The sequence below is a fragment of the Drosophila nasuta genome, chromosome X, assembly GCF_023558535.2.
Source record: "Drosophila nasuta strain 15112-1781.00 chromosome X, ASM2355853v1, whole genome shotgun sequence".
NCBI classification, from domain to species: Eukaryota; Metazoa; Arthropoda; class Insecta; order Diptera; family Drosophilidae; genus Drosophila; species Drosophila nasuta.
Window position 1 is genome coordinate 20,214,748 of NC_083459.1, and position 288,358 is coordinate 20,503,105.

At 35.4% G+C, this 288,358-nt stretch overlaps 22 protein-coding genes across 34 annotated transcripts; 13 read left to right on the forward strand and 9 right to left on the reverse strand.

Moving 5' to 3' along the window:
- The first annotated feature begins 29,829 nt into the window (after positions 1-29,829).
- On the forward strand, positions 29,830-50,940 carry LOC132795454 (uncharacterized). 2 transcript variants are annotated; one of them, XM_060806160.1, is made up of 9 exons: positions 29,830-30,899; positions 41,456-42,394; positions 44,248-46,612; positions 46,684-46,810; positions 47,581-48,221; positions 48,284-48,379; positions 49,094-49,228; positions 49,303-49,826; positions 49,895-50,940. In XM_060806160.1, the coding sequence occupies exons 2-9, from the start codon at positions 41,466-41,468 to the stop codon at positions 50,028-50,030; spliced, it is 4,953 nt and encodes a 1,650-aa protein (XP_060662143.1). In that variant the 5' UTR covers positions 29,830-30,899; positions 41,456-41,465; the 3' UTR covers positions 50,031-50,940. The 2 variants fall into 2 exon arrangements, with proteins under 2 accessions (XP_060662143.1, XP_060662144.1); XM_060806161.1 differs by having other exon boundaries at positions 29,831-30,899; positions 41,456-42,181; positions 49,895-50,939.
- Positions 50,941-51,087: 147 nt separating this feature from the next.
- LOC132795777 (uncharacterized) lies at positions 51,088-52,634 on the forward strand. Of its 3 annotated transcripts, none has more exons than XM_060806661.1 (3): positions 51,088-51,309; positions 51,373-51,553; positions 51,619-52,634. In XM_060806661.1, exon 3 carries the CDS (start codon positions 51,668-51,670, stop codon positions 52,481-52,483), a length of 816 nt encoding a protein of 271 aa, XP_060662644.1. In that variant the 5' UTR covers positions 51,088-51,309; positions 51,373-51,553; positions 51,619-51,667; the 3' UTR covers positions 52,484-52,634. The 3 variants fall into 3 exon arrangements, with proteins under 3 accessions (XP_060662644.1, XP_060662643.1, XP_060662645.1); XM_060806660.1 differs by having other exon boundaries at positions 51,373-51,497; XM_060806662.1 differs by having other exon boundaries at positions 51,398-51,497.
- Positions 52,635-54,327: 1,693 nt separating this feature from the next.
- Positions 54,328-82,855, reverse strand: LOC132795958 (scoloptoxin SSD14). 5 transcript variants are annotated; one of them, XM_060806929.1, is made up of 7 exons: positions 82,491-82,651; positions 63,400-63,582; positions 57,994-58,097; positions 56,946-57,600; positions 55,863-56,276; positions 55,164-55,808; positions 54,328-55,090 (listed from the first exon to the last, which is right to left on the reverse strand). In XM_060806929.1, the coding sequence occupies exons 1-7, from the start codon at positions 82,547-82,549 to the stop codon at positions 54,583-54,585; spliced, it is 2,568 nt and encodes an 855-aa protein (XP_060662912.1). In that variant the 5' UTR covers positions 82,550-82,651; the 3' UTR covers positions 54,328-54,582. The 5 variants fall into 5 exon arrangements, with proteins under 5 accessions (XP_060662912.1, XP_060662913.1, XP_060662914.1 ...); XM_060806930.1 differs by lacking the exon at positions 82,491-82,651 and adding an exon at positions 74,572-74,873 and having other exon boundaries at positions 54,329-55,090; XM_060806931.1 differs by lacking the exon at positions 82,491-82,651 and adding an exon at positions 74,564-74,873 and having other exon boundaries at positions 54,329-55,090.
- A 5,649-nt stretch (positions 82,856-88,504) lies between these two features.
- Positions 88,505-92,679, reverse strand: LOC132795655 (pickpocket protein 28). Its single transcript, XM_060806512.1, has 5 exons — positions 92,453-92,679; positions 92,186-92,386; positions 90,514-90,979; positions 89,857-90,454; positions 88,505-88,818 (listed from the first exon to the last, which is right to left on the reverse strand). The coding sequence occupies exons 1-5, from the start codon at positions 92,677-92,679 to the stop codon at positions 88,505-88,507; spliced, it is 1,806 nt and encodes a 601-aa protein (XP_060662495.1).
- A 1,410-nt stretch (positions 92,680-94,089) lies between these two features.
- LOC132795712 (transcription factor stalky) lies at positions 94,090-96,180 on the reverse strand. Its single transcript, XM_060806576.1, has 2 exons — positions 95,661-96,180; positions 94,090-95,583 (listed from the first exon to the last, which is right to left on the reverse strand). The coding sequence occupies exons 1-2, from the start codon at positions 96,113-96,115 to the stop codon at positions 94,245-94,247; spliced, it is 1,794 nt and encodes a 597-aa protein (XP_060662559.1). The 5' UTR covers positions 96,116-96,180; the 3' UTR covers positions 94,090-94,244.
- A 305-nt stretch (positions 96,181-96,485) lies between these two features.
- On the forward strand, positions 96,486-99,661 carry LOC132795713 (dual specificity mitogen-activated protein kinase kinase dSOR1). 3 transcript variants are annotated; one of them, XR_009633456.1, is made up of 5 exons: positions 96,488-96,989; positions 97,427-98,066; positions 98,784-99,113; positions 99,193-99,414; positions 99,578-99,650. XR_009633456.1 is itself a non-coding variant. In XM_060806578.1 (4 exons), the coding sequence occupies exons 1-4, from the start codon at positions 96,880-96,882 to the stop codon at positions 99,304-99,306; spliced, it is 1,185 nt and encodes a 394-aa protein (XP_060662561.1). In that variant the 5' UTR covers positions 96,486-96,879; the 3' UTR covers positions 99,307-99,661. The 3 variants fall into 3 exon arrangements, 2 of the variants coding, with proteins under 2 accessions (XP_060662561.1, XP_060662560.1); XM_060806578.1 differs by having other exon boundaries at positions 96,486-96,989; positions 97,436-98,066; positions 99,193-99,661; XM_060806577.1 differs by having other exon boundaries at positions 99,193-99,660.
- A 390-nt stretch (positions 99,662-100,051) lies between these two features.
- LOC132795396 (conserved regulator of innate immunity protein 3-like) lies at positions 100,052-102,218 on the forward strand. The gene has a single exon (XM_060806079.1). It carries the CDS (start codon positions 100,191-100,193, stop codon positions 101,043-101,045), a length of 855 nt encoding a protein of 284 aa, XP_060662062.1. The 5' UTR covers positions 100,052-100,190; the 3' UTR covers positions 101,046-102,218.
- LOC132795394 (kelch-like protein 5) lies at positions 102,131-109,186 on the forward strand. Its single transcript, XM_060806078.1, has 6 exons — positions 102,131-102,455; positions 104,371-105,408; positions 105,483-105,690; positions 105,762-105,884; positions 107,243-107,479; positions 108,938-109,186. The coding sequence occupies exons 1-6, from the start codon at positions 102,160-102,162 to the stop codon at positions 109,025-109,027; spliced, it is 1,992 nt and encodes a 663-aa protein (XP_060662061.1). The 5' UTR covers positions 102,131-102,159; the 3' UTR covers positions 109,028-109,186.
- Positions 109,187-109,605: 419 nt separating this feature from the next.
- LOC132796197 (synembryn) lies at positions 109,606-112,701 on the forward strand. Its single transcript, XM_060807277.1, has 2 exons — positions 109,606-109,828; positions 109,970-112,701. The coding sequence occupies exons 1-2, from the start codon at positions 109,748-109,750 to the stop codon at positions 111,641-111,643; spliced, it is 1,755 nt and encodes a 584-aa protein (XP_060663260.1). The 5' UTR covers positions 109,606-109,747; the 3' UTR covers positions 111,644-112,701.
- Positions 112,702-115,057: 2,356 nt separating this feature from the next.
- Positions 115,058-124,602, reverse strand: LOC132796203 (extracellular signal-regulated kinase 7). 3 transcript variants are annotated; one of them, XM_060807287.1, is made up of 10 exons: positions 124,102-124,602; positions 123,925-124,023; positions 123,782-123,866; positions 121,046-121,517; positions 120,785-120,975; positions 119,820-120,026; positions 119,599-119,760; positions 119,417-119,513; positions 118,570-119,036; positions 115,058-116,772 (listed from the first exon to the last, which is right to left on the reverse strand). In XM_060807287.1, exons 4-10 carry the CDS (start codon positions 121,127-121,129, stop codon positions 115,173-115,175), a joined length of 2,808 nt encoding a protein of 935 aa, XP_060663270.1. In that variant the 5' UTR covers positions 121,130-121,517; positions 123,782-123,866; positions 123,925-124,023; positions 124,102-124,602; the 3' UTR covers positions 115,058-115,172. The 3 variants fall into 3 exon arrangements, with proteins under 3 accessions (XP_060663270.1, XP_060663269.1, XP_060663268.1); XM_060807286.1 differs by having other exon boundaries at positions 123,782-124,046; XM_060807285.1 differs by having other exon boundaries at positions 123,782-124,602.
- A 2,006-nt stretch (positions 124,603-126,608) lies between these two features.
- Positions 126,609-129,802, reverse strand: LOC132797372 (CXXC-type zinc finger protein 1-like). Of its 2 annotated transcripts, XM_060809102.1 has the most exons (4): positions 129,494-129,802; positions 129,277-129,398; positions 128,461-129,200; positions 128,066-128,404 (listed from the first exon to the last, which is right to left on the reverse strand). In XM_060809102.1, the coding sequence occupies exons 1-4, from the start codon at positions 129,521-129,523 to the stop codon at positions 128,202-128,204; spliced, it is 1,095 nt and encodes a 364-aa protein (XP_060665085.1). In that variant the 5' UTR covers positions 129,524-129,802; the 3' UTR covers positions 128,066-128,201. The 2 variants fall into 2 exon arrangements, with proteins under 2 accessions (XP_060665084.1, XP_060665085.1); XM_060809101.1 differs by having other exon boundaries at positions 126,609-129,200; positions 129,494-129,800.
- A 493-nt stretch (positions 129,803-130,295) lies between these two features.
- On the forward strand, positions 130,296-131,560 carry LOC132797374 (mediator of RNA polymerase II transcription subunit 20). Its single transcript, XM_060809104.1, has one exon. The coding sequence runs from the start codon at positions 130,408-130,410 to the stop codon at positions 131,173-131,175; it is 768 nt and encodes a 255-aa protein (XP_060665087.1). The 5' UTR covers positions 130,296-130,407; the 3' UTR covers positions 131,176-131,560.
- Positions 131,561-132,129: 569 nt separating this feature from the next.
- LOC132797373 (programmed cell death protein 4) lies at positions 132,130-144,240 on the reverse strand. The gene is made up of 4 exons (XM_060809103.1): positions 143,481-144,240; positions 139,057-140,691; positions 137,830-137,969; positions 132,130-133,175 (listed from the first exon to the last, which is right to left on the reverse strand). Exons 2-4 carry the CDS (start codon positions 140,437-140,439, stop codon positions 133,103-133,105), a joined length of 1,596 nt encoding a protein of 531 aa, XP_060665086.1. The 5' UTR covers positions 140,440-140,691; positions 143,481-144,240; the 3' UTR covers positions 132,130-133,102.
- Positions 144,241-145,016: 776 nt separating this feature from the next.
- Positions 145,017-147,348, forward strand: LOC132796699 (probable RNA 3'-terminal phosphate cyclase-like protein). The gene is made up of 3 exons (XM_060807952.1): positions 145,017-145,933; positions 145,994-146,147; positions 147,070-147,348. Exons 1-3 carry the CDS (start codon positions 145,121-145,123, stop codon positions 147,249-147,251), a joined length of 1,149 nt encoding a protein of 382 aa, XP_060663935.1. The 5' UTR covers positions 145,017-145,120; the 3' UTR covers positions 147,252-147,348.
- A 1,884-nt stretch (positions 147,349-149,232) lies between these two features.
- On the forward strand, positions 149,233-150,819 carry LOC132796211 (vitellogenin-3). Its single transcript, XM_060807295.1, has 3 exons — positions 149,233-149,514; positions 149,586-149,965; positions 150,025-150,819. The coding sequence occupies exons 1-3, from the start codon at positions 149,325-149,327 to the stop codon at positions 150,694-150,696; spliced, it is 1,242 nt and encodes a 413-aa protein (XP_060663278.1). The 5' UTR covers positions 149,233-149,324; the 3' UTR covers positions 150,697-150,819.
- A 2,023-nt stretch (positions 150,820-152,842) lies between these two features.
- LOC132797023 (protein retinal degeneration B) lies at positions 152,843-172,005 on the forward strand. The gene is given in 14 exon segments (XM_060808440.1): positions 152,843-153,176; positions 160,891-161,297; positions 162,467-162,611; positions 163,461-163,624; positions 163,626-163,653; positions 163,715-164,125; positions 165,120-165,436; positions 166,338-166,376; positions 166,549-166,624; positions 166,685-167,890; positions 167,974-168,111; positions 168,718-169,685; positions 170,492-170,664; positions 171,318-172,005. Coding segments are annotated over 13 exon segments (3,843 nt in total). The 5' UTR covers positions 152,843-153,176; positions 160,891-161,219; the 3' UTR covers positions 171,418-172,005.
- Positions 172,006-178,328: 6,323 nt separating this feature from the next.
- On the reverse strand, positions 178,329-181,029 carry LOC132797024 (cathepsin B). Its single transcript, XM_060808441.1, has 4 exons — positions 180,681-181,029; positions 180,296-180,556; positions 179,006-179,173; positions 178,329-178,945 (listed from the first exon to the last, which is right to left on the reverse strand). Exons 1-4 carry the CDS (start codon positions 180,807-180,809, stop codon positions 178,475-178,477), a joined length of 1,029 nt encoding a protein of 342 aa, XP_060664424.1. The 5' UTR covers positions 180,810-181,029; the 3' UTR covers positions 178,329-178,474.
- Positions 181,030-181,417: 388 nt separating this feature from the next.
- On the reverse strand, positions 181,418-182,296 carry LOC132797025 (TM2 domain-containing protein CG11103). The gene has a single exon (XM_060808442.1). The coding sequence runs from the start codon at positions 182,236-182,238 to the stop codon at positions 181,561-181,563; it is 678 nt and encodes a 225-aa protein (XP_060664425.1). The 5' UTR covers positions 182,239-182,296; the 3' UTR covers positions 181,418-181,560.
- Positions 182,297-182,568: 272 nt separating this feature from the next.
- On the forward strand, positions 182,569-183,440 carry LOC132797026 (uncharacterized). Its single transcript, XM_060808443.1, has 2 exons — positions 182,569-183,191; positions 183,249-183,440. The coding sequence occupies exons 1-2, from the start codon at positions 182,753-182,755 to the stop codon at positions 183,398-183,400; spliced, it is 591 nt and encodes a 196-aa protein (XP_060664426.1). The 5' UTR covers positions 182,569-182,752; the 3' UTR covers positions 183,401-183,440.
- On the reverse strand, positions 183,429-184,000 carry LOC132797027 (uncharacterized). Its single transcript, XM_060808444.1, has 2 exons — positions 183,891-184,000; positions 183,429-183,829 (listed from the first exon to the last, which is right to left on the reverse strand). The coding sequence occupies exon 2, from the start codon at positions 183,814-183,816 to the stop codon at positions 183,583-183,585; it is 234 nt and encodes a 77-aa protein (XP_060664427.1). The 5' UTR covers positions 183,817-183,829; positions 183,891-184,000; the 3' UTR covers positions 183,429-183,582.
- Positions 184,001-184,513: 513 nt separating this feature from the next.
- LOC132796043 (glyoxalase 1) lies at positions 184,514-186,440 on the forward strand. Its single transcript, XM_060807059.1, has 4 exons — positions 184,514-184,695; positions 185,033-185,082; positions 185,142-185,248; positions 185,653-186,440. Exons 1-4 carry the CDS (start codon positions 184,600-184,602, stop codon positions 186,258-186,260), a joined length of 861 nt encoding a protein of 286 aa, XP_060663042.1. The 5' UTR covers positions 184,514-184,599; the 3' UTR covers positions 186,261-186,440.
- Positions 186,441-186,630: 190 nt separating this feature from the next.
- LOC132796042 (uncharacterized) lies at positions 186,631-190,161 on the forward strand. Its single transcript, XM_060807058.1, has 3 exons — positions 186,631-187,748; positions 188,216-188,514; positions 189,529-190,161. Exons 1-3 carry the CDS (start codon positions 186,732-186,734, stop codon positions 189,950-189,952), a joined length of 1,740 nt encoding a protein of 579 aa, XP_060663041.1. The 5' UTR covers positions 186,631-186,731; the 3' UTR covers positions 189,953-190,161.
- Positions 190,162-288,358: the final 98,197 nt, after the last annotated feature.

Genomic DNA, 288,358 nt, shown 5'->3' on the forward strand with positions numbered 1-288,358 from the left:
CTGCCTCCGCGATTCAGCCTGTCAATCATTAAAAATATGTATGCAACGATCCGATCCGATCCGATCCGTTGATATTGCTGTTACTGTTGCTGCTGCAGCGTTGCGAGACAGTGCAATGTCATGCTTCATTTCCTGAGTTGTCAATTTGTTGGACTTGTTTGGAGCAGCGACTCGAATGAACGAGAGAGAGAGAGAGAGAGAGGGAGCGAGAGCAAGAGCAATTTATGGCCTGGATGCGAGATGCGCGATGAGTAGCCAAAAAAAAGAATGAGAAGAAGTTATCCCAAATATCCATAAGCAATATCTTTTTGTTGGCCGCCTTTCAATTGATCCATTTAAACAACAACAACCACAACACACAACAACAATGACAACGACAAACGCAACAACCAACAAAAATTAGTTAGAAAGCAAAACAATAAATATGACAAAAAAAGATGAAGCAAATGCAGAGAATTACCGCTTAATGACATTAAATGAGCAGCAGGTGCATGACAGCCAAAAGCGAGAGCGAACCGAAGAGTGGTTGGGGGTGGGGGGAGCTGAAAGAGGGGGGGCAGGCAGCGGCAGTGAAGGGTTAATGTGGCTGCAGTAGAGTGAAAGTGCGAGTGCCAAATTAAGAGAAGCCACAACGCTGAGATACGAGAAAAGTCAGCGAACGAAACAAACTAGAGACGACTTAACGAAATTACAAATGCAGTTCAACAAAATCTTGCAAATTTCATTCTAATTCAGCACTCGAATTATATATTATATCATTTTCAATTAGATCTAGAAGAATAATCCTGTAAAATTAATTGAAATTCAGCACTGATAAGATCGTAATCTATAAGATCTATACATATTATAGTAATAGTAATATAAAATCAGATTTCTTTTTATTCTTTTTGAAATCTTGGAAAATTTTTATTAATATATTGACATATTGATTATATAATTATTATCTTTAGATATTTTAATATAAAATCAGATCTATTTCATTTTCATTAGAAATAAACATTAAAAGTTCTAATATACATTAATATTTTACATTTTGGAAATTTATTTTCATAACTTAGTTATGTTAACCTAAATGTTTGATATTTGCCCGAAAACTTGTATATTTGTTTAAATCAACAAAACATTTTATTGATATTTATGTGAAGAAATATTGACAAGCGTTTGAAAAGAATAAAATAAAGAGTACAGGTCAATTGACAACTTACACTTAAAATTAGAAAACTGTAAAAAACGCTTTAAAAAGTAAAAGACGCAGATCTGAAAGCTAAACAGTTTTTACAAATTTTTTGAAAACAATCTTTATTTTATCATTGTAACTTTATAGATATAACTTGCTGTTAGGCTGTAGTTCTTAACTATACAAACGCTTCTTCTTATTTTTAAACTAGTAAGCGTGCGAATTATTATTATTTTCCAATTCATTTGTCCATTTGTCTTCAAATTAAAAGACGTCACATTAATATTCTATCCATCTGTCCATTGACATCTGTCTAAGATATGCTATTTATCTATCATTCAAGAAAATTCAACATTGAACTGAAGATCACAATAAAAATAATGAATTTGTTTGCGATCAAATAAAAATTGTATTAGTAATTTACGAAATATTTTTGAATGTGGAAAAACGCCTACTTACTAAGGTTTTTAGTTGCTTTGGTTGACAATCTGGTATATTTTGTACGCTATGGTATATTTGAAATGTTGTGTAATGTCGATATACAACCTTCGGTATATTGTACTATTTTTGCTATATATTTTCGGTATATTTGTAGAAAATTGTTTTAATGAAAATAGATAGCGGATATTTTACTTGTTTTACTTAACTGATTTCAAATTAATAGAACATATAAATATCATAAAAACTTTATATATGTATTTATCAGCGCAAGCTATGCTCATTATATCTAAATCAATAGATTGTAATTTTTGGAATAATAAATCATTTTTGTTGAAAGGCGCCCAAATTGATGACAACGCCCAAATTCAATGACAGCTTGACACTCTTTTCGATGACCACACAGAGAACAACAAACAACACAAGGCTCGAAGTGTGTGTGTGTGTGTGTGCTCGCTTTGGGTGTTCTAACAATGCCCATTCAAAGGACATGCCCACAATAAACGCCCCTCGAGCTCTCATTCGCAATGCAAAGAACTGCAAAACGGAACCACTTGAGATCGTCGAGGAATGTGCAAAAAAATAAAAACAAAAAAAGAACAATGGGACTGAGGACTGCGGACTACGGACTGAGATGTGATCGGTGTCAACGCCTCTGGCAAACAGTGCGAAAAACAAGGAAGGAAAGCCAAAGAAAATGAAAAAGGATAACTAGGTATGCATAAGATGCTAGAGAGAGAGAGAGAAAAGAGAAACCGAGAAACCGCAATGATCGATTGATTGCCGATCGATTTGGGCAGCAAAAGACGAGCAGCAGCAGCCCTTAAAGTAATTGCCAAATAATTGCATATCGTATGGCACACACACACACACACATACACATACAAAAGGAAAAACTCTTATCGATCCTTGCCGAAGGCGCTTGTTGCTCCTTTTTTGCGTTGCGGTGCTCGCTGCAGGCTATTTGCACATCGGGTTACCAGCAGACCCACAGCCCACAGTCGAGATATAGCCCAACGATAAGCACACACACACACACACACATACTTAGATCTTTGGCTGGGTGTGCGTGTGTGCAAGCATGCGCAATTAACACGAGTGCAAGTCGAGAACTAGTTGGTCGGGTAATGGGAATGAGAATGCGAATGCGAATGGAAATGCGAATGGGATGGGAATGGGTTTAGGTTTTGAATTTGAGTTCGGGTTCGGGTTCGGGTTCGAGTTTGGTTTTCAGAGTAAGTGTGTGCGTTTTGGGGTAAGTCAAAGTGAGAGGAGCAGAACAACAACAACAGCAGTTGAGAGTCGACAGCCGACACAGACAACGCGGTGCCTTGCCGAGTTTTTAATTGAATGCATTTCAGCGTAAAAGGTGAAAATACTTTTACCTCCTTACCGTAAGGAAAAAACAAACAACATACAACATACAACGCAAAAGACATTCAACAATAATAATGCACATTGCCGCACCACAAATACTCTTTCTTTTGCTCTCCTTTGTGATAATTAATAACTCATCTCGATTTAATCACTATAACATATTCAAAGTGATATACATTTTGGATGATATATTTTTTTGTAAATGTTTTTTAGTGTAACACATCCATTTATTTCACTTTTTTATTTATTCAATAAATTTATGTTAAATTTCATTCATTTACTTATTTAGTTATTAAGTTTTTTATTTGTTAATTTATTTATTTTTTTGCTAGCACTGCCAGCCAAAGTTTAATTACTAATACTTAATTTTACTATTTTGATCATGTCATATTCGTAATGTATTTTCTTTTTATTAAGAGTACTTAAATCCTTACCAATTAAAAATAAAGTAAATGTATAAACGTTGGCAATGCTTAATAATTTATAAATAGAATACAAATAGCACAAATACAATTAATGAGGAAGAATGAACTCAAGTACAAATAAAATAATAATTCAATTTTAAATTTAAATGTAATAACAAAATGTTATTTGATATTGATGTTATCAACTTGAATATCCACCACACATGTTCAATAAAGCCATAGTCTACAAATATACCAAAAATATACCACAAAAATACTAAAATATATCAACAGCTGTATTTGGTATATAAATATAGTACTAGTTTCAATAAAACTATTTTCTAAAAATATACCAATTTAATATCCCGCAAAAATACCAAAATATACCTAAAGCTATATTTGGTATATCGATATATTACTAGTTTCAATAAAAATATATTCTAAAATATACCAAGTTAATATAGAAATACAAAAATATCCCGAAGCCATGTTTCACAAATATACCAAAAATATACGACAAAAATACTAAAATATATCAACAGCTGTATTTGGTATATAAATATAGTACTAGTTTCAATAAAACTATTTTCTAAAAATATACCAATTTAATATCCTGCAAAAATACCAAAATATACCGAAAGCTATATTTGGTATATCGTTACAGTAGTACATTACTACGACATATTTCTACGAAATGAAGTTGCTCAACATTTACAATTTCCATAAATTAGTTCAATAAACTCGATCACAAACATGTTTAGCATTATCGTAAAAAAGTGTTGATAATATGCCACGAATAACTTCAACTTGAGTTAACAAATTTTCTTATCGAATTTTCAGCAGTTTTTCTGCGGTTTTTTTCTGTAGAGTATTTTCATGGAGCTGTAATAACAGGAAACCTCGCCAATCCAACACGCAACTTGATTCCCAGTTTGCTTCCCTCTCTCTTTCTCTCTCTCTCGCTCCTTTGCTCTCTCTCACTCCTACTCTTACACGTATCCCCTTCTCTGTCTGCTGCCATTGCCTGTTCTTTGTGGCCACCCTCCGCCTGCTCGCTTTTCTAGCCCATGCTCAGTTTGCTTCGCTTGCTTACCAATTTCCATTTTTCCGGTTTTAAGCACACCAACACACACTCACACACACGCACACCAAACCACACACACACATGTGTGTTGTTGTTGTTGTCGCTAAACTTTGTGCTGTTGCCGTTTCTACCTTCAATTTGCTTATACATTTTTCATCAGTTACAGCTAACACTTATTAAATGTTGTTATTATTACCCACATCATCTTCTTCTCCTTCTCCTTCTTCTTCTTCTTCTCCTTCTTGTGGCACTCTTCTTGGGCACATTATAAGCAGTTGTGGTAATGGAAAACAACTGAAGAGGAAGAGGAAAGTGGCAAGAGGTTTGCAAATCCGTCTTCCATCAAACATAAAACTTAATTCACACTTCAGTCTCTGTCTCTGTCTTATATGCCTTTCTTATAAATAGTGTTTTAAACTAATCACAGTCTTATTGAAATTGAGTTTAGATAATATATTGAACAAAAATCATTACTTTTCATCTTTTAGTAAGCTTAACTGGCTTATTAAAAAAGTTCAACTCCCAAAGAAATAATATCAATATTTAAATTTCAAAAATTTTAAATATAAAAGTCTTTCACTTTTTCCAGTTATTGATATGTAATTTTTATTCTTCTTGATAATTGTATTATAGAATACTTGTAAGATAATGCCAGCAGCTACATATATGTATAAATTCATTATTAAAACTCCTACATTTAAAATATATTTTCCACCAATTTATTTATTTACTATAGTAACCTTATCTTCTGCAAGTACATGCACCTGTGTTCTTTAAAATAGCAGTATTTTTATAATTTCTTTTTGTTAGTTGATTTGGTAAAGTATACAGAAAGATATAAAATAGGCAGTTGATTTGTATGATACTTTTCAATTATTGTGATAGAGACAACATTTTACTCTATACTATACTCTTTTTAATTTAATAATTTTTGTCTTAAAACAAAATTCGATACTAATGTTTTTAAGGTTAGTAGTATCTATATCTAAAAAAAATACTTAAATTCTTAACAAATTAACATTTGTTGTAAACATTTTATAGGTAACGAAATATAAGCAATATAATAAATAAAGGCAATAAATTCAGAAAGAAAAAACAAATCAAAAATCGAAAAACTTTTAAATGTAACGAAAAAAAATAATAAATTTCCATTACATTACATCACATAAAAATTAAGACACTTGACATACATTTAAAGAAAAAGGCAAAAGATTACATTTATCAAAAAGTTAGACACAATTCAAAGATAATAGAATTCAAAAGTTCGACAACTTAAATTTAAAGAAAACACAATGAAATCTAATGAAAAAAAATACATTATTAGAATGTACGACACCAAAAAATTAAAGAAGAAAAGAAAACACTAAAATCTAAAAGAAAATTAAATTAACTTAATTAAAAAGTAAAACACTTTAAATTTAAAGAAAAGAAAACTATGATGAAGAATTTTTGAATAATTAGAGCTTCATATTCAGGTTTAGAAAACTTCCCACTTAAACAAAAACAGCAAAGTTAATGTGGGGGAAAATCCCTTTACATATTTAGCGTAGAAAATGAGAAATGTGCTCTAGTCTTTGTAATGATGACGACAATAATAATGTCGTCTGTTCGTCTGCCTGTCTGTTGTCTATTGCAACATGTGGAAGCAAGTTCTATAAATGTCATCTAAGTTCAAATATAAGAAGATTGCCGTAGAACATTTCCCCAGCAACAACAACTATTAATATTTATGATTGTATTGATGAGAGAGCGAATGGCAGACAGAGAGAAGAGAGAAGTGAGGGAAGGGTGATAGGGAAAGAGGGAGAGAGAGGGACAGCGGTGCAGTAGTTGGATTGAAAGCAATCAAATAAAAGTCAATATCAAATTGCGTATACGCGGCGTAAGCGAGCGTGCAGCAACTGTAAATAATATAAAGTGCCAAGCGAGCGACTCGAATAGCTGCTTACGTTCTAGTGTGTGTGTGTGTGTATGTGTGTGTGTGTGAGTGTTATGTGTGTGTAGTTCTATCTATGTCCATTGTGCGGCATTTCCGGTGGCCGCTAAAGGAAATTTTTATGACGTCAACGAGAACGGGGAATGCAACAACAACAACAACAACAACAACGAAAAAACGGACAACAAAAGCGAGTAGTAGATGATGAAGAAGAAGAAGAAGAATGCCATCAGGTAGCTTCCCGGCAAAAGAAGTTTCAACGTGGTTTTTTTTTCGGTAGGTTTTTCTCCGGCTTTGTTTCGCATGGAAACCAATAAAATGAAAACGACAACCAACAAAAAATATGAAATAATAATAAGAATAATAAAATAACCCAAAGCTTCAATAACTCGACGCTTTCTCAAACCAAAATGGAGTGGGGAAGCGAGGGGGGGAAGGGGAAACGGAGGCTGACAACACTTGCTATTTAGCGTTAGAGTTTTGATGTTTTAGCCCCAAACTTCAGCGTTTTATGATTATTATGCTTTTTATTTATTATTATTTTTGATTTCAGATTTTTCGTTGTTATTTTGTGTGTCTTTTTATTTTTCTTTGGTTTTTTTTTTTGATATTTTGGCAATGGGCCTACAAATTGGCTTGCTTGTCTCGGGCCTCGATGGGTCATGCATATATTACCCATGGTCGACGCCTCATAATTAATTTTTGTATATGTTTTTTTTTTTTTGTGTGTGTGTGTGTGTGTGTGTGTGAGCTATGCAAGAGAGCAGTGGGGCACACAGCGGTTCCACTCACTGCCAACAAAAATCAATAATACAAAAGATCTTTTAAGAGTCCAACATACAGAAAAGATGGAAAAAAAAAACGATCTTCGACTGTTGCGACTACAAAACTCTTTTGCTGCTGCTGTTCAGTCTCAGTTTTATATGCATGTAGATTTTTTCTTTATTTTCATGTGTGTGTGTTGCCTTCTTTCGTGTATTTTGCTTTGCTTTTGGGCTTTTTGTTTAATAATGAGACGACATTTCGAACGCATAAAATCGTCATAATAATTTTTGATATATGAAGCAGCGCAAGCGCTAATATCAAACGAATTCTTTTCAAGATAAAAAAAACAACAACAACACACACACACACACACACACACACACACACACACACACACACACACACAATAACAATAACACACACACGCTTACACAGAGGCAACTGCGACTGCGACTCAAAGTCTCGCCTCGAGAGGCATCTTTATGAAACTTGATTTTGGAGGCAGCCACGGTAGCTGCATTTGCCACAAGCAGCGAGGGGAGAGGGGTGGGGGAGCGAGGAGGGGTACAATACTGACCAATTCTTATAAGAAAAGCCAAGGCAGAAGACGAAGAAGCAGGCAGCACATGCGAGAGCATAAATAAATAAAAGCCACAGCAGAAAAATCGAAAGAAAAAACACCAAAAAAAAAAAACGAAGCATTAATCGTAACAATGTTATTAGTCGTACAACAGGGGATTAGGCTACCGATTCGTGCGCGAGGAGCTGCTGACCATCACAGCAGCAGCAACAGCAGCAACATCTTTGAGTTGAAGCTCTCCCTTTGTCTGAACAGTTTGGGAACCTGCAACGGTTGCTGCTGCGTTTTTTCTGCTTCTCTTCTCTTCTCGCTTTTTTTTTTGGGCGCGTTTTATGGACAATCTTATGGCGGTGATTAAAGAGGGTGAGGCCCATGGAGGCGAGGCCCCAAACACGCCAACGCCAACGCCAGCTGCGCAGCCATTGCCACCGTGTGCCACACTTTGTTGTTGTTGCTGTTGTTGCCACAACTCTTGTGGCAAAAGTTTACGGCAGCAACAACAGCTCACTATGGTTGCCTTTTGGCTTGCTGAGTTGTGTTGTGTTCTTCTTTTTTGTTTGGTTTTGGCTTCGTTTAATTGCATTAATTAAATGCAGCATATACAGCCTGTCAGTGAGGGGCGTGGCAGTTGCGATGCATGGTTTGTTTCTTACTTAACTCCTTACATATTATGCACATTGTTGACCCAGCAGCAGCTATCTCTCTCTCTCTCTCTCTCTCTCTCTCTTTTCTGCTTAGGATAATGGATATACTTGACTCGACTCGAAGTAAAAAAACTACAATCGAGTGTGCTCGAATGTAAGATACCCGCTACTCAATTTTAATAAAACCATACTCTAAAAATATTACAAATTAATATACCACAAAAATACTAAAATATACCGAGCATTATGCTCGGTATATAGATATAGTACTAATTTAAATGAAAGCATAGTTTACAAATTAACTAAATTAATATACCGCAAAAATATACTGAAGGCTATATTTGGTATATGGATGTAATACTAGTTTCAATAAAACTTTATTCTAAAAATATGCCAGCTTGGTACCGCAAAAATATATATCGATATAGTACAAGTTTGAATTAAAACAAAAATACTAAAATATACCAAAGGCAACGTTTGGTACATCGTACGACAATCAAATCATTCAGAGATGCCTTCTTCTGTGTGTTTTCTAGAATATCTTCTACAAATATACCAAATAAATATCACGAAAAAATACTAAAATATACCGAAAACTGTATTTGGTATATCGATTACTAGCTTCAATAAGCTCAAAATCCTAAAATATACCGAAATTCTTTGCCACAAAAATACTAAAATATACTGAATACTTTATTGATATACTATTGATTTCAATAAAACCATATTCTAAAAATATACCAACTTAATGTACGGCAAAAATACTCAAATATACTGTAGGCTATATTTGGTATATCACAAAAATACTAAAATATACTGAATACTATATTGTAATACTATTGATTTCAATAAAACCATATTCTAAAAATACGCCAACTTAATATACAGAAAAAATACTAAAATATATTGTAGGCTGTATTTGGTATATCACAAAAATAAAAAAATATACTGAATACTATATTGTAATACTATTGATTTATTTATGTTCGTCAAGTGCTTACACTAATTGTTGCTCTTAGCCTCCTTGTATCCTGGCTATCCATTCACTAGTGCTCTATAGTGTCCGAAGGCACTAACAATAAAGAACTTAAGCGGCTTTGATCTCAGTTCATCGTCAAGTCGTATATTATTAAATGCGTTGCTTTCATACTAGAATACTATTTATAGTAGGTAGTATTTCCATTGATTTCACATAAAATTATACTATTTTTGTATTTACTTTATTTACTATATTTATTAAGCACATTATTCTTGTTTAATTAAGTAATGAAAGTATGTTGTTGAAAAAGTTTGTTTATTTTGTGTTCACTCAAATCTGTATAAGTAAATTAAGAGTCAAAATCAAATAATTGGTTAGGATTCCTTAGTGAACGTATAAATAACTTATTTCATACTAATCTCTCTATAAATATTAATTATATTTTCTACTACAAAATTGATCTACTTTGACAAGTTAGATTGTCAACAAAAAACTTACACAAAATACAACAAAATTAGATGATAAAGTTACGATTCAAACTCTTACAAACTCACTCAAAGGAAACAATAAAATTGTAAAATGTTTTAGTTAAACTAAACTTAATATATGTTAAGCATATTTGGATAGAATTTGCGATTTGAAGGCCTCAGGAGTCAGTTTTCTATTTACTATATAATTAAATTGAATTTGTTTTTATTATGTATTTGTTTAGGAAAGAAATAAAACGCTTTGATTAGAATTTACTTTCTTCACTTCTCACTTTTTGTTTAAAATAATTTATGGTAAATTTGATTTAATTTAATTGAAAACAATTTTGGTTTCTTTTTGTAATATTTTATCAAAGTAAATCAGTATTAATTTGAATTAAAAATTGTTCTTTTCAAATAATTTACTGTGCGTTTAATGCAAATTAAATATATATATATATATATTTTTTATATATTTTATTAAATTAATTTGATATTTAGTTGCATTGTCAACATTTTATATTGAACGAACTTAAGATTTTCTATAATATGCATATTGTTTAGTTAGCCTGAAGTTCTTAGTCTCTCTGGCCCATCTCATTGCAATAAAAAGTTGTACTCGTTATTTCAATAAAGTAATTCTAATGATAATTGTAATATTTTCCCTTTAAGCATTTATATCATTATGAATATTGACACTAACGTAGTGTTAACTGTGAAACTAATATATAACTAATGAAGCTAAAGTAAGTTGATTTTGTGTTTTAGTTGCGAGTGACAAGCTCTTCCCTAAATGAAAGCATTTTAAGCAGCAGCAGCTCTAATTCGCACTTGCTGTTAATGACCTGAAGGAGCAGGAACGCACACAGCTCAAATGAGCGTAACAGTCAGCGTAATTGCGTTACGTAGCGTTACGTTAAATGCGACGTAACGAGCAATGCGTAGTGCGTAACAATTGTGTTATGCGACGACATGCAAAGCAGGCAAAGTAGAGCTCAACTCGCCACTCAACAGAGGCAGGTGTGTGTGCGTGTGCGTGTGTGTGTGTGTGTGTGTGTTGATTTGTGTGTGCGTTTGTGCGTTTGTGTTTGACTGAAACTTATCAACAACAAAGCGCAGCGTCAATCAAATTTGGCTGCTCTTTGATTTGGGCTTATTGGGCGACTGCTGACAAAACATTGACAAGATCAACAATGGAAGATCCAAAAATCGACGAGGCGTACTGTAAATTTTTTAAGCCCACATTGGGAATAGAGGGAGAGAGTGTGTGAGAGAGAGAGGGAGATGGAGAGAGTGAAAAGTTCGAGCATAATGTAGGGAAAATGTTTCGTTGTTTAATAGAAACGAGTTGTAACAATGGACAGAGAACAAACTCCAGCTTCCAGGAATGTGCAATGTGGGATAGAGAGGGAGAGTGCGAAAGAGAAAGAGAAAGAGAGGGGTTGATGTGAGTTGGTGCAACGGTTTTTTTTTTTCTATTTCTCGATAGAGCGAGATTTGCTGCGGTTATCTGCGGCGACGTCTCCAATTGTTGTCACTATTATTGTAGTTGTTGTTGTTGTTGTTGTTGTTGTTGTGCAACCTTTTTTGATTGACACTGTTTACGTGCGGATTGAAGACAACCAAATTTTGGGCCCACGCATACTTATGCATCGATGAGAAAGTAATTGTTTTGCTCGACTTGAAATTGATTTTTTTGTTTCATTCGTTTTTTCCACTTCTTTTACTTTCCATCGACTCACACGCTCCGGTCCCTATTCCTGCTCCCTATTCCCCTATTCCCATATTATCCCTTTCCCTTTCCATTTTCATTTCCATTTTGCGTCCCTTTATTTCGTAGCTGGCTTTTGTTTTGTTTAACCTTTCAATTTCTTGAGCTGCGTCTACAAGTTGTTCCGCCGACGCCGTTTGTGTGTGTGTGTGTGTGAATTGGCCTACTGTATGCACCATGCATAGACAACATGCCCATATATATATATATTGATATGTCTTCATTCTTTCAATATTGATCATTGCCGGGATAATCCTTCTTTTTAGCTGCAACAACTTGGAATTGAAATTGGGTCTCGGTCTCAGTCTCAGTCTCAGACTCAAGACTCGCTTCGTCTCCTTCTCTTCTCTTCGCTCCGTCTCTGTCTCCTTCTCTTTCTCTTGGCCTCAGCTTAGCAGCAACGGCGACTGCCAGTCTACCTCATTCTTTGCCACTTGGCTCAGTCTCAGTCTCAGCCTATGGCCGTGGCTTTGATTATGCCTCAGCTCTCCATCTCTCCATCTCTCAGGCTACTTAGAGCACCCGGCTCCTGGTTTTTGATGTCCAAACAATGCATCGCGTTGAAAGGCAACATTGGCATATTGAGATGAATTGTGTGTTCGTCTGTCTGTCTGTGTTTGGCCCTTTCTCTCTCTCTCTCTGTGTTGAAATGTTTCTCGTATTTCAACATAAATTCATAGATGATTTGCTGTCGATTTGCTCAATTGTTCGACGTCAGCAATTGTATCTGCGCCCAGCTGCCAATTATCCATTTTTGCAATTGCAATTGCCAAATATCAAAAGTATTTCTCCCTCTCTCTGTCTCTTTAAATTGTAGCTCACTTTTTGGCGCAACTCGTCTCGCATTTCACTCTCCCTCTCTTTCTCTCTCTCTCTCTCTCTTTCTCGACCCTAAATACGATTGCAATCGCCTCGAGTCGACAACGAGCAACGCCTTTGCATAATTGTTGTGATACCTTTTCGGAGGTCAAAGATCAGCCACAAAGTGCTCGACGATAAGTTCACATTTAGATGCCGCATTTAGATCACTTGACATTGCAATATAATTTCCCAATTAATTTGTAAACTTGTTGACTGAATGAATGTTCTGTTGGTTTTAACGATAATAATAAATAATGCAGTAAATAAATAATAAATTCTTAGTAGGAGGATCAGAATTAGATCACAAAGCAGCTTCCATAATATATTTTCATTTATTATATTACACGATATTTCATGTAGATTCTGCCATCAAACCGTATTTTCAAATAACTATATAAGTAAAGTAAATTTTGTAGAATCTTAAGATAGGTTTAGGCAAGATATAGATGATATTATAAAGTCGAAATCTTACTTAAAAATATCGATGGGATATAGTCTATAACTTACTTAAAAGTATCTTCACTTTCCATGAAATATACAAGCAACTTTTATTTAGCAACAACTTATTATGACAATGACATATAAATTATAAATTTGCCAGAGTGGGACGATCAAAAGCAGATCCCTAAGCAGCTCCCTAAGTAGCTTTATATTTCATTTACATTACATGAATTTTTATGGCGGTTCTTCTATCAAACTAGCAATAAAATATTTATATAAAATATGTTATATATTGCTAAAATAATTTAGTCATTTATTTGTAGAACTAAGAAATATAAACCTAATATAACAAAAATGTATAATATAAAAACCTTTTCAGTAGAAACGAAATTCAAAAGCAATTAAAATTCCTTTTATTTACGCAGAATCTTTTATAATAAAAAATATTGTAATTTTATGAATAACATTTATGTAATTTTCCAAAATTCTTATCCCACTTTTTCAATTTTCTACCAACCAATAGCATAGATCTTTTTATAATAAATATTATTATATCGAAAAGAAGCTTTAAAATAATGATTTTGGTTTTAATACCATGAATTTTGGTCTAAAAAGTGTGTCAAGAATATGAAAATGTGAATGAAAAACGTTTGTTATAAAACAAAGTTCATATTTATAAGAACAAATAAATCCTTTAGTTTTTTGACCAACAATTATAAGATAAACCAAATATTGTATATGATTGTTTTTTGTACTATTTATTTATCATTTTATAATTTTATTATTTCAATTATTTTCAACATCGAATACAATACAAAATTTTATGATAAATAATATTGTAATTTGATGAATAACATTTATGTAATTTTCCAAAAATTCTTTTCTTACAATTTCAGTTATTTTCGCTCAGAGTTAGAAGTGAGAGACACTTGAAATTGTGGTAAGTGAATCACATTAAAGTTTACTTTCACTCGTGTAGATTAATTCTAAGCAGACACTGTTGCATGCCACATGTCGCTGTGCCACACCCAGTTTGACATTTGACAGTGCAGTCAATTAACGTGCAGCTACCGCGCATTTCAAATGCATCATCAGAGCCGATAGTTGGAGCAAAACATTGCTGCAATCTTTTTGTTTGGGGTGGAGACCGAGAGAGAGAGAGAGAGATAGAGCCGCACCTTGAAGCCACTGGATGTGGCATGTAACCCTTGGCTGCCTGGCTGGCTGGCTGATTGACCCGGCTTAGTCAAGGCGTTGCTGTTGTTGTTATTGTTGGTTGTGATTGTGATGGTTATTGTTGCCCCACAGAGTGGACAGACAGACAGACGGACAGACAGTTGTGTGTGTGTCCGAAGACTGTCTGCGGCATTCGCTCTCAGATGTTGCGCGCCTTTCATGTTGTCACCGCAGCAGCAGCAAAGAAAACCGAAAAACCAGAAGCGTATCGAAACAGATCGAACAAGCGAACGAAGACGAAGCCAAAGTCAAAGCCAACTGAGAGCTTGACCCTTTGCAACACGCGCCCGTAATTAGATGAAGGCGAATTCGAGTCGACTCGAGTCGAGTCGAGTCGAGGAATCGCGGACCTGAATCTTCGCCTGAACAAATTTGTTAAGAGCTCCAACAGCGCGAGCGGCTCCTTTTTAGTAGTATATATAGTATGACGACTGCTGCTGCTTCTTGGCTGCTTGGCTGCTTGGCTGCCGTCCTTGCACCTTTTGGTATGCAAATTGTCTTTGTTGAGTGCGGCTGAATATGGCCGAGGGAATCGACAAGAATGTGCATAAATTTTGCCAGTGTATATATTGAAAGTGTGCGATGGGGAGGGGTGAAAGAGAGTGAAGAGAGTTGAAGTGGTGGAGACTCTCATAAAATTATGAGGGGAAAGAGACAGAGACAGAGACAGGGACAGAGACACGGACACGCATTCGCATTCGCATTCTCAAATTATATGCGATCATTAAATGTCTTCGACAAAAATGAGCATAAAAATCGCACGCGGCCCAAATGAAAATAAATTAAAGCAAAGCAAAGCCAAAGCAAAAGCAAAAGCGTTAACTAAAATGGCATAAACGAAGACACAGTTAATAACCACAACTAACAGATACCCTTTGTTCCATCATTGCATATTTTGTCCAATAAAATTATTCAAAATTCATTCGATTTACAAAAGAAATTTAAATTATTTTATATTTTATATCATTTAATGTGAATTTGAATTAAATTTTAACTAAATGTCATTAGAAGTAATTAAGTAATTAATTGAAGTAATTTATTCTATTTTACTTTAGTTTCTTTTGTTTTATAAAATTTAATTGAATTGGAAATTAATTTTAGCTAAATGTCATTTGAAGTAATAAAGTAATTTATGAAGTCATTTATTCTATTTTCTTTTTTACTTTAGTTTCATTTATTTTATATAACTTAACTCGAATTTGAAATAAATCTTAACTAAATGTCAGAAGATGTAATCAAATAATTTATCATGCAATTTACTTGATTTTATATTTTACTTCAATTTATTTTATGTTGTATAATTTATTTCGAATTGAATTTGAACTAAGTGTTATTAAAAGTAATGAAGTAATTTATTTTATTTTATATTATATTTCAATTTAGTTTATTTTATATAATTTAAATTGAACTTTAAGAGTGTGTCAGAAGAAGTAATGAAATAATGCTTACTATTATTTATAAATGAAGCTAACGTTGTTAAGTTGGCAAATAATTAGTCATATTTCGTATATTTCAATTATTTGTTTTTTATGTTATAATTGTATACATATTTATTTATAGTATTTTGTTGTAATATTCACTGTTTAAATTTTATATATATAGTTTTGACGTATTTTTTCACGACTTTTTCAACTTAAAAACATATTTCGTTATTTTCGATTTTAAAGCAACAAATTAATACAGTTAGTAAAAATAGTTATTAAAAAAATGTTGACATTTCTCGTATTTTTCGATTAGTAAATGAAATACTTAAATCATTATCATTAAATCATTAAATGAAATACTTAAATCATTATTATTATTAATACGTTAATTTGCAAAGCAATGTAATGTAGCTTACAATAAAGTCATAACAAAAGTCTGTCAACAATTTCTGAAATTAAAATTTAGTGTCATTAAATTCAGTTTAACAACAAATTCTTTCGAACAATTGTAGTCTTAATAATTCGTGAAAGGAAAAAGAAATTTAAGAAAATCATTTGTATGAGAAAAACCACCAACTTACTACGTACAAATAATCTGGTATATTTTGTACTCTATGGTATATTTCATATGTAGTAGAATATCAATATACCAGTTATAGCCATTAGTATATTTTTAGTATTTTTGCGGTGCATTCATTTGGTATATTTTAAGAATAATACCGCACTACTTTGATTTTATTCATAATGGGTATCGGGTATATCATAGTCGAGCACACTCGACAATAGAGAATTACCCATACATTTTATGTATATTATTAGTTAGTGTATTGAGAATGTCATAAGTATTGCAAGTTGTGTGTATATATTTGCAGTCTCCAAAGTTGGATCCACATCAAGGCACCGCCACAGCTCGCTCTCTCTCTCCGTCCCTCTCTCACTCTACAGCTGTCTCACTCTGGCACTCTCTCTTTCGGCGATGAGTCACAGCAAAGTTCCCAACTGGTCAACAGTTCAACTGTCCCAACTGACCAACTGGCAGAGCTTAAAAAAAGAAAGAAAAAAGAAAAGAAGAAACAGAAACCTGCAACAACTTTGAAAGTCGATTTGTGCCTCCATGTTGTTCTGATTCTTGTGTGGCTCGAGGGATCGACGAGTTGCTGTGGCTGTTGCTGTTGCTGTTGCTTTTGCTGTGGCTGCTGCTGTGGCTGCTGCTGCTGTTGCATTCAGAAGCAAATAAGTCACGTGAATAAGATTTCTCGCATAATAAATTATGCTAGCTGGCCACTGTCCAGAGACCAGAGAGCTTAAGAATGCGCTTCTGTGCAACGCCACGAAAGTTGCTCAACAAAGTGCAACGGCAGCTAAAGTCGAAGTCGAAGTCGAAGTCGAAGTCGAAGCAGAGCAGAGCGATCAGAGAAGATCGGAAGAGAACCAAAGAGGAACATTATTGTGACCCGTAAATGATACAAAAATTGTGTGTCATTAATAAGCAGCACAGCGTGGCGGCAACCGAAGTTGTAGACTGCCCGGTACCAGCAACCGGTTGCAGCTGCTGACTGCTTACTGTTGACTGTTGACTGCTGGCTGGTGGCTGCTGGCTGGTGGCATGCCTCGTCTCTACCCTAACTCCAAGAAGGCGACTAACCACAAGCCCCCAATTCGAATTTCTAGCCGGGCACAGGGCGCGCCCAGGGTGGTCGTTGTTCTCCGTCTCCGACTCCATCTCCATGCTCCGTTCTTCGATTCCCATTCCTCTCAAAGTTTTGCGTTTATTGTTTTCATGGGGAGAGACCAGGAGACACTTTTCCAATCGCGCTTTTTTATCGCTTTTGATTGATTTGCCGAGCAAACACATCAATTCCTCGTTTTTCCCCCGTTTCATTGATTTGTTTAATGATTTGCCTAATGTCTCGCCACACGGAGAAATAGAGAGAGAGGATTACAACAAGGCTCACAGCGGTTCACATTCAACTTTCCCACAGCAAAAGCATCCAACTGCGTGTGTTTTCTTCCCAGCCACAAGTTAGTAAGAGAAGCGGTAAACACTTTAACATTGAACACTTGCCCACTTACACCTGTAAGTCCTTGTCCTCCAATCAAGCTAGGAACAAACTTAAAAGATCGTACTCTAAGTGGAATTTGAAATCTTTAATAAAAAACATTTATTTCATGGGAGTAAAAGTAAGAAAGTATGAGTCTAGAGAGATAGCAAAACAGTTTGGTATAATTATTAAAATATATTAAAAGAATATACCACAAAAATACAAAATATATATATACCGAAGGGTATATTTGGTATATTGATATAGTGATGCATTCAAAATATACAATAGAACACAAAATATACCAGATTATCAGCCGAAACAATTACAAAATAATTTCTTGATTAACTTCTACAATTTTTATTTCAGGAATCATTATACCCGCTACCCATAGGGTAGAAGGGTATTATAACTTTGTGCCGACAGGAAATGTATGTAACAGGTAGAACGAGGCATCTCCGACCCTATAAAGTATATATATTCTTGATCAGCGTCAACAGCCGAGACGATCTAGCCATGTCCGTCTGTCCGTCTGTCCGTCCGTCCGTCTGTCCGTCTGTCCGTATGAACACCTAGATCTCAGAGACTATAAGAGATAGAGCTATAATTTTCGACAGCATTTGTTATGTTTGCACGCAGATCAAGTTTGTTTCAAATTTTTGCCACGCCCCCTTTCGCCGCTGCAAATCAAAATAAATCGAATAACAAGCGTGATTTTAAAGCTAGGGTTACGAATTTTGGTATACACAGTAATAACTATAGTAGTTATGATTCTTACAAATTTGATTGCGATCAGAAATTGTCGAAAATACGATTAAAGAAAATACTTTTGTACGGGCAAAAACGCCTACTTACTAGGGGTCTTAGTTGCTGTGGCTGACAATCTGGTATATTGTGCCGTCTATGGTATATTTTGAATGCGGTGTTATATTGATATACCACATTTACCATTTGATATATTTTTAGTATTTTTGCAGTATATTCGGTATATTTTGAGAAAAATACCTCAAAATATATTGCTTTTATTCAAAATGGGTAGCGGGTATCTCACAGTCGAGTACACTCGACTGTAGCTTTCTTACCTGTTAGTACTGCGGTTGTTATTGTATGTGCCGAAAGCTCTAGGTTCTAAAATTACACTGTGTGCAATTAGCATTAATAATTGTCAATCAAATTATTCAGTAGTCTTATTATCCAAAGTAAACTGGAAAAACGCGCAAATTATATTTAACTAGTTAAATGCCTAATTTTTCATTTTTGGGCAAATTAATACAACATATGTTTGTTAATATATCTTAAAATTGATATTAGATAATCTAACTAATAATATAATTTAAAAAAAAAATAGTTAATTCCATAATAGAAAAAATATGTTTAGTAGTTTTACTAAAAAGTCGTTTTGGCTACAGCATAAAAATCATTTTATTCGCATTCGCATGAAAATCAACCAATTTAATTTCATTAATTTCTTAAGGTATATATAATTATATATTTATCGTTCCATATATTCCATATTCATATATTTTAATTATTATTATTATTTTATTCATTCCTATACATAACACAGTCTAATATTCAATGAACTAGTACTAGATTTCAATTGGGATTTTACATTTTTTATTTAAATAATTTTTGATCTCAATAATTTTCCAAAATATTTAAATATTAAATACATGTGTATTTAATATTTAAATATTTTGGAAAATTATATATTAAAATTTAGTAGAAAAATACATATTTTAAACTATTATTAAAAAAAAATGGCTTCTAAAGTGAATCTCAAATGTTCTATTATTAAATACAATATTATATACATAATGTTTGAAGATTTAGAAATATTAAAATATTTATTTTATATACTTTTGGCTATTTTTGCTATTGAATTCATGAATTCATTATAGCCATATTTATAAAAATATAAATACAAGTATGCAACTATATTTTAGCAACAAAAGCCAGTATAATTTGTTTTGTTCCATTTGATAATTAACAAAAATGTATAAAACCAAAAAGAAACCCGGAAATTAAGCAGAGAATAAATTGAACTCGAAGTCGGTGGCAAAATATAACAAATGGTGAAGTAAGTGATAATATATTATCGACTATTATCGCACACTTGTCGTGCAAAACAAAAGGATGACAACTTCATTAATGTTTAGAGAGGTAGGACGAATGAGAACAGGAACTGTCAAAAAAGGAAGCAGGATAAGAGATTGAGGATGAGGATGAATCTAAGACCACCTCCAGAGTTCGCGGATTTCCGGTCAAAAGGAGGCGAAACAGGAGACTAAAGAACTGAAAAACCGCACAGTGGCTACCAAAAGTATAAAGTACAAAGTGAGGGCAGCAAGTGAGTGTTAGATTTGATGTGGTGCAACTACTCGCAACAAACTGCGGATGTTTTCTTCGTTCCTTCGATTTTCTTTCTATTACGTTTTTTTTTTTCCTTCCTGTTGCATTGTTGCCTTGGTGTTTTTGTCCCCTAATTGGCTGGGGTAATTGTTAATTTATGATGCGAGCGGCGGCACCTGAGCGAATGACCCTGATGGAGTGACCTTTGACATCGCTGCCGAGCTGCCAAGCTGCCAAGCTGCCGAACTGAGGTTGGGCAACCAACAACAACAACAAAACGAGCTGTGGCGACGCCGTTTGAAGACCAGTTGCAGTCGCGCAATTGTTCAACTTGACAGCGGCACATAAATTATCTCACAAAATGAATTGGGCATCGCTCCCCCATCCCCTCTCCCCCTCTCTCCTCTGCCCTTTGCTCCAACTCAGATGCACCGTTTGTTATCTGAGAAATGTGGAAATTAGAAAAATGAATTAGTGATGCAGCGCGAGAAAGAGAAGGGAAGACTAACTTTCGCTCTTGCTCTTATGATTTTTCTTTCAACATTTACTTGCTGCTCGCTCTTTCATAAATGCATAAAATACGTTTTCATAAAATGCATTTTTTATACCCACTACGAAATAAAGTAAGAAGGGTATTATAACTGTGTGGCATCTCCGATCTCATAAAACATATATATTCTTGATTAGAAGAGACGATATTGCCGATATGTAACCATAGAAAATTTACGATTACATAAAAATTGTATAAGTTATTCAGAAAATACTTTTGTTTCTTTGTCTGTAAATCTGGTATTATTTGTACTCTATACTTAGAATATTTTGAATATAGTACTACATCGATATACCAAATATATCCTACGACATATTTCAGTATATTTTTGAGGTTTGGTATATTTTTTGAATATGTCTTTATTTAAAATTGGTAGTATTTTGTTTCGCCATTGAGAATTTTTAGCGGTATTCAGACTTTGGTATTTTAATTTGACATATTTGTAGAATATGGTATTTTTCAAAATGGACAGAGGCTATCTGACAGCCGAGTCGACATATTTCAGTATTTTTTCTATATAAATTTGGTATATTTTTAGTATCAGTATTTTTCAGTATTAAGTTTCTTTTGGTATTTAATTTGGTATATTTTTAGAAAATGGCTTATTGAAAATGGGAGGCAGCTATTTGGTATATTATTAGTATCAGTATTTTTCGGTAATAAGTATATTTTTGTTTTTAATATAGTATATTTTTGGGAAATGGATTTATAAAAAAATCCGGTTTCGGTTTTTCAATATTCAGTATTTTTTGGTATTACAATTCGGTATATTTTTAGAATATGGCTTATTGAAAATGGGAATATTCAAGTTTTAATTATGTTTGAGTTTAGTATTGAAATATGTAGTCGTTGGTATGATTCAGTATTGTTTTTGGTATTTAAATTTGGTATATTTTTTAGAATATGGCTTATTGAAAATGGGAATATTCAAGTTTTAATTATGTGTCAGTTTAGTATATTTTCTATTGAAATAGGTAGCCTTTGTCATGTTTCAGTATTTTTTCGGTATTTAAATATGGTATATTTTTAGAATATAGTTTATTGAAAATCTCCACCCATTTTTTGAATATTTCAGTATTAATTATGTCTCAGGTTAGTATATTTCCCATTGAAATAGGTAGCCGTAGGCATGGTTCAGTATTTTTTCAGTATTTAAATTTGGTATATTTCTGGGTATATGAGAATATGGGCTTATTAAAAATGGGTAGCCTTTCGAATATTTCAGTATTAATTATGTTCAAATTTAGTATATTTTCTATTGAAATAGGTAGCCTTTGATATGTTTCAGTATTTTTTCGGTATTTAAAGTTGGTATATTTTTAGAATATAGCTTTATTGAAAATCTCTACCCATTTTTGGAATATTTCAGTATGAATTATGCTGTAATTTAGTATATTTTCTATTGGAATAGGTAGCATTTGGCATGTTTCAGTATTTTTTCGGTATTTAAATTTGGTATATTTTCAAAAGATGTTCCTAATGAAAATGCATATCGGGTATCTCACAGTCGAGCACCCTCAACTCGTCTGCAGCTTTCTTACTCGTTTCCAGATGCCTTCGATTCATTAATGCAGAGCAGCAGCGACAGCGGTAAAAGAGGGGAGTGAGGCATACGATGATCATGATGATCGTCATGAGGTGACCCCCAATGGACTGCGAGAGAGTTTTGTTGGTCGGTAGCCAGTTCGATGTGTGTTTAATATCCGTTTTATTGCCATTGAATTAGTGCCCTTTGTCAGCATTTAGGGATCTTAATTTATACGTATACGTATACGTACATATGTGTTATGTATGAATGTATGAATGTGAGCACGGCAATGAGCGTGACTCCATAACGAGCACGGCTTCCTCTCGCCTCTGTCCTCAGTCCCCAGCCTGGCCACTGTTGCGACCTCTGGCAGATGCAAAAGGTCATCACACACACACTCACACACACACACACTAATCCCAAATGATGGCCGCCCTGCCAGACTGACTGTCGTCGATGTCGAAGTCTCGCGTCCACGTCCTTAGCCAAAACAATTATAGTTGCTCATAAAAAACCCGAAGAGAAAAGAAGCGAAGAGCAGAGCAGAGCAGAGTAGAGAATGGTAAAAAGACAGCAAGCGAGTTGTCTAGAGAGGGAGAAGCTGAAAGAATAGCTCGAATAGCGGGGGGTAGCGAAAGGAAGTCAGCTCAGGCATAAAAAATAGTCGATGTCGATGCCGATTCCTCGATTCCTCGGTTCCTCGCATTCCCCCCTTCCCAACTCTCGCTCTCGCTCTCGCAATCGCATTCCCAATTTTGATGCCGCATTCCAAATCCAGATTCGTCGCGGGCGGCGCAGAACGTGCAAAAAACAACAACATTGTTGCGTGTATATATGTGTGTGTGTGTGTGTGTGTGTGTGTGTGTGAGGTGTGCCCTTCGATGTCCATAGAAATTGAGTTCCGGGTTCGCACATGCGTGCCCAATGCTGGCCAGGACATTCAGGACATCGCATCACATCGAACCTCCTTCTTCGACCCTTTGCGGAAATTGAGACTGCTTCCTTTTACTTTTTACTCACTCTCGCATTTTATTTTTTATTTGATATCTTTACAATTGAAAACCGCCCGCAACTTTTGAGCACATTAATCAAAACTCGTCATGATCAGAGACCAACAACAAAAAAAACTTACTTACTTAATGCTCAAATAGCTAATTTATTATATACAAATATATCCATTTTAATGTCTATTTTTTAAGCACTTTTTGATTGAGTATTGCGACTAGTTTGTTAAACATTTCAATTCATTTTTAGCTCGCTATTAATTGACTTTACAGATAATGCAGCACAATCAATTTACTTTACTTTACTATCAATTTTTTGCATAATGAATTCAGTTTTAAATTCATTTTATAATAAATAGCAAATGTTTATGATATTTACTGATTAATTGTGTATTTTCTTCTAATTATTTTAATATATAATATAATATTTTGTATGCAAACTTTTGTTGTTTACAAAACAATTTTATGGGACAAAAAAAGTCTGTTTGTGATGCGTTTTATTTGCTTTCGTTGACAATTTGGTATATTTGACTCTGTGGTATATTTTAGAAGTAATAGTATATTGATAGTGTATTGATATATGTTAGTATTTTTTGGTATATCAATTTGGAATGTTTTAAGAATGAGACTGTTTTGCTTGTATTAACTCAACTCTTTCACAATGTTTGATATATTGCTTTTTTAAATTGCCTTGCTGCCAAATAGTTTTACACAATCTGCATTTTATTTCTCTTTGAAGATGTTGTCTATTTCTCTTTTTTTAAATCATTATTCACTATATGTAAAATATTTTGTGTGTACCCATTTTAAATGTCTAAAATGACTTGCTACGAAATAGTTTTTCTGTTGTTGAAAAGGTTTCTTTTACAATATTTTATTAATAGTCATTTTGAATTGCCCAAAAATTACTATTTGAGATTTATTTTACATTCAAATAAGTCTTTGACTTGGAAATGTTTCTAATAGCTCAACCTTAATTCAAATTCATATTCGTAGTTCTCTGAAATATATTTTCCAGCTGATGAACTTGTGTGTTTTTCTCTCTATAATATTAAAATCTAATTTAAATTACTGACATGGATCTTTAGTTGAATTTCTTATTCATTTTACACAGCTGCTGACTTCTGCTTAGTTATTAAAATAAGTCAAATAAATTTACGACTCTGCTAATAAGAAGCAAAAATAAACATCTTAAATTTAACTCAACTTAAAATGTTTTCAAAATGTAGATTCAAAAGTTCAAATTTATCGCAACTCAACTCAACTTAAATGATAAAAAAAAATTCAGTTCTGTTCTAAATTTCTACATTGATTACAACTCAAGTTGAAATGTTTTGAAAACTAAGTTTTTATATTCAGTAGTTGATGCTCTAAATTCTTAACTTAATAAAACTTTACTTACCTGAAATTAAATTCAACTTTATAACACTTTGCTGTGTACTACTTAAGCAATGCTTTAAACAATTACAAAATATTAAAAAAATATATAAAAACATTATAAAAATTCAAAAATATATACAAAAATTTCAACAAAATATATTAAAATATTTCAAAGTTTAAAAAATATATAGAAAATAATAAACATAATATATATAAATATTACAAGCATTCAAAAATAAATAAAAAATATATAAAAACAATTCAAATCCCTAAAAATATATACAAAATAAAAAAACAGAATATTTAACAATATTACACATCTTAAAAAAAATATAGTTTAAAGATGATCAATAAAAATAGGTAAAACAACACTTAATTGAATTAAACTGCAAATAAAATCGAATTCCTAAAAATCTTTTCCGTCGCTGACCCCAAAATGATGATGAATTAATTGTTTAGCGTGAAAAGATGAGTTTTTCCTTTTGATCTAGGCAATTGATTTTGTACGCTTTAGAATTTCAAATTAACATTATCTAAATGAATATTGTGAGTGTTTTGTGTGCATCAAATTTTTCCCAACAATTTTGCAATTGCAAAGGCAGAAAAGCAAGTCGAAGAAATCGCTCTGAATACGATCCTTGGCAAACTCGACGTTTCCAGCTCATCGCTTTCAATTTGTATCAAATATCAGAAAAAGTAAAAAGTAAAAAGCAGAGAGCAGACAGACAGAGAGAGAGAGAGAGAGAGAGAAAAATGAAAAACTATTCAAAGTGAGGAATGAGATGAATAGAAGAAGGAAGTCTGTTTATTCGCATTCGTATTTTGTATTTTGATTGTGTAAAGGTTCTTTTCAACGTTTCAAGTCGAGCATATATCTAAGTATATGTATGTGTGTGTGTGTGTGTGTGTGTGTATATTTATTATTCAGGTAGTGATGAGCAAGAGATTTGCGAGGTTCGCTCGCTAAATTGCACTCGAGACACTCAGCTGCAAAGCTACCGACAAAAGTCAGAAGTCGATCAAGTGTGGCGGCGAAATCCAAAGCACATCAACGGGAGGGAGAGGGGAGAGACAGAAGAGAGAGATGGCAACATTTGTGCTCGATTCGATGTTTGTTGGCGGGCTTAATCATCATGCTCTAAGGACTTCTTCAGATAGTTTTCTTCCACTTTTCCGCATTTTACGATCGCTCTCTCACTCTTTGCATTTGCTGTCTCGCTCTGTACATGTTGTTATGCGTACTTTGTGTGTGTGTGTGTGTGTGTTTTTTTCTTATTTAGTTGTTTTTTTTTCAATTGTTTTGCAAAACATTCAAGTGGAAGTCCTTTGAGGGATTGCCTCTGGCAATGCGCCCACAACACATTCGCTATCTCCCTCTCCCTCTGCGTTTGTCTCCCTCTCGCTCCTTTTCACTTTGTTTGTTGCATTTTGGCATGCAAAATTTGTTTGCAGTTTTGCTGTCATTGTTCGCCTTTTGTTCGTTGTCAAACGTTGTCTGTCCTTAGACTTCAGCTTCATCCTCGCTCTGCTTCGATTTCAGTTTTCCTCGTTTCATGTTTTATTTCCCAACGCATTGTTTCACATTTTTCTTTCTTTCTTTTCCATTTGCTGCAATTTGCATGCAGCACTTTTCCTCACTTGTTTCATTCTTTTTGTTTGCTGTTTGCTGTTTTGTTTTTCATATTTTCAATCGCAGCAAACTACTTTTGAGGCCTTTCATCGTGCCATGCATTTTCCATTTTCCATTTTCCATTTCCATTGTCCGACAATCATCAAGCAAATTGTCTGGCCAGTGTTTGTATTTGTCTTTTACCCTGATCCCCTGATAATGAACTCTCCCTTCCCCCCCCTCCACTTTCCACTTTCCCCTTGCCAATTGCGTTTAAGAATATTTCATAAAAGCATAAACATTTTAAAGAGTTCTTTAAGCTCGAAAAGCGTTTTCTAAAGTTGATGATTAGTGAAGAAAGAATTTAAAAGATATATATTTGACAATATTAATAAACAATAATTTAAATTATTATTATTTTATTAAAATAACGAATACAATTCCTTATTGCAATGCGATGAAATATTTTATCTGTGCTCCAACAGTTTGTTAATAATAATAGATAATTACAATTAATTGCTAAAATTGATGCGAAACTCAAAAATATTATTTTTTTTAAATTATAAATAAATATTATTTCAATTTGAATTAAACAAAGTTTAGAACAAAATAAAATCAGAGAAATCAATGCACAACAAATCTATTAAAAATGCTGCAAATATAAAAAAAATTATTGTAAAACGCATTCATTACTTTTTAATTAATCAAAGTTTTAACAAAAACATTTTTTTCCAAAAAGATGAGTTTGCAAAAAGCTTAAAAAATTGAAAAATAATAAAAAGGCAACACATTACTTAAATTTTAACTAGGCAAAGCTTTAACAAAAATATTTTCTATAATAATTCTATGAAATGAATGAAAAATCTTTTAAAATTCCAACAAGTATTAAACATTTACCAAAAATCCTACTATATATTAATTAATTAAAATAATTACAATATTAACTTCAATATTTCAATCTTTAAACATATTTTTCATTAAGCAGCTGCTTAAAGATTTTTAACATATGCAAATTTCCCAATCCGACAATTGTAATTTATTTGGAAAACCTCACAAAAAAAGGAGACAGCAATTGAATCGTGACATAAAAATATTACAAAATAAATAATATAAAACTGTAATGCTTAAAACTGAATAATGCAACGGCAAATAACGTTTTAAAAGTGCTGAGCAAGTAATAAAATAAAGTAAACACTCGCATTTTTTATAGTTAGCAAGTTATTGCTTTTCAATTGGGTTTTGCGCTGTTCGAGTGTCCCAGAAAAAAAAGGTAAAAATATTTACTACCGTATTATAAACAAATGAAAAGCGAGTAATCTTCCTTTTTCGCAACATATCAAAAGCATTTAATTATCTATGTTTTGTAACTTGACTTTACATAATATTTAAAAATACAATTCGCAGTTGTTTTTATAAGTCAAATTTTATATTTCCATCTATTTATAATTTATTTTATTATCAGGTGAATTCCTTATTTCATCCAGCATTATTATAATAATAATATCAATTTGTAGCAAATTTTACTTTATTGATAAAATTCTATTCAATTCAATTCAACTCATTTCTGAATCAGTTTTACTTTATTAATGAAAAATGTGACAAAATTCTATTTTCTTTCGATTATTGTTAAGTCATTGAAAGTGTTACTTTTTAGTGTTATAAGTGTAACATTAACTATATTTGGGATTATTAAATTTAGTTAGGATTTTTAACACTTTTTTAAATTTTTATATTTCTGACTTTCGATAGAAATTTGTATTAGATTCAGCGAATAAAATTACATATCGGTATTATGAATAAATCAATAAATTTAATAGCCCAGATTGAATATGTTTTAACTTAAATTTCGACATGAAATTTACTTTCGAATGAATAAAATAGTATATAGATATATTACTATATACACCCACATATGTAAATAAAACAAATTTGGCCAAAAACTACAGACGTGTTGAGGAAATCGCGACTGCGATTAAAAAATATCAGAATTTTCCTTTGGGGCGCCTTAAAGTAGGCAACGAAAATCGCAATACAAAAGCCATTGCTAAATCTGTGTGAGAGTGAGTGTATATGTGTGTGTGTGCGACTGTGTGTGTGTGAGTGTGTGTGTGTGCGTAAGCTGCTGCAGTTGTCTGAACATAAAAAGTTTGGCAGATTCAATCAACTTTATTAATTACAAGTAATTAAAGTTTAATTAACAGGCAAGTACAGTTTCAACTGTTGTTGTTGTTGTTGCTGGCGCTTTCAAGGTTGCGCATGTGTGTGTGTGCGAAATAAATGCAAATATTTGTTTGCCATTTAACTTGTCGATGCGGTTGTGTTTTCCATTTAATGCCCATAAAAGCAGCAACAAACAACAACAACAACAACTGGACGGCAGAAGTCAGGAATAGAAGAAGAAGCAGCAACAGCAACAAAAAATATCAAATATAGTGCATTGCATTGGTGATATTGTTATTGCAGTTGTAGTTGCTACACTTGCTCTGTTGTTGTTGTTGTTGTTGTTGTGGTTGTTGTTGCAATTTTGTTTGTCTGTTTAATTAAAGCAATATGTGGCCTCGAGGAATGTTGGGTTAATTGACTCATCACTTATACGACAAACGAAGCACAAACAAATAAGCAAACAAACCAGCTCACACACACAAACACACACACATACACGCTAGTTAGCACATACAAAATGGGGGAAACATCAGCGTCGCTGTTAGCGGCGACGCCAACGCACATAACGCAGCAAAGGGCGTTGCCCAATCTATTTGTCAACTGTGGAGCTTGTGCGCAGCATTTGACGTTTGCCACACAACCAATCGCAGCTGTGGACATCGTTGGTATACGCCCACACACATATTGGCCACAACGCATACGTTCCACATCACATTGTGTTTAGCCCACATCCAAAAATACTGGTAACAATCAGTCGGCAAAAATAGTGGTAACGCAATAGAGTGCTGTCTGGTGGCGCTGCCAACTTCACGTGAGTGCCGAACTGGCGCACAGCCAACTTCATGTGCGAGTTCTCGTTTTGCGCGCTTTTCGCGTTGCCAACTATCATAAGTATCAATATCGATAGATATTGCACGCAATCGCTAAAATATCGATAGATTGCAACTACCATTTTTTAGTCATCGCTAGAGCGAGCACATTGAAGTTAGGGCGCTAAAATGCAATTGTTTTAAATGTCACTACGCAACACATGGTGACAGTATACAAATACTAGAAAGTACTAAAAGTCAATGCAATCAATATAAACTGAATTTGGAATTAATATGAACAATTTTATTTAATTACCATTCGGGATGCTGGGATTAAATGCTCTCAAAACGTATAGAATGTTTCATTAAAAAATAGCAGAAAAACAAAGCTGTTTAAAATTACGCGACTTCTCATAAAAATATACCAAGAAGAAGTGTAACCAGCTACTAATTCTTAGGTGTTCTGTATTTTAGTATATTCACTCACTTCCAAAACTTATACTGTAGCGGTCACACTTCAATACAGCTGTTAAATAAACAGTTTCAAAAAAATTATTTTTATAAATAAAAATATTGACCTCTTTAAATGTCTTAATTATTAAATAATAAATAATTCATAACAATTTAATTTTATTTGTATGCGTCTGCTAATTAAAAGAGTTCAACTCGAAAGGCACTGTAAACAGCAGGCAGTTGACATTTATGTTAAGCGTCGCCGATGAAAAGATCTGCTAAACAGCTGTCAGTTGTGGATTTACAGCCTCTGTTAGTCATTACACTGATGGTCAGCACAATTTGTGGATCACTTAACAGCAAAACAGTTTGTTAGCAGATATGCGTAGACATAGTACGCTGTTGACAGATCATTTGAGCATTGGCAGCGAGCGAGAGTTAGCATAATACTCAAGAAACCGCTATCTATCTATTAATATTAACAGACAAAGAGTGACCAACAAAAACAACAGCAAATGTTAACAAGTTGTTTGATGTTAATGCTGATGTTGCCGTGATTTCTTCGGACTCTGTCCAATTTGCTCATATTGTTGAAGACTGTGTCAAGTGTTCGGTTCGTGATTATTATAGTGGCGTATTTTCCGTTTTTTTTGTAATTTGTTTTTTGTTTGTCGTTGTTATTGTCGCCTGCCGGTCACATATACATAAATAAACGCATACGTAGTTTCCATATATTGTGATTGTGATCGCGAGCAAAGGAGAGAGCGAGATGCACTAACAGCGGTTGTGATAAAAACGCTGCTTTAGTGTTGTGTATTTTTGGTTTTTGTTCTTGTTCTTCGTGCGGGCAAGTGGATATGAATCATTCGGCGACTACAATTACAATTACAAATACAATGCGAGTGCGAGTGCGAGGAGTGTGAGCGCAAATCATAAATAAATAAACTGTCCAGTCAAGCAAAAGTTAAACGAAACGATAAACGAAGCAGGAACAGTCAACAATCGACTCGCTCTCTCACACACACACACTCACACACGCACATTATGTGCTCGCGTCGCGTCGTCAATTAAATACTACGCGTACTTTGTTGTTGTTTTCAAAATGCGCAAAGGCAACAACAAAGCAGCAGCAGAGGAACAACAACAACAACAACGAGAACAACAGCAACAAATGTGGCCAACATCGAGTTCGTCGAGTGCAGCACTTTAAGAGCAAATAATTCACATTCGTTTTACTACATACATATACATATATATTTTTTTGCTGTGACTCTGTGTGTGTGTGTGTGTGAATAATTTGGTGTTAAATGTAGGCCAAACAACGACAAACGACGAAAAGACGGAGCAACAATAACAACAACAACAACAATTCGCATAATTGCATAGAAATTTACTGCGGCTGTCCAACGACGACAAAAGCGAAAGGTAAAAGTTAATTTGTATTTTACGACTCCTCTTCTTTCATCATTTGCATAAGTTGTTAACATGTTCAACAACTGCAAACAAAAAAAAACAAAAAACAACATTTTCAATGCGTGTTGAAACCAATAACAAATCAAAATACTTTATTGAAAGAAAACGAAAAAACACGCAGCATTCTTCGTCGCTCTCTCAGTAACGACGCTCTCTCGCGCTATCGCTCCCTGTCTCTCTCTCGCTCTCCCTATCTTTTCTTTTAGCATTTACGCCTGCGCCCCGCATGTTCGCCCATACACAGCAACAGTACACGCCTTAAAAGTGCATTAAAATTGTGCGCATGTGTGTGTTGGTAATCCATTATCTAACATTTGAGTATTTCGTTTTGTTGTTGTGTGCATGCAAAACTTAATATTTGTCTGCGCTTTCACACAGAGAGCTAGGGAGAGAGAGACACACACACACGCGCATGCATGACTTGCAATTGCAATGCAGACACACGCATACACTCAAAGACGTAGTATGTATGTACTTAATATGGTTGTAGTGACACCAAAGTAGTTTTTGCACCTTGCGTGTAACTTGGTCTGGTCTTTACCGCTTATCGCTCCGATTTTTAGCAGCAAAGCATGTAAAAGGGAGAAAGAGAGCGAGAGCCAGCGATGTCAGACTCATCGGTGTCAACAGTTAATGCGTTCTATCTCTTTCGCTCTCTCACTCTATCTGTTTGTTGTCCACCTGTTGTTGCCACAAACAAAAACAACGCGAAAAGAAAATGGAACGCCGCAAGTGACACGCTTTGTGGCCATGGGGCACATTTCGCATTATTGTTGTTGTTCTTATTGCCGGACTTTTAACGCTTTTAATTGTTTGGCAATTAAAACAATTATAAACATATTAAGTTTGATGCTTACTGCTTGCTGCTCTCTTCATGGCTGACACACATTTCATGCATGTGAGTGTGTGTGTGTGTGTTAGTGTCGATGTTCTGTTCGCCTACAGGAAATGTCATCGAAATTGCGCACGCGTTTCGATAATCGATAATTGATATCGCAAACTGTAACAAGATCACATGAACACGTGTGTGTGTGTATGAGTGTGTGTGCATTTCCAATTGGAAATGTAGTGTTGATGAATGCGCAGCAGCGAAGCAGTCGGCAAACTAACGTCAAATTGCCCAATAGTAATTGTGTGACCTTTTAGAAAGCAAAGAAAAAGTTGAGCCGACACACAATCGCTCGACTAACAGATACCTAAAATATACACAAAATGATTAGATAACATTCGAAAATATTTGCTTTTAATTAAATTGATTATCTTGGAGGCTAATAATTTTGACCAAATGTTAAACAATACATCTGCTCTGCTTGACCTAATTTCTAGTAGTTTATAGGGTATAAAACAGAAAAGCATATCGTTAAAGTTGTCATTTCATCGACCCCAAGCACAGCACACAACTTTTCAACTTGTTGTGCAAACAAAGCACAATTGCAGACAACAGCAATAACAATGACAATGCCAATAACAACAGCAACAACAACAACAGCAACAAAGACAACTGGCTGACAAGCCCAAAAACCAGATGGGTCACCATTTGCGACACGTTGTAGAAACACATACTTACATAAATATGTATGTATGTATGTATACATTTATGTATGTACTTCAAATATATGCGGAGTTACGTTTGAGCTTTGTAATTCTTTGTCAGCTAATCATGCAACGCATGCCACATGCTCATGCTCCCCTGCGCCTCCTCCTCTCTTTTCCCCTTCTACTTCTCTTACTTCACTCTCAATTCAATTCAATCTCTTTTTCTCTCTCTCTCTCTGTCTGCCCGTCTCTTTTACTCACTGCTTACTGCATTCAAATGTTGTCGCAGCCGGCTCTTGTATAAATCAAATCCAAATCGTTGAAACCTACGACAAAAAATGCCGTCGAGCAACTTGAAAATCGATGCGAGAATGCGAACGATAAGAGACGCGATTGAAAACACAAATATTCTCGTATTTCTGCAACTTTGCAAACACACATATTCGCACACACAGCCAGCGTTGCCAGACATTAATACTTGCGACTGCGACAGCATTAAGTTGGCTGCGCCTCTGCATCTCGTTTCGTAACGGGACACTGAATTCTGAGTCGACTAGCCAAAGCATTTAAAAATAAACAAACTCTTGACAGTTATCTGTCACTTATCGTCGGTATGATTTGTATATTTGCATTTGCCTTGACATTTGCGAAAGCAAATTAACTTGAATTTCCTCTTCTTGCTATTCTTGGCATGGCTATCGCGAATGCAGCTTGAACTCTTGCTGCATCAGCATCTTTTGCCGGCCAGTTAAACAACGTTCAATAATATAAATATTGTTCTTTTGTGCATGATGTGTGATTCATCAAATGCAACAATGAAAATGAAAAGTGCTATAATATGCAAAAATGAAGCGAAGCAAGATACGACACTGGTCATGAGTTAGAGAATGAATATTCAGTATTCGTTTATACTACAGCAATTGATTCACTTCCCTTCACACTTGCCACCTCGAATGCCCAATCAAAATCAAAGCAAATGATTTCTTTCACCACACACACAACCCAATGAGGGGTCTCCTTCATCATCATCATCATCATCATCACCATAATAATAATAAAAACCGAAAAGCGCTGTTCATTTAGCCAAACATTTTCACTCACGGGAACCATGCTCAATTAGTCGCCATGAATATAATAATAATAGTAGAAAAATCTGTGCAAATTTTGACATACCATGACTAACGGGGGCAATAAAAAAACAAAAACGAAAAGCGAAATTATGGAACTGCAAAACGAGACATTTTACCATTCAAGTAAAAGCGAGTCTAATAAATTCAAAAACACAAACACTCACATGACCACATTCAATGCGAACAAAGTACTCATTCGCTCACTTGATAGCAAAAGTGATTCGTAAGTTGTTCACTTGTGTTGTCAATCCTTGAATTGTATTTTTATGCAGATCGTCTGTTGAACTCCAAAGTAAATAATCTTTCAAAGTCGAGAGTATTACTCATTGTTGTTGAAGATTGAAGATGTATTTGCCAGCTTAAATCAAAAGAGTTCATTTCAATAAAAATAAGAGCCTGGGGAGTCCCCGAACTTTTCAATTTACGTTAGTTTTGCGAGAGGCACTTGTGTAAATTGCTCTGATTGTTTAAATTTTTGAGATTTTGTGTTTTGTATGCAGTGCAAATTCCGTATTTACTAGCAAATTATAAGCAGCTGATAAGAGCAGCAACTTGCTTGGAATGTTTCGCCCGATAAAGCGCGCTGCACCACAATAAATATATTAAGTAAGCTATCGCCCCAGATTGAAGCTGTGGGGTTAACGCAAAGGTTGTCGAATGTTTACAAAAAATGTAGAACAAAGTCTTGACGCCGAACTCACATATTTTTGTAACCCGCAATTACTATTTTTAAAAATAAACAAGTGAGAAAGCTTTAGTAGAGTATGCTCGACTGTGTGATACCTGCTACAAGCAAAGGAGTGCGGTATAATTTTTAAATATACCAAATTAATATATCACAAACATACTGCAAATATACCAAAGGCTTTATATGATATATTGGTATATTAATTTTAAAATATACCATATTAATATACCACTAAAATACTGCAAATACACAAAATGCTATATATGGTATATTAATATATTCATATTAAAATATACCATATTAATATACCACTAAAATACTGCACATATACCAAAGGTTGTAAATGGTATATTAATATACCTTTATGCCATATAAACAGTGTGATATTAATTTTAAAATATACCGAATTAATATACTACAAAAATACTACAAATGTACACAAGGCCCTATATTTTGTATACAAAATATACAATATTATCAATGCGGTATTTTTAAATATAACAAATTAATATACCAAAAATACTTATCTTCTTGTTACTTATGAATAAATAAAATCAAAATGCTTTCGTGATTGTAGATCGTAAAGATAATAAGCAGTTATATAATAACACATTTGTTGCACAGTTCGATGACCGAATGAGATTTGAATTTGAGTGGCATTAACATGCAATGCAAAGATAAGCCTTCAGCTCTCTGATTGTGAATAAAAACACTTTCTCCTCTTCTATTAAAAATATTAATAAAAATAAGAACAATTGCTTTTTGAACTTGATCTAGTTTATAGAAACTAAAACACAGATCAGTTTCATGCCAAAGTCACCTTGTGCTCAATATTGACTTTCTATGCATGAGAACGTAGGAAATAAAAGAGGTAATTTGATATTCCATTTGTCAAAATGAATGACAGTGAAGTGGAGCTTGTTGATGATATATCACAATATATAATATTTGTGCAAATGTTAATACAAATTTTGACGTCCATTCATGACAAATACAAACACCCGCGTGTTTTGTGTGAATACGTGATTTATAATTGTAGCAATCGAGACTCTTTTTGTTGTTGTTGGCGTTATCGCTATGCCGAGCCGACGCGCTATAAATGTAACCACATACATTTAACGTTATACGATATGTGGTCTCTGTACATGGGTGACAAGTGTACTACGACAAACGAACGCGAGTATATAATATCAAGAGGTACTATATACATACTGACTCGAGAATTGATTCACTGGGCAGCGAGCGTGCAACAATTGCCTGAAGCAGCTTTCCGATTAATCATCAAATCGAGTAGGCGACCGACCCGACCGGTCGACAAACGGATGAGTTCTTCTCTATCTCCACCTCCACCATTCCTAGGAAATTGTTCCCCATGTCTGAATAATAACAACAACGGATTGATTCGATATAGTCTTATGTGGCACATAACGCAATGTGGCGAATGTGGGAATATCAATCTGATTGTGTCCCATGAGTCAACACAGATGCTTGCTTGCAACAGTTCATTCATTCATCTTGCAACAAGAACAATAAACAAGTTCATTAAATATATTGTAAACAAAGTCATTGAACAAAAGAAAAAAAACAACAACAATTTCAACTTGTCCACTTAAAAGCAACCAACGACAATAACATGAACTCCAGCAAATGTGCCCGGCTTCAACTGGAGTTATCGAGAAATTCAACTAGAAACTATTTGTTCAAAATGTGGGGAAATCTGAGATGATTGCTGTTGGGTGTTAATCAAATTAAAAAAAAAAGATGCTAGAGCTTATCAACGCATTGATCGTTAAATAATTATAGCCGTTGGCCATTGGATAAAAGGGTATTATAACACAGTCCGAGGGAGGCTTCTCCGATCCCATAAAGTATATCTATTCTTGATAAGTGTCGAGTGGGCTATCTGCCCACATAGTTGCGATCAGATACGAATTGTTGTTTTTTTAAGACAATCTGGTATATTTTGCGCTCTATGGTATATTTAGAAAATAGTACTACATTCAGAATATACCATGGAGTACAAAATATACCAAATTATCTTAAATAACTACTAGCAATGCACCAAATATAGCCCTAAGTATATTTTAGAACTGTTGCGGTATATCAATATGGTATATTGAGGATAGTCTGGTATATTTTTAATGTAGTACTAATACTATTACTTAAATAACTACAATCAATATACCAAATATATGTTACACTATATTATAGTATTTTTTGGTACATTAATAATCGGTAATCGGTATATTTATACCCGCTACCCATAGGGTAGAAGGGTATTATAACTTTGTGCCGGCAGGAAATGTATGTAACAGGTAGAAGGAGGCATCTCCGACCCTATAAAGTATATATATTCTTGATCAGCGTCAACAGCCCAGACGATATAGCCTTGTCCGTCTGTCCGTCTGTGTGTCTGTGTGTCTGTCCGTCCGTCCGTATGAAACACTGGATCTCAGAGACTATAACAGATAGAGCTATAATAATTTAATTATAATAATTTTTCGACAGCATTTGTTATGTTTGCACGCAGATCAAGTTTGTTTCAAATTTTTGCCACACCCACTTCCGCCTCCGCAAATCAAAAAAATCGAATAACAAGCGTAATTTTAAAGCTAGAGTTGCCAATTTTGGTACATACAATAATAACTATAGTAGTTATGATTCCCGAAAATTTGGTTGCGATCAGATAAAAATTGTCGAAGTTATTAAAGAAATACTTTTGTATGGGCAAACACGCCTACTTACTAGGGGTCTTAGTTGCTTTAGATGACAATCTGGTATATTGTGCCGTCTATGGTATATTTTGAATGCGGTACTATATCAATATACCAAATATACTATTCGGTATATTTTTAGTATTTTTGCAGTATATTTGGTATATTTTGAGAAAAATATCGCAAAATATATTTCTTTTATTCAAAATGGGTAGCGGGTATCTCACAGTCGAGTGCACTCGACTGTAGCTTTCTTACTTGTTTGAATATAATACTATTACTTGAATAACTACAATCCATATACCAAAAATATACGTCAGTATATTCTAGTATTTTCTAGCACATTAATTAGAAAAGAATAATACCGCACAGTTTTGCTTTTATTTAAAATGCGTAGCAGGTATCCCACAGTCGAGTACACTCGATTCTTACTTATTTTCAGCTGTGACAACAATATTCAATATGTGACTTGAATCTTAAATGATTCCCTTAAAATTGTATTAATATATTCTGCGGGCGTCGCATTCATTCTACATAATGTAAATTACATTTACATGAATATTATTATGTTTACAATTAGTTTACAATGCAAAGCAGCAAATTGCATATATATTTTTAATGTCCCTAAGAGTTCATTTTATTTCTTATACAGCAACGAGTTTATTTTGCCCCTAATAGCTTCCACATTCAGTTGGCTTTCTTCTAGCTGCATTGATCGAGTTGTGTTGTTGTTTTGTAGGGCCATTATTAAAGTCTCTTCTAGCATTTTTGCAGCACTTTTAGTACTTTCGACGCGGGGAAAACAGCAACAGACACAGCACAAGGGAGACAGCGAATAAAAGGGGGCAAAGATCGTAAGCGATAAAAAAAAAGCAGAAAGTGAAAGCTAAATGGACAATTAATGATGTCTGCAGCATATCGATTGTTGTTGTTGTTGTTGTTGTTGTTGTTGTTGCTGCTGACTTAAGTAATTGGCCGGAGGAAATAAACAGCTAGAGGAAACACGTGTCTGTCATTTTTTTTTTTTTTGCACAGCTTTGTTGACTTTGCAATTTGAATTCGCTTTCGAGTGCAATTTGAAAATGATTTTCAAAAGAAGTTTGCTTGGCTTGGACTACGAAAGATTTTTTTTCGATTATAAAATCTTTCATTTTCTGAATAATTGTATATTTTTGTGAATGCAGAATATTTATTGTGAAATTTAACACGTTATAAAAATAAGTTTACTTATTTTCCCTTTTTCCTTAACTCATACAATATTGAATTGTATGTTTGCTATTGATAAGTAGCTTTGACTTTGCTTTGAAATTTCGATTGCAGTACGCAAAGTACGCAAATTAAATAATAAATATTTTTACAGTCTATAGAATTTGTATCTTCTGAACAGTCAAATGGAATTAGAATGCAAAATAGCTATGGCAAAATTCTACACTTTTGAAATAATTGCACTTTCTCGTAAAACTCGTAAATTTGCTATGGATAAGTAACTTTATCTTTGCTTTGAAATTTCGCTTGGTGTAACTAATGTAAATGATACTATATATAAATGATTGGCAAGAGTCGAACTGAGAATTATCTAAATATTTTATAAATCTTTTGGGTACCAACTTGTCTATTTGCAACATTTCTGTGACAATAAGAAAACGACTTATAATTATATTGTTTGACTAATTTAATATGTGCTTTCAATAGTTTGTATATATAATATATATTTAGTAATCTGGTTTTTTTTTTCGTTCACTTTAAGGAATGGAAATTTTGTAATAAAAAATACTTATTTAGCAAATTCTTAATGAATAAAAATATTGTAAAATTCTAAACGTTTTCCCCTTTGCCGTAGTTCATCCAATATTAAATTTTCGTTACCATAAAAAAACTAACTTTAGTTATTTTGTTTGCTACATTTTAATTCTGTGATTTCTATAAATGTAAAAAATGCAAATAAAAAAAAGATGATAATTTTGTGAATTCCTAATTTATGGAATATTTTCTACAAATACTCAAATATATATTCCATAGCTTAGGATTTCGTAAAATTATAATCTTCTGAAGTTAGTTTTTTTTTTTTAATTTTCAGATGTTATAAGAGTTGACAATTATGTAAGAAAGATTTTTCTATTTTAAAAAAATTATAAAACGAAAATTTTGTGAATTCCCTAAATGATGAAATATATTTATGAATTCAGAATTATTGTCAAATTCTACACGTTTCGAATAATTTTTCCCAAATTGAGTCGTAAAATTTGTTTGTTTTTGTTGTTGCAATTTTATTGTTTATTTTTGTTGAATTTCTATGATAATTACCACTTAAATATGCTAAAATTGTCTAAACTTAAACTGACATAAATTATAAACGGCATCTAATTACTCAACTCGAAGTCGGGTCGTCGATGTCGTTGTTGTTGTTGTCGCAGTTGTTGTTGTTGTTGCGCCAAAGCAAGACGCACCAAGCGACGCTGTTCCAGCTGTTGCAACTGTTGCGCCACCAGCATCCGATGCAACAGCTCCACTTTGGCATATTCTGTGACCTGAGTTTGCTTTCGTTGCTCTTGTTGTTGTTGACGATGAGAAGGAGGCAGCTCGAATTGTTCGTTGTGCATTCTTGTACTTTTAATTGCTATCGTTGTTGTTATTTTTACTACTGATTTGTAGTTGAAAATGTGATCGAACAACTGCGCAACGACGCACAACAAGAGTTGCCAAATATTGTATTGAATCTGATAGATGTTGCCCTTTGTCACCTGGTACATGTTACACCTTTGAAGTGAACTCTTGAACTGTGTCAATGCCACCGCGAAGATGCAACTTTTATATGCAACAGGTAGCAAAATTGCCAACTTGCAACAGGCAATCAAATCCATCCTTCAGTCAGCCATATGGCGTGGGTTGTGTTAATCTCCAAGTTCCCTTAGGTAGAAATACCAAAAACTTTATGACAGTCCAAATATAAAATAATTTATATACGTTCTATTACCTAAATTGCGAAATTACCCAACATTTTCTTTGCTTGGTCAGCGAGTTAAATATATTTTATTTATTTATTATAGCAAGCCTTCTTTGAAGGGACAACGAAGTTATGACAAGTACTGGGTATTCCTTTTTCATATATTTCTATTTAAATTCAACAGTCAGTATTAAAGTTATATTTATAAAACTAGAATGATGCAACATGAGAAAAAATATTCGAACTCAGCTGATCGGAAAACTAACTGAAGAATATCGAAATATTTTATTAATCCTTTCGGAAATAAGGATGCCTTATAAGAAATGTTTTCCTTACCAAAAAGAAACCTAGTCGCCATTTAGAATAGAATGAAAATATTATATGAAATGGTAGATTATGATAGCAATGCCTATTTGAAGAAATGTCGTCGACAAAGTTGAGCTAAATACTTTGTATAAATAAATAAGTTTTGTAATTTCTTAGTTCATCCAGTTTATAAGCCAGTGAAAGTAACAGACGAGAGTTTTTTCGTTTTTCTTTTGTTATAATATTAGAGGATTGCTTCTAAATGTCATTAAGATATATCTATTTGGTTTTACCAGCTGATAAGTGAGTAAAGCTCGATAAGAATTCTGATGACAAACTGACTCATAAGTAGTATTTAGTGTCTCTAACAATTTAACGGCTTCTATACAAGAGTGCCTTCTAGTTTTTCCTAAAATTAGCACAAACGATTTGATAGAAGTATTATATCTTAAAATTTTAATAGCCTTTAATTTTAGTTATTAGTATTATGATAACTAGAATACTTGGAATATTGGAAGATTGGAATAATGGGGAAATACCTCTTACAATTGTTTTATTTTTTATTTTAACTTAAAATTTAAGAAATTCAATGTAAGAAACAAAATGTTTTATTAGTTAGTTATCAAGTAAGAAAGCTATCTTCCTTTTACATTCAAATTTCCTTAAAAAATTTGTAATTTGGATACAATTAGAAAAAATAATTTTTACTACAGTATTTATAATTTCAGAAATTTTGTTTCGATCAGACAACAATTTAAGAAGTTATTTAAGAAATACTTTTTGTATGGCAAAGAACGCCGACTTTGCTTTGGCAGACAATTTGGTATATTTTCAATATTCTGGTATATTTTGAATATAGTACTATTTAAATATACCAAATATTTAGATATACTTTAGTATTTTTAATATAATATTCTTTTTAGAATCAATATATCAAATGTATTGAAATATTTCAGTAATGTTTACCTATATTAATTTATTATGTTTGTAGAATATGGTTTTATTTAAAATGAGTCTCTTACAATGGAGTGTGCTCGACTGTTTTCCTACTCTTTGTGCTTTTCTAATTTTACACATTGGTATAAACGCTTAGAAGCCTTTGCTACATCAACGACAACTTTAAAGCATTTATTAGAATTTCCTTTGCTTCTGGCCAATTCTGATTTTAACTTTTTCCCCTTTGCTTTCAGGCCCTTGGAGATGGATCGGGCGGGAATGCAGGCACGTCCCGTGCCGGCTCCGCGTCGCCTTTACCCGGAGATACGGGCAGCCGACTATGAGAATATCGAGATCAATGTGAACAGCAGCAGCAGCAGCACAAATACTGCCAGTAGCACCAATCAAATCAATCACAGTCACAGCAACAACAACAACAACAATATAAACAACAACAGTGCGTGCAAAAAGTTAAACATCGATGTGGAGAATATGCACGCAAGTTGCGCTGACAAGAAACTGCCAGCGTATAGTCACAACAAACTGATACTCCAGGAGCTGAACGTGGAGCAGCCAATCTATGGACCCGATGCCAATGAGAATGTGCCCACAGAGCCGCTTTATGCGACGCCCAAGCCAGCGCCCAGGCAGCGAGCAAGAGCGGAGCTGCTGCTGGAAAAGGAGGAAGACGAAGAGCGAGAACGAGAAGCGGAAGCGAAAGCTGTGAAAGCAGCGGAAGAGCAACCTGGAACATTGCCAAAGAAGGCATTGCGTGCTGCGCCTCAAGTGCCAACGAAGCAGCAACAACTTGAACTCGAACGTCGTCGCCCCGATCGCTGCTCCATCTCGAGTGAGTTCTCCACAACAAGCATTGGAGGCAACGGGCAGCCGGAGGATGATTCCCGTTACGCATCGAATGCATCGCTCGACTGCAGCGAGAGCGGCTCACAGAGCGGCAAATTCAAGTCGCCGTCACCCGGGTACGTAGACGTTGAGGGTGAGCACAAGGATGTTGTTCAGCGGGAGCCCCAAACTGAAACAGATATTGAGAGTCAAACACAAAATGAAACCGAAACCGATACAGAAACTGAAACTGAATCTGACATCGAAATCGAAATCGAAACAGAGGCCGAGGCGGATGGCGCCGCCTCGTCCGATCTGTCGGAGATTTCTGCAAGCTGTGACGATCCCAAGTAAACGTTTTCAACAATTTTTCACTTGCTTTTTCCACACTCTTTTACCTTGGTGTCTTTTATTTAATTTTTTCGTTTAATTCTAATGGGTTTTCACAACTACTTTAAGTACACTCATACAAAACAAAACAAAACCAAACCAAAGCAATCAAATTAACTAATACAAGTAGTCTGGATCGGGTAATTAATCAAGTAGTTGGTTTAACCTACTAAATATTTAGTTACTTTGGACTGCACACCACACAAAATTCCCTTCCTCCCAAGGTCATGGAAACACATTTAAAACTTTGTACATACCCAAAAAAAACAAAAAAACACATGGTGTCCACTTAACCCTTGGCAAATCAGTTTACGATTTATCATCGCCCGATTTGACGATTACAAATTCCTTTTTCATATATTTTTATTTAAATCCTCCACTCAGTATTAAATGTATGTTGATGAAACTGATGCAACGTTCTCTTTACCATAAAGAACCCAGTTCGAAGTACAAAGAACAGATTATAAGATAGGTTATAATAATAGATCAATAATCATTTGATGTTTTACATCTTTTTATTTTAATTTACTAATCTTTTCTTTAATCCAAATTTTAAGTTAGACAAACAGCTAAATACACAGTATTCGTATTATTTATATTTTCATATTATATTTATTACGACTCTCAAATATTTTACATGGCACCTCAATTTAATTCGGTTCTGAAACTGTTAGGCTTATTCAATGTACTAAATTATGAAGCTGCTCGTTATTTTTATTAGACTTTACAAGTAAAGTTTTAGAAACAATTTTATATTATTGATATTATGCACTTCAATATTATTATATTAAGCGCTAGTAAAGAATTTGTTCTTGTCAGTAATCATGTTTTTTACATCAAACTTTATATTTATAATGGCTTCTCACAGCTTTTGTGAATTGTTTTTGAGCAATTAACAAATATGTTTAGAGATTTGTCTTCAACACATTTACAAATATGCTTTGTCTTTTCTTAACCCTATTTTCTGTTAAAAACAATCTTTCAAGCTGAGCCAAAGTTTTGTTACAGAAATTAATATAATTTCGAAACTAATTAAATGGTTTCAACAATCATTATAAATATATTTAGGCAGAATTTTCCGCTACTCGCTTTGAAAGTTCTTGGCAAGTTTTTGAAACTTCGTGGATCTTCATTTTGAATTCCACTGATCATTGATCTTTCTGAACGGTTTTTGAAATGCAGCGGCAATCAAATAATTTTTATTTTTTTTATATATAAAGAAGAACATATTTCTTCGACAACTTCTTTGCAACTGATCTTTCTACATTGATCAGTCTGAGTGATCAATGGTCCTTGACTCTTGGTGTTGTTGTTGTCACGGCGCGTTGAACTGCGGTGTGCAATCAGTAAACAGTTGCGACACAAACACTTCTTTTTGTAGAGGGGATGAATTGCGGCGACAGCTGAAACAGATTCCCAAAATCTTTAGCACGCTCTACACACTGCGACTAAACTAAGTATAGCTCAAGATCGAGAGTGAGATCCGCTGCGTAGCTATTTATAGCAAACAACTTCCGACAAGGCGGCATTAATCACACTCGATCCAAAAATACGTACAATATATAGACGATCGACTTTCAAGTTCAATGGCAGCGCAGATCCGTTCGGAGATCTTTTCTTTTGTTGGTGGCAGGATCAGTTGGCGCTGGAAAGTTGCAGACGAACGACGAACGATCGTTGCTCTTAGTTTTTAGAGAGGTGTTTTTGTGTGTTAACAACAAACAGTTCCCTTAGCTTAGGTTTGCACTAACCAGCCAAAGAACTTTGCACTCTTTTTCCGCATTCATTCCAACTCTCGACATTTTTTTTGAAGGAATCTGCTGCGCTCGCTGGGCAATACATCGAAGCTACTCGGCGAGGCGATTGGCGAGCGCGTTGCCTTCAAGGCGAAGGGCGCCAAGAAGCGCATCGACAAGAATCTAAAAAGCTCCACGGAGGCGATCAGCAATCTCGGCACCGATCTGCGAAACGCTGCTGGCAAACGTTTCGGTTCGAATTTCTCATTGGGCAGACGCGACAAGACGGCTGCAGGCGGTGCTCCGGCAACCGGAACATCGTTGGATAGCCAAGCGGAGGCGGAGGCGGAGCTGGAACGACGTCGCACGATGCCCAACACGGATGTGTTTAGTGCAATACAGTTCAATAGTCCGCTGCATCGCAATGCGAACGGCGGCGGCCAAACGGATCTCAGCGAGCAGCCCGCCGACGAGCTGACCTACGAGGTGCCGCCGATGCAGTCGAAGCTGAAGCCCGCCAAGGCTGCCAAGCCGCCCAGCTACGATGAGGCATTGCGGTCGCGACCCACGCCGCCGGTGCCCGCGGTGGCCGCCAAGCATTTGGCTCTGGAGGCAGCACAAAAAGTGCAGCTGCGTAGCCAGCAGCAGTCGAGCAGCGGCGATTCGACAGGCGAGGAGTTGCCGATGCCAGCGTTTCCGGCGCCGCGTCTCTCGCAGCATTTGGACGCACTGCAGCCGCCGACACGCCACAAGCGTCGCAAGAACTACGAGAACATACAGTTGCGTCGTCCGCCCGTCGATTCCGCCGAGCTGCATGAACTGAATCGCGTCGCAGCCGATGCGGAACGCAAGGAATCGCTGCTCCTCAATGCGAACATTGCGGCCGAAGAGGCGCGTGCTCCGAAGCCAGAGCGCAGCGACTCGTGGCAATTCTACGACGAGGCCGCAGTGAATCCTGGCGAGGCGGAAGAGGAGGACGTCGACTGCGATTCGTGCTCGTCCCCAGAGCCGTTGTATGCCAATCAGGAGGCCACCTATGGCAAGCTCTTTGAGATGGCCACCAGCAGCAACAGTCGCAACAAGCTTCTGACCCCGCAGCCGGAACTCGCATGCATCAGCGAAGATGGCGAGCTGGACAGCAACGATGGCGCAGTTGGTGGCTGGTCGGGAGCGGGAGCGGGATCGGGAGTCGGAGCTGGAACGCATGCGGAGCTGATCGAAGAGTTTGATCCGCTGATGAGCAAATCATCAACGCTGGCGCGTTCGAACAAAAGCAACGAACTGCTGCTGCTCGAGCATCTGCTCGAGGAGGACACATATGGCACCATCAAGCGGGAGCAGGACGATGTCAGCATGTGCACCTCCGAGGAGGATGCGCGCAACAATGATGCCACAACACCAACAACGCCAACAAGAACAACGGCTGCCGTAGCTGGGGCAGCAACAACTTCCCCATCGACTGCCGCAAGCAACGAGCAGTTGCAGGAAGATTCGGATTCCCCCGATGCAGTCGAGGCACGCGCCAAACCCTTCCTTTGTCGCCTCGACGAAAAGTCCGCGGCATCCGCTGTGGTCGTGGATTTGTCAGCGCCATCGCGGAATCGCACCAATTGGTTTGTGGGCGACAAGGCGAACACACACATCGAGGGCGATAGTCCGCCCACGTATCTGGAGGCCATTGGCGGCGACGGTCAACCGCTGGCCACATCATCATCAGCAGCAGCAGCAGTCGGAGCATCAACATCAGCCGCAGCAGCAGCAACAACCACATCGCCAACAGCTGCAGCTGGCGGTGAAACACGCTCCACGCTAGGTTCACGTTTCAGGCAAACGATGAACGCCTTCTCGAATGTCAAACTGCGCATGGATGCGATGAAGCGACGTGCCAGCTTCAAGGGTGCTGCCCAGCGGCAGTCGGATGTCAAGGTGGCACTCCAGATGGTGCCACGTCCATGTTTGTCGCCTCTGCTGGTGCGCTACGAGGGACCACTGGTGCGTTTTCCCTCGGGCGTCGTCGAGGACATACTCAAGGAGATGCAGAATCGCAAAGCCATTCTGCGTGATCGTCAGTTTCAGACGTTCCTCGATCAGGAGATGAAGACGCCCAAGGAACTGATACCGCTCGACACGATCACGACGCTGCAGTGCGTCAGCAACAGTCGCGTCACGGACAGTGCCACGCATTTCTATTGCTTCGAGGTGACCACGTCGCAGCCGAAAAATGGCAACGCCACCTCCGATAATATGTCCTCCAATCCGAATCTGTTGATGACCAGCAATGCCTGCGGCAATGTGAAGCAACAGCGTGTCGCCCATCTCTACGGTGTGGGCAAGGAGTCCGAGCGCGGTGTCTGGATGCAAAAGATCCTCGAGAGTCTCACGAACAGCGTGCCCGTGAAATATACCTGCCACTATTATCGCGCCGGCTGGTGCTACCTTAAGGTGAGCTCATCTATCTGCTGTTATCTTTCTACTATTTACTATTTAATGCATTGCTTTCTCATTCATCACAGAATTCCATCACCTCAGAATGGAGCGGCACTTGGCTGGTGCTGCGCAAGAGTCAGCGACGTCTCATCTTTGTGAGCGAGGCCAACGGCAATGTCGAGAAAATGGATCTTCGCAAAGCGCGTTGCATAGGTCAGTATAAATGGCATTAACAATTTACACATTTTGGCATTACAATATGTAAAGAGTCTATTAGGTTTGTTAAAAACATATTCGAAAAGTCGCTGACTGAGGGCACGATTACATTTGAAAGTTTCGGCATAATTTATACAACATTTTGTGACCCATTCACTTTTGTGAAAAGTAAAAAGGGTCTATTAGGTTTGTCAGAAACAAAATAACCACGACTGCCTGCTCGCTTAAAATTCCCTTTTGGGAAATGTAAAAAAGGTTTAAAAGCTTTCTCAGTAAACAAAAAAACCCAACAACTCATTTACAATTGCTTATTTGGGTATTAGTTTTACAACATATTTGACTAGTGATCTTATGGGAAAGCAAAAAGGGTCTATTAGGCTTGTCTGCACGTTTAAAATGCACTTTCGGGAGAAATTAATAGGGTTAAATAGGTTTGTCAGAAACAAAAAAACACCACGACAAGTTTACAATAGATAATTTCGGCTTTACTTCTGCAACATTTTTGACCCGTTCACTTATGTATGTTAAAAGTAGAAGGGGTCTATTACGTTTGCACTCGTTTACATTTTATAGTTTTGGCATTTAGAACATTCTCGACCTGATAGTCGACATTTGTTATAGTCGATTCTACCTTGTATACTTCCATATATCCATATCTCAATATCAAATCTTCACACACATCTAATTTTGGATCATAAATATTATGTCTATTTAATCCATGTCATGCTAAATGTGGTTTCTCTTTCTATTTCATTGCGCTGCTGCAGTGCTGAAGGAGAGCGACGATTCCATTGACAATCTGCACGTGGAGAGCGGCCCGTTGCTGATGATCGACTGTCCGCCGTACTCGGTGTACATGATCATGAGCTCGGCGAGGGAGACAAAGATCTGGCGACACATCATTCGCGAGGTGGCCCACAACAATGGCTTCTCACTAGGCGATCAGCAGCTGACGCGCTACGATGTGCCCGTCATCGTGGACAAGTGCATCAATTTCGTGTACATTCACGGCTCCATGTCGGAGGGCATTTATCGCAAGTCCGGATCGGAGAATTCGATGCACAAACTGATGAGCGCCTTTCGTGCGGATGCCTTCAATGTGGAGATCACGCGCAACGAATACAATGAGCACGATGTGGCCAATGTCCTCAAGCGTTTCATGCGCGATCTGCCCGAACGTTTGCTGGGCAAACTAACCGACAGCTTTGTGTTTGTCACCGAACTCGCTGTGGCCTCCGAGAAGATACCCATCTACAGGGAGCTGCTCGGACGGCTGAGCACCATTGAGCACGAGACGTTGCGACGCATCGTTGGCCACTTGGTGTTCATCAGTTCCCAGCAGGCGAAGAACAAAATGAGCATACAGAATCTAACTATGATCTGGGGTCCCACACTGCTGGCGAAGAAGGTGAGTCTACCATATAAATTACTTAAATTGATAATCTGCTAATCGTTTAACTCTTTGTGCAGTGTGACGAACTCATTTACTCACAGAAGGAGGCCGATGTGCTCACCGATCTGATTGTACTCTATAAGAATCTATTTCCCTGCAGCGCCGATGAAATGGTAAGCATCTGATATATACAACAAAATTAAGTTTATTTGCAATTGTGATTCAATTAGTTTACATAAAAAAAGTAAATACTTTAATAGCTTGTCGATCTAAGCTGCATTTCCCAATTACAAGCTAATATAGATCATATTTGTCCGTCACTCAATACTATATACTTAGGGAATTTTAAAACACATACATATATGAACTTTAGTTACAACTACGACAAACTCGAAGCAATGAATGAGCAAAAATTTTATACGGAACTCTGCCAATCAAAATGAAAACATCGAAATTTTATGGCTCTCTCGATACACACAAAATTTCTCTAATCTCTCTCAAAATCTCTTAATCTTTACTTCAGTATGCCCAATTCTTTTTTACCCATTACATCTTTCAAACAGTTGCCTCTGAGAATCTTAAGTAAATATAGTTAAAATAGTTATCTATATTTATGTTATCTATATGCTATATCGCAATACTATCGCCTTAAACATTTATAAGCAATTTGTGAGCAAATATGTTTAAAATTCTTATCTATATTTTATCTATATGATATAGTAAGCAATATTATCGTTTACTATCGCTTTAGATATTTATAAGAATCTATATGTTCTCTATATGCTATAGTAAACAATATTGTCGCCTTATACATTTATAAGCATTCTGTGCACATTTTATTCAACTTTATTACACCTTTTGCTTCTTTTTATCCTTATGTTCCATAGAAAAAGGAGCAAGCCATGCTGATGTGCCTGCAAAAATACTATGCAGCCGCTGAGACACTCAAAGATGCTGTGAAACAGTCTGGTGATATTAAGATCTGGATCAGTCTAAATCCCAATCCGGATAATACAACAGAGGTAAGACCGAGCGAGCGCGAAGTACCCAAAGTAATAAAACACATTATTAACACTTTCCCCACATTTGTACACAGGAGAAGACACAAGTGAATGCGACAATCTCACCGACAAAGACCGCCTATGAGTTGTGTCGCGAGTATTCGGAGAAGATGCGATTGCCCACACATCAGCTGACGCTGTACGAGGTGATCTTGAATGATAGTCTAGAGCGGCCGCTGCATCACGATGCCAAAGTGTTCGATGTCATATTGAACTGGTCGTATTGGCCCGAAGAGGATCGCAAGCACAATTATCTTGTGGTTCGACCCATCGATATGCTACGCGAGGTGCAGCGGGCTGTGAAGAATCTGGCGACAGTGACGCCGGGCAAGGAGCTGCGCTTTGCTGACTATCGCACCAAGTCCTTTAAGTCGCTGCAGTGTGAGCTGCGTGATGGCAAAATTGTTGTCTCGAAGAAGGATAAGAACGACAAGACAACGATAATACGTGAAATATTCCTGCAGAGCTCAACCGCGTATTTGGGCTGTGAACGCAAGCGTGACTTCCCCTGGAGCTGGGCTATCACATTTGTGGAGCGCACTCAGGCGCAAATTATGAGGTAAGCAAGACATGATCACAATTGTATTATATGGTATGCATAATATTTTCCATGTTGCACTTTTGCAGATCGCGTGATGCTCCGTACATTGGTCATGTGCTGGCGGGCAGTGAATGGGTCGATCGCACTATTTGGTATTCGAGCATTTGGTATTGTCTACATGGGGATAATATATTGCCGCCAGCGGAGATCATCATCAAGTGAGAGAGAACAATTTTCCAAGATTATTCTACCCTTAATTTTATTTTATTCATACTGGTCCTTTCTAATTATTATTATTATTATTTAAAAATATTTTTTCTTATGTTTTTTTTTTTTTAGCTTAATTGGCAATATTATTTAGTGTTTTTTTAGTGCGATAAATTGTAGATACTTTTGAATAATATACTCTAAACTTGAATTGATCGATCCGAAGTTAAAGTTTCCATAACGATCGTGATAAAGCAAATGAAAATGTGTGTTTAGCATTTGTGCAATACAAAAAAGTAATTTCCATCTATCAATAATGTAATTTAGCAAATTATATCATTCTTTTATAATATCCCCAGCACATTGAATTAAGTTCAACGCTTTTGGTTCACACTTAAATCTTTCATAGCCTCACAAACTTATCCACATATGAGTACTTTTTGTATTCATGTACTTATCAATGAATATCCGACAAGAAACATTATTCCAATTTCCTTATATCATCAGTTTTTTGGAGTATTCTTTTCAACGTTGTGCATTTAACAACATTTATCTTAAAGTTATGCCATCTGTCTTCAATGTAGCTAGTTCCTCCGAGGCATCTTCGATATTTTGTGTGTATGTTTTGTTCGTTTGTGTAAATGTATTAGTATGACTGACAATGTGTGTGTGTGTAGCTAAGGAAAATTGAATTTCACATCCATCTTTTCACTATTGCAAACTTAATTATATTTGTATTTTTTTCCAATTTATATCTTAATATTTCGGTTTCCATATTTATGTATTTTTATATGATTGCATTTTAAATTTAATAATAGTAAACATTCTAATTAAGCAAAGAATGGAGAAAAAACATATGTAGATGAAAATATAAACACAAGATATATTTTGTATTTTTTAATGCCATTATATATTAATTTCTATGAACAATAACTGCAATAAATAATACAAAAAAAAAAAATCACTTAAATTCAAGTTAATTTATTATTATTATTATTATTTTATTAAGTAAGTATTATTATTATTATTAAGTAACAAAGGAGCAATGAAAATAGGTGAGTTAATGTGCAAAGAAATTTATTACTGTACCTTTACTATATTAACTCATTTTTACTTTTCAGATCATTTTGGAACTTTTGTAGATCATTTTGGAACTAGGAATTTCATAAGTGTTTCGGAATGCCTTCAACTAAAAAAAGGATAGTAAAAAGTAGCTTGGCTACATGTGCCCAACGATGCAAACAGTTGGGAACTCCAATTATTAAGGACCAAAAACACAATCTGATCATGAGAGGTAAGGATTGAGTGCACTAAATTATGTTAGATAATAAGCTTAAGTTAAAACTCAATTTCCTAGTTTTGTAATCTCGTTTGATAAATAGTGTGTAGCAAGCTTTGACGTACCGGGAGAATGCGATCGAATTTACATACTTGTAGTAGGCCAATGGAGATTTTATCCAAACTAAATAAGACTGTTTATCGGCAGTCGATATTCTCTAAGTAATTTTTATTCAAACTAATTTAAAGATTTATCCTTGGTAATACACAAAAATGGTAAACCAACACCATTATAATAATTCCCATTTTGTTTGTGTCTTTTCAGGACAACAATTAAAGCTGTATTCAAAAATTAAAATTAAGAATCTTTGGCTATGACTTCATATGAGAAGTACGATAAGGTAAACATTTGGTGGTTTCCTGCAGACTTTTGTCAAGCAAGCTACGGAAAGTACCACAAGAGTGGAAATAATTCTTGTACTCTAATATCGCTGATCTTTGCGAATAAGCTAAGCAAGTCATCAGACTTTAGCCAAAACGTGGAAGAGTTGCCCACCCGAACATGGAATTTTATTGGTAGCTCAATCAACGATGGCAACAAAGTGTATCGTGATCGTGTTCCCAAATCCCTTAACATAAGTATTCCAGCCGCAATTTTGGAATTAACTACGCGCAAGACGATTGATTTTCAGTTGGTTGAATGGTTCTTCACACAATTGAATGTCGAAATTGAGGATCCTTTCGGCATCAGTGAAGAACTCGCTCGCATTTTGAAGACAACTTTGAAAGTGTTTCAGCATCAAGACTGGGAGGTGCCGTCCCATCTATTTGCTGCCATTATTGCCGACAGTCGAACCATAATGATAAGCTTTGATTTGAACAATTCAATAGCCTCATTCTTCGATTCCCATCGGCACGGCGAGAATACTGGCGCTGTCTTCGCCCAGGCAACTATGGAAAACATTGACAATTTGATGTTTTGGTATATTACCATGATGGACACCAGTTTTTCCAGTCGCCCCGAGATGTACGAGATAGCATTTCTTAGCTCACATCGCGACTTGTCCGAAATTCCTTCGCCGCCATTTGGGGATTTGGCTAAGGACCTGAAAAAGTCACAACCCGATGCACCGCCCAAATTGAAGCCAGAGAATTTCGATGAGTTCGACGAGGAAAAACTTAAAACATAATTAATAATTAATATTCTAAACGAATCAAAAGGAAATGGAAATTTGAGTAAATCTGTATCTAAAGATCGGGCCAGTATGGGAGACACCCATAACATAATTAATGTTTGCAATTTACATACAAAAAATAAATGCGATCTGTGATTTTTATCAATTCTTTAAAAAATTACAATTAAAAATTGTTTTATCCTTAGATGACCACTGGTTTTGTTTATGCGAATCGATTAAGTTGATCCTTGCAATCCGTGTCCTTTTAAAATGCGGCAGGATATGTCTAAGCTGTGCCTGTTTTTCATTTAGCTTAAATGGCTTGTATGGGAGCCCCTAAAAGTATGCAATGAAAAGACATAGACAAAAATTCGTTTTTATACCATAACTAGGCCAAATCCTTAAGGATCTAGACAGGATACATACTTTTGTGATCAGAATAATTACCAAGATCGCTATGCATTCACGAATTATTTATATTTTTCTAAAAAATAAACCTCAAATTTTTTGAAAATGGCCAAAAAATGTACGAATCCATTGTATCTCGACCATTTGAAGGACGATCAGGATGTCCTTTGGTACAAGGATATCTCTTGAAAATTGAAACCGATTGACACTTTCAAAAGGACGAAAATCCTTACAGGACTTGAGATAAAAGGACATTTTTATATACAGAAAATCTCGTATATCTCGGCCATATCCTGTCTGATCCTTGCAATTCCCGCGTCAAACGAAGACTTTTGGTGAGAGCTATCATCGTGCCAAAGGACATTCAAATCGTCCTTTTAGTTCTCGAGATATCCTGCAATTTGCATTTTTTACTTGTTTTCTTTGGCCTTCGGGCCGAAAAATTACAAGTGTTGGATCCTTAGATGACACCATGTTTTTTTGATGCCAATCGATAGAGTCGGTCCTTGCGATCCTAGCAGTACGTGTCCTTTGAAAATGCGGCAGGATATGTCCAAGTTATAACTGTTTTTCATTTAGCTTATATGCCTAATATGTGTGCCCCTAAAAGTATGCAATGAAATTGTGCAATGCTTTTTGTATGAAGGAAATTTGGGTTTTTTTGCCATAACTCAGCCAAATCCTTAGGGATCTGGCACGGACATACCTTTTTGTAATCAGGATCAATAGGACCATCGATTGGCAGCCACGGATTTTTATTATCCTTCCAATTATGGCATCCAAATTTTTTTCAATTTTTTCCAATATTTTTCAAGGGGTAATTGAAGAAAATTGTCCGAAAATTGTAAAAATCCGGCGTATCTCGGCCATTTGAAGGACGATCAGGATGTCCTTTGGTTGAAGGATATCTCTATTAAACACAAGCCGATTGGTGTTTTCAAAAGGACGAAAATCCTTACAGGACTCTAGATAAAATTCATTTTTTCTGCGCAGAAAATAGGCTATATCTCGAGAATGTCCTTTTGTATCCTTGCGGGTGATATGTCAAAGAGTGTGTATTAATGATGTCTATCGACTAGCCAAAGGACATTCAAATCGTCCTTGTGGTTCTGGAGTTATCCTGCAATTCGTATTTTTCGCATGTTTTCTCGGGCCTCGGCACTGAAAAATTTCAAGTGTTGGATTCTTAGATAACCCCACACTTTTTTGATGCCAATCGATAGAGTTGGTCCTTGCAAGCTTAGCAATAGGTGTCCTTTGAAAATCCGACAGGATAAGGCCGAGATATAGCTTGTTTTCGAAGAAAGATCCTCAGCGCAGCCTCAAAGTATGCTACAAAATTTTAAGATTGTTAACGCCAAATTCGAAATTTGAAAGTAAGCGACAGAAAAAACAAAATTACGGCGAAATGTGGAAAAAAATTTTGTTTTATTATTATTATAATATAAGGTAGTAGTAGGTAGCATATAAATTTATATAACATACGATATACATACATACATATATGTAAAAAAAAGACAGCTAGCTTAAATACTTTTACTTCACGTGCAATTTCGCCGTCGCCGTCGCCTTTGATTTTTTCTTGACGCTCATTTCTGCTTTCCAACTAATCTCAGTTGACGATACGCTTGTGTGCATGTGTGTGTGTGTGTGTGTGTGTGCTATTCTGTATGAGTGTAGGCGTGTGTGGGTGTGGGTGAATACATTTAGAAGCCTGCAACGTGGCCACGTTTGCGTCGATCAGCATTGGCATAGATGCCTGTTGAATTGCGGCCAATGGCACAGACGGTGGAGCGAGGAACCGACGGATTCGGCAGTAACTTTAGCTTATGCCCCCGCTTGGCCAGCAGCTGCAGCACGGCTTCTGTGAAGCTGCCCTCCTCGTAGTCGAGAGAATCGGGCGATAGTTGATTGTAGAAACGTGGGGCATCGATGGCTGACTTCAGATCGTCACCGAACCAGAGAAAACGTGCGGCGACCTCAACAATGGCCGGAATGATTTTGGTGCCACCGGCAGCTCCAATTGCCAACTTGATGTTGCCCTCGCGATCGGTCAGCAACATGGGTGACTGCGACGACATGGGACGCTTGTGGGCATCAATTGTGTTTGCCGGTGATGCCGGCAGCTCGAAGTAGTTATTGCTCAACGCAAAGTCATTCATGCCGTTATTCAATATGATGCCAGTTCGTGATCCAATCAAACCGGAGCCAAAGCTGCAAAAAGAAGACACCAATTAAAACATTGTAGAACGACAAGTGGCGCCATCTATTGCCGAGCAGCACTCACTAGTAATTGATGGAGCTGGTGACAGAGACGGCATCGCCATTGGGTGCCAACACCGCCAGGTGCGAGGTGCCATAGGGATCTTCAGTGGTGCTGAACTGTGCACCATACTCATGCGGACCCTCAAGCACATGGCTGTCATTGATCTTGGCACGCTTGTTCGCCGCATTCTCCGGATTGTTCAGCTGACTAACGAGCTCACGCAGATCATTGAAACGCGGATCACCGAGCTCCGAGCGACTGGCAAAGCCGAATTTCAAGGCCTCCGTGATGCGGTGCACAGTCCGGGCATACGACTCATCATCAGCCAGATCGGCGCGCGTGAAATTGAAGCCCTCGAGTATGCTTAGAATATGGGAAACCACCGAGCCAGAGCTCACTGGGGGCACGGCATAAAGAGTGTCTTCGCCCAGGGGCATGGTGTCCGACAGGCGAACTTCGGCCGTATAAGCATTAAGATCGTCTTGGGTAATGATGCTGCCCAGATCGCGCAGATCCTCGGCCAGCATTTCGGCAATTGTGCCATTGTAAAAGTCCATCGGACCATTGTCGGCCAGCAATTGATATGTGTTGCACAGTTGCTTTGGTGACTTTATCAAATCGCCCTCCACATAATGTCCACCGGTTTCAGCATTCAAGAAGACGGCTCTGCAAAGGCAAATGACATTAAAAAAAGACCATGCAAGGAAGTTGTATACTCACTGATATTGCAGATCGTTTTTGAGCGATGACCAAGCGGAGCGCACGCTGTTCTCCTGATGCTGCGTCATGTGGTAGCCCGTTTCGCAGAGCTTCAGCGATGGTGCCACCAAATCACGCCACGGCAGTTTGCCATATTCCTGATGCGCCAGATGATAGCCCATCACCTCGCCGGGCACAGCGATGCTCAACGGACCCTTGAACGAAGCATTCGGATTCGTATCGTACATCTGCTGATCGGCAGCATAAGGCGCGACGACATGGGCATCAATCTGCTTGCCCTCTCGGTGCTGGCGATCGTAGATGTTCATCAGGTGTCCACCACCGATGCCCATGCTCTGCGCTGTCAACAGACCGTTGCAGAGCATTGTGGCAATTGCGGCATCCACTGCGCTGCCATTTTTAGCCAATATGTCGCTGGTTGAGATGAAATTATATTAGGAAGCGTATTAAATACTAAATATGTATAAGATTGTATGTTTATGTACTCGTTATATATCCACAGCCAAACATTGTTTCTACATCAATGCTTTTGTAAAACAGTTTCTATAATACTATACGATAATCGATGAAAGCAGCTTTATATTACATATTTCATTAGTATACAAATTTGCCAAATCAACATGTAAGATAAATGCAGTCGAGTGTCCCCGTTAACCGTGCTTAATCAAAAAACAATTTTGAGATATTTTTATTTAAATATACTAAAATGTACCAAAACTTATATTTCGTATATTGCATTTAAAAAAAAAAAAACAAGTCAGGAAGCTGCAGCTGACAATATGGTATTATTATTTACCGAAAAATACAAAAATATACTGAAATCTATATTTGGAATATTGAATTTTAAAATCATCAAGATCAAGCTTTTTACAGACAGACAGACAGACATGACGTTATTATCATCGACGCTGATCAAGAAAATATATATTTTAAGGGTTCCGAAAAGTCTTTTTTCCGGTTACATACATACATATAATACATACAGTAAGCTAGTAAATGTATATACTATACATATATAACATATACTAAATAATATATACTACGATATAAAGTTATATTATATACTTTATACTATATCCTTACCTGCCAATTTGACTGCATGGCGATGAATCCGAGCAGACGGCTGCTTTCTGATAAACGCCCAATGTGGACTCGAATTTCTGATTCTTGTCGAGCTTCGTGGCTGCCGATGGCGGCGGCGTTGTTGGTGATGTCGATGCTGCAACAGCGGGTCCGGCCATCGAAAGATCTCCAGTTGCTGTTGTTGTCGCTTCCATGTTGTCGTTGTCCTTGTCGTTGTCGTTGTTGTGCTGTTCAGCTGTTGCTGCTGGCGGCAGCGGTTGCTCATCTGTTGGAGTAGATGTTATAAATGTGTTGCTTGTGCTTGATGTTGTTGTTGTTGTTGTTGTGGTTGTTGATAGTGTTGTTGCTGCTGTTGTTGCTGTTGGAGCTGCAACAATGCTGCTGTGTGTGCTATTTGCATTTGTGCTAGTTGTGCTAATTTCAGTTGCTGTTGCTGTTGGTATTCTTGTTGTGCCTGTTGCTGTTGCCGATGGTGTTCGTGATGCTAAAGTGTTAAGCGCAGCAACCTCAGCGGCTGCGACGATTGTTGTTGTCATCGTTGCCGTTGTTGTTGCTGCCTCAGCCGCTGGCGTTGTGGCTGCAACAATGCTGTTGCCGCTGATGCTGCTGCTGCTGCTGTTACTGTTGCTTGGCAGGGGCGTTGACTTTGGCCAGTCTATGTCGGTGCAATTGTTGTTGTTGTTGTTGTTTAGTACGTTAAGGTGTGAGAGTTTTTTGTTGGTTGGTTGGTTGGTTGGTCAATACATTTTGTTGGTGCCACAAGAGTAGAAGTAGAAATTTGAACATTACGAGTGAATGGCAGAGGGTGCAAAAATTTGTGAATATCGGATGACAAAAAGAGACATGCAAAGCTCGAATGCAACATTTGCTCATCGTTGTGTTCGTTGGTCTCCTACCCATTGTTCTTACGATGATGTGGTGGTTGTTGTTGTTGTTGTTGTTGTTGTTGTTATATTAGTTGCCATTTAGTGAAGGTGAATGGTGGTTAGAGAGATGTCAGATACATACATGCACACACATATATTTATAGATGAGATGTTTGACTTACCGCTGAAGCACAGGCTGATGATCACATAGCTAATCAGAGCAATGCCGATAAAGCAGATGAGGCCAATCGTCAGTTTCTTCATCCAGGCTAACATATTTGCACGCCTGCAACACAACAAACATAGTGAATAGTGCATATATACTTTATGATAGACAGACAATCGCTTTCACCTCAATATCAAACCTGCAATGTTGTAGACTTACTCTAGCAAATAGACTTACAGAATACCTAAATACTTAACTTGGCTTGCACAACATCAATGATTGTAAGTAGTATTTATTTAATTGGTTTTATTGCATCAAGTAGAGATGTACACATGTAATTTGTAAATACGTAAGGAAGACTTAGTGTTAACATTAAATTCAAAATTTGAAATCAATTCAATAGAATCGATTTCAGCCCCCCAAAAAGTATGTGCAATCGAAACAACTCCGATTCAGTGTTATGTTATTAACTACATTATTTGGTATACAAAAGACAAACCACACAAAAACCTCAACCACATTTCTAGAAACCTGCAACACCGCCACCTTTACTGGCAACATGAAGATCCCTTGCCACACGTTGAGTGGCACAAGACACAACGTTGCTTTGATCGATTGCCAGCAACTTTGCGACAACAACTGTGAATTTATTGTACTCATGCCGAACGATCTCGTGGTCGAAATCAATGCTGAGATGCGGCTGATTCACTGCGGTTTGAATGTCCTTCTCAAGCCACAGCAGACGTGCCATCACTTCGACTGTATCGATTATGCCACCAGCTGCGATCGACATGCGAATATTACTGGCGGCATCCAGGAGCAACATGGGTGCTTGAGTGGAATGGCAACGCTTTCCAGCAAAATTATTCAAACTGAGGCCTGTTCGTGTTCCCATCAAGCCAGAGCCAAAACTATAAAGTAGAGAATCAAAACGATCAAATAGAAAAATGAATGAAATATTAACACACAACTCACTCTGAATTGATGAAACTAGTTGCAGCCACAGCATCGCCATTGGGAGCAACTATTGTGAATTGGGAGCTTCTATTCGGTGCTTTAAACTTGCTTTTCTTCACATCGCTGATCTTCTTTGTAGCCTCAATGATGCGCTGCATGCTACGAGCATAAGTCTCCTCATCGCGTGTGAAATTATATTCCTCAAGTATGCTTAAAATCTGTGCAACTAAATCGCCACTGCTCTCATTCTTCGCCACCAGCAGAGTGTCTTCGCCCAGCGGCATTCTATTCGAGTGACTCAAATGCGCATCGTAGGAATTCAAGTCGTCTGGGTTTATCATGCTGCCCATTTCCTTGAGATCCTCGAACAACATTTGAGCAATTGTTCCGCTGTAGAAATCGCTGGCGCCATTCTCCGCCAGCAATTGATATGTGTTGCACAGTTGCTGCGGTGGCTTCAGCAGCGATCCCGTCTCATGGAGTTTTCCGGTTGCGGGGTTTATGAATACTGATCTACAAGTTTAAAATAGTGTGGAAATTTTTGTTTCCTTAATGAGAGGCTTTCATAAAAGAGAATATTCTAGATCTCTTTGCTCTCTGATCTCTTTATTCTCTAATCTCTTTTCTCTCTGATCTCTTCACTCTCTCATCTCTTCACTCTCTCATATCTTCATTCTTTGATCTCTTCCCTCTCTGATCTCTTTCCTGATCGATTTCAAGCCGAAAGTATTTAAAAGGTACAATTTTGCATATATATACAAATTAAAAATCATTTTGAATACCTCACTAAAAGCTTTCTTGCATTCAAATTGATCACGCTTTCTTCTACTCATTAACAATTTGTAATTTGACAAAGATTTTCTAGAACTTTTGGTTCACATTTTAGACAAAATATCGCTGCATCTAGCTTTTTTTCTCCCAAGCAATTTAAGAATGCATTTCAAAATATAACTAGTAAAAAAGCTGAGGTAAAAACACTGGAATAATTTGAAGGTATCTTAAGTTTTGAGAAGCTAACACTTTAAATTAGTTGTTTCTGATTTCTTGTTTTCAATTTTCAAAAGGGGTTTCAATTTCTGTTATACTACACAAATTTCTTTTACAGAACAACAGACTTATTTTGATTAATTATGTGTTTAAGATTACAGTTATAACGATCTGAGATCCACTTAGATAAAGAAATGTCTATATCAATCAAGAATATCTGCAGATACTTTACGAAGTTAAAAAAATTGTTGACTTACTGGTATTGCGCACTGTCCTTAACCAAATGCCAATTGCGATGCACAAAAGTCTCCTGCAGTTTGCTCATTGTGAATCCCGTGTTGCAGATCTGCAGCGAAGCTTCAAAGAGTTCTCGCCACGGCAGTTTGCCAAAACGTTGATGGGCTTTATGATAGCCCAAAAGTTCACCAGGCACGGCGAACACTCTATCTGAATGATTACCGACTAATATCGGTTGGGCATTCACGTAGTAACCCTGTTGGCTCTTCCGATCGTAGATGTTCATCGTGAATCCACCACCAAATCCCATTGTCTCCATCGAGGTGAGACCATTGCACAGCATTGTGGCAATTGTGGCATCAACAGCACTACCATTCTTCGCCAATACATTACTGTGGACAATCGGAATTACAAAAATGTTAAATACTTGTTACTGTTTTTTATCGATAATTAGTTTAGATAACATTTAATAAAAAAAACATACATTTTTTCATCTTTTGATGCAAGACTACATCTTATATAATTTATCTAATAAGTCTAATCTTTCTATACTCACATAAATTGAAATTACTAAATATTACATATTTGGAAAGTCGAGTGTGCTCGACTAAGAAATACTCAATTTGAATAAAAGCAAAATAGGTATTATTTTAAAATATCCCAAATTAATATACCGCACAAATACTTAAATATACCAAAAGGCTATATTTGGTATATTGATATACCATAGAGTGCAAAATATACTATGTAGATACCAAAGCTAGTAAAACCCCTTGTAAGCAGGCGCTTTCGATAATAAAAAAGAGTTTATTAAATTACATCCAATCGTAACTCTAGCTTACGATTGTCATTCGATTTTTATCGATTTATAATGTTGTACTCTTAATACATTTCAAGTCAAAATCATTGCATTAACGATGTGCCCAGAACTTTGATTCAACTTTTGTTTTGTTTGAAGAATTTATGTTTTTGATTATATGGTAAATAAATATGATTAATATTCTAGAATTTATATCATGCTTGACCTTTTTAAATAAAATATAATTTATATATTTTAAAATATTCTTGAATTTACATCATGATCGCTTCATGTATCCAAATAATTTATATATAGAATTTACCTGCCAACATCGCTGCAAATCTGTTGATCCGAGCACACAGCCGCGTGTTTAAAACTTGTTGCTGTCGATTCTCTATAATCTCTAACATTTTGTCGATGTTTTGGTTCAACTGTTGCACTTTTAGTTCTATATTCTTTTGCAGTTGTTGACGATCTTCTTATTCTTGTGCTTGCTGTCGTATTTGTTGCTCCTGTTGATGTGTTTGTTGATAAAGAGAGAAATATTGGTCCGGAAGTTGCTGTTGGCTCTAACGCTATCGGAAGTTCTTTGGTGAAGTTTCTTGGTAGGGGCGTTGACTTTGGCCAATCTATTGTTGTTTTTTTTTTTGGGATTGGGATGTCACAAGAAAATAAAATTTAGCCATAACGTTTAGAGTAACAGAGTTGACAAAGCTGACGAAAGGCATGCAAGAAGCTAATGTGCAATAATTTCTTAAAGTTCTGAAAAAATATAATTTGCAAATGCTATATTCTATGCAACTGAAAATGTGTTTCTTGATTGTTTCTGAGATATATAAGAAACTAAGATTGAACCTTAAGGAACATATCGGATTGCATAAAGTAGAGCATTTATAAGATATTATCAGCATATGACTATATCTTCACAGATTAAGCTTGTCTTAGATTTTAGGCAAAGCCTTTTCAAATACCTCAAAACTAAATTAGAACTTGCCTCACTTTAAAGCTACAAATATACTAAAATAATACACCACAAAAATACTAAAAAAAAATATATATCAAAGGCTATTTAAGGTATATTAATACAGTACTAAATTAAAAATATACCATAGAGTGGAAAATATACCAGATTGTGGGTATTCTTGCATATACAAAAGTATTTCTTTGCTAACTTCTACAATTTTGATCTGATCGCAATCAAATTTCAGAAATTATTAGGACTATAGTTAATTTTGTATTTACTGTATGTTCTATCCTTTTATTTTAAACAAACTTTCGTGCAAACATAACCAGCAATCTCATAAAAATGATATCTATGTCTCTTATAGTCTCTGAGATCTTGGTGTTCATATGGACAGACAGACAGACAAGACAGACGGACATGGCTGCTCAAGAATATAAATATAACACACTTTCCCTAAATGGAGCTACCATAACTGTTCCTATTGTTCTTCCTATATTCACACTAAGTCAGAATTTAGTTGAAATTGGATTACAGTGATTAAAAGTGTGGAGTTGAGCTACTTTACTTACCGCTGAAGACCAGGCTGATGATCACATAGCCAATCAGTGCAATGCCAATAAAGCAGATGACACCAATCGTTAGCTTCTTACTCCAGGCCAGCAAATTTGCATGCCTGCAACAACAATAAGATGTAAACAAAAAAATTGCCACGAACTAATCGAAGAATAATCGTGTCTGCTTTGACTTTTGAAGCAATCAGATGAACCTTTTTGATCTCGGTGAGATGATCAAACGAACAGACATGCTTGATAAGGCACAGCATTTGAAGTTAAAATGTATAATATAAATGTTCGTCTTTAAGACAGAAATCTTACGTTTAAAACAAGCCCAGCCAAAGCAGATGTGGCGTAATAAAATTTGAATTTGAATTTGAAAAATGTGCCTCAATTTTGTCATAATTTTTGGAGGAAATTTTGTGGCATCCAAAGCTGAAACTGCAAGCATTCAAAATTCATTTGTTAGGCTGTGAAAAGAAGCGATAATTAATGGGAATGCGTAGAGGATTAAGAACCAAGAACAAGAAACGCAATGCTTAAAAATAAACTTAGACTGAAGTAGGTTAAATACAATTGAAAATTGGTAGAAGAGACTTATTTAAGGTTTAAAAATACATAACATAACATAACATACTACGTATACTTAATATGCTGAGAAATACAACTCTTAAGATCTAAAAATACGCTAAGCTGTTGGCACAATTCTGCAGACGGACGGACGGACAAACAGCTGGAATCACATTCGATCAGAACTAAGCATACGCATTAAACTAAATATGTACAAAGAAAAAACACATTTTTTTCTTTCCCCGTCTGTAAAAACGAATTTGTGTTAGTCATTGAAATTGCGGAGAAAGCGACATTTGAAATGAGTTTTGTTTTGGTTTTGGTTTATGTATTTTGTTGTGGTGTCTCACTTACATTTGTTCGCGTCGCGCCTCCTCGGCAGCGGCGGTGTCCTGCATCAGTTCGCCGCCATTCTTCTCCTCGTCATCCAATCCGCTGGCGGATTTGAGTGGAATTTTATTCATGGCATCGTCGTTGCTGTGGTGCACCATCTTGTGAGCATCCGCTGTGGCTGTCGCACTGTTGCTGTTGCAAGTTCTACAAAACAAAAACCAAAAAAAAAAGAGAGAGCGTTGAACTTTCGACGTATACGTAATATTTGCTTGCTTAGATGCAACAGTTATTCTAAAAGCACGACGCTGGAAAGTATGCAACAGATTTTGCACGCGCCTCAATGCAAACTGAGTTGAACGAAGCAACTCGAAATGACGTGACGTGACGACGCCTGGCTGACTTGAGGCGTCTACTTGCCACTCGCCACTCGCCACTTGCCACTTGCCACGCGGCATCAATTTTCGTAGCCAGCTGCCAGCGTCATAGGCAGCGACGTCGTCGTCGTCATTGTTGTCGTCGCCAGCAGCGGCAACGGCAACTTTGATGGCCGACTTTGATGGCAGGATGTGGTTGTTGTGGTCGCGTGTGTGTGTGTGTGTCTGTGTGTGGGTGTGTCTCATACACACCGTTGCATTGTTGTTGTTGCGGCTGTCTGCGTGTGCCACAAATGGGTCAGACAGCGACGCCAACGGCAACGTCAACGCCTGCCGCTTGACGTTGACGTTGCAACGTCGACTCAAAGCAGACATTTGCTTGCAACTTATACATATATATATGTATACAGCGCATGTTGCGCTAGTGAACTGAACTACAACCATAATTGAATGTTGTGATTGGCAACTTCACCGCAACACACAGCACAACGTTGTTTACAATGCTGAGCACCGTCGATTTTGCCGAGTGCAAAGGAAAGATTGCTTTCTGCGAATTGGGTTAATTGCAGGCAACGTTTGATGTGTATGTTATTTGTGTGTGTGTGGCGTCAAATCATTGGCATAACTTTGCCACCTTTTGACCTCAAATGACCCGCGCAACTGGGCGCGGCAGCAATTATCCTACAACCAGCTTTTACCATTGCAATTCACAACAATATACTAGTCCATTATTAATGGCTGCTCAATCGAAATGGACACAACAATGGTCTATTATGTGTGTTTATTTTGCAGATAGGCAAAATGTTTTCTTTTCCCCTAGGTAAACAGTTAACAACACGACTTATTTCATTACAATACAAGAGTGTAACTATACTTCGAATATGTCAATATGAGCATTAATTAAAAATGACTTTAGTTGGTTCTTTTTTGCAGAAATATAGAAGAAGATAATCTGAGCAGTTTTTTCTGTTTTTTGCAGAAATATAAAGCATTTCAAGATGAGCATATATTTATTAAATATAGAGTAAATGAAAAAAGAAAATACAAACGTGAAAACAAAGTAGACTTTTAATAAATCGATCGAACTTTGCTTTTTATTATCAGCTAATTTACTACTAACATTTCCTTTTAAATAAAAGACTTTAAAAAACTTGTAGTACGAGTATTTAAAGATAAAGTAGACCTCAAATAAAACCGCCTAAATATTCATTTATTCACTAGTTCAGCAGTCTTTTTTTATTAACGCTAGAGTTGAATTTTCATTTAAGTAAAATGAACATAAAAGTTTAAATTTACTTTAGACTTTAAACTTCCCTTTGAGCCCTTGTGTCGTTTCAACTTATCAGCACTTTGTATCTAGATTCATAACTTTACGATAATTGCGTTATCGCAATCAGAATCAGATTGTGCGCGATTCCACGAATATGAAATAAAGTAATACACACATGAGTAATACTTGGAGTGAGCATTACATGCTCTCTTTTTAGTGGGTCGTTTTGCTTGGCCTGGTCGAAATTGTGTTGGCCTGCTTTGGACACGGCTTCGTGGCGTGGCATGGCATCGTGGCGTGCTATTTGCTATTTTTAGGTCAACTGCATTTAATTTCATTTCATTTTCGTTAAATGCCCCCCCAGCAGTTGCTTGGGCAGCAACATCACAAGAAGAAAGGCAACAGGCGGTGGCGACACCAAAAAGCACTAAATTAAGCAAAGCACTCGCCACAATTACTGTGTGAGGCATGTGGAATGCAATTTGGGTTTACGACCTCATTGCCGCATAAAACAAGCAACAAGCACCAAGAAATATGCGTGAGAACAACAAAACAACAACAACAAAAAAAGAAAAGAACAGAACAGAAGAGAAATACAACAAGAAATTGCACAGGTGACTCGTTTATTTGTTTTCGTGGCACATATTTTACATGCAACACATGTTGCGTCTACACACTATCTTTGTTGGTGATCTTTGGTGGCGCGTGCGCAGCGCCTGGTAACCAAATCTTTCACTCAAGCTTCAAATTACGAATCCGATTATGAATCGAAGACAAAAAAGCAAGTACGAAAGCTACAGTCAAGTGTGCTCGACTGTGAGATACCCGCTACCCATTTTTAATGAAAGCAAAACAGTGCGGTAATAATTTTAAAATACACCAAATTAATATACCAAAAATACAGAAATTATACCATGAAAAATATACCATAGAGCGGAAAATATACCAGATTGTCGACCAAAACAACTAAGACCCATATTTCAAAGCCGTTTTTTGCCATACAAAACAATTTTCTAAAATAAACTTCTAAACCGAATTCTCAGGAAAAAGGATGTAAGAAAGCAGTTAAGTATGCTCGACTGAGAATACCCCTTTGCAATACAACCACACTTTTAAAATATACCAAAAAAACACTGAAAAAAAAATACTAAAATATATGGATGGCGATATTTCTTATATATATCTGTTAAAGTCTCTGAGATCTAGGTGTCTAAACGGGCATCATCTCGTCTGCTAATGGTGATCAAGAATATACATATCTTTTTCATACATAGGTGCCTCCTTATAAATACCCTTCAATGTAATACCCTTCTACCCTATGGGTACCGGGTATCAAAAAAAAAAAACAATCGCCTTGCTACGAACCCTACATAAATATGAGAAACGATGCCGCACTTCCAGCCAATCCATTTGATTTTAATGTCATGATTATGATTATGACATGAGGCGATTAAGCGAAACACGTGATTGGCATGTTGGATTCTCAAGGCAACCAATGCGAAGGTGCGCCAATTGCCAATTGGCAACACAATCACACTTTGCATAACTGCCCATTTTATTAGAAAAATAAAGAACTTAATGTACGCGGCACGCTTTCAACTTTTCCAAGTTTTCCTTATCGATGCGCAAAGAATTTCTGTGCCACTAAAGCGATGCAATTATTGGCAATTATACCACACAAAATGTAAACAGATTTGGCAACGTAGAACTTTCGTTCTTCAAAATATATTTTGAAATTGCACTTTCTATGCAATAAAACTGTATGTATGTATCTCTATAGTCTCGACTCTGATAGTTAATTGCTTTATTTCCATAAATTTACTATTGAGTATTTATAGTATATTCATGATCTTATCATAATAAAATGTGTATATCGTATATAAAGTGATTTGCGCTGACTGATGAATGTTGATTTGCCATCAGACCTCAGTCCAAATATTAACATCGAAAATTGATAAATTTTAAAGAGCTATGCTTAATAATTAAGTTTAAAATAATTACTTAGAAACAAATTCACGAAAATACATAAGTCAAGTATGAAAGCTACAATCGAGTGTGTTCGTTACCCAATAATACCATATTCTAAAAATATACCAAATGAAAATACCGACAACATACTGAATTCCGAAAAAATACTGATGTTCACTACCCATCTTCAGTAAAACCATATTCTAACAACAACAAAATACTAAAATATACCAAATGCTACATTTGGTATATCGATATAGTAATACTATGACTAAATGCTTACCGACAGCTTGCTATATCAATCGCTGGTACCTAAGTATATTGAAGTCTTGGTATATTGGTATATAGTATATATAGTATATTGGTATATAGTATATATAGTATATAATATATACTAATATACAATATAGAAGTTTACCTCTATTCAAGTTCTAGTATATTGAGCTCTTTCTTTTGACTAAATCTCTCACTTGAGCATCAACATAAAGAAATTCAATATCAGAGATAGTCAGCTACGTTCACAATTTCATCGATCTACACTAATGCCCGTTAATTTTATGCAAATTGCACTCTAAATCGGCAGCTAAGTAGTTTCTCTATGCTACACTTTGATTACTATTATTATATTCAAACAATTACAATATTCTATTGTGTGCATATCCGAGATGCGCTACTGACTGGAGTTGTACAATGTTGTCCTGAAATATGTGACACACATTAAAAAATAAGCGTGACAAACCGCATTCACTACACACTTAAATGCATGATGCAAGGCGATGTCATAAACGTCTGTTCGTGTGCGGTTTTATGCAAGCAATTCCCTCTTCCGATGTGTGAGACTATCATGAAGACACTTTGTAAAGTGTCGTTTTATTGTGACCGGCAGAATATATATAGTAGAGTACTACATAACATAAGAGTATGGGCCTGACACAACCAATTTCTTGGAATCACAATGTATGTAAATATATTATATTAGTATGAAAATATCAGAATGAAAATATCAAACACTTAAAACTTAGTTCGATAGAATAGAGAAAAGCATTAAATTAAACTTATTGAGACACTATCTTGCTTTTCAAAACTTAGATATCTTTTTATTTTCGTGATTAATAATGTATAATTTTGAGTAGTTTGATTAAAAATCATAAGTGATCATAATTTTCATTAATTTTGTGTAGTTTCATAAGAAATCATAAGTCATCATAATTTTGATAAAAAAAATTGTTTTTCAATGTAAAAAATTGTAAATAATCATAATTTTGATAAAAAAAAAATGAAATAAAAAAAACATGTATGAAGAAACTGAATTATTTCTAAAAGTATTTGATAAAAAATAATATTTTCTGAACATAATTTTCGTTGTTTATTATAGAAAGTAGAAATAAGAAAAAAAAACAGTTTATGTATGAAGAAACTGAATTATTTAAAAAAGTATTTGATAACAATGGATTTTTCTCTGAACTTTCGTTGTTTTTTACAAACTTCTATTTATCGTGTTCCGTTCTTGTAACATATTTCCCTTTTTTAATTGTTATTTTTTTGCGCTGATTATTTTATAGCGTATACGCGCTTCGCATATCACTTGCCATCTATTCATAATTGTTTCATGTTTTATATTTTCAGTTGTTGTACTTTTGACTTGGCGTTGATGGATGATGCACGAATAAGGGGGCGTGACAAATGCGAGGGCGTCGAGGCGGGAAGAACGGAGAGGGGAACGGGGAGAACGGGGCTCATAAATCCAATGGGGTCAGCTAGACAGTTGAGGCTATCGCACAATTAGAATGGTCTCATGTACGCATAGGCATAATACTCATACTATATTCATACTCGGTCCACATAAATTTCACAGCAGCAGCAGCGGCAACAATAAAACTGCAAATTGCAGTTGCAACTTACGATGCAGCTGTTGCCATTCGTTGTTGTTGTGTTTTTACACTTGTTGCACAAAATTTTCAAATGGGATGCAATTGCATTGCGCTTAGTTGTTTTGGTTTTGAGACAATTGCAACTTGTGTCTAAGGTCGTAACTGAATGAGGAATTTTTGTTTTTTGGAAATGCTTTGCTGCGTTTTTGTCAACAGCCTTGAGCGTCTTGCGTCTTGCGTCTCCGTCTGGTTTCCATTACACAAACTCAAAAGAGAAACACAAATAGAAATAGAAAAGCAAACCCCAACCAAAACCAAAACCAAAACCCATCGATGTTCGCCCTTTGATTTATTTGATCGCTTGTTTGTCTTCATGCATTTTAATGTCGCGTCTGTCAAATTGGCGGTTGATTTAATTACCCAAACGTTTCGTGAGGAAACTCAAAGTATGCACAGAGCACATACTATGAGCTATGATCTATGGGCGAATCGTGTGTGTCTATAAAGCGACCTTCGATGAATCGAAAAAAAAAGCGCTTGAAAATTTCCAAATGTTTGCACATCTAATTAGGCAAAAGTTTCAGCACACGAACATAATTTCGAGTTGAGCATATCGATGTGTCGCATACTTTTGCACAGCACTGTGACTGTGTAAGCTGAACATTTGGCAACCGATTAATTGCACTCTTATCATTTGAATACTTTTATGACAACTCAATTGCAGAAGAAGAAGAAGGAATATATTTATTTGATCGCAATTCTATATTACAAAAATGCTTTAAATAATATGTCTTTTCCAAAGCCTTAAATTTTATAATTCTAGCTAAATTTCCAAGCTAAGTACTCGCCACAAGATGAAGCCATTTATATGCCAAATTTCAATATTTGTATCTAAATTTCCAAGCTAAGTACTCGCCACAAAATGAAGTCACTTTTATGCAAAAATTCAGGGATTAATTTCTAGAATTTCTAGCTAAATTTACAAGCCACAAGATGAAGCCACTTGTAAGCAAGAATTACTGCATTAATTGGTAAATTTCTAGGTATATTTTCAGGCTAAGTATTCGCCACAAGATGAAGCCATTTTTATGCCAAATTTACTGCATTAATTTTGATATTTCTAGCTAAAATTTCCTAGCTAAGTACTCGCCAAATATGAAGCCACTTTTAAGTAAAAATAAGTGCATTAATTTCTATATTTCTAGCTAAATTTCCAAGCTAAGTACTCGCCACAAGATGAAGCCACTTGTAAGCAAGAATTACTGCATTAATTGATAAATTTCGAACTACATTTTCAGGCTAAGTATTCGCCACAAGATAAAGTCATTTATTCACTCAAACACTTGTAAGCAAAAATTTCATATATCTCTCGAAACAAAAAGCATAAATTTCGAAATTTTTGTGTTTTTTTTTTGGGTTTTTTTCCCGCAACCCTTAAAGAGCGTTGAACGTAGGAATTGTTCTTTTCTAAGAAAAGTTGCGGACTTTTAACTAATGTACGCAAATGTGTGTGTGTGTGTGTGTGTGTGTGTGTATCCGAAAGTCGAGTAGAAAAATGAACCTAATCAAAAAGTTGACAAAATAAATAAAACGAAAGATTTGCAAAGTAATTGAATAATCAGCGAGTGGAAAACCCCCTTAGAAATTGTATATTCGACGCTATCCGTCGTACACTGAGAAAAAGATGTCAACTAAAAATAAAAGATTTGAAAATAAATCTATTACAAAATTGAGGTCAGAAAATGCTGAAACGAACAAGAATCGGTTATTTCGAGTTCAGTTGTTGTGCATATTCATTCCAGTTCCCATGCACCTTCTTCCGGAGACAAAGACAAAGATCTTGCATTGATCTACTTTGCGTGACAACGAAACGCAACGAAACACAACAAACTCATCTCATCTGATCTCGTTTTGACACATTCGCAATTCGTGACATTGCAAATTGGAGAGCGCCCAAAGTTCAGGGACGTTTATACATACATATATATGTATACTAAACTGAATGTTATATAGTCCACATGCGGCAGCATTCTACATAAATAAAGCCCACATATAAATCCAAATATACATATATATATTTGCTAGTCTAAGAGAGAGAGAAAGAGAGAGAGAGAGAGAGAGAGATTGATAGGCTTATTAGCTGCACATAGCTACATAGCCGCAGCGTGTGTTGTATTTATAGAATATGCCTTAGATTGTTATACTCAAATGTTGATTAAGTTGTCAACAATCAGCGTGCACAGCACAACCGATATTATGATCCCCGAATCCCACCGGATATGTCCCCCCTCCTCCCATTCTCCACCGATTCAACAGCTGCAAAAGTGTAACAAGCGAGAGAGAGAGAGAGAGAGAGTCTATATTACTGTTGATTTAACTGTTGCTATTGTCGAGTTGCTGCTGTTGCTTGGGATGCAGCTGCCTGGCTGGCTATTAAGTGGCTGCCATTCAACAACAACACTAACAACAGCAACAAAAAGTCTATGTGCGATTTGAGCTAACAATTGACCCTCAAGTTTGTTGCTGTCACATAAGTGACTTCAAACACTCGCACACACACACACACACACACACACACACACACTCTCTAACGATAATTCGTGCTGTGCTCTGACTAGCTATCAAATCAGTGTCCCTTTCCAAGAATCTTGTGGTATACAAGTAATTCGCCTTATCACTGCACAGTGCCGGCAATAGACGAAACGGCAACAGCAGCAGCAGCAGCAGCTCATTGAGATAACAGCGCAGACAGCAGCAGCAACAGCAGCAACAGCAGCAGCAACAGCAGCAACAGCAGCAGCTGCAGCAGCAACCAACAGATAATCCATACAAATTTATGCTCTGTCAAATTAGCAATATTGAATAAGACTTATCATTGTTCAAGTCCTAAGAGAATTGTATAAAATTGTATACCATAAAAAACGGTCTGACTATCAATGAACTCAACTTCTTTATACTACATCCATAAATGCTATCTGCATGCTGTGCCCCACTCAAAGTTAGTCACACTTGTTCTTCTCCTACTCTTGCACTCGTGCTCTTAGCTGCACTCAACTGGCTCAAACTGAAGGCTAAGCTACACAGAGAGACAGAGAGAGAGAGAGAAAGACAGAGAGAGAGAGAAAGAGAACGAAGCTAGTGACTCACACTTGCAACTGTTTGACTACTCCACTTTTGATTGTTAATATCTTGATTCACAGAATAGAAAACATGAATCCAAATTGTAGCTTAAGTGACTTATTCTATTTAACTTCGATCAATTCTAAAAATACTATAAAATAATACTAAAATATACTTTTAAAAAATACTAAAAAAAATACTTCATCTGCTTTACTTTAATCATTCATAAAAGTTGTAATAATAATAATAAAAAACTTCATCTGTTTAACTTTAATCATTTTTAATCAACAAGTAAAAACGTTGCAGTCGAGTGTGTTCGACTGTGAAATACCCGGTACCTATTTTTAATAAAAGCTACTTAGTGTGGTATTTATTTTAAAATGTATAAAATTAATATACCGCAAAAAACTGAAAATATACAAAAGTCTATATTTGGTATATTAGTACAGTACTACATTCAAAATATACCATGGAGTGAAAAATATACCAAATTGTCAACTAAGATGAAAACAAAAAGGTTTTTGTTCATACAAAAGAATTTCTTATATAATTTCGTCAATTTTTAACTGATCTCAATCAAATTTTCAGGAATCATAAAAAACTGTATTTATTATTGTCTGTACCAAAGTTCGATCAAATATAAAAATACTGTGCTACAAAAATACTTCATCTTTTTAACATTAATCAATTCTAAAATTACTATAATAATATTTTAAGAATACTAAAAATACGAAAAATATTTGAGCATAAAATAATACATATAAACATACAATTGTATAACAAATTTGATAAAAATTAGGAAAATTATTATGTGCATTTTGTTTATTTTTAAATGTATGCAAAATAAACAATTTTTATCAAATTTGTTGTACAATTGTATGTTTATATGTATGTATATGTAACTCGAAGAATGCTCAACAAGCTACACATATCTTTTATTTGTTCTGACTCTATTAAACTCTGATAATCAGAGCTTAGCTTAATTTTGCCAAGTATGTATGTATATATTATTATTTATATATATTTTATGTTGTTCATATCAAAATTTGAAAAGCTTTGCATGTGCCAGATTAGAAAGAAAAAATGTTTTGGCACCATATGAAGAAATTAACTTTATGATAACGAGAGCGCCAAATGCAAAAATATATAGTATAGATTAATACATTTTTTATGAAATCATTTTTTAAGAATGTTTCATATTTTTCGTAAATTGTTTCGGTTGCAAATAATCTGTTAGTTAACTTTACAAAATATTTGTGAAATCAAACTAAAATAAATTGTTGAATTAAGTAATTGACATGGACTTGGTTGGTATTTTAAATATACTAAACACCATGAATTAAGTATGGAGACGTCAGATGTCAAGTGTATTTAACCTTTTCTTTCTCCCTTTTTTCGTTGAATCACTAAGACAGAAATGTAGAAAACAAACCTGTTCAACATAATTAAATAACTTAAATGTTAAAATTTGATGGTTTTTTAATTATTTTGATTGGCAAAATCATATTTAAATACCAACACAAAATGAATTCTGCGTAAGTTTGAGTGTAAGATAATTCCAATTGCAATTAGAAGAGTTAGTCTGTGCACTTTTTATTAACTATATGAAAGAAAAACCCCAAAGTGAAAAATATGCTTTTGCGTTTTGATATATTTTCATATCGGATTCTCGGAGCTTTGATACACAATTCACCTGCCGACAACAGAAGCGAAACACTTTTACTAATTTCAATTTCAATTTTCCTTCTGGCTATCATCTTTTGCGTTCTCTTTGCCGTTGTCTTTATTTTGTGTCTGTGTCTATTCTTTTTTCTTTTGCTGTCTAGTTTGTTGGCCAATTCTCTCGCGTTTTTCTATATGTACGTACATACATATAATATTTTTCATAATTTTCATTTCTGTGAGCGACGCGCATTTGAAATCTCAACAAGTGTTTTCTTCTTTTTTTTTTTGTTGTCTGCTTTTGGCGTCTGGCATTTTAGTTTATTTTATATTTTCTTCTTTCATATTCCTTTCAGTTATTCATTTATTGGCAGTCAAAGCGCAAAAAAAGAAATAGACAAACAATAAACGAAATGTGTGTTGTCTGTTTGCCAGTTGCCAATTGCCAGTTGCCTGTTGCTGTTGCCTCTTTGTGTTGGCTTTTGGCTTTGCTGAGGGGTGTTTTCCCAATAACCAGCTAGATTGAACTCTCATGCGTATTTCTTGATTATTGTCTTGGACTTGGACTTGTTGCTATCGTTGTTGTTGTTGTTGTCTGCCGCCAACGTTTGTCGCTATTTTCGTTGAACGTGCGTCGTCTGCGTTTCGCTTCAAGTGGGCGAACCTGGCGTCGAATGCCGGGCCACAGCATCAACCAAAGACATCCAACATATCATACATACATATACATATCTACCATCGAGTATATAACAAACATAAACACGCACACGCACGAAAACATTGCAAAACAAAAACCAAAAAAATGTAGAAAACTGCATAACCCAAGAACAAATAAATAAATTACAATATTACGTATATTATAAAGCCTAAATTTATATACAAATTCTCATATATATTAATTAACATAATTAATGTCGCACATTTTCACCTTTGTCAAAACCAACAGCAATCAAACTAAAAAAAAAATATTGTTCACAAGAAAAACGCGCGCGCGTTTTTCCCTTTAAAAAAACGCACTGAAAACGCGTGGAACTTTTTTTTGTTTTTTGAATATTTCGCGACGCGCGTTAACACTGAATAATCGTCAAGTTTTTGAAGCGATTATATTGATAATTTTGTATAATTATTTGTCAAAAACTTGCAAGATTTGATTTTGGCTTTTTTATTGCTTGTTTTTTTTTTGAGTGTTTTTTGGTTTTGTAGTCGAGTGTCTCGTCGCAGCTCCGGCTGCTGGTCAACTGAATTAAGAACGAAGCGTGTTGCGGCCGCGACTGAACGGCAGCGTCGACGTTGCGCGTCAACTGCGACAGCGACTGAGGCAGCGACTGCGACTGCGACGACGTCAGCGATGAGGCTGAGGCACTTGTTCGCACTTTGTTGTTGCTGCTGCTGTTGCTGTTGCTGCAGTGCAAATTGCTGTTGCTGTTGTTGTTGTTGCAGTTTCGATTGTTAGTCTCGATTTGGCTGCCGCTGCTGCTGTCGTGCGGAAATCACAAAAATTAGGCAGCCCCCAATGGACACACACACACACAGGGCCGTGATTGTCACATGAAGCCGACGCTTGCGGCGTCAAAAGCGAAGATTGCGCGTTGGGAGAGGGGAGCGTGGAGAGTGGGGGTGACTGAGCTAAACTGAGCTGCGCCACCCAAGCTAAGCTAAGCTAACCACCCACCCAGGCAGTCAGTCAGCCAGGCAGTCAGCCAGCCAGCCATTAAAAGCAATTTGTTGACAGTGACACACAAAAATGGATACATAAAGTGAAGCGACAAGTTGATAAACTGACGACAAAAATCCCATTTCCCCAACCTTCAGTTCACCCCCCCCCCCACACTTCTCCACACAACTCTAGCAGCAGGTTCAGGAATCAACTGTCAGATTTCGGGCCGCCCTCTACTATATCATGACATCATCATTACAATTTACACACACACACACACACACACACAGACTACACAAACGATTAGCAGTCGCGTGTCTCAAATCCATAGACAGCAGCACATAATAAGAACTTGGCAACGCGGCAATAAAACTGATAAATTTCAAGTTGACTTGACCTTTTGTCAATTCCAATTCATTTTCAGTTGATCTCTTTGCTGTCTCTCTCTCTCTCTCTTTCACTCTTTTGCACCAGTGAAATTCTTTTTCTTTTCGCGCAAATTAAAAAATTTAATTAACCAACCACAGACAATGATAGTTGCGGATTAACATTTCAAATATTTATTACAGCATTGAGTTAAAATTGTTTAAGGAAACAATTGCAATTATAGAAAAATTGTATGCATTTTTAATTCATTTGATTTAAAATTTTTTATTTTTATTTTATCACATTAAATCTAGTATTTAATACTACATTTAATAGTACTGGCTGTACGAATGATTTGAAATGTTTCCATAATTTGATTCAAAATTTGAAATGCATCCATATTGAGTAGTATTTTTTTTTTTAAAGAAACAATCGCAATTCTGGAAACTAGTGAAATTATATTTTGTGCTAATAATTAAAAATGTAATTCATCAATTTAAAATTAAATTTAAGTTATGATTGTTTAGGAAAACAATTGTAATAATGAAAACCAGCGAAATTCTATTTTTGTTCTCAATTTAAATGATTGAAGAGAATATTGATTCTTATTTGATATATAACAATTCAAACTACTCAAATATTAAATTATAATTTTGATATATAATATGATATAATATCATATAATAGAAATAATAACGAATGTTTGTCACTCTTGTTGTAGTGGAACAAATGCTAACAAGCGTTTCAAATGAAGCAGCAAAACAAATGTCTCAATGAAATAACAATAATATTGCTAAACATTTAGTAAGTTCGGATATGAATAGAAAAATTAACAAAATCTTCGTTGTATTCAATAAAAAATACAAATTAATAAACTTAATAAAATAAATGAACTAAAAAAAACACCAATCTTTATTTGTACTTTTCTTGTATTGATCATAAAAATATGGTTCAAATAATAAATATACCAACAACTTATTCTTCTTATATAAATGTAATTCAGCAATTTAAAATATACAAAATTTAAGTTATAATTGTTTATGGAAAAATTACTATATTGAAAACTAGTGAAATTCTAGTTTTGTTCTCAAATTAAATGAGAATGCTAGAAAAGTTAAATTAGAATGTTGTGCTAAGTGAATTTTTTTAGTCACTGAATTTTTCAAATTTGTGCTATTTTGTGTTTCCCAGATGAAATTATTTTTGGAATAAAAGCAATTTTATAACCAATGGAAAAGAGATAAAAACTAATACAGGATATATTCTAGATTAAAATGAATTTCAAATTAAATTTAATATTTTCTTTTTCAGGATTAGTTTGAATTTACACCTAACTTAATTGTATATTTGTTCCTTAAATACTAATAATAAAAAATAAATATATGAAATATATATTTATAATATATTTAGAATTTAAAATGCATTTCAAATGAAATTAAATAATGTTTCTTGGGATTAATTTGAATTTGACTTTAATTAAATTGCCTTCGCAAATTCATAATTGTGGAAACAATAAGTTGAATAGTCTGGTGTTAACTTAACTGGTTTTTCAAAAATGAAAATAGAAAATAGAAACTGTTGAGTGATATGAAGATGATGGATTGAGTTGTCTTTAAGGCACAATTCTCAATTCTCAGCTGCCAAATTAACCTCCAGCAACAATTTGAATTTGAATTTGAACTGGAATTGGAAGCGAACGTAGACAGTAGAAATGCAGATTAAATCTGCCTCTGACTACGAGTATGTGATAGTTTAGTATATATATATTCTATATAGTACATACTCGTATAGTCAGAGCAGCGACAACAACGTTTTAAAGTACGATGTGATGACGTTTGACGACGCTTTCAAGTAGCTGCCGCAAAAAAAAAAAAACAAAAATCTGGCATTGCTGGTGGGCGTCCTCAGATTTCCGCTTGCAACTCCCCCGCTAACCGCTCTCTCTCTCTCTCTCTCTGCGATGGGGAATCATGGAAGCATGTCGATGGCGTGCCTGGCCAGGCCAGGCGAGCGAGTAAATCTCATGCAAAACATTGAAATGTGTGTCAACAAATTGCACAAATTAGCGGCAAATACAGCAAACAGTTACCACATGGAAATGCGATGAGCTTTGTACTTGAAAAATGCTACGCAAAATAACAAAATAAAACAAAATAAAAATAAAGCGTGGGCGGTCTTGGGGTCACAAATCACAAGTCACAAACGCAGCTAATCATAATGATCTCTTCTCCCCCTTAACGAACGAGCTATCAATGAAGTTGCGCCCAGCACTTGACCCAAGCTCACCATTTTAGGCAGCGCAACAACAACGCAACGATGTAACAAAGTACATACATAAAGTATATAGATACATATGTATATACATACATATTTAGATCGCTGTCAGCAAATCAATTAATCCACTCATTCAATGCCTCTACGTGCGTGTGTGGGCGAAGTATCTTCATTCATTTTGGGTGGGCAGCAAATCTTCATCTTAATGAATTGCGGGTTGGGTTGCAGATTCATCAAACAGGTGAGACAAACTAATAAACAAAAATGCCAGCGACACAACTGAAGTGTGAACTGTGATTGCAACTTCAAGTGCAACTGCAACTCCAACTGCGTTGCGTTGGTGGCAACTGTTGCACTCTCTGTTGCACTGACGTCATCGTCATGACTTCATCACTGACTTTTTTCGAATGCAACGCGCGTTGTGGGAGTTTGACAACCAGTTAACATAGAATAAAAGGTATATATACCATCTGTATCTGTCTATTTGTATCTATGTATTTGTATCTTTGCATTTGTGTATCTATATCTCTGTATATTTGTATCTGTAGCTGCCTATCTGTATCTTAGTATCTAGATCTGAATCTATATATCTGTATCTGTGTATCTGAATCTTTGTATCTGTGTATTTGTATATATGGGTAACTGTATCTTTGTATCTCTGTAAATGTATCTATGTATCTAATTCTGTGAATGTTCATCTGTATTACTGAATCTTTGTATCTAGATCTGAATCTGTATTTGTGTATCGGAATCTTTGTATCTGTGTATCTGAAACTTTGTATCTGTGTATACGAGTATCTGTATCTTTGTAGCTGTGTATTTGCATCTATCTTTTCTGTATCTTTGTATCTCTTTAAATGTATCTATGTATCTAATTCTGTGAATCTGCATCTGCAATACTGAATCTTTGTATCAATGTATTTGTAAACTTGTATCTGTATCTTTCTTTGTATCTAGATCTAAATCTCTATATCTGTATTTGTGTATCTGAATCTGTGTATCTATAATATTGTATCTGTGTATCTCTGTATATGAATATCTATATTACCGAATCTTTGTATCTATAAACTTGTATCTGTTTGTTTGCATCTGTATCTGAAACTGTTTACCTGTATCTGTGTATCTGAATCTTTTTATCTGTGCGCCTACATATAAACTTTTATCTGTATCTTTGTATCTGTATAACTGCATCTAAGTATCTGATCCTGTGAATCTGTATCTGTGTATCTGCATCTTAGTATCCATATCTGAATCTGTATATCTGTAACTGTGGAAGTGTATCTTTGCATCTGTATCATTGAAAGTGAATCTTTATATCTGAGTATTTGTATATTTGTATCTGCATCTTTGTATCTGTATCTATGTATTTGTCTATGGGTCCCTGTATCTGTACCTAAGAATCTTTGTAATTTGTAACTGTATTTTGGTATCTGTAAATTAATAACTTTATGTTTGTATCTGTATATCTCCATAACTGTATATTTGTGATTTTGTATCTGTATCTTTATATATGTATCTATATATCTGTATCTGTATAGAGGTATCTTGATATTTGTATCTCAGTATCTGTGTATCTCCACATCTGAATCTGTATCTGTGTATCTCAACATCTGTATGTCTGTACTTGTATCTATGTATGATGAGCGCACTTAGAATTCCCATTAATTAGTTGAGGAAACATTTTTAAAGTGCTCCACTTCTGTTAGTTGATGCTAGTGCTGCTTCTGCTGCTGGTGCTCTTTCATGTGGCCTGTCCCCGTCCCCTTCTTCATCCCCTTCCCCCTTCTCCGCCTTCTCCATCGCATCGTCCCCATTGCACCCCTCTGCTCATCATCCTGCAACTATTTTGAGCTGCCTCCTCCAAATGCTTGTGCTGACACACATTGAAGCCAAAAGGCATCACACATTTGTTTACAATCCCCGCACACACACACGCACACACACACACATGCACACACTTAGATCTTTCTTCTGTTCAGCTACTTTATTACGCAGCGTGGGACCCAACACTTTCCCGCCATCACGCCAACCTCCTCCTTCTCCCATTCCCCTTCCATTGCCTTCACCCCCCTTTAGTGCAGTCGCCCCTCAACAGTTTTGTTTGTCTTTTACGTACACTTTGATGGATTATCTGTGGTCTATTGAATGGAATTCTTGGCTATAAGTAGATATGCTTTATGGGCCAAGTGGCATATCAACGAAATAACATTCGAGTTGCGTGATGCGCAAGGTTAGCCATAGTTTTTCGTTAATTTTTGTGCGAGCAATAAGTTAAATCAACAACAATTCTAATATACAATTAAATCTATACGAAACCTTGAAGTAATTTCAAAGCCAATTGCCTTCGATGTTAAACTAGCCATTAATTACAAGTACTCGAATGTTCTGCATAGCAGCATAGAAACGCACAAAACATACACATACATACATATTTACTAGTATATACAACTATAAATATCACATTGGAACAATAACAAAACACACAAAATTTATCGTTGAACTTTTGTATAAATTTCGCCCATATCAAACATTTACTTCTATGCGTTCAAAAAAGAAAATTCATTTAATTTTCATGCGTTCATTGCAAATTTATTTTCTTTGCAAATGATCGACTAAAAGATTGCCTGCATTCGATTATGTTTTCGTGCACTAAATAAATAAATCAACTTTATAAAATATTGCAATATTGAAGATTTCGGATTATACTACAAAATGGAATAAAGTTGAAAGCACTTCTAGAAATGTTATATACAATTTTAGTTACCTTAACCTTATACAAATGTAAGCTACATAAACATATATATGTTTTCCTCTTAATACTTGTCTATTAAACATTAATTTCTACTATCTATAATCTTTCTTTATTCAATATTCAATATTAACATATTTAATGCAATAATTAATGCATAATTAATGCAATATTTAAAAGAACACATTGACTAATAGAGCATTCACAGTTCGTTCAGTCTCACCTAAACACCAAATTACTTGTTGGTTTTACAAGTAAGAATTAGTTTTTCCTTTCGTTGTGGAAGTAAACACAAGAAAATATGCAGAAATTTGATACAGGTACAGAAAATATGAATGTATCGCTAGCTGTCAGAATAACAAGAATATTTTCAAATTAAAGCAAGAAATATGACTTAAAAACATGCTAAATAATATTACAAAAATTTAACTAAATTACAAGTTGCAAAATATTACTTAGCTATTGAAACATCGGAATGAATATTTTGGTATATAAACAATGTATTCTAATCATATCAATATACCTCTTAAAAATCAAAGTCTATTTTAAAAAATAATACAAATTTCAAGCTGTCAAATAGTCAAAACGAGAAAGAAACATAAAGAATATTTATGAAATCAAAAATATTTGAAAGGAAATTGAATAAATTGCTCAGCTTTTGAGAAAGTAATGATAAAGTAACAAGAAGAGTATTTCTTACAGAAATATACTAATATACTACTTACAAATAAACATATCAAATATACCACTTGAAAATAAATGTGTATATTTTTAACAAAAATAATAAATATTCCAAGCTGTCAAATAGTCAAAGAAGTAACATAAAGAATATTTATCAAATCAAAAATATTTGTAAATACATGAGATCGAATATATTGCTTAAAAATTTTTACAGAAAAATACTAAAATACTTCAGCAACTCAAGTCAAGAGAAAATATAATGAGATTTTTACAAAGAGAAAAAATATTCCAAGCTGCAAAAATATTTGTGAATGTATAAGTTTTATTAAATATCAAATATTTAATTAGTATTTTTTTACAGAAAAATACTAAAATACTTTGAGAAAATCAAGTCAAATATACCCCTCGAAAATAGAAAGTATATTTTTAGAAGTAATAAATATTTGAAGCTGTCAAATAGTCAAAGAAGCAACATAAAGAATATTTATCAAATCAAAAATATTCGTAAATACATAAGATCGAATATATTGCTTTACAAATTTTACAGAAAAATACTAAAATGCTTCTAGCAAATCAAGTCAAGTATACCCCTCGAAAATAGAAAGATATTTTCATTCAGAATATTCATTAAATCAAAAATAATTGTAAATGTATAAGATTCAATAAATATCAAATATTTGATTAGTATTTTTACAAAAAAAATACTAAAATTCTTTAAGCAACTCAAGTCAATTATACCCCTCGAAAAAAGAAAGTATATTTTTAGAAGTAATAAATATTTGAAGCTGTCAAATAGTCAAAGAAGCAACATAAAGAATATTTATCAAAGCAAAAAATATTCGCAGGTATATAATACTAAGAAATATTCTAAGAAACGGAGATGATTAAAAGAAAAGAAATTCATAATCTGCGAGCAGTCAAGTTGCATACAATTCTCCGATTATTAAGAGTGATGTATGGGCAATGGAAATGGAAATGGAAGTGAGATTTCCTCGATTGTAGCGAGTAATGTGTGAGGTTAATCGCCTTATCATGTATTCGCACTCATATCGTACGCAATGTTGCATATGTAGCTGGAGCTGAAGCTGTTGCTGCTGCTGTTGCATGCCTCAGTACTTACGTTTGCAGCGATGCAAGATTTGTGGCGGAGGCGCCAACGCCGCATGCCGTGGAATGCATTTGCCAACTTTGTTGTTGTTATCGTTATGCCACCGATTCTCCAATTGCGATTCTCCGTTTCTCCTCCTCGTTTCTTTTTTTTTTTGCGCTGCTTAGTTGGCTGCAATTCTTGCAAATCCAAGCACACACACACAACACACAACGCACAGAATTTCACGCGAAATGTTTAATGCCAAAACACGCACAACAACAACACGCAAAAAAAAAATATTGAATTCAAAAATTGGGGGAAGAAAGAAATGGTGGCCAGGTGAAAGAGCGTCGAAATTTGCTTTGTCTGTTCTTTGTGGTTGGATAATTTCTGGTTAAGCGAATTCACAGTTCGACGCACGACGTTCAATGTCTGACTGAATTTCTATTTCCGCTGAGGATGCTCAGAGACCATCAAACACGGTGTGGCTGCTGTTGCTGCTGCTGTTGCTGTTGTTGCTGCTGTGGCGACGGCAGCAGCAGCAGCAGCATTCACAACGTCAACGGTGGCTACTCCCATCCCCATCTCCATCCCCCATCCCCATCTCCATCCTCATCCACACACTCACATCCACCCACGTGGCTGACCGTGTTGCTGTTGCTGTTATTGTTGTTATTATTATTTCTTAGCATAAACATACAAAATAAAAAGAAGGAAATTAAATGCCGCTGCGCTCGATTCCTGTGTTGGCGTCATTTCAACGTGTGTGTGTGTGTGTGTGTGTGTGTGTGTGTCTATGTGTGTGTGCAATGCATGTCATTGCTATTCACATTTAAAACAGTTGAAAAACGGCCTCAAAAATAACAACAACAGCAACAGAAACAGAAACAACAACAACAACAGCGCATCGATGGCAAAACGTTTCCAAAGAAACAGCCTCATTTTCACACACTGTGCCACAGAGCGTATGCTTGATTTCGTATACGCAGCGGAACTTGAAAATTCTTTTGAGCTTGAACTAATTGTGAAAGTTTTATCTGGAAATGTTGTCTTTACATTGCAGCTCCATTAAACAAATCTTCAAAAATTAATTTCAAAATTCAAATTGAATCAAGCTAAATCAAATATTTAACATCAACTTGATTGAATTGAAAAATTGATTGGTTTTTTAATCCAGAGCTCGCAAAGAAAAGGTAATACCAAATTATCTAATCGGTCTGTCACAATCAAAAAACAATTAATAGTTGAAATAATTCATGAAGTGAGAACTGCAACTTAAAAATACTATTTTCTATATAAGTTCAATACGTTACCATTAAATAAAAATATTTGTAAGTACATAAAATACGAAAATATTCTAAGAAAGTCAATAAAATATATTGTTTCGCTATCGTACTATATATTGAAATTAAGAAAAATAAATTTTTTTACAAAGATAGTAATAATAAATAGTAATTCTATTTTAGACAAGAGCCATTTGAAATAAAAGTAAATTTTAAATATAGTAATAGCATAAAAATACTAAAAATAACAAAAATTATATTAACCCCAAAGCATTTTTTTTTTTTTCAAAGTAGAAAAGAACAACAACAAACTGCCAAGGAAATTGTATTTTATGAGCAGCGCATTTTGGCGCTGGTCAAACAAACAAACACACATAGTAATAACTTCGATGTTTATTATTGTATTGTATTGATTTAACTTCGGGGCAAAAAATATCTAGATTTTGAGATGCCACAAAAACACAAAGAATAAAATGACGTTCTAAAAACAAGAATTCAAATTTCGAACTTTGGTATTTTGCAAATATTTTCGTAAATACTAAAAAACTCAAACATTTTTCGATAAAAACATAATGTTCTAATATTATAATGCTTCAAATTGCGGTTCTTCTTCTTACCTATGAAGAAACTTTCACATTTTTTATATAAATAAGTTATTTTTAAATTGTTCTCTGATTAGTTTTGGGATTTTGTTTGCAAAATAAAATACTTTAAAAGTATTTTATTTGCATAATATAATATATATATTTTATTTTTAAAAATGTACGAATTCGTGTATAAGTATAAAGTAGTTTCTAATTTAATTTGTACAACTTTTTTCAATTTTAAATAATAATAAAATATTTGAAAAATATATTTTTTACTTATTGATAAAAAAAAATGAATAAAAGTGTAAAAAAAATATGTTTAAAATATTGTATTTTAAAAAATTAAAAAATAGTACAACAAATATCTTTAAAATAGAAACTACTTTCACTTTTTTAAAAATTAAATACTTTTAAAAATATATATTTTAGTTTTTCTTTTTAAAACTACTTTTTAATTTTACTAAACACTATATTAAAGTTGTTGAAATATCATTTAAAAACGTTGCAAATGGTTATTTATTTTAAATAATAAAAAAACGAAAAATGTTATAAAGTTTTATGTGATATCTGAACCATCAGCTAATTAATACAACTGGTGACTGATTTGTAGTGATGCTTAATGGTTTTTTCATAGTTTTTATTCTCTTATTCTCTGATGGAGCTTTTTGGACTTGCGTCGACGGATGTCTCGTGGTCTCTTTTTTGGCCACGTCAAAAGTCCATTGCAGCCTTATTCCGCCACATGTGCGGGATTCTTGTTTTTGTTGTTGTTCAAGCTGCTGTGGTGTGAATGAATCACAGCCAAGCAAGAGAAATATAAAACAGAGCAAAAGGCAAAAAAGAAACTACATAAAACACACACACACACACACATCGACGTTGTTGCCACGCCACTTGTTTGTTTACATTGCCAACGTCGCTGCAGCTCGTCCCCCGCCTCCCACAAGTGTGCTGCGATCATGCGGCATCAACTAAAATATATACACTGAGGAAAAAAAGTTCTGAAATCATGATTTTGGTCTTAGTACTCAGAATGTTGGCCTAAAAAGTGCATCAGGAATATGCAAAAATTAAATTAAATGAACATGAAAGTTAACAAAACACAAAAACATTTGATATAACACCAAATTCTTATTTATAAGAGGAAAACTTCTTATAGTTTTAAGAGCAACAAGTAATATACAGCTACAGTCGTGAGATACTCACAACCTAATTTGAATAGAAGCAAAAACAATACGGTATTAATTTTAAAATATACCATAAAAATACTAAAAACATACTTAACGCTATAATTGGTATATTTATATAGTACTACATGCAAAATATTCCATAGAGTCAAAGACAAACCAGAACCTTAGTAAGTAGGCGTTTTTCCCATATAAAAGTATTTCTAAAATAACCTTTAAAATGTTTATTTGATCGTTAACAAATTTCAAATTTAGGACTCCTAAATACTATAGTTATATACCGAAAAGATGAAGCCTCTTGTCTGTTACATAGGTACATTTCAAGGAGGCACAAATAATAATAATGTAATAATTATGGGGTATGAAAATCTTATCATGAAAATATGACATAATAAATATAATATATTAACTATATAAAAACATTATAGGAATTTTAATGGATTACATTATTCTGTAATTCTATTTTATATAATTTTTTTTTATTTTATACATATATTTTCTTATTTTAAGCATTTGGAATTGTTTATAACCAATGTTCTTAGCTTTTTGGCTTTGTTCCTAAAGTGTTGTCAATTGAAGAATACAAATTCTAAGATGACTGTTCTTGATTTAAAAACTCGTCTTTTTTCAGTGTATAAATATCTACATACATATATACGTATATATAGATATAGTATGTAGTAGGTAGTATGTGTGATGAGGCGTTGCTGTTGGAACTAGGCGCGATTTGAGATTTTCCAGCTGGCATAATTCTCGTAATAAAGCGCAACACACCAACACACACACAAACTATGTCTATGGCATGTGTATGTGTGTGTGTGCTTGTGTGTGTGTAGACAAATTTCCGTGGAACCAAGTGGCTGCCACTTTGGCCACTTTGGCCACTTGACATTGACGCGGCGACTTGTGACACTTGCTCCCAAAGCGCGCCTGGATCGTAAAAATTCCCATTGCTAAAGTAATTGTTGTTGCTTTGCTGTTATTGTAAATGTATGTATGTATATACATACATATGTATGTATATCTCAGGCCAAAAACAGTTGGAGAAACGGAACGCACTTTGCTCCGTCTCTTCGTCTGTAAGCAGAAGTGACATCAGTGCGACGTTTTTAGCCAAAACGCCAGTTTGCCATTTTTGGTAACGACCCTCAGACACATGTCTGTCTCTCTGTACACATCGTCGAGCAACAATCAATTTCTATCCATTTATTTACAACTGACACACAAAACCAAAAACTGAATGTAATGCAATTTTCAACAAATACGAATTTCGCATACACTCATAGTCAACTGCTTTTTAATATCGCTAACTTCGATAATAACACAACAATTTAACTCATTAAGTACAGTTAATGTTACTATAGAAAATGTTTTGCTAGTAATATTTTTATGTGGTAAGTTTTAGTTCATTTAAAACCGAATTAAGAATTTAATAAAGTTGTGATTTTTATTGCCTTGAAAATGTGTTAATTTAAATATATTTTTATATTGTTTTTAGCTTGTGTTTTCATTGCAATATATTCTTAATTATGTCTTCATTTATCTGCCCAACATTCTTGAATTTTTATTAAGTGCGAAATACTGCTAAATACATATTTTTTACTTTGTTGTTAATCAAATATTGCAAAGAAACTACTTTTGAATTAAACTAAACAGAACATAAAAGTTGATGAAATATCCCTTAGAAACGCAGAAAATTGTATTTTATTTTAATCAACAAATAACGCAGAAAATTTTCTTTTATTTACCCCATATTATTTTATTCTTATTAACTGCCAAATCCTCTTTGCAACACAAAATGTTCATTGCCTTTTTTTTAGAATCTTGTATTTTACTTTTAACTTTTCTTTTTAGCTATGATATCATATATTCTTGTAGTTTATCGCCCTTTTTTGTATTTTGTTGTTTTCGTTTAACTTTTCATGTATTCATTATATTCTATTTTTATATAGTATTAATTGCCTTCTCATTTGAGAAGAGAATAACATAAATTTCCAATATATAAAGTTTATCATTCATTGTAAATATTTATTTTACGCTTTTGAATTATAGCTAGTGTTCTTCTAACATATTTTCTTCTTTCTTTTTCTACTATTCAAAAAGCTGCTTTCGTTTCAATGAATAAAATAAATTTCGAAGATTTTAACTTAATTATTTTCTTTAGTTTTAGTTTTAACTTACTTTCTCATATCTCATTATTAAACGCTTTTTTCATTAAAAATATTGCCTTTTCATAGCTTCTATAGCTTCTGTTTCCATAACATATTTTATTCTCTCTTTTTAAACTATTTAAAATGCTGCACTCAAATTTCAATCTTTTGCCTTTCGACACAAAATAAAATAAACTGTTACAAAATTAACTCATTTTGTTTTGTTGATTGTGAATATTTATTTTAACCTATCTGAATTAAAGTTATAGCTTCTTTTCTCATATCTTATTATTGAACATTTTGTTCATTGTAAACAGTATTTTTCCTTTTTTGAATTATAGCTTTAACTTCTGTAACTTAACTTCTTATATTTCTTCATTCTGATTTCATTTCAAGCTATCAAATTTAAAGCATTTTGTGATCGCTTAATTGATATTTAATATGATTTTTCTACGAAAAATATAACGTGACAAACAAGTTGACAAAGTAAATGAGCTCACCGAAGTTGAATTGTCTTGGAATTCGCTGGCGCAGAGAAACTTTTTTTGGGTTGCCGATTGAAATTGAAGTCGCGTGGCGATTAGCGATTAGCGCCATTTAATAGCCGATTTCAAATTGACCAGCATGGGGCACAGCACTTCCGGTGGCAGCCCCCGCATCATCTGCACCTCCTCCGCCTCCTACGTTCACCTCTTCTGTGCAATGGGCACGTTCATTGGCCTCTCTCTCTCTCTCTTAGCCTTGGTTTATTTATTCAGCTTGCGGCCTCATCCGATGCATTCTTAAGGGCCATAAAGTGTGCTCCAACATCATCGAAAACAACAACAAACAAGAGAACTAATCCAGATAGGGATAGACGAGTGGATCGCGAGAGCTGCGCAGTGTCTGCCACAGACTTGACTTGACCTTTGGCCTCGCCACCAACTGCAACTGGCTGTAAGGCGGCGGTGGCTGCTGCCGCTGTGGCAACAACAGACGTCGCCGTCCCCGTTGCACAGGCGTCAGCCAACGCAGCGCTGCCTCTCGACGCTGGCGTCTCTGTTGGATCGTTCGCGATGCACAATACGGACGCACTGTTACATAGTAGACGATCTCAATCACCGAGAAGATGCTGAAGCCCATAAAGAGACCCAACAAGCCACCAGTGTTGGCTGCAATCAAACCGAGAAAAATATACGGGTAAGAGGCTACACTACAAAATAACACAAATAACTAAAAAAGATGAAAATACTACTGTTTAAAACCAAAAAGAGAAAGAGAATGTGTCAATATAAATCTTGAACATACTTATATAAAAAATGCTCGCTAACAACTAATAAAAAGAACACAAAATGTTACAGTCCAAATCTTTAGAGTGTTAAAAAATGTAGTCTATATTTTTTTATAGAAATAACAAAAGTGAGATAAAGAAAAAGAGTGAAAGAGGCAGCACAAATATTTGAAGTACAAATTACAAAATACAAATCATTACAAAATATTAATGATTCTTACAAAAAATAACAAGTAAGAAAGCAGTGAGATACGCATTATCAAGACAGTGCGGTATTATTTTTAAAATATACTCAATACTATACCATACAAATATTGAAATATACCATACCAAATATACCGAATACCATATTTGGTATAACGATGAAGTACTACATTCGAAATATACCATAGAAGTCAAAATATACCATATCGTTAATCAAAGCAAATATACCGAAGGTCATATTTGGTATAATGATGAAGAACACACTACATTCAAAATATACCATAGAGGTTAAAATATACCATATTGTCAGCCAATGCAATTTTTATACAATATACCTTAAAAATATTGAAATATACCGAATACCATATTTGGTATAACGATAAAGAACCACATTCGAAATATACCATAGAAGTTAAAATATACCATATCGTTAATCAAATCAATTTTTATCCGATCGCAATCGAATTCTAAAGAATCACAAATACTATAGTTATTATTGTCAATTTTGTTTGTCAATGTGCGTAGGCTGATGTGGGCGTGGCAAATATTTTAAACAAACTTGATCTGCGTGAAAACATAACAAGTGCTGTCGAAAAAAAGTTATATCTCTTTATCTAATAGACTCTGAGATCGAGGTGCTGATGCAGTCAGACAGACAGACAGCCGGAAATGGATATCGTATCGTACTTTCTTATTTTGAAGAGTCTTAGCTTACAAAGAAACTCGGTGAAGCCAAACATCTCGGATTTGGTGGTGCTTCGCAAGTTGTTGGTCAGATAGTAGAAGTGCAGAACGGACAGATCGTTGTTAACGGAACCGTTGCTAGTTCTGAAGAGATCCTCGGGCAGATCCTCGCCACTCTGATAGCTTGGACCCGTGACAATCATCGATGTGGACATCGTGGTGCGATAGGTGAGCTCAAAACAGCCGGGCCAACAGCTTTCACATGACAATTCCGTGTTCGATGACTCGATCTCGGTCTGGACGCGGTTCGTGCAGTTGTTATCGTTGGGTCCACAAACGCGAGCCGCCGGATCGATGCGAGGCAAATAGTAAAGAACACAACTGCAATCGCGCAACAGCAATTTCGCCTCACACTCGAGTTCGCAGTTTTTACGCGAATACGTGCGATAATAGGTCAAATCGTTTTCATCCGAGAAGAGACAACGACGCACCGATTTCTTAATCGATCGAATGCTGGGCGTTGCATCCTCATAAACGGGATCAATGACAATGCGTGCCTCCCTCCCCGAAGTCACAATGAATCCATAATTGCTCACCTTGGGCAACTCGGCGGGATTATGTACGAGGACCTAAGCCAAAAACAATTTATACAAATTCAATTACATTTGCAACTTTCTCTCTGTCAGACCTTGAACCCGTTGCTCATCGATTTGGTGCAATAATATTCCGCTGTCGAGGCATTCAACACCACAGTTAAACCCATGCGACTTCCCGTTCCCCCCGAGGTCCGGGGATAATAGAATTCGGGCAATTTGTCCGCGTAGCCACGCTCTGGCGTCCAATCGATGGCCTCGTACAGTGAACTCTCCTGCAACGGTTCCATGCGCACATCGTCCGAATAGTTGCGAAACAGAAAACTCGGATCCAGCGCATTGAACGTGCAGCACAATCCATCATCGGTCAGCGACGACTTGAAGATCATCGAGCACATCTCGCGACGCGATCCAAAACTGCAGTACAAAAGCATCTCGTCGCAGGGCTGAGCCACATCGACCAGCAGCGCCTTGAAGTACTTCCAGGTGCCGACGTACGTGATCGTCTGATCATCGCCTTGGCTGCACAGGCTCATCAGCAGCGAGTAATTGCTGCTCGATCTTTTTTCGGGGCATTGAAATGCATCGGCAAATATATTTTAAAGTTGTACATCACATTCCACAATTGTTATTCAAGTCTACAAACTTATTATTGCAGTTGTTAAATAAAAACAATAATAACAAAAAATGTGTGTTTCGTTTAACAAAATAACTAATGTACATATTCTATATACATATGTATGTATGTATGTAAATTTAAAGCCAAGGCATTTCTGACGAACCAACGTTTGTACTAACTCAAGAACGCGTCGTTAACCAATAGGAAATAATAAAAGTAAATAAAAATTAAAATTTAAGTGATTTGATTCCGATTCATTTATTATTTTTAGCTGTAGGCTAAGATAAAAAATAACTGAGTAAAAAACCCAAAATAAACTGCCTGTTGAATTCACTTAATTCTTTGCGATAGTAAGAAGTACTAAAATAATAAGAAACAAGTAAGAAAGCTACAGTCGAGTGTGCTCGACTGTGAGATACCCGCTACCCATTTTAAATAAAAGCAAAATATTGCGGTATTGTTCTCAAAATATACCGAAAATACTACAAAAATATTAAAAATATTACAAACGGTATATTTGTTATATAGATCAAGTACCACATTAAAATTATACCATAAGACCCCTAGTAAGTAGGCGTTTTAGCCCATACAAAAGTATTTCGTTAATAACTTCCATAATTTTTATCTGATCGCAACCAAATTTTCAGGAATCACAATAACTATAGTTGTAATTGTATACACCAAATTTTTTGATTTGCGGGGGCCGAAGTGGGCGTGGCAAAAATTTAAAACAAACTAGACCTGCGTAAAAACATAACAAATGCTGTCTAAAAAAAATTATAGCTCTATCTCTTATAGTCTCTGACATCCAGTGTTTCATATGGACGGACGGACAGACAGATATACGGACATAGCTAGATCGTCTCGGCTATTGATGCTGATCAAAAATATATACACTTTATAGGGTCAGAGATGCCTCTTTCTACCTCTTACATACATTTCCTGCCGGCACAAAGTTATAATACCCTTCTACCCTATGGGTAGCGGGTATAAAAAGAAAAGAACTTCCGAAAACTGAGTAAGAAACCCGAAATAAAATGCACTTAATACTTTGCGATATTAAGCAGATACACCAGTTTATTTCTTAGCTTTTTAAATAATATGGTTGACTTGTGTTTATATAGTATTTGAGCATTCGGATGACTCACCGCGAGATGCGTTGAACGCGACTACGCAGTGCCTGATTGAGATTGCAAATAGTGACCGCCGGAAATGGCATGGTGCTGGTGAGCAGCTGCTTGGCGCTGGTCGAGATGATGATGGGCGATGCGCTCCACTTGATGTAGATGTTGGAGATGAAGAATCCCGACAGTATGACGACCAGCACAAATGAGATGCCAAAAAAGACGCTACCAAACAAGATGTAAACGTCACTCAAATGCTGTTGAGGTAGCCAAACAGAGTGAAGAACAAACCGCTCGGGAATCGTAATCCTCTCTTCGGCAATATACTTGAGGCCATGCAACGAACTATTCTGCAAATAGTATTTGACACTCTTTTTGATCGCCTCTCGATTGCACAGCGACAACTCTTCATCGTCGCTGGATTCATTGTTGTTGGTGCGAACGACGTCGCCATCGCCGTCACCGCTATTGGACGCCAGATGGCGCTGCTGGCGTTTGGCATCGACGTGGATTCGCATGATGAAAGCAACTAACATTGAAATGCGTCACGCAAATTGCATTTATAGTGCGGTGCAATCGCAAACACCTCTTCGATACACAAATGAGCAGCGCTCGTCAGCTTAAATCATATTGACACTAGGCAAATAAGCACCGAGCACACACACACACACTCCCACAGACAGCAGTGATAAGTTCCAAATTGAATTGCAGCTGCTGCTGCCCCACAACAAGTGGCGCTTAATGTACAACGTCGTTGGGCGTGTGGGCGTGGCAATATTTGTCAACGACACACACATGAAAAGAGGTTTGCACAATGCAAAACAGAAATTATGCAAATGCATCGACATTTCGTAATTCAACAGCAACATCGATCTGAGAGTGACTTTTACAAACTAATTGTTCTCACTGCAAACATCATTTCAAATTCAACATATTAAAAGTGTGCGCTTAAAAGTATGCAACGAAAATTTATTATTATTATTTATAAGTATAAATTTACTTTTGTAATTTCTTTTCAAAACTTGAATGATAAATTATATTGTATATCTCAAACAAACTTATAAAAAAAACATATATTGAAAAAATAAGTAAAGTGTATTCTTAAAGCTCTAGATTAGCACAATATCTATAGCTAAGCCTGATACAATAATAAAAAAAGTATACAAATTCGTTCATTTTTTATTTTTCTTATGAGTTTCTTAATTTTTGCAATTACCTTTAACCAGAAAAATAATTCCAGAATTATTCTTAGCTCTATCTAAAGTGTCAATCAAGAGCTATAAGATCTATATTTACTCTATATAAAAAAATGTTTTGGCAAATGTTTTTTTTTATGTATTACCCAAATATTATATGATCATGTTACTAGACATAACACCTGCTTGTCGATTTCGATCTGTCGTGTCTGTCATTGTAATTAAAAGCAAAAAAATGTGATATTTTTAATATACAAAATATACCAAATAATATACCACAATAATACTAAAAGGTCCCGAGGGTCACATTTGGTATATCGATGAAATACCAAATTCGAAATATACTAAAGAGTACTAAAATATAAATACATACTATAAAAGAAATATCTGTCTGTCGTGTCTGTCTGTCCGTCAAATTATCAAATTTGCCAAGTACACAAGGTGAACATAAACAAATAAGACTGTGAAATACCCGCTACCCATTGTAAAGAAACTGTATTTGTAATATACTAAATATACCACAAGAATACCAAAAGGTGCCGAAGGTCACATTTGGTATATCGAACTATACTAAAGAGTACTAAAATATAAATAATATGAAATAAATGCTTGCAACCTTCTTTAGCGAAAAGCGTTCGCAAAATTCAGAATAGAATACTTGTGGACTTTCTTCTACGACGCAATAAATTCGCCTTTAACAAGATGTATATGCATGAAAAACACGAAAATACAAAAATATAGATTTCATTGTAAATGCATTTCATGCTTATCAACTAGATGTGTGTATATATTCATCTCACGATCAAAATTGTACATTCATTTTCATGGCGTGTATCAATTATATTAATACTAAATGTAAAAGTGTAAAAAACAAGTGTAGAGTTTAGCTAATTGTTGTTGAACTGAAAGAAATCAACATTGAGATCCAAAATAGCGGCATTCGGAGTTTCCTTCATGCTAAGCGCCTCGACAGCATTATCGCTGGCATGATCGTAGTGCGGCAGCATGGCACCCGCCACAACATGACCCACGGTGGGAGGTGCCACCACAACTGCCACCGGCGGTTGCATCAGATCGCCAACGTTGCGCAACAGACTCTCCTCGGATGGGGGCAACAATTTGCCGCCAGCGGACAAATTCAAACGCTGCGCCGCCTCGTCGGTGAGCGTGTCATCCAGCGACATGCTCAGACCCGGATAATCGACCAGATTGCGTGCCACACCTGCCCCACCGCTACCGCCGGTGTGCAACAGTTGCTGCAACTCCGGTTCTGGGGTCGGCGCCTGCGCCGATTCCATGGCCGACATATCGAGAGCATATTGACCCTCGGGAATGCCCAGGACACGGGCAATGCGGGCGTTCACAAAGTGCAGTCCCGACGTGTTGCGTATGAGGCGTGTGCTGCGCAGCTGCAACTGCTCCACAAAGTCGTTCAATTCGTGCAGAAAGAGATCGGCACGCTGCTCCTCGCTGAGATGACTGTGGCGTTGTAGCTGCCCTGTGAGTAGGCCAAATAACGTTGGCACACTGGACGTTAATTGTGGTTGCTGCTGTTGATGTTGCTGCAAGTGTTGTGGTTGCTGCTGCTGGTGGTGCTGTGCTTGTGGCTGCTCCTGTTGCTGCAACTGCTGCTGTTGCCGCACAGCAATAGCACTGGGCATATGCTCGGGGAACTTGACGTAATGCCGCTGCAAGCGACGTCCCAAGAAGATCTTGCTGCAGCCCGGACAAATGGCATTTTGTGGCACGGCACGTGGCTCACGCAACTCAACTGCTTCTGCATCTGCTACTGCTGCCGTAGCAGGCTGCGATGCTGCTGGCGTTGCTGCAACTGCTGGCGGCGCACAATAGTCTTTGTCTCTCAGCTCGGCCACAAGCAACTCCAGCATTTGACCCGAAGACGGCGTTGGAGTTGCTGACTGCGGCAATGCGGCGCGCACAATGCGTCCGGAACGTGTGCGCAGCATTGAATCATCAGCATCGGCAGCTGGCATCGGCTCATTCATGGTCTTCTTAATGGCGCCACTTGGCGCTGCAATGTTCGCTACCTGCATCGACGTCGTGGTTGCTGCTGCTGTTGTCGCTGTTCGCTTGCGTGGTCGACTCGCCTTGGAGAACGGTGGTTCCTTTGTGGTTGAACACATGCCCATGCCCACAGGGTCCATGCAGCGATAGATGGTCTTCTGGTTGGTCAACGCATTGGTGCGCACCACTTCATTGCGTTTGCTGTAATCAGTCATCGGCTGTAAGTTGTGTTGTGTGTGTGTTTCTTATTTACTACTTCTAAGCTGCGCCTCACTCACCGATCGATTACAATGTGATCGTCTTTGGCAAGCCGATAGAGATTATATGCCAATTTGGCCAATGAGTCACAGTTCTTGTTGGCCACATTTACCAGCTCGGAGGCAGCAGCAGCGCCGTCAAACTGATAACAATCTGGGAGCTCACAGTGTAGCATAGATTGATGATAATCAGCACTGTTGTTATTAGTATTGTTGTTGTTTGTACTGTTGTTTTTGTTGATACTGTTGTTACTGCTGTTCTTATTTGTGTTCTGCTGCTGTTGAGCTGCTGCCGCCTGCAGCTGGATCACAGCATTGTCCAGTTGCTCATCGGGCAGCTCGATAGCAAAGCCCAACAGCGCATCTTTATGGAAGTTGCAGTTGTTGTTGTTATTGTTGCTGCCGCTGTTGTTATTGTTGTTACTGTTGCTCGGCTCATCATTGGTGCCGCTAAGCGGCACCAGTAAATTCTTCATCTTGTGTTTAATTCGCACAGTTTGAAACAGCGACCAAAAAACTTGCAATTAATTTTACCATTCACAACGAACGATATACACAAAACCTATCGAAATGTGCATTTGAATTGCGCAGCTCGACAACTTTTTCAAATGGTTATGCGCACTGATGCATTTGCCTTTTCCCTATTTCATTATTTACATTCTAATTATTAAAAATAATTTTTGCAAATTACAATTTAATGTTGTAAAAATAAAAACATAAAATGCTAAATTTGCTACACTTCGCAATGCGAATGTCTAAAATGGTCAGCTGTGACGTCATACGTGACCCAGGCAAACGATAAGTGCCGGCGGCGGCGTTGTCAAGATTTTTCCGTTATCGGTGCGTTGCGCTATCGATAGGAAATCAACAATCTTGGCCATAAAAATTCGCGAAATTGTGCGGTACAAATAATCTGTTGTTGTTGTCGTCGCTATTGTTGTTATTGTTGTTGCGAGGAGGAACCGCAAGCGAAACGAACCAACTAACCAACCACCTACAACAGTTTGCTGATTATACAATTTGTGGTCAACGCTGTCGGTTCTTCACTGCTACTGCTGCTGCTGGCAACCAAAAAAAAAAAATCCTCGCGTCTTCCCCCCCTCCTTCAACCAAACTATCCTCAGCAAACGTCGGCGATTTATATCACTTTTGTTTATTTTTTGTTTGTTGTTTGTTTTTTGAATCGTATTAAATTCGTGTGTTTGCTGTGTGATCAAGAAGAAGACGAAGGAGCTGAGAGATGTCGAAAAATAAACTAAACCTAGTGCTGCCACCGGTGAATGTGGAAGCAACTGTTGCTGCCACACAAGTGGCACCAACGCCACCATTTAAAACACCATCGGGAACAGAGTAAATATATGACTTATTTCAATCTAAACATATTAGACATGTGCATATATCGTATCTATGTATATGTGCACATAACATAAGTGTATACACAGTTTTGATTGCTTTTCAAACGCCCCCACAACCCCGCCCACAAAGTCAAATGCAAAGAAAAGTAAAGTAAAGTAAAGCAAAAGCAAAAAGTGTTTTTCCTGTTCTTGTTGTTGTCCAAAATGACGCACGCAGTGCGACAAACACACACACACACACATAAGCACACATGTATGCGTGTGTGTGTGTGTGTAGAAAATCTTTGCCATCTCTATATCCTTTACCGGCACTCCCCATATTCCCCATCCACCTTCCCACACACCACACCCCTCCTCCCACACAGTTCATAGTTGTTGTTTTCTGCTTTTCGTTTTGTTCTGCACAAAATGCATTAAAAAGTTAAATTAAAGCACACACAGTTTGCTGGGGAAGCCAAAGACGAGCATCGATGCATTAACCGAAACCCTGGAGGGCCTCGACATGGACGACACCGAACGCAAACGGATCAAAGTCTTTCTCAGCCAAAAGGAGAAAATCGGCGAACTATCCGAGGAGGATCTCGAGAAGCTGGGCGAACTGGGCTCCGGCAACGGCGGCGTTGTCATGAAGGTCCGTCACACACTCACCAAACTGATAATGGCCCGCAAACTGATCCATCTGGAGGTGAAGCCGGCGATCAAAAAGCAAATCCTGCGCGAACTGAAAGTCCTCCACGAATGCAATTTCCCCCACATCGTTGGCTTCTATGGCGCCTTCTATAGCGACGGCGAGATCAGCATTTGCATGGAGTACATGGATGGCGGGAGTCTCGATCTCATCCTGAAGCGGGCGGGACGCATACCGGAATCGATATTGGGTCGCATCACGCTGGCGGTGCTCAAGGGACTCAGCTATCTGCGGGACAAGCATGCGATCATCCATCGGGATGTGAAGCCGAGCAACATACTCGTCAACAGCAGCGGCGAGATTAAGATCTGTGATTTTGGTGTGTCGGGTCAGCTGATTGATTCGATGGCGAACTCGTTTGTGGGCACGCGAAGCTACATGTCGGTCAGTATTATCAACTACACTATATACTAACAACAAGGGAGTTTTGTTCCTTTCAATCGCGTTGTAAAATAGACGGTTTGTGTTCCTAGATTTCAGCAAAACCACGAAAAACAAATACTATACAACTTTCGACCTTTAAAACCGTTTTCTAATATTCCACAATATTGAACTGTTCCATTTGTATTCAATATTAGTAATACTCATAAATTATTTCCCAGAAAATTCCGTTTCATTTGCTTAGCACCAACATTATTAATATTTATATATTTTTTTGCCCACATTCATTTCTATTTATTTTATCTCTCAAAAACATTCTCAAATTTTACAATAATATTGATTTATGAGTTCCATTTGGTTAGCATCAACATTATTTATATTGAGATACTTTTTCCTAGAAATCAATGGCACACAAATTCAAAATTAATTTCAATTGAATTCAATTTTATAAAAATTTTCAATACTAGATGAATAAACCTCAATTTTTCTTTTAGCTCAATTCTTAATTTTGTGTAGATTAAAATGATTTTTTTTATTTCTAAGTATTTATTATTATTTTAAATATCTCTAAAGTGCAAATCTATAATTTATAATCGTTCAGAAATTAACGAAATAACGCAATTTGAAAACATTTTACTACTAATTCAGAAAAAAAAGGAAAGCACCCAATTTCAAATCGTTTCAAAACTAATTTACATCGAATTTTTCTCCCTTTTGCAGCCTGAACGATTGCAGGGTACACACTATTCGGTGCAGTCGGACATTTGGTCATTGGGTTTATCGCTAGTGGAAATGGCCATTGGCATGTATCCGATTCCGCCGCCAGATACGGTCACACTGGAGTCAATATTCGCGGAGAATGCCAATGAGGATGGACAGCAGACGGTGTTGGAGCCGAAAGTGATGGCGATATTCGAGCTGTTGGATTACATTGTGAATGAACCGCCGCCCAAGTTGGAACACAAGATATTCTCAACAGAGTTCAAGGATTTCGTCGACATCTGCCTCAAGAAACAGCCCGATGAGCGAGCCGATCTCAAGACACTGCTGGTATTACGTTGTCTCGTTTATTTACCTTTCTATATTTAAACTTTCTGAACTCTCTTTGTTGTTTTTCGAATACTTAAAGAGCCATCCATGGATACGCAAGGCGGAGGTCGAAGATGTGGACATATCGGGTTGGGTGTGCAAGACAATGGATTTGCCGCCATCGACGCCGAAACGCAATACATCGCCCAACTAATAATAATAATAATAATAATTATCATTCCTGTAAACACGAACAGAACAACAATCTTTATTTAAGATACACGCACACGCACATTACAAAACTACACCACGTTATTTATTTGTATGTATTGTATTGTACTTGTTGTATCAACTTGCTGCTATCCCCCCTATTCATTCACCATCTCTCTCTCTCTCCCTCTTTTATCTATCTACGTCTTGCTCACACTCATTGTGCGTGTGAATGTTGGCCGTCTCTTTCGCGCTCTGATCTTTATACTCAAAAGAACACACAATGGAAGAAAGAAGCAAATCAAAAACTAAAGAAAATGCTAAAATAAAACAGTCGAATTCAAGATCGTAAATGCAAGTTTTTCAATTTTTCGGGAATTTCGGGAATTGTAATCTTTAAAAGTTATTATGTAAGAAAGAAATTTGTAATTCGTAAATAATCATTGCAATATTTATGGAATGATTTTCATAATGCAATGAGTTTCATTGCAATATTTATGGATTGGTTTTCGGAAATAATCTTAAGCAATGAGTTTCACACAATTATAATGACAATCAATATTGTATATTATCAAAAATTAATCTTTATCATTAGAGAAAAATGTATGAAAAGTCACAGAAAGATATAGAGTTAGTTCGTTTAAAACTCATTTTGGTGTAATCATTTCCGTTGTAAATCTTGTCGATTTTTATCCTGATCGTAGTATGCTCTGAAATTGAAGTTCTCGAGATTTTGTTTAGCTATATAATGTCTCTCACTTCACTCGTCGACTTTGCTCCCTTATCGTGTGTAGCCTAACAAAATTTTCTAACTCGCTTTGTAAAATTCTTTTTTTCTCTTTTTGCAACGTTTTGTACGATATAGCTTTTGTTTTTTTTTGTGCAACTATGTCGAACTTTTTGAAGATTTGTAAGCTGGGGCGTTCCGTGTTGTTGACCAACTGTCGCTTGGCCAAGCAAATGGAACGAACGCTCGCTGTGTCCGCAATGCAATTGCAACACTTGAAGGACGAAGCTGTGAAGCAAGAAACACCCAAGGATGATAAGCTGAAGACGGAATCGTTGTCCCCACCACAAGGTTTAACGGCGCTGCAACGCGATTTACTTGAGCTGATTACGGCGGAAATTATTGAAGAACGTCGCATGCAAGTGCCGCTGAAACCGCCTTACAAGATTGATGATTTTGTCGGTCACTTTTCGGGCTCCAAGGTGGAGTTGGTGAAACAGTCGCCCGACGAGCGCATCAATGTGTTCTTTAATGTCAGCAAGAGTGTGCCAAATCGCAATGTGGATAATGAAGCTAGCGGAGGCGATGGCGATGGCGACGTCGATAACGATGGCGGCGGCGATTGTTCGACGACGGTGCGAAGTGTTCCCAAATTCGAGGTGTTAATCAAGCGCAACAATTTGATGCTCTCCGTATTCTGTGTATTCAAGTCGACGGCTTTGGAGGACATTGAACCAGAGCAGCTGCAAAACGATCTATTCGAGATACAAGATTTGTCGCTATACACGAATGGTTGGAACGACAGTTGCTTCACGGTGGATGCATCGTTGATTGATGACGATCTGCAGGCGATGTTGATCGAGATGCTGGAGGAAAAGGGCATTACCCAGGAGTTTGCACGCAAACTGTCCGACTTGGCAACGGCACGTGAACATGCGCTGTATATCGAATTTCTGGAGAATCTATCAAAGTTCACTGTCGGCCTACCGCTGCCCATCAAAGAGGCAAATAATTAAAACCTAATTGCAATTATACTCGAATGTTATGTGCTCAATGGAAAATAAAAATCGAAAATGCAAACTGCAAACTGCGCTTTAAATGACATTCAAAAGACGCGCTCGCGCTTTCAACGGGGTGGCAACGCCGCTTAAAGTCCCCGTTAAGTGCAGCAGTCGAGCTTTGGTTGGCTGGCAACGCCGTAACCTGTGACGACAGCAAGCAAGCGAACGAGCAAAATGAAAACATCAAACACAACTCTATGCATTGCTCGGGTCGTTGTCGTTGTTATTGTTGCAGAGTGTGCCAAAATAAATACTGAAATTAGCAGTTGTAGTTAGTTTTTCTTTCTGTTTTGCTTTTTTCGTTGATAAGTGCTGTCGCTGTGTGTATGTGTGTTTATTATGCTTAGTCACGGATTTCGCATTCACAATTTGCAGTACGCAATTTCTGCGTAATTGAAATTTGTAGTTAACCCAACAGCAGCAGCAGCAGTTGGAAAAAAAAAATAACAAAGCAACAGCAACAGCGCTCTCACAGTTCCGGACGCAGTAAAAGTTCTTTGTCTGCGCAACGCGAGCAGAGGCAGCGGTAGCGACAGCGGACTGCGACGTCGGTCTACGCTGCATGCGTTCCCCGTTCGTTGTACACAATTCGCAGTTGTGTGTTGTTTTGTTGACAGTCACAGCAGAGTAAGAGCGCAGTAAGCAGCGCGTTGACATCGCGAGATAGAGTCGAGAGCCAGGCAGGCAGCAAGAAGTTGACTGCGACGTCAGCAGTGACTGCGCTGACTCGCTGTAATAGTTGGAGTTGGTGTGTGCAAAATACATAAACACATCCATACACATGGTATAGTGATGTATGCGTGTGAGAAATGCAAGTGCAGCTAAACAAAGCAACAGCTTACCACGCGCCATAACAACAACAAGAGCCAAACAGTCAGTCAAACTGAGCGTTGCAACGCGGACGTCCCACAGCACAAAAAAAAACAAAAAAAGGAAAGCTGCTGCTTTGGCTGCTGGTGACATGACAAGAGAAGGATAACGACGACGAAGGAGTTCACTAAATCTACAATACAAAAATTTGTTCTTGTGCTGTTTCGGAAACAAAACAAAATAATAAAAAAGAGTGAAAATGTCATCGTCGGCGAATGTGAATAATAATCAACAACAACAACCACAACAACAAAAAGAGAGTCCAAGTCGCGACTCAACCGCATCGACATCGGGACACATCTCGATGATGGCGGAGAATACGCTTGAATCGCTGTCGCGTGATTACAGTTTGGCCAGCCTCAATTCGGCTGGCAGCCAGGACGAGTTCTTTCGGTGTCGCGATCATGCGGACAGCGTTCTCAAGCGCATGCAACTCTATGTTGACAGCCAGCAGCTGTGCGATGTGGTGCTCATCGCTGGCACCGATGGCAAGCGGTAAGTACTATAGAGGACACAACTCACATCAACAAAGAATGGAAAGTTTGTGTTGCAGTGCGCAAAAGCAATCATCCGCCTCCTCCTGTGTTTCTTCGATCCCCCCCTTCAACTCATTAGCAATTCACCATCCGGTATGAGCTGTGCCTTCCCTATACTCCCCTCCAGCTCTCTCCTGTCACACATCTGACCTTCACTTTAGCGCGCAGTTCACTTGGTTCTTTGTCTGTTTCGCATTTGCGACACCAGTTTCCCCAGTCTCTCTTTCCATACCATACCAACAACAACAGCAGCAGCAACAACAAATCGCGACAGACGCGACATCGACGTCGACAGCGACATCAGCAGCAGCAGCAGCAGCAGTGCAATTTCAACAGTAAACACAACGCGCCGCACTAATTGCGTTTTCTTTATGCTCTCTGCTCTGCTGCTCTCCCAATGATCTCTCTTCCACACTCTCTCACTCTCTCTCTTGCTAGTCGCTAAAGTGCAAGCGAGTAGGCAATATTTTAGTAACAAAAGAAAAAGGAAACAAACAACATAAAATAAAATAAAATGATTGATGTGCTCTCTGCACAGTGGAGCATAGTTAATAGTTATTGCGTATATACACATTTGATTGCAAAACAGTTACCACAATTTTGTAGAGACAAATTAATTAAACGCGATTTGTCAATTCTTCCATTTTGTTTATATTATTTAATGATCAGCGAAGTGAGCTGGCAATTGTTCAAATCAAAGCATTAAATTGGACCTAAACAATATTATTTATTTAATATTGAGTTACGCACACTGTCACCACACAATTCTTCGATCGCAATTTGATCAACTTGAATTGCAGTGTGTGTTATCGATATATACATATACAAAGAGTCCACTTCTAAATAAACCAATCAATCGAACCATTTTGATTGATCTTAATTACAAAATTTCCCCATGTTGTGGTCAAATTAAAAAGAAATACATACATATATCTTTATGAACTTTAAACCTCTCTGTAAAGAATAAAGAAAATAAGGATTCGAAAACCTTGTAATACTTCCAGGGAAATTCAAAGATTTATAACCATTATATTGTCTGGTCTTCTCTTTCTTTTGGACTTAAAGAATATTTCATAACACAATTTAAATACTGTTTTATCCAGACTATCACTATCATCGTTAGTTCCAAAAGTAATTCCAATGTTGACCTACCATAACAATCCAGCATTCTTGCAAGTTTACTTTGAAATTATCACAAAACAATATACAAAAATAATATCTCCATTTATTTATCCATTTACCTTGGGTACTATTTGAAATATGTACGTTTCCGCTCTTGTTTTGTTGGGGGAAAATACAAATACTTTCTAGGTTATACGAAAAAAGTCAACCTATGAAGTGCCAAAAGATTTTAATTAAAAAAAAAAAACCTATCCTCATTTTAAAAGTTCAAACCTGTAAAGATTCTTAATATTGAAAATCCTATCCCGATTTTCTTTAAAAAACGTGAAACTTTCTATTACGATTTTTATTAATACAAAATCCTATATAATTTTCTTTTAAAAGGGTGAAATTGTCTATTAAGATTATTTACAATAAAAATCTTTTCCCCATTTTCAAAGTTCAAACCTGCCTTTTAAGATTGTTAATAATGAAAAGCCTATCCTCATTTTCTTTTAAAAGGGTGAAACTGTCTATTAAGATTATTAAAAATTAAAATCCTATCCTCATTTTCTTATAAAAGTGCAAAATTCTAAAATTAAAATTCTTAATAATAAAAATCCTATCCTCATTTTCATTTAAATGTATGAAATTCTATACTAAGATTCTTAATAATTAAAATCATATCCTCATTTAAAAGTTCAAACCTGTCTATTAAGGTTCTTAATAATGAATATTATGTCCGCATTTTCATAAATTCTTTTCTTTTATAGTGTGCCCGCTCATCGATTGGTGCTATCTGCGTCTAGCGCATACTTTTCGGCCATGTTCACGGGATCGCTGCGCGAGACGAAGGAACATGAGGTGACGCTGGGCGAGGTGAACGGAGATGCGCTGCAGCTGCTGGTGCAGTATTGCTACACAGGATTCATCGAGTTGCGCGAGGATACGGTGGAGACGCTGCTCGCCACCGCATGTCTGTTGCAGCTGAATGCTGTGGTCACCGCATGCTGCAACTTTTTGGCCCGCCAACTGCATCCGTCCAATTGTTTGGGCTTTGCATTCTTTGCGGAACAACAGAGCTGCACGACACTGTTGCGTTTGGCCCAGGCGTATACGTGTCAGTATTTCATGCAAGTGTGCCAGAATCAGGAGTTCTTTCAGCTGAATGCCGATCAATTGGGCAAGCTGCTGTGCAGCGATGATCTCAACGTACCCTCCGAACAGGATGTCTTCCACAGTCTGATGTCATGGGTGCGTCACGATGCCCCCAATCGGGAGCAGCACATTGCCGAGCTGTTGGCCCTCGTGCGTCTGCCGTTGCTGCAGCCCGCCTTCATCATGGACCATGTGGAGAACGTGTGCAGCTCGAACGAATGCCAGCAACTGGTGATGGAGGCCTTCAAATGGCATCTCATGCCCGAACGTCGATCGAGAACCGAACGCACAACGCCACGCAAATCGACTGTGGGACGTCTGTTGGCCGTTGGTGGAATGGATGTGCACAAGGGCGCCATTAGCATTGAGAGCTATTGTCCGCGACTCGACAAATGGACGCCCTGGAAGCATATGACCGGACGTCGTTTGCAATTCGGTGCCGCTGTCATGGAGGATAAATTGATATTGGTCGGTGGTCGGGATGGGCTCAAAACGTTGAATACGGTGGAGAGCTTGGACTTGAATACGATGGCATGGGCACCCCTGAATCCGATGGCAACGCCACGACATGGTCTCGGTGTTGCGGTGCTTGAGGGACCTCTGTATGCGGTCGGTGGACACGATGGCTGGAGTTACCTGAACACAGTGGAACGGTAATTGAAATCGGAATCAAATTTCCATATTCTTTTTAATTGGCATTGTGTTTGTTTTCTCTCTGTGTTTGTAGCTGGGATCCTGTGACACGCAGCTGGAGCTATGTGGCGCCCATGTCATCGATGCGTTCCACAGCTGGCGTTGCGGTGCTCGGCGGTCGTCTCTATGCGGTGGGCGGACGCGATGGCACCGTCTGTCATCGTTCCATCGAGTGCTACGATCCGCATACCAACAAATGGACTCTCCTCGCTCCAATGAATCAACGTCGCGGCGGCGTTGGCGTAAGTTGTCCCCACATCGAATGAATGGCCACATTGGCTTTCAATAATTGCTTGTACGTCTCTTACGGCAGGTGACTGTGGCAAATGGTTTTCTCTATGCCCTGGGCGGTCATGATTGTCCGGCCAGCAATCCGATGGTGAGTCGCACCGAAACTGTGGAACGATACGATCCAGTCAGCGATACTTGGACATTGGTAAGCATTATTATCGATGGGTAGTTCAGTGTTGCCACTTCAGCTATTTTCAAAACGAAATTTGTTCAGTTTGTAAATACTTTTATTACTCGAGCTATTTTTAATACATATTTTGTAAATCTGTCAGTGCTGCGTGATTAGCCAATGTTTCATCTCTAACACACATTCAATTTCCAACCTAAGATAGCGGTTAGAGATGGACAATAGCAAAAGTCATGTCAAATTTTATGTAGTTCGGAAATACTTTGATTACTAGAGCTATTTTTAATACATATTTTGTAAATCTGTCACTGCTACGTGATTGACCGATGTTCCATGTCTAATTTACATTCATTCTTCTATCCAATACATCGGTTAGCGATGGACAATAGCAAAAATTATGACAAATATTATTTAGTTTGGTAAAAATTAATAATACCTCGCAATTATTTCGTTTCGTTTTTGCATGATTATCCGACGTTCCATCTCTAATACGTTTTAATTATCCTCCCTAGTATATCGGTTAGAGATGGACAATAGCAAAAGTGATGACAAATTTGATTTACCTTGGTAATACTTTTATTACTCGAGCTATTTTTAATACATATTTTGTATATCTGTCACTGCTGCGTGATTACCCAATGTTCCATCTCTAACACACATTTAGTATTCTACCTAATATAGCGGTTAGAGATGGACACAATACCGAAAGACATGAAAAAATTTACATATTTAGTTTGGTAAAACTTATTACTCGAGGTATTTTTAGTACATATTTTTAAATCTGTCACTGCTGCCCAATGTTTCATTCATTGTCCTACTTAATACATCGGTTAGATATAGACAATAGCAAAAGTCATGACAAATGTTATTTAGTTTGGTAAAACATTTATTACTCGTAATTATATCCCAAAATTAATGAGATTCATTTAGTTTTTTTTTTTTTTTGCATGATTATCCGACGTTCCATCTCTAATACGTTTTCATTATCCTCCCTACTATATCGGTTAGAGATGGACAATGGCAAAAGTTGCTAACACTTTGATGTAGTCTCAAATAATTTGATGATTACCCGTTGTTCCATCTCTAAAACACATTCATAATCCTCCCTAATATATCGGTTAGGGATGGACAATAGCAAAAGTCATAACAAATGTTATTTAGTGTGGTAAAACTTTTATTACTGGTATTATTTTTAAATGAATGAGCTCCATTAATTTTTTTTTTCTGCGTGATTTTCCGACGTTCCATCTCTAATACGTTTTCATTTTCTTCCCTAATATATCGGTTAGAGATGAACAACAGCAAAAGTTGGCAACACTGTCTCAAATAATTTGATGATTTATACCACAACGTTACATTATATTATTCTTATCTAGATCTGTTCGCTGTCATTGGGACGTGATGCAATTGGTTGTGCTCTGTTGGGTGATCGCTTGATTGTCGTCGGCGGGTACGATGGCAAGAACGCGTTGAAGAATGTCGAGGAATACGATCCGGTGCGGAATGGATGGAATGAATTGGCGCCCATGTCACTGCCCCGAGCTGGCGCATGTGTTGTTGCCATACCGAATGTTATTCCGCCAGCGGCTCCACAGCCGCCGGCCAGTGCTACAGTTTAGTTCACACTTCCAATTATCATTGTTGTTGATGTTGATGTTGATGTTGTTGCTGTTGTTGCGTGTTGCTGTGTTGTTGTAGTTGTGTATGAGCTGTTGTACTGCCAAAAAAATGCACTATGACCACTGCTGCTGCTGCTGCTACTACTACTACTACTACTACTACTACTATATTCCTATTTACCCAATTACTACATACGCCTATTACCTATCGATCGACATACGTGAGACATGCCAACATAACATAACACAACAAACAAACAAACATATCAAGCCAATTTTGCGAAATTATCGTTTACGTTAGCGATGACAAATTCTTAACATAAATTTGACTTTATAAATATGATTTGATTCTGCTTAACATACACGATAGTTTCATCAAAAATGGTTCGATCCTTTGGCCTGGTCTGGCATTTGTTGGTACGTTGCTACACACACACACACGCACACATATGCATACACAACGCATTTAACCGCTGTTGCTCTAAAAGTAATCTCATGCCCAGTGATAAAATCGAAAAAGTAAAAGAGGCAAATGATCAAGCATCTGCCAAGTGACCAAGTAACCAAAAACAACAAAAATAAGAAGACGAATATATAATTAATGCATGCTGCTGCGGGGCTATCAAAACTAAAACCTAAAGCTACAGCTACAAAAAAAACAAAAAGACATCCATGTATGAATTTTGATATTATTTGTACTGTAAAATCTCATTGGACCGATCCGATTTACATATGTGTTATCCATCACATTCCATCATCATTAACCAATTACTATATAGACTCTACTTTATATGTAATATGTATTTGTTCAATGCTGTCGTATGTTTCATCCTCGTTTAATGATGTGTGTTGTATATGGTCAATGCAAATTCTCTTCCTGGTGGCAGCTCACAACAACATACTATATTATTATTCTTATTATTATTATTATTATGGCCAGTGATCGTTTTGCATGCAACGTACGTAAGACTAAATGATCCAACTAATTGAGTATTTCAATATACATATATATATATAATACTATATATCTTTTGCATGAAGTGTACGACAAAGTACAATTATGGTTACTATATTATTATATGCATTCATACCCATTTTATTCGTATACATACCATTTATATATCTATTTAAATTTACATACATATATATATATATATATATATATAATTAGTTTCTAGATAGTGCAAATTTACAAAAAGAAAACAAAAAAAGAAGAAAAATCAAGAAACCGATGATGAAGTATGAAAATAATTTTGCAGCTATTTTGCACTCTCTCATTTTTTGATTGGCATTTATTATTACTACAACATACATACATACATATATGGATGCAAACATCTATTTGTATACATTACAATTGCAAGCATTTATTTCTAATTGTTTATTATTATTTTCTTTCTTTTTCCTCCTTTCAACGTTTTTTTCTTACTGCATTTTCGCGAATATTTGTAGAAAAAGAAGAAGTGGAAGCCAGTTAGATTGGATCCAATCTGCTATTTGCGTCGTAGATCCGTCGAATTTGTCGACTACTATCATATGTAATTGTGAAATAAAAAATCAAAAAAACAAAACAAAAAACTATATATGTAAATTTAAGTAAACAAACAAACAAGTAAAGAAATCAAAACAAACGAAAGCCTACACAAAATGGTAACTTAACAAAAAAAAAAACCACAAAAAACAAAAACATACATGCAAGAATGTATTACGTATTATTTTCTACAATCATATATTTATATTTTTACACAATCAAAACAAAACATACACTACGCATAAATTGTATACACTGAATATGTATTTTTTGTAATAAAATGTATTCTTTGTTTAAAACGTTGCAACGAACGAATTGCAGCGAACAACATGAAAATCAAAGTGTAACGTCTTCTTTTCTTTACTGATAACAAAATAGTTATCGATAACAGTTTTGGTATTTTTTTTGCGCAGGGATTTGTATTAAATCCTACTAGTTGTGAAAATGCAAAAATGAACTGCACCCATTGACTGTGTATAATTTTGCTTCCAAGATGGAGGCCACAACAATACGGTACATTTGATATGTGACCAGCGGTGCAGACGAGGCGGTCACACTGCAAAGCATTTGGTATTCTGCGTGTCTAGTATATTTTTGTTTGCACTTCTTGCGCCCGCAGAAAGTATTGACATCGGAATCGGGAGCACAACAATTCAATTAAAATTCAAATCCCAATTAGCAATCATTGTTCGACTGACGAAGAGCTTCTCACAACAATCAGAGTTGGCATCATGGATGCGGAGCAGTTGAAACGGCTTGAGAACAAGGAAACCGCCTACATTGCCGACATCCTAAGCGAATTCAATACAAAGGTATGTACGCTGTGAAGAAAAAAAAAAGAGCTGAAGAAAACCTACAAAACTCACTCACTCACACACACTTTCGTGACTAATAATTGATTGATTGATTGATGTGTTTCATTGTGTTTATGCGGGTGTGTGTGGGTGTGGCAGAATGCAAATCTGCTGGTCTTTGACAGCTTCCATGCGAACAACCAATGGTACGCTCTCTGGCTGGCCATATTCGGCATACTGGACGATGCAACACTTGCCGCACTCCACACACAATGCCTCAACACGGTGCGCATCCTGACGCGCGATGAATTCAGTCTGGAGACGCATTTCATCGAACCCGATGTGAACACACTGCTCAGCCTGGCCCGTCTCGATGGCAGCGGCGATGACCAGGACTTGGATCTGTCACAGCTGGCGGAGCCCCAAGCTGCCATTATGACCGAGACGCTCAAGTGTTTGTGCAACTTGGTCTATCAGAATGAACAATGTCGGCGTCAATGCCTGCGACAACATGCACTCGATTCGGTGGTTAAACGCCTGGGGAATGTCTCCACGATGCATAGCTATCCCAGCACCTTGGAGTACCATGACATGAAGCTATTGTTTCTGCTCACCGCACTGGATCCGTCGGCACGAACCCGTCTACAAATCGATCTCAATGGCATGACCTATATGACCAAGTGGTTGGATGATAAGTTGACCGATGGGACAACGACAACAACGACGACGACGACGACGTGTTTCACCGATGAGCAGCTCAACACTATCATCGAGCTGCTCAAGGTGATGTTCACGGTGACGAGCACGCCGGATAAGAGTCCCAACGAGAGCGAAATCCAAAGTCTGCACTTGACCGGTGTGCTGCGTGAGCTTTTGTTGCGCTTCGGCAGTCTGGCCACTGAGCGGGAACGTGCTGTGGTCACGCATGCCATCAATTTGCTGACAAACATCACGAGCAGCTGCCTCGTCGAGTTGACCGTTAAGTGCAGCAATGCCGAAACGGAGACGGAACAGGCAACGGCGGAGACGGAGACGGATGTGCCACAACCAGCTGAAGGTGCAGAGGCTGCTTCGGCTGCTCCTGCTCCTGTTGCACAGTCCACGCTCAAGTGTTGTGCCCAATGCTATGAGCGACGCAATGTGCGCGGTTTGGGCGTGTTGTTGGACTTCCTGCGCGCCGGTCTAAATCAGAAGGATAATCAAGCGAGCTCCGCGGAACTGTTGTCGCCGGTACTCACGGTGCTGGTGAAATGTGCGCGCAGCGATCGCGTGATGCGGCATTATTTGAGGCAAGAGATCTTGCCACCGCTGAAGGATGTCAGCCAACGACCGGAGATTGGCAATGAGCTGCGCAATCATCTATGCCGATTCCTCACGCTGCCCGCCATGATATTGCGTGATCTGTCCGCCGAACTGTTGTTTGTCCTGTGCAAAGAGGATGTGGGACGCATGATCAAGTATACGGGGTACGGAAATGCAGCCGGATTGTTTGCGAAACGCGGCGTCTTGGATTGTCGACGCATCGAGACAACGGAATACTCGTCGGATAGCGAGGACAGCGACACCGAGGAGTACAAACAGCAACAGCAGAGCTTCAATCCGGTGCTCGGTTGTGTTGAGCAACCGAAACGAAATCCCCTCGAAGGCATGTCCGAGGAGCAAAAGGAGTACGAGGCACTGCAGTTGGTCAATCTGTTGGATAAACTGCACCAGGATGGCATCGTGCAGCCGGCGCTTATCGATAAGGATGGCAAGGCTCAACCCGTGGGACACATCCTCCAGCTGCGAGATGGTCTGCCGCAACAGCAATTGGATCAGAAGCGCAAATCTTAAACAAGTCAGGGGAAATATCGGATAATAGGAATCGCATCGATCAAAAAAGAAAAACGTAATGTTCAAAATGCAAAACAATCGTTTGGGGTCTTCCTTGCAACAACAACAACAACAAAAACAAACAGAAAAACAACCTTTTTTATACAGAACCGCAAACGGGAAATCGTCTTGTTTTTATTTTATTTCTTTCGATCTAATAGAACAATTGATCTAAGTTGTGTGTGTATTAAGTACTTAGTGCATATAATTCCATTATACAAATATCTAGTTAGAGAATGCGAAAACACAAGTCGTTAGCTTTCAAACTTAAATTTATTGTCGTACTCGGAGAAATACATTTGTTGTCATTGTCATTGTCAACCTTAACGCTTAAGCTCAACCAAAAAAAAACCAAAAGAAATTTCAGAAATTCAATATACGAATGAATAAGAAACAACAAAAAAATTAAAGAAAATACCCTTGCAGAGTGAATCTAATAATAATTATTAAATATAAGAGATACATTTGTGAAACAAAGATCATTTCTAGTAGTGAATAATTTTCGGGGCAAATCGGGAGTCTTCGAACAACCAAATATTGCTAGTGGCAACCACTTACAGCAAAAAGTTGAATACAAATAAAAAATATGAAACTCCCACAACAACTTCTGATTAATAAGCATAAAACCCTCTGCTGGGGTACAAAAAAAAATTGTATTTGTGTTTGTGTTATTCAAATTATGATTTGTATTATTATTATTTATTCTCGAGTATTATGATTAAACCATTTTCAATGTTTTTTGTTTTTATTTGAAGCATACCATTAACTCCTACTTATATAGAGCTTTATTGTGTTCAATCTTGATAGTCAATGGGCTGCTGTTAAAGTTGCCCGTCGAATTGCAATTAACGGTAGTTTTACACTTGTCTTATGTCGTATGCATAGAATTAAATATACATCTAATACTATATAAATGGGTCTACTATATACAGAAACACGAACATATATGTATGTATGTACTTTCAGTTGTTGGAACTCTATATACTATATATGCTTAATAAAAAGTCTCAGCGAACATCTTGCAAGATAATCCAGTTTTATTTATGATGATATTAACAGTTTCTACAGTAAGTATGTATATATATATATATATATAACAAAAATTATTTATTTTATAATTCTTCATTAGTAGCAAATTAGTTACTTTAAATTCTTTCGCTTTACTATATTAATAGGGAAAATATATTTATGAATTAGATAATTCCTCAAAAATTAAAAAGATTTTTATAGCTACAACAACTCTATGTCTCAGCCCCTATACAAAATAGAGATCGAAATTCTTGGAAAATTTAAAAGAGAATGTAAATTTCAGTAAGCATAATAATCGAAGGCGCTCTAAACACTTACATAACTAATCTTTCTATTTAAGAAAAGCAGTATAAAAACTACACTCAGCTTAAACTCAAGCTTAAAGTGCTCAAGAGTCAATGACAAAGCGAAAGAGAGAGAACGCTACACCAACGGCGAGTGAGAATCCTACAATACCAAGGCGACCATGAAAGCTTTAACTCAAAACAATTGTAAAATCTTACATTACATAAGTATGTTAATAAATATGTATTTGTAATTACTCACCCTCACTTAATTGCAGACACATCGTAGGTTAAGAACACTTTCAATAAACACATATAATCACAAAAAAAAAACTCAAAAAATTTTAGACATAAACACAAAAAAAAGAAAATAAAAACTCACAAATTAATATAAGGCACTTATAAACACAAAAAAAAACAAATTATAAGACTGATTCTTATACACCTCTAAACACCAAATAGCAAAAAAAAAAGCACACACACCGGCTCTTATATTTTCATTTGACTTCTTTGCAGTCATGTAAAGCAAAGACGGATTTAGAATGCGCGGCTCACTAACAACAACAAAATTACGCACTTGCAGCAGCAGCTTAATGTGAGAGCGAGACGAAAAAACAGCGCGTCATTTTTTGCACTTTCACGAAAAAAAAAATTCGAAGAAAAAAAATGCGCTTCAACTTGAGCCAACACACATGTAACCGAATAATAAATGTTAATTGGTAAATTTTAAAGAACTTGCAAAAAAAAACACACTTAACACCACACATAATAAAAAAAATTGATTTGTGTTAATTCACATACATTTTTGAATATTATTAACAATACAAAAACCGAACTGTTGTCTCGGACACTTAGTGCAAAACTGAGCCCCAAAAATTACCCAATGCCATCGTTGGGACATTTTTGACCATTGGAAAGGATTTTTTGCTCTCCGTTTCGCCGCGATCTAAACAACCGTTACGTGAGCGCCACTCACAGCTTAAGCTTGCATATGCATGTTTGTAAGGGGATTCGAAGAACGAATGGAAAAGCACATACAATTTACAAGGTAACGTATGTATGTACACATATATATACATACATACATATTCAAAATGTCCCATAATGAGGTACATTTGCGCAGTCGGAAATCGAATTGCAAATCAAGCTTTGTGTGTGAGCGAGTGGACACTAGTCGGTTGTCGAAGCAGGTGATGCTGATCGTGTTTATCTCACACAACACGCGCTTACCTATGGATGATAGTTGTTGTTGGTGTGTTTGCATTGGAATTTTTGGGGGTGTTTGTTTGTTGGTTTTTGGGTATTTCTAGAAATAACGGAATATCTGACTGAATTAGGCCATTAAAAGAGAGCAAATAATGTATTAATAAAGAAACTTTATATTTAAATTATTATTTAGTTTGTAATTTTTATTATTGGTTAATTTATTATTAATATTTGTACATGCATAAATATTTACGTTGCGAATTAATTGAAATGAATAAAGAAAATGTAAGCAAGTCTCTCCTCAAGTCATTAAAATTTACATTCAACTAGGAAGCTCTTACTTTTAACTATCTACACTTTATTTTTTATACTATATTTATCTTTAAATTGTTGGAAACTTTCAACTCTTGAACACTTGGAAATACAATTATAATTGATTATTTATTTATTTATTTATTTTCGCTTATCAAAAAAGTAAAAAATCTTGAAGTTTGTTAAATTTATTTTCTTAAATCATTAAATTAGGTAAAAGCTGGTCTAGTTTTAACTGCCTTTTTGTATCTTGTATAATTGAGAATCTAATTTAACGATCACGACTATTTATTAAGATTTATTTGATTCTTCCATTCTCTCAAATATTTTTATTTATTTTTATCTTAGAGCAAAGTAAGATACCTTAAGACATATTTTATCTGCATACGTATATATGGTCTATCTCTTGTGAGAATAAAAAAAAAAATCCTGGCTTAGCAAATTTTCTTAGGTCCTCTTTCGATAGTAATTATCGATCGAACTTTTTGGTCTAGCTAATTACATATTTTCAAGAAGCTATGGCACATTATAAGTAGTATATACAGCTATATAATTATTTTTGAGGCCACCAATGAAACTTATTTTATTTTTGTTACTATTTTTGTGTTTCTTAAAACATGTTGTTCGGTAATTGTTTAACATATGCTTAAATCAAATTGTTACTTGCGGCAAATGTGAGCCGACTCATCAAAGTTGGCCATCTCAAAGTCCTTATAGAAATTCGCCTCCTGAATACGAATACGTTCATAAGGTTGTTGTTGGTGTTGTTGGACTCGATTGTGGGCGGAAACTTCGGATTTGTTCTCTGGGAAATAGCAGGAATAAATGTTGTTGCTGGCCACTATCGGTTGTCGATTCCTCTGCGCTCTCGAATTGTTCAGCGTACTGTCGACACGATCGATAAAAGTCTTCAGAGCGTCGTTCACCATGCTGTTGGGCAATGTTTCTGGCGTGGATTGGGATTGAGTTGCTGCTGTTGTTGTTGTTGCTGATGCTGTTGTTGGCAACAGCTGAGCATGACGACTGCTCACCTTGTAGACATTACTCAGATTGGGCAACTCATAGGCATTGGCATTGTTATCGTCGCGAGCGAGAAACTCACGCAATTGCAGCTGCTTCTGACGATCGCGCTCCAGCTTCAGATGACCGAGATTCAATTGGTTCTGATCACGCTTCAGCGTTGCCTGCAATGTCAATTCGTTGGTTGTCTGAGCCATCCCAGCCAGCGGCGATGATGTTGTCGATGCGGATGATGTGGAGTGCAGCAGTTGCTCGACATGATGACGCACCGATTGTTCGTGCAACAGCTGCTCATTGTCCTGGACATAGTGAAACAGCTGCTGCTTACACTTGGCCATGTCCTCCTCCATGCGACTCAGTCGCGATTTGTAGCACACAAATGCCGCCGAACCGTGCAACACTTTCGGTTCCTCTTGCACCGACTCCTTGGGCGTGTAATAAGTGTCGCCATCTGTGCTATGCTTGCGATGTCCCTTTCGCGACTGCTTCTTCTTCTCCTTCTCCTCTTGCTCAAGGATCTTGTGACGTTTCTGCTGCAGCTCATGATGCTCGATCTTGAGACGTTCGATGGCCAGCGCCAAGTCGACAGTCTTATGATCGGTGAGCAGTGGTTGCTCCTGCAATTGTGCTTTGACTTCCTGCTTGGCACGTGGTTGTTGCTTCAATTGCAGCTGCTGCTGCTGTTGCTGTTGCTGCTGTTCTTCCTTGGGCTTCGTTTGACGTCGCTCCTTGCAATCTTTGCGCAACTTGCGGACGCGTGTACGCAACTGCGTTGTGGCTGCTGTTGTGTCCACCTCAGGAGCAGTCACTGGCATCGGCAGCGGTCCAGGCACCGGCACAGGTTCGTTCCAGCGTCGCTGCTGTTGTTGTTGTTGCCCTGGACTTGGTTGCAACTTTGGTTGTGCGGCTACAACTGTTGATTGCCAAAGTCCGCCGCTTACAGTTCGCGGCGCTGTTGCCACAACAGCGGCAAGTTCGCGACGCAAAGCTCCCGATCCGGCTTCTGCATTGAAACAGCTGCCAGGACGTGTCGCTTGATGTGGTTGCTGTTGTTGTGGTTGTGGTTGCTGTGGCTGTTGTTGAGATTGCTGTTGTGGTTGCTGTTGTTGATTGTTCTCGCTGCTTTGTGGAGCGCGTTTATCACGATGCTGTTGCTGTTGCTGCTGCTTTCGCTGATCTTCCACCCAGGACTTGGTGAAAACGCTGCTGCTGGCATCGTTTAAATTACTTCCGGTTTGTCTATGGGAAGGGGAGTGAAGTTGAAGGGAGTAGTGGGAGTTGGATGAGCAGCTCTCTAGCGTAGGCAGTTTCTTTTTTTTATGTTTTTGCTTATAACTATCATTTAATACGATTCTCTTATTGTCCTGCTAAAAGCTAATGATTTCAATAATATTTGTTCTATATTAAACTACATTTAAATATTATCCTAACTAACTAATTTTCCCTTATCTGAACTGCAAATCATAAATCTAGAACTGCTGATTTTTAATTTAAATTTTATAGTCATTTTTCTTTTATGGTTTCAATAATATATATTTTAAATAGAAACCAAACGTAAATCTAGAATTGTTGCTTTAAACTTTTTTTTTTAATTTCTTGCTTAAATCCTAGATGAAGGAAGTATCTGTTTCTATGTTTTTGTAAATATTATATTTCAAAACAAAACCCTAGCTGTGTTTCTTAAATTAACTATTAAGTTGCATAAACTTTGACTTTTCTGGCAATCTTGAAATACATTTCAAAATTAACGCTATTTATTCAGCACATTACTAATTGAGAGTTGCCAGATTGAAGAAAAACTGCTGAAAATGTTACCCAATATTAAAAAAAGTGCTGCCAAGCTTATAAAAAAATAGTGTAGCATACTTTTTTGTTCTATTCAAATCACAATACAAAAGTGTAGATTTCTGCTATGAATGAATTTCTTCTATTCTAGTCACAATAATTTGTTATTGTGTAGCTCATTGCTATGATTGTAAAGATTACAAATGTTACCCAGCAAAATACAGTCAAACTTCAGAATCGGCAACTTAAATGTTTTGTATAAAAATAAAAATAGTGTAGTCTACCTTTTAGAACCTCATCTCAAAAAGAAGTGTAGCCTAAAACTGCTATGAATATGTAAAGGATAAAAATGTTACCCATCAAAACTGTTCTGTATAAAAATAAAACATAGTGTCAGCCTACCTTTTATAACCTCATCTCAATAAAAAGCCATCGTGATCGATATAATTGTTACCCATTATTAAAAAAAAGTGCTGCCTATCTATTACAAAATATTGTAGCATACTTTTTTGCAGCTTTTGTGTAGCTTATTGCTAAACAAATAACCCATGAAAATGCTGTCAATCCTCAGCAGCTTAACTGTTCTGTATAAAAATAAAAACTAGAGTCTGCCTACCTTTTATAACCTCATCTCAATAAAAAGTGATCGTGATCGATAAAAATGTTACCCATTATTAAAAAAAAGTGCTGCCAAACTTAATCGATAGCTTAAAAGCTTGTTACCCATATTAATTAATAAAGTATTATGTTATACTATAAAAAGTCTATTCTATTGCTCCGATTGCTAACGACGCGCACAATTTAAACGGCGATGCAGCGAGCGAGGATTTCGCTCATGATGCTGGACTTCGTTGGCTTCCAGACCATTGCTGGAGACAGTCGAGGAGTCTATTGAAGCTGATGTGGATGTGGAAGTTGAGTTGGAAGTAGATGTCGATGTCGAAGTCGAAGTCGATGTGGATGTTGTTAATTTGCTGACGCGTTGTTGGTGTTGTAGATCTGCATGTTGCTTTAAGTTTGCTGATGTTGTCGATGTCTTTGTCTTGGTTGCAGTTGTAGTTGCAGTTGTGGCCGCCATCGTCGCTGTGGATGACGGCGATCGCCTATGCTACGAGCGACGAGATCTGCAAAATCGAGCGAGCAGCTAGAGAAGCCTCTCTCTACCACCCAACCTAACCTCCACCCTCAACCCTAGCATCATAACAAAAAAAAACGAACTAAACCATAACTAAATTTGTCAACATAACTCACTTTGATTTCGATATCGATCGCATGGGTCGTGTGGTGATCAAATCTGAGGCACTTGTTGGCGTTGCCACCTGTGAAGCAGCTTCCTTGTGACGCGCACTTGATCGTATCTCGGGAGCAATCATCTCGTACAATGTGGTGCGATAGTCGTTGATGCCGTAGCGCACATCATCGTCCAGCGGCGGCTTGATGTCGGTGCGCATATCCATGTTCGCAGACGCGGTGCGAAAGCGATGCACATACGAGTGGCCAATGGCCTCCTTGGCCGTTAGACGTCCATCGGGATCGAGGACCAGCAGCGATTTGACCAGCGACATTGCATCGTCACAACAATTGCGCAGCATTTCGTCCAACGAATAGCGTCGATCACGCACTATCTTTTTGCTTAGCAGCACGGATCCGAAGCTGGAGCCGATCGATTCGATATCTCGATCTGTAACATCCGGCAGTGCGTTCACAATCTTTTCGATCTGCAAGGAAAATCGAAAATAAATCACATCGATTAAATATGAAAATACTATAGGAGCTTCCATTAACCATCGAGAAATATACTATCGATATTTTTATGTTTTTTAAAAAAGAATGCATGAGAGCGCTTCATTCAAATTTGAAAATACTATCGAAACTTCCAATTAACATCAAGCTACTATCGATAAATCTATCAATACATCTTAATGTTTATTGAAAAACATTTATTAGTGATCGATAAATTTTAAAATTCAACTTAATGCAAACTTTAAATAGAATAGCATTTTCAAATTTAATGAGAGCGTTTCATTCAAGTTTGAAAAGTTTGCATTAGGTTTTTCAAATTTATCGATCACTCATTAATATAAGCTTTGATTGATACCTGATTGATGGTGCTGGTACCCTGAAAGAGCGGCTTCTGGCGTATCATCTCGCCCAGTATGCAACCCAGACTCCACATATCAATGCCCTTTGTATATCTTTATAGTTCATAATAAGAAAAAAGAGGACATAATAATGAAACCAGTTTGAACCAGTTTTTAATGGTATCTAATGGTAACTTACTTGCGACTGGCGACTAGAATTTCGGGTGCACGATACCAGCGTGTCGCCACATAATCCGTGAGCATTGCCTCGTTCTCCAGTTCGTCCTTGGAGTCATAAGCGGAATTGTTGCGTCGCTTGGGGCACAGAGTGCGTGCCAAACCAAAGTCCGCCACCTTAAGTCTAATACATTGACATTTGTATATCAATTTATCGATAGGCACATAGAGATGTGAGCTCACCTGCACTTGCTATCGATCAGTATATTGCTGGGCTTAAGATCCCTGTGTATAACATTGCCCGAGTGCATGTATTTGATGGCATTGATCAGTTGATACATGACAAAACGTTTGTGTATGTCCTTGAGCACATCGCCCTTTTTGATCACATTGTGCAGATCACTGTCCATGAACTCAAACACCAAATAAAAATCTAAATTGTTGGCAGCCCTGTTGTTGAGATTGTTTTTGTAGAAAAGTTTTCAATTTACATTAGTGATAATATATTAAAATATAACTGAATTTTAGATAGCATACTGGAATATCAAGGTAATAGAATAAAATTTAAATTTTTGGAATTTTAATATAGTTAATCCACTCAATAGATTAGTTAATTCTGTTAAATTATATATTATTATGCAAAATTAAGTAAACAAAAATGTACTAAAAAGATATTAAAGTTAAAACACTTTTAATTTAAAAACAAGTTGGTGAATATTAGTTATTCATTAATGAAAAATAAACTTGAAGTATAATTTAAATTCAAATACCAAGAATTTTAACGTCTATAATATGAATGTTGAAAAACGGCGTCTCAAAAAAAAGCGTAAGTAAAAAAAAGAATATTATTACTATTATTATTATTATTTGTGAATATTAGTTATTCATTAATGAAAAACTTTATAAAAATATAACTTAAGTTCAAATACCAAGAAAGTGGTTAGTCATAATTAATAATCGAATAACGACGTCTATAATATGAATGCTATAAATGTAAAATGAATGTAAAAAAAATAATCTTATTATTATTTGTTAAAATTAGTTACATATTCATTAATGAAAGACTTAATTGAAGTATAACTTAAATTCAAATATCAAAAATTAGTCACAATTAATATTCGAAAAACTACTTCTATAATGTAGATGTTGAAAAACGGCGTCTCAAAAGAAGAAGCGTAAGTGAAAAAAGAAGATGGCTGCCAACTCACTTGAAAATGTCGAGCATGCGAATAATATTGGGATGATGGCGAAATGCGCGCAGAAAAACGACCTCGCGATAGGTTCGCTGTGCATCGGTCTCATCGCGAAACGCATCGTAGATCTTCTTCAATGCGACGGTGTCTTTTTTACGTTTGTCCGTTGCCTTCCACACGATGCCGTAGGCGCCTTTGCCCAAGCGCTAATAACGTGATTTGTTGTGTGTGCGATAACAAAATGTATCGATCATTCGATAACAAAAACAAACTTACCTTGCGCACTTCAAAATAACGCTCAACATTCTGGTCCAACTCATGAATGCGTCGCTCTTGTGCATTTGCCTGACGTTCCGCCATTAGCCTCTCCTTCTCCTTCTCCTTGTCCTTATCCTTTTCTCTCTCTTTCTCACGCTGCTTTTCACGCTCCCACTCCCGTTCCTTCTCCTTGGGCTTCTCTCTCTCTTTAGTTTTGTCTTTGATCAAATGCCGTTGCACCTGCTGTTGTTGCGGTTGTTGTCTCTCCGTCTCTTCGTCTTCTTGCTCTGTTGACGGCGGCTGCAGCTGCTGCTGCTGCTGCTGATGCCGTTGGATGCGACGAGCTTTTCGCTTTTCCACCTCCAGCTCTGGAATGGCAATGATGTTGTCAACAAATCCGGCAACCTTTTGCGCGTCGTGACGCCGCTTAACTTCGTTCTGAGCGGGCGCCAGTTTGTGGCCGCTCCAACACCTCGAATTGGTATGGCGCCTAAGGGATTTTTTTTTTGTTTTGTGAAGTTTGCGAAGCTTTTGCTGATTGTACTTGTCCACAAAAACAGCAACAACCACAACAAATGTGCGCTGTGGATGCAGTGTGTGCGTGTGTGCATACATATATTACATGTGTGTGTGTGTGTGTTTGAAAGGCCTCGCGTGAGAAGGCTGCGCTCGCAGCTCGCCGCTCTCTCTCTCGCTCACACTATCTGCTCTCATTTACATTCACATTCACATTCTGCTTCGCATTCGCATTCGCGCGCTCTTCATATGCAAACAGGGGCTCAAGTACTACACACATACAGCACACATTGTACACATGCTCTCAAATGGAGCGGCAACAATAACAATAACACAAATAATAAATACAAAAAAAAAAAGAAGAAAAGAAAAGCAACAACAAATAATCATGAAGCAATTTGATTGAAACTGAATTATTGTTAGATCGATCGAAAAGCGAAAGTGGGCGACAACAGCAGCAACAATAATGGACAGGAACTGAAACAGGAGCAGGGCAAATAATTTTGGCCTAGCAATGCCTACAACAAATGGACAAATGTAACCCAGGCCCGAAACCCAGAAGCCTCAAGTGCCCACGGCAACGTTATGAGCTCTTCTTCTTCTTCGTCGTCGTCTTGCTGTTGTTGTTGTTGTTATTGCTGCAATTGTCAGCCAGTGGCAACCCCAGAAAAAACAATCAAACAACGCCTCAAATGCCATCGACTCAACTCAACTCGACTCGACTCGATTCAACTCGACTCTTTGGCATGCAATCTACAATAAAGCAGACTGAATTTGTTTAACAATAAATATGCATAGAAAATGCCCATAAAAATCACATACACTCACACACACACACACACACACACACACTCCTTCATATGAGTTACACTATTCAGCTAAATTTGGATAATTATGTGCCGACAATTTTAGCACGAACTTTGTCCTATACTATTTTAATGAGTTCTATTCTTTTCCCTTTTAATCATATTGAAAACCTCATTCTGAATATTAAATTTAGTTTACCTTTCAAGAAATAAATGAGACTAGAGATCTTAAAATGGAAAATTTTTTAGGATTGAGGTTGTTTTTTAATATTAGTAACACTTTGTTTTTTTTTATTATTACATGTAGTTGACCTTATATGAATTGCTAGCATACGAGGTAAAATACAATAAAAAATAATTTAGGGATTAGCTTGCTTACAGTTCAAACAATTTAATGTCAAGGATTTTTTGGAAATTTAAAATATTTTAACTAATCATTAAGGATTGTTTGATCTATGCATAATTATGTGTAATTTGTGTTGTATTATAATTGTTTAAATAAGCCTAACATTATTTTTTTAATAGTCGATGGTTTTAGAACAATTCCAAAGTCCATAAAAAACTTTATAGTCTCATTTAAAACCACATTTTCTTAGCTTTTTTTAAATATTGTCATATAAATCTAATTAATTCGATTAAATATATATGTATATTAAATATATATGTACACTCTTAAATTAATTATTTTGTTTTTTTTTTAAATGACTATTCCTATATTTCAATCAATTCAATTTAGATCTAATAAATAAAAAAAAAATGTAAAATTTCCCTTTATGAATCTATTTATTATAGTAGAAAATAGAAAAACAGAAAAAGTATAAAACTTATCCGTTTGTTTTTTTACTGTAAACATCTATAAGTTTTAGTGAGACATATTCCTCTATGGCTAATAAGTTCTGAAGAAACTAGAGACGTTATCGTGCATATCTTTTAACTAACTAAAATGTGGAAATACCTTCAAAATTTCTTTCAAATTGATGCAATAGATATTAAACTCAAGTATTGAAAATATGTATTTGCTTAATGGAAGCTCACTTTGTTATTACTATTAGTATATAATGTAAATACATATATCTTTTATGGGATCTGACTAAAATCTAATAAAAATGAAAAATATGTTTAAAATTTCTTTCAAATTGATGCATTAGATCTTTAACTGAAGTATTGAAAATATTTGCTTATATATATATATATATATATCTTTTATGATTTTAGTAAAATCTGATAAAAAGGGGAAAATATGTTTAAAATTTCTTTCAAATTATGTATTAGATCGTAAACTGAAGTATTGAAAATATTTAGCGGACTTCATAATTTCTTTTACTAGTATTTCGTGCAGTGTAGTGTAATCGTGGCATGAATAGGTGGGATTAGGAAAAGGAAATTGGGCGAAGCTACTTGAAAATCAAGTGGCAATATGCATGTCACTTACCTGCCTGACTCGACTCTGAAGGATTGGGGCCAGTTGCAGCTTTGGCCAGGTAACGGGGTTGAGGACACTCTTTATTTGACTTGAGCTATGGATGATGTATGGATGGCACATATATGAACTGACTGACTGAACATCCAACTTACAATTTCTATATATATATATATATATGGATATAGACCAGTAAAAACACACACATTCACACACTCAACAAACAAAAAAATGGAAAAGAAAACTTCTTAAAACTTAAACACGAATCCAAATTGAACTGCAATTATAGTAGAGAGTATTTGTAGATTCCAAAATAGATGCGATATCCATACATATATGATTATCCTTACGATCCGATTGAAAAGTTCACGAAATTTTGGAACAAATTCAAATGTAAAATGCACAAAATTGATGCGGATATTGTTCGCTTGATCAGAGTTCTCTTTTAGTCCTTCACATATCAGTTCACAATCACATCGGAATCGGATTTAAAATCGGAAACGTAAAACGAGGCTTCGAGTTGCTGCGGCGACTTAAAAATTTGAAAACGATTTTCCACTTCGAGAATTACGCGTTTTGAATTTGAGTACTTCACAGATCACAGACATCTAATCACATATATATATACATATATATACGGATACGATACATATATATATATAATATACACACATATATGTGAGGATGAGGGATACCGTTTTTTTTTGCGTTTTGAACTCGCGTTGTGATTTTTGTTGTCTTTTTGGTTAAGATGAAGAGATCAAAAGTTGAATACAAAAATTGTGTGTGTTTTTTTTTTTTAAGTTGTCGACTCGTGTAGAAGTTATACAAAATACTAGTAATGCCAAATGTCTACGACATTTCGATTGAAATAACGTGTCAAACACACACATCTTACGCTCAGGCTACTCGATTTCCAATTTCCAAATTTCCACCTTCATCTATCTACTCTCTATGAATACGTTTATCCTCCTTTCGTTCCGGTATTTTGTTAACGACATCGACACCGACAGCTGTAGAGCTGTACTGTAGTTTAGTCTGGTCTAGTCTCTCTCCAGTCTATTGCAGTTTAACTACTTTGTCTGTTATCGCTTTCGTGGTTATGGTTATGGGTTTATGGGCCTCTCTTCTATGCTGCCTTTTTCCCTCAGGACCTATCATTCACACTCGTCGCCGTAGCGACATATTAACAACCAAAGGCAGCTGTAAAGACTGTAAAAAATAACAAAAACTCATTTTGGGAAGTAGAAAATTGAAATTCAATTTTACACATAGTTGAGCATATTCTTTTTGATTATCAATTCTAAAATGGGATTATTATAAAAGAAAAGTATGTTGCATAAAAGAAGATTATAACTATAACTTTTAGAACTACAAAAATATTAAAAAAAAAGGATATAAAGAGATCATGAGATCCCAAAATGGGATTATTATGAAAGAAAATTTTTTGAATAAAAGAAGATTATAACTATTACTTTTAGAACTACAAAAATATTAAAGAAAATGCATATGAAAAGATCTTGAATTCTAAAACGGGATTATTATGAAAGAAAATTATGTTAAATAACAAAAGATTACGACATTTTTTTTTAGAAATAGAAAAATATTCGAGAAAATTCAAATAAAAAAACACTTCAATATTTCAATTATTATGGAAGAAAATTATTTTGCATTTTGAGCGTATAGTCAAAGAAGATTATACAAAAATATTAAAGAAAATGCATACAAAGAGATCATGAATTCCAAAATGGGATTGTTATGAAAGAAAATTATGTTGAATAAAAGAAGATTACTTCAATTTTTTAGAATTAAAAACATATTCAAGAAAATAAAAATAAATAATAACTCAATTCCAATATTAAATTATAATGGAAGAAAATTATTTTTACTTTGAGTGTTTAATAAAACAAGATTATACAATTTTTCCGAATTATAAAAGTATATAAAAAAAAAATGTAAATAAAAATATAACCAATTTTTAAAATAGGGTCAATGTGGAAGAAAATTATTTTGTGTTTTAAGCGTACAAAAAAATATAAAAAGATCAAGAATTCCAAAAGGCGATTACTATGGCAGATTATAACATTTTTCAGAATTATAAAAATATTAAAGAAAAGCCAAATTAACAGATCAATTCGAAGATGGGATTAATATGGAACAAAATTATTTCTGAATTATAAAAATATACAAAGAAAAATTGCAAAAATATTAGAGAAAACTCCAATAAAAAAAATTCAATTCCAAAATGGAATTATTATTAAAGAAAGTTATTTTGTGTTCAATAAGTAAAAAAAAAATATCAAATTTTTCAGAATTGCAAAAATATTAAAGAAATTGCAAATACAAGGAATTTTTAGAAAAAATTATGAAAAAAAACTGAAAATTACACAAGATGACTTCAATTATGATTATAATAATAATAATAAATAGTTACATATAAATAATATATAGGTAATTGTATGGTGAGACAATTTACAGTGAACAAAAAAACATAAACTGAAACAATTTTTAAAATAAGTTAAGGTTATTTTTGTAGCTCGGGATTAACACTAAATTTTGGGCTAAGATTGATTTTAGAAATTAATGTTTTACTCTCCAAATATATAAATTCGTTCATTTTTTGTTTATCATAAGAATTTGTTAATTTTTGTAATTATCTTACAACAGAAAAGTAATTCCAAAATTCTTCTTGGCTCTTATTGAAGTGCTAATAAAAAATAAAAACATTTTTTGATATATGTTTCTAGAGAATTATTCACATTCCTTCACCGGTATTATAAGCAGCTCTTTAAAGATTCCCCCTTTTAAACAAGTTTTCACAAAAATACAATTCGAATGTTTTTCTTTTTTGTGTTTATTCTAGGAAATGAGTATAAAATGCCATTCACACTTAAGTCAACTAAAAGATTTGTTTGTTTGTTTTTTTTTGTGCTTACAACTAAATTATCTTTATTAGAATTGTTGATGTGGGTGGTTCTGCTTAAATAACTCTAAATATAATATATATTTATTGTGGAATATGAACGATGTTTTTTAAACCTGAGTAGCAAGAAAATTGAACATGATGATTGAGTATGAATGATGCAATGATTGTCGGGTTTGTCCAGCATTTAATCGGCGACAGGTTGCTATCAATAAATGAATATTATATATAGTTTTTTGATGCTTAGTTTTCAATAACAAACACCGAGTGGTGGGTGGGCAACAAATTTGCCGCACATAGCAACCTTCTAGCGCACTTGCAGCACACAAACGAAAGAGAGAGAGAGAGAAAGAAAGGGGTGTGTGTGAAAGAGAGAGAGAGAGATGGAGTAACCGGTTTATAGCTCGAAATGTGTTGATCAGGTTGCCGATGGTAACGTTGCCCGACAAAATATATAAAATTGAATCCATGGTGATCGATGCACAGTTTTACAATTTACAACTATTTTTCTTTTTTTGTTTTTGTCTATGTTTGCTTAATTCAAAAAAATTAGTATACCGATTATAAAAATTACTTATGTATATATATATATATATATATATATAGATTTATATATATCTATGAAAAAAAAAAATAAACACGATGTGAAATTAATTAGCTAGCAATTTGCGTTTCATAATTTGTTATTATTAATGCGGCAACTTCTATTGAAACATCACCTGATGATGATGATGTTGTTGTTGCTGCTGTTGTTGTTGTTGTTGTAGTTGTTGTTGCAACTGTTGTTGCTGCTGTCGATGCTGCAGCTTTTGTTGATAGTGTTGCTGCTGTTGATGTGGCTGCTGCTGTTGTTGCTGCGTCTGTTGTTGCTGCTGCTGATGTTGCTGCTGTTGTTGTTGCTGCTGTTGTTGTTGTTGCTGCTGGTCGAATTGCGCTTGGCGTCGCTTCTGCTTCTCGAGCTCAGCAAAATGCTCCTGCTGCTTGCGCACCAATTCATCCATCACCTCGTGATTGTACGTCGAGTGGAGCATCAAGCCGAGCAAATTGGCACGCGAACTCAACTGCTGACGCAACAGACGCTCCTGCTCCATGAGGTCATCCATTTTGAGCCACTGCCGGACACGCTCCAAGTCGATTTCCGCCCGCCGAATCTTCTCCCAGGCGTAGTGCTTGAAGCAATTCTTTTTGGGCGCCCGGCAAAATTCGCCGGTGGGATTGAACACATTGTTGACGAGCGGCGAGCCGCAGACATCCGTATCGCTGACCTTGGGATCCTTGCTGTGCTCGGGACAGAGGACACGCAAGCGTTTGCAATACGTTTTGCTGGCGGGATTGTAAAAGTCACAGAACATATTGTTGCCCTCCATGCGTGTCTGAAAGATACTTCCAAAGCTGGCCTGCGATTCGTATTTGTTGAAGCACTTCTCCATGTGCTTGATCGCCGTACGCGAATGTATCTCATGGCCACACGTTATGCAATACATGCTCTGCTCATCCTCCACATCGGCGTTATCCTGCGGCCGCTGTGTATCGATCGAACTGCGTTTCGCCCGCTCCACCACCATATTCAACTCCTCGGCGCGCTTCTCGAGCTCGGCGAGCGCAAATCGGACCATCGATTGCTTTTGCCTTATGACCTCCAGTTGGTCGCGATTCTCTTCGGTGGCATGGCAGGGCGTTAGATTCCATTCCTGGAGACGTTGCGGCAGCACCTGGAATATACGATTCGTAGCGAGATTGAAGCCGCACTTGTCGCTGCAGTATTTACTTTGCGGCCGCGCCTGGAAGCGACAACTCGGCCCATGGCATTGCCGAATCCCCTCCAGCTCTGGGTGCACAAATATCTCGGGACTTGCGGCTCGCATCGCTTTCGTCTTGCGCTGCTGCTGCTGGAACTGTTGCTGCTGCTGCTGCTGATGGTTGGCCTTCTCACTGCGCTTGCGACCCGTCGTCGTCGTTGTCGTGGTTGTCGCTGTTGTCGTGGCATTTGCTTGCATCACACAATTGCGATAGATGCATCGGGGTTTGTGGCCAACGCGTGTGCGGCATGCATCGCATTGATTGCAATTGGGTCGCCGGCAACCTTCGCAAGTGCCACAGCGACGTCCGGCTTTTGGCTCTCGGCCCGAGGCATTGTTGCTGCCGCTGTTGTTGCCATTGTTGTTGCTGTTGTTGTTCTTGCGAGCAACACCACCAGCTGGCTGCTGATTGCCACCACTGTGCGGCGGCAACGTTGCACCATTGCCGCCAATTTGTGCACCAACCTCCAAGTTGCCGCTATTATGAATGTTGTTGCTGCCACCGCTGCTGTTGGCCGCTGTTGCGGTGGCCGTCACGGCGGCTGCGGTGGCGGCAGCCCGTTCGGTGGCCACCAGACGGAAGATGGTCTGGAGTTCGGGATTCTCTTTCTTGCATTTGCGGCAATAATACTGCTTAATGTGTTTGGCCTCCTTTTCGGTGATGCCAATGCAGTCGCCATGATACCATTCCTCGCAGCCATCGCAGCCACTAAAGCGAGAGAGATTGGGAGATAGCAATGATTAGTTTGGAATATACACATCTACATTTACCACTCGGTTCGTACATCATAAATCGTGAGCAATCGGATGTGCGGCAAATGCAATAGGCCTGATCATCCTGCTTGAGTATTGTTGCGATTTTCGATTTGCGTTCGGGCAGATCAAATTCACGGGCAATCTCCTCTTTCTGCAAAACATTTCACACATTTAGTCAATTTGAAATATACGTAAATGTTTTGTTAATTGATGATTGTTTGTTTATTGTTAGTGTTCTGTTATTACCGATCGCTTGTATTTTCGCTTATCCGCCATGCTTGTGTTGTGTTTGTGGCCTCCACCACCAAAACTCCGCCACCCACAATCAACACAATCAGATATGTAGCTATGTGGTACAAAATTGTTGATTATATATCGATGTATCGATAGCAGCGGCCAGGCTACGATAGCTACGTATTACTACTGCACTTCTTGTGGCTTATATTGTGTGATTTCATTTGAATTCGCAAAAAGAATGAGTTGATAAACAAATTTGTAATTTGCACTTGAAATTGTTGTTTTCCTTTTTGACATAAACTTTAGTGTGCTTCAATTATCGAATTTGCAACTGTTAATTTTAGGGCGACCGTTTGACTTGATATCGAACAGCTGTTCAGCATGTAAACAAAACTTGTTGTGTCTTGTTTATGCCGCAAACATAATAAAATTTCAGTTATTAAACGATTTGCCCTGCATTGCATAAATTATGTGTCAATTGCATATTATTATAATTACATATTTACTAGTGCTTTTTTCCATATTTATCGATAAAACATTGTGCAACTAACAAATAATAATATTCTGGGTGTGAGAATACAACAAATTCCAAATTGCATTTAATGCAAAAAACAGTGCAGTGACATTTATAAAAAGCAAATTATAAATACTCACTATGTGTGGACATGAGTTTTTGATACTTGCACGAGTGCAGGACACACAGCTGGCACAACATTTCGGATGGCAGCGACATTTTTTATGTACAATCGATAAATCGATATGCGCGTTAGTATACTAGTAGTATTAGTAGCTGTATTTTTCGTGATTTTCTAGGCATTAGTTTATGGTCACACACATTCGCGATACACCAAATTGCTGGTAAATACTGCCAAATACAAGAAGTAAACAAAAATATTAAAAAGTCTATAAACTAAACACTTGGCATGGGCGTCACCGTGCTTCAGCCATATCCACTGCCCGAGGGCAAGAGCGGAGCACACATTATCGACCATCTGGCGAAGCGGCTTTTATCGTTGGGCGCCACACATGCCGGTCAATTTCTCGTGGACTGCGAAACATTCATATCGACGCCACAACACGGGACACCAGCCCGTGCCGTACACGTACTGCACAACTCCGAATACCCGGCCTCGACATTCTCGATCATCGATAATGGCAATGGGAAACAAGTGGCACTTGTTGCGGACAGCATTTTCGATCTGTTGATGCTGAAAATGACATCGACCTTCACATCGAAGAAGCAAACAAAAATCGAATCGCGTGGCGCACGATTTGAGTACGGTGATTTTGTGATCAAACTCGGCTCCGTCACCATGATGGAGCACTTCAAGGGCATACTCATCGAGATCGAATATCGGCCGTGTGTGACGCTCTCGTATTGCTGGGAAATGATACGGGAAATGCTGCAAGGTTTCCTCGGCATCAATGTGGCCAAAGAGTATCCCACGTATTTCACCACACAAACCATCATGAATGCGATGGGACAGCAGCAGTTGCATGCCAAACAGAACGACATCTATGAGCCCATGGATACGGTCAAACAGTATCTGGAGCATTTCACCAACTATCGCAAACATGTCCAGATCCATGGCGCCATGGGCAGCGGCGCCTCGTCGGTGGGCACCGTCGGGGGCGGTGGTCCCGGCGGTGTTTTGTTGCCCTCATCGGTGGGCATGGGCGGGCGGTCATGATGTGAACTAAAGCTGGAGCCCCCGGAAGATTCGGCTGCCGCTTAATGCTTTAAATTTTCAGAGATTCGCGATTTTTCATATTTTATTTTATACGTATTTTAACACAATATTGTTGTATATAATAGATATATATATCATTTATATGTATATATATTTATTATGATAGTATTTCAAAAATCTTCGTGTATACATATATATGTAAGTTGCTCGAAATTATCGGCAAATCATATTTTATAGTGCACATCCTTCATCATCCCTTTTCTTTTCGCTCTTTCGTAATAAGCTAAAACACTTTTTATTTTACAGAAAAAAAAGAAACACAAATTGTTTAAGGATAAAAGAAACAAAAAATGAAGAAAAACTTCAAAGATAAGCATAATGTCATGTCATGATCGAAAAATAAATATATCCTCTTAAATTTTTTTAAAAAAATGCGCATAAATATATATAGATTTATTCAAAGCATGCGAACGAAAAAAAAAAAATGTATGTTGTGTATATAGATTGTGTATTATATGTAAGATTTAAGTATATAATATAATGTGTAAGGAGTCTTGAAAAATAATGATTTTTGTTTTTTCTTTTGTTATACTTAAGCATATAATAAAAGTTCTTTTTTTTGCAAAAATTTATTCTTACTGCAATTGTAATAGTATAATAGTATGTGTGTGTGTGTTTAAATACAATACAATAAAAATTATAAAAAAAAAATTCATAATCGAGACCAAATTTCAACAAACCGCAAATTTAGTGACATCAAAAAGAAAAAAAGTTGAAACAATTTTAACGAATATGGAATTTAAATTGGAGTTATCTTTCATTCTTTCTTCTTGTATCTTGAAAGTGATCGATACAAGTGTGTTTTGAATATTTTTTTCGGTTTTTTTTTGTTTGTTTGTAATACAATATTTATGCTCTTGCTATTGTTGTTGAAAATGTTAATTATATAACACAATAATCGTAATATACGGTTTTTTTTTTGTTTGCATCTAATTCTTGCTTTTATGCTTTTTTGTTTGTTTTTCTTCTCATTTTTTTTTTTGTCGATTTTGTTTTTTTTTGTTTGTTTGGATCTCTTAAGCTTAATTGTATATCATAATAAATTGTAGTTGCATGTTAAATGTCTAGTAATAATAACGTTGTCTGTGTAAGTGTATTTGTGTATGTGTGTGTGTGTGTGTTCTGTCTGCTTGTGTATAACAGTTCTGTATTACGAAAATTTGCATGCAGTTGTTATAACTGCAGTTTTTAGAGCTCGTTCTCCAGTATATATATGTGTGTTTGTGTTGTGTTCTGTTGTGTGTATGCAACTGTCTGTCTTTGTAAGTGTAGGAGTATGTGTTTATTGCTGTTGTTTTTTTTTGCGATTTCGTTATTTCCATCTCATTCCTTTATGTAGTTTTGTAGTTGTCGTTGTTTGCTGCTGTTGTTGGTGTTGGTGTTGTTTTTATCATCTCCTTTTTGTCGCGCTCATTTGCTTTGTGTTTTCTTCATTTTTGTTGTTGGTTTGTTTGTTTTTTTTTTACAAATATTTTAAAATAAATTTATGTTATATGTAGATATATGTATGTATATGTATATATTATTCATGTAGTTTAAACGGAGATCAATTTCCGATTGATTGTTGTGTATTTGTTGTTGTTGTTGGTTTCTTGTTATATTCTTTTCTTTTGGTTTTTATTATGTTTTTCTTGCTTTAGCCGATGGATATCCTCACTCTTCTTCTGCAATCGTCTCCTCTCTCTCTCTCTCTCTTTCACTCGTAGCCGATCACTCAAGCACAGCTCTCTCTTAGAAATTGTTGTTGTTGTTTTTGCCGCTTGTACTCGTTAGTTGCTTTTGTTGTTCTAGTTCGTCTTCTAGTTGATTTTGAGATGCTGGTTGTTGTTGTTGGGGAGAGAGATAGCAATCAATCATTTGTCGATTCTTAGTCGCGCATGGGCAAAGTTGCGGGCTTCACGTGGCCACCGTCGCCCTCAGAGACGAAACGCTTGCGACCACTGCAAAAGAGAGAAGCACAAAATAAATACGTTAAATCAAGTCGATAAGCGATAGCCAAAAAAAAAGTGCACCCAAAAATTGCTTAAATCTGACTGTTTACCGAACGAAAAGCTGAATGCTATGTCACTCATTCAGCTTCTGAGCTGGGTGCCCAATCGAGAATCGATCGATATACACTAAATAATCGATTAATCTAATTTAAATGTGATTTGCATACAAATTGACTAAGAAATGAAAAAATACCAAAAAAAAAAAAACTGTAATATTTAATTTTCAACAATTGTAGGGGCAACCCTCGCTTAGCAGACTTTGTTGTATATCGAGTGCATTGCCATAAAACCAAATTGCATGCATTATGCAATGTCAAAAGCAAATAAAAATACCAGAACATTACGAAAATACGCTTTGCGAATTTGGCAAGCGCCTTCAAAAAAAACAAAAACGAAAAGAAAAAAAACTACAAATACAAAACCAAAATCGGAAAACATTGAAGAAAAAAGAAATCTTAATGCGTTTTACACGAATTTTGCAGCAAAAGTTCATTCAACCGTTGACCCTTTTTGCTCTTTCTCTCTCGCTCACTCTCGCAACAAAAACTGCAGCGACAAAACAGCTGTGCGACAACAAACGAGAAAACACATTGGGGGGGACAAAGGGAAGCAGCAGCAGGAGGGGGGGCAGGCAAAGACACAGTGCTGCGCAGCAAACTCGAAACTAGTTTTCGCATCGTTCACACACTAGTTGTGCGTTGGTTAATCTCAAGTGTGTGTCTATAGCAAGCAGCAACTGAAAGCAACAGCAGCAAAGGCCGGTATCGAATTTTAACCTACATCAACATCAAAGCTTTATTTGTGCATATGTATAAAAATAAACTAACTATAAACAGCAAATGCAATCCAGGGGGCTGCATGCGGGAGTAACAGAAGAGAGAGAGAGAGAGAGACGAACAGAAAGAAAGAGAGAGGGAGAGAGGACATTATTGTGTCGACGTTGCAGCAGCAAGATAGTGCAACAGATAAAGCAGCTAAAAAAAATACTAAACGAGCTAAAACAGTTTTAGTGCAACCAACACGCACTTTAAATACCCTAACTAAATTTTTAGTGCTTTGGAAATGTTTGGCTTTTATAAATATTTTACAGTTGTGAATTGTTACAACTAATATTTTATATAAAGGAATTTATTTTACTTTGTTTATTTATATTTCTTTATTTTTTAATAGAAATTTATTTTTCTTTATTTTTGTATATAAAGAAGTATTAATTTACGTTTTTTATATATATAAAGAAACTTATTTTACTTTATTTTTTATATAAAGAACTTTATATTTCTTTATTTTTTTATAAAAACAAAATTTATTTTTCCTTATTTTCGTATATAAAGAAATATTCATTTTTTTTTGTTTTATATAAAAAAATTTACTTTAATCTTTTATATGAAGAAATTTATTTTAATTCAATTTTTTACATTTAACAATTTATTTTAATTAATTATTTTATATTTAAAAAAATTTATTTTAATTATTTTTTTTGTTTTTTATTTTACGTAAAAATATTTATTTAAGCTTTTCTTTAATTTTTTTATTTAACACAAAGAAATTTAATTGACTTTATTTTATTATTATATGAAAAATCCATACAAATAAAAGAAAAATATTGCAATTGTTGTAAAGAAATCTAATAAAATAAATGCCACAAATATCTTCTCATTAAAAAAGTATCGTAATAAATATTTCTTGTCTAAATGAGAGCTTGTTAAATGCAATAATATAAATATACCAGCTTCTCTATAGTTCGTGATTGTTTATTATTCTATTTCTGTAGGCATCACACAATTATACAACAAGTGTAATAAACTAGATATGCATATCGTAAACACTTGAAGTAGTCTCTCAGGCAACTCAGCCACCTCTTCAACGCACAAAGCACATTACATTAATAATAGCCTGTCAGGTTCATGAATATAAGATACTGCGCTCACAGAGATCATCGCATCTCCATATATAAGTTACACACATTTTATCTATTCCCCACAGGCATATAATAATATCTGTTTAAAATGCTTACATCTGTGCAAATATTTGCACATTGTCTAGAAATTGTTTGCAAAATACTTAAGAGCATTCAATTTCGCTTTTAAGCAAGTATTTAGCAGTTAAGTGGATTTTTAAATATTTTTATTAGCAATTTGGTTAAATAAAATATACAGAGATATGGAATTCATTTTTTTACGAAAATGTAGTTCTGACTTAAATGATTATTATTAAAACTGAATGAGCTGAGATTTAAAAAAAAAAAAAGTATCCATATAATTGAGTTATTTTTATTTTAGTTATAAATATGCTAAACGTTTTTCTTTGTGGTTTTCATTGATTCAGATATGTGTTGAATGCAGTTGTCAATCAGTTGAATAAAAATAAAATTGAATGTAATTAACAACGAGTTTTTGGAACCATAAAAAAAGGTCTGTCAGCTTTATAAAAAACATCTATTTTTATCAGAGACTGTAATAGTCTTCAGTGCATTTAATATACTGAATATAATACTGTATTATGAAATAAGATATTATTAAAAAAAAAATATATAAAAGTATATTAAATATACTGAATATAATAATAATACTGTATAATGATTGTATTAGATATGTTTAAAAAATGTATAAAATTGTCTAATTTCAAAAAATTAATTATGTTTAAAGCAGTTGTTATTAAATTTACTAAGACTTTTTTGTATTGTTTCTGGCTTTTTTTTTTTTACTGCATTTTTAGCTTTTCATAAAATCTCTGCAGCGTCATTTTATTGCAGGGTATAAAACGTAACGATGTCGCGTGTTTGTGTGTGTGTGTTGAAGTGAATGCTTCTGTTAATGTTGTTGCTGTCGCTATTGTTGTTGTTGTTGTGACTATGTTAAGTGCCAAAGAGCAACAGCCGGAGCCAAGGCGAATGCAAAATGCAACTGCTGCAATGCCAGCTAAGCTCACAGCAACAGCAACAACAACAACAGAAACTGCAACTGTCTTTTGTTGTTGTTGTTGCTGTTGTTGTTGATGTTTTGTGGGTGTGGCGGAGAGCAGGTCGATAACAGCAACTGCTGCAGTCGCTTAGTCGCCAGTTTTACCTTCTCCAACGTTGCTCACGATCTTGAGTCACATGCAGGTTGTTGCACCACCCAACGGAACAGCAACAACAACGACAACCAACAACAACAACTGCTTGTAACATCAATGCCAACTTTGTAGGTGCGCCCAGCGCGATAAGCAATCGATAACATATAACATATCGATATGCATGTGTGTGTGCGTGTGTCTTTGTGTTTGACTAGAAACTTAAAAACAAATAAATTGCAGACAAGTCACACGAGCTAAATAAATATTCAGTAACAAAAAGTAAACAAGAAACAAGATTGCCAACCTTAGAACACAAAAACAAAATCCAGAAAAAAACATAAACAAATCACATTAAAACTAAAACGTTCTTAAAACTTTAGATACGCTGCTGGCATTATTTCCAGCACAGCGATAAACAACATGTGTGTTTATCAGAGATATTTTTGCACTGCGTCAACGGAAAGTGAAAAGTGTTACCCAATAAACAAAGCTCGCAAGTGTAACCCAATTCAATTCCCTCGCTATGGATTATGGGTTGCACTTTTTTTCGATGACAGTTAATTCGGTGTTGCAAAAATATTGATAAATTGTAAATACTTTTATACTTGCTAAAGCATTCCAACTATTTACATACATACATACAATGTATGTTTGTATATACACTATGAAATAGAAAAACAACAAAAGCAATAAAAAAAAAAAACATTAACCGGCGCCTGATAAACCGGCCCACAATCGACAGCTGCGCCTGCCTCAACTCACCCAAGCAAAGACGCTGACGTTGACGCCAACGTCGACGACGACAGCGCAAAAACCAAACTGCGCAATAGAAATTTCATAAACAAACACATACACACGTACACAAAGTCATACGCACCATCATATACAGCATACATACATACATATACATAGAAGTGGAAAGAGGAGGCAAAGCAAAAGCCAAAGGAGAACGAAAACGACGCGACGTGCGACACATATAATCACACAACAAGCTTATGTATGCGTATGTACATACATACATATAAATGTATGTATGTATATATGCACATAATAATAAACAAGTCGAAGAAGAAGAGCTGCAAAATGCCGGCAAAAAAAATAAAAATCAAGTTGACGAGGCAAATAAACACAGACAACACTACAACTTGTATGAGTGTGCATACATACATATGTACATATATGTATGTATGTATGTATATAGAAAAAGCACAACCAGAACAATAACAGCAGAAATAATTGACTATATGCACTCACACACACACATACACATGCAGCCGGGGAGAGCCACAGTGACTGACAAGATTACGTAAAAGCTTCTTTTTTGTTTTGTTTTGTTTATTTTGTTTTCGGCACTGTAGTTTTTGTTGCCCCCGACTGTGTTGCTGTTGTTGTTTTTTTTTTGTCTTTGTTATTTACTGCTGTTTTTGTGGCTATTTGTGGTTTACAGGTGGGCCGGACTCAAGTCCATATAAATATGCATATTTTACACCGATCGTACATGGGAGTGGATGAAAAGGGGGAGGAGGATAAGAAGAAGAAGAACACTTACCGTGATGGCACATTGTTGATAATCTTGTCGGTTAGAAAACCGGCACGATTACAGCGCTCCACAAATCGATCGAGTATTATGTACGCCAATGGCACGTCCAGCACGATGTCCGCCATATCATCGTAGACTCGCATGAAGCCCTAGAAACAAAAACCGTACGAACGTAAGACAATAACAATAATAATAATAATGATATAATTGATGAAAGTGAGAGCAGATTGGTTCTATTTATTGTCATAAGCGATAAGCGCGTAGACTTGTTTATTGTTTTACTTTTGTCGGATGCCAAATTCCACAAGCATTTGAAATTTATTATACGAGCTTGTTTTTTGTATATATTTTTCCCTTTGTGCTAAGCTTTCTTCAACCCTCTCTGAAGTAAACCTTTTGAGAATCGCTGAGAAAGGCATTTCATTTAGAAAAATTTGCATGAATTACAGAATTCCATGCGAAGCCTTTTTTTTACTTTATCTTCTTATCTTATTAAAACGATCGCCATCGAAAATTGTGATGGTAATATTTTAGAATTTCCAGAGTATTTGAAATTTATTTATTTTCCCTTAGTGCTAAGTTTTCTTCAATAATATCCCTTACAAAAAGCACAAGCACCCTCTCTGAAGTAAACTTTTTGAGAATCGCCGAGAAAGGCATTTCATTTCCATGGGAAGCCTTTTTTTGCATTCAAACTATCTTGTGATGGTTTTATTTTAGAATTTCGAGAATGTTTGATGCGCCTGTTACTAAAAGTTTTCCCTTTCATTCCATATGTATTTGTCATTTAATTTGATAGCCACAAAATTATCTAATCGATCGATAACTTCTATGGCAAGATTTTTAATGACTGTGGCTATATTTAGCCTGCTCAAAATAAAAGTTATCTGATTAAACAACAAGAAGTTTGTTGGTCGAAAAGCCTTATCAAATAATTGATAATATATTTGTGTTGTGTTTTCAATTTTCATCTATTGATTTATGACCGAGTTTTATTGTTTGAGGTTTGTTATCGTTATAAATTCAAAAGAAACTCTTTTGCCCCACTGTGCTTCCCCCTAAAAATATTATATACCCGCTGCTATTTTAATGAAGCTTTTAGTTGCTGTTGTCTTTGCAGAAACAGGTCACTATATTCAACGATTTACGAGTGCTTTTAGTGGGTCTAACAAACAATATCTAATCTAGTTATAGAAGAAGGGAGGACGGGAGGGAAGGGAAGGAAATGCTGCTTACCTGCTCCATGCCCGCTGGCAAAACCAGACAGGTTAAATCCAGCGATTTGAGCAGCTCACACATGGCCTCCTCGGTGGTCTGACTGAGCGATTCGAGAGTCATCACAATAGCCTCATAGACAAGCTCATGATGATAGTGGGGCACCTCAAGGGCACGGAGACAACGCTGCGCCTCGGCGACATCCCGCGACGAGAGATACTCCTTGAGGAGGAGGGTCATCTGCTTGGTGATCGTCTTCACCGGTCGCAAGGGACCGCCCATGCCCCAAACGTTGTCGAGATGTGCCCAGACCTGCTTGTGGAGCAGGGCGTCGGCACGTCGCAACGCCTGCTCGGCGTGCTCGTTTAGCTGCTGATGCTCCTCGGGTCGACTGACGAATTTCGGTGGCATGCAATCGTCGGCGATGGCGCGGGCCATGAAATTGCCAAGCATGACGGGGGCCTCGGGGGTGTCGAGTATGAGGTCGGGCAGATTGGCCAACAGCATGTTGAAGCCCTTCTCGATGTCCTTGCCGGTGATGACGCGACCGTAGAGATCCGAAATGAGCACCGAGGTCATTTCCCGCTGCGAATCCTTGTGATCCATGGCAATCTCGACCAGTATGCTGGTGATGTGTTCACGCAACGGACTCTGCAGTATCTCATCGAAGCTGACAGCCACCTCATGGGTATCGCCATGCTCGTAGTACTCGAGCACGATCGGTTCGGCGAGCTTGAAGAACTCCTCGGGTGTGATTTCGGTAATCACTTCGCGTAGCTCCACATTCCGATCGTTGCACTCGCTATCGTAGTTGGGATCATTCTCATCCTCATACACCTCGGCGAGTACCTCCGAACCGGGCAATCCCCACACACCCTTGCCCCCGGCTCCGCCCTTCTTGGGCAGTCCACGACCGCGCTGCAGATTCCGGGATCTTCGGCTATTCTTCCAGCGACGATGCGGCACCACATACCCGGTGCCCGCTGGAAGGATGCCATTGGACAGCGATGAGAGTGCCGCTGACGCATTGGCGCTGGAACCTGTTGCTGAGCTGGCCGATGCACCAGATGCATTTGATGCACTGCCTCCATTGGTCAGCGATATTGTTGTACTGCTGCTGCCGGCATTTGATCCGCTGCCGCTGTTCTGTCTTTGGATGAGGCGACGTGCCTTGCGTTTGATCCGACCATCGTGTCCATCGCCCACGGGCAGCGGTTTTTTCATGTGACCTGATCCCTGATGATGATGATGATGCCCATTCGATGAGCCGCTGCCATTTAGCTCCACTGCCTCGATTTCGCCATTCAATTCGCGTTCCACGGAGCTTTCCTTTGAGTCCGAGCCATCCCCAACGCTTGACGTGTCGCCATTGGCGTGTTTGTTGCTGTGCGACTCTAACTCCATGCTTCTACTGCTTCTGCTTCTGCTCCGCTATCTGTCTCTTTTTTTCCTTCTAGCACTCTTGCAATGTGGACTTTTTTCTGCTGCCCGCGTTCTTCACTCTCTCTTGCACAGTGTTTTGGAATGCACAACAAGAAGCAACAACAACTTTATCCTCTCTCTCACTCGTTTTCTATTATCTCTTATTTTGCTTGTAGGTTAGTTTTGTTGTACTGTTTTACCAGGTGCTTGACTTCTCCTGTGAGTTTCGATAGACTGTCGATTAAATATGAGAAACAAATCAAAAGTAAAGCATTAGTCAGTGCCTGCTAAACTGAGGTTTCTAATTTCAAATATAATACACACTACACTAAAAATATATAGAAAATATTATAAGTGAAGCGTTGAATAATTTATTGAATTACATACATATACATATTTACTTTAATTTCATACTTTTTTTTTATAGTTTTCTGAACTTTATTTATGGATAAACATATTTGTATTTCATTAAATTACATTAAGTAATTGATGAGCAGTTCAATTTGTTTTCTAGCTATACTACTTGGGATCTTAGAAATTTCTTTAATTTCTCAATAGTTTACTACTCTTCTAATAATTAAGACCTTCATCTCTTTTAGTCTTTTTCTATAGTAATTGAATGCAATAATATTTGTGCTTTTGCATTGCCAATAAAATAATTTATATATTTACTTGACTATAAAGAAGAAATGTAGATTTCCCCACGCTTCAAGTTGAAATTTTCAAAACATTTGGCGTGCGTGACCAAAATATAGTTTTCGTTATTAAATTTATGCAACAAGGCTGAATTAGATATAAATACAAAATAAAAATAAATTAATAGAAACACGTTAGTCAGAGTTTATAATATTGCGCAGAAAACGATGGATAGAGGATTTACTATAAAACAAAACAACTATCGATGACTAAAGCTGTATGGAAGAAAACGCAAAAGTTTGCAAAATCCAGAGCTTTGTTTGTCTGTCTGATGTTTTCTTAGACACAACAAGGCGGCTAGACGAGACTATAGTCGAGAAAGGGATAGCAATATCGACGAGACGGCGACCGTCATCTAGAAACTAAAAATACACAAACATCCACATCACATCACACCAACACATGTATACATATGTATGTACAGTTTGTTTTTGTTTGTTATTGGTAATATTACATTCATGTTATTGCAAGAAACTGCTCGAAAGCAACAACGCATTAAAGAACAGGAATTATGATGGAATACGGCAAAGCTCAAGTTACACAAATACATAGATATCTATGTATGTATGTGTGTGTGTGTGTGTGTGTGTGAAAGCAACTCACTCAAAACTCCCTGGGCAAATTCAAGGTCAGGCAGAGACATAGAAACACACGCACACACCATAACAAAAGAGCTACCGTTAGCTTTGCAACCCTCGCTCGATGCGATGCAAAGGAAATTGACAAACATTGTTGCTATCTCACTTACTCCCAATAAGCGCGATGGAATTGAAGTTTTTAAACACGCACATAAATACAGCTGTTCTATGCCTATACATACAAATCGAGCATTTACTTGCACATAATGCGTCTATGTTTTGTAAAGAATAACGGGAGATTTATATGCATTTATATACATATGTACATATGTACATAATGTGTAAGTTTATTGCGTTGTTATTGTCACCTGCACTCTTCCTTTCCCTTTTAATGTACATAACAAGCTTTATGTACGTTCACACATCATATAAACAAGCATACACATACATTCTCATGTATGTATGTATGTAACCGGTTTTATGTTTGTTTTGCCCGGTTTAACCTTGAAAATTGTTCCCCTTACTAACTTTCTATGTTATTATTGCCGCATTGCGTTGTTGTTATTGCTGTTTCTGCCTCTGCCTCTGTTTCGCACTTGTTGTGTACCCTTCTTCGTTCCTTCTTTGCTTCTTTTTTTTTGGCAATGTTTAGCATAAATATACATACACACGCACACACACTTAACTTTTAAGCTTGTGTGTGTGTGTGTGTATGGGCTCTTGGCTGTTGTTGTTTTGATGCGTGCTTGTTGTAATTGTTTTCGACAGAAAGTCTCTGCAAAGCATAAACACCGACTGACGACGCGTTGCCGAAATTGCGTCGCAAAAAAGAAACGTTGAGACGCAGACAGCGAGACGCAATGGTTGCAGTACAAAAATGTATGCTACAGGAAAACAGTGCCGTCGCGATGGTTAGTAAAGCACAATTACATACATATGTGGTTTATTTATTTACGTTATCGTAGATGAATGTAAATTATTTATTTAATTATACACATTATGATGTATAAGTACATATAAATATAAGAGCTGGATGTGTTGCGGACATGCACTAATATTTTCAGCGACACTGTCAATTGAGCATAACAACCAATTGATGGACCGATCACAACAACACGTTGAAGAGTGGAGAATTATAAACATACACACGTACAAACATGTGTGAGAAGTCAAACAAATTAGCGACAGTGGCAACGCCAAACATGGCGCTGGAAGATTGTCGAAAATATCAAAGACAACAACAAAAAAGTAAAACACAAATATAAAATACAAAAGAGCAAGAAGCAAAACAAGTCGGCGCGCAGTTTTCCCTCCCCCTCGCACACGACCCACTGAGATGATGCTTTCAGCTATGGCTGTGTGCGTGCATGCCGGCCGAATTTATCACGTACGCCATGCACACGCACACACAGCCACATGCACCACACATTGGCCTCTTTGCCAGCCCTTTAAATTTGAAAGCTGCGTAATTATGCTGCAAATTGATATTGACTTACTGTTGCGTCCAACTGCATTGGTCAACCAATTATTTTGGTACGGCACTGTAACAACTACATTTCATTTATTTTTTGTTTGTTTTCGTCGTTTTGCTTTGTGCTTAGGTTTACCGGCAAATGCCGGTTATATATGTTTGTACATATATTCAATTATTTAGTTATTGTTGTATGTACATGGAAAACAAAAATACACATACATATGTATGTACATGCATATAACTCCCCCCACCCTATGAGACTTCAGTAAACTTACCTCGATGTGAGTACTTTTTGTGATTGCCTTTTGTGCTCTTATCCGTCTCGCGGCGGCGGCGACGACAACAACAACAACGTCAACGTTAATGCTGCTGGGCTAAAATGCAGCGACGTTGACAGCGATGTTGGCGCGCTGCTGCAGCAAACTGCTGGAGCCTGTTTTTGCTGTTGCTGGTGTTGTTTTTGTTTGGCAACTTGCTTTTGGCGTTGGGATTCGTTTCGTCTCTACGCTTGTGTGTGTGATTTTTTTGTGCTACGCGTGGGTTTTGTTGGCAGCAATAGATGTGAGAAGAATATGCACACAAAATGCAATTTGGTGAATTTTTATATGTTTGTTTTTGGTTGGAATCGTTCAAATGTGTTCTGTTCGCACTTGTTATTATACGACAATGTATAAATGTAACAATAAAAAAATATGTATTCCGTTTAGAACATAAAATGCCTGTTCAAAAAAACACCCACACACACAATCAAAACCAATTGGAATCTGCAATGCACTTATCCATACATCAATCAATCAGTGTGTGTATTAAAGGGCTCGGAGCTTTTGTTTTTTTTGCGCGCTGCACAACACAGCTCGCGTTCTAATTCGAGCTGATTTTGCCAAATTACAATTTTTTTGAATTTTTTTTTTTGTTTTTATTTTTGTTCAACTTGCAGCAAAAATTGCATATATATGTATATATGTATGGGCTTTGGAATAGAAGATATTGAGAAGATATCCGTAACGAAGCGAACACGATGAAAAATCCACTGAGAGTAACATCTGTTGGACGGTGTGGCTGAAAATCTAAACATAGAATATAACAAATTGATACTAAACTTGAGCGTCAAGCAATTATACCAAAAATGGGAAGTAACTGGTCACACTGCTAAGAAAATTACGGCGCCATTTTGTTTTAAAGCAGTTTCTTTCAAAACCAAACCGATTTTATTTAATTTGTTTTGGCCTCGGGATACAATTTCGAAATGACGTAATATAGAAACAGAATTCGAATGCAATTGTTTTACATATACATAGAAAATACACTTTTATATTTGTTTACTAAACACATACATATAATTTATTAGAAAGAATTTGTTTTTTGTGCTTTATTTAGTACTTATTTATTTATTCGTTTATATATTTATTTGTATTCATTACTAGCCCTAAAGCTTATCAATATGTCGGTAGTCACAAACATTGCATTTTAAAAATGTTTTGACAAACTAATTTTGTAACTATTCTCAATTCCAATGTAATTGTTTAATATAAAAACAGGGTTTGTTTTCTCCTTTGTTGAATGTTGATTTATTTGATATTCAATATGCACTGTATTAATAATTTTTACTAGAAGTATTATTCAAATTATATTTTAACGTTGTATGAAGAATTTATTTAATTTATAGTTGTAATGTGCAGAAAATAACTGTTACTAACATCGATTGTAGAATGCATCAATAAATAATCGATTTTTTGTGTGTGATGTGCTGTTGCACGTTAATATATCGATAGCAGATCGAACGATACACTGTGCTATCGAACGTGTTGCATCTCTATTGTTTACAATTTGGACACACGTGCAAACACGCGGTGTTTTAGTTTTATTTACATATTTTTGTTTTTTTTATCAAGTATTTCAAAAGAAAACATACAGAATGCCACCTGTGGCCCAAGAAGGCAATTGCCTCATCTATCGTGGCAGCAACTTTCTCAAACAACGCCTCGTGCTCTCCTGTTTGAGCGGCAAGCCAGTAAAAATTACACAAATACGCTCCGAAGACGCAACGGCGCCCGGTCTGCGGGAATATGAGATAAGTCTGATACGACTACTGGACAAACTGACAAATGGCACCAAAATCGAACTCAATCCCGCCGGCACAAGTGTCATGTTCAGTCCCGGCCTCTTGCACGGCGGCCACGTTGAGCACGATTGTTGCGTGCAGCGCGGCATCGGATATTATTTGGATGCCTTGATTGCCCTGGGCCCGTTCTGCAAGATGCCACTGAAGTGCCAGCTGCGTGGTGTGACCAATAGCAACGATTCCCCATCGGTGGATCATGTCAAGGGCGCTGCATTGTCGCTACTCAAGCGTTATCTGCTCGTCGACGAGGGTCTGGAGCTGCGTGTTGTGCGTCGCGGTGTGGCGCCTCTCGGCGGCGGCGAAATCGTCTTCACGTGTCCCGTGCGCAAAAGTCTGCGTGCCATTCAGCTACAGGAACCGGGCATGGTGAAGCGGATTCGCGGCACCGTCTATGCCTGCAAAGTGTCGCCAGCGATGGCGAATCGCACTGTGGAGTCGGCTAAGGGTTGCATGCTCAAGTTTCTGCCCGATGTTTACATCTATACGGATCAGAATCGCGGCAAGATGTCTGGCAATTCGCCTGGCTTTGGCATCTGTCTGCTGGCCGAGACCACAGACGGTGTTTGCTTTGCTGCCGACTGCATTTCCAACACCCGAGAGGAATCCGTAAGCAAATCCATCTAACAGTTCATCTCATTGAATTAATATATCGTGTTTTTATTGTAGGATACACCTTCTATACCCGAGGATTTGGGTCGCGAGGCTGCAATGCGTCTGCTCGACGAGATCTATCGCGGAGGCTGCTGTGATTCCGCCTATCAATGGCTCGCTGCTCTTTACATGGCTCTGGGACAGAAGCATGTCTCCAAATTTCTAACAGGTAATTTATACGTAAAGTAAAATAATGTCTATAACTACACTTACAGGATAAGTGCATAATTTAAAGAATTAAGTAAGCCCAAAAGCAGTTTTAATATAAGTGCACATTGCACTTAATTGCAGTAAAGTATATCAGCGTATTAGATAATTGCTCCTACACATCCAAGACAATTGCAAATTTTTAAATGATTTAAATTGAACCAAAAGTAGTTTAAATTTAATAACACATTGCACTTAATTGCAGTTAATATTACTTCTTCAAATCAAAGATAATTGCAAAATTTGAAAAGATTTAAATAGAACGGAAAGTTTTTTTTTAATTTAATTGCGCATTGCACTTAAAGTAGTAAAGCAGTAAAGTATATTAATCACATAAATCTTCCTTCACATTGAAGATAAATGCATATTTTAACACGTTAAATAAACATAAAAGTAATTTTATTTTAATTGCAAATTGCTCTTAACTGGAAAATGTTGTGTGCCTAAATATGAAATTAAAGTAAAACATATTTTCCGAATTATCCACAAATTTAATTGCAATTATCTTGAATTTTCGTTTAAATTCAATTAATTAATAATAAATATCTGCTACTTTATTTATAATCCTATTATCCTAAATTCCCTTAAATGATTAAGCCCAGTAAAAGTATATTTTCCGAATTATCCACAAATTTAATTGCAATTATATTGAATTTGCGCTTAAATACAATAACAAATATCTGCTACTTTATTTATAATGAAGTTATCCCAAATGTTCTTTAATGATTTAGCAAAGTAAAAGGATATTTTATCCACAAGTTGATAATTGCAATTATCGTAAATTTGCACTTAACTACAATTACACTTGGCGAATATTATATTGTATTAAGAAATTCATTTAAAGTTCTTCATTAAAACGTTGTATTCATTATCTTTAATTGCAGGTGCTCTATCCACATATACGGTGCACTTTTTGCAGCATTTGCGCGACTTTTTCTCGGTCACATTCAAGCTGGAGAATCCAGAGATCGATGACGATGAGGTTGATGATGTGCGTGGAGCACAAAAAGTCCTGATGACTTGCGTGGGCATTGGCTACACCAATGTCAGTAAGCGAGTCTTGTAGATTAGTTAAGAGCCTGTATAAATTATGTAAAGCAAAAATAAATGTACATCATACTAGCGCATAACTATTCAAATCTTTTCACTGTCTATTTTATACCAGCAAAAAGATTAATTTGGAGTTCACACAACTTCAGCGAAATAAAAACTAAAGCGAAAAATTCAATCGATAATAAAATAGCTGTCAGATCTATTAAGATTGATTGAATTTTGAATCTAGAATTTCAAGAAAAGTGATCCGGAATCTAATCTACATATATGTATGTAGATATATATATACATATATATATGTATATCAATTGAAGTTCTATCCTCAAAAGAGTTCTATACACATTTTAAAATGAATACTTCCTTAGCTGTTTACAATATTTTTTTTTTATTTTAATTTAATTATTTGTAATAACAAATTTTTGTTGATTTTTTTAATTTTAAATATATGCTTTGGTTTTTTATATATAAATTTTTATTCACTTTGAATTCATGTCGTATAATTTTTTAATTTAATAAAAAAACAGCTAATGATTGCGGTTTTTGTGGCTTTACTAAAAAAATCTAAATGCATCGAAACTAAGCTTTCTTAGCAATTTTATTTTTAAATCAACTTTATTTGCCTCTGCTTGAGTAAGGAATTATAACACAGCAGAATTTTGTATTAATATATATATGAATCTATAATGAAAGAATAAATGACTTGTTTATTTTTTTTGCTGACCAAAACTATTCAATAAAAACTGTAATCATGTGTAAAAAGAATTACATCGACATATTATAATTAACAATGCGTTTTGCTAATTAAGTATATAATATATATATATATTTTTTTTTAATGAGACCTATTACGAAATAATTTTGGAATATACAGTGAACACTCTAAATGTAGATCACCAAATATTTGAAAATATTTTGAAATTATGAAATATTTCCTATTTTTTATTACTATCTACATATATTCAAAGTTTATGACCGAGATTTATTATAATACGGAGTTCATGATTCTAAAATATTATTGATTTATTAAATTATATATTAACAAGATTATCAATTAGAAAAATACATATTTCAATTCCAGTATATATGTAATTTAAATAATGTATGTAAAAATTACTATTCCATTTAAAATTACTTTGTATTATTCTATTAAGCGTTTGAAGAGAGCAATTTTAGTTTTTTTTAGGTAAATTTACGGTAAATCAGAGTGATCGATAAGCGATAAGCAAATTGAGCGATAAATTGGCGATATTACTGTAAATTACTTTATTGCTGAGGGATTTTAAAATAAAATTTTCGCTTTAGTAGTATTCATTTAACTCTTCTCATTTGTGCTGTAATAAACACTGCAAGTGAACGATAAACGATAACAATATGGCTCGATAAATGAGCTAAACTAACATCCACTTTGATGCTAAAGTATTTTACATGAAATTATAAATGAGAAAACTTTTCAAAGCGAGCTATGTTTGATTTGTTCTGTGATAAATACTACAAGTGAACGATAAACGATAACAATATGGATCGATAAGCGCGCTATACTCACAGCCACTTTGATGCTAAAGTATTTTACATGAAATTATAAATGAGAAAACTTTTCAAAGCGAGCTGTGTTTGATTTGTTCTGTGATAAATACTACAAGTGAACGATAAACGATAACAAAATGGATCGATTAGCCACTTTGTTGCAGGATGCGCGTTGCATTCAAACTGATCTAACTGATCTGCGCCTACGATTTGTGTAATCAGATGAGATTGCAAACGTTTGGCGGGTTCAAAAACCTAAATATGGGTTTCAAGGGCAATCGGGTGATAAGAGTGCAACGTTCCAGCTGTAAACTGTAGTTGCTGACTGATTCCCTGACTGACTGACTTCAACAGTTTTTTTTTGGTTTTGTTTTGTTTTATTTTGTGCAACACGAGCTTGCTGAGATCGGCGAAAAATGTATAGAAAATATACAAGCTGGCAACTTCCTGTGCTCGATGACGACGTCGACTTGGACTTGGCTATAAAAAGCGAACGACGCAGCAGAGAAAGCATCAAACGGCGATCAACGTTTGGACATTGAGACTGTGCATCATCAACGACATGAGCCTGAGAACTTCCCTGCTATTGGCGTGCCTGGTGGCCGTGGCCTGTGCCTCAAAGGATCAGCTGAAGCCAACCAACTGGTTGAGCACCAGCGAGCTGGAGAATGTGCCATCGCTGAACGATGTTTCGTTTGAGCGTCTGGAGAATATGCCACTGCAGAAGGGCGCCCAATTGATTGAGAAGCTTTGTAAGTAGTGATCTTGATCTTTAGTGATCGATTAATGTATTTGGTATTAATTCGAGAACCCTTCTTGATAGATCACATTTCGCAAATCAAGAACGATCTGACACCTAACTTTGTGCCCAGTGCCAGCAACATTCCAGTGTGGATTGTCAAGTCTAATGGCGATCGTGTCGAGGCTAAACTGAGCAACTATGTCCAGAAGGCAACAGCCCAGAGCAATTTCGCCGAGGATGAGGTGACCATTGTGCTCACCGGTCTGCCCCAGAACACTGAGACCACCAAGAAGGCGATGCGTCAACTGGAACAATCGTACTTGCAGCGTTACAATGTGCAGAGTCAGCAGAAGAACGCACAGATCGCCCGTCAGCAGAGGAACAAGGATTACGATGCCACCTCCAGCGAGGAGACTGGCGAGGAATGGAAATCGGCCAAGTCCACTGCCGGCAATTTGATCGTAAGTGAAAATATATTTGACTTTTGCTCAGGCAACTTCTTATTAATCCTCTTTTGTAGATCATTGACTTGGGCGCCACTTTGACGAACTTCAAGCGTTATGCCATGCTCGATGTTGCTGGCACCGGTGCCATGATCGGACACACACTCGTCGAACTGTGCAACAAGGGTGTGCCCCGCGAGATTATCCATTTGATCGGTCAGGGTATCGCTGCCCATGTTGCTGGCGCCGCTGGCCAAGAGTTCACCGTGCACACCGGCAACAAGCTGCGTCGCATCACCGGTCTGGACCCCGCCAAGCTGTTGGCCAAGCGTCGCGATAGCCTCGTTGGTCTCTCCCGCGGCGATGCCGATTTCGTTGATGCCATCCACACATCCAGCTTGGCCATGGGCACACCCCAGCGTTGCGGTGATGTTGATTTCTATCCCAATGGTGTCAGCCAGACGGTGCCCGGTGCCCAGAATGTGATCGAGGCTGCTGTCCGTGCCACACGCTACTTTGCCGAGTCCGTGCGTCCAGGCGGTGAGCGCAATTTCCCCGCTGTCGTTGCCAACTCCCTGAAGCAGTACAAGGAGAACAACGGCTTTGGCATGCGTGCCTACATGGGCATCAATGCTGATTTCGATCTCCAGGGCGATTACATTCTCGAGGTCAACGAGAGGAGTCCCTTCGGCAAGCGTGCTGCTGCCCAGAAGCAGATCAACTACCACAGCTCGCACCAGCAGAACTAAGTCAACCAACGCATATTAACCCCGATACAACAACAAAACAAAAAACGAAATAACTCAAATTTTAACTATGTAAAATTAGAAAAAGAAGATAAAAAAATAAAGAAGCATTTAGTAAACAATTTACATGCACAGTTTTTGAATTTTGAAATTCGATAGGCACATAATAAGCGCGCTTCTCATATTAAAGCGCTGACACAGTGTGTTCGATAGGTAATTATATCGATATATTTGCTGCGCACTGCGCACGGTTTTACAACCAAAATAAAGAAAACAAAATTGTGAGCAAAATTAAGTTAACAACATATTCTATAAACACTTTGCATATTTTTTTTAATGCAGGAACTTAATTTAATTCAAAAATATACCAATTTTATTTGCGACAAACGAAAAGCTTTAACTTTCCGATTGCAAGAACGTATATCGATATTAAAAAATTCTTTTAAAACAATGCAAGTTTATCATAGCACAACACTAAAAAATAATAATCAAATGTATAAAATAAAAATACTAAATCAACATATTCTCTAATGTGCACATTTTTCTATTTTACTCCATCGATTAGTTACTGACGGTTACAACTCTTCGATAGGCGTGTATATCGAATTTAAATATGGCGCATTTTGCACTTGGCGTCCTTTGGCGGCATGGCTGTTGTTGTTTTGTCTTCTTCACAATACAAATACATGCATGCTGCTGTATGTGTATGTGTGCAAAATATTTGTTATTTTGCGAATGTGTGCGCGCACTCCTGGAGTGGAGGAGCATGCGCCATGTGCGTTTGCCTTTTGTAAATGTCAAAGTTGAACTCTATATGGAAGCCAAAGGAAGCCTGCACAACAAGCTACAATAGATAACACCAGTCCAACACAGTGTGACAAGCGTAAACAACAACAAGGCTTCATACAGATACACACACACATACCTACCTACATACATAAGTACATATGTATGTATATTTGCGTTTTGTTTGTTGATTTTTCTGTTTCCGCAGAAACGGCGCAACAACGTCACAATTTTGTTATGTTTAGCTATGCACATTTGTGTGTTTGTTTATTTTAATAGGGGTGCCGTTACCGTTAAGACAAATAAAAAAAGAAGATTGTTGATCGAACTAATTTATCATTCATTCAGTTTTGCACGCATGTACACACACATACACATGCACATGTGTTTGTATGTGGGTTGCATGGAAGCCCAGTGCGACCTTTACGTCAGTCAGTTGGTTGGGCAGAGACAACAGCAGCCACCCACTCAGTAGGGTCACCTACCAAATGTAAGGCTGGCTCTTTCCCTCGAATATGGAAAGAACATACTTACCTGATGTATCTAGTTTTTAGCTTAAATGCAATATATATATGTGTGTGTGTGTGTGTGTGTGTGTGTTCATTTGTAGTTGTAAAATCTAATTTGCTAATACCCCTTTTGTAATATTGCGTAGCCGACGGCTTAGACACAGGAAAGATTGAGAGCTTTTTGTTGTTGCTTTTGTTTTTGCATGCGCTTTGGCGCTTTCTCGCGCGCTATTTGTCAGGCTGATCAAATCTTAAGGGCTGTTCCGCAATGCATTAGCCTGTGTGTGTGCAATAACTTATCATCATTGCGACAGAAGCTTATTATAGTTTATTTTTATATGTATATGGGCATTATGGTTTATTTATATATGTATATGGGAATTAAATAAATTAATGCTGTTGAGAGCTCCAATTATTTATAAATATAATTGCTAATAAATTAATGTTTTGTTTAAAATAACCGAATGTATTATGAGATTGTCTCACTATTGCTTTAAAAAAAGATGTGCCATGCAAAAGTTCTTAAAACTAAATTAACATCATTAATCATTTAAGCATCATTTATTATTAAATGTAAAAAAAATCGCAAACATTGATGATTTTTTTTCTTTTATGTAGGAAACAACAAATTGCAATTAAAAGAACTTTGAGGAAGCAATAGCTTTTATGTTATGTTTGCTGCTCTTGCTACGTTTGTGGCAACAGTTTACTGGAATGGCCAAAGAGAGTGCACTTTCGCTCTCTCTGTGTTTATCTCTCTCCTGTACTATAGCTTGTTGTTGGCGCTTCAGCTGCTGTTGCCTGCTGCTTCTTTGCTGTCTCTGCTTCGTTTTCGTTTTCAGTTGAAAAGCGAACGCGGACGTGTGTCGGTCGTCGCTGCCGTCGCTCGCTACGCCTACGCTCTCGTTTTCTGTTTGTCCGTCTTGTGATTGCAAAAATTAAAAAAAAAAACACAAGCAGCAAGCATCAGCCCAAAGGCAAGAAATTTAACAACAAATTTTCTTTTTCACGCGTATGTGTGTGCGTGTGTGTACATATATTTTTACTAACCAAAGCGTGAAAAAATAGTTTTAATAAAAAAAAAACGCAAATTTGCTAAAAAATTTGTTTTCTTTTTTTTCGGTGTTGTTTTTGTTATTGTTATTAATCGTGCACAGCTGCTGGAAATATACATAGAAACATATATATGTGAGTTTTCTTCGTACATATCCTAAAACACACATTAACATACATACTGTGTGTGTGTGTGATTTGTTTTTTTGTTGTTGGCTGCAAAATTGTTGCAAGAAAATTGATAAATGCGCAAAACACAGTCTAAGGATAACGGCATTCTCTGCTTGTGTGTGTGTCTGTGTGCGTAAACGTAAATGCGTAAGCTCTGCAGCAGAGCAGAGCCTGGACTAGAGCTTTGCCCTCCATCTCTCTTTCACTCACACTTACGCTATGTCTCTCCAGCTGCCAAGGTTTCTATTCGCAGCAAAAGAAATAACAACTACTCGTTGCACTCATACATTTGTAATTCATGCGTACGCACATACACATTTGTCTACTTGTGTTTGTGTTCTGTGAGTGTGATAAGCATTTTTCTTCAGCTGCATTTTTTTCTTATTTTTTTGGTAGCTTTTCACAAAGTTCTTCTCGCCAAATTGGATTTTCCTTGCGTGACTAGGCCACCCTTTTTTTTTTTTTGTTGTTTGCGTGTGATTTTTTTTTGGCTCCCTAATGTGAAATATTCACTTCCCCCTGTTGTAACATTGAAATGTTCTCTGGTGTCTGTGATTTTTATTTTTTTGTTGTTTTTTATTATGTTTTTTACAGCAGTGTTTTTTTTTTGTTTTTGTGGTTGGCTGATTTGAGCCTAGGGCTAAAATACTTTAAAGAGACTGCGTGCAAAGTGCGCGCGCATTGGCTTCGCTTTGGTAATTTGTTGTTGTTGTTGTTTTTGTTGTTGGTTGCTGCTATATTTATAAATTATTAATAAACATAAAGCGGCGCCACAGGTGTGCACAGAGAGCAAGCAGCGCTCGACCCCAACAAATAACACTCACCTTCACGCTGCTACGCTTATATGACTGTGCACGTGTGTGTGTGAGTGTGTGTGTGATGCTCTTCTCAGTTTGTTAGCCCTTTATACCTTGTACCGTCTAGCGACATCACTAGTGCATTTGTGTATAGTCCTGGTCAATTGTCGACAAAGTGTATAATAGTTGGCGACTTCTGCGTTGTCAGCTCTGTTATACTGCTCGGCATCTTGCACTTTGTCCTTCTCTCTCGCATTCTTCTCTCGCACTCGCGCCCGCTTCTTAGAAAGCTTCTGATGATCGCACACATACGCAATACGTGTGTTTGCTAATTTTCTCCACATACATTTATTGTTTTTGGGATTACTCACAACACTCGTACTATTTTTGTTGTTGTTGTTGTCTCTCTTCTCTGCCTGTCTTCGCGTTGCTTCCGGGGCTTTCACGTTCAATTATTTCTGCTTGAATGGTCAGCAGCAGAGGCAGTGACGTTGACAGTGGCAGCGACGCTTTTTATTGTTACCATTTTTCTTTTGGCTTAAATGTGTGCTGCTTTTTTCGTATATATGTACATATATGTATTTACATTTGTTTGATTGTATGTGAGTATGTGTGTGCAATTACTGTAGCAATTTATTCATCAAGCTGCAAAGCGTGCAAACAATAACACACACACACACACAATCAGCAAACATGAACTATTATACAAAGTATAACAGTAGCATAGCAAAAGCAGCTCTTGTTGTTTGTGCAAATTGGTTGCTCTTCTTCTTCTTTGGCTGCTGCTGCTGCTTCTTCTTAGCCTATGCCTATAAGCGCATTACGTGCATTGTATCATTGTTGTTGTTGTTGTCCATTTTACCGTCACTATGCAAACTTTTTTTGTCACACAAGTTTCAGTTTTCTGCTGTTTACCTCTCTCTGTCTCTCTCTCTCTCTCTTTCTCTCGTACTGTGCCGTCACAGACCCTTGACACAAGCTTGATCGTCATAAACACAAACTGCAAAATGACAGACAGGCTATAAACACGACCCGCGTTCATGTTACGTGCAAAGTGCACAGATTTAAACACAATACATGGACACATACACACACACACACATGCAAACAGATGTACTTACATATGCATATGTATTTTTTTCGTTTCGCTTATAACTGTGTGTTTCTGTGGACAATTCATATTTACCATGTTATAAGTACTTTGAGATAAATTTGTGGAAATTGGATTTCTCTTAAAAGTCGAGCACAATGTGACACTTTTTTTTTCATTCTGTGTTTACACTGTAGTAAAAAGCGTAGGCAATGTTATCTCTCAATGTCAGATTTGTTATTTATTTTGTGCGAAGATCTTAAGATCTTAATAGATCCATATCGTTAAAGCTGAGTGCTTATAGTTCGCAATGTCATCCATAATCGTTGTTTTTTTTTAAGAGTTCTATAGTCATCCATAGTCGTTGTTTCTTGTTCGTATCTACATCATCCATCTTATTAGATTCATATGTTTAAGATTAAATAGTTCTTGAGTCATCCATAGCATGAGTTTTTTGTATCTAAACAATCTTTGCTTTGCTAAATTGTAAAAGTTTTTTAAGAAATACTGTTGTATGGTAAAAAATGCCTACTGCAATAAGGTTTGGTTAACAATCTGTTATGTTTATCAATATACCAAATATAGACATCGACATATTTCAGTATTTTTTAGGTATTTTAATTCGGTATATTTTATGAATATTACGCCAATATACCAAATATAGCCTATGGTATATCTTAGTATTTTTGAAGTATATTAATTCGGTATATTTCAAGTATTTCACAGTATTATTTTGCTCTTCACAAGGCAGTGTATATCTTCCATATACAGAAGACTTGATTTTGATAAATGATAAAATGTCACAAGTTGAAGAGTACAGATCACATAGAAACTTTCGAATTCAATATAAATTCAATTGGATAATCTACATTCTGAAAAGATTAATTGGATAAGTACTTGTTTATAAAGCATTTGTCTTTTTCAATTCCTCAATTATTGCCCCAATTTAATGATTTGTTAGTTAATTGAAAGAAAAGTGTTTTTTTTTTTCCAAATTTTCATTTATGGATAAATTTAAAAGCTAAGCTATTATAATATGCGTGCTAAATTCTTATGAAATGCATTAAAAGTTTATTCCAATTTGCAGGGCTTTAGTTAATGAGCTCTGAATGATTTGATTACTCGTATTTAAATGTCAACTTAAAATAGCTTTCATCACAATGCGTTGAGTTGTCGCTAAATGATTGTAATCATTTGCCTTTTGTCGAGCGAATGTCACTTAAGCAAATGTCATCATCTCGCAATTACCGTGCACATCTTGGGCAACTATACATATAGTATATCCATCCATATATAGTATATTTCTATCAAGCATGAGTATGGAAATGCCATGTAACATATTTGTATTTTCTTTGCTTCTCTCTCTCTTTCTCTATCTCTTGGTTTCCACTTTGCCATTGTTGTCCGCCCATAATTATTGATTACTGCCTTTGTGCCTCTTGCTGCAGCACTATTATTAAGTGGGCATACATCCAACAAACACATCGCCAAACGGATGAGTGTGGCATGATCAAATGGGTTGGGTTGGGTTGGGTTGGGTTATGTTGTGGGTGCAAAGAATGGAATGGAATGGGATGACATGGCAAGGGCAACATTGTCAATCATGAAATCCCATTAATTAAGTTCCAATTGCTAAGCAGCAAAAGTGGCCCACTGGACAAGGCTGTGTCCATTAAGTAGATAGACCTAGTTTCATTCTACCTTCACAACAACACAAGCACGCCCCGTGTGCATGTGCACTCAATTTATGTTATGGGTTATGGGTCGCATAGTTTTTATTATGGAATATTTATGCATCATTTGGGTAGAATTTCGATATTTGCATCAGCTGAAATTCAAATGATTGATTGTTCATTTGATTGAATAACATATTTCAAATTGTTTTTAAGGTGGACTTCCTTTACATTTTTAATAAATACTTGATTTGGTATTTATTATTCTTTAAATAGTAATTATATGTCTATTTCAAAGCTAGAAACTCGGATTATAATGATTACAGTCTATATGAGTCCTAAATTTATTTGATATCAGAATGAAAAATAGTTAATCTGGTATATTTTGCTGTTTATGGTATATATGGAATGTAGTAGTATATAGTTTTTGATATATGTTTCTTAAGGTTTATTTTAACTGTATCGTACAAAGATCATTCTTCACTGTTGCATCCAAACAAAATATACTGTAACCTCGTACATTTATAGCAAACGTAATTTTAAAGCTAGAATATCAATGTTCAGATTACACAACAATAATTACAGTCTTTATAAGTCCTACATTTAGATGATATCAGGATGGAAAACTTGAAAGATATTCTAGAAATAATTTCATATATGCTTTGGTTGCCAATCTAGTATATTTTGGTCTCTATGGTATATTTTAAATACCTATATATATACTATCTTTAAATATATTTTACTATATTTTACTGTATAGTCTTTATGAGTCCTAAGTTGAGATTAGAATGAAAAACTTAAAATTTACCTTTAAAATCTTGTATATTTTATTCCTTATGGTATATTCCGAATGTAGTAGTATATTTTTTACTTTACTTTCATTATCGTACACAAATACTGTAACTACGTATTTTACATTCTCTAGAGTCTCGATTACAATGAGAATAATGAGAAAAGAAAGAATATACAACGCAAAACAAAAATGCTTTTACTAAGCTGCATCAACAATTTATCGCAGATAAAATGATAAGATTAAAACCGACAAAAAGTCTGTCGAGAAAGGTGTTAGTTGCGGCTGGGGAACATCATGCACTAGACTTTTAATCAAACATCAGTTACATATAGAGGTTACACACCTGCCTTTGCTCCCACAGGTCAGTTTTGCAGATACGAGTTACGACTTTGCTCTGAATTACGGTTACATTCCCCACCTGCTGATGTCTACCACTGTTGGACAACACTTCAGAAGGCTTAATTTATGGTTCTGCTTAAAAGCCAGGCAAGGTCACAATAATCCTTTACGCTCAGAAATTGAGATATGAGCTTATAAGCTAGAACTATATTAGACAAACGCAACAACGTTGCAACATTGTGGTATTCATGTAAAATGCTACACTAAATTTTATATATATAAATAAAGAAATATTCAAAATACAAAATATGTTTATGCACCCCATAAAATGAAATATTACATTTTTATTGCATTTTCTTGGAAAACAGAAAAAGAAAATAAAAACTAAAGCAAAGCAAATGCTGCAACTACATACTAGCAAAGTACTCGAAAAGTTTTGCAACAAAACAAGTTGCATAAAGTGCGACACCAATGCCACAATAAATTGCGCTCATACGCTTACAATTCCCAAATGCCTGAATCGTGACCTCGTTGGATGCGCTTCGCTTCAGTTTGAAGTCAGTCGTTAGCGCACTATTAAGGGAGCCATTATTATATTTCTACACAATCTATTAAAGCTGATTAGTTGTTAATAACCTCTATTCAAGTTGCCACACACCAAATAATTGAATCCAGGTTGAAATATTTCTTCAATTGCAATGAGATAAATTTATGTTAATTGTAATTGAATAATTGCAGTTAATGATTGAGCTTTATGGCGATTACTTTTAAATGCTTTCCAATTTTAAAACTATACTTAGAAAATTAATAGTCGTAGTTAAGTGACATCAACTGTGGAAATTATATTTTTACGAGTTTTTAGACCCTTTACTTTTAAAAAACCGAAAAGGGGTTTATTATGCTGCTTAAATTTATATTTTGAGTGACTAAAAAATACATGTTTTTCTCCTTTACTTTATTTTAATCAAGTGTACGTTACAATTGGTATGAAAAGATTTTAAATTAAAGGGTTCTGTGCTGTCAATATGACTCTAGTTTTCTTACTTGTTTGGGCATGAATGAGCAAAAATAGAACACTTTTTTTTTGCTCTTTAAAAACTAGTTATTTTCAAGCATTTGTTTTTAAAGGAGTATTTATAGGTAAATTTTCGTCGTAAAATTTAGAAAATAAAAATAATTGTTGTATAAGCTTGCAATAAATGACACTTCATTTTTGATCTGTTATTTTTGCAAATTTGTTATGAAAACTTGTTATTTGCAAGCACATTTTAAAATTGATATAAATGAATATTTCTTGGTGAAAATAACTAATAAATAATATAAAAAATAAAGATATTCTGTTTAAGTTTGCACTAAATAAAATTAGCAAAATATCAGACTTTTTATTGCTTTAATTTTTGAAAATTATTTGCGAAAAGTTGTTTGATTGAATATTTTTTAATATATATATTTCTAAATGGATATTTATATGTGACAATTCGTCAAAAAATAGTAAAGTTAAGTTTGTCAATAAGTAAAATAAGCAATAAATGACGCTTCATTATTTATTTATAATAAAAACTTGTTATTTGCAAGCACTTTTAAAATGGTTCTAAGTGAATGTTTATAGGTGAAAATCAGACATTGAAATGAACATGTAATAATAAAAGTAATAATAAAGTTCTTTCTTGTTTGTGTTTCCCAATAAGTTAATTGAGCATTGGTTATTTTTATTTTTCTATAATGTTTGCGAATTTGTAAAAATTATTGCAAATGAATATTGAAAGGTGAAAATCAGTCATAAAATGTAACATGTAATAATAACATAACTTATAATAATAATAATAAAATAAGATGTTCTTTATAATGCTTGCGAATTTGTAAAAATTGTTGCAAATGAATATTGAAAGGTGAAAATCAGTCATAAAATGTAACATGTAATAATAACTAACGTCACTAACAATGTGTATCATAATAGCTAACGTGTTTAGTAGCACATTGTGGTGATCAAATAAATCGCAATGCTTGTCTAGATGTTTATCTTTATGGAGCTTGTGTTGGAGGAGCGTTTTAATTAAAATGCTCCATTAAATGCAATGCTAAACATGTTGTAGTTCGATTAGAGGAATTATCGTGTCGATCGGCTTATTTCGTCAGTCAATTGACGAATCGATTGCAATGCAAATTCGAATTCCGATAGATAAACATATTGCAGACAACGAATGCTTATTCATTTGCTTTCTTTCTCTGTCTAGCTCTCTCTCTCTCTCTGTTCCTCTCTCTGTCTCGCTTGTTGAGGTCAATTGCAGATTTGAGTGCGAGGAAAATTGCTTTGGGTTCAGGGTGTTTGTTGTTTTTGTTATTTCGGTGTTATTGTCCAGTTTGCTGCTGTTGTCAGCAGTCAACAATAAATCCAATTAGCAAAGCGGTTCAAGGTAACAGCAAAAATTATGCACGATAAACCAAATTCGTTTGCTTGCTCGTTGTTGTTGTTGTAGTTGTTGTTGTTGTTGTTCCCGATGTTGTTCTCGTTAAGAAATGTAAGCCGAGTCGACCTTATCGGACATTTTCATTTCATTTTTATTCTGGGGTACTTATTGTCGTCATCGTCATAGTTGTCGCTTGCTGTTCTCGTTGTTGTGTCTAATTGACAGCTTGAGTGCCTGTCTGGTGACAGTCAGTCAGTCAGTCAGTCATTCAGTCAGTCACCATGTCAGCCTTGTTTCCCCTTGTTTAGTTCAGAGTTTTTGTCCCCTGGCGAATCAATAAACGTACCGTAACGGTAATTTACATTTTAGAGCTCGCTCCATGAAGCACACACACACACATACAATTTATACGGAAGCCATAGCAACTAACTAAGCCAAGCCAAGTCAAGTAACCCCAACCTCAATCTCAATCCCAATCCTGCAATCCAGCCCCTCATCCTCCCTCCCTTCCCACTCTCTCTCCACATTCCCGTAGAAGGCAGCCCAAAAATTTTAATCCAACCTTGCCACATTTGCAGGTCATAGACGCCACCGACGCGCACCGCAGCCATGCGCATCAGAAGCAGCAGCGGCAACAACATCAGCCAGAACAACAACAGCAACAGCAACAACAACAGCAACAGCAGCAACAATCGATGATTGCCTAAGAGTAAGCTATAAAGATAGAACGAGCGATTGCAGGAAGTGACAAGTTGAAGAAGTTGCGGCTGCGAAAAGCGAAGCGAGAACGAGTTACACACTAAGTTAAAGGTGAAGCTGAAGCTGAACCTAAAGCCCGCCGTAATATAACCAAAGACGCCAAAGACCAATTTAAAACAAATAATAATAAACACCGACCGACTCCATAATGCTGATCAAGGAGTACCGCATACCTCTGCCCCTCACCGTTGAGGAGTATCGCATTGCCCAACTGTACATGATAGCGGTAAGTTCCCAGCTAATGATGAATGCAAGAGTTTAGAAGAATAATGAATGAAATCCATGTTTAATCATACGAGTATGATAATTCAGCCATATCTCGCTTAATGGCCTTAAACTGAGGCCGCTAAGTGAAGTTTCATTTAAAGAATTATTTTTATTTTTAATTTATTCTTCTTTTACTGATATTTTTTGATGTTAAGTGAAATAAATATGCTGTTAAGTGTACTTTAACAACAAATTATGTGGCCGTTATGTGCAAATTACATTAGACTGAGGCCGCTAAGCGAAGTTCTCTTCAAATATTTGGCTACTTTTAATTTATTCGAGTTTTACTATTATTTTTGTTTGTTAAGTGAGATAAGTATGCCGCTAAGTGTATTTCAACTAAATATAATGAGGCCGTTAAGTGCAAATAACATTAAATGAAGCGGCCATTAAGTGAAGACAATTAAAAACAATTGCAAGCTTTTTTCTTGTGTATTTTCTGTTTGGTGTAGTTCTAATTAGCAAATACAACCACTAAGTCTGAGGCCGCTAAGCGAGAATCTGCCTTGTTACTATTATTTTATTTGTTATATGTGATTAATATTTCACAAGCAAATTTCAACTAAGTACAAAGTTTCTGTTAAGTGCATATAATGCAAAGAAGTGGCCGTTAAGTGAGGTTTGGCTGTATATCAAATTTTGACGTGCTTTTAAAGTCACAAAAATTCACCGCCATCGCTTCTAATTTAATTAAATTCACTAACTCTAGTTCAAACAATAAAAAGCAAATTCCAATTAAAACCAAACGATGTTGATTGATGAAATTCAATAATTTACCAATTTCCTAGCGATGTGTACATTCGCAATCTATCAAAAACAATTCTAGAAAAAATGAAAATATAAATTAAGCAGCATTGAATTTGTACACACAATTATGCAAATGTGTTCTAGTTAAATAATTTATTCTTAGCCAGGCTAATTCTATTTACTTAATGCTTTGCATTTGATTGAACTACAAAATGAAATACAAAAATGTAGTGGAAAAAATGAGAGCGAAAAAAACTATAGACAAAGATTCTATCTATAAAAATTGCTTGTGTGTGTTAAACTGTTTCCTGCCTGCAAAAAAAAAGCAAGTAAAAAGCAAACAAACTATTCGAATAATAAATCTATTTTTAATCGAAACAGAAAAAGAGCCGCGAGGAGAGTCATGGCGAAGGCAGCGGCGTTGAGATTATTATCAATGAACCATATAAAGATGGACCCGGCGGCAATGGACAGTATACGAAAAAAATCTATCATGTCGGCAGTCATTTACCCGGCTGGATTAAAAGTAAGTTGCAACATTTCAAAAGCCATCTTAATATAGTAATTATATAGAAAAAAGAATGATAAAACTAAGAACATTAAAAAATGTACATATATTATATAACATACTTAAAAGACTTGCTCCTACTATTCTTATTATATACTCTTAATGTTGAGGAATAAATTATAGTTATTAATGTAATTATTGATGTAAATCTTTAATAATATCAGAAATGAATCAACATATGTTTGCTTCATATCCAACTGCTTTATTTGATAATGAGACGAAAAATGAAATCTTTCATTTTTATACCCTTTACCCATGAAGTATAGGATATTATAACTTTGTGCCTCCAGGAAATGTATGTAACAGGCAGAAGGAGGCATCTTCGACCCTATAAAGTGTATATATTTTTAAACAACAGAGGCAATATAGCCACGTCTGTATGTCCGTCAGTATGAACACCTGAATCTTAAAGACTATAAGAGATAAAGATATAAGTTTGTCTGGCAATATGGTATATTTTAAACTCTATATATACCATTCGAATATAGTACAGTATATCAATACACCAAATATAGATTTTGTTATATTTTAAGAATAACACCGCACTGTGAAATGGTTAGCGGGTATCTCACAGTCGAGCACTCTCAATTTGTTTTGTTTAGAATTAGTAGATATCTCATTTTAAATGTGAAAATTCAAGTCTAATTCGAACTAGGTGTCAATTTCTAGTTTATACTTTATGTGTTTGGAATTGACGTCAGCTTTTCTTGGTTATAACAGCATTCTAAGTAAAAGTGATATGTTTACATTTTTTCGTTGGTAAATAAAGTTGTAATTAATTAAATCGACACCGTCACCACATTTTAGGTCTGCTGCCCAAAAGCGCGCTAACCGTGGAGGAGGAAGCCTGGAATGCTTATCCGTATACACGCACTCGTTATACCTGCCCCTTTGTGGAGAAATTTTCGCTGGACATTGAGACGTATTATCATCCCGACAATGGCTATCAGGACAATGTGTTTCAGCTGTCGGGGCAGTGATCTACGCAATCGCGTTGTAGGTGAGTAAAACATTATCTCTGATTCGTTTTCAAATTCGAATTAACAATTTGTATTTTGTAGATGTGATTGACATTGTGAAGGATCAGCTATGGGGCGGAGATTATGTCAAGGAAGAGGATCCCAAGCATTTCGTATCGGACAAGACGGGACGTGGTCCGCTCGGCGATGATTGGCTTGAGGAGTATTGGCGCGAAGTGAAGGGCAAGAAGCAGCCAACGCCACGAAATATGTCGCTAATGACCGCCTATAAGATATGCCGCGTCGAGTTTCGCTATTGGGGCATGCAAACCAAGCTGGAGAAGTTCATACACGATGTCGCGTTGCGCAAGACAATGCTACGCGCCCATCGTCAGGCCTGGGCGTGGCAGGACGAATGGCATGGCCTCACCATCGAGGACATACGCGAGCTTGAGTTGCAAACACAGTTGGCGTTGGCCAAGAAAATGGGCAGTGGCGAGGAATGTAGTGATGGTAAGCAAATTAGACATCTGCATTACATCGCTTTGCACTTAAGGGCCAAGCTGTAGTTAGTTGCACTTAGTTGCAGTTTGTCGTTGTTTAAGGTTCTTTAAAAAAAGAACTATTAAGAAATGAGCATAATGAAATCAGTAAATATTCTATTGCTTTACTAAAGAGCCAATATAGATTTCATTTAGTGGCAGATTTAACTCGCTTAATACTCCGATTTAACTAGTTAACTCACATACTCGGACTTACATCGTTTTCCACTTAAGGGTCAAACTGTAGCCAGTTGCACTTAGCTGCAGTTTGTTGTTGTTTAAGGTTCTTAAAAAAAAGAACTATTAAGGAATGATTAGAAGGCGGAAAATAATCTGTTGTTTTACTTAAGAGCCAATAATGATTTCGTTTAGTGGCAGATTTAACTTGCTTAACAGTCACTCAGATTTTACTAGTTAACTCACACACTAAGAATTAACTTGTTAACAGTTTTTTTATAAAGTAAAGAAAACTAATTTATAAATGAATTTAAAGTGCACAAATATGCTGTAGACTTATAGCTTGGGTTTACTATGACATATTTATTTAGCAGCAGTTTAAACTTACTTTAGAGTCACAACTGAAAAACGGCAAAATTGAAATTCTATAAAAAAAATTAAAGTAGAGAAAGAAATTGTGTTGCTATATTTAAGAAATTTTCGCCTAACAGCTACAACTATTTGGCCCTTAAGTTAGTAGTCAGAATTATTTAGCTACGGCTGAAACTTGTTTAAGAGTCACAATTGAAAAACGTCAAATCTAAAATAGCATAGAACATTGTAATTTTGTTTTTTTTAGTATATAAAGTGTTAAATGACAAGTAAAAAAAGAAATTCGGTTGCTACGTTTGAGGAATTTTCGCTTAACAGCCAAAACTAGTTGGCCCTTAAGTGAATTGTAGTTGTATTAATATTAGCTGCATCATAAGCATCTTCATTTTACACTCATTTACTCTCCTTCTTTACAGAAAGCACCTCTGAGCCGTATGTGAGCAGCGCCACAGTTGCCCCACAATTGGGTGAGCGAAAGAAATCTGCTCCGGCTGTGCCACCAATTGTCACCCAGCAACCGCCCAGCGCAGAGGCCAGCTCCGATGAGGATGATGACGACGATGATGAGGAGGATGAAAACGATGGAGTGGGCACTGGCGTTGAGCTTGGTGCCCAAAGCAGCAGCAATCAACGGTCTCGTTCCCAAAGCATTCAGTTGGCCAATAAAGCAAAGTTTGGCTCAAAGGGCGCTCTCCACTCGCCGGTGGGTTCGGCGCACAGTTTTGATCTGCAGGTGAGTGATGTGCGTTGCTTTTTTTTATCCACTGTCAACTGTCCGCTGCTGCTGCTTCTGCTTCTGCTCCTGATGCCGATGCTGCTGTCCATTGTGCCCACTTTGATGTTGTTGTCTTTGTTGTGCTTTGTCTTTGTCCATTGTCCATTTGCAAATTGCGTTCTATTTGTTGTTGCTTCAGTTTATTCTGCGGGTCGGAAACAAAACCAAATACAGAAGAAGAAAAAAAAAAACAATGCAAGCAAAGCTGAAGCAATTGCTTATACAATCTTATCTCTTATCAAATAAATAACTTGAAGTAATCAAAATAGCTTTAACCTCAGCATTTATGCACACAAATCTATTCATTGTGTTTGTAAAGTCATTTTACGAGTCAGAGTTTACTAACATTTCAAATTGAAGACTGTAAATATGCAAAAAATAACATCGTGGGATCGCAAAAGTCATAGGATTCAACTTTATTCTTTAATCAATTTGTTGATCAACTTTTTATTCATTTTTTTTTACTTTGGAGTTGTTTTGTACAATTAAATTTGTAAAAATTTGTCATATCATAGCAAAAGATTTTGCTGATCGATTTTTTGTTCGCTATTCAAACTTAAGAATTTCCTATCGATAGTCAGTGTGGTATTTTATTAAATTCTTCTGGGAAATTGTGAAAAATAATACTCGCCATTTTATTTGAGTTGAGTTTATAATATTTGTAATTGTTTGTGTATTGTCCCTGAGCTGAGAACTAATCTTTGATTTGCTCTTGTCATACAAAAACAAATCGAAACAACCTAAAAATCACAACACATCTCGATAATGATTAAACGATAATCGATAACTGATTACTGATAAACGAAATCGAAACTGAAACCGAAACTGAACCGAACCGATCCAATTCGATCCTGAGCAGCCCACAAAACCGCATGCAAAGACAGCGCCACGCCGACATGTAAGTTCCACTTTTCCAGCCTTCAGCTCCTCCTGCTCCGACTCCAGTTCCTATTTAGTTATAGAATACCTGAGAAGATAGCAGCCCAACACATGAAAATATGTTTCTTAACTGTCTGTGTACTATATTTAGCAAGGTCATTAAATGCATTCTTTTCTTACCTCCCCTTTAGGTGGCCAACTGGCGCATGGAACGTCTTGAGGTTGACTCAAAGTCCAACTCAGATGAAGAGTTCTTCGATTGTCTGGGTAAGTTTTGCAAATAGTTTTTGAAATAACTTGTGAATAATGGAAATTCCCTTCGCACAGACACAAATGAGACAAATTCCCTGGCTAAATGGAGTTCACTGGAGCTGCTCGGCGAGGGCGACGACAGTCCGCCGCCGCATGGTGGCAGCTCGAGCGGCAGCGGTGGAGGCGGCGGTGCCAGTGGACGGCATAAGCAGGACGATAGCATATTCAATCAGGACTTTCTAATGCGTGTCGCATCGGAGCGCGGCAATAAGCGACAGCTGCGCTCCTCGGCGAGCATCGATCGCAGTCACGACTCATCGCCCCCAGGATCGCCGAGCACACCCTCTTGCCCCACCACCATACTGGTGATGGTGGTGCATGCCGGCAGCGTGCTGGACGCGGCCAGTGAATTGACCGCCAAGAAATCGGATGTGACCACATTCCGTGGCTCTTTCGAGGCCGTTATGCGTCAGCATTATCCCAACCTGCTGACGCATATGACGATCAAAATGGTGCCGTGTCCATCGATATGCACCGATGCCCTTGGCATCCTCTCCAGCCTCAGTCCGTACTCGTTTGATGCCTCACCATCGGCCGCCGATATACCCAACATAGCGGATGTGCCCATCGGTGCCATTCCGTTGCTCGCTGTGGCATCGCCCGAATTCCAGGAGACGGTCAACAAAACGGTGGCCGCTGCCAATATTGTGTATCATGAGTTCCTCAAATCGGAGGAGGGTCACGGCTTCTCCGGCCAAATTGTCATGCTGGGCGATTCGATGGGTTCGCTGCTCGCCTACGAGGCGCTTTGTCGCGGCAATGGCAGCGCCACCCAGCCGAATACATCGTCCAACCAATCACAGACACCAGCGACGGGTGCGGGTGTCGATGGCAGTTGCCGCATGTCACGCATGGACAATGATGAGCGATTTATTGATTCCGATTTGGATGCCAAACGTTTGTTGGTCGCCCCATCGCCGCGACGTCGTCGGTCCAGTTCGTCGAGTGATTCGCGTGCCACGAAATTGGATTTCGAAGTCAGTGATTTCTTTATGTTTGGCTCACCGTTGTCCGTGGTGTTGGCCGCACGTAAATTGCACGATGCCAAGGCGGCGCTGGCACGTCCCAATTGCCATCAGGTGTACAATCTGTTCCATCCAACCGATCCAATTGCCTCGCGTCTCGAGCCGTTGCTCAGTGCTCGCTTCTCCATATTGTCGCCGGTGAATGTGCCGCGCTATGCCAAATATCCGTTGGGCAATGGACAGCCCCTGCATTTATGTGAGTAGCTCAGCATAGCATGGATTAAAGGAGGCAACAACTATTTCACTCTCTCTATCTCTGTCTCTTTCATTGTGATGTAGTGGAGGTCATACAATCGCATCCGCAGCATTTCAATGATGGCAATAATCTGTTGGCTGGCAGACGTTTATCCGATGCCTCCATGCAGAGCACCATCTCTGGTCTCATCGAGAATGTCTCGCTCAGCACGATACACTCATGTAAGTTGCATATCTCGATTAGTGGCCACACTCTAAATACTGAAATTCACTTAGTGGCAAATTAATATTTGCATTACTTTTAACAAAATAAAGTAAAAATGAAAATGAAGGCAAAAGAAAAAGTATTTGCAAACAACGACATTAGTTGTGGCCCTTAAGTGAGATACCAGTGTACCGTTTATTCAAATACATCTTTAATATTTGCATTACTTTTAACAAAATAAACTATAAATAAAAACGAAGGGAAAAGAAAAAGTATTTGCAAATAATGACATTAGTTGTGGCCCTTAAGTGAGATATCAGTGTACCGTTTATTCAAATACATCTTTAATATTTGCATTACTTTTAACAAAATAAACTATAAATTAAAACGAAGGGAAAAGAAAAAGTATTTGCAAATAATGACATTAGTTGTGGCCCTTAAGTGAGATACCAGTGTACCGTTTATTCAAATACATCTTTAACATTTGCATTACTTTTAACAAAATAAACTAAAAATGACAGCGAAGGGAAAAGAAAAAGTATTTGCATATAATGGCATTAGTTGTGGCCCTTAAGTGAGATATCAGTGTACCGTTTATTCACATACATCTTTATCGCTTGCAGTGCAAAACAAATGGTGGGGCACCAAGCGCTTGGATTATGCGCTCTACTGTCCGGAGGGTTTGAGCAACTTCCCTGCACACGCATTGCCGCATTTGTTCCATGCCAGCTACTGGGAGAGTCCCGATGTGATTGCCTTTATACTGCGACAAATTGGCAAATTCGAGGGCATACCGTTTGTGGGCTCCAACGATGACAAGGACAACGCCTCGTTTCATCCGGGGCAACCGCGCGAAAAGTGGATCAAGAAGCGCACGTCGGTTAAGCTGAAGAATGTGGCAGCGAATCATCGGGCCAACGATGTGATTGTGCAGGAGGGACGTGAACAGCGTTTGAATGCGCGCTTCATGTACGGCCCGTTGGATATGATAACGTTGCATGGGGAGCGGGTGGATGTGCATATTATGAAGGATCCGCCGGCGGGTGAATGGACATTCCTAACCACCGAAATGACCGACAAGAATGGACGCATCTCGTACAGTATACCCGATCAATTGTCACTTGGTTATGGCATCTATCCGGTCAAGATGGTGGTGCGTGGCGATCACACCTCTGTCGATTGTTATATGGCCGTGGTGCCGCCAATGACGGAATGTGTTGTATTCAGCATCGATGGTTCCTTCACCGCATCCATGTCGGTGACCGGACGTGATCCGAAAGTCCGTGCCGGTGCCGTCGACGTCTGTCGCCATTGGCAAGAGTTGGGCTATTTGCTCATCTACATCACGGGACGACCCGATATGCAGCAACAGCGTGTCGTCTCGTGGCTGAGTCAGCATAACTTTCCACACGGTCTTATCTCGTTTGCCGATGGTTTATCCACCGATCCGTTGGGTCACAAGACCGCCTATCTCAATAATCTCGTGCAAAATCATGGAATCTCAATTACCGCCGCCTATGGCAGTAGCAAGGATATTAGTGTGTACACCAATGTGGGCATGCGACACGAACAAATCTTTATTGTTGGCAAGGTGAGTACACAAAAAAAACAACGTTGTTAAAATTTAAAAACAAAATATGGGTATAGGTAAATGTATAGTGTAGGGACCTCAAATTATAATTATGATCAATAAAGTGTAAAAATATACCAAATTAATATACTGACATATGCCGAGAAGTATATTTGGTATATCGTTAACCTACCACATTAAAAAATATACTATACTCTTTCAAAAACATTAGAAGAGTGCGATATTATTTTTAAAATATATCAAAAATTGTATACTAAAATATACCGAAATATATATTTGGTATATTTATATTCTACTACATTCGAAATATACTATAGAGCATAAAATATAGAAACTAAATTTTTATGTTTATGTAGGTAATATATGAAAATTGAAAATATATATGGATTTTTACAATTAAAATCTACTTCAAATATCTCAATAGAAGTTTGGGATATTTTATTTTTACTACTGAAATATACCAAAAGATATATGGTGTATACTGCAAAGTATAGAGAGCATAAAATATATCAAAATAAGCTTTTATTTTCATTTTTGTGTAAATAAAATTGAAAAAATTAAAATTTAAGTTGATGTTTATAATTTAAGTCTACTTCAAATACCCTAATCAAATCATAATTATATTTCAAACCAAATCAAATCGTACTTATATTTATGTATATTATCTATTATCTTCACAATTCTTATTTCGTAATAAGAAAAACAATATAATGTGCACAACTTCTCACATATTGTTTACATTTATTTACTTTTTGCATTACCTTATTTGCAATATTTATTAAATGTTGTTTTCTTTTCATTCACAGGTCAGCAAGAAATTGCAATCGAATGCAACGGTGCTGACCGAGGGCTATGCCGCTCATTTGGCCGGTCTCCAGGCAGTTGGTGGCTCTCGGCCGGCAAAGGGCAATGCACGCATGGTCATACCTCGAGGTTGCTTCAATCTGCCCGGACAATCCGCGAATCCGAGACGCAGAAGGTAGGTGACCCAAAAAAGACAAAAAAGAACAACAAAATCGAAGGCACAACGAAGGCGATAGCTTAAGCTAGTGCTGGAGATGGACAGGAGTTCATCTTTGTCTCACTCTGACTCTCTCTCTATCTCACACACTGTATATTGTAAATATGTATGTGTATGTGTATGTATATGTATATGCATTAGTGTTAATAGGTAAATGATGTAAAAACCGTGTGTTGCAATGTTATACAATTATTCTAAGTTCTCTGGTGTTTTATGCCTCTTATATTTTAAGTTTCTCTTCTTTTTTTTTTGTGTATCCTAATTTGAATTTGATTTGATCATCTTATTCTAATATTTATTTGATTTTCTATATATGTTTGTCGGTTGAATTTATTGTATTGTATATGTCTTGCTGATGTCGCATGCCCTCCTCGCCCTCGCTTCCACGTGTCGTGCATAACCCGAAAAACATCCCACTTAATTGCCATCCTAATACATAATTAATCCATGTCCGAACATATTTGTAATTAGCTCATTGAGCTTAAATACTTTCTCTGTCTGTCTCTTTTGGCATTACCTAATCATGCAATGCATCCGTATTTCCTTACAAACTTCACCATCCCCACCATCCCCCAAAAACACCATCCCGATGGCCGATTTCCGATCAGCAGTAGTGCCTTTGAGGTGCCTCTGCCCGTCACACCAATCAACGGCAGCCTGGGACAACTGAACGAGTGCAATGAGATTGAGATTAACCATGAGGATGCCTAGGATTCCTACAACTGAATGGCTGAATCTTCCCCCGTCCGTAATTCCCCCAACTCCACCAAAAATAAAACAAAAACAAAAAATCAGCAGACACATCAACATCTTTTTTTTTTTCTTGTTTGCCTAGTCGACCAAATGAGTTACTGTTTTGTAGTACTTATTTAAATGTATCCCAAATTATTGGTTTATTGATTTTAGATCTTAAGTTTTGTGAACAATTTCCTAAGTAATAATGCCGTATTATCGTATTATATATATACACTATACTATATATTTGTATGTATCCTAAGTTATAGTTACGAAAATGTAATTTTGTTAGTGCTTTTATAGTTTGTATTGCAAATTCATGTATTATTATTTACGATTGATATTATTGATATTGTAAAAATCCCAACGAACAACTAAAACAGGAAAAGATCAAATCTAGCCAAAAAGCAACAAACACACGTTATACGACGAGTATTAAACATACATACTATATACATATATACGCATATACCCGATGTAGTAAATACATATATGTATATAACTATATGTTATATACATATCGATATAATAAAACGCTTTAACTAGTTGTACTATAAAACTAGAGTGATCATATGTATTTATTAGAGACAAAACAACAACAGCAACAACAAAAAACATACTGTCATACTATATGATTTATAATGTTACGATTTCGAATTGTATCTTTTCATTGTTTGATCTTTGATTTTGATAACGACGCTTAAACCGCTTACCGCCCACACGTCACGCCTACTTTCCCGTACCGTGTTGATGCGATCCATATTCAATCAATCAACCGAATACACACTCACCTACACGCACTCAATCACGCTCAAAATCACGCATCAATCGACAAAAAACAATCTATCCAACAAAATCGAATAAAAAGGCTGCATGAACAAGCAACGAATGAAGTTTAAAACGTTTACCAACACTGTAGTTGTTATGCAAGAGCGTAAATTACATTAGACATCAACAACTACAACAACTACTACTACTATAAATATACAACGAACACGACAAAAACAAAACAAAAAACAAAAAAAGAGAGAGAGATCGCAAATTGGTGTTTAGTGTTCAAAAGTTATTGATATTCATTTCAGTTGGATTAAGTTGAATTGATTTTGCTGGTGTTATGTTTAAGTGCAATTTTAGCTGAGCATTTATCGATATCAGCAAGTTATCGAGATTTGCTTTTTTACTTTCAGTTTGATTTGTTCGTTATGTTTAGTTTTATGCAATTTAGCTGAGCATTTTCTTGATTCGGTGTTGTGCAAAATAAAAAAAAAAACAAAAAAAAAAAAAAAAACGGCATTTGATTGGAGCAAAATGCGCCATCAACTGACATCTCAACCTTAACTCTGTCTCTTTTTTCAACCAAAAACAAACGAAAAACTTTATTCTCTTAAAAAAAAAACATTAAAACATTGAAAAATCTACAAAACAACAATTCAAAAACACAAAACACACTCACACATTAATACCACCATCAACTTGACATCGCAGCAATGAGACGGGCCTATCATCGCCAATACGAAGTGGATACCTGAAGCGCAAAACCTACTTAAGCCATCACTAGAATCCCGATTTTGGAGCGTGGCAATGATTTGTTTAGTTAAAGAAATCGAGCAACCATCGAGAAACTCCATAAATATCTCTAATAGTACACACATAGATATCCACCATCTAACAAGTGCTTCGATCCTGTGTAGCTGAGACATGCAACAATACCAACAATAAATCATCTAATAATAATCTTAATCAGTTCGTGGATCCTCGATCAGCATTAGTTGCAGTTTAACACCACCAACCAACCAAACAACCAACCAACAGCAGCAAAAGCAACAAAACAACCGAACACATCTCAGCATCGATGCTCCCCATAAACTACATCTGTGTATATACATAAAAAATATATATATATTATGCGCGATATATAGCAAAATTATATGGTGTATATAAAAATAAACAAATGCAAAGAAACAAAACAAAAAAAAAACTTTAATTCAATTGTACAACATATTAATAAAGTCAAATGTGTCACGCGGTGAGTAGAATATGAGTTGCATTATTATACGACGCTGTTCCAAGTTCCGTTTTCGCATTAATTCCGCTCGATTCAGAATATAATAGAATATCATAGCGTAAAATCTGAAATAATTTCCGAATATAATAAAAACTTATAAATGAGAAACAGAGGAATAATTGAAAATATGGAAACTACATTTTAAAAATATAAGTTTACTAAAATAATAAATTGAATACACAAATTTTAAAATCGCCCAAAATTTCTTTGCTTTAATTTTCATGAACCAAAGATAAGTTTAACTAGTATTGCTGAGAGTTATTTCTAAAACGGAACACGGAACTAATTTATATGAATTTCTGAATCACTGAATCTACATTTTATTAAATGAATTATTTATTAAATGAACTAAAAATTATTTCATCTTTTTCTCAGGTACCTGGAAAGAAAGACTGTTTCCTCCTGTTGTTTGATGGTTTTCCAAACCACTTAAAGAAAAAATACAAATCACAAAAAAACAAAAAAAAAACACTAAAATCTAAAAAAAAAACTTAAATGGAAAATTAATTCATAATTTAAAGGCAAAGAAAAAATTAAAAGCACAAACAAATAATGTGCTATATATTGTATAACAAAATCATAAAAAAAAGAAATCTATACACATACTATTCAGTCTATGAAACCGTTTAACATACATATACAAAACGAACAAAGTTCAGTAAAAAGAGGTTATTACTAAAGGTCAAAGAACAACTGTGGAGATAATAAGAAGTACCGTAAATGGAGATAAGATAATCATAATCGTTCTATTTTTGAAAGATCTCCAATGAAGAAACCACTTACACAATTATGGCTGGCACGAACGAATAAATAATAATATTGCGTCGGGCGACAAGGTAAAAAGCGTTGCAAAATCAAATGGCAAATTCAATGCATTTCTTGAACAAAAACAAAAACCAAAAAAATATAATAATAATTATACTAATTACAAAAATAATAATACTATTTAAATGAAATTGTTTTCGCAATCGAATTAAATGGGACAATTTTGAATTTCACATTCAATAATTGGATTTTTGGAGCCCCACAAATATAATAAAAATGAAAGTTAATTGAAAATAAAAGAACTCTACTTATATGTGTCTCGTATGTGTGTGTAAAGTTATAAACTTATTCCAAGTGAAAAATAAAACAATCTGATTCTAATTCTAGTCCTAAGGGAATCCCCGTAAGAAATCTCTATAATTGTGATAGTCTTTCGCTACTAAGAATGCAAAAAAACAAAAAGTTATTGAAATCTATGCAAAACAAAATTGTTGTATGTTATGGCAGACAAAATTGTTTTTTTTGTATGTAAAGCGAAACATATTTACATACTTTATAAAAAGAGTAGAAGAAACACCTGAAAAATAAGAAAAAAAAACTGAAAAATGTTTGTAACTACGTTTTGAATGTAACATACTCGTACTATATTCAGTTCGATTCGTTCGAGTTCTGTAGATGTTAGAGTTATACAGTTACAAAAAATATGTTACTGATATCTGTATATGGTATATGTACCACATGTGAACTATCTATCCATAAACCGGAAATGAAAACTGCGCTCATTTGTGATAAACAATAATTGAGTACATTTGTAGTATGTAGAGAAATGCAAATCTTGATAAATAAAATAACAAACAAAAAAAAAAGGAAAATAAAAACAGAAAATAATCAACAAAATCCTAAACTCAATGCGACCTGATAATGAACAAGAAATCCCTATTATATATACATATTTACTGTTATATATATTCACAGACACATCTATACGCCTAACTAAAATTATGAACAGGCTGTCCACACAAGAGTTAACTGAACCTAAAATGCATATTTATTAGAACTAGAACTCGAAACTCACATGCTCTATTTGATAGTGCACGACTAGAAGATACCCTGTACCGCTATCTTTCTAATCTTCAAACTTTATAAAAAAAACGCTTCTCGAAACATTGTTTCACTAAAAGATACCCGGTACCAATGGCGAAATATGCGATATTATTTAAAGTATTCAAAACATATACCAAATCATTTTTTTATTTTGAATAAAAATAAATCTTATAGTTCTTGATTAGCACATTAATAAGAGCTAAGAAAGATTTTGTTTTTTTTTCTCTTTTATATTTTACTTTAAAACAGAAGAGGTTAATATAGTAATCATCCAGAGCTATAAGAATAACCTTTAATTATTGTTGAAATTGTTTTAGTGTATGTTTTTTTCGCTATATATAGAACGAAGAATGGGAATATAATCAAAGTGAAAAAACACAGCCTTGAACCTTTTTGTTTATTTTTATAATTGCTGATTAGGTTAATAAAAGAAAACAGTCACATTGGTATGTTATTAATATACATTATTTGATTCAGAAATTTTTTTTTTATAGAATTTTTATCATTTTTCTCGGAACATAACGTAAGCAACCTTTTTGCTCATAATTTTTATCTTGGATTACTTTCAATAGCAGTAGTTTTTTATTAATTGTTTGGCTGTATATTTTTCTCGTTGATATTGGAATAATTGTAATATGTTATAATGTTAAGAAGAAAGAAAATGTTTTTGATTTGATTGAGATTGCGACATTTCTAAATTAGGTGCCGGGTAGAAAATGCAAATTGAAACCTTTACTTGCATTGGCACAACTCTATTTGACCCATTAAATGGGTACAGGGTATTATCAACGCAAAACGGTACAAATTGGATAAAAAAAAAGAAGAAAATTATGTATCACATTTGCTGAGATACATTCGATATGCATACGTACATATATATATTTCCTAAAATGCAAATTGAAGAGTTTATTATATATAACTATATACATACAGACGAATATATAAATAAATATATATATATATATCTATATATATATTATATATACATATATGTATATGTTGCGGAAAAGTTGAAAGGATATTGAGAACAAAAAAGAAAAGAATAAAGAAAACGTTCCTTGATTCAGTCTATTTTTGCTTCGCAAACAAAAAATGGAAACAAATAAACATATATAAGTTAAGTTGTAGCTTCGATCTCTTCGATTATATCAATATGATTCCTTGCTTTATCTTTAGTTTCAAGAACTTCAACTTCTGCACTCTCTCTCTCTCTCTCTATTTTTTTTATCACTCATCTTAACGCTCTAAACAAGATACGCTTCAAATCCAATTCAATTCGAACTGTATAGATCCAAAAAGATTCATTTACAGTAAAGTGTAATTCATATTGTAATTGAATTGTAACGATATTTTAACCCACCATTTAGCTGATAAGCCTCCCCAGCTGAGAATGTTTAACGCGTTTGTAAATCGTAAATGTGAAAAACCCATTCCAAAACAATGACGAGGGAAGCAATGACATCTGATAAACAAGAGACGAGACGAGGTGTTTAACTCATATGAAATAATACAAATTGTGTGCAACAGTTGTTAAATATAAACATAAAGTACATATTTAATATGGATCTACACTGCGTTTCAAAAGTATACGGCACTTCAGAATTTGCAACCTTTTAGCAGTCTAACAGTCGGTCGTCAAAGTATTCTAAACTATAGATTAAAGATAAAAATGTGTTCGATTTTAACGTTTTTTTTTAGTTTTTCACAATTTTAGTCTTTAAACATTTATTTGACTTCGAACTTTTATTTTTTGTGTTATTTTTAAGTAGTAGATTATTTAGAATCTCTTTATAAATATATGAATATGTTGAAATTACTTTAAAGAAAAAAATTTAAAAAAGGGTATTTATTATTTTATCAATATTGTTTAAGAAAAATTGCAGCTCTAGATAGCTTTTACTTCCGGCTGTCAGCTATTAAAGTTGAAATTCCTAAATTTCGTAAAATTTTGAAAAACAGTGAATCTTTAATAAGTGCAAAAGTCCAACAACAAAATACGTTAGAGATTCCAAAACAAAAATGATGAAAAAGAGAACAGCAAATTATCAAATCTGTATTTATTGAAAGGAAATTCTACAAAATAAAAATAAAGATATATGTATATATGATAAGAATTGTGGAGCAATCCAGATGCAATCTATTTACAATACCACAAAAAAAAAAACACACAAAATCTAAATCTGAACCTGCATGGAAAATGATGGAGAAGAGCGACGTTAGAAGACAGATGCATATATTTAAGAAAAGCAAAAAGGAAAAAACCTTTAAATATGCAAAATAATAAAATAAAAAGGCTATCCTCCAAAGAAAAAAAAAAACAAAACAAAAACGTAAATAAATGAGGGGAGTGTTCCAAATTGCAGTCCAAAATATTTTTCGATCTATGTTAGCTGTTTGTTAAATGCCCTGTGCAAAGTGTGCAAGTGAGATGGCGATAGGCGGTATTCAAAGTAAAAAGATAACGTGCATACATTAAAAATGACAAAAAAAAAAACAAAAAAAAAATCGTTCAACAACAACAAAAAAAATGTTCTATTTGATGTTACAAATGAGAAAAATAAAATAATATTAATAAATGCAAAAGATATGTGAAAAACAAACAGCAGACACTGCGTCGTCTATTATTTATCCGTGATTAGCACTTTGAACAGGCCATTGAACCATATTTTGTTCCCCATCCAAAAGAGGGGGCGGAATCATAACACTTTGTGTACCAAACGAATCGTATAATTGAGTCTCTGCTTTGCTGATGTTGTGGCCTACTAATTGACATCTGTGTGTACTGTTCCACAACAAAACTGATAAGCAACGCAGCAGCACAGATCAGAGTCTCAGAGAGTCACATGAGGGCAAATCAGGCGACTGGAATTCACGGAATCACAGCGAACGAAGCTGGCTGCATGATCTTTAGCCGCACTTCAATCACATAGCATTTAAAGGGAATTATTGTGGATTGTTCATATAATTAGTTCGATTAATTTATTCACTAAGCTTTTCATTTGTCATTACATAGTTTGATAGTGGAAAGTTTTGAAGGCGTTATTACATGCACATTTGCATTTAAAGACATTTTGTTTAAAGAACATATTTGTTAAGTGTTTAAAGCTTGGGCAGACCAGCTGAAATGGAACTCTCAATGCCGCAGTGATCCTCGCCGCGCAGAATGCGGAAGAAACCATTGTCACCCCAGTCGGTGTTCCACGAGTTGCCAATGAGCCAATAGGGCACCTTGTTGTCACCCCAAACTCCCCAGCCGAGGATGCGAATAGCATGACCGCCCAATGCCCTACCATGGACATGCTGATACACACCGCTCTTGTACAATATCAGATCCTCGTATACGGTGAATGCGCCCTCAACGGGGCCATTTGTCAGGATTTCGCGTTGAATATCAACCGGATTGCGATTGATCGAATACGATTTGGCACCATAATGCTTATCCTTGGCATAATCCACCGAATAGCTGGACTCACACTGATGCCTGCACTTTGGTGTGCTGCCCTGCGAGCATGGCGGACGAGTGCCATTCACATGATGTTCACATGGTGCAATTTCGTATGGTCGGCAACCCTAAAAATTGGTCATATATTAGATTCAAAGTAATTTCAATCAATCTCACAACCTCTTTACCTCTTTGGATTCATAGGAACCGCCACTGACGATGCCCTTGTGGGTCCAATAGCTCCAGGCGGCGCCGGGGAAGCCTCCGTTGCATCCAAAGCCGCAGGTGTGGCAACAGGACACCAGATCGTCAGCCGAAAAGTGGAAGTTGACCGTTGCATTGGAGTGTATGCACACCTGTAAATGTATATAAATCATTTCATAGTTGTTATACTTCATGTACATATAATTATAGATTATTTACATACTATAGAAATGACATTGCACCGATTATTCCTAGTTTTAATCATTATTGATATGCTTCAGCGATAATTATTAACTTAGGTTAACTTAATAATTTAAAAATTTTATTTTATTTACAATCATTATTCATCATTTGATTCGTTTTACTCAATCGAAGTAAAAATAAAAAAACTTGAGCCTTGAAATTGCCTTACGATCCATTTCTAAATAAATGAAATAATATATATGTAGATACATATATGTATATATTTGAGTAATGTTTCAACTATGATTCATTTCGGTAATTTAATCATTATTAATAATTAAATTGATGATTTATATTTTTTCCCCCAGAAATATTAAATATATCATTTCCAAAGTCGAAGGCTCCAGCAGCCAGTTCTCTCTATTCTATTTAAATGTAGTATTATATACTAGATTTAATATAATAAAATAAAAAATAATTTCCATAAAAAAATTGGCTCTTCATAAGGATACAAATTACTGGATTAGACTTGAGTTGAGCAAAACAAATAAAATGAAAGAGAATTTGTAAGTTATTGTTCTTTACCAAAAGTGATGAGACTCGTATTTGTTATATTACTTTTTACTTTAAAGAAAACAACTAAAATCATAATCTTCGGAATAGTAGAAGTTTAAAAGAATAGTTTTGAGGTATTGCAAGTCTACTACATGATAAGTCCGTGGTGTTTATTTCTTTACTAAAATTATCATACTTAATCTCTGATATATTTGTGGTATAGTCAACAGTTTTAATGTAATTGCTATACTAATTGTGCAATTTTCTTTAATTTGCCCAAAAAAATAAACAATTATAATCATTCTCAATCCCTGACAAATGCATATATAGTATAGTCAACAGTTTTACGGTCTAAACAAAGAGATGTTAAAAACACACACAAAGCGTGCAACGCAATAATTGTATGGAAATCGATAAGCAAAACACAATGCGATAAGCATCACAGTTGCTGCGTCATCCGCCATTGTTATTGTTATTGTTAATTGTTGCCACTTGGGGGGAGTTTTTTTCATTTTTTTTTTTTGTTTTGTACTTACACGATCCGACATTGCTTCAACAGCACCAAAGGCCCAGCAGGATCCGCAGGAGCCTTGATCACGGATTTCACCAATTGTTGGACAATTTGGCCAAGCTGTGCGTGCATCGAACTCTTCCGGTAAATCGCCGCCATCGCTTTCAGTTAGTTCGGGCATCACATGACGCTTATCCGGCAGCTGGAATTTATGCGCATCCGGATGGACGCCCATTAGACCGCGTATATGACGCTCGGACACGTCCTTGGCGAAATTGCGACCAGCCTGCAAAACAACAATAACAACAACAACAATAGAACAATAATCAGTAAAGTGTTTGCATTTCTGTGGTCACGTCATCAGCTAATTGAATTTAGTGCATATCTTCTATTATATTCATTTCACTTACCGTCCATGTTTCAGCCTTGTTCTTCACCAGCTCAATGAATTCATCGCTCAGCATATGCGGGTCATCCTGTCCAGCGGCGTTGGCCACCAAGGCCAACAACAGCGACACAGTCGCTATAAAGAATCGCATTCTAAACGCGGTGCCTGCTCTACGTCAAAATGGCGCTGACAAAGCAATTAAAAAAAAATTCTAGTCTAGCTTACGTCGTTTTCTTTTTTTTTTACTTTTTTGTTTTGCAATTGATAGTCAGCTAATTTCCGTGCTTTGTTTTGCGTGTGTTAAGAAGCGAATGCAAACTGCTGAGTGCAAACGATTTAAAAAACCATTTATACGCGTTATGTTGTTCGTTTCAAAGTTCCCGATAAGCGGCCATTGTTGTGTTTTCGAATTAGTGATGCGCGTATTGCGCTTATCGATAATACAGCTGGTAATAGAAATTGGTAAATCGATATATCGTTCGAATTCAAATCTTCATACTCTTTCGAGTTTTGTAATTAGTAACCAGCAAATTTCCGTGCTTTGTTTTGCATGTATCAAGAAGCGAATGAAGGTAATTTAATAATATAATATAATTGATGAGAGGCGAGTTTTTTGTTTTAATTTCAGTGATGAGCGTTTAGCCTTTATCGATACGTCAAGGCGCAGCTGACAATGGAAAAACTAAAATCGATGATACTCGGATTCAAAACAAAATTCGATTTCACATTAAATATTAATTTATTTTATAGATTACATATATAAAAAAAAACATGCCTATTTTTTTTCTACTTATACTCTAAAATAAACAACAAATTCTTTGACCTTAATGTGCTTACTTAATGTAATGTACATAGTTTATAGAAGTTTTTCATTCCTATTCCGTATTATCACAAGAGTGAACTTAAACATAGGGATTCCAATTGCTGCCATCCTCGGGCAGCAGATTATTCGTTATCAGCAATATAACATCAATGATCCACCATACACCAACGCCGCCCATTGTCAATAATTTGCCCACCGCCGTTCCCGTTTGGCCAAGACAAAAGCGGTCCATTCCCAGGAAACCCAACAACATGCTGTAGATTAATGTGGTGACAAAATAATGATCTGTATAGCGTACACAAGGAACACCGTCGCGGAAAAATGTACGTGCACCATAGCAATCGATATCCGTGTAAACCGTGCACTGGACTTTTGTATGCTCCACATCTTCGTAGGCGGAGCCACCGAAGCGTAGGCAGCCGTAACCTTTTTCCTGGCGGGCCGTGGCATTATTCCGATGATCGATGGGTTCCTTGCACTCCAGGAAGTCACGTGGCAAGAAGGAGCACATCACATTCGGTCCCAGGGGATTGAAAGTCGATGAAACTGAAGATGCAGATGCGGTATTTGAGGAACCCGCTTGCTGCTGTTGTGATGATGCAGATTGCGTTTGCACAGGAACAACCGATTGCACTGCAGTGCCGGAGACGCCCGTTTGGGGCTGTTCCTTATCGCTGCGCGCCTGTATCGCATGCGTGACAGGATTAATGATGAAAAATGAAACAAGCACGCTGTACAAAATTAGTTTTTGCTGCATTGTGCGCGATTTGTTGCTTTTGTTTTGTTCGATGCACCAAATACTGAAGATGTGCGAATATACAATAATAAACGCACATCGAAGGTGTTGAATGTTATCGATATTTCCAGTGAGTCTCTAGAATAACGTGTTTGCTTTATTAAATGCGCAATTTTGTTTTAATGTATATAAATAGAAGATATATGTTAAGTGAGTCAATAATCAGATTAAAAAAAAATCAGTCGTGAATGTAGAAAAATAAATTAAATTAAAAATAACATTTGAAAACATCTGCACCTTGTGGACGATTAAATTCAATAACGATAGCAAGTGATATCGATATTTCTTTAGCACAGTTAACAATCCGGCAGCGTCACTAGAACATGTTTGGTTTTATTATTAAATACGCGTTTTCTTTTTAAGTTGTGTCCCATTTATGTAAATAAAAACAAAATGAACGTTCATATTAATTGAAGCATTATTCATTATGCTGTCGTATATGCATACAAATAAATAAATTAATTCATTGGCAATAATGGAGATATTTGAAAATATTTGCCGCACTTGCGGCAACGATTGCCTCGACGCCATCAACATATTCGTGGACAGCGTCATGGTACAAGGGAAGAACGTGCCCATATCGGAGATAATCGCTGCCTGCACTCCGTCCTTTGCCTCGTTGCCGGCCGTCTATATGGACGACGATTATCCACAGCAAATATGCCGCGTGTGCATCAAGAAACTGATAATGGTCTATGAATTCAATAACAAATGGTTGGCGGCCCACAATGAATTCGCTGTAGCGCTGAAATTTGAACAGCGTCGCAATCGATCTCGAATCTCTTCATCTCAGGCGACAGCAGCTGTAACAGTAGCGGCAGCACCAACAACAACAACAGCAATCGATGCAAACGATCAGTTGATTGAGACAGATGATGATGAGAACTTTGTCTTCAAAACGGAACCCAATGAAGGTAAGAGCCACATATTGTTTTGTTTGCAAAATCTTCATTAATTCCTTTATTTTTCAGGTGGCGAAATGGAGATCATGAACCACGCACCACCCACAAACTATCACTGCGGTTTATGCGGGGAACCATTTCACACGGTGTCCGCATATCAAAAGCATCACAAAATCAGTCATCGTAATTGTGAATTCCTTTACTATACGCCTGGTCAATAAAAAAAATAGTGAAGAAACTATGTCCAAATGTAGAAATTAACTATAGTTTAGTTTTCTTTTTACTGTTTACTATTTACTATCGTTTGTTTTGCATTTGCGGCAGCGCGTTACGTTGGAGAACAACAAAAACAAAAACAAAAAAAAAACTATGAGGAGAAATTCACAGAGTTTGTTCTTGATGTTTAATCATCCTCGTCGTTGCGCACTTTCTGGGCACGCGGATCCGTGTCACGGAAGACGACATAGCCGAGCTTATAGCGACGATTATCACCATCCTTGGCATAGTAGTTAGCCACACCGACGCCAGCCATAACAAGACCAGCGATTGCCAAGACGGATCCGCCAACAATGTCGGGAATCTCGTTCCAGGCACGTTTTAACAGAGATGTGGAACCACGGGCCGCCGATGCTGACATTGTGTGGATGTGTCTGAAATAACGAAGAGGTCGCTGTAGTTCTTGTTTATGTATTTGTTAATTTATCCACATACTTGTTAAATAAAAATCGCGTTCAAGTTACACAACACAAGAGCAAGCTAGAATTTAGCGATGAACTCTTTGCTCTGACAGCTGTTTCTTGTTATCGATGCTATCGATAGCAAAGCAACGGCCTGCTTGTGAGAGGTAACATTTAAAAAATTGTTGAGAATATTATCATCAAATTTATTATATTACTTATTATTTAATATTATATCTAACTACAAGAATAGATTGTATTGTTAAATCAACCGGATATTTAAGGGAAATTCTTCTATCGATTGGTAATGTTAACTAGCGTTAAATATATTAACAGAATGCTCCTCATTTAAGAGAGCAAAATAACAGAACTATCGTTTGTGACCAATTCAAACATCGATGGCCCTATTACTGTTTTCAAACTGATTTTAAAATCTATGTTTTTAAGTCAAGCGTTGATGTTTGGACCGTTGAATAATATAAACATTCCTGTGAACTGAGTTTGATTTATTTTAAGTTGTATGCAGGCTTTTTCTTGTGAAAAAGAGGAGCACATAAAATAGTTTTCATTACATCGTTTACGGTCTTACTATGTTGTGTTCAAAATTTTGGAATGTTTATTGTACGTAAAATGGTGAATTGTGAAAACTCGTTTTGCGGTCACACTGTGCTACTGGGTTTTAAAAAGTCAGAGCATTAACATTTTTTTTTTAGTTTAATTCAGTGTTTATAGTGTGAATAATAATGGCAGCAGTACCAGGACGAGCTCTACATTATGTCTTCAAGATCGGGGATCGTGCCAAGAACGCGTTTTTCTTTCAGACCATTCTTGGAATGAAGGTAATATTTGGTCGTACCCATGATCGAGAATATTTACAACGTTGCAACAACTATCTAATTTGCAAGCCAGGTTATTTACCATACACATGCACCTGTGCGTGTGTGCGCTTGTGTGTGTGTGGCAGTTGTATGTATGCGTACAATATAATTACTTGAGAACTGACTTTCACAGTTGTTGCTTTTATCTCAACATGACTGGCAGCAATACTACAACAGTCATCACGATTTCAATCTGAACCAGACGTTTTATTAATAACTTAATGTAGTTAGATAAGCATTAAATTACAGTACTTGGGCCATTGCCTTCTTATCATATGATGTATTTATTAATCATTAGGTTTACCGTCACGAAGAGTTCACCGAGGGCTGCGAAGCGGAGTGTAATGGGTAACTATTACAATAATAGTAATTTTCAAATCATGTTAAAAATATATTATTTAATGCAGGCCCTATGACAATCGCTGGAGTAAAACAATGATTGGATATGGACCCGAGAGCACGAATTTCGTCTTCGAACTGACCTACAACTATGGTGTCAAGAGCTATGAAATTGGTAAAGTTGTTTTAGTATTTGTTCATTAATTATAAATGATAAAAATATCATTCTGTCCGTCAGTCGTTTTGTGCGTGCTCCGATCTCGATGATTGTAAGAAGTATACACTCGAGATTTGAATTGCGTAGTTCAAGTTTATCTTCAATCGCGCAAATCAAATCACGCAAAGTTTATACTTAGCCATTCTTTAATTCCCTATATCTCTCGAGTAGTCTAAATTTATAAAATGAATTGGCAAAATTTGGCTTTTAATTTAAATTTCAATTGATGTTTAGTTAATACTCAATGTTCTTTTGGTTACGGTATAATTTATATTAGTGTTAACATTTTAAATAAGTAATAATATGATTATCATGAAATTTATGGTATAACTATAATACTAATATTATCATCTTTTCTTTAGGCAACGACTTTGGAGGCGTAACAATCCATTCCAAGGATATTCTAGCCAAGGCCGCCGAGCATTCGTATCCAGTTGTGAAGCAAGACGGCCGTAATATTCTCGCCTCACCCGATGGCTACAAGTTCTATGTGGTTGAAAGTGCGCCCACTTCGGATCCGGTGCAAGAGGTTGAGATACACGTCAAAGATTTGGCCGCATCGCGTAAATATTGGCATGAGCTGCTCAAGATGAATGTGCTCGAGGAGAACGCGAAATCGGTGTTGCTCACCTATGGCTCGAATCAGGCATCGTTACGTCTCACACTGCTAACTGAGGCGTTGGATCGCGCCAAGGCCTATGGACGCATTGCCTTTGAAATACCTGGCGCCGCTCAGTTGCCACTATTCGAGGCTGTCAAGGCGGCTGGTGGCACAATTCTGAAGCCGTTGATACAGCTGGACACACCCGGCAAGGCCACAGTGTCTGTGATCATTTTGGCCGATCCCAATGATCATGAAATATGCTTTGTGGACAAAGAGGGCTTCACCGAGTTGTCGCAGCCTGATGCCACAGCTGGAGATCAGCTTGCGAAGTACATACTTAAGGATCCCTTCCAGGACAAACAATGATATTATTATTCCCATTGATGCACTGCTTGTTATACTATTGCAAAATTTGTTGAACCAACTCCCTCCCAAATACATTTTATACCATATATTTATATTTTATATGATGTATTATATCTATAATGTGATCTGCGTGGGCGATAATACAATACACAGAGAATCTCCACCCTAAAACAAATGTGATTTAAAATTTTGGGCGAGTATTTAAATAGATTTTTATCCTTTTTCTATTGTAGCTTTTAATATTTAAGTTTTAACTTTTATAATTCATACTTTTCTGATGCTTGATTTAATTTGCTATTCATATAGCAGCCTGTATAGGTTTTTATTGTTTTTCTTTTCACATTCCCTTCAATATTTCGTTGAGATTTAAACATTTTCGTTTTAAATTTTCACTTTGCACTTTTGTTTTTGGTTTTTTTTTAGTATTTCTACTTTGTTTTTGCATACTGCGCGTTTTATATAGCAAATTCAATGGGTAGCATTGATTCGGATATGATTACACCGGCGGGCGTTCTGGTGCCCCGTCTAAATCCGTGGGAGATAATGGATTGGCCATCGAAGCAACGTCGATCGATTTATCGCAGCTGGGCGCAACATTTCTCCATACAACGCTGCTACGGTGCGGCTCAAACGTATTTCGAGAAGTGCATCAACGAAAAGCCATCCGACGATGATTTTCGCACGCTTCTGATGCGAAACAAATTCAATCGCTCGATTGCCCGGCCGGAGGAGGCTTTGTTGGATAGCCAGAAGGCAGCAACACTTGTGGAGCCAGGCAATGCATCGGTCAATTTGTTGATGGCCGATGCATTGTATGATCTCAACAGGTTCGAGGATAACAAATTGTTGTTGCACGACAATCTGCGCGGCCAAGTGGGCACCACACAGCAGCCGTTCAAGCATCGTCTCACGATTGTGAATGAGAATTTCAAGGATAGCGTTGGCGACAGCATGAGTCCATTTCTGTTGCGAAATTCCGCCAAACTATCTTCCATCCATGAGCTAGTGTTGAAGCCGAAGAAACCAAGTGAGCCCATGCCTCGTTGGTTGGCCAATAAGAATCGCACTGAATGCGATGTCCAGAGTTTGGTCGAGAAGAATAATCGACGAATTTCACCGTTGGAGGCGGCGTGGCAGCAACGCAAAAAGAAATGCTTCTTTCAAACGTATTTGCACCGCTCCTGGGTTGATGTTGCATTCTTGAAATCACTTCGCGATAATCCCAATGTGGTGCTGGAAAACTATTTCAGCACCGCCGCCGAGCGGTTGAATATGATGAACAAAAGCTGTGAGCATCTCTCGAAATTCAGTCGCATGCTTCATGCCCGAAGTCCGATGTACAACGAGGCCTATGAGCGCATGGAATACGGCGAGAAGGCGGACAAATTCCATGAGGCCAACATGTTTCGGATACAGTATCAGACACGTCGAAATATGGTCTCCATATTGCGAACAATTACGGCTCTAAGGGCGCAAAATGATATACGAGTGCGTTAAGTATTGCAACCTCTTTGCATTTGATTGAAGCTTTTCACTAAGATGTTAATATTTCAGTTTATAGATTTTAAGATTTATCCTTTTAAGATTTTAAAATTTCAGGATTTTAAGATTTTAGGATTTTAGGATTTTTTGTTATGTTTGTTTTTTTTTCCCCAGTTTTCAGTTCTTTCTTTTGTACATCTTTCTTTCTGTCAGTTTCTTTCATTTGTGATAAAGATACTTCCATTTCTAATGTATATCTCAGTTTTTAGTGATTTTGTTAGCTTTCATTTAGATTTATTTTTAAAGGTACTTTGATGATGTTTTGAGATATCATAGCATAGGAAAGTATTAATATAGATTTTAATGTATTTCTTTACAAATAACTCTATTCTTTTCTGTTTGTTTCCCTTATTGTCTTAAAATTTAGAATAACAATAGAAATATATTAATTAATTTACAACTCCTCCGCACAGCGTCTTCGCAAATTCGTGGAGAAGACGATGGGCGAGTACAATGTACTAAAGACGACACGAGTGATGCCCTGGAAGATCGAGTTCATGAACGAAGTGTACAATCATCTGGCGTTGAGCCTGTGCGAAAGCTATCGTCTGCCAAAATCGAAGATATCGCCGTACGATAATAACTCCATGTGTCATCTGCTTGGCGTGTCGCCGTTGAAGCCCTCAGAGCAGCGAACTGTTGTCTTTGGTGATCGCTCCTCATACACGTATGAAGACAGCGGCGACGCCTTTGAGCAGGCCAAAGAGTTTAAGTAAGTTGTGCTCTACTTTTGATTTAATTAGTATAGTAGTGTAGTAGGTTAGGTATATTTGTAGTATTTTTGCGGTATATTAATTTGACACTGTTTTGCTTTTATTCAGAATGGATAGCGAGTATTTCACAGTCGAGCACACTCGACTCTAGTGTTCTTACTTGTTGTTTTATAAAACGATCTTTTCAATCATTTTTATACCCGCTACCCATAGGTAGAAGGGTATTATAACTTTGTGCCGGCAGGAAATGTATGTAAGAGGTAGAAGGAGGCATCTCCGATCCTATAAAGTATATATATTCTTGATCAGCATCAACAGCCGCGACGATCTAGCCATGTCCGTCTGTCTGTCTGTCCGTCTGTCAGTATGCACACCTAGATCTCAGAGACTATAAGTGATAGAGCTATAATTTTTTTTGACAGCATTTGTTATGTTTGCACGCAGATCAAGTTTGTTTTAAATTTTTTCCACGTCCACTTCCGCCCCCGCAAATCAACAAAAATGAAGCTAGAGTTTTGATATATACAATAATAACTATAGTAGTTGTGATTCCTGAATATTTGGTTGAATACGGCATTATATCGATATACCATTTGGTATATTGTTAGTATTTTTGGAATATTTTCAGAATAATACTGCAATATTTTGCTTTTATTCAAAATGGGTAGTAGGTATCTCACAGTCGAGCACACTCGACTTTAGCTTTCTTCCTTGCTTTAGATAGAGTTAAATATAAATTAAGATTTTGTTGCAAATATGTAAGTAAAATATTATTTGTATTTTCTACATTTAATAACCATTTTTGAATTAGTGTTTTTGGTTTTTTATAGCAAAAACTTTAAAATAGAGTATGTTAAAATAGTGCTGCAAAGCTTAAAAGTATAAATCATTTAAACTAAGATGTTGTACATTATTTGAAAAAATGGATCTTTTAAATTTTTCTTCACTATTTTTATTTATCTTTAAATTTTATGACGTTTTATTCTTTTCTCATTCTTTTTTATACGTTGTAGGCGCTCAAAATTAGCTCTGGAGAATCGTTTGTCATTCGCCAAGTTGGCCATCGAGCGCAGCTATTTGCTCTACGAGCTGGCCGATGTGCACATGGCACAGAATCAACAAGTGCGTTGTCTATTTTATGCACAGAAGTCCATCGCTGAGGCCAAGAAGTGCAATAGTAAAATTTGGGAATTCTTGGCCACAATGCAGCAGGCGAAATCGCATGCGATACTCTGCAAATTCGAGCGACAATCCGATGTCCTCGATGCTGCCTATCAGCTGGCCAAGGAACTGAAATCGCCGCAACTTTGCACCTTCATCGAACTGTGTCGCATGCTCAACAGGGATTACATGACATTGCGTAAAATGCTGCAGTTGGTGGCATCGAAGCGTCTGCGTAGTCGCCTTTCCAATCGATCCCTCACTGAAAAAGTCTAGCGGCGATGCAATCGAGCGAGTACTGTACAGGAATCTTACGTGACTTTCCTACTTTCTGCACAGCACTCGCTCTCTTGCCTCAAAGCGAACCTTTTTTTCAGCATTCGATTTTTAGCAAATTATCAAAATAACAAAAAAACTAAATTTTAATTTAAACATCGCATCATATAAAAATAAATTATTGAACTGAAATAAAATGAGTTGAATAGAGTTTTAAATTCATTTTGAATGTCCTTATAACATCATTTATTAAATGTTTCATACTTAGTTAAGGAATAATTTATTTTTAATGATTACAATTCCGAATCTGTGTAGTGGGATTAACATTATACTTATTTGTAGTTTCATAAAATGGATTCCATAGTTTTAGATGTCACAAACAAGAAAGTTTGATCAAAATAATAAACAAGATTTTCATTGTATTGCAAAACGATTGTGTTGTATATATAATATAAACAAATACATAATTAATTTTGAATAAATCGATATCAACACAACAAAATAAATATTTTTATAGATTACTTATATTATTTAATTTGTATAATAATTAACAAAAAAAAAAACTTATTTTGTAGAATATAATTGGAAAACGATTAAAGTGGCGAAACAATTTTAAATGCCAAAAATCGGCCTACTTTTTACTCTATATCTAAATGCCTATAACAATATACCAAATATAGTATTCGGTATATTTTAGAATTTTTCAATATATATTGATATGGTATATTTTCAGCATATTTACGCACTGTTTTGCTTTTATTCAGAATGAGAAGCGGGTATCTCACTGTCGAGCAAACTCGACTTGTTTTCATATTTAGTTTTAAGTATTTATTTAACAACTTTGAACAAATTTTACATCAAATAAAATGAAATGAATTCATTCTTAATCCTAATGTAAACAATTATATAAAAATTGTGTTTAACAACTCTTCTAAATCTCTAAGCAATGCAAAAAATCAAATGAAATTATTATTACCATTTTTTTGGTATTTTTTCGTCACGAAAACTGTTCAAACTCCCCATAGTGCATTGCATGGTGTGTCTACGTGTGTGTGTGCGTGTGTGTGTGTGTGTGTGTGTGTGTGTGTGTGTGTGTGTGTGTGTGTGTGTGTGTGTGTGTGTGTGTGTGTGTGATAATGGCAATGGCAAATTGATGAAGGAAATCCGTCAATTTGCAGTTGCTAGTAGTATGTCATCTACAATATGTATGTATATAGTATATATAGTAAAGTATAGTATAAAATATATACTACTGTGTGTGTCTCATTGTTTTGCTGTGTGGCAATCTTATGTGCAGCATTGAGCACGTAACGGTAACAAGTGCAATATTAAAAACTATTTAATATTTGATGCCAGCTTTTGACACTTTTTAATATTTATTAGTATGCCAAATGCAATGCACTTGACTCCATTCAAATTCGTAGTTGTCGCGTGCGCTCTCTCTCTCTCTCTCTCTCTCTCTCTGTCTCTCTCTCTCTTCAATACGAGTATACTATATGGTATGTGTATGGTATATTTAGTATTGCTGTAGTATATTGGGGTAGGCAAATGGGGACTTGTTTTTCCATCGATGAATTGTCGTCGCATGTTTGGCTGGCCGAAACGACCCTAAATGGCCCAAAACGACAAGTTGGCTGACTCGATGGCTGACGAGCGCTTCATTTGTCGCATGCTACGCGGCCGCAAATATGCAAAAGAGCAAAATGCGTCAATAAATGCAGAATGCTGCACTTGCAAACCAACAACAGCAGCAACAACAACAGCGAGCAGTGCGAATGAAAAACGTGCTGAAAAAAAGTTTTATTGTGTCAATGCTGCTGACAGAGATAGCAACAACAGCAGCCAGAAAGAGAGCAAGCGAACGTACACAGTGGAACAAAACAAAATGCAAACTGTGTTTTATACTCGCATGTGTGTGTGTGTGTGTCTGTATTTGTAGCTCATTATGCCATGCTGCCATTAAAAATGCACAAAAAAGTACAGAAAAAAAAGAAATGCTAATCGAAATTGTCACAGAGAAAGAGAGCGAGAGGATTCGATCCAATGCCGTGTCGTGGCCAGTCGTCAATGTGGCTCCATTTTGTGCCGTTCTTCAATCTGTTGCCAAAAGGCAACACACACAAACAAACATACACACACACACAGACATTTTCCACCTGCCAGTTATGTACAAAAGCGGCCAACCTTATTGGCCAAAATTGAGGTCAACACAAGAAGGTCGCCACGACTCGACTCGACTCGACTTGCAACTTGCAACTTGCAAGTCGATTCAACTCAACTCAAAGCTGACGGTGACGGCCACGATAACAGCGCAAATAATTGGCCACGGCAACCCAAAAAGAGAGCAAGAGAGCGAGACTCAAATTGCATTGAACGTTAAGGTTGGTTTTCGTTCAACGTTTCCTCAACTTTTCTGCAACGTGCAAAACGCCAAGACAACTCACACAATTACTATATTCTACTTACAAACAAACATACATTCATACATACATGCATACATATATTTATATGTACATATATTCATCAATTATCTATCGGCTATTACGTTATTTAATTCTTGTCTCTCAACAAGAAATATTGTGGGTCAATGACACAGTCGCAAATTCTTGGTACTGTAATTGAAACGTTTGCAAGCCAAGCAAATATCCTTGACTACAATTCAAATTGTGTAATATATGTTATTAGAATGTAATTCTGATTGTTTCTTTGTTTCTTTTAAAATATATTAATATTAATTTGAAAGAACGATTACGAACAAAATAGGTAAATACATGAAAGCTTGTTGAAGACTGGAAAGTCAAAATTAATTGAATTATGTTATGCTACAAAATTTTCAAAACAAAAATTTCTTCAAAATGACTTTCAGCAGTCTATAAATCGATGAATAAATATCATCAAAACAGACTATCTTTAAAAATAAAAACATAATTCTTAGCAAAATTCTAACTCAAGTAATTAGTTAGGCAAACAAAGTTGTAGATTAAAAAGCAAACATTTTTAAAAGACATTTTTATTTAAGGAATGCAAAAAAGAGTTTCTTTAACGTCTCCTCCAATTAATTGCTTAAATATAATAATACAATAAATTCTATATTACTAGATTTAAGCGATAGCATTCATGTTTTTTTTAATTAAGAAAAACGTATTCCTTGGCAGTATGTTGTATAGATATAATAATATAATACTCAATTAATTTATTTAATCGACAAAACTAAATTTTTTTTATATAAAGAAAACATTTCGTTTGTTAAGTCTAGTAGATATTGTAGCATGTATTTCATGTAGTTGTTGTTCATTCATTCTAAACGATGTCTGAGGTCCCATGGTTGAAATTTTTGTTTGCTTTGTAAAGAAAATTCGTTGTTTACTTCAGATTGTAGTAATGAATTTAAGAATTTTGGGTTTTGCAAAATCAAGTACTTTATTTTTTATACCTCTAACATCGCTTCGGCTAAAATTCTGATTTTGTTTTTTTTAACTTATTTGATATTAATGTAGGTACAAAATTCATAGGTACGATTATGTTTAATGGTTGATATGATGTACATCTCTATATTTTAGTCTCTCTCTCCTTTTCTTTCAGCGCGTTTAAACTTTTGATAGCTCTTTACACATTATTTGTTGTTTTCTTCAAAGACCTCAATTGCTTTTGTACCTGTTACTTTTATAGCATCAATAACATTTTTACCTCTACTCAAAACATATATTTATGGACGCATTTTATTTTTGAAGGAATCGAAAACATTTGAGTGATTGCCATTATTGAGTGACTGCCTGACATATGCCTTTTAAATAATCGAACTTATTGACTATTTTTATAGAGTTTACCAAGAAATAAATTGATAAATTTATTTACTTAACCAACAACTTTACCAACTAGTACAATGTTCTAATTAAAATGAGTATTTATTTTCATAAACATTTAACATAATTTTTGTGTGTTTTTTTTGATTTCCTTTTATTTGCATTTCTTGCCAGAGTTCCACGTAATATTCTATTTATTTCACTTTATTTTCCACTTTTTCCACTGAGCAAATCAACTATGTATGGCATGTGTTTTTTTGGTTTTTGGGTGTTGAATGCAGGAGGAAAGCGAGAGAGAGAGAGAGAGAGAGAGAGAAAGAGAGAGTAGACTGAGAGGTCAAAACTACTAATTTACGACTGGCCGAATGTTTCCTGGGAAGACTCTCTAAAGACTGCGGCAATTGTTGACCCTCTCGTAGTGCGCACAGCGCAGTTAAATGGAAGCGGGCCATCAACAGCAATAACAAAATAACGCAAAACTAACCGCGGCCAAACTGCTCGATTATAATATACTCAGCAATGCTGTGCAAAGGATTCGTAAACGAATTTATTAAGTATACTATATATACTATATATACATATACTACTACATATATACCATAGGTATTACGTTTTTTTTTAAAAATACCATTTTGATTTAGGAAATTAGGTTTAGAAACTCGATGATGCAATGCAGTGGATATTAATAAATATAATAAGTATACGATATTAGTTTTATGTATAAGTTAAGTATAAGCATACATATTATATTTTAATAAATATATTAAGTGTACAATATTAGTCTTAAGTATAAGCTAATTATAAATTAATGTATTAATTATACGTATATATTTTTAAAATATATGTATATATTGAGTATACGATGTGATTCTTAATAAATATTGAAAAAATACAATGTAATTTTAGGAAAATTACATTAAAAACTTTTAAACTATATTTAGAGCCTTAATAAACTAATGTTTTTCATAATTCGAAAGTATTATAAGAAGCTAAATTACGTATACGTTATGGAAATTAAAGTATAAACGGTATGACAGCGCATTCATTTCTTAAACTTATATATTAGGTATACGATATTATTATGAATTAGTTTATTAAGAATTCCGTATTAGTTTTAAGTATACGTTAAAAATAAATTATTATATTAACAATATGTACATGTGCATATATTTCTTAATTAATAGATTAGACAAGCAAAATATACACAGCGCGTACATTTAAAAGCTTGTATTGCAAGTATACTATATAATTATACATAATTTTTTAAATTAAGTTTAAGTTGATCAAATTTTACATTAAAATATTAAGTATACGTGTATTACTTTTAGTAAATATATATATTAAGTATTCGATACTGTTTGATGGTATGTATATGTTAAGAAAACTAAAAATATATACTTAACAAGTTTATAATTTTATTACTAATAAACGCATACATATATAATTTGCTATAAATATATTAAGTATACGATGTGAATATAATTAAAAATACGAAATTTGTCTAAGGTATATGATAAGAAATTTAAAAAAAATACTCGGTAAGTTTACGATTTTATTACAAATAATTGTATTAAGTATACGTTATTATGATAAAGTTATTAAATTTTTAATGTTGCAGCGAATTTATTAAACACACATTGTTTCGTGACACATTACTGACTAAGAATCAATAATAAACTCCCAAAAATGCATTCACTAAAATAATTTCAGCTAACATAACATTTAAATTTAACTTATTTAAAGTTGAGAAATAACACAGTTTTAAATTATAAAAATGAGTGCTATGAAGTAGTAAATAAAATTCACAGCTGAATGTGGCTTAATATGCAAAATTTATAAAAAGCAGCTACTTTTTGCCATTTGCAACTTTATTCGAGGGTATGCGAATATATTGCAAGTAAACCATCAGAATAAAATGTCCAAAAACAAAAGTATGTGCGGGAATAATGCAAAACATACAAACTATATACATATATATACACATATGTATACATGAATAGGTATGGATAGTTGAAGGCATGGTCAGCATTAAGTGTCCCCAATAGGCGCATGCGATGCATTAGGCTCAGTTGGAGCACTCGGACGCCCTCAGCACAATCAATGGACCCCACCAAGGTGCCATTAGATTGTACAAACAATAATAGCAGCTGGCTTTGGCTTGAGCGATGTGAATGTGAATGTGAAATGCGAATGCGAATGTGAATGTGAATGCGAATGTGGTGGCTGTGGATATGGGATGCAGCAAAACAAATAAAATTAAATTATTATGTAGAATGCAAATAAAATTCTAGTACTTAGCATGCAAATCGAATAACAAATCGACTACAGAGATATGTATGAGACAGACAGACGGACGGACGGACAGACGGACATGAACACGAATTGAGACACCCCGACACTGACAACGTTTAAGAGAAAGACAGAGAGTGTGAGAGGGGGAGAGAAGTGAAACCAAGACTGAGACAGGAGCAGTCATAAAACGTTATGAGTAATCACAGACGCATAGCTAACAACAAAAACAATAACAACATCAACAACAAGAACTAGAAAATAACCGAGCCAAGTCCAAGTTCGATATGCTGACAAGCAAATACGCTTTCATTTCTGGCCTTTTTATACAGCAAATTAAAAAATCTTATTAAAAAAATAATATAAAAATACAAATAAAGATTCTAGTAATCATTTGCTTAAATTTATACATATATATTCTTAAGAAAATAATACAGTAAAGTTGCAATGAATAAATTTCTTCATTGATATAAATTAATTATACAATTTATACATAATGCACTTAAGAAAATGCTAAAATATAATTTCAATGAATACATTTTGATTATGATATAAAATAAAAACACAAAAATTCAAATAATAAATAAAATAGAATAATATGTAATATTCAAAATATATTTCAAAAATGAAATCTTATGAGTTTTGCTACATAAATTAAATTAAAATTAATTATATTTCTTATACTACAATCAAAAGCTCAGAATTCTTTTAAACCAAATTTTAAGAAATAAATGGTGGTGTTAAAGTATAAATATATTAAAAATTATATAAAAAAAATTTTTTTTCTTAAAAACATATTATTTATTTTCATGTTTCTCAAAAGTGTTAATGTACTTTGTATTTCAAATATACAGCGGCTAAATTGAAAATAGTTCCACTTTTGAAAATTCGACTGTTTAAAAAATTGCACTAAAATATAATGGCTCATAGCAAATCTGAATATAAATCTAAATTATATATAAAAAATGAGTTTTTGGAATATTTTTTACAAACAAAAAAGGGTAGACATAAAAATTGGTTCTGATTTTAATTTCACAGGTGTAAAGTATGCAAAATAGTATTTTTATTTTACAAAATAATGTAATATGTTGTGAACCAAAAGTGCACATAGCATTAGAAAATATTTCATTCATATCTAAATAAAAAATAGAAATATAAACAAAAATATAAAAATGTACGTTGCTTTAATCTTACATTTTGTTCACTCAACTATAAATATATTTATTTGGCATTTAACAAAAATATTTTCTACTGTTTTGTGTTTTAATTTTATTATTAAGAAATTCAGTTTTATTAATAATTAAATCGGACGGCGAAATATGGATTTTAAAATAATGTACTAATGAAGCTCATTTATATTTCATGAAAATCGGATTATTACAAATAAATAATAGTTTATTAACTCGATTACTTATTAACAACCAACTCGAAAATATAAAGAAAATGTTATGGAAAATATCTAATAGTTAGTTTTTTTGTGGGAGCTCCTTAATGCTGTTACGAAATGGAGCACGAAAAAATGGTAACACTTTGGATTTGAAGGGCATTCGAATTTGGGGCAAGAACAGGCCAAATAAACACATAAATAAATCAAACATGTACTACGACAAATCTCGGTTGGCCAGCACATTAAAATATGGCCAATAACAAGCAAATATCCATGATATGATGATGACCATGATGCTGCTGCTGCTGCTGTTGATGATGATGATTGTGATTGTGATTATGATTATGATTATGATTATGATTGTGTTAGCTGGCCATGGGTAAATGCTTTGGTAATAAGAGACACAGATATGTACATTTATATACATTCATACATAGAGAAGCCAAAAAAAAAAAAGAGAAGCGAAAAAAAAAATTAAAAACCAAATTCGACTTGCACATTTTTGTAATCAACATAAAATCCAATCATCCGTCATGGACAGCAGTCAGCAGACGTTGAGAGCGAGAGGGAAGGTGGGGAGAGGGTGATGCAGATGGCGATGGCGAGGGACAGGGAGAGGGGGGAAGAAGAGATGTGCCAAAGGGCTATTTTCGCCACAGTGTCTCCCACTCTCAGTCTCTGTCTCTGTGTGTCGCCTGTTGGGCCTGGGGCAAATGTGTGTGTATGTGTGTGTGTGTGTGTAAGAAAGTAAGTTCTTTCGTTGCGTTGCCTTTAAAAATGCCAAAAACGAAAATTTTGATTTATGAGTTAGAGTAGCAAAACCAAAAATATACGCTGCTCATTTATAACGCGCTTAAATCTAATACGCTCAGTTCTCATGCGAGAGAAGTCCAAGACAAGACGAGACGAGATGCGACGAGACGCAAAGAGAGATGATGATGGCAAGAGTTGGGTTACAACCAACCAACCAACGAAAGAACGAACGAAACGTTCTGTTTCGATGTCGTCGTCGCTGTCGTTGTGTATCGTGTCTGCTCCTACTGCTGCTGGTTGCCTTGTCCTCTTCTACTCCTTGTTTGGCTTGTCTTCTTGGCGCTGTCGCCGTCCGCGTCCGTGTCCGCGTCCGTGTCCATGTCCACGTCCACGTCCGCATCCGCCAACCGCCAAACGTGCGTAAAGCGACGCGTGTCCGCTTTATGATTAATATGCGCTACAACACAAAATACACGATAAATAAGCTGGCAGCAGCAGCAGCAGGAGAGATTCTCGAGCAGTGGCAGCATATAAACAGCACATTCACCATTCACCATTCACCAAAACCAAAAGCAAAGCAACGCGTCGCGTAGTGTCAACTGACGCAAAAGTTAGCATACTGGAATGCCAGTTGAAAGATGGAGACAAGCCACAGACGTTCTGAAGCTCACTTTGGCGCTCATAAGTAGGCAATAATTTTTTCCTTTTTCCATTTTGTTGAGGTGACGATGAATTTGATTTTTTCTTCAGCGATTGGTAAAACTTCTTTATTGTTGCTAATTAACTGCTGTTAATTTTGCATGAAATCAACTTAATTTATTTCACGTACTTACTTTCAATTGCGAATCTATGGCAATGGCATTTGACAGTTGTTCATTAACCGCTTTTTTTCCACAAATTCATGCAGGTTTATTAATGTTTTCAGCTATTAGAGCAAAATAATTAAAAATTACGCTATTGCATACACGTATGATAATTAAATATATTAGGCATTTGTTAATTAACTAAAAAACAACGACATAATAACAAAAAGTTTTTATTAAACTGAGTTGGAAATTCCTAAGAAAGTTAATTATGTATCATTTAATTGTTGTAATAATAATAGTAATTCAAGAATATTAAATAAAATCCGGTATATTTTACACACTATGGTATATTTTGACTGTATTACCATAACAATATACTAAATATTGCATATAGTATATTTTTAGTAATTTTGCCGTATATTGATTTGGTATATTTTTAAATCAATACTACACTTTCTTGCACTATATGATATATTTTGAATGTAGTACTATATCAATATACTAAATATGGCATATAGTATATTTTAGTATTTTTGCTGTATATTAATTCGCTATATTTTTAAATTAATACTGTTCTTTTTTGCACTATTTGGTATATTTTGAATATAGTTCTATATCAATATACTAAATATGGCATATAGTATATTTTAGTATTTTTGCTGTATATTAATTCGCTATATTTTTAAATTAATACTGTTCTTTTTTGCACTATTTGGTATATTTTGAATATAGTTCTACAGCAATATACTAAATATGGCATATAGTATATTTTAGTATTTTTGCTGTATATTAATTCGCTATATTTTTAAATTAATACTGTTATTTTTTGCACTATTTGGTATATTTTGAATATAGTTCTATATCAATATACTAAATCTTGCATATAGTATATTTTAGTATTTTTGTCGTATAATACTTCGGTATATTTTTAAATCAATACTGAACTTTTTTTTTGCAAAATATGGTTTATTTTCAATATAGTATTATACTAAATATGGCATATAGTATATTTTAGTATTTTTGCCGTATATTGATTCGGTATATTTTTAAATCAATACTGAACTTTTTTGCACTATTCGGTATATTTTGAATATAGTTCTATATCAATATACTAAATATGGTATGTAGTATATTTTAGTATTTTTGTCGTATATTAAGTTGGTATATTTTTAAATTAATACTGCACTTTTTGCACCGTATGGTATATTTTGAATATAGTACTATAGCAATATACCAAATATATCCTTCGGTACATTTCGGTATTTTTGCAGTATATTTTTGGTATATTATTAGATTATGATATTATTGAAAATGGGTTTCGTGTATCTCCCAGTCGAGTGTGCTCGACTATACTATATATACCTACTAGATTTGAAATGACTTGAACGTAATTGTAATAAATTAGTTTTCATCTCTTAAATAATGTTTTGCAAATTAGTCAGATTATTTGCAATTCTTTTATTGGCTATCACAAATGCTGCTAATAAAGTGCACGTTTGAATTGTAGTGCACAGATTGCAATGCACTGATTGAAAATTGTTAATGGATGCGGCGATTATGCTGTGTGATTAAAAGACATAATTTCGAAGGAATTTCAAAAGGGCAAACTATTCGAAAATGCTGTCTGTACTCCGATGAGGACTGCTGATGATGAAGCAAACGATGTTGATGATGATGGCGATGATGATGATGGCAGAGAGAACGTTTGAAGCATTTGCAACTCTAACTCCAGACTGCAAAAGTCAACTGAAATCAATTGGACCATTGTCACACTCTGTCTCTGACTCTGTTTGTGAGTGTTTAGGAAAGAAGTGGGGAGTGAAGAGGGAAGAGAGGAGCGAGATGGTCTGAAGGCTTAAAACGATTTAAGCGGCAAAGCGTTATTCCCATCTGACCTCTGCTGCTATGTTCTATGTTCTTTGGTGTATCTAGTTTGCTGCTCTTTCGGCCCTTTTGCACACGCGTTTCTCTCTTTGTGTGTCTGTGTCTCTCTCTCTCTCTCTCTTTCTCTGTCTTTCTCTCTCAGTCTGTCTCTGTCTATATATGCTATGCTTTGTCTCTGTTGCTTTTGTGGCATTGTGACAATGGTGACCCAGCTTTAGCTTCAGGTCCAGGGCACACAAGGAATGATAACGGCAAACAAACAAATTAGCACAACTGCCGCAACGGCATTTGTGGCTCTCAATGTTTGCACCAAGAAGTGTGCAAGTGTATGTGTGTGTGTGTGTGACCAAAACTAACACCAATTGCTCACCTTTTAGCTAGATTCCGACTTGTAGTTGAAGTTGATTCCGGCATTCAGAGTCAGGCTCGAAGGCTCGAAGGCTGCCGCAGGTCGGGGTATCATTTACCTTGTGTGTGAATTTGTGTGTGTTCTAGCCGGAGGTTACCTTTCAGCTGTAGGCATAATTTTATCGCCTACATGTCATATTCTATTGTAGCATTCGCTGTCATTGTAAGCGAACTGCACACACACACACTCGTACTTTGTTAAAGGCCAAAACACACACAAACACAGACACACGAAGCATAAAGGTGCGAACTGACCCCATGGCCATGTTGTTGGGGTTGCGCCTCGCTTTTGCTCAGTTTCTTTTGTTATAAATATTACTGCGTGATGCGACCCCTTCGTACCTTCTTCCCCTCGAACCTTCTTCCCCTCTTCGCTCTCCACTCTCTGTTTGTAGTTTGTTAGTCCTTTTGCTGCTTTTGTATTGTATTTTGTGTTGCGGTCAGCTTGCTCTGTTTCCCCTTACCAGTTACCTTTACCCTCCCCTCTCCCCTCTCCACGCCTCGCACACTCGCCTTTTGTCTCTCGCACTGTCAGCTATTCGTGTCTCGTGCATGCACGTGCAATTCCTGTGCCTGTTTTTGCACCTACTGTGTGTTATATATATTTCAACCAACAAATATATATTAGCACACACAAACACACACACACACAGACTACGCTTTCACTTGCATGGCACGTCGCTGTATGTGTGTGTGTGTAGTTAGTATTCGTTCCAGTGGCCCCACTGTGCGCACCGTGTGGCAGCAAAAGTGCAAATGTCATTCGATGCCTGCCGCATTTAAAGTATTACGGAATTAACATTTCGTTGTGCCGCTTTTTGCATATGGCCGACGAACTCGCTCTCTCTCTCTCTCTCTCTCTCTCTCTCTCTCTCTGCCTATGCCTCATTCTCTACTCCTTTCCCCTCTCCACACAACTCCTCCTTAGGCTGTGTGTGTGTGTGTGCAAAAATTGCGCTTCCTTTTGTGCCGTCGCTTCACATTTTTCATTAGTTTAGTGGGTTTGTGGCACATGACAGTCACAGTCAGGCAACACACACACACACATACACATGCACTCACACACACACACACATACATGAGCTGTGCCTTGTGTTTTGTTCTCAGCCTTTTTAGTCCCTAGATGTCGTGGCCTTATGCCCTCTTACTTTCTATACTTTCCCAACCATATGTTACCAATTTGATTTGACTCCCAACACCGTCCAACAACAGACCGATGCATGCAATAAATGCACTCAAATATACTAAACCATTCATAATAGCTTATTAGCTTTATCGATATTAACAATATCTTAAATACCTTACTGTAAAGTTTCATTACATAGAGAAATTGTTAAATTTCTGTTGTTAAAATTTTGAAATAAATATAGTTTCTACATGGAATCACAAATATACTATATTCAAAATATTTCTACGAATAGATTTGAAAATGGCTTATTAGTTTTATCGATATTAATAATATTTTAAATACCTTTGACATTAAAGGTTATTTCATAAAGAAAATAAACAAAAATATACTGAACAATTTTTACGAATGGAATCTTAACCACTTTTTAGTTTTGTGAATTTTATAAATTTATGATCGCAATGAAAGCACAACAATTGCTATTTTTTGTTGCTGTTAGAATTTCGAAATAAATATAGATTCTTGAATATAGATTCTTAAATCGCAATAAAAATATATGTATAAAATATATTTTATAAACTTTAGCGATATTAACAGTATTTTAAAAACATTAGTGTAAACTTATTTTTATAGTGATTTCTATACAAAATTTAATTACAAATCAATATAAATATAAATTTGAAAATTGTTAAAAAAGTTGACAAAACAATTTTCCTATTTGATTTTTTAGACTTTTGTTTGAAAGTAGACAAATAACGAATAAACATTTTTTATAAGACAATTAGAATTTATAGTAATTTCTTTTAAAGATGAAAAATAACAAATACATATATTTTATAAGAGAATTAAAATACTCGGGAAATCTTAATTCTTTCACTTTCACAGTAAACATTAAAAATAAGTATTTTCAAAATAAAAAATACACATCTAACTGAAGTACAGACAATGTATTATTTCGTCTACTTTCCTATCTTGCTCATAAATTTGAATTGTATTATTTTGTTAAATTAAACATTTCTTATAATAATTGAATATGTTTATTGTATTGTATGCTGTATTAAACACTTTGATAATCACTTTTTAATTTAAAAGACTCATCAATATGTCAATGTTGTAATAGAGTTTCCTCCATAAAGGTTTTGCCCTGAAAAGTATGCTACAAAACAAAGTGAAAATGCTTGATGAGCTTCGTATAGTAACTAGAAAATGTTCTTAGCTTAGGATTAAGTATGTAAATCTGTACAAATTACTTTGGAAATTGTTTATAACTTGTAGTATAAGTAAGTAGTATTTGTATGCATAGTAACAATAGATTACTGGAAAATGTAGGCAACTAATGCACTACCTTCGAAATTAGTAAGCAAAAAGAAATAACTAGATAATTTTAATGTTTAACTTTGTTAGTTGCATAAATTATATTAAAAATTGTGTCAAGTATTTAATAAAATTGCTTGCCTATATTATTAATTAAAATTACATTATTTTCCCCATATCTATTTATATTATATATTTATATTAATAGGGCATCAGCTCGCTTAACTAACGCTTTGCAAAATCATGCAAGTCCACACACACAGAGACACACACATCGCCACACACACACACACACATTCTGCCACACACACACAACACTCTCGGATGCACCATAGATGCCTCGTTGCATTGTTGAAGCTGTGTAGCAGCAAGTTGGTGCTGCTGTTGGCGTTGTAGTTGTATTATTTCACTCTTTGACTACAATTTTCTTCTTGCTGCATATTTCGTAAATGATTTAAATTTTGTTGGCTCACATCAAAGGGGCAAAAGGGCAGAGTTTTAGAGCCTTGCATGCAGTCGCCCATCACTGAGTATCAGTCATCATTTAAGCTTGTCTTTAACATTGCCATTTTCCAGCAATAAATATACGCAAATTATTTTGTGCTATATCATTTGGAATTGCAGAAAAAGAACTCGAGTATTACATATACAAATTTATGATGGTATTATGAATAGTTTACTTAGAAAATACACAAAAGTTTATCAAATTATTTTTGTGTTTTAATTGAGTGTCTTTTGTCTATGGATTTCTGTTTAAGAATTTTGCATTTTTGTATCTACAAATACATTATATAAATATGAGAATTTATATATAACATAATCTATAAATATATAAGATTCTGTTCTATAGAAATTTTCATATTTGTATAATGTTTTTGTAGATATAAAGATCCAAAAATCTTAGAAAAAAATCATTAGTTAAAAGACACTACATTAAGTAATAATAAAATATGAGAAATTTTCATAATATTCAGTAATTATCGATTAAGGAAATTCTCATAATTGTAAAATGTTTTTGTAGTTTTATTGTTTCTACTTATGAAATAAGTAAGGATATATCAAAAAGTAACTAAAGTGCATATTGAAGTTGTAGAAATTTATATAGTTGCAAAATTATAAAATAACTAAAATGATTTATTTAATAAAAATTCAAAATTGGACTACAGAAATAAGTGTGAAAAAAGTTAAACTTACTTTATATAAGATTTTAGTTTCACGATTAGATTCTTATTAAAATTTGATAATACAAAATTCCTGATATACTTTGTGAACATCTCTTCTATTTGTAAATTAAAGTGCTAACGAATAAAGATACATTAAATTATTTAACTTAGAAGTTTGACAAGAAACTGATAGCCTCAATTAGATCAGATTAAAGTCAAGATTTATTGATTTAAACGAACGGATTAGTTTCGAGTGAGTGTTTAGGAAATTGCATTACACAAAAGACAAGAATCGAAAAGAAAAGAAAATAGGGGGAAAAAGAAAAAGAAAAGGTGAAAGTGACAGACACAACTGGTCGCTGCTCCGGGCAATGATAAATCAGGATGTGTGGCCAAACTTAAGTATAATGTCTGTCAAAAGTTTTCGGCAGTCCTCCAACGGTAAAGACAGACACACACACCCACACACACACACACGTACGACAATCGCCTAGAGTGTAAGAGAGGAGAGTGGAGAGCAGAAGGGAGAAGAAGAACTCCCGTTCGAGTTACAGCTGGACGACTACCTATCCAATCCAAGTCCAAGTTTACATAAACAATTGCTTAACCAAACACTCAACTCACTCGGTTCGCACACCGACTAAAGATATGTGTGGCTGGCTGGACAGCTGCCAGGACACACACACACTGAGACACACATCCTCACACTGGGAAGGAAATGATGTAGTCTGGCAAACCTTTGGCCAATCTTAATATGGGAGACACTCGGGAGACAGGCAACAAACACACCGGGGCTTTATTTGTTGTCGTTCTTATTGATTCATAAATATTTCAAAGTATTTCTAACACATAAAGCAGAAGGATAGCGCAGGCAGCCAGCGACTGAGACAGGGAAAAACACACACACATTCGGGAAAAAAAAATGAAAGAAGAAAAAAGAAAATAAGAAGCGAACCACTTTCAATGAATATATCAAAACTATAAAAATACCGTAAAGTGTTTTTCAAACATGGGCAATGGGCAATGCTCACCTTAAGCACGAAGGACTCACAGTGTGTGGGTGTGTGTGAGTGTGTGTTTCCCCCTTTCGTCCTGCCTTGTAATGTATCAACAGTTAAAGATTTCTTCTTTTTTTTTTATGTTTTATTCTTTTTTTTTGTATTTATTTCCTCTTCTTTTTTTTTTGTGAAACCGCTTTCGTTTCTGCTTCTTGCACTTCGCTTTGAGTTTTCATTTTTATTTATTTGCGCATATTTGATTTGCTCGAGAGCGGGACGCAAGCGGGCGGCGGCGGCGGCGGCGGGATGAGTTGCAAGCGCTTTCGTTGATGCTCCATGAGACCCGTTGGTCTGGCGAAGCTTATGGCTTTTTATATGCCTTGTTTTGCTTGCCTCGTGGAGCATATTGAAGTAGGCGGCGGGACTCCGGACTTCAGCTCCCGCTCCCGCTCCCGCTCCAGCTCCAGCTCCATCTCCAGATGAGGTTTGTTTGTGGCTATGCCTGTGTCTGCTTACTGTTTCTAGGAATACAAAAAAAAGTAAGTGAGAAAACTACAGTCGAGTGTGCACGACTGTGAGATACCTGCTAACCACTTTGAATAAAAGCAGAATAGAGCGGTGTTAATTTTCAAATATACCGAATTAATATACCGCAAATATAATAAAAATATACCAAAGGATATATTTGGTATATTAACATAGAAATATTTTCTAAATATACTATAGATTGTAGAATAGCGTCATATTAATGTTAAAAAATACCGAATTAATATACCGCAAATATACTAAAGGTTGCATTGGGTATATTAATAGATAACTATTTTCAAAATATACTATAGATTGTAAATTAGGGCCATATTAATTTTAAAATATACCGAATTAATATACCGCAAATATACTAAAATATATTAAATTATACAATGGGTATATTAATATACTACTATTTTCAAAATATATTATAGACTGTAAAGACAGCGCGGTATTAATTTTAAAATATACCAAATTAATATACCACAAAAATACTAAAAGTGTACCAAAGGCTGCATTGAATGTATTAATATAGTAGTTTCTTTTCAAATATACAGTGCGATATTATTTTTAAAATATACCAAATTAATATACCACAGAAATACTAAAAATATACCAAAGGCTGCATTGGGTATATGCAAAGCAGTGCGGTGTTCATTTTAAAATATACTAAAGTAATACCACAAAAATACTAGAAATATACCAAAAGATATATTTCAAAATATACCATAGTGTAAAATATACTTCTCTATTTATCTCTTATTGTTCTTGATATCTCGATGTTCATACGGACGGTCTGACATACAGACGGACAGACATACAGACGGACAGACAGACGGACATGACTAACATAAATCACTTCGAATGTTGTCGCTGATCAAGAATATATATACTTTATAGGGTCGAAGATGCCTCCTTCTGCCTGTTACATACATTTCCAGGAGGCTCAAAGTTATAATACCCTTCTACCCAATGGCTAGCGGGTATAGAAACACGAACACGAACACAAGCGCAAACTGTGTGATAGTGTGGCGAAGCATTGAGAGAGAGCCATCTACATTTAGATAACCATCCCGATGGAGGCGTTGTCCACCTTCAAACTTACATAGTTATAAACGATATCTTTATACTTTTGGCCTGCCATCGATATATTTGTAGTGCCTCCTATTTTCATCTATCCTTATATCCATCTATGCGAGTGTGTGTGTGTGTGTGTGTGTGTGTGTGCAAGTGTGTGCGTGTACTCTGCGCTGATTTAAATATCTTTGGCAAACTGAGGGTTCTGCTAAATATTTATGCATGACTGCTTTTCTGTGACATCAAATAAATCACTTCTATGCTTAGTTTTTTGCCTGGAGTTCGAGTTCGAGCTCCAGCTCGAGTTATCCTCCAACTCCTCCAGCTCCTATTCAAGTTTTTGTTTTTCATTTTTATTTCAGTGGGTTTCTTTTTTTTTGCTATTGGTTACCGCCTATCATAAATGTTTCGCACTGCTCTCTAGATTATTGAACGCGGACAGCGGGGGAACAAAACAATTGCCTCAAATCGATGACCAATTGCCAACAACAACAACAACAAAAAAAATGGAAACAAATTGTTTTAAACGGATTGATAAATAACGCTTACTTTGTGCAGAAGTATGCATGAATTTGCTATGATATAAAATATATGTGACTAATACACATGTTAAGACGTATACGTAATGTGCATGTAAATTATTGCCAGGAAGGAACTAGGCACTCACGGAAATGTTGAATGCTGCAGAATATTAACCACTAGATGAAGTCAATTTAATTAAATACATTTTTGTTGCTCAGCTTTCGTGGCTTTTTTTTTTTCAATTTTGCTTTTATATTTATTTTATGTGGTTTAGGCTATTTGATAGCCTAACAAATTATTCAGTAAAATCTGTTTTAACTGATTTAAACAATTAACATATTTTAGCTTAGTTTAGTGTCGAACATTTTTGAGTAAATATTTGGCAAAGTAAGAGAATAAATATAGTATTATATCATGTATTTGTATGTGTTATAAATAAAGTGGTTAAATTTAAAGCATGCTTAAATATATTTTTTAATCATTGTTTATGGGTAATTCTCTGCCGGAGAAAAAACATAAACTAAACCCATTTTAAAAATAAGTAAAGCTTATACTCAAGGCACTATATTTAGAGCTAGGATTAATTATCGGAACTTTTTCTGTTTTTCGATACAATTTATAAACTCATTTTTTGGCTTGCCTATGAATTTGTTTATTTTTGCAATTATCTAAAAAACAGAAAAATAATTCCACAATTATTCTTAGTTTTAATTAAAGTGCTCATTTATAGCTATGAGATTCATCATTTATTCAGTCATACTCAAAATAATAGTACATTTTTTTACTATTTGCTTTTTATTTTTAAATGTAATTAACATAGTGTTTAATTTTTATTAAAGGTTTCTTTTATTTTGTATATTATTAATTATTTAATATTATTCATTCTTTGTATACAGAGCTTAGACATAAGGGATTACGTGGAATTAAATAAGAAAGAAACCAATTGTAATATTTTTTAATCAAGTTTTCATTATAATCTGTACAGTAGAGGTTGCGTATAAAATAAATGGTTAGACATTTTAATTAACTTTAAATTCAAGCGTTTGCTGATGCTCAACAAATAAATTGTTCTTTAAAGTTATGCAATTAAATTACCAATACATTAAAGTACCACGATTAATTTAAGCTTTGTTTTAATGACAAAATTCACTAAACGAATTATTAGTGATGCATATCAGAGATAAAATGGGGAATGCGTATACTTAATGTGCTATAGTCTTTTAACAACTGAACAATTGTGATGCTGCTTAATAGCTGCCATTTGAAATGTTCAAAATTTCATGCAATTGATTTGCGCTGCTAACCTAGTAAAGCGTACAATCAACTTTGGGCACTGTAAGTGCCTAATTAAACACATTAAAACCCGTTAACAGGCTAATTGTGAAGCAAAATGCCCGCCAGCTGTTACAGCTCTTAACATAACCGGCTAAAGAGCGAATAACAGTAACAGTAACAGCGACAGCGACGCTGACTGCGGCAGAGAGGAGCGAGCAGCGAGCAGCGCTGCATTTGCAAATGTGCTTTTACTCGCAGTTGCAGCCGCAGCCGGCAAAAAAGCTTCCCAAAGAGAGAGAGTGAGAGACTAAAACTGCATTTCTCTAGTTTTGTGCTCTCTCTCTCTCTCTCTCTCTCTGTGTTGGGTTCTCGTTACTCTCTCACGCTCTTTGGGCTGCTTAGCTCCAATGGTTGTTGTTGCAGCAAAAGCATTTCCCGGTTTTGCTTTTGCAGGAGCTGCTGCTGGCTGTGTGCTGGATGCTGGTCGACAGTGGGACACGGCGTTGCATTGCAGAGTTTCGTCTTCCGGTCGCAGCATATGTGTGTTGCAGCTGCTCGCTGCTTGTTGCAGCCTGAAAATGTAGTAACTTTGCAGCTTATCCTGGAAATTACGTAAGCAGCAGCAGCAGCAACAGCAGCAACAACAACAGCAACGACACCAACGACAGCAGCGACGTCAGCGGCCGCCAGAACGACGACGACTACTGCAATGCTGTCGCAATGAATAAGGCGGCAAATCAAAACAAAACTAAATGAAAAATATATCGACGACAGGGCATGGCATGGCATGGCATGGCAAGCAAGCCAGCCAGCCAGCAAGCAAGCAAGCCACCAAAAGGATAAGAAGGAGGCGGTGCAATGAAGCAGCGCAGCACAAACAACGAAATTAGTAGATGTCGCCTAGCGCTGAAAGTCTCTCTGTGGCCGCGTGACACGAAAGAAACTACAAAAATGCACAACATGAGAACAACTTGATTTTTTACATTTTAATTTCAATTTCTACAAAATATTTTCATTCGAAGTGTGTGGAAAAAACTTACGATAAAAATCAAATACAATAGATTGATTTATTTTATTTAATGAAAATATGTATAAAGTAAATTAGTAGTTGAAAATAAAGATTCACTTAAATAATTTCACATCATTCAATCACTGAAATATTCGAATTCATGAGAACTCTAATCTGCTTAGCATTAAAAAAAAACCATAAATATAAACTCTGAAGACAGACCCTAATTACAATATATTTTATTTATTTAGATTTTTCTATTTTTTTTTGTAAAAATGTTTAATTTTAAGTAATAAAAAACAATTGAGGCTCTATTTTATAAATACTTTATGAATATGTAGCAATTTTTGTATATTCATTTGATACAATTTATTGATTATTTTAAGTAAATGCGTACACTCGTCGTATACTTGCTAAATATTTCGTGAAATTTATAACCAACTTTAAATATTGTGAAAAAAGTTAGCTTATTCTAACTAAACCTTATAATTAAATTCAAATATTTTATGATCATTCATTTCATTTGATATTTCAAGCAGATGCGTACACCAGTCGTATACTTGATAATTATTATTAAATATTTTTTTTATTTATTAATTGAATTTTAAGGAAATTCCTAAATTCGAAAATTGTTCGTTAATTATTGTTAAGCATTTCAGTATTATTTATTTGATTTACTTTTTTAAGCGAATTCATAAACTAGTCGATACTTGATTTAGATTTTGTACAATTTATAATAAATTTGAAATATTTTATTTTTATTTCATGATCAAATATTTTAACTAAATTTTGTACTAAATTCGAAATGATTTTTTATTATTTATTTGATTTCCTATTTTAAGCAAAAGCGTACACTAGTCGTATACTCGATAATTATTATTAAGCATTTCAGTATTATTCATGTGATTTTCTATTTCAAGCAATAAATATTGCTAAATATTCAGTGAAGTTTGAACTAAATTTTGAATTATTGAAAATTTATAATTAATATGAAATATTTGATTATTATTTATCTATTTGATTTACTATTTCAAAGCACTTTTTACACCAGTCGTATACTTGATAGTTATTATTGAATATTTCATAATTATTTATTTGATTTAGTATTTGAAACAAACTCATATTAAATATTTGATTATTATTTATTTGATTTACTTTTTCAAGCAATTTTTTCCACTAGTCGTATACTTGATAAATTCTTGTGCTGCTCTGCGATAGTTGATAGTTGGGTTTGTGCGCGAGATGAGCGCATCACTAGCGAAGACAACAACCAAGTCGGCGCACCTTTGGCTAATGTCACGACGCAGGCAGTTAAAAGTTGGCTTTACCCTTCCTCGCCCTTAAGTGTCTCTCTGTCTCTCTGTCGTCTGTCTCCCTCTGTCCGTCTGACTGTCTGTCTGGGTCTGCGGGGGTTTGTCTTCTGTGGGTTTGTTCGCTGCTGCTGCTTCTGCTTCTGCATCTATGTGTGTGTGTGTTTGTGCTTGGGTGTAAAGTTTTTGGCAATGGGCACGTGCTTCATGTGCGCATATGTATGCTTCTTGGCATGTGTGTGTGTGTCTCTATGTGTGTGTGCATGTGTGTGACATATTAACGCGCTCAACCTGGCGGCGGCTGTTTGGCCGTATTCCGAGAGCAAGTTAAAAGGATAATGACACTGGGTGGGTATTTATCGCTAGCAGCCAACTGGTTATACATGTCTTTGAATCTGTATTCTCTTCCTAAGTGTGTGTGTGTGTGTGTGTATTGGTCTTTGTGTTTGTGTGCGAGTTTTTATGTCAGTTGGCAATGTACGCGTGACGTGATCGTAATTTGTGATAAACTTCAATGCAACCAATTAATATTGATGTGCAGCCATCCAAACAGTCTTTAAATTGTCTTCAAAGCAATTTCAGTAATTCAACATTTATTTACTATGCGCCTCATCATCATAATCATCATCATTAGATTGGATTAACACTTTTGCATACATTTGAATGAACGAAAGTGCTGCCGCTTTTAATGCATTTAATGCCAATTTGTTTGCTTGAACAATTTCGTCAATTTGGCAATGTATTATCCTATTTATTGTTGGATAATTTTCAGGGTAACTAACAACAGCTAGTTGTGTATTTCATTTACTTACTTCATTGGATTAAGGATTAAGCAGGTGGTATTTTTGCTTGATGCAATTCCAAATCAATTATGAAATGCAATTAGCATTTTATGCGTGTTTAGACAAAACAAATTTTAATTCCATTAACAATTGTCATCTTACTTATCTTATCTTATTGCGACTAACAACTTACGCTAAGTGTGTTTGATAATAACAAATATAAATTTGCAAATTTGTGTGTATTATGCATTTAACAAAAATATTTTGAAATCATTATTTCTTGTTTGTAATAGAAAGATGTGAATGACAAAATTGATAAGTAAATTGAAAATTTATTAAATATAAATTGATGGTAAAAGTTGAATGAAAAAATTGACACAAAATACTAGAAATGTATTAAATTTGAAACGTATTTAATAGTTAATCAAAATTATTTGTGATAGCAAAAAGTGAATGTAAAAAATTGACAATCAGACAATTAAATATGTAATAAATAAAATTTGAGAGTTAAGTAATATTGTTGGAATACAAAATATGTGAATGAAAAAGTTTATAGGCAAACTGAAAATTCATTAAATGTAAAATTGATAGTAAAAGTTAAATGAAAAAGTTGCAAATGTAAAAATTTCAATCATATAGAATTTGATAGCTAGGCAAAACTATTTCTAATAGCAAAAATTGACAAGCAAAAAATTTAAAATGTGTTAAATAAAATTTGATAGTTATGTAAATTGTTGGAAAAATACAAATTTGAATACAAAAATTGACAAGAAATTATAAATTTATTAAATAAAGTTTTTTTTAATTGTGGCGAAAAAAATGGTAAATAATTTAAAAATGAATTTCATAAAGATCTACTTGTATGAAAAACAAACGAATTCAAATTAAATTTGATAGTAAAGTAAATTTATTTGTGTTAGAAAAATATGAACAAAATCATTAAAAATTCATTAAACACAATTTTCATGTCCGAAGACAAAAAAAAATTGATAAACAAATTAAAAATGTATTTCATAAAAATTGTTTTACTTCTTAGAAATAATGTGTATTAAACGATTGACAAACATATTTAAAATTTATTAAATTGAATTTTCATACTAGTGGCGGAAAAATATGAAAGATAAAAATAATAAGCAATTTAAAAATGTATCTAATATAATTTGTTTTTTTTTGTAATAGAACAATTTGAATGACCAAAAATTAAAGAGGAAGTTAAAATTGTTTTAAACCTGTAAAATAAAGTTTGAACCATCTCTAAATAGAAATAAAACTTACCTAATATTGGAAATATATAAAGAATGTAATATTTATTAAGGAAAGTCTTAAGAATTACAAAAAATGTCGTTTCTATGCTATTTGGTAATTAATAAATATGCGTAGGATATGCAACAAAATTTATACATTTTATTGATTATTTGTCGATTTTATTGAATTCCATTTAGTGTAAAATCCTAAAGCTCGTTTCATTAATGTCAACTTCCGTTTATTGCAAATAGTAGAAGCGTTTTTGTTTGTTCTTCAACTTCTTGGTCGCGACACAAAAGCTGTGGAGTTTATGTCACGTGCAACATGCAAATGTTAGTCCCTCTCTCTCTCTCTCTCTCGCTCTCTGTCTCAGTCTGTTACTTATTTTTTTGTTTATTTAATTAATTTGCGCTGTGTGATTCTGTAAAAGCTGTAAAGCGGACGTTATCATAAGAAATCATGGCTAAACTTAGATTGTCTTTTGCAAGTTGATTCTTTTTGTTGGTTTCTGATTTTGCTTTGGCTTTTGCCTTGACTTTGCTTTGCTTTGCCTTGCTTTGGTTTCATTCCATTCCGCACTGTGCGTTCGTTCATTTGTGTTCCATTCGGTGCTGTGTGGTCTCTCGTCTTTCTGTTATCTTGTTAATTGTGGGCACAACATTTTTGAAGTGCTTCGTAAGTTTTCGCACCTAGAAAACATTTTTGCCTTTACAGCTCGGGCGTCGATTTAATTAGTTTAATTGTTATCCTCGACACGGACACCCGATAGCAGCTCCGTCCTTCCACTTTACATCCAAATACAAGTAGTCTCTGTGCCTTTATAACTGTATCTGTCTCCCTTAGCTAGTCTCCTGCTCCTGCTGATGCCCACGGTGACGACGGCGATGTCGATGTCGATGTCGATGACGGTGACGATAGCTGGCAACGGAAGTGGTTTCACAATGGAACTTAATGAGTATAAGCGGAAATTTAATCAGCAGTATAAATAATGAAATGACAGCTGAATGGTTGGACTCAAATAGATAGCTGCGATGGGAATAATATATATGCTCCTCTTTTTATTGTACATATACATATATATCTGCAAGTCGGACTAGTGCTGCTGTTTGGACCCTTCGCTCACTGCGCGCTTTGCTCCAATGAACCAAAACTCATTTGCCGGCCTTGGTGTGTGTTGTCAATACGAATTGCTGCGCAACTATTGTTGTCACTATACACAAAGAATGTTGACTTTACTTTACATTGGGCAACTGTTATCTAATTAATGCAACGCAATTTAAATAGTCTCGATAATCTTACAAATTTTACATTTTTATATTTTTCTGTTTGTGGTTTCATTCTTGCTTATCAGTTTATTAAATCTTTATGAGTTGAGCAAAATTCAATGTTTCTTTTATGAGTGTAAATGTTTCTGCAAAATTGTTAAAATAGACTTAAACTTTGTTCTGAACTGTGCGAGGTTATTTTGCTTACATTAAAAGTGTAAGTGTGTAAAAAAACAATACAAAAATTGACTCTTTGTAAAAATAATATGAGTTTAAAGCAAAGAAAAGTTTTGCTTAATCAGCTTAAAAATAAGTAAAAAACTTACATCCGAGTGTGCTTGACTGTTAGATACTCGCTACGCATTTTGAATAAAAGAAAAACAGTGCGGTATAATTATTAAAATATACCAAAATAAAATACCAAAAAAATACTAAAATGTACCAATTGCTATATATGATATACTGATATATGTAGTACTACATTTAATATACCATATATAACATATACCATAAATAACATACCAAATAAAATATACCAAAATATACCAGATTGTCTTTGAATTTAAATTAGTTTATTTTCTGCAGCTAATAAATGCATAAATTCTTAATCACAGCTCGTATGAGTAATATACCATACTACCAAAGTGTATATTATTCGTATGAGTAATATACCACACTGCCCTATAGTATATTATTCGTCTGAGTAATATTCCGCTCTTGCATTGTGTAGTATATTAGAATATTACTTATACGAGCTGTGCTCAAGAATCTTTATATTTTTCTCGGAAGAGTAATATACCACATTCGAATATTTTCTGTGGTATATTTTTAAAATAGACGCCATTACAGTGTGGTATATTACGCATACGAGCTGTGATTAAGACATTAGAGCCTCTAAAATAAATATTGACATTTTTGTTTAAATAACAAAAGCCAAATATTTATGTTGACGACTATCGAATAACTATCGCTGACTATCGGTGGTTCCAAAATAACTATCGATGACTATCGAAGGTTAAAAAATATTCGAATATCGAGGGTTTCAAAATAGCTATCGTCGAATATCGATCATACAGGCTAGCGATCGATATTTGATTTTTCTTATAATAATTGAGCCGCACATTGTGAGAAAGCAGTGAGAGTCGAAAACACCTTTGGCACTTGCTTATACAAATACAAATATATATTTACATATAAACATAACAAATATGAAAAGCAGAACAAAATGAGGGAAATGGTAAAAAGTGTTTTATTTTTGCTTTGACAAGGTTTCATTTTTTAATGTTATGTCAACTAGCTGTTGTTGTTCTTGTTGATGATGATGATGATGACGATGTTGTTGTTGTTGTTGTTGTTGTTGGCGGTGGTGTTGTTGGCGTTCTGCCCTCGTGATGGAGAAGCAACAAAAAGTTGTTCCATTTGGAGCAGACGAAAGAAACAATAGTCAAATTCAAATGAAACTTTGGCGGAGTTCTAGAAGGCTTGTTGTGTGAGTGTGAGTGTGTGTGTATGTGTGTGTGTGTGTGTGTGTAGTAAGTATGTGAGTATATGTACATATATCGTAGATATGCCAGAGTAGGGTTTACTGATTGTGTGTTGTGCTGCGGAGCATGCAATTTGAATTGAACTTTCCACAAGCAAATAAACACACACACACACACACACACACGTTCACACACACTCACGCACATGCTGGGAAGCGACAGTTAGAAATTTAATTTTCCAATTCATAAACAATTTCTGCAGTAAAACGAAGCAAGTATGGTAATAATAGTAAAAATAATAAAAAATAAGCATACCACAAAATAAAGACGCATTTCAAGTGTTTTCCTACCATTTCCCTCGTTTTTTTTTCTTCTTTTTTCTTTCACCCCGTTTGTTGTTGTTTGTTTCGTTGCAACGCCCAGTTTCAGTTACGAGCTAAGTCTGAGTTCTAGCCGCAGCCGCAGCCTCAGCCTCAGCCTCAGTCTCCATCTTAGCCTCCATCTCAGTATGAGGTCCCATTCCCATTTGCTAGATCCATTTAGAGTGCTGGGCGTGTTTGTCGCCTCGCCTCGCCTCGCCTCGCCTCGCCTCGCCTCGCAACGCGCTTTGATTTGCCTTTTTTTGCGATTGTTTTTGCTTTTGGCGTTTTCCCTTTTTATTTGTTTCCCGCGCATAACAAATTTCCTCTTCATAAGTCAAGTCATTCGCTCTAGAATTTTGGCAATTGCTTGCCTCCCAACCCCCCCCTCCGGGAGTTCCTCTTGTCGTTCGTTTCTCGTTACTCGTTTCGTCCCCCGTTTCTGTGACTTTATGACTTTCTAAGCTGCACAAATCGCTTAAGTCGGTTTTATCACACTCCGAATTACATTGAATCACGAACTGCAAAGACTTTACAAAATTCACACACACAAAAAGAAAAAAAATCGAAAAGCCTTTATAGTGTAGTTTACTATCTTGTATCAGAGTGTAAAAGATAAAGTGGCCAGAGGAAATCCCTGAAAACATGATGTAAACCATTTGAAGAAATCTCTTTTTTTTTAGCACTTGCCAAAATACCGCGCACACATTACGCATAATTATGTTCGCTGGAATTTGCATATAGTACTTGCATTATTTTTATATTTTTGTTGATGCTTGTGTATTGCTGACTCAATGAAGAAGTACTATATATTATCCGAGTTTCATCATCGAAAATAATTAAAATTAAAGTTCCATAAAAACTCAAAAAATTCAAATGAAATATATAAAAGCATATGTTACTTGACGTCAAATATATGTGAAATATACAAAATTAAGTCAAAACAAGTAAGAAAGTTACAGTCGAGTGTGCTCGACTGTGAGATACCCGCTACCCATTTTTAATAACGGAAAAATATTGCGGTATCATTTTCAAAGAAATACCGAAAATACTAACAAATACTAAAAATATACCAAATGGTATGTTTGGTATATCGATATAGTACACCATTCAAAATATACCATAAACGGCACAATATACCACATTGTCGGCCAAAGCAACTAAGAGCCCTAGTAAGAAGGCGTTTTTGCTCATACAAAAGTATTTATTTAATAACTTCGACAATTTTTATCTGATCGCAACCAAATTTTCAGAAATCATAACTACTATAGTTATTATTGTATATACCAAAATTCGTAGCTCTAGCTTTAAAATTACACTTGTTATTCGATTTTTGATTTGCGGGGGCGGAAGTGGGCGTGGCAAACATTTGAAACAAATTTGATCTGCGTGCAAACATAACAAATGCTGTCGAAAAAAAATTATAGCTCTATCTCTTATAGTCTCTGAGATCCAGTGTTTCATACGGACGGACGGACGGACAGACAGACGGACAGACGGACATGGCTAGATCGTCTCGGCTGTTGACGCTGATCAAGAATATATATACTTTATAGGGTCGGAGATGCCTCCTTCTACCTGTTACATGCATTTCCTGCCGGCACAAAGTTATAATACCCTTCTACCCTATGGGTAGCGGGTATAATAACTAAAAAACTAACTCAATGAAAATGCAATATTATGATTAGAACTTAATCATCGTACATAATTTAAATTAAAGGTCTATAGAAAGTCAAAAAATGCATATGAAATATATAAAACTAAGCATATGGCATTTAACGTCAAAAATATATTTTTTCATTAAATACACAAAATTATGTCTTAATAAGTAAAACACTGAAGATGCCTTTTTATTGTCAGATTTGAATCATCTATAATAATTAAAATTAAAGTTCTAAGCAGATTCAAAAAGTTTAATGAAATATATAAAACCAAGCATATAAATTAGTTGGCATTTAACCTCAAAGAGCGTCATGCACATTTGATTGATAGAAATTCTGTCGAATAATAGGCAATGAACTTTTCGCACTTTTAAAACTAAGCAAAGTTTGCGAACATGTTGTAATTATGCATAATTGCTGAACAACAGCTGATTAAAAACCATCTAATCAAGCTAAGCAATCTTTGTGAATACTTTATGTACTTAACAATTTTTGGCAATCACTTTTTCACACATTGCGAGATTATTCGATGATTACCAACAGCTGGTTTTTTTAAATTGTGCATTTGATTTTCTTTACATACTATATCTGCTCAGCTGTTGAGGAACAATTGAGGTGAAACACCAAAGCAAGCTCAGAAATCTTTATGAAGCCCACCTGCCTGACCACGCCCACCAGGCACATCAGCCCACTCTAATATCTCGGTCCGACGCCTATACAAATTTACATACAAGATATGGCACTGATATTATACAATTTTTGACAATGACTTTTTGATCCTTTAAATGAATTACCGACAAGCGGCTTATTAATCAATTTGCCGTACTTCTTCATAACTGTTGAGGAACAGTTGATTAAATGCGTACCTAAACAAGCTAAGCAATCTTTGTGAAGCCCGCCAGCCTGACCACGCTCACTTAGCCGGTCCAACTTCACTAAAATCTCGGTCCGCCACATAGTCAAGCACAAACACACATATTTCCCATACATAAAGTCAAATTTTTGGCAAGCCATTTTCACACTCGATCCCTTTATAAGCAACTACCTTGAGGTTCTGCAGAACTGTTTAGTTAGAGTCACAACTGTTCAGTAACAGGTGATCAAAAACCTCCTAAGCAAGCTGATGCTAATCTATGTGAAGCCCTCCTGCCTGACCACGCCCACTTAACTCGTCCGCCCACTCTAATATCTCGGTCCGCCGCCTAGTCAGACTTAGCCACTGAATATGGCGCAGATATATGCAAATTTTTGGCATCGACTTTTTTCAGATACATATTGAAATAAATGACCAGCAGCTTGCTCAGCCTTTTAGTTCTGCTCAACTGTTTAGTAATAGTCACAACTGCTTAGCAATAGTGGACTAAAAGTTCCCTAGTTAGGAGAATCTTGCGAAGACTATTCCGCCTGACCACGCCCACTAAACGGTCTCCGACGCCTAGTCAAGTTGGTATACACAATTTGGTAGACATAGGTTAAAATTTTTGGCATTTCAATTTCACACTCGATAAAATGCGAATGCCTTCAAAAAGTGGTCCACTGTTGAGTAGTAGTTGAGTGGAAACTAAACTGTTGAGTAGCAATTCATTAGAAGCAAACGCACACATTTGAACATGAAATTCTCAATTAAAGATTCTTTGTTAAGTTATCTTACCCAGCCACGCCCACTTAGTTGATCCTCTTTCACTAATTTCTCGGTCCGCCGCCTAGTCAAAGACACACACAGAACATGAAGCACATTCAGTCAAATTTTTGCCAATCCATTTTCACACTCGATCATTTACTAATATAAGTGATTGTCTACAATGCTCCAGTACAACCGTTGAGTAAGAGTCACAACTGTTCGGCAACAGTTGATCAAAAACGTCATAGGCATGCTGGGGACAATCTTTGTGAAGTTCGCCTGCTTGACCACGCCTATTTTGCTTATCCAACCACATAAATTTCTTGGTCCGCCGCCTAGTCAAGCACACACACTTCATATAGCGCTGATATAGTCAAATTTTTGGCAATGACTTTTTCAACTTTTAAACTGAGCTTAGTTTGTCAACTTGTTGTAATTCTGCGTAACTGTTAAGCAACAGTTGATCAAAAACCTCTTAAGCAAGTTGATGACAATTTTTGAGAAGTTCAGCTGCTTGAACCTGTCCACTTATCACATCCAACTCTAATTTCTCGGTCCGGCGCCTTTATAAACACACACGCTGAATATGAAACGTGTAGAAAGAAATTTTTGGCAAGGACTTTTTTACATAAATCGATTACCAGCTAATTACTCTGTCAATGCCTTGTAGCTATATTCAGCTCATACTAAACACTAATGATCTTAGATGAAATTGGTTTAATATATATTATTTTAATGAAGATTGAAATAAATTTGATAGACAAAAACATTTGGTATTTGATGATACTTTAAATATTCAATATTCAAATGATTAAACAAATTTAATTAAATTGTGTTTTTAAAATATTTTTTTAAATCTACTCAAAATAAGAGACATTTTTATTTAGTCACTAAGGCAGTTGAATTTAAGAAAAGTGAAATATATTCAATGCTTCACCTTTTAACGTAGACACAGTAAAGAGACTATAAATTGTAGAGGCGCAAAAATGAAATAATCTCTAGTGCCTTATACTTCATTGAGAATGGACAACAATAGTCGGAGTTGGTTGATGTATTTAGAGTGTGGTTAAAGCGACACATTGTGTGCGCTTTTGATTGAGATTTGCACAGACTGCGGCTGCTGTTGCGGACTGCGGTGAAATGAGACGGAAACATAAACAGGAATCGGGAAAATCGGGTATCTGGGATCAGAGAATCAGGAATCGGGAATCGGGGACGTGGACATAAACAGTGGCGCATAAGTGGCCCTATAATCACTTCAATCACGTTTGCATAATTGTTCAATTATGAAGCAATTACGGAGAATCCGAAGCCTTCGAGCTTGGTCCCGTTGTTATTACCGTGCTTCTGCTGTTGTTGTTGTTACTGTTGTTGTTACTGTTGTTGTTGTTGTTGTTGGTCGTCCATTTGCCAGGACTGTTATCAGTAATATGCCAAACCGAAAAACGTTGCCAGGCGACCGCGCGTTGCCACCAAAAATCAGCAGACATTTGAAAACTGCCAATGGGCGCTCTTCATTGCCTCCACTCCTCTTCCTCCCCCCTCTCTCCACTAAAACCAAACCAAAACGCGCTGCCTCCTCATTTCCCTCCATCTCCGGTGCCTTCGTCTGTGCGGTTCTCTTTGTAGCCTCGACTAGAGTTTCCCATTGCGGTGGCCACTGTCCCCAATGCTTATGTGTGTCTGTATCTGTGTGTGTGTGTGTGCTGATGTGTCATATTAATTAAGCGTTTGATTACCACACACACACACACACACACACACACTCACACACACAATGCTTCTGCGAAATTTGGTTCGATATATTTGCTGCGTATTTTTCGGGTTTCCCAAAAATGTTGCTACCAGAGTTGGTTTTGGGTTTTGGGTATGGTTTGAAATTGCAGTTGGCTGGCGTTGAAGTTGCTCGACGAGTCGAGTCCTCCATGGGTTACAGGCCGGAGATAATTGCCTGAAATTTTTATCGCTACCAAAATAAAATACTCAAACTCAAACTCGCTTTGTTCGCTTTGTGGCACCTGCACAAAATGCTCTGTGTAGACAATTGCACAAAACAATTCCCAAAACGCGATGGCAATTCAATTAGTTTTATTCGCGTTTCCGAAAATGTTTCATTTTATTTGTTTTTAATATGATATTGTTGGCACTTTATCCTAACTATATATATACTATATGTATTTGCTTAATTAGTTAATAAAATTATTGGTAATTGTTGAGCGTGGATATCGGTGAACTTTCATTTCATTTCAATTACTTATTGGCTTTTCAAATTAACCATAAAATTAGTGACATCTCTTTAAATTGAATTTTTGAATTTCAAAATAAATTACTTTCGCTTGTGATTGTCGATGATGTTCGAGGTTAAGCAAAAGTGTGGAAGAAATAATTAAGTAAATCTTAAAATTAACTGTATTTTTACTGATCTCTAAACGGGCAACCTAACATACATACAAAATACATACAAGTCTATTATTAGTACAACATATTCCTCAGATCTTAACGTAATTGAAAATGTTTGGGGCGGGTTAAAACAGAAGTTATACGAAGGAGGAAAGCAATAGGAAGATAAGGAAACATCAACTGAAGCTATTAAACGTACTTTGGACGAGATTTCCTTCAACTACAAAGATACCTTCAAATCATTCTATGAAGAATCGGGTACATGAAGTTATTACCAACGAATGAGAAAACTATTTTGTTTTTTTTTTTCTATTTCTAATAAACCAAATATTAACACCCAAAAATAAACTTCTCATACAAAGAAAGCCTAACTACGTTTATTCATATATATCATATTTTGAGTACCTTTAGAAAATGTTTGAAAAATACAATTTTGACAAATTTGTATAATCATTTTAATATCATATTTAAATATTATTAAATACCAATTGTTTTTGAATATCAACTTCACTTCAATCATCATCAAAATAATAAGTATTAAACATATTTTAATATAACTAAAAGTGCGTCTAATCTTGAACATTGAGCATTTTATATCATGTTTTCTATATTGGTTTTTCTCGCAATTTAAACTGAACATTAAACTTTTTTTGAACTCTCTCTATTCATTTGAAACAGTTGTAAGTGTTTTGAAATATTATTTTGTTATTTAATTGAAAAACGTTGTTTAAATTTGAATGATGATATTCTCGTAATTATTTATATTATCAATAAATTATAGTTAAATCAAACACTGCTTTAATTCCATGCCATGTAATCAAGCAAATAAATAATTACGATTTTCGATAGTAATATTCATTTATAATCATCTCCATCTCTTCGCTTTTGCGACAGACAGCGAATGGGTAATTAGGCGAGTTTCTCTCGTGCATCAGAGAAAATTTGTAGCTCACGGTCATAATCTAAATTGCAAATGGTCGTTAATAGCAGATTGAATGTATTCACAGCGTTCACATATGTGTTTGTATGTGTGTATGTTATGTAGTATGAATGTATTCGACTGGTTGCCGCTTCATTAGAGCCAAACATTTCCACCTGCTTCTGGGGCAGTTATCAAAATGAGGCATTGACATAAATTAAATGAAAGGCCACCGGTGTCAACGACTGACCAACTAACTCACTGACTGACTGACTGACTGACTGATTGACTGATTGACCGACTGATTGCCGCACACTGACTCACTGACTGACTGACTCACTGTACAGTGGTCACTAAAAGAGTGCTCATCATCAATTAACGTTGACAAATGCTAAAATTGTGATTTCGGGTGAGGAATGAGACACATCTGGTGACCGTGTGGGAAAAAGCGGCCAAAAGCGGAATGGTTGGAGGACATTGAGCTCTCTCACACTCGTTAGGCGGCTAATTGGCAGCCAGCTGAAAGTCAAACAAAAACCAAAGAAATACTACCGACCAAAGCCAAAGATTAGAGCCTGAAATCTGTTGGCCGAACGAACAAACACACACACACACACACACACACACACATACGAACAGGACGACACAATATCCTAACGATGTTAAAAGCTGCATTAAGTGTCAATCATACAAAATTCCCATCATCTCTCTCTCTCTCTCTCTCTCTCTCTCTGTCTGTGTGTGTGTGTATTTTACTGTTTTGTTTTAGACGCATTCATAGTGAAGAGATGATAATCGTTGTGTGTTGCCAGAATACCTTAGAATTTCGGCAGACAAACAAATCAATTTGATAGTTAATTCATTTGTTCAGAGAAAAACAAACAATCTTTTCGATATATCTCAACCGAACGATTTTATTCGATTACTTCTAAAATATGCCTTAAATTTATTTTTATTTTCGATTTTTGGCAAGAAAATCAATTTAATGTCAGCAGCAGCAATAATAATATAAAATTAATTAATATTAATATAAATTATCTCTGAAATAATCGAATATAAATATGTAGAAACATTTTTTTTAATAATTTTCACTTGTATTTATGATTTATAATAACTTATCAAATGTATTATAAACTTTAATGATTATCGTAACAATCATAAAATATTCAATGGAATTTTTTAAGAGAATGTTAACATAATATTACTAATTGAAAGTAAACAAACCCTTTTTTTTTTGTATTGATAACAATTTTTAGATAAAGAAAAGGATTGACTGAAGACGCTTCTTAAGTTCTGTTAGTAGAAGTTTTATTAGTTTTTATATACAATAAGCAACAATTATTCAAAGACATGCAAATTTTGTGTATTTTTCCAATTTAGAATGAAAATTGCTTAATGAAGTGAATTTCTTGCAATGGAAAGAAGAATTAGGAAATAAAAAATGAAGTTTTCATTTACAATTCATAATTCGATATTAGATTCATAAAGATTCTAATAATTTAGATTTTGTAATTTCAAAATGAAAGTTGTTTAATTTAGTTAAAATTGATATTTTTAATTTTTGTAGTTGAAATTAGAAACAGAAAATTAAATAATTGAAACTTGTTATTAAACAAATTTTGCTTTATTTTCAAATAACAGTTTTTATTATCGTAAGATTAATCCGATATTTTGGATTTTCGAATTTAAGGATGAAAGTTGCTTAATTTAATTATTTTTGATATTTTGGATTCTTCTACTGAAGTAGAAAACTGAATCATTGAAAATTCAATATTATTTTACAAATTTTGATTTAGAAATTTTACAAAACTTGGATAATTTTATATTCATTATTTATGTTTTATAAAAAAACAATGAAATTGGCAATCTGTTAATTTTAAAATGCAAGTTTCTTGACTTTTATATATGTGATATTTTTGAGTTTTGAATAGAATCATTGAAAATGAAAATTTATTTTGCAAATTTTTGTTTTGGAATTTAAAAAGATGTATTATTTAAAAATCATATTTTATGTTCTATATAATAATAAAAGAAAAACTGCTATTAATTTATTATATTATCATTATTAAACACTGTATTAGAGTGCTTTTAGTTTTCCTAGAAATTCGCCCTGTTGCCACATTTTGGGCGTCTCTTATGACTTGCAACGTCAAGTTGCGGTGGCATTCTCCATGACCACACACTTCTGTGCGTGTGTGTGAGTGTGTGTGTATGTGTATGTGTGGCATAGAGCACAAATAAAGCAACGGCAAAAAAGAGACAACCAAAATTGAAGAGGTCCTCTGACATGTGTGTTTGCCTGAATGCGTGCGTGTGTGTGAGTGTGTGTGCCCATCTGTGTGTGTGTGTGTGTGTGTGTTTGTTGGGTGCGTATTGTGTGCGTGTTGTGTGATTATCGGTCGCTTGTTACACGTCTAATCTGTTAAATCCTGTTTACCAAGATTACAAATCAATTGTGGCCAAACATAAAAACACATGGGGCACCAAATTGTTACACCAGCCACACACAAAACACGGAGACGCAAAACGCACAGGGAGACAGACGCTGTAGAAATATAGAGAGAGAGGAAGTTGAGGGTAGTGGATATTAGTAACATTCTCACCGAGTTTGCCACACGTACGAACATAAATAGCTAATAGTGCCATCCTCATCCTTAGACAATGGATTTCCTTCTTTAACTTGCCCCAAAAAGTATGAGTCACTTTTGTTGTTGTTGTAACCGAGTGTTTATCAAACTTAATACACACACTTTATAGTGTATAGAGTAGGACTCAATAATAACGTATTCAAAATGGGCAAACTTTTGTTTATAAATACCATCGACAAATGCAAACTTCAGCCAGTTGAGCTCAGTTTTGATGTGGAAGAAACAGGGTTTTAAACTCTTTGTCAATGCAAGTTGTGATCTGTTTTAAATATATTTTTTTTTATTTGAGCTAAGACTTTCTTAAAGGGTTTTAAATTGTATTACGGTTCCATCATGTTGGAATTTGGTCCAACGATCAGATCGCAGTAGTACAAGTAAAAAGACAAGCGTTGATTTCGTGGAAATTATATTAAACGTTTATTAGACAGTCAATTCATTTGCTGTGTTCTATTCAACTTAACGACTCAAAGCGAACTGATTCATTTCGCTTTATTCTATGTATACATATAATATGATGAAATTCAATACAAGGATGCCATATCAATTAATGCTTAACTTAGAGTTACCAGATTATCATTTTCTTTCTTACGCTAATTCGTTAATTCCAAACACATCATTCATTCCGTGTTAGAATACAATTTTGTCCATTAACTATTTTCCAAAGGAAGAAATAAACAATAAGATTGATTTGTTTATATAAAGTTTCACAAGCAAAACATTCTACGTTTGATATTAGTTGAGCTTCGAAAATTTTAATTTTGAATCCATTTTATTATACCCGCTAGAAGGGTATTATAACTTTGTGCCGACAGGAAATGTATGTAACAGGTAGAAGGAGGCATCTCCGACCCTATAAAGTATATATATTCTTGATCAGCGTCAACAGCCGAGACGATATAGCCATGTCCGCCTGTCCGTCTGTGTGTCTGTCCGTCTGTCCGTGTGAAACACTGGATCTCAGAGACTACGAGAGATAGAGCTCTAATTGTTATGTTTGCACGCAGATCAAGTTTGTTTCAAATTTTTGCCACGCCTACTTCCGCCCCCGCAAATCAATAAAATCGAATAACAAGCGTAATTTTAAAGCTAGAGTTGCGAATTGGTATATATAATAATTACTATAGTAGTTAGGATTCCTGAAAATTTGGATGCGATCAGATAAAAATTGTAGAAGTTATTAAATAAATACTTTTGTATGAGCAAAAACGCCTACTTACTAGGGGTCTGAGTTGCTTTGGCTGACAATCTGGTATATTGTGCCGTCTATGGTATATTTTGAATGCGGTACTATGTCGATATACCAAATATACCATTTGGTATATTTTTAGTATTTTGCAGTATATTTGGTATATTTTGAGAAAATACCGCAAAATATATTTCGGGTATCTCACAGTCGAGTACACTCGACTGTAGCTTTCTTACTTGTTTTTTATTTGAATTCAAGTTTCATTTTTATATTTTACATTTCATACAAAATTCTAATAAATATATATTAGTAGAAGCAAATTGTCTATAAATTTATTTTACGACCTTGTTGAGCTATTCTAATGGCACTGACAAATTCTTAAAACTGCTAACTAAACTACTAAAAGTGTATTAAATATGAAATATAAAATAAAAAATTTGATAAATGATGAAATTTGATTCGCTTTTGTCTAGAGTTTAGGGTAAAATGAAGAGCTTAATTTTTTTTGTGGTTTTTCTTCCTTGCAATATTGTATTTGAACAATGAAATCCGTGTGTTTTTTTTTTGCAGAAATTGAATCAATCACATTCGAATGCAGTTATGAACGTAACGCAAACTAGTCTAATGGAGATGAATGTAGTATTTGTGTTCTGTTCGGTTTCGGTTTGAGTTTCTGTTCTGTTCTGTTCTGAATATCTGATGGCTTCATTAGCTCAGTGCACACAATCGAGTGCACGCATAATATGTTGCCTATTGTTCAATAATATTACTCGAATTGTTGTTAAATCTCTCAGGCAAAAAAAAAGAGAAAAAACTGAAACGTTGACCATATAAAAATAAATTGTATGTATAAGGTTGTTTTGTGTGATATGATAAAAAAAGGAGCAAAAAAAAGAAGAACAACAAAAAAAAAAAAATACGCATGCAGCAGCAGAAATGCGTGTGTGTTTGTGCATACGATATTTATAAATGCGTTGAATGAAAATCCTATAACATTTATTGAGGTATTAGTCGAGGCATGGGCTACCATATTATATAGCACTGATTAAAATCATGAAAATTCAGCACATACCATACTATACTATACTGTACTTTACTATACGCATATCGCTGCAACAATCAGATAAATATTTATGCCTTCAAGCTACGATGGTGTGTGGCTTGGTGTGTGTGTGTGTGTGTGTGAATGCCACCCTCTTTTGTTGCTGTATTAACTCAATACAATTTTTATTAACACCCATGTGTATATCATCAGCATAGAAACCAAACTAACAGTGTGCGAGAATCTACAAAATGCATCTGTATGAGTGAGTCCAACATGAAGAAATTGTTGCGTGAATACGCGCAACTATTCTATACTCTAATAGGTGAAGTAATAGAATAAAATAATAGAATATATTGCAAAATTAACAATCGGAATTTAATTTAATTTAGTTTAAATATATTGCAAAAAAGTTCAAACAAAATATATAAAATTCTTTAACTTATTTCGGAGTATTGTAGTAACTAAAAGTAAAATATAAATAGCAGATAAGTTTGAACAAATAAATATATAGAAATATTATACAATTATAAGAATTGTAGAAAATCCAATGCAAAAATATAAATATAATGACAAATTTGAGTTACTACCAAAAAATAATTATTATTTTAATGGACAATTTAGTATAATTACTAATTAAAGCTTTTGTATAATTAAAGTTTAGAAAATAGAGCATTATAATGTTGCAAAATTAGGAAGAAAATGTTCCAATATAATTTGCTGATAAATTTTGGCAACCAAAAATGAGTAAATATTAATTTTATAAGAAAATACAACGCATTTCGGAGTAATGATAAACATAAATCGAATACAGAGAAAATATTAAAATTTGTTTCAATATACAAAGTTCGTTTTGAATAATTAAATTGTTGAAGAACAGAAATTAGCTTATTCGAATTTTTCATAATCTAACAAATAACATATTATTTATATTACATTATATTATATTATATTATATATTATACTTTATTTGTATTTAAAAAAAATAACAAACACTTTTATTTATATACATATATATTCAAATATGCAAATTTGTTTTGGCTTTAAGTTTTGTTATACAAATTTTTCATGGACTTGTAACATTTTGGATGTAATAAGTGAAATGCTCCATCTGTTAATACAAAAGTAAGACTATATATACATGCTATAACATACATAAAGAGAAAGCCTTTGAAAGTAGATTGTATGGATTCGCTTTGGGTTTCAGTTTGAATCAATGACAATATTGTCTAAGGGTGCGTGGGTTAGGGAATAGGCCCTTAGGGGTCGGGTGTATGTGTGTGTGTGTGTGTGGGGCGAAGGAATGGAGAAAGGGAGGAGGAAGGGGTGTTGCCGTTGCCGTTGCAGCTGCCATTGGAGACTATAATTGATGTTATCAAAATATTGTGTGTGGTATAATTTATCAATAAACACCAATCGAGTGGAAATAATTTGATTATGCTTGATTTGCTTTTGAGCCATATTTGTGGTGTAAACAGTGGAAAGTTGCACCACACCCGCAGACACACACACACAAACACACACGCATATAATGTAAGCCAATTGGGTCTGTGTGACACTCATTTATGTTAACGATAAACACCAAAGAATCTGGTTGGGCAACAACAACAACAACGAAAGAAAAAAGCGAAAAGAAAAAAAACAGGAATTCATTGACTTTGCGGGCATAATTTATGCGTGTTTAAAGCCTCTCATTAATTAGCTTTTAATCAAACAAATTGGCCTTAAATTGTATTATCTATAAACGAAACCTAAGCTGATATTTAATTGTTCATTTGCGCCCACTTTGATGCGTTATTAAGGGCCAGGTTGTCAAGGAGATGAAATGACTAAATAAAAAATCAAACAAGTAAGAAAGCCACAGTCGAGTTTGCTCGACTGTGAGATACACGCTAGCGATTTTAATAAAAACGATATTATAAAATGATACCAAATTAATATACCGCAAAAATACTAAAATATACCAACGACTATATTTGGTATTTTTTTAATTTACATTTAAAATAGAGTGTAAAAACGGCGTTTTTGTTTGTGCAAAATTTGCTTAATAACTTCTATAATTTTTGTCTGATCGCAACCAAGTTTGCAGAAATTGCGGAGGACAGTGGGCGTGGCAAAAATTTGAAGTCAACTTGATCTGATATATAAAATAATTTTGGTTTATCCAGAGATTTATTGAAGTAATACAAAGCATACAAAGTTTAGTGCAATTAATTTGTGTTCAGAACTTAAAAGAGACTAACTAATTAATATGTATATAATATATAATATATAATATATATATATATGTATATAATATAAATATTAATATATATTGTAGAGTTACCAGATGCATATATACCATTTTGTATTCCAATACTCTATTTATACCAAGTGCATCTGCTTGAATGATGCAGTTCTAGGATGCAAGAGTTTACACCAAAATTGCATCACGCGAACACCTGTGTAAAGGTGAAAAAGTAAACAAAACTCAGGCAGTATGAAGAAAGAAATAAATAGAAATAAATTAGCCGTTTATTAGCAATTCAAAAAGTATAAGAATAATTAAATTGTATTGATTGTTCATCAAATTACTCTACTTATTTCTGTTTTACATTATAATAAGTAACTCGCTTTGCAACGATCGTATTTGTATAGAAAGTGATCAAATTGATCGTTCTTTAAACATTTTCTTATGCCTTTGTTTATTTACTTTTATTCTTTCGACTTGGGTTTTATTTGAAAATAAATTGCAAAACAATTTTAAATAATTTTGAAGGCACCAAAAATGGTAAGTGGACTAATCAGCTGATTTCGATTGATTTTGATTAGCACTATATACCAAAATATTAACCGAAATAGGTCACATTTTCCGAATAATTGCCGCCTGATCAACCAACATTGGCACAAAGAATGATGCGTCAGAAAGTTTTACTTAATGGATATTTCTGTGATGCAGTCCAGTCTAAACAGCGTATAACGAAACTTAATTGGCTTATAAGACCTATGCTGTTTAGCAGTAACTTTAAGTTTTCAACCTTGATGTGGCTATCAACTGACTTTGCTAAACGTTGTCTGACCAGCCACGTATTTAATGAATTAATTAAGCTGCCATCGAATACAGTTTAGCTGGAAGACACTCCCTGCTTTGAACTTGTCTAAATCATATTTGTAGTCCACTTAGCCAGGCCAGACATTCTCTAACCTTTGGTGTTCTCTCTTTAATTTCGTTCTTCTCTTGCCACTCACTTGTCGCTCTTCATCGCGTTTGGCTTTTGTCAGTGCCATAAGCAGCATAGTTTAACTAGCTATTTTGGTTGCTCATTTTTTTGTTCCTCAAGTCAAGTCAAGCGCAAAGGCAGAGGCAGAGGCAGAGGCAAAGACAAAGGCAGAGGCAAGAGAGGCAAGAAGATGGCATGTCGGTGAGACACACGTGACTAACGCTTTATTACCATTTCTCTTCATTAATTTAATTTTTTCGTCTGCAGTAAACTGATTTCGTATGCAATTTTATTGTACTTTTGTACTCGTGCCTGGTGCGCGTTGTTGTGTCGTTATGCTGCGCGACTCCGTCGTCCTCTATACACTCACACACACACATACATACACCCAGCCTCAGCCCTTGTCCCCCTTGGCCACCGCCCGCCCACCTCTTTGCTGTTTTTCGGTGGTGCTTCTCGGTGTCTGTTAATTTAACGCAAGCAAAGCACAATTTTTTTTATTGCCGCGCCAAATTCAAGTTTGCCTGCCTCGCTGCCCTGCGTTTCTCTGCCTCTCTGTTGCTGTTGTTGTTGTTGTAGTTGTTATTGTTCCTCTTATACTAGTCGCATACCCTTGCTGAGACACAAAAAAATAAAACATCCTGCCCTATAAAGAAAAAAACTAGTTGAAAGAAAAAGAAAACAAAAAAAATTATAGAGCAACAATGTGTATATTTTAATAACAGTTTTTCTTAGGAAACGTCGCATTGACATTTTCATTTTTTTTTTTTTGAATTTCATTTAAAATTGAATTCAATGAACTTGAAGCGTATTTCATTTTAGTCGAGTTCTGATTTCAAATTTAAGTTTTTGTGACCTTTGTGCATTTATTCATAATTTCGTTATAGAGTTGAAATATTTTACAAGCTTCGTTGACTTTGCTCAGCTGACACAATAAATTGATTCATTTTTTATTGTTTGCCGTATTTTTAACACTCAACTTTAATGCTTAAAAAAAATTCTCAGGAACATCGAATGAGTTAAAAGCTAGCATTTTAAAAGTTATTGTTTCATAGTTGTAAATGCAACAAAAATTTGCAATAGGTCAGAAAATTTGCGTATGTTATTATTTTTTTTTAATGATAAATATAACAAAATGTAGATCAATTAAAATACATTCAAATATTTTATAAACAATGTAATATATAAAGTGAAAAGTATGTAATAAAAATATATATTTAAACATTGTATATTATATAATATTTAATATATCAAACATTTTTGTAGTAAACAAATAAAAAATTCTATATTCTGAAAAGATTTTAAAATAAAAAATAAAACGTTTATAAAAACATAACAAATAAAATGAAAAATATTAAAGAATATAATTCTAAATAAGCTATAAGACAAATATAAAATAAAATATAGTGAAGAGTTTTCAACAAAGAAAATAAAATGCTTATGTTAAGACTTATTAGCAAGAAATAAAATGAAAAAGTAATATACAAATATATGTTTATATAATTGAAATTTAAAATTAACTTTTTTAAAAATAAAAACAATTTCTTTTAAATAGAAAATTAGCTATAAGACAAATATAAAATAAAATATAGTGAAGAGTTTTCAACAAAGAAAATAAAATGCTTATGTTAAGACTTATTAGCAAGAAATAAAATGAAAAAGTAATATACAAATATATGTTTATATAATTGAAATTTAAAATTAACTTTTTTAAAAATAAAAACAATTTCTTTTAAATAGAAAATTAGCTATAAGACAAATATAAAATAAAATATAGTGAAGAGTTTTCAACAAAGAAAATAAAATGCTTATGTTAACACTTATTGGCATGAAATAAAATAAAAAAGTAATATAAAAATATATGTTAATATAATTAAAATTTAAAATTAATTCTCTTAAAAATAAAAACAATTTCTTCTAAATAGAAAATAATATGATTGTACTAAAAGTATGATAAATAAAATGAGAAAAATGTAATCTAAGAGTATCATTATAAATTAGCTTTATAAAAAAATATATATATGTACATTGTACATTGTATTTACATCTTATGTAAATTGTGAATAGTTTTCTGCATGGAAATGTTTATAAAATTGTGGAGTAAGTTAGGGTATTAAAGCAGCCATGCAGCAGCGATTTCTATTATATGCATAGGCTTTCCTTAACTTTTGTTCCATGTTTGTTGTTATACTTGCTGTTTGTTGTTGTTGTTGTTGTTGCAGCTGCTGCTGTGGCTGTTGCTGCTGTTGTTGTTGCTGTTGTTGTTGCTGCCTGTGCTGGCGTTGTTGTCTTTCTTTGTTTCTGTTAGCCAATAGCCCAATTTCTGCGTTTGTTGTTTGCTGATGTTTTGTTGCTGCTTGTGTTCGTGAGTCTTACTGAGTTTTCCTTTTTCCCATGGATTCGTGCCTGTGTGTGTGTGTGTGTGTGTGTGTGCTTAGCATATATGTTTGCATTTTTTTGTTGTTGTTGTGTGTTGCTGGTTGTTGTTTTCTTGGACTGCTTTTTGAATGGTTTTCTGCGCTGGCAAATTGTTTGCATTATTTATGGCATATTTTCGAAGATTTATAATGAAGTCGCAGCCTGGTCTTTGTCCCGCTTTCTAGAGCTAGAGAGCGCTTCCTTCATCTGCATTCAACTCAATAACATATTAATGAGCACGCGTGTGCTCTGTGTGTGTGTGTGTGTGCATATTGCCAATGGTCAAACTGTGCGTATGCGCAATATATATTTTACGTTCGTTTTTCTTGTTGTTGTGTTTTCCTTTTCGCCAGCCTGAATTTGCTTCTTCGAATTTTTGTTGTGTTTTATTTTTTTTTTGCGCTTCTTCAGTTTCCTTTTAGTTCTCCGGCTTTTTTGATAAAAGTTTTGTGCATTTTGCAATTTTTTGATTAGCTCCTCTGTGTGTGTGTGTGTGTGTGTTTTTTGTTGGCCTTTTACATTTTACGAGCAATTAGGTGAAAGATGGCGAAAGTACTTGGCAAACATTTTTGCGCCCAAAAGCTTGAAAAAAACGCTGGGAAAAACTGGGAAATGCAAAAAAGTTGCACACTCCCAAAAACTCAAAACGCACTCCTCAGATGCCGCCTACCACTCCCCCTCCTCTCTGTCCACCTTCTAACGTTCTGCCACGTCCCGGACACCATCATAAATATTTTAATATGCTCGAAGTAAGTTACTGTGCCTGAGCCTGAATATGTTTTGCACGTCACTAAAAAGACATCAAAGTTTTAACCGCACGCTTGCAACAACATATTGCTGCTGCCGCTCTCCACACACACACACACACACACACACACACACACACACATACAGAGAGTCCGCTTCCACCTCTCTCTTTGCCGCTTCTTTGCAACCTCTCTGCACTTCACACATTCCACATTTTCACCTCATGCCCCCGTGCACAACGTAAAATGCAAAAAGTTAATTAATAAAACATCAAAAAGTTCAACATTTTGTGTTACAACAAACTTTATATAAACTCCATGAATTCTACTCTTTTAAGCGCCAACATCAACTCCTCTGTCGACGTCGCGGTCGACGTCGCTGTCGCTGTCGCTGTCAGCGTCAGCGTCAGCATCGTTGACTTTGCAACTATTCAAAAACTGTCTAAAAATTACAATGCCAACAACAACTGCAAACGCTCAAATAGTTTACTTTACATTAAAATCATGCACTTGCCTCAACACACAAATTACTCAACCTATAGAAATTGTAGGGTAATTAAAATAAAATGAAATATACGAGAGAGAGAGAGAGAGAGAGAGAGAGAGAGAGAGAGAGAGAGAGCAAGCACTAGAAAGACGAAATAAATTTAATGTAAAAACTCTGCAAAATGAAATAATATATTTTATATGAATATTTAAAGAAATTTAAATTTAAATTTAAACTCAAATTAGAATTAGCAATTTCTGTCGCATTATGTAATAATGGATTGAAAGCAGATTAAAGATATAAAATATAATCTTAAAATGAAATATACGAGAGAGAACCTACTAGAAAGATGAAACAAATTTAATGTAGAAACTCAGCAAAATCGTATAAAATAAAATAAATTTAAGGTAAAATTATAAAAAGCAATTGTTGTCGCATTTCATAACAATGAATTTGAAGAGAGATTAAAGATATAAAATAGAATAATATAATATAGTACAATATAATAACGTTCACATTAGTCACATCGCACTGTGGCGCTTTTGCATTTTCTCAGCCAACAACTTTGACTCTTAGACAAACCCTCAGGTTTGTTTGTCGCTTAACAAAGCGATGCGTCAACTAGTACAGTGGAACATTTTGTTATTTCTCCCTTATATATATATTAGATATTTTCAATATAGTTATGGTTAAATTTATGTTAAGTTTAAATTCATACGACATTTAAATTAACATGATCTTTAGAGTATAAGCTAAAAATATTGTTAGTGTTAAGAAACGATTGAAAAACGAGAAAACTTAACAAACGAAGTGTTGGAGTAAGGTCACATTTATCGTAGTTAATGTTTCAATAAGCCTTTTGGCGTAAGCTTGACGCTTTAAGTGTCTGAGTGTTGTGACAATTAGGACTTTCCTTGCGATTCTAATTCGATGGGTTATCAGCCTGTCGATATTTCTGAATGGTGTATATTCTTATCAAACCAGAAATATGTTGCATACTTTTCAGCTGACTGAAAGTTCTTCGATTATCATTCAATTATCATAACTACAAATCATTGCAATGCATTTTAGCCAACGAGTATTCAACGAAAATTTTAAACAATAACGATTGGAAATGTATTTTCTTGTCGAATTTAATCTTTTAAATGTTTAAAGCTGTAATTATTTCTTATTAATGAATACGCTCATATACAAAAAAGTGTAGCATACTTTTCAGCTGACTGAAAGTTCTTCGACTATCATTCAATTATCATAACTACAAATCATTTCCAGCGACTATTCTATAAAAATCGTAAACAATAATGATTCGAATTATAAGTTCTTGTCGAGTTTAAGCTTCTGAATGTTTAAAGTTGTGATTATTTCTTATTAATGATTACGCTCATCTTCATACAACATATACAAAAAGTGTAGCATACTTTCTAGCTGACTCATTTGACTTCTCTCAATTGTGTTAATCCTTATTATTGTATATAATTTTCAGCATTAAATGATTATCGTATAAATCACTTTTCACATACCTTAGGAATATTACTGCGTTTCGCCGCATTTCAATCCACAGTGCGATGTGCGAAAGTTTCCTGTTGGCCAAGCAAAAAGTTGTTGCCATTTTGCTTGGCCAACAGTGTCGTCGACGTCGTCGTCGTCGTATCGTGCTGGTCGATGGCAAATGATGCTGCAGGGTAGCTTTAATTGAAGCACGGCTGTTCATTTAATTGGGCTGTGATTTGTGGTGTGTAGAGCAAACGTATCAATAACGTCAATGTGTTTGTCGACCAACTCTCTCTCTCTCTCTCACTCTCTGTGTGTGTGATGCAAAAGAGTTAAAAAAAAAATAGAACAAATAAAAAAAATATAGCTCGAACAGTTAGTGAACTCATTAAAGTGAACTTGTTTTTGAGTTTTGCAGCTCAGTTGTGTGGTCAGCCTATTTGACTTTGACCGCAACCATGCACACAAAAAAGGTACTCGTATCTGCCCAAGCTAAAACCTCAGCTGCAATGGAGTTGTGGTCGGTTAGCAAAGGAGACCAACTCCGCTCACTCATCCGCTCTGAAATTGACAGTCACCAACTACTACACACAAAGCTGCTGCGACTTTGTCAAGTCAAGGCTTCGATACACATAATGGATTTGACATTTGTTTTACCAATTACACAAACTTGCATCCAATGCACTTCATTGTATCCGGCAATTTGGGCAACAAAATTACCTAAATAAAGGGAGAAACGTTTATCGATATAGATTATTTTTTTGTATTATATAAAGCAAGGGGTAAAATAATGTATAATATGAGCAACTTAGCTAAAAATATTAGTTATTAAAAGCTTATGAGTGATGATTAATAAATTTTAACTTTTCTTTGCGCTAGAATCTTTAAATAGTTCGTTTATAAATAACGTACAGAAGAAAGGTTTATTCTATAACACAATTAACTAGTGTTATAATATGAGAAGCAAATATGTATTTTTATTAATAAATTTTAATTAAATACCTGAAGTTTGTTATTAATTCTTTTGAAATATGGCAAAATTTTATTTTTATACCAGATACCCATAGGGTAGAAGGGTATTATAAATTTGTGCCTCCAGGAAATGTATGTAACAGGCAGAGGGAGGCATCTCTAACTCTATAAAGTATATATAAAGTAGATCAGCTTGAAAAGTCGAGGCGATATAGCCATGTCTGTATGTCTGTCTGTCCGTCTGTCTGTATGAACGCCGAGATCTCAGAGACTATAATAGATAGAAATATAATTTCGACATTACTTGTTATGTTTGCGCGCAGACTAAGTTTGTTTCAATATTTTGTCACGCCCACTTTCGCCCCCGCAAATCGAAAGAAGTAAGAAAGATACAGTCAAGTGTGCTCGACTGTGATTTAATTTAATTGTGTGTGTTAATTTAAAAATACACTAAATTAATAGACCGCAAAAATTCTAAAAATATGTCAAATGATATTTTTGGTATATTTTTCAAGTATTTTACTCAAAATATACCATATAGTGCAAAATATACCATATGATCCGCCGATGAAATTAAATGAAATTACATTTTTAGAGGGAAATAATGACTGTCTAAAATTTATGTACCTGATTAAAAGAAGTATATGGACTAATGTTTAATTTTCAAAGTAGAATATTGTGATGTAGTTTTAAAGATACTGTATCTTAAACATTACAATCATAGGCGAATAAATATTGCATACAATTAATTGAACATAATTCGTAAAATAAACAATATAATACTTTTTGTCATACTCAAGCTACTTCTTAATAACAAATATCTTTAAGATATCTCAAGATGTGTCTGCAAAGTTCAGGGAAACAATTTAATCTGTATATAGTACAAATATTTGGTTGAGCTTAAGATTTTGTTTTTGGACAACTGATTATAAGGGACACTTGCAATAAATCGGCTTAGTGTCTTTGTTTAAATAAAAAAGAGTCTTTTAATCACTTTTGCAACACACTCACGCTAGAGATTTGATGGTCTCCATAGAGAAAGAGAGAGGGAAAGGGAGAGAGAGTAAGAACAGTGTTTATTTTATGTGTGCATCTTTTTTTTTGTTGTACATTGTTGTTGCAAATGTGACAAATGTGTAGAAAGGCGCGAGTGGGAATCAGAATGGGAACGTTGATGGTTTTGACGCTGTTTGGTTTTGCTAATTTAAAACTAACATCATAAATATTGATGTGGACGGGGTATCGCTAACGATGCCAAATCGTTGTTCTCACAGCGAGAAGAGAAAGAGAGCGTTTTGTTGAAAGCAAAAGTATGGCATGCCCCCTGTGGCCTTTAAGCTGGGTTCACTGACTACTGCCACTGAATGGTTGGGTCGCCACTGAGGGGGAGGGAGAGGGGGAGGTAGAGGTAGAGGAATGGGAGACGGGGTGTGGCTGCTGTTGTTTTAATAAGCATGGTTAAACGTCTTCCTGCTGGCAAACATTTGCCATACGCTTAGTTAACAGCTTGCCACAGGTAACTGACGCGCTTGAGTGCCCCTCCCTCCCCCCTCCTACCACTGCGAGCAAACAAAACAGAATAGGACAGGACAGGAGAGAGATGGGAATGGGGACGTGGCAGGGGACGAACCAAACGTGGCACCTGGCGCGCGCGACTGGGAATGAGGCAAGTTTTGGGAGTGAGAACAGCTGTGGGCGATAGGAGAGTCCCAGTGAGTTGAGCCGGTGAACGCGTTACGTTGCGTTGCGTTACGTTGAGCACAGAGCGAGAGTTTTAGTCGCCAGTCGCCAGTTGCTGGTCGCCATCAAGAGCACGCGTGCAGCATCCCATGGCAATTGGCGTTTGGGATTCATTGCCCAGCGCGTTCTCTCCTCCCTTTCGCTTTGCTATCATTTTCGAAAACTGTTACGAAGATGAAACGACCAAAAAACCAGTTGAAAACACTAAAACACTAAAATATGAAGATGAACCGACAAGCGAGCAAGTGAGAAACCTATATGATAGAGTAGAGGAGTGGGAGAGAAAGGGAAACGCAACGTCCGAGTTTCTATCTCTACAGTTGCGAGTTGCCAGTTGCCGGTTCCTGTGCGTGTGCCCTGCTGTTACCGTTACGCGCCCCAAATGATTGATGCCCGCGCCACAGCCAGCGTGCGACAGCAGCATCACACAGCATCAGCATCAGCATCAGCATCAGCAGTGAGTGTGTTTTGTCCTCCTTCCGACCCTTGCCAACTCAGCTCACACCTTGAAGTTTTGAAGTACCCTGTAGGCTAAACGGATTTAAGCGGGTTGTCCAAATTCCAATTACACTCAGCAGGCAGCTAATGCTTAAGCTCGAAGCTTAGAACAAATCGTAGAAGAGCGCTAAAGAGGCAAGTAATAGGGGAATGAAAATATCTGTTAATATCAACAGAGCGAAAATATATTTATTTAGACAATGCTTGACAGCAGTTATAGCGAAAGTCGAATGTGTGTAGATTTTGTAGATTTTAGTTTTAATTTACGCTACTTAAATATATTATTCATACATATAAACATGCATTTATGTATATGATTAATACTTGTAACTTTCAATTAAATTCTAGCTATCAAATATATTTATTTAGACAAAATAACATGCTTGACAGCAGTTAGAATGAAAGTCGAATGTATGTTTGTAGATTTTAGTTTTAATTTACGCTACTTAAATATATTATTCATAGATATAAACATGCATTTATGTATATGATTAATACTTGTAACTTTCAATTAAATTCTAGCTATCAAAGAAGCACCTTTCTTTAATTTGTAATATTTAACATTGTTAACTTCATCTTTTATGAATTGAATCCGAATTGATTTTCGTTTATTGTTTGGTTTAAACTTAAGCTACTTAAATTTGTTTTGTATATCATTTGTAATATACAATTATTTTCTGTAGTACAAAGCACAACTACAACAGCTGGCAAATTTAATTTCTTGTCTTGTTTACTTAATGTGTGTTTTGTTTTTTATTTGGTGTTAATTTAAGCTACTTGCATATATTGTATGTGTTGTAAAAAGGGCAACCAAGTATCACTAATGAATAAAAACAACTAGTGTGTTTGTTTTAAGTTATTAAATCTTCGTTTATTATTCACTTGTATTCAACAACTTGTCTGTACTAAGTTGATAGAACATAAGGAATGAAAGAGAGTCAAAAGAGAAGAGAAAAATACTTTTAATGTTACCAGCGTTTGATGAATTATCTTTTGCTGATAGGAAAATGGAATTAGTATTTTTCCATAGTGAACTTAAACTATTATTAATTATAGTGTATCATGGCGTTTAGAAACTATTTAAACTATAGCTGTATAATATTGCAATTTGATCCGAATATTTTGAATATGTAATATCAAAGCAGTTGCCAAATAAATTTAGTGCTATATGCATTTTTTTTTATTTACATATTTTATTATTTTTAACTTTATTTATTTTCTACATTTATACTTTCTCATCAACTCACTTAAGTAATAGCTTCCTCTCTCTTCCTTTCACTTTCTTGAATTTACATATATTTACTATTATTTTGATTTTCATTTTATAGGATATAAGATAGTCAACTACTACGAAAGAATGCAATTTGAAGCGATTAGCTGTGAAGTTAACAGTTACTTTAAGTTGCCCAAGCAAAACCTGTTTTTTGTTACATTTCTTGCGGCAGTTTATTAATTATTTATTCATTGATTATTTTCTATTACAATTATTTATAGTATTTATTCATTATTAAACTAGCTCAAGTTAAGAGTTAAATTGGGTAGAAGTAAATTAAGGAAAAACATATTTAAATAAGTTGGTATAATCAATTGCGAGTATGACAAATGAAGCAAGTGGCTCCAGAGCGAAAGTCCACTGCCTAATCCTCGACAAGCAAAAGGAAAAAAAAAAGCTAAATAAACCACTTGAGTTTTGACGGATAGTGCGATGTACAAATGCGAATACGGAACTGACCAAAATATATTAATGTGCTGCTTAATAATGCCGAAACACATAAAGCCTGAAACATTTCCAACGGCCTCAAGTTAAATTGTCCTGTTTTGATGTAATAAATTGCGGATTATGCTCAAACATACTCGCATGCCAAGTTTATTGAAATGAAGCTCATAAATATGCTTAAAGCCTCTTCTCTTCCTCTTCCTCCTTCTCTACTCTTTTTTTTTTTGAGCAAGTGCAGTACTATAAAATACTATATATAGAGTTGGGACAGGTTATTGAATGGAGTTGAGATAGCTAAGAAGAAGAAGAAGATACTCCCGATTGATCCATGCTTAGCACAAATGTTTGCCTTTAAATTAGACTTGATTTTTGGGGCAACTTTATGTGCCTCAAACCTAAATCTTCACCCTGAATTTGGACTTGGACTTTAGGAGAGCAGAGAGACTGAGAGACAGAGCGTGGCCTCACTTACGTGCTGGGCTCTGGCTGGCACTTCATTTTTTGGATGGGGTTTTTCTGGGACTGCTGGACAAAAACGAGAAATTCATTTTTCATCTTCTGGGGCCGGCGGTCGGACGGGTCGCACGTTGAGACTTTTACTTGTTAACGGGGTCATAAATCATGCGTAAATTTATCGAACGGAAAACAGAAAACAGATTTCCCAACCAAGCGGCCGGTCGACCAACAACAATGACAACAAAACGAAACCAAACGAAACGAAACCAGATGCAGCGACAGTAATTTTATTTTTTTTTTGGTTTTTTTTCTCTGTATTTTGGGTATTTTTGTTTCGCTTTGAATCTCTGAGGAGTTAAGAAAAGACGAGAAACCCTTCTACTAGTTCTTTTGCGCTAATAATCGATTTGTTTGCTTATTTTTAATTTCCTTGGACGGCTGAGCTTTTGAGTCCTTTTTTTTTGGTGAGCTCACGTCTGTGTTTCGAATTTTTGCCTAATATGACGGGACGTATACGTATTTATCTGTGCAATGTGAATGCTTTTTCTTCTATTTTTCGCATCCAACTGGTTTCGTTACGTTTACGTTTACGGTCTCTGTTTCGTGTTCTTTTTTTTTTTGCTGTTGTTGCTGTTGTGTGGCAGCATGAAGTAAGCTGATTTTAAAGCGATTTCCCTTTTCCGAAAAGCCCAAAACAAAAACCAAGCCAGCCAAACCAAACGAAACCAAACCAAACTCGCGTGGTTTGTACGATGGCTTTTAGCTTTATACGTTTTGTTTTTTTGTATTTTTTGTATGGTTTGTTGCTGCGACCTGTGCTGAGTTTTTAATGAAAATCACATCAAATCGATATGCAGCAAGCTTCGTCTGTCTCTCTGTCTGTCTCTTCATGCTACACGCTCCATCGTTACCATCAAACTGCGGCTTGATACTCCAAAGTACGATAGTTCTTTCAATATATATATGGTATATATATGTTGGATCAGTGGCATCATCTATGTGGGAGTGTTGTGTGTGCCATCAAGGTTAGACTCACAGATTCACCTCGCAGCTGCTCAATATTCACTGGCGCACTTCGAACAAAGGGGATTAAAAAGGGTCCTTATGACCATCAGCCATCAGCAGAGCAGCAAAGCAGCAAAGCAACAAACGATGCCGTGAGTTAGATGAATGACCATAGTGATGGCCATAAATGGAGAATCGCCACAGTAAACTGTGGCTAATGTTAGCTAACGTCTAACTATTCATTCAAGATTCCAAGCCAAAACACATTTAGCGTTGTCTCGTCGAGTGTGTGATTGCCTTGAAGGTAATCTTAATGGTCTTTTGTGTGCATTTATTTACTCGATGTATTTCTGCTGCTTTTTTAAATATTCATTTTAATGCTTTGCTAGAACTTCATTAGGTTGCACAGTGATGCAAAAATATCTAAGGCATAAATTTCAATTCCAGCCTGCCAATCAATAAAAACAAGTAAGAAAGCTACAGTCGAGTGTACTCGACTGTGAGATAGCCGCTACCCATTTTGAATAAAAGCAATATATATACCAAATGGTATATGTGGTATATCGATATAGTACCGCATTCAAAATATACCATAGACGGCACAATATACCAGATTGTCAGCCAAAGCAACTCAGACCCCTAGTAAGTAGGCGTTTTTGTCCATACAAAAGTATTTCTTTAATAACTTCGACAATTTTTATCCGATCGCAGCTATTTATAGGAATCATAACCACTATAGTTATTACTGCATATACTAAAATTCGTAACTCTAGCTTTAAAATTGGGCTTGTTATTCGATTTTTTTGATTTGCGGGGGCGGAAGTAGGCGTGGCAAAAATTTGAAACAAACTTGATCTGCGTGCAAACATAACAAATGCTGTCGAAAAAAAATTATAGCTCTATCTCTCGTAGTCTCTGAGATCTAGGTGTTCATACGGACAGACGGACAGACGGACATGGCTATATCGTCTCGGCTGTTGACGCTGATCAAGAATATATATACTTTATAGGGGCGGAGATGCCTCCTTCTACCTGTTACATACATTTCCTGTCCGCACAAAGTCATAATACCCTTCTATTCTGTGGGTAGTATTAGTATTAAAAAATTGATTGCAAATCTTGATTTTATGTTTTTTATAATGCTTGAAATGATATTGATCTTAAATCAAGATTTCTATGCTATTTATTATTATACATTGAGAAAAAGATTGCAAGTCTTGATTTACGAACATTTCGATCTGATAATTGTAACTTATATTCAAAAACATTCGACAACATACATTTAACGTATTAGAAATTATATAACTCTATTTTTTTAAGCAATGTAAATTTTACACTATTAGATCTTCATTTAGGATTTTACCTCTTTGGTGAAAATTTATGATTTTTCCATTCTTGAAATAAGAATATTAAGTTTGAATTTAAGGATTGGACAATCTACAATTTTATCTTTATTTAAGATCTTCTTGGTTAATTCAAGATTTTATTTATGATCTTAGCACGTTTTCCGTTCTGTCTAAGCTTTGTTCAAAATTAAATAATTATCCGTTAAATATCATTTAGATTAAATATTTTATTTGATTTGGAAATTATGATTTTTGCCACTACGAAACTTTAGTCAACTAAGAGCTTTATATAAACTGCAAATGTGGTGATAACTTCTAAAAGAAATTTATCAATTAAAATATAATTTTTTATAAAATATAATTTTTATATTAAGCTAATTAATGCAGCATTTAAAGTGCTATGTGAGTGGGAGAAAGTAATGCAACTTTTCAATACAATTTGGCAGCAGCTTCTTGCTTGATGCAATTGCAAAAGAGAGTTAAAGTGAGAGCGATGGAGAGAAGAGTGTTGTCAGTGCAAATATGTGCGGTGGGTGGGGGGAATGTGTGTAACTACAACACATGGCAAGGGAATATGCAGCTCACTCCGTCCGTCCAGCAGCAGGAAAAAAATGTAATACAAATATTTACTTCAATACACTAAACAAAATTGTGGCCACTAACCGAAATTGCATTGCGTGGAGGTGAAATTTGTTGGCATGCTGGGGCCGGAATATGAGAGTATAACTATATTCTATATATATAGTCTATATATATATATATATGTCTTGTATATATAGAGCATTGTGTCCCAGTTGCATTCGCAGTTGGGACTCTAATAGGAGAGCAGAACTCTTGGACGTCGACGTCGACGTGGGCAGACTTGATGGTTGGTGGTGTTCTCATTGTTGCTTTTATTGTTGCATGTCATAAATGATGATGCTAAAAGACTCGGGCATAATCCGCTTTAGTGCGCATATCACAATCAAATGTTTTTGTTGGTTTTTGCTGATGTTGCTGTGGCTGCGGCTGCTGCTGCCACTCTTGTTGCTGCTGTTGTTGTTGTTGTCGCTGCTGTTGTTGCCTTCATGCTGCTGCCACCCAAAAACATTCCACAACAACAGCGAACAAAACAACATTGCAGCTTTTGGAAATCATAAAAATTGCGAACGATGATTGACTCACAGATACCAACATTTCAATTGTACAACAAAAAATTGTTTTTATTTTTTAAGTTCGTTTTGGGTTAACGAATTAATATAAATAATGGAGTTTTCTAAATGCATTATAAAGTACGTAGTCTTGAATTATGTTATTTATAACTATTGAAAAACAATGTAATGAAGAATTTTCATAAAGCTTCTTAAACTAAATGGAACTTAAACGAACTGCCGTTGGGCACGACAATTAGGAATTTTATTTTTCTTTATTCTAACTCTATTCAAATATTTAAAGAGTTATTTTACTGTTTTACCATAATATTTATTTCATTAAATTCTATATTTCTGATTAAAGAATTTTATTGGACTTAGGGTCTTGAGCTATTTCAATACATTTTAGGAGTTGCTTTTGTTTCTTAACTCTCAATGTGAATACGTTTTTTTTCTATTTGAAATCTATTGAAATATTTAGAGAGTTATTTTTTTGCTTTCGTATGAAATTCATCTTATTCAATTTTATATTTGTGATTAATGAATTTCATAGGATTTAATGTTGTTAGTTATTTCAAGAAATTCTATGAGTTGCTTTTGTTTCTTAATTATAAATGTGAGTTTTACATTGCGGGTAAATGTCTCGATTGGAAATTGCTTTTAAACTTTTTTATATTCGATTCTTGTGATGTATGAATTTATTAAATACACAACAACTATTTTGGTGTTTAGAAGATGAGGGGCAATGAAGTGAACTCCAGCTCCAGAAATCCGTTTGAAGGAGGCATCAAAAATAGGCTGCGAGTCGCACAGCTGAGGTCTGATTGTTGTATACGTTATGGCTTGTTGCATATGACATGACGACAACAAGAAACATCAAACGCTATAAGGATCTGGAACGCAGCAGCAGCAGCAGCAGCGGCAGCAGCAACAGCATGTTGTATGTAGGCCACTGTCCGGTAGGTGGCGCTTTTGCATAGTTTACTTCCTGGCTTAATACGAGAGAGCTGACAAAAAGATTCGACTGCACAACAAAAAGAAACGAAAAAAAAAACTGGGTACATGAAAAAAAAGGAAAAAAGTAACGGCTCAGGTCCAGCTCTAATTTAAGCTCAAGAACAGCACACACACACACACACACACACACACATATGTACGCGCAAATAAAAATTAAAAATGCAGATTTCTATTGCAACAGTCGGAAGTACTTGCAAACTTATTGCTGCTGCTTTTGTTGTTGCTGTTGCTGTTGCTGTTGTTGGTGCAACTGCTGCTGTAGTCTCGTCATCGTTATGCCTACATATACTATATGAATGTATGTGTGTGTGTGTGTGTGTGTGTGCGTCTCCAACTGTTCCTGATCTCCTTTACAGAAATAGCATCAAAATTCTAGAGAAAAACCAGTCTGTAAAATATTGTTGCTGGCAGCTGCGCAACCCCCCCATAGAGGGGCCTATGATGCGTAACATGATATTGGGGCAGTGAAGGGAAGCAAAGGGAAGGGGAGGGAAGGGAGCTAGCTGGGTGGCTGGTTAAAAGCGAGACTCATAGAACAATGAAAACATCGTCGTCACAATCTTCGCCATGCGGTGTTTCCTTACCATTTATTTTCCCAAAAACTCCGAGGCAAGCATAAAGCAAAAGAGACCCCAGACCCCCCACCAACACTCACACACACACACTCTCACACACACACACACACCTAAGCCCAAACTTAAACTAACAACAACAACAACGACACTAAAACGTGGCTAGCAAAACAAAGGGAAAAACTACAAGGCAAAAAAAAAAATGAGAAGAAAAGCAAAACAAACATACGAATAACACACACACAGGGCAAATACTAAATTACTATTACATGCCCTCCTGACGACTTTTTGGGTAGATTTTACTTTTTTGGCTTTCATTTTTTGTTGTTGTTGTTTTTGTTTTTGTTTTTTTGTTTTTGCAATCACGACACATGGCAACGAAGTGAAGCATGCAGCATATGAAAGCAGAATACAACAAATTGTTTGATCTTTAAATACTCTTAGTTTCAGATTTGTACTGGCATTTTTGTGATGGCATTTTTGTTTAAACGCTTTGTATGTGTGTGTGTGTGTAATATTAAAGGAGTTGCTAAAAATTGCAAAAAAAATTTACATTCTATAGCAGATATGAATTGTGGTAGTTATTAATAAAAGCATTCGTATGGAAATTGATCACTTATCAATATTATATATTTGTTTTATTTAGTTCTAGAAAGCTTGAAAAAACTGCAGGAAAACTTAGCTGTAAGTTCTTAATGTGAACATGGTTATTGAAATTGATTAAGTCACTTACTAAATTTATATTTGTTTTGTAATAAGTTTCTAGAATCATCAAAAAAAAAATATGTAGAAAATCTTAGCTGTTAGTTCTTAATATGAGCATTAGGGCTGGTCAATTTGTTCCTGTCCAAAAAATCCTGAAAATCGTCCCCCATAATCGGAATCTACGAAGAATTCTGAGAAAATTTCACCATGAAACCATGTGTCTAAAATGAATTCCTAGTCCGCGCCGTGAAGCTTAAAGATTGCACTATGAGGTACATAAGGTATTTCGAGGTATTTAAGGCATTTTAAAGTATTCAAAAAAAAAATACGCATTTTCCAATTATGTTGGAGTCAATTCTGATTCATTTTTTTACAACAAATTTTATAATTTTTTTTTTAAATTTATTTAACTTATCATTTTTTTTTTAATTCAACAAAATGAGCCAAACTAGCCATGTACTGAGCCTCATATAAGAAAGTAGGAGCAATGCGTCTGTAACTTTTTAACGAAGTAAGGTATCGGAAAATTGAAATATATATTCAAAGGCATTTTAAGTAACTAAATAAAAGTAGGCGTGACATGATAAAAGGCGGAATTTAATTTTATTTTGTATTATGTTATATGTAAATTTCGTTTGATTGCTTTTGGTCTTAGTTTTCGTGCTTATTTTACATTTTTATTGCATTATAATTATCGATTAGATGCAATCTAAAGCATTATTATTATTATTATTATTTTATTTTCCACATTAACATTTTTGAAAGAGTTTTATTTAATTCACTTCTTATATCTAAATGATGATGTTTGATTTGTTCTTTTTGTTTCTACAAAAAGTGTAAAATTTTTGATGTTTCCAAAAAAGTGGCAATCATTTTCCCAATTTTGGGCAGCTTCTCACGGTGGGTCACATATCATCCATCTGATGATTTGATTTTTGTTTCACTTTTATCTTAAATTCCTATGAAGTGTTGAATATCATCCTTGATCGCTGTTCGAAGTCGGTTAAAGTAGTTGTGTAGTTGTTGTTGTTGCAATATTCCATCAAAGTTTTGTCCGCACAACTCTAGTCGGGGATGTGTGGCAACCCTTGACACCGCAGGAAGCTCGACTGCCGATTTCTCCACACAAAGTATGCGCCTTTTATACTCAGACATTGCCTTATCACAACTTGGGAATTATAAGCAACACATTCGAAAAGTAATGAAAAGTAACTACAGCTGCGCCTGCTCTGATGACTACTGATTTGTACGTCAGTATATTATTATTTATTTATTATTATTTTTTTTTTAATTTTAACATTTCTTAAATACATTATATTTGTTTAAAGAGAAATTGAACGTTTTTTGTCAAATATGAAGGAGTTTCTAAGCAAGTTTTGGTTTGTTGTTCCAAGTGTAGTAGTTTTTCTTTTCTTGTTGTCCGTACAGCTATGAGCTAACTTCTATAATTTACTTTTCGAACGTGTTTTAATCCTTACTTATAGTAGATATAGTAGACTTTTTTTTTGCATTTCGTATATTTGATTTCTATTCCATACACAACACATTATTATACATCATATATATATATATATATATATCATATAGTACTTTATATTATTCATAATGCCATTATATTCCATATATTAGTTGTTTGTTTTCCTCTCAAATACATTCATACAACATTCCATCGCACATTCAGGGCACCGAACGATGTGTGCAGTTGTTAACACATGTCTTACGACGAGTTATGCCACAGAATCGAGATGCTGTTATGTCATTGACTTTAGAAAGTCTTTATAAAGTTCCTCAAATCGAATCAAAGAAAGACTTGAGACTCTAATAAGATGACGTTATATTCCAAGTCAACAAAATGCAAAAATTACCTACTTGTTGGAAAGCACATAAACCTTATAATAAAAAATAAAATTAAATTCCGCCTTTTATCATGCCACGCCTACTTTTATTTAGTTGCTTAAAATGCCTTTGAATATATATATCAATTTTCAGACCGATACCTTACTTCGTTAAAAAAGTTACAGACGCATTGCTCCTACTTTCTTATATAAGGGTTAAGTACATGGCTAGTTTGGCTCATTTTGTTGAATTAAAAAAAAATGATAAGTTAAATAAATTTAAAAAAAAAAATTATAAAATTTGTTGTAAAAAAATGAATCAGAATTGACTCCAACATAATTGGAAAATGCGTATTTTTTTAATACATTAAAATGCCTTAAATACATCGAAATACCTTATGTACCTCATAGTGCAATCTTTAAGCTTCACGGCGCGGACTAGGAATTCATTTTAGACACATGGTTTCATGGTGAAATTTTCTCAGAATTCTTCGTAGATTCCGATTTTGGGGGACGATTTTTGCGAAAAAAAAAAATTTACCCGCCCTAATGAGCATTGATATAGAAAGTTATTTATATTTGATTTGAAATTTTCGTTAAGAAATTTTAAAATATGAAATAAATCTGAGCTGCTAGTTATTGATACGAGCATTAAAAATAAATTGATTTAAGCACTTTCCAATTTCATAATTCTTTTCTAATTAGTTTTTAGAAGGTTGCAAAAACATGCACAAAATCTTAGCTGCAGAAACTTTTTATTTTCAAGTCAACACTATATTACATTTGAACATCTGCAAACCTTATACATATTAGCTTATTATATTTTATATTTTTAAATTGAAAAAATCACTGAGAAAAACCATTCCCAATGCCTTTTTTTCCTACTCTTCAAAGCTTTGGATGAGCTCAAAAGTATGCTAGATTTTGGTTCTTGTGGTGTCGTTTTCTTAGCTTTGTTTTCTATTAAGTTTATATAAATAGTTCGAAAATCTGAATACTAACTGAATCTATATAAAGTTTAATACTAAGCAGATTTCGTAATAAAAACAATTTGCATTAATAATAGAAAATTATATGCAAAAGTCATTTGATAAATGTTTTTTTTACACTCCTTTGAGTGCGTTGAAAAGATTAATATTGTTGTATTTTATTTTAAAATTTGTCTACATTTAACTAAACTTTATCTAAAATACTTTTAATATTTTAATAGAGAGCAGAATCTAAGCAAATTTTCAAACAACGCTGACTTTGTGATATGAAAACGATGAAAACAAAAATCGTGCCAAAAGATATTGTAGTTGCATTTGAAGTGGATGAGTTGGGCACAAAAAAAGAAAAGCAAAGAAAATGAAATAAAATAAATGTACACGCATACACAATTGTAATGGATAGAAGAGGAACAGTTTGAAACAGTTGAAGAAATTCGAGTTTAGCTCTGCAGTTGCCAGCCTGCTGACATGATTCTCGCGAACTCCTGCGATGTGTGTGCCCCCCAACTGCATTGTCTCTGCCATTGATGCTGTAGTAGATGTTGCTGCTGCTGCTGCCACTGTTGTTGTTGTTGTTGTTGGACTAGTCGTAGTTACTGCTGTGTCTGCATATCTTTGCCATGTCGTAAGTGAAATGTTTCAGGCGTCAGCGGCAGCCGCTACATCCTCAACTCCAACTCATTCCCACATACATCCTTCTATCATACGTATGTGTGTCCAAGGATGCTGCAGCATACACACACACACACACACATACACTCAGAGAGAGAAAAACGTTGGCCAGACAATTAACCAACCATCAGTCATTTGGTTGCCTAGCACGCACCAGGCGGCCCACATACTCCCCCCCCTCCACCCCTTCATCACGATGATGATCATCGTCATTATCATCAACAGGCAACATTACCAGTTGCAGTCTTTGTTCCTCTTTTGGGGTCACAAATAATTGTTAGACCTCCTGCCAGGCGAAAGCAGGCGAAACCAGAAACCAGAGGCAACGTCTGTTGCCTCGAACCGAATCTCGCTTCTTTTCTGCTTCACTTTTTTGTTTTTGTTTTTGTTTTATTTACCTCTTTTTAGTAACCCATAACTCACAGATAAATCTCTATGTTGAGCACAAACAGCATGTGAAACATCTGCTTGCAGCTGCAATTCATCAGATCTGTGCAACACTTGCGACTACAACAACAGAAACAACAACTCGAACACTTTGCTGCCGCTTTGAGGCTCATTCAAAATGCAGTTAATTCTAATTAATTGTATTGATTAGCACTATTATATCATTAGCTCTCTCAGTTGAGTGCGAAATCAGTTGCCAGAGGCGTTAACTGGATGCTTAACTCGTTCTTGTTGACATCGTCGTTGCTGTTGTGATGTGAGGGTGTGTGTGATTGTGTGTTTGTGGGGGAGTGCATGGCGTATACTTAATATATTTTATATGAATATGAACTCAATTAGGAAATTGTTAATGATTATTATTAGAATAAGAGAATAATGAAGGATTGACTACATATAACTATTTGATTTAACTTTTAGTACATTAAGGGATGTGTAATTTATATACATACATACATATATGAACAATAAGACTTTTGAGTATTTAATACTTCGACATGCAAAAAAAAGACTCTTCTTTTGAAAATTAAATGACTTTGGCGAATATCCAAATATAACTTGTATTACGTTTAAAATAACTAAATTGAATTTTAAAAAGTTTGTTTTATAGGTCTATTTATTATATCATCAACTTTAGACATATTTTGCCTGAAATATTTTTTTTGTCTAAGAATGAATAAAAGGTTTTGCGATAAAAAACCATTTTATTCGTAAGCTTAATACCACTTCAGCTATCTAAAAAGCAGGCAACATTTCTTAGAAAAAATAAAATTGCTTGAAAATTGAATTTATATTATAATTATATGCTTTTAACAATTAAAAATATGAATTATGGAATTGGAAAATAATACAAAATGATTACAAATTTGCATACGTTAATCACGATAATGGAAATGTTAATTTGAATATGAATGATACGAAGTTCATAGAAAATTCTTGCAAGCAGTTGGCAATGCTAAAACGATTTATGTATAAATTGTCTAGCATTGAAGATTGTTTATAAACAACTACTCGTAGTTATGGCGGATTTTTTGGATAGAAAATCTAAGAGAGAAAGTTCAACAAACCGCAAAACAATTTTGCATTTTATTTTTTAGTGATGAACTTTTTGCTAGTTGTGACTTTTAGGCCGACTGCAATAGCAAGTGTGTGTTGTGTGTGTTGTGTGTGTGTTGCGTATGCGTGTATAGCCATAAATTTTTTGGCCAAGTTTTAAGGCAAGCTGCAGCGTCATCCTCGACGTCGTCGTCGTCGTCGTCGTCATCTGTGTCAGCAGCATCGTTAAGGCGTATCCATCATATAATCTATCAAGCAGGCAGCGCCTCTAGAATAATTCATTTATATTAATAGTACATCCAGGAAGAAAACGAGAGCGAGAGAAGTTGAGTGGAGTTTTGCATCGAGTTGAGGAGGAAGCAAGAGTACAGAACAGTTTCTACTACTATTTCAATTTGTATTGCCAAAGCAGTATCACTTCAGCGGCAGTGCTTCTGTTCTGTGTGTCTATCTATTGAATCTTGCAGCAGTATCTGTATCTGTATCTGTATCTGTATCTGTATCCATATCTGTATCTGCAGCTGCATCTAGCCAAGTGTATCCGTATCTGAATGTGTGTGTGTGTGTGTGTGTTGGACGCGTTGTTCATAGTTTGCTGTTCTCGACGACGTCAACGGGCGACAGCTTAAAGTTTGAATTGCTGCACAGTCATCAGTGGCATCTACGGACGTGTAGAAAAGCGACAGCGGAGTGCTGATGGGGCAAAGCAACAAGGATAAGGAGCGTACGAGGTGTGGGGAGGCGGGAAAGGGGAAGGGGGAGAGGAGCGTATAAAAGGCAGGACTCGGCATCGGAAAGAACAGGCAGCAAGTGGAGCGCACCTTTGGCTTCTGCAGCTGCTTTCATGTGTTCATGGCGCAAATAATCGCCGTCATCAACAACACAGACAGAACAGGACGCAGGACATGGGACGACACACTCACACACACACTCACACACAAATGCAGGACACCGACACAGACATAGACACGACCATGATGAGTCGACGCTGACGCCATTAGCACTGAGTTTTGCAGCATCCGCGACAAACTTTAAATTGTTGTGTCATTACAATTCGAGTTGGAGCTCTCGCTCTCGCTCTCGCTCTTAGTCTCTTAGTCTCTCTCCTCGCCTTGGGGTCCTTGCCGAGGTCCTGCCGCAGCCAAAAGAAAAGGCCACATGTGCACATTTCAGTCCAGTCTCAGTCACAGTCCACAGTCTCAGTCTCAGTCACAGTCTCTGTCTCTCTGTCTCTGTCCCCAACTCGGTCTGTCTACAGTCTTTGCGTCTTGTCCTCGTTACTACCATGATTGATGTTGACTTCAAAGTAATGGCGTCCAAGCCAAGCTAGTCATTTTTGGTCCTTGCCAGGGCGAGACAGAGCGAGTGCGAGTGCGAGAGGCCAGGTAAGTAAGCACAGTAAATTCATGTAGCGCAAAAGAGTGTTAAAAAATACAACACAAAACAAAAAGAAAACAAGTAAGAAAGCTACAGTCGAGTGTACTCGACTGTGAGATACCCGCTACCCATTTTGAATAAAAGCAATTTATTTTGCAGTATTATTCTCAAAATATACCAAATATACTGCAAAAATACTAAAAATATACCAAATGGTATATGTGGTATATCGATATAGTACCGTATTCAAAATATACCATAGACGGCACAATATACCAGATTGTCAGCCAAAGCAACTCAGACCCCTAGAAAGTAGGCGTTTTTGCCCATACAAAAGTATTTCTTTAATAACTTCGACAATTTTTATCTGATCGCAACCAAATCGCAAAAATCATAACTTCTATAGTAATTATTGTATATACCAAAACTCGCAACTCTAGCTTTAAAATTACGCTTGTTATTCGATTTTTTTGATTTGCGGGGGCGGAAGTGGGCGTGGCAAAAATTTGAAACAAACTAGATCTGCGTGCAAAACATAACAAATGCTGTCGAAAAGAAATTATAGCTCTATCTCTTATAGTCTCTGAGATCCAGTGTTTCATACGGACGGACGGACAGACGGACATGGCTATATCGTCTCAGCTGTTGACGGTGATCAAGAATATATATACTTTATAGAGTCGGAGATGCCTCCTTCTACCTGTTACATACATTTCCTGTCCGCACAAAGTCATAATACCCTTTTACCCTATGGGTAGCGGGTATAAAAAAAAAGAAAACAAAGCAAAGCAAAGCAAAGGAGAACGAGCGAAAGTATTGTGCGATGTGCAGTCAAAAGTCCCCCATATGATGCCATATGAAACACCTACTTAAAACTATTTGAGCTAGCCATGAATCAAAGTTGCGCAGCTGTGGCACAGTTGTCTCTCCTTTCTTCTCTTTTCTATCTCTATCTCTCACTCTCTTCTTTTTTTTTCGAACTATTTAGAATGCACCGCAAAACCTGCGAATTCATTCAACTGTTTTACTTATTCGCTAGTTTTTGCAATTAGGCGAAAAATTCAAATCAATATGCCGAGTAAAAGTTGATTTTTTTTTTGTTCGACTGCAGCACGTTGCGATGTTTGCTAGATAACTGACGGACTAACCAAGAGCAGCAGAGAGAGGGGGGAAGTTAGCCAAATTGGCCAATGCCAGAGGCTGTGTACGTGTTCGGCCAAATAAGCCAGCCAGCAAGCAATCCAAAGCTGGCGGAGTCGCCTTTGGTCCGTGTCGCAATCGAAATCGAGGCCAGTTGGGGCCACACTGCAACAAGCCGCGAAGATGTTGCACAATGAGCGAAGTCAAAGTTGCGGAGTCGGAGTTGGAAGTTGGGAGTTGGGAGTCGGGAGTCCGAGATGAAGCCGTAGCTGTAGCTAATGTGATTTCGTACGTTCAATTTGTGAATTGCCTTTGCACATACGTACACGTTCACGTACAACAACAACAACAACAACAACAACTTGAACGTTGTATGGAGGTCGCAGCATGCAGCATGCAGCATGCAACGACATATGCATAACTACGTGGCATCTGAATTTTGCCGGATTTTCTCCCCTTCCCCCTCCCCATACACCTCATCTCTTCATCTCTGCGACTGGTCTGAGCTGCCCTTTTTTGGCAGCCACTCATTGTCGTGCAACAATTTAGCATACAACAACGAACGCGAGTCTCTCGCTCGCAACAATGCTGTCAGCAACATGATTACTTATACAAAATGCCACACAGTGAGTGAGAAAGAGAATTACTCTACACTGCGAGAAACAAATCTGGATTGAAAAGAAAGAAAGATTGCAAATCTTGATGTAAGAACTTTACAAAATTCAAAACAAAAAGCATCTTCAAATAAGAATTTTAAGTTGAACAAATATTAAATCAAGTTTTTATGTTAAATTTGTATTTTAAGATTGAAAACATCGTATTTTAAAATAAATAAAAGTAGATAGCAAACATTGACTTAAGATTATTTTCGATCTTAAAAAAAAGTCATCTTGAAATTAGATTTTTATGTTGAAAAAATCTTAAGTCAAGTTTTTATTCTAAATTTGCATTTTAAGACTAAAATTTTGCTTCAGGAATATTTTATTCTATATTAAAAAAAGATTGCAAATCCTAATTTCAGAGCGTTTCGATCTTACAAAATGGAGAATTTTGTCCTTGTTTTTGAAAATGTTGAAATTCTTTTCCATTAAAATTAGAACTTAGTTTCTGTTCAAATTCTAGTCAGTAAAAAAGTGGAAAGTGTTATAATTGAAACTTATTACAAAAATAAAATTCGAATTCGAAAATATGTAAAAAACCAGCAAGAAAGATACAGTTGAGTGTGCTCGACTATGAGATACCCATTTCAAATAATGCAAAACACTGCGATTTTATTCTTAAGATATACCATATTAACATATCGTCAAAATATCCAACATACCAAAATTTGTATGTGGTATTTTGATAAGTTCTGAATTTCAATTGAATTTGACCAAAATTTGTGTTTGGTATATTGCTATAGTTTTAGAGTTTCTAAATTTCATTTGAATATTCTTCACGGAGCATTTTTGAGATTTTTCCATTCTTTAAAATTGCGTATAATATTGAATTTCAAGATTAGGCAATCTACACTTTTTGTAGATTTTCGATCTTGATTTGAGATTAAACTTTCCTGGTGCAATTTTAACAATATACAATCTTGATAATAGATTTTATTCTTGATTTCAGCACGTTCATTTCTTTCTGTGTATTTATATATACATAAATATATATATATAAACAGAAATAATGCCCATGAAGTACAATAAGAGAGGGAGAGGGACAAAGAGAGGGAGAGAGAAAGACTGGCAAGAGACGTAAACTCGACTCGATAACGCGACTTGCACTTCTTCTTTCATTTCATCTCCAAAAGCGGCTGCAATTGCTGCAGTTGCAAGTGCTGGAGGAAGGGGGAGTGAAGGGGGGCTGTATGCTGGATAATATGTGCATTATATGTAAGGCAGTGTGCCAGGCGCAGACACAGGATACTGACACACACACACACACACCGGCACACACATACACGCCATTTTGAATTAATATTAAGGAAATTTATAATGAACCCAAAATTGTCGCTCGTTGTGATGCAAGCGGCGCATTGTAAACACGAATACGTATATAACATATGTATATATGTATATATGAATATGTGTATGTATAGAAATATTTATATATATATATATCGATACATTTGTATGTAAATATGTTTTGCACTCAGATGCGCTGTGTGTCCAGTCTGCCACGATGCGCCATTATGGGTAATTTATAATTTGTACATTTCAATGATTACAATACGAGGTAGTCAACGGGTCGACTGTCGACAACATGCTCTTAAGAGCTTGTCCAAATCCCAACCCCGCCTCCTTCTTCTTCTTCTTCTTCTTCTTCATCATCTCTGTTGCATATATAAACATATGTAGTAACTTACTTACTTACTTAACAGTCAACTGCACTCTGACTAAAATTATTGCGAAAACATTTCCGTAATACTTGTACAATTTTTTTTCCTTTAATGCCATTAAATAATATAATACATAGCTTATATTATTTCTTTAGTGTATGGTTGTGTAGCTAATAGAAACGCAAAATTGTGTTATGCTTTAATAGAATTTAATACTTCTATGGCTTATTATATTCCTTTATATTATATTTTGGCAATTATATTTAAATTTGCAAAACTTAAAGGACTTTAAATTGTAGTAACTAGAACAAGAAGCTCAAAAGTTATAAGTCAGGGATAAAGAATTCAAAACAATTAAAAATATATATACTTTGTTTGGTAACTGTATTTTAATAGAATGGTATAATATAACTTTGTGCCTCCAGGAAACATATGTAACAGGCAGAAGGAATCATCTCCAATTCCTTAATCATCTTCAACAGCTGAGGCGATATAGTTATGTCCATCCTAATTCGAAAATAAAATATTGAAATATAACGAAATATTTTTGTAGTATATTGTTAGATTGTTATATTCAAAAAAAAAACAAATTAAAACATTAAACAATTTGTAAAGCAAAATTGCAGTTTATGCTTAGAGTAAATACTTCTATATTTTTACCTTGCTCGTTGTCAATTTGCAATTTCACGGCACAAAACGAGTCAAAAATTGGTCAATTTGAAAAAGTATTTGGTTCGTATACAAATACTTGTATAATATTCACAAAAATGCACACGTAAAATACTTTTGCTTTATCTCACAATGACAGAGACAATGCTATTCGACTTTCAATTATATTTTGAATACCCTTTGAAAATTAGAAACCAGCAATTGAGTGTTTTATGTGCTAACAAAATAAATGAAGGCATAGAAACTGAGATTTATATTTTAGTTAAAAATCAAGCTGAGATAAATTTTCACTTTTATTTTATAATTACAATTGCTTGGAGAATTCAAGGATATTATTTGAGACGTTGCGTTTGCAATTGCTTTTCAAATGCTCTTTGTGATAATTTTTTGTTTTATTTTTATTTATTTAGGACAGAATTTCGTATTGTATTAAATGTTTGTGTACTCATTTTGTTTTTGTTTTTTGTTTCGGATTCTCATACGAAAATATTTGTAGTTGTTATTCTGGTTACGGCGAATGCAACTCTTGTTTGTTGTTTGTTGTATGTTGTTGTTGTTGTTTCTGCATATATTCATATCTGTGCAAAAATAAATTGTTTACATACAAATTGTATATTTGGTAGTTTTTCTACATTAGTTTAGCACACATTAAATGCATACATATACACATATGGAGCTAGAGCATTGGACCAAAAACAACGAAAACTAAAAAAGCGAAAACGAAAACGAAAAGGAAAAAAATAATAATGAAATGCCAATGGAAATATTTCCCCTCTACTCAAATAGTTTTCAAATTGATTTTACAAGTGGTAACCAAACAAGTTGCAGCTGTCGGCCGAGGGGCGTGGGCGTAATGGGCGTGCCCGGGATGCAACTTTATTGAAATGCTGACGAAAGTGTGCATAGCTCTTGTTGTTGTTGTTGTTGTTGTTGCTGTTGTTGCTGCTGCTTGAGTTCAGCCCACAAACAGACGGCGAGGCAGACAGACAATGCAACAGCAACGGCAACAGCAACAGCAACAGCAAAAGCGTCGCCGTTGCCGTCGACATCGCTGCTCGCCCACGCAACAAGGTAATCAAAAGCAATTGAAAAAGCAGCACAAAAAGTTTATCCTTGCATTGCCTTGACGGCGACGTCGACGTCGACGTCGTCGCACTCGCAGTTGCTGCTGTCGCTGTCGCTGTCGACGACACTGACGATGGCAATGCGATGGCGATGCGCTGGCCAACGCTAGCACGTTGCATGTTGCCCGACTTCCTGTTGCCATTGCAACGAATTTAATCAAAAGTTACAATTCCAATTGTCCGCAAGCGGGTCACTCGTGTTGCGTATTAAAAAAGTTGCACTGTGGTGGCTGCAGCAGCAACAGCAACACAAGCAGCAGCAGCAGCAGCAGCAGAAGCTGGAGGAGCAATACAAGCTGCAGCATGAATTGGAGCCGGAGCTTAAGTTCTAGTTTTTGGGCATTCGATCAATGCTAGGTGAATTCGATTGTTCCTGCAACAAGCTGTCATAGCTTTAACATCTTGTAGGTCATCGGGTGTGGCATCAAAAATGAACAATCAACTTCATCTGCTCACACAAAGCTATCTAATAAATATCTTAATTCTTAATCGACTTTTTTGTTAACAGACTATTTTTTATGTGACTTCAAGGCTTAGCTACAAATGTATATAGTAGAAATGCAAAGTTAAGGAAGACATCTAAGTTCTATTCGTTGGTCATAACAAATTTTTGATTCCTAATAGAATATCTTGAATATATGATGAATAATGATGAATAAACTTAATTTGCTCATACATAGTTGCCCAACGTAAATAAATTACATTTGTACGTCATTAAAAGTCTAATATTTTCTTGATAGAAATAAATATATAAAGTTGCACCAGCGAAACAGTATTTATTTGTGAATCGTTGAGCTTTGTAAAACTTAATTTAATTTTATTTTTTATGCGAATTCAAGTTTCATTTTTATACCAATAATTCCAAAAAAATGTGAAGTGTCTGTTAAGATGTTTTTTATAATATTGCTGCTTATATATTAATCATATTATTAATCGAGTTAAAGGCTTAGCTTCATACGAATAATATTAAACAAGTAAGAAAGTTACAGTCGAGTGTGCTCGACTGTGAGATACCCGCTACCCATTTTAATAAAGGCAAAATACTGCGGTATTATTTTCAAAATATACCGAAAATACTAAAGAAAATACTAAAAATATACCAAATAGTATGTTTGGTATATCGATATAGTACACCATTCAAAATATACCATAGACTGCACAATATACCACATTGTCGGCCAAAGCAACTAAGAGCCCTAGTAAGAAGGCGTTTTTGCCCATACAAAAGTATTTATTTAATAACTTCGACAATTTTTATCTGATCGCAACCAAATTTTCAAAAATCATAACTTCTATAGTAATTATTGTATATACCAAAACTCGCAACTCTAGCTTTAAAATTACGCTTGTTATTCGATTTTTTTGATTTGCGGGGGCGGAAGTGGGCGTGGCAAAAATTTATAACAAACCTGATCTGCGTGCAAACATAACAAATGCTGTCGAAAAAAATTATAGCTCTATCTCTTATAGTCTTTGAGATCCAGTGTTTCATACGGACAGACGGACAGACACACAGACACACAGACGGACAGACGGACAGACGGACATGGCTAGATCGTCTCGGCTGTTGACGCTGATCAAGAATATATATACTTTATAGGGTCGGAGATGCCTCCTTCTACCTGTTACATACATTTCCTGCCGGCACAAAGTTATAATACCCTTCTACCCTATGGGTAGAGGGTATAATAATTTTTAATGTATTCCGAGTTGCTATTTCAAATTTAGCTTGTATTAGAATAATTAAAGCTTCAATATTATTGATGTAACAATGAATGTTAAGCTATAACAACCAATTTGAGTTTGTTAATTTTGCGTTTTTTAAGGCTAAAGGGTGCTAAGCATGTGTCTCTGTATATAACCATTTACACAGTTAGGCTATATAATGTTTTTTTTTTGGTTTTTTATAAACATAACATATATTAATTATATTTCCATCATTAAATTTATATCTGTGAATTTATTATTTTAATGAAGTTTGTTTTACTTTCACTATCTATTTATTATTTAACATTTATATTTAAATAACTTTATTTATATTAAACCAGTTTGCTTGTTCTTTTTTTTGTTAACATTATATTTTATTTTTATCTATATTATGTATTTTTTTTTTGCATTTCCCATATTAACTATCAATATAACCTTCTCTTACAATATTAATGCAGCGATTTATTTCCGAACACTTCACTATGATAGCGATAGTATATAATTACTGAAAAATAATACGAAAGCATAAACTAAAATCACTCTTCATTCCAAACTTGTAATTAACCTAAGAAATCTAGCAATGACTCTTAGCATATTTAAATTTTCCTCTTTTAATGCCTGCTTCGAAATGCGTACAATACGCATCGCACGACACTTTTATTATTTCCTCTTTTTTTTTTTTTTTTTTTTTGCATTTTTCATTAGGACACGCAATAAAAAATGTTTCCTTTAAGTCGGTGAGAGTGAGTGGAAGCCAATGCCATAACAATTTTTAATCAGCTTAAAGCGCATTCGTGTACAGCACATTTCTAGTTTTTTTTTCAACTTTTTGTTTTTGTCGCACATGCACTCAAAGTGCTTCAAAGCTTTTAAAAGCTTTTAAAAACATGGAAGGTAAACTTTTCTATGCCAATTCAGCAATTCATTTATTATCAAGCGAAAAAAATATAAAACTTTCCATAATGGTAAACCTATTTTTTTTTTTAGCTCTTATCACTCAACACGTTGTAGCTGGCATACTGGTAACTTGAGGAAATGAAATAGAATTTTTGTGCGATGCTTTTCGTTAATAATTAATAAAGAATATATATTTTTGCGTTTAATAATATTAACTTAAGAATATTTGTAGCATTTCTAATGAATGATTTAGAGTTTTACATTTAGTTCATATTACCAAAAAAGTCGAAAAAGTCAAGTGTGTTTTCAGAATGACAATTTTTTATGAAATAGAATAGTTTATAATAGTAGTTAAAAACAGTACAAATGTGTTAGCTTATTTATATGACACAAAACTATGCTGCAACATTTTTAATGCATGATTTACACTTTCAACTTTTTATAAATTGATACTCGGAAAAGTGGGAATTTGATTGAAGTATGAAAATTTGGATGTTATATCTCTAGCACATACATATGTATGCCATTTTTTTAACGTGATAGTATGTTGTCTTTAAAGTAAATAACTTTAGTATTTAGTATTTACATCTTTTAGTATATTATTTCGAATTTTAATTAATTAATATTATACTTGCTATATTTCAGTATTATTAGAATATAATAGCCCTGTTTTGTCTATTTATGTATTCGATATACTTAAGTATGTTTAGTATATTCTGAAAACATTGCAGTCGGTATATTTCAGTAGTTTCAGTATATGCATTTGGTGTACTAAAGAATAGAATAGCCCTGTTCGAGCTTAAGTATGTTTAGTACATTCTGAAAACATTGCAGTCGGTATATTTCAGTACTTTTAGTATATTAATTTGAAATATTAATGAATGATACCATACCACACTTCTTGAAAAAATGTTGTAGATTTCTTACTTATTTGATTGAGTGCTATAAAATTTCTATATATGATATAATTCGTTTTAAATTTCATAAGAAATCCAAGAAATACATAATTCTTGATTTGCTTTATTAACTATAGCCTGCAGCTTGATCGTAATACTTTAGCGATTATTGGCATACTGCGTGCTAAATCGGTCTTGGTAAATTGTATCATGTTGCTCCTTGTTAGTGTGCCTGTTTTCACATCATCATCCTGGTAGTGTGTGTGTGTGTGTGCGGCTGTCGTCGTAATGATGAGGCAGCCAGACAATCACTGGGAGCCATCAACACGCACCAATGTCCAGCCTCGAAGTTTTAGACCAACACAACTGTGGACTCCTGGGCAGGCCTGGACATGGTTGATGGCTGCCGTTGTGCGTTGTTCGTTGTTCGTTCCTGGTTTTTCGGAGTTTCGCTCTTTCTCCCTCTCTTTGTCCTATATCCTATCCCATTTCCCCTCTTGACTCTTTAGTCGCTTCTTTGGCATTGTGTGTATTGCTGCTGCTGCTGCTGCTGCTGCTGCTGCTGCTGTTGACAGAGTTTTGGTTTTTGGTTTACCACTTGATTGCGCGACCGCACGCAAAACCGATTTGCCGTGTAGCCGCCTGTGGCCTGCATTTCTCGTAGCATGCCACCTGGTCCCCTAAACTGCATGAATGTCCCTTCTCTACTTCCCTTCCTCCCTTCCTACCTCCCTCCCTCCATGCCAGTGCGTATCCTGTGCCCAGGCTGAGTGCTTGGTGCTGGCAAAGTTTTTCGTTCGCTTAGACAAACATTCACAGCCTGAAACATTTTCCAGCACTACTCGCTTAACTGTTTTCCTTGTTTTTGTAATTTTTTTTTTTTTTTGGTTTTATGGTACTTAGTGGCAACAAAATCCATGCACAAGTTGTCATTGTGTGGCATCGATGCAGCTGAATGTGCTTGCAAACAAATGAAAAGGGTATCGCAAACATTTTAATAACACACACTTTGATACACGCTGCCTATTCGTGATCGAAATCTTATGTTGTATCATAAATCTTAACAAAACGCGTGACTAAATACCATTTCGTGAGTTCATGTTTAACACTACATTTTCACAGATTCAATTATTCTCGAAATATAACGTGCCTCGTCCAACTATGTAAACATTGAGTTTTGTTCCGGATTCCGATTTCGTTGGAAATTTACATAAATGGAATTTATTACAGAAATCATTTACAGCACACTGTGTCAGATATATCAATTAGTAAATTAATTAAAACATATTTTTTGTTCTGTTAACAAAGTTTTTGTATACATACTATATACATAGAAGGATATTATGATATTGTACCGCCAGCACATATGGTATTTTTCAGTATATTAGGTTGGCAAAAAAATCTTGCTGTAATTCTATTGAATTTTCAATTTGGTTATAATAATGCGATTTAAGTCAAATATGCGTCGTTTTGTTCGATGACGAGTTCCCAACGAGATGCCAACTTCATAATGCCCCTCATGTCGCACTCGGTATATTTCAGTATTTTAACACATCATTTGGTATATCGAAATACTGAATTGTGTCGGATTTTTGTAATTTTAACATATTAGTTGGTAAATTAAAATATTATTACCACATTATTTGTTACACTAATAAAATAATACTGTCTTTGGTATATTTTAGAAAGGTAGCATATTACTTAGTATATTAAAATATTGTCAACAGTATATTAAAGCATTTGTAAAAATACAACCTTTATTATTTTGCAGTATTTTAGTATATTACTTAATATACAATTAATTGCTTTCGGTATGTTTCAGTATTTTAAGCATATTGATTGGTATATTTAAATATTGTATCATATTTCAGCATTGTATAATAAATTATTGCCTTCGGTATATTCCAGCATTTTAAGTACATTATTTGGTATATTAAAACATGGCTTTCGACATATTTCGGCATTTTCAGTATTTGATTTGGTATATTATAATACTGTATTTAGTGTATTTTATGTTATTCCGTTTGTTTTCTATATTTGTTACATGCGTGAGTCTTCTCTATTTTTTCTTTTATTTTTTTTTGTAAATGGCTTTTGACTTTTGTCACTTGTGGGTTAATTAAGTTTTAGTAAGTGTTTAACATGCCATTTGCCACAACCACTGTGCTGTGCTGTGCTGTGCTGTGTGTGTTGTGCTGCGCGCTCATAGCTAAAATTGCCATTTAGAAACAATTTTGCATAAATTTTTATGCGGCAACTGTTGACACACCGCTATAAATTTGGCTTCTCACGCAGCGTTGAACCTGCACTCTCTCTCTCTCTTTCTCTGTCTCTCTCTGTCTTCTTCTCTACTCTGTAGTTCACATTGCAAATGGCAAACACGACTGGTTCCTCAGTAGTCATCAGAGTAGTAGTATGATGTTTGGGTCCATGCAAAAACTGCCTGACTGATGACTGACTAGATGGATGGCTGGTTGGCTGGCTGGACGCTTATTGTTAGATGGACGGATGGATGATGTGTTGCCCTTGGTTTGAGAAACCAAACAGCAGCAGCAGCAGCAGCAGCAGCAGCAACTGTTGCAGTTGCAGTTGTTGTAATCTATCTCCATACACACACCACACACACACACACACACACACACACTCGCACACACAATTACACTGAACGCACAAACAACAGAGCAAGAGTCAGAGCGTCAAAGCTAGCCAAAGTCCAGGGCCGATAGAGTTGATGATTTGTGGTGCAAAATGCGAAGCTGACAGCATACTTCCGTTTAAAGGAAATTGAAATTCTTCTTTCCACAAAATTGTTGACGTATTTACACACTTACATTCGCATTTTTATTCTCTTTCTTTCATTCCCCAATCTCACTCTTTTTTTTCTTTTTTTTTTTTGTTGGTTTTTGTTAGAGTTGGACATGCGAATTATTGTTGATTATTGTTCATGTATTTGGTCAAACCTTTTTTTTTTATCATTTCTTTCGTTTATTACTGAAATGAGAAATGCCAAAATGCAAAGATTAATGAATTACGAGAAAATGCTTTAATTACGTTATGATTTGCTGTGGAAATATGTGAATTAAACTAAAGCATATTGTTGTCTATTAAAACTTAAAGTCTAATAAACGATTTTGTGGTTTTGAGTAATTACTTTATAATTTCATAAAAAACATAATAAAGCATAAAGGTAAATAAACTATTTTACTACCTTAGAGTTCAAAATGTAATATTTTGAATATTTTGTTAATTTAAAAAATTTCTAATTTTTAATATTTATAAATGGATTTAAATTATATTTTCTTTTGATTCAACATTGAAATATAACGTTCATGCATATTTATTATATTTTATTATATTTAATAATTAAAATGAACACTAACGTATTTGTAAAGCCCAGGCTGCTAAGGCCTTCGACTTCCATTTTTATTTATATTACTATTTTTGTACTAAAAATGTAAATGATTTAAATTAACTTTTTAATGTTTTCAAATGTAAATAGTAAATAGTTTTTTTTTTTTTTTGTAAGCGAAGTTATTTTAATGAAAATTCCGATAATTTAGGATAAATTCATGTATTGAACTATGAAATACGAGGTTTAAAGTTGTTAATGCTTTCTTTTCCATTTTAGTACTGCATTTATAATAATTAAAATAATTTTTGATATTTATATTTGAAATAAATAAATTCGTGTTTTTTTTTTAGTTGTGAAGCTCTATTTTTTATTTTTGCTATGACTGGAAGACTATTTCAATTACCAATTCTTTAAAATATATCTAACATATATTCAACTATTGAATATCAATGTTTATTTTATTTTTTTGATACAGAAAATGTGATTTTCTTAAAAAAGTTTTATTAATCTAAAATAGCTTAAATTATTTTACAATGTTGCATTTTTTGATTTTCTTTTTGGTATAAATATGTTAATGTTTTCACCCTCAATGTTTCTTCTATTATTAGTTATTTTTATTTAATGCTGTAAATGTAATAGATACAAAATTAAAAAACAATTTTTGGTACATTTTTTAATTTAGAAATATTTGTTAATGCTCAAAATTTATTATAGTCCCAATAAGTGTATTAAATGTTTTCTTTTTGTGCAATGCAGTTTTAATCACAATTCTGTTTGAATGGGTTTAACACAAATTCATATTTTGAACTTCGAAATGCGATATTCACACTCAGAGCTTATTTTATGAAGAGGACATCGCACATTTCAGTTAACTGCAACATTATATCTAGGCAACTCAATCGAGTTGTCGAGTTGGCTTTTGGCCTTATTTTTTGGACAGTTTTTATTTTGTGTTTTTGTGGTGTTATTTTACTTTTGCATTTGATTAGCTCAGAGTTTTTGGGCTCTTTGTGGTCGCTGTCAGCTGACATATGTTGATTATGTGACTGCGTTTGCAGTGCGCACTGATTTCTTTCATTAGCTGGCAAATGTTTGGTGGCCAACTGCTGAAACAGCTAAAACAGCTAAAACACCTGGTCAACTTCCGCTTTCTCTCGCTCTTTTTCACTCTCTTTCTCTTTTATACTCTGTGTGTGTGTGTGTGTGTGTGTGTGGCTGGGGAGTTCAAGTGCATGATGATGATGAGCGTGATGATAATAATAGAAGCACGTACTAGAGCGGGTTAGGTCAACAGCAGCAGTTGCATGTGTGGCAGCATCATCGCTGGACAGACAGACAGACAGACGGACGGACAGACGGACGGACAGACGGACGGACAGACGGACGGACAGACGGACACATACCGCAAATGTGCGTACAACTCTCTGGTCAGCGAGATGTAAAGCAAACGATGCGAAAAAATGGTATTTGCACTGACATTTTAAGCTAAACGCAATATGTAGCGATGCGATGCGATGTGATGTGATATATATGTAGAGCTACATACATACATATGTATATATATCTATGACAATATATCGTATACTATATCTATGTGCTTCTCTCTTAAAGCAAGGTGTACAGAGGGGGGGAAAGGAGCTTCGCTGACATGCAGGTCATCTAATTGGTTGCATTGCACGCTAGACAGGATATGGCAATCAACGAATGTCCAGCGGCTTATGTGTCCCTGTCCCAGCATGTCCTTTCTCCACTCTCCACTCTCCACTCTCCTCCCCTCCGCTCCCCTCCCCACCGACTCCACTTGCTCTTCTGTCTACAGCTCGTACTTGTCGTCGTCGTTTCTCTTTCCAATTGCGGTGTTTGTTTGTCTGCAGCTAAAGCTTTAGCTACACGTACACATTCATCGAGATCTCTCTGTGTGTGTGTGTGTGTGTGTGTTTGTGCTCTGTGCTTGAGTGCATTTGTATTTTGACAGTTGAACAATGGGTAAAAAGAACATTATTTGGGCTTTTGCCTTATTATGTTCCAAGCAATTGAATACGTTTTCTCTCACATATATTCACCAAAGTATGTCTAAAGCATAAATGCTTAAGAAAAGTTTATTGCGATAATCTAATAAACAAGTTATTGTGCTCTAGACGGCAGAGTGAATGCTCATATTTGTGGTCTGAAAAATAACAATTATTTTTCAATTAATTCAATATTTATTAACACTTCTTGCTCATGGCATTGAAATAATTGTGAAATTTGAACTTTTATATTTTCTTAATTTATGACAATAATTGCATTATTTTGTTTGCATTAAAATAAAGAAGAGAATTTCAAATTATGAGCAACACTTAAAATTTATACAATAATTTTTCAGATAGTGCCTTAGTACTAGGGTTAGTTTTCATTTTAATTATGTCTAACTTTTGTAAATAAAATAAATAAATAGGAAATATTATTTTCTTGAATTTTAATAAATTCTTATATTACAAATTTATAAAAAAGCAAATCAAACAAAATAAAGTTCATTTTTTTTGTCACTATTGAAAGAGAAATGTGTTAATAATAAAATATAGATCAAAATTTTACATGATATGCTGTATTTGAAGTTCTTAGCATGATTATTCAGGTTAGCATAAAAAAAGAATTGTTGTTACCTTTAATTTTAATAAAGTCCCATATAAGATATTTAAATAAAAATGCAAGTGAAACAAAAAAATGTCATTATAGTATTTCTATTGACAGAGAAATATTTAAGCAATAAAATAAAGTTATGAATTGAAAATGATGGGCAATGCTTTTTATTATAATATTCATCTTAGCATAAGTTAAGAAATATTATTTTCTTTTTTTTATAGTATAATAAAGAAGTCAATTCAAACAAATCCATTGATATAATTTAATATTAAAGAAGTTACTATTTTTAAATTATATATAAATGTTTAGAAAACTAAACTGAGCTTTTGACCCACTGTGATTGAAAGCGTGCCTTGATAGAGAAGGCAACGAAGGGGCAGCTGGGAGCTGCAACCAAATATTTTTAGTTCTATTTGACTCGACGCACGGTGAGCACGGTGAGCTTGGCGTTATACTTGGACCACACATCGATTGATAGCATAGCACATCGCTATTTTAACTACTTCTCGAATAAGCTTCACTTTATTCAGCATATAAAAAAGCATTAGTAAAATCTGTTGGCTGCCATTCACTTCAATTAACACTTTTTGGGTTAGCGAATGCGAGTTGCCAAAATTAAATACCGAAAATAGAAATACAATTGTCTTATATTGTCTTCTATTTACAGCTCGTTAGTTGCAGTTGATTTTGACAGATGATTGAAATGATATTGCAAATGTAATAAATTTTAAAAAATGTTTCTTATTAGCATAGATATAATTTAGCTTGTTAATTATACTTCACGTGAATAATAACACTATTTAATTTATGATAAACATAGTTATTTTTGAGTCATTCTTCTTTTTCTTTTTTTCAGTACATTAAATTTCAAATAATATTCTGCTTAAATTCTTTGCAAATTATACTATAAGATTTAGAGATTTTGTTAATCGAATTACCATTTATTTTTCACAATTTTGGTTTGTTTAATTTACATTTTTTTTAAGTCTATATTCAATAACATTTACTTAATCTAATTTTGAAAACATATTAACTTATGTTAGATGCAAGTTTCATTTGTGAATTGAGTCTTAAAATAAATGTGTAATTGATTTTATTGCCTGCTTGTATTTATAATCTTCGTCTCGCATGTGATGCTAATTTAGTCAAATGCAAACATATTGATATGTGTATGTGTATAAAAAAGTAAATGAAATAAAAGAAAACATAAATTATGCATACTAGATGCACGGCAAGTTACCTAAAAACAACCCAGATATGCAAGGCAAATGAAGGAGCAAAGGCTGACACTACGAATTTAAAGGACATTGCAGTGTTTGTTCCCATGTGCGTGAGTATCGATGGAGTGCATTTCTGTGCATGTCCTGTGAACATGTTTGTACCTCTGTGTGTGTGTGTGTGTGTGTGTGTGTGTGTGTGTGTGTGTGCGTGCGTGCGCGTCTGGCAAATGAAATTTATTGTAGCCATAAATTGTGTATTTGTATTTATTTATTGTATAGAATTAATTAATTTTGCAAATAAAATTGTGAATAAACCAATACACTGTGGACCGATGCAAATTTCAACTGCTTCACTTTATACAAAACTCTCCAACGAAAATGCTTATAATAAGCGCATTAGTTTTCCGTCTGATTTTTAAGGAAACACGTTCGAGTTTTATGATTATTGTGATTTAATATATGTACATCATTGTGCTGTCGAACTGGGCGAAGAATTTAACAAAAATAATTTTGTTAATATTTTTTTTTTTGTAATATATTTTTTTAAATTCTTTTCGGGACTTAGCGTTATGCAATTAGAATACATAGTTTTATGGTTTGACATTCAATAACTTTAAGAATATTCCTGCGTATACTTGATACTCTGAAAATATTACGCATACGTCATGAACTGCATTTACTTCGCATTGTAAAAATACTATGTGTATTTATTTAATAAATATACTGGATGCAGTCTATATACTACAAATATTACGTACACGTCATGAAACTCGCATATTTCACATTCTAACAAGTAAGAAAGCTACAGTCGAGTGCACTCGACTGTGAGATACCAGCTACCCATTTTGAATAAAAGAAATATATTTTGCGGTATTTTCTCAAAATATACCAAATATACTGCAAAAATACTAAAAAAAAATATACCGAATGGTATATTTGGTATATCGACATAGTACCGTATTCAAAATATACCATAGACGGCACAATATACCAGATTGTCAGCCAAAGCAACTAAGACCCCTAGTAAGTAGGCGCTTTTGCCCATACAAAAGTATTTCTTTAATAACTTCGACAATTTTTATCTGATCGCAACTAAATTTTCAGGAATCATAAATACTATAGTTATTATTGTATATACAAAAATTCGGAACTCTAGCTTTAAAATTACGCTTGTTATTCATTTTTTTTGATTTGCGGTGGCGGAAGTGGGCGTGGCAAAAATTTGAAACAAACTTGATCTGCGTGCAAACATAACAAATGCTGTCGAAAAAAAATTATAGCTCTATCTCATATAGTCTCTGAGATCTAGGTGTTCATACGGACAGACGGACAGACGGACATGGCTATATCGTCTCGGCTGTTGACGCTGATCAAGAATATATATACTTCATAGGGTCGGAGATGCCACCTTCTACCTGTTACATACATTTCCTGCCGGCACAAAGTTATAATACCCTTCTATCCTGTGGGTAGCGGGTATAAAAATTAACATATACGTGATGAACTTCTTATATTTCATACTCTAAACGTATTGCGTATACTTTAGATACCATACTACAAACTCTAAAAATATTACGTATACTGTGTATAATTCATATTCTGAAAATGTTATTTATACGTCAAATACTAAATATACTGTGTTCATAGAATATTACTTATACGTTAAATTCTGCGTTTACTACATACTGCAAATATATTGCGTATATTTCAAATTCTAAAAGTACTACGTATACTTTATATAATAAATATATTGCGTATACTTCAAATTTTAAATGTACTACGTATACTTTATATAATAAATATATTGCGTATACTTCCTAGTTTCAAAATATTACCTATACTTAATACACTAAATATTTGCTTAAATATGTTTAACAATCGATTTTAATTGCTACGAAGAGTTTCAACTAATCATAAATCCGCAGCAGCATTTATTAGTTAGCAAAAGTATTGTTTCTATCCATGACTGTCAAACAAAAGTACGTCTCCGTTTAAAATTAAGCCAAGTCCAAAAATATGTTCATATTAATTGCATTTTATACTAGCGACGTTCTACTGCACTTCTTAAATAATGCTCCTAACATAGCTAGTGAAGTGTAGCGTAGCATGTTGAGATGATAATAGAAATTGCGTTCGAGTGTTCAGAGGATCCCTCGACAGATTAACAAGAAGTGCACGAAAAAATGCTGACTCACTCAGTTGTTTGGCCAGCGTTTGGTTGCATCGGACCATCCGGTGGTGGCGGTGGCTGGAAAACGTTTCTTGTTGACATGCTACAAGTTAAATCCATTAAAAGTACGAAATGGAAATTAATTTTGGGCACACATACAGAATTTTTCGTGTGCTTTCATTACTGCATGAAAACCAGCCTCCTGCCTCCTTCATTCTTTCGTTCTCCCTCCGTCTCCCTCCGTCTCTCTCTCGCACTTTTTGTCACCCTGACAGAGTGCAACGCTGTGAGTCTGAGATTTTGAGCAGTTTGAGAAAGTGAAATGAGCTGTTTGTCAACGACTGAAGACTCACATCTGTGTCAGTGGCCTGCCTGGTCAACTGGGGTCTCCCTCTGCTCTCTCTCTCTCTCTCTCTCTCTCTCTCTCTGTCCCCTATGTCCCCTGACACTCCTTCAGTTATTTGGCGTCCCCTGTGCTGAGGCTGCCACCCACAACGACAACGACAACGACGACAACGACGTTAATTTCAATTCCCATGGCCAGCGAAAACTGTTGGTTGCTCCGGTCTGGTCTGGTTTGGTCTGGTCTGGTCTGGTTGGTCGTTGACTCCAGGCCGCAACTAAATCAAGAGCTGCACGTGGCAGATGCGCTCAGTCTCGGGGCAGTCTGGCTCTCGCTATCGCACTTTTGGGTATGACATAGACATGAGCAATGTGCAATGGCCGATAAGCGAAAGAGAGGTAAAGAGTGCCTGATAAGAGGAGTGAAGGAGTGAAGGAGATGCTTCTCCACCTCTGGTAATTGGCCTGGCCAAGTCAAGTCAACCAACTTCGACGAATTGAAGCGTAATGGGCAACAGTTCAATAACTTTTTGGCATTGCCTTTGAGCCAAGAAGTCGTCTTATCTCACTTAGGATCCACAAAAACACACACACACACACACACACACACACACACAGACACAAAAAAAAATTAATTATTTCCACTTGCCAACTATTCGTTATGCTCGTCAATCGCATTGCAATCTTTATGCTGCTTCATTTTATGGTATTTTTGATTTTCTTTGAGGTAATCAAGTAATTGATTTGATGACTAACTTTATTGAAATGCTGATGTTTATCCAATAAAGTGTATTGTACATTTATGACAGCAGATCTCATAAAGTACAACAAATTACAATTGTATTATTGAATCCCCAAAGTTTATTTGCTCTTAAATAAAATACTTCGAAAAAAACATATCCACCAACATTTCTAGTAATGATGATCTATTAATTCTATTAATGTTATCATAGCAAGCGTAGCTTCAGTTTAAGTACTATTAAAATTTAAATTTATTGCGGTTATTTAACAGTTAAACAAATTTAAAAGCAAGCAGCATAGAAGGCATTGGGTTAAAATTCTGAAATTGAAATATTTCAAAATAACGAACTATATTTAAGTGTGAAAATAATGAATTATATTTAAGTTTAGAAAGAACAAACTATATTTATATATGAGAAAAATGATCGATATTCAAATTTGAATATAATAAATGATGTTCAAATAACGAACTTTGGCGTTAATCAATTAGGAAGTGATTTGCTGAATTTCTGCTTGCTGCTCATGTACATTTGTTCGCCTGGTATTTTAAATGATGATTTGCCAATTTTACGCTTTAAGAGGCGTGAATTATCTCACATGACATTTTAATCTTAAAAGTGCCACATCTCGAGATAACATACCAGGCGAACAGAAGTGTGCAGCAAGTAGATTTAACTGGTATTAAGTTAATCCATATGAAAGTACTTATTGTTGTTGTTGTTGTTGGCCACTTGAAGTTGTCATGAACGACGAAAAAGTGTCAAGTCAGCTGATGAAATACCAGGCGAACATAAATCAGCAGCAAGCAGAAATGACTACCGCAATGTTGATTTAAAATATTTCAGCCTAAAAGTATGCTGCGAAAAAATTAACGCATCAAAAATTAAAATTATTGCCGTGACCTTTGCGCGGCAATTTAAAATTTTTGATTTGAAGAAAAATACAAAATTGAAGCACGAATTTACTTAAAACAAATTTGAGAACAAATGACAGAAAAGTAAGTCCCTTGAAATAAATTTGATAGTCGTTACCTTGAAATAAGGCAAAAAAGGTATTAGAAGTTTGTGGCAACAGCAAATAGTTGTTATATATACATACATAAGACAGATGGAAGCATCTTTAACATTGTACAGTATTCATGATCAGCGACATGTCTATTTGTCTTTCTCGACTGTGGCTTTCTTAAATGTTTTGAAGCCACAATGCATTCATTCATTCATTCATTTTTTTCTTAATTCGCTTGTCGCGCATTCTCTCTCTTTCGCTTTATGCACAATGATATCGCAATACTATCGAGTGCTAGCGGAACTAGAAAGCAAATCCTTAGCACATGCATCAAAAGCCAAATTTAAAGGCAATGACTAATATTTTTGGCTATCAGCGGTGCCAAAAATGGCCAACGCTCCCTTCGACTGCATGCTGCTTGCATGCAGTTTGGCCTAGCCTCAGTGCTCCAGTCATTTTATGTCCACACACACATACACACACACACACACACACACACGCATACTCTTACACATACATTCGCTGGCAATCCATACGCCATATAGCACGATATGCGCATATGTGCAACTGTGTGAATACATGGATACCTGGATGGGTTTTGCTGGGCAACCTTGTTGGGAGTTTTGCAATCCTCTTGCACTCCCTCTCTCTCGCTCTCTCGCACACTCTCTCACTGGGGACGCTATCATTGCACATTGCACAAGTGCGCAAAATTTTGGACTCAATTCACGTGCTTGGCTGCTAAAATTGTTGGCAGCCTCCAGTCGGTCGGCTCGGTCGTCGTCCGCTTCATAAATTTGCACATTGAGTCGCCCTTTTGTGGTGTCGTGAGTTGGAGACGGGGCGACGAGGAGGGAAGAGAGTCAGAGCAGTAGCTTGGCTGGTCTGTAAATGGCCAATGCCCCACAACATCGCCGCATCATGGCATCGACATTGCCATCGCCATCGACATCGCCATTGAGTATGGCATCGGTATACGCTATACGCTTCCTACATTACTTGCTATTTGTATTTAATTCGATATGCTGGCTGGCTGGCTGGCTGGCTCGCTGTAGCTACCGTAGATTTTTGCCGCGTCCCGCAACACTTCACTGCCAAACTCCAAACTCCACTCTCTCTCTCTCTCTCTCGCTCTCTTGCTCTCTTTCTCTTCCCGTACTTACATAAGTGCAGTGAAATAGTTGTGAAACACTTTGCCAAAGATGAAAGATAAACCACACGGACGCAAAGGCAACGGCAATGGTTGCTGCTGCTGCTGCTGCTGCTGCGGAGACGTCCATGTCAGGCACAATTTTTGCATACATATATGTCTACATATACTAACACTCACACACACACACATAGATGCGCATGCACTTAGAGTTTTACATACGTAAAAGTCTTTCAATTTACAGAACTTTAAATCGCTTAACCTGAAGCGTTGATGCTGACCAAGGTGTAATTGAAGTTCCGCAAACATTTTTGCCCTTTTACCTGTCATTCACCATTTCTCAAGACACCGATTGAGCAAAGCCAACAGAGAGAGAGAGAGAAAGAGATGAACATTTTGCGCATCTGTCTTTTGGTTGTCAATAACCAAAAACGAATAGATTTGCAGCAAAACTTTGCAGCTTTAATGTTTGCGCTTTAACTGCAAATTAACTTACGCAAAATTGATCATTTCAATCAATATTTAGTTTGCAAAAATGTTACGAATTGCGTTTCTGTTTTTGACAAGCCATCGAAAATCTTTTGTCATTTAGCTTTTAGGGATAAATCAATTTAAAATGTTGCCGCTGAGTTGTATTAAATAAAGGTTAACTTTCAGAACTTTATATGCAATTTTTTTATTACTTCAAATTGTTATTTTAATTTGTAGTTATGGTTGATGTTGTTTGTAAATATTTTTTTAAGTTTATCGATAGGATTAACATTGTGGAAGTTATTTAAGAAATACTTGTGTATGGAAAATTACGCCTACTGCAATTAGGTCTTAGCTGATTTGGCTGACAGTCTAGAATATTTTGAATGTATGAATAAATTCGGTATATTTAAGTATATATGTTATGTGGTATATGAATTTAGTATATTTTAGGAAATATTCCACACTGTGCTGCTTTTCTTCAAAATAGAAAGCGAGTATACCAATATACCAAAAACAACATTTGGTATATTTCAGTATTTTTGTGGTATATAAATTTGGTATATTTGAAAAATAATACCGCACTGTTTTGCATTTCTTCAAACTGGGTAGTTGGTTTATCAATATACCAAATATACTATTCGGTATATTTCAGTAATTTGTGGTATATACATTTGGTATATTTTCGATTTCTGTAAAATGCTTAAAATGCCTGTCTGTAGCCTTCTGACTTGTTGTAATAGTTATTTTGATTTACAGTTTACATTTTTATTTGAACATTAGTAGAGTTGTCTTTATCAATTGAGTTTTCATTAAATACAGGCTAATTTTAATTTTATTTTTTTTTAGTATTATTATACTATTTATTATTGGAAACAGAGCTGAATACACATATGTATTATATGCACGCATAGATATTATATGCGAATGAAACTCAGCTAGCGGTCAAATAAATAGCGATAAATGTTCATACATAATGCAAAAGTTTTTGTTGCTGCAGCAATTTGGCATTAGGAAGCGACAGGAATTGCATGTAAAGGACTGCGACAAAAGTTTTGTTGCTCACATTTTTTATGATTATTTTGCATTTTAATTACTCCGATTGTGGCTGCCACTCTGACGTATACTTTATATGTACGGTATACTCGTATGTGTGTCCGATGGTGCAACGAAAGTGCTGTTGAATATGAGTGATGACATTGGCAGGCCAATGCGAACTTCAACTATCGTCGTATTGTCGTCTGGCTGCCATTTTCAATTCTCTATGTACGAAGATCAAGCGCAGTGCTCTACTCAATGCAATTGGCATTATGTATACGCCTCGTTTGCCACTGCGCTGCCACTTCTTGTTGCCATTATACATATAAATATTATATAAAAAAGATGCAAAAATGAAATAAAACAAAAAACCAACATACAAACACAAACACAAACACAAACACAAACACAAAAGTTAAAAACTGCGACATGCACGCAAAAATTCCCCCCAAATGCGGCAAAGGGAACTGCACTGCGAGAGTGCGGCTGAATTTTTTTTGACTGAGAAGATGATATAGGATACGGGATATGGGAGGCAGCATGTCGTATCGGTGGGCGTGGCATTGACTAACATTGAACTCAACTGTGTGTGTGCTATGCTGTGCGTTCGTTCGTTCGTTCATTCGTTCATTTCGTTTCGTTTCGTTCCGTTTCGTTCGACTGTTGTTCAGCTCTCATTGTTTATTGTATTTTGTATTTCGTGCCGAGCGCAGCGATAAAAATGCTGCTAAAGTATAAATTATGCCAAAATGAAAAGTCCAAACGACACCAAAAAAAACATACACACACAAAGCAAAAAAAATTACGCGCCACGAGGGTTGCACATAAACTTGATTGCGAACTTAAGTATTTAAAAAAACTTAAAATAAAAATTTTATATTTTCTTAATCAATATATTTATTTCAATAAAATAAAATAAAATATTTTTAGCAATCCGTCTAATAAGTGCGTATTCAAGTATTTAAAGTTATTGAAAATTACAATTTTAGTTGCCATTCTTATATAAATTGCTTTCACATTGATTGGATATTATATTGATTTAAGCATTATATTTTTTTTTATAAAAAGTGTAAATATAATTAAAATAAGCAATAAATCACAGGAATATCACAATTCTTTAACAATATAAAAATACATAAATAAACCAATCTTTTTTGTTTTTTTTTTGGTCCAAATTATTTGCTTATTATTAAATTATTTTATTGATTGGAGAGAAATTTTTTTGTAGGTTTTTAATGTTGTCAAATCCTTATACATAAAATGAAAACATTTCTTTTATGCTGTTAATCATAAATTTGGTATTCAACACATTCATGATTTTTATAGGTTTTATGTGTAAGTACTTTATTTTGTAGCTAAAAATGTATTATAAATTCTTATTTCAGCTTTTAATATTAATCAACATATTATTTCCAAATACCTTTTATGCTTTTTTTTATTCTTTTGAAATACGAAATTTAAATTTTATTTTTAAAAGTACACATTTCTTAAATCTATAGGCTGTTTTATCTTAAATAATCTTATTAGTTTGATGTGTAAATACTTTTTTCAGCTAAACAATTTCTTATATTCTTAAAAAAAAAAAATGATTCAATCAAGTTTTGTTTTATATCAATTTTTATGTGTATATCATTTATATATTTATTATAAATATTTCTAGATTATTTTATTGATCAGCTCCGGAATCTTTCACACTCACACACACACACGTACACAGACAGTTATAACAATAATGGCGATGAGACAATGTGTCGAACCAATAAAAAGCAATTCTGTGCATACGTCTATGCATGTGTGTGTGTGTATTGGTGTCAATTCGGGTCAGGCTGGAAAAAAATGCGCATAATTGGCAAATTTAGAGTGAAATTGCCTGATAAATATGCAAAATACGAGGCAACCATCGAGGCCTAACACCAGCCAGCATCAACAGCATCAACAGCATCCAACATCAACAGCAGCAGCAGCAGCAGCAGCAGCAGCAGTCGAGCTCGCTCGATACGCTATCGTTCCATCAACACCAACACGAGAATTCTACAAAAAAAAAAGATGCAACAAAACAAAACAACAACAAAGAAAAAAGGGAAAACAAACCCTTTAATATCTATCGCGAATTGTCGCATCATCATAAGCATTCAAAATGTCAATATGCGTTTCGTGAAATTTTCAAATTTTAAACAAAGTATAAAGTGACACAAAAAAGAGAAGCAGCAAAATAGAAAACGTTATCAATCCAGTTTAATAAATATTGATGAAAATTTTCACAAGTGGCTATCAAAGTTTACCATATTTAATTGCGCTATACATATGCATATGCATTTAATTAAATTTCTTTTAAATTCTTTAAACGAGTGAATTCTGAGCTAGTTGATGGTAAATCTTTGCCATGCATGTCTTAAACAAAAAAATGTCATTATAAAACAAATAAGAGAGCAGTTGAGTGAATAAAAGCAAAAAAAGTGCGGTATTATTCTTAAAATATACCAAATTAATATACCGCAAAAATCTTAAATTATAATACTTTCCATAGTTGATATATTTTGATCTAAGGAATAAAATATATTATATTATATTATTCATAAAATATACTAAATTGACATAACTCAACAATACTAAAATATACCACAACCTATATTTGGCACATTTGTTTTTCAGCAATAAAATATACTATTGTTATTATAGTTTATACCTAACATCGTGACTCTAGATTCAACATTTCACTGGTTTTTCGATAATCGTGGCAAAAAATTTGAAACAATCTTGATATGCGTGCATAGCGAACATAACAAGTGCTCTCGAAATTATAGATCTATATTTTATAGTCTCTGAGATCAAGTTGTTCGGACAGATGGATATACAGTCATGGCTAGATCGTCGAGGTTGTTGACGCAGATCAAGAATACATATACCTTATATGATCATAGATGCCTCATTCTGTCTGTTATATTATAATATATGTACATTTCCTGCAGCTATATCTCTTCTACTCTTCTACCCTATATATTTTTGCAAAATTCCGCATTGCGGAAGTTAACATAAAGTTTTTGTGAATTTAAGTATTGTAAAGGAGTAATAAATAATTAGATTCAAAATAAAACTTAAGGCTTATAAATTCTATTCAATCAACTTAAGTCCCGCTTTTTAAATATTTGGTATTAATCAATTGGTACACAGAAAGAACTAAAATGTTTATTAAAAATTAGACTGCAAATTTAGACTTAAGATTTTCTTGATTTTGATCTTGCATAATCTTGAATAAACATTATTTGATTGAAAAACATTTTAATGAAGATTTCTATGCAACATTTTCATGTTAAGATTAAAAGCATCTTATTTTATGATTTTAATCTTGCTTCACGAATGTTCTCTTCTATATTGAAAAGAAAATTGCAAATCTGAATTTTACAACTTTTCGATTTTAAAAAAAAATCTTGCAACAAGAATAATCAATAAATTTTAATCAATAAAAATATAATTTTGACATTATCTTATATTGATTTATGATTTTATTTTTGATTTTAGCATGTTTTTTTCTATGTACATAAATGAAAAGCAAATAAAGTGCCCCATAACATGCTTAATCAGTCTAAAATTAAATTCGCCAGCCATCGAAAATTGTTGTGGATTTTTCAAATCCATCGCGACATTATTTAATTGCCACAAAATATGGAAAATATATATTTCGAATGTCTAAAAACATAAATAACTTTGAATGTTATCCGCTGTTTTTATTCGTCATAATTTTCCAACCGCAAATTAAAGTGTGAGACAATTTAATATTTTTGGTTAGCTGCAAATAAATTTGAGCTGCTTCCGACTGCAGCTGAATGTTGAATACCAATGAGTAGAAGTTTGTTCAATGTCGATATTTAAGTTATATACATACATATATGTGTGTGTGTGTTTCTGTGTGCTTGTGTGTGTGTGTGTGCATTTGCTTAAGCTCTTGTTAAATAAAATGAAATGGTCACATGTGCATGTGAATGTGTATGTGTGTCTGAGTGTTTGTGTTTGTGTGTGTGGCATAAGAATGTTTCCAAGTGTATCAATGATATTAACTCTCTTTCGGTATGCGTATGTAAATATATATAAAAACATCCGCACACACACACACACACACAATTCTCAGATGCATTGAGGAGTAATACTGTAGACAGATTTAGTTGAGCATTCCTCAAAATGTTTTCATTCAAAAATCGACAAGTTTATCATACAGTTTTTATTGCAATTTTGTTATTTTAGTTATTAAAATAAAGCTCCAAAAAAGTGGCATTAATATTATATATATTTTCTTCATATATAATTATATTTTATTTTATCATGTTTAAAAAATTTACAAAATTTCAAAATTATAATAGGAATGTCTGTCGAAATAATTGATCATTTGAAATAAAACAAAACAAAAACAATTTGCTTGGTAAATTTTTTTATTGAAATTCTGAATATCGAATTGAATATTTATAAATATATATTTTGTTTATTCCTATAAAATGAATTGACATTTATGGCAGCAACATTTTCGATACTTATTATTTGGATAATTGATGTCGAAGTCACAAAATAAATTTAACTAATTATATATTTTAGATTAATAATTGTTTAAGAGTTGAACAACATAAAAATGAATTTATTGATCAATTGACGGTGCAACTGTAACTGCAGAATCTGCAATACGTATACGTAATATTTGGATAATTAATGCCGAATCTCATTATTAAAAGGCAACTCAAATTGCACATTAACTGAACTCAAATGAGCGTCTCACTTGACCTTAGACCTCAACTACAATGTGCGTGTGTATGTATGTTTGTGTGCGTGTGTGAGTGTGTAGCACTCTCTGGTTGGAGTTGAAGCAACTTGCAGTTGATTTTCGCACACAGAGTTTTAACGCAACGATGATCCGATTTCAATTCCAGCAGCGTAGTAGTTACCTTTTCATCAGTCATATTCATTATTTTGCTGAAGCATTTTATTTGGGGAACATGCAGCCACCGAATGCGTGTGTGTGTGTGTGTGTGTGTGTGTGTGTGTGTGTGTGTGTGTGTGTGTGTGTGTGCACTCACACTCTTATACGCAGCCATACGCATGAGTGTGTACTCGCATTTGCACTGAAGCGTGGGTTGCTACTTTTGCCGCAGGAAGCGGTCGCAGCTGTGGGTTTTAAAATTTCAATTCATTTCCGTTGTGCATACGCCCAACACACACACACACACACTCACACACACACACAACACAACACATTGCACGCACACGCATATCGTATTATATTTGCAGATGTATTTACATACCTACGAACCACACAACAACAACAACAACAACAACAACAGCAAAAAAACACAAAATGCGCCTAAATGGAAGACAACATCAGCAGCAGCAGCAACAACAACAATAATAATAACAACCACAACTACAGCAACAAAACAGTGGACAGCCCAGAGGAGCCTGGCAATTTATGTGCCGAAAATGGCAAATGGTTCCAACGAAGAGCGAGGAGAGAGGAGCAAGGAGAGAGAGAGAGAGAGAGACCTTGGCTAGCAGGAGCCGGCCAGGAGACAACGCTACGGGGAATTATTACGGGTGCGTGCGACACTTTTACGTTTAAATGTTAAATGCTTCAAGTCAAAAATTCAATAAATGTCTGGCATGCTGTGGGCGTGGCCAGACGACGATGTAGTCGTTGCCCATTGTCTGTTGCAGTTGGTAGAGTTGGCATTCCCATTGCCGCACCACGGTAAATTGCATAAATGCATGACAAATAAATGCGAGCTTGCAGCCGGCCAGCAGACAATAACAACACCAACAACAACACCAACAACAACAACAACAACCGAAGTGCTTGAAGCGTGCCCCCCAAAACACGAGGCAACAGCAAGGTGGCAAACGGCAGTCAGACAGACGGACAGACAGACAGACAGACAGTCAGGCAGCTAGGCAGCTACAAGGTATCGGTGTCCAGGTGGCGATGCTGATATCGATATCGACATTCGTGGGCAGTTCAATAAAGTTCGAGCATTTCTCGCCTTCAATTTGAAGCCAAGGCAAACAGAAATTTAACTTCAAAGCTGCGCCCGAAAGTATGCAATACAATTTGGAAAAACAATTTTACAATTTACTTTAGATTTTAACACGATCTTTAACACGACTTAAACGGCAAGGTTTTGACAAGACTTTGGGACGGAAGTAAGGCTAATCACTTCACCAATTACTTCTCATATGGCTAAATACAGTTTAGCTTGCCTCAAATTATTTCAACTGTACGGATTCTGTAGATTAAAATTCATTTACACGTTTTGCATTGTTCGTATAGATTCTTCAAGTATGACAAATGCTTTATTTATACTTGTTCATTCATAGCAATATTTATATAACTAATGTAAAACTTGTTCAATTCAACAAGAGCATAATGTCATAAGTACACTCCAATTTCCAAATAAAATCTTTGACAACAAAAAATATGTATTTTTCGATTTTTTTATAAATCAATAATTTGAAATCTTAAGTGTAAGAAAAGGCTTTCTATTGTGATTTTTTAAGGCACAGAATTTAAATAGTTACTGCAACACAATTTAATACATTTATGAGTGGAATTGAATATATTAATGTTCAAGACAATTTCTAACAAATATTTTTCCGTAATTATTACCATACCATAAATACTGAAGAATATTTTGTATGTAAAAATGTATTATACTAATGTTTAAGTTATTTAATATTTATTAGAACATTTTCGAGTATTTTAAGAAATTAAAAATTAAAGATTTTCGAGCAGTTTTAAAGTAAAGTGAATTAGTTAAATTGTAATAATTGTACTATAATCGAAATTAGTTGCATAGAATCGATTGCAATACTTAGTTTAGCTATTGAAATGGAACTTTTTTTTTATTTTTAATGATACACTAATGATTGTTGCTTTGCTCACTTTTAGAAGATAATATCCTTAATGTTGATATTACATTGATAAGTTTTAAATTTACTCAAACCTTTGGATGAGCTTGAGCTTCAGTTAGTTTAGTTGCGTACATACTTAAGAGCATCATTTATTAAATGCTGAGATATTTAGCTACTAATATCAAATTGCTAGATTAAAGAATGCATATAAAGATAGGCTAAATCTAAGCACAAGCAATATTGTTTTGGCTAAATGCACTTTTTATGTTAGGTAAATTAACTACGGCATCCAAAAGTTGTGAAGCACAAAATGCTTCATTAAAATACTTGCGCTAGAATGCATTTGCATTTGTTGTTGGAGTTGGAGTTGGAGTTGTTGTTGCTGCTGGAGTTGTTGTTGTCGTTGTTGTTGGTTTTGGAGGCAAGAAGAACTAGTGTTTTGCCAGCGAGGACAATGCTGGATGCTGGCAACGAAGTGCTGTTGGCATGTCTATAAAGGTAACCTTCTTAATTTGTTATGGCCGCCATTTTTTGGGGGCACACGTAAATGGGTGTAGCTCAGTGGCCTGCCACTGTCCGGGGCATGCCCCCAAACGTTGTTGTTGTTGCTGTTGCTGTTGCTGTTGTTGTACCAGTGTCTTGCCACGGAGCAGCAGCAGCAGCAGCAGCAGCATCTCTGTTGTTTTGTGTTGTCGTCCTGGATGAACGTCCAGCTGCCGTTCGCATAGTCATCTCTCCCAGCCTCTTTCCAGCAGGAAGCAGCGCCCCAAGCGTTGGCGCTGTATGCGGCTTGTCACTTTGCGTTATCCACGTTTTGTTTCAGCGTTCTTCCTCCTGACTCCACCTCCTTCTCCTCCTCCTCCTCCTCCTGCTTTTGCTCCATCTCTTGGTCTTTCTTTACATTATTGTTGCTGTTGTTGTTGTTGTTGGCATATTTGCATTGCGGTGTCGTCGCCGTTGCTGTTGCTGTTGCTGTTGCACTGGGTGGGAAGCTGCTGCCATTGCTATTTGTGTGTAGAGCAAAAAAACAACAGCAACAGCAACAAAGAGAAACAACTTTGCATTGTTTACTTTTTGTTTGGTTTTCAGCTAAAACTTTGTTGTTGCTGTTGCTTCGGTTGCTGCTGCTACTCCTGCTGCTGTCTTTTTTGCCACTCTGTCAGTTTTTGCCGCTTCCATTTTGGCAGGCTCGAAAGTAAACTAAAGCAAAAACCAAACAACTTAACAGCCAACGCAACAGCGAAGCTTGTTGCGGTCAGATAAGCAATACCAATACATACAAACAAACCATCTACACTCCCACACACACATAAAGATATATACAAATATATATATATATATATATAGAGTGTGTTTGTACACTGGGAACTTGCTGCTGATGGAGATCGAGCTTGATATGCGAATTCAGATGGAGCTGGATAAACACCAAGGAGTAGGTGTTCGCTTTCCTCAGAAAGCGAGAGAAGCACGAAAAGAAATACTCAGAATGAGTTTGATACGAAAGTTTTAATTTGAATACCCGCTAATCAAAGGCTAGAAGGGTATTGTTGGAAGAGTGGAAAAAAAAAAACAATTAAGAACACGTAAGAAAGCTTCAATCGGGTGTGATATATCATTCTGAATAAATCCATAACATTTATAGGAAATACTAGAATATAACGAAGCTTATATTGTATATATCGATATAGTTCTACCTTCAAAATTAACCACAGATTACGAAACTTACCAGATTGTCATACAAAACTATTTCGAAATATCCGATCACAACCAAAATTTTAGAAATCATAAATTCTGTTCAGACGGACATGGCATAGACTTTAATAGATAAAGCTGATCTTTTTTGTTGGTGCTTGTTTTAAATTTTGATTGTGTTTTCTTCTATTCACGAAAATTGTAAATATTCTATACCCAAATATAAACGTCATTTAAAAAAGACAGCATTTATTGAGTTAGTTGTAGTTGTTTACAATCTATTTTATTTTAATAACAACAATACCCATTACATACTATATAGTTGGTATAACATTCAGTATATTTTCGGCCTAAAAATGAGAAAGCTACAGTCGAAGATGTTTGATTGTGAGCTACCCGCTACTTATTTGTGATAAAACCAAATGCTAAAAATATACCATGAAATTACCGCAAAAATACTAATATATAACAAATACTAAACTAGCTATATCGATATTGTACTACATTCAAAATATACCACAGAGTACAAAATATACCAAAAACGTATCCATATTTTTACCTACCAATTTTCGATATATGATTTTTCCGATATTTATCGGTTAAAATATCTCCGCACGCAAAACTAATTTGCAGTTTTAGAATTTGTGAATTTCGCACTTTCTATTTGGATGAAAAACATATTTAATATATTATATTAAAAGTGTTGAGTCCATATTTTTCATATTTTCTTTTTCATACAAATTTTCACGATGCTTCTGTTTGGGTACATAAGAAGAACATTCCAATCATTTGAAGCATTCGCATCTCGTTACTTTCTTCGACCTCTATTAGCTACGTTTAAGTAGATCGCATCGAATAGAAATGTTGGATGCTGCGTGTTTATTATAGCGAGATGTGTTGACTTGTCTGATGCCATTGTCGTTGGCGTTGGCGTTACCTTTGCCTTTCCCAGAGACCTGCATACCTGAACACCTTGCTAGGTGTTTTACAGCAAACATTTGCCTTGCATGTGGTTGTTGCTGTTGTTGCTGTTGCTGTGTTTGGCTGTGTTTGGCTGTGGGTGTTGTGTGCTGCTGTTGATGTTGCTGTGAATGTGGCCTCGCTAAACAAACAAAAACATAATTGGTTTGCTTGTCATTTCGGCATAATAAGCTGACAATACTTACCAGCAGCCAAGCAATAACAACAGCAACAACGACAAAGACGAGAACAACACAACAAAAAAAACAGAAACCGAAAAGTGGAAAGAAAGGTGCAGAACAGCGAATATAAAAATCAAGCTGAAATACTTACTCAGCTAGAGATGTGCGTGAAATTCGTGACTAACTTAAATTTTTTGTAAATATTTCCATTGTATATTTTACTATTATTTAAAAAAGACTTGAAGCTTACAGGTTGAAAGAAGAAAATTTAATGTAAATTATTTTGTTTAGGCACAAAACACGATTAACTTTTAGAGATAGACCTCTAATTTTTTTTCTTCTAGCAATATACCAGATATACACCTCGGATTATTTCAGTATTTTTCTTATACGATGGCAACAGATTTACTTTTTAGTGTATCTCAGTATTCTTCGTATTTTACAATAATTTGGTATATTTAATTTGTGACATAATTTCTTATACATACATATGTGTATTTATCAGTATATTAAATTTGTATATTTAAGATGTGGTCGATATACCATATATACTTTTCAGTATATTTCAGTAAATTTGTAGTGTATTGATTTGGAATATTTAAGAAGTGATATAATTTGGTATATAGAATATACCAAACATACTTTTCGATATATTTCAGTATTTTGTCGGTATATTAATTTGGTGTATTTAAGAGGTGTCAGTATTTTATATACGAAAATACCAGATGTACCTACGGTATATTTCAGTATTATATCGGTATAGAAGATTATTTTTATTTACATTACAATACCGCTTTTTATTTTTAGTTTTAATTTTTTTTATTTAACATATATAAAATAAAATATTTTAATTCAGATATTTCTAGCTTACTCCTGAACATTTTATATTGCTTTCGTATTCGTCACGCCGTCATCTCTAGTCGCAAGCTAAGCTTAAGCATTACAATGTATCTGATACATAGTCAAGTACAAATGCGGCTGGATCGCATCAGGATTTTGGGAACGGATGTTACAAACAGCACAGCACAAACCAGAAAAAAACACAGCAAAAAAAAAATAGAAGCACTCGCTCTTTGGCTAATGTGCCTAAATTTTATTCAAGCGCTGAGACTACACAACAACACGACACAAAACTGGTCAAATGCTCTCTGAATGCGCGCCTCTCAGTTATGCTGTTGGTCAATTTTTATTCGTGTTTTTTTTTGTTGTTGTTAGGGGGAGAAAAAGGGGGCATTTGGCCCAAGGGGCAGGCGGAATGGTGCCTGGTGGCATGGGACATGAGACACACGAAGCGGAGCGGTCTTCAGTTCGGTGTGGCTTTTAGCTGTAGGGCATAGTAATAGTGCTTACGAATTGGTTATTATTTTGGTCGACAGACGGACAGACAGACAGACAGCAGGAAGGCAGAGGCACAAAGGCTGAGCTTTGTTTGTTTGCCTCGCTCTCGCTCTCGCTCTAGCTTGTGCTTTTATTTTTGGCTGGCTGTGTCGACCTGTAGCCAAAATGGTTAAAAAGAAAATTGAGCGCAAAATGCTTAACAAATATTTTATGACTGCAAAGTTCAAACGCTTAAAAGTGAACCTTTGTTGTTGCTGCTGTTGTTGTTCTTTTTCTTATTACTATTATTATTATTATTATTATTATTATTATTTTTGTTGTAGTTCTTGTTGTTGTTGGCAAATT

Coding starts and splice junctions, on each gene's coding strand:
- LOC132796197 (XM_060807277.1), top strand. CDS start 109,748: ATGGATGCGGAGCAGTTGAAACGGCTTGAGAACAAGGAAACCGCCTAC. Junction 109,829..109,969: donor TAAGCGAATTCAATACAAAG/GTATGTACGCTG, acceptor TGGGTGTGGCAG/AATGCAAATCTGCTGGTCTT.
- LOC132797027 (XM_060808444.1), bottom strand. CDS start 183,816: ATGTCAGCATCGGCGGCCCGTGGTTCCACATCTCTGTTAAAACGTGCC.
- LOC132797374 (XM_060809104.1), top strand. CDS start 130,408: ATGGGCGTCACCGTGCTTCAGCCATATCCACTGCCCGAGGGCAAGAGC.
- LOC132795712 (XM_060806576.1), bottom strand. CDS start 96,115: ATGAAGAATTTACTGGTGCCGCTTAGCGGCACCAATGATGAGCCGAGC. Junction 95,584..95,660: donor GATCACATTGTAATCGATCG/GTGAGTGAGGCG, acceptor GACTGATTACAG/CAAACGCAATGAAGTGGTGC.
- LOC132797024 (XM_060808441.1), bottom strand. CDS start 180,809: ATGCGATTCTTTATAGCGACTGTGTCGCTGTTGTTGGCCTTGGTGGCC. Junction 180,557..180,680: donor ACAAGGCTGAAACATGGACG/GTAAGTGAAATG, acceptor GTTGTTTTGCAG/GCTGGTCGCAATTTCGCCAA. Junction 179,174..180,295: donor TTGAAGCAATGTCGGATCGT/GTAAGTACAAAA, acceptor ATACATTTACAG/GTGTGCATACACTCCAATGC.
- LOC132795454 (XM_060806160.1), top strand. CDS start 41,466: ATGGATCGGGCGGGAATGCAGGCACGTCCCGTGCCGGCTCCGCGTCGC. Junction 49,229..49,302: donor ATCCGGATAATACAACAGAG/GTAAGACCGAGC, acceptor ATTTGTACACAG/GAGAAGACACAAGTGAATGC. Junction 49,827..49,894: donor ACTCAGGCGCAAATTATGAG/GTAAGCAAGACA, acceptor GCACTTTTGCAG/ATCGCGTGATGCTCCGTACA.
- LOC132795713 (XM_060806577.1), top strand. CDS start 96,880: ATGTCGAAAAATAAACTAAACCTAGTGCTGCCACCGGTGAATGTGGAA. Junction 96,990..97,426: donor AAAACACCATCGGGAACAGA/GTAAATATATGA, acceptor GTTAAATTAAAG/CACACACAGTTTGCTGGGGA. Junction 99,114..99,192: donor CCGATCTCAAGACACTGCTG/GTATTACGTTGT, acceptor GAATACTTAAAG/AGCCATCCATGGATACGCAA.
- LOC132797372 (XM_060809101.1), bottom strand. CDS start 129,523: ATGGCGGATAAGCGAAAATACAAGCGATCG. Junction 129,399..129,493: donor AGCGAAAATACAAGCGATCG/GTAATAACAGAA, acceptor AATGTTTTGCAG/AAAGAGGAGATTGCCCGTGA. Junction 129,201..129,276: donor GATTGCTCACGATTTATGAT/GTACGAACCGAG, acceptor CTCTCGCTTTAG/TGGCTGCGATGGCTGCGAGG.
- LOC132796042 (XM_060807058.1), top strand. CDS start 186,732: ATGGGTAGCATTGATTCGGATATGATTACACCGGCGGGCGTTCTGGTG. Junction 187,749..188,215: donor GGGCGCAAAATGATATACGA/GTGCGTTAAGTA, acceptor TCCTCCGCACAG/CGTCTTCGCAAATTCGTGGA. Junction 188,515..189,528: donor GAGCAGGCCAAAGAGTTTAA/GTAAGTTGTGCT, acceptor TATACGTTGTAG/GCGCTCAAAATTAGCTCTGG.
- LOC132795396 (XM_060806079.1), top strand. CDS start 100,191: ATGTCGAACTTTTTGAAGATTTGTAAGCTGGGGCGTTCCGTGTTGTTG.
- LOC132795777 (XM_060806661.1), top strand. CDS start 51,668: ATGACTTCATATGAGAAGTACGATAAGGTAAACATTTGGTGGTTTCCT.
- LOC132796211 (XM_060807295.1), top strand. CDS start 149,325: ATGAGCCTGAGAACTTCCCTGCTATTGGCGTGCCTGGTGGCCGTGGCC. Junction 149,515..149,585: donor CCAATTGATTGAGAAGCTTT/GTAAGTAGTGAT, acceptor CCTTCTTGATAG/ATCACATTTCGCAAATCAAG. Junction 149,966..150,024: donor CCACTGCCGGCAATTTGATC/GTAAGTGAAAAT, acceptor CCTCTTTTGTAG/ATCATTGACTTGGGCGCCAC.
- LOC132797025 (XM_060808442.1), bottom strand. CDS start 182,238: ATGCAGCAAAAACTAATTTTGTACAGCGTGCTTGTTTCATTTTTCATC.
- LOC132796699 (XM_060807952.1), top strand. CDS start 145,121: ATGCCACCTGTGGCCCAAGAAGGCAATTGCCTCATCTATCGTGGCAGC. Junction 145,934..145,993: donor CCAACACCCGAGAGGAATCC/GTAAGCAAATCC, acceptor TTTTTATTGTAG/GATACACCTTCTATACCCGA. Junction 146,148..147,069: donor TGTCTCCAAATTTCTAACAG/GTAATTTATACG, acceptor CTTTAATTGCAG/GTGCTCTATCCACATATACG.
- LOC132795958 (XM_060806929.1), bottom strand. CDS start 82,549: ATGCATTCCACGGCATGCGGCGTTGGCGCCTCCGCCACAAATCTTGCA. Junction 58,098..63,399: donor GAGGCGCGACGCGAACAAAT/GTAAGTGAGACA, acceptor GTTGTGTTGCAG/GCGTGCAAATATGTTAGCCT. Junction 55,809..55,862: donor AAAAACGATCTGCAATATCA/GTGAGTATACAA, acceptor TTGCCTTTGCAG/AGCCGTCTTCTTGAATGCTG.
- LOC132797026 (XM_060808443.1), top strand. CDS start 182,753: ATGGAGATATTTGAAAATATTTGCCGCACTTGCGGCAACGATTGCCTC. Junction 183,192..183,248: donor CAAAACGGAACCCAATGAAG/GTAAGAGCCACA, acceptor TTTATTTTTCAG/GTGGCGAAATGGAGATCATG.
- LOC132796203 (XM_060807287.1), bottom strand. CDS start 121,129: ATGGCGGAACGTCAGGCAAATGCACAAGAGCGACGCATTCATGAGTTG. Junction 119,761..119,819: donor CTGATCGATAGCAAGTGCAG/GTGAGCTCACAT, acceptor TCAATGTATTAG/ACTTAAGGTGGCGGACTTTG. Junction 116,773..118,569: donor CGATCGATATCGAAATCAAA/GTGAGTTATGTT, acceptor CCCTTCCCATAG/ACAAACCGGAAGTAATTTAA.
- LOC132796043 (XM_060807059.1), top strand. CDS start 184,600: ATGGCAGCAGTACCAGGACGAGCTCTACATTATGTCTTCAAGATCGGG. Junction 185,083..185,141: donor TGCGAAGCGGAGTGTAATGG/GTAACTATTACA, acceptor TATTTAATGCAG/GCCCTATGACAATCGCTGGA. Junction 185,249..185,652: donor TGTCAAGAGCTATGAAATTG/GTAAAGTTGTTT, acceptor TCTTTTCTTTAG/GCAACGACTTTGGAGGCGTA.
- LOC132795394 (XM_060806078.1), top strand. CDS start 102,160: ATGTCATCGTCGGCGAATGTGAATAATAATCAACAACAACAACCACAA. Junction 105,409..105,482: donor TACCTGAACACAGTGGAACG/GTAATTGAAATC, acceptor CTGTGTTTGTAG/CTGGGATCCTGTGACACGCA. Junction 107,480..108,937: donor AGCCGCCGGCCAGTGCTACA/GTTTAGTTCACA, acceptor GAATATTTGTAG/AAAAAGAAGAAGTGGAAGCC.
- LOC132797373 (XM_060809103.1), bottom strand. CDS start 140,439: ATGGAGTTAGAGTCGCACAGCAACAAACACGCCAATGGCGACACGTCA. Junction 137,970..139,056: donor TGCCAGCGGGCATGGAGCAG/GTAAGCAGCATT, acceptor TTTTGTTTCTAG/GGCTTCATGCGAGTCTACGA. Junction 133,176..137,829: donor ATCAACAATGTGCCATCACG/GTAAGTGTTCTT, acceptor TCTCTTTTGCAG/TGGTCGCAAGCGTTTCGTCT.
- LOC132795655 (XM_060806512.1), bottom strand. CDS start 92,679: ATGCGAATCCACGTCGATGCCAAACGCCAGCAGCGCCATCTGGCGTCC. Junction 92,387..92,452: donor AGGATTACGATTCCCGAGCG/GTTTGTTCTTCA, acceptor CTTGTTTGGTAG/CGTCTTTTTTGGCATCTCAT. Junction 88,819..89,856: donor TGGCTTCACCGAGTTTCTTT/GTAAGCTAAGAC, acceptor GTTTGATTGCAG/CCAACACTGGTGGCTTGTTG.